Raw genomic sequence first — 243,793 nt, forward strand, 5'->3', positions numbered from 1 at the left:
ATGCATCTGTTGTCATAAACACATAGTTATCGCAAGCTATAATAAGACCAGTGCTTTGCTATGTTTTCATAACAATGGGAGCTGCGCAATTCTTCTTCCGATGCGAGGCCATTGCAGTTCACCTGCTCGTACTTGTATAATAACAGCGTATACCGCTACCAGCTGCGGTCCGAGTCTCGGTCTGGCTTTGGACCAAATTGCCGCGATGAGAAGCGGGTGCTGGTCGTTGACACACCGCATGCAACCACTTTGGATTGCGTGAGAGAGCCTTCTTCCCTGCGTACGATGATACCACTCGTTCCTTGCCCCGATACCTGGACCTCGAGATATGGCCCGTACGTTTATCTGCCGCCGAGTGAATGCGCTTTATAAATAATCCATCTATTTCATACATCATTTTTAAACTGTCTGTTTCACTTAGTTTACGGAGCTGATCATCGGCACATCTTCCAATAGATTTGGTAATTCGTTTTGTAAGAAGTGTAAGTACGCCTCTCCAGTCAGTGCCTCAGGTAGCTCAAAGGGTCCTATTATTAATTTACCATTTAGTATTCCGGTCCACATGTTCACTTTAAATCGATATTGGGACCGATCTTCTCTATGTAGGTGGGGATTTTCTACGTGCCACTCGTGCAAATTGTGTAGGTTCATGTATCCGTCCTTTTTAAAAGTAGACTCGTCTGACCACAGTATTTTATTAAAAAATTGAGGGTCCTCCCTATGCATGCGCAACATCCTACGACAAAATGCAAGTCTCGCAGGATAATCGCGTGGTAACCACCAAACGTGTTTAGTTTGGTTACATTGTTATTGGTATGTTTTGTTCTGCTAGGGTATTGTTCCCGAAAATTATCTTTACATATCCTAATAAGAATTTTTCAAGTAAGTGTTTTACTATTTTGGAATTGCAATAAAATTACCTATCTTTTTAAGTTACTCGCTGGAGTTGCATAGTACTTTTTTTTTCAGTACACTTAGAGGAAGTTGAGTGAAATCGTAATTACTAAGTCCTTGATTGGACAAAAACTTAATTTTCTTTAAAATATTGGTTAGACATGTATCGTTTTTCTTATTTCAATTTGAAAAAGGGTTATTGACGATAGCATAACAGCAATTTTTTTTTTAATATACCAATAATTGTAGGTCATCGGGGGCAAAATCGCCTCACAAGGTATAAAATTTTAATTTTTTTTATAAATGCCTTTTATTTTTTTAATACCCAGAGGGGAATTTTTTTTTTATTTTTCTGGTGACTCTCATGACCACCCCTATCACCCCTCTTCCTAGCTACGTAACCTTTTGGGACACCCTGTATAACGTTGCCATTATAAAGTCTTCAGTCTCATAGACTCCTTGTAGACGATGTGCGAATCGTTTTGCCCTCATCGCAGTGTACTTCTCGAAGATAAACCTAAGTTTAGCCGGCTAATCTTAAGTTTATGTTCACACCTACCTTTAGCCGTAACATATATAACCTGACTAAATAATTAATCTTAATTTGTAAATCTTAAACCTCTGTGAAAACCATTTTCTGGGTCTGGAATCTCATTTTCAAGTCTGTTTAAAGTATTCGAGTCCACCAGTTTATGGAAATCTGCCATTGTTAGGAATTTCCCAAGTACTGGAACAGCATTATCATTGGTGGTCGGTTGTTTTTTACATATGCATTTGGTATATTTAATCGCATCAGGATTAAAGGGATACAGTCAACAAGCTCTGAATCCATTTTTTATCTCTCTCGCACTAATGTATTTTTTTTATAACCTTTATTTTTTAAAAAGAGGATTTGTTCATAATCTGAATATGTCATCCCCATAGGAACATCTTAATAAGATTAAGTATTAACTATTAAGGGCCGATTTTTCAATGCCCAGATAAACAGCTAGATAGACTTTATTCTTCAGTTAACAAAATATTCATTTTTTCAATAGACGAATAGGACTTATCTATCGAATAACTACGTTATTTGAGGAATAAATCTATTTGCCGCTCCAAAGGCCAGATAGCGCGCTATTCGACGGTTAGGCGTTTGAGTTGACAACTGACGCGTCAAATTTGGGATATTTTCGTATGTCATAGCATAGAGCGTAGAATTATTAACAATTAAACCTCTTTCTATATAATTATTATCAATTAAAATCATATTGAAATTGATGTTTTTGATAGTACTGATGACCATGCCATTGAAAATTTGCCGAACGCTGCCTTTAAGTATGTCGTTTCCATCGTAAAATATATAAATTGAAACACAAATTTAACCAAACTCTTTACTCGAATCAAAACAACAATCAACAATCATAGAAGACAAGTGCACTCCTGACGTGAGTCATAATGACGGTTGTTGACAAATTGCAAGAGTTGACTCTATCCCGCTCTAACTTGACTAATTTAATATGTTTGTTTCGCCACTCCGAGAGCAGAGCTGCCAATATGGAAATATTTGGTCAGATAGTTATTCATCAAATAAATCACGATTGAAAAATAGGCGAGCCGTTATGAGTTAGATAAATAATTGAATAAATCTATTCGAGGGGTAGTTATTAGACTGTTTATCTCGGGATTGAAAAATCGGCCCTTAATAATCTAAGGTACAAACTAAAAATTATCTATGATCTACGACTAATTCCTTTAAGTACAAAATTATACAACTTTCTAGTGATAGGTAGTAATACAATTTCTAAATATTAATACAATAGTTTTTTAATAAATGCAATATATCTGAGCATGTTGGTGAACATTCAAATAGTGGCCCATCCCATGCTGCCTCATTAGCTAGTCGATCAGCTACCTCATTACCAAATAATCCAACGTGGGATTGGATCAACTGTAATTTAATATTTTTATTACAAGACAAAATCTTACATATATCTTTCTGAATTGTATAAGCGATTGGTAGACCTTCAACATTATTTGTACAGCTAATCAAGTGCTGTAATCAAGTGTGTAAGGCACTTCTAGAATCAGTTAAGATCACATAAAAACCGGAATCAAATGAATCTATATACGATACAGCTTCTGCTTTAGCTATTAATTCTAAATACATAATAAAAACCTTTGCTGTTACTCTCAGTTTAATATTCTTCGACATACTTGCAGTATTTCTATTTTCGCTTGAAATTTTTCGTCGTCTGTCGTAGACTGTAAAGTGGAAACTAAGGACAACGCAAAATGTTTGTCTTCATTTAATCATCTTTTAAAACGTTCAGCAAAGATTCTTCGAACTTCGAATTCTGGTTAGCTTTTTTATTCCTTTGTGTTTGTCTTACAGTAGATGAATTTGAGTCCAAAGTATCAGATGTTTGAGTTTCATCTTCGCTTTCAACGGCAGTGGAACCTACGTTACCATCAGTTGGTCGTTGTGCCAATGAGCAGCTTTTCAAAATACCGATACTTCCGACGTTTCTTTGCCGCTTGTTCAAACATTTGATTTAAATACGCGGAAACTAACATACGTTTATCATCATATTTATCTTTTAAAGTTTGTAAAATTAAATTATAATTTTCAGCGGAGGGGGTTATACCAGCTATAACAGTTGTGGCTTTCCCCGTTAATTTACCTAGTAAATAATATAAACGCTCGGCATCTGTAAGGCCGGGATTGTTATGAACAATTGATTCAAAATTCGAAAGAAACAGCAGAAATGAGCGAATATCACCCGAAAATGGTACTAATTCGATAGGCGGTAATTTAGGCCTATTTTTATGCAAATTATTAATAATCTCCGTGTGACTGACTTGGTTGCGAATATTGAGATTTAATTCTTTTAATCCTGCTATACAAAGACTCGAATGCAACGAGGCTTTTATAATCAGGTTTCGCGGCGGGAATTAATGATAATAAACGAATATTATATTCATCTAAACATTGTTTACAATCATCGCGTAAGGCTTCGTTCACACGGCATTGTCCTGCACGTTTTTTTGCCGTATACGTCTTAACGTATAAATAGTGACCATACAACGTACATAGATCCATTCACACGACGCCAAATTTTTGTTTAAATTGTTGTTGTTGAGACACATCACAACCCCATTTTGATAATAGCTCTAAAGAGTTTCCTTCTTCTTCAGTTATACTCTCGAGTACATCATGTAAGTACATACACAACCGTGTGGCTGAATGGTCTAAAAGATCCTGCAAGTTTATTTCAGCACCTGTTTCTGTAACTCTTATCGACTCTTCGCGCGGATAACAGTCTTTCTTTGCCTTTTTTACAAGTGAATAACAAGGATAAATGTTCGTGTTGGCAGCATGAATAACTTCGTATTGTTTTCTTGTCATATCAGCTTCCACAAAAATAGCTAATGCTTGTGATGGTGTATGCTTTTTAACTATCTCTTTTTGAGCAGAAGTAAACCGAGTTCTGTATTTTTTGGCTCTTGTTGGCGATAAAGTCATATCTTTCATAACCTTAGACGCGTCACTATATCCGGCAGCACGCTGACTCATTTGGGCTGCATAGGTTAACTGTTCACAAGGTACCTGTTCTCTCAAATTCTTTGTTTTGCGCCTCTTTGTTTGATCGCTCGATTCTTTGAAATCCTTTGTTGGTCGTCCGGGCTTTCTTGTTGTCCACGTAGGTAGTGTTATAGAAGTATTGAGCCAATGTCCATTTTTTGTAAAGAAGCGTTCTTCCTTATTACTGGCGGCTGCCCATTTTTGTTTGAATTGAAACTTAAAAGTTTTTAAGGCATGTCTCAGTGAACCTTGTTTATTTTCAGGACAGTTTGTCATTATTTTAAGACGATTTTCCAAAAACTCAAACTTCTGGTCTATTTTCCGGTCCGAACATTGTTTAATGACTTCATAGAGTGATTTCCTAGTCATATCCATCGACATCACTGGTGATTCTGGAATAAAAAAAAGAAAATAAAACATTGTTTAATAAACCCGATTCCGACTTACTCTGATTATAAAAAAATATTTAAAAAAATGGCGTGTATTTGCGGGATATTTTCCTTTGAAAACCTTATCAAGAATAATGAAATTTTACATTACATCCAAAATCATAAGTTAACTAGGCTTAACTCTCAAACAAAAACATCTTTAATTAAATTTTTTACAAAAAAAAATGCATTTTTTAATGCAGAAAGTTTATGATGTGGAATGTTATTTTATCAATTGTAATAACCAAAATAAACATTTTTAATGAAGTACCAACATACCTTCTTCTTCAATATCCATAATGATTATCACTAAATTACACCAAACACAAACTTTATGCAATTCAAAGATTACGTTTTAACTGTGTAGCGCCAAGAACAAAGATGTGATTCACGCAATGACTGGGTTCCGACTGCTGCTACAGTTGATGGAGGGGTGGGGCGTTACCAAAGTTTCCGTTTAGTGACGTAACTAATATAATAACTGGTTGTCTCCGAAAAGACTGTAGAAATGCTGCCTTGAACTCCTCGATTAAAAATCCCCTCTCTTCCCGTATTTGAAGTACTCTCCTGGCATCATCAGGCGTAAGATAGTCGTAGACTTCAAAAACCTCTTCGATGTCATTGAAGTTGAAGTCCACATTTAGCGTAACGGGTGGGTGACCCAAGACGCTTAAAGTTGCTTTCTCAGATTACATGATTGCTTTCTGGGACCTGGAAATCATAAGTCCTAAAAAGATTTCCCTACTTGAAAAAAAAAAGGTGAAAAAAAAAGAAAGCATGATATAACCGGATCAAAGAACATTAGTAAGAGTAAAAAATTAAAAGTAGATGCTACATCCAACGAAAAGAATCTACCACCAGTTGATGACTTTCCAAAACTCAAAACAACTCCGGTTGCAGACGTTAAAAAACTGCAAGAAACCAGCAACACATTCAAAGTATGGAAATTTTAGAAAAAATTCAAGAAAACCAGAAGGCTAAAGATGAAAAAATGACTAAATATTTAAATATAAAAGAGAAAGAAATGGATTTAAAGAAAAAAGCAATCGATGTTCGTGAAACTGAAATGCGAGTGATAAACTAAAGTTTAATGAAAAGAAGCACAAAGACTGGTTAAATATAGAAAAATTGAAATTATTATTTGTATACAAAATTAAAATATAAGCCAAATAATCTACAGAAAACCTGTAAAACGATGTTTTATCTTTTTGTTTGTTTTCGGGAACAAATTTTACAGCGTTTTAATATCAAAAGACAGCATTTTTTTACTAAAATCGCAAACCCCTTTTGACGTATTGCATGACACTAGAATCGCTATAGCACTGGCGGAGGTTCGTATTCGTTTTTGATTTCGTATTTTCTATGAAAAGGGCGATGGATGATTGTCATGCTCCATCTGCCTTTTATTTTGTAATCTAAGATTGATGGCTCCTACATTTGTAGGGCCTTGGTCGCATACAACTGTCACTTAACTGTTTTTATAATGCTGGCTAACTTTTGGGAGGATATCGTACCTTCTACGAAATAATGGTCAATTGGCTGTTTGAATTTGAATCTTAGGCCCTGGATCATGAATACAAGGGTATCGTCTGCCAACTGATTGGTTCTTTCCATGCCCTCTCCAGGGCCATGGTCAACAAAACCTTCCACCTTATCTTCAAATTCGTTATAAATTAAACGCTTTTTTAGCGCAATTTCGTCAAACAAAATTGCACAATATTTATCTTGATCTTCTAATTGTGTAGTTTTATGTGTAAGGTTATTTAAAATATTATCATATATCCCTGGTTGTATATGAAGTTCTTTCAACATTCTCTGCAAAGTTCTTTCACTTGGTAGAGGGAGAACTTTTTGCATGTACCTATATGCTTTTGGAGATCTCTTATAGATTGCCAATGATGTTATTTTATTTTTTAAGCCCCAACGCTTGCCACGTGGTCTCTTCTTTTGATTTGCTAATGCATTCATTACAATTGACTTGTACATCCGAATCAATTTTATCAAGATTCAAAGATGAAGATGCCAATTTTTTTACTGTAACCTTTGTATTTTGTATTTTTTTTAGCAAGCGTTTATCCCTTACAGTCAAATGCCGGGTAATATCTGAAAAGGGATAAAAATCTAATCATTTTTTATAAAACGTTCAGCAAAGATTCTTCGAACTTCGAATTCTGGTTAGCTTTTTTATTCCTTTGTGTTTGTCTTACAGTAGATGAATTTGAGTCCAAAGTATCAGATGTTTGAGTTTCATCTTCGCTTTCAACGGCAGTGGAACCTACGTTACCATCAGTTGGTCGTTGTGCCAATGAGCAGCTTTTCAAAATACCGATACTTCCGACGTTTCTTTGCCGCTTGTTCAAACATTTGATTTAAATACGCGGAAACTAACATACGTTTATCATCATATTTATCTTTTAAAGTTTGTAAAATTAAATTATAATTTTCAGCGGAGGGGGTTATACCAGCTATAACAGTTGTGGCTTTCCCCGTTAATTTACCTAGTAAATAATATAAACGCTCGGCATCTGTAAGGCCGGGATTGTTATGAACAATTGATTCAAAATTCGAAAGAAACAGCAGAAATGAGCGAATATCACCCGAAAATGGTACTAATTCGATAGGCGGTAATTTAGGCCTATTTTTATGCAAATTATTAATAATCTCCGTGTGACTGACTTGGTTGCGAATATTGAGATTTAATTCTTTTAATCCTGCTATACAAAGACTCGAATGCAACGAGGCTTTTATAATCAGGTTTCGCGGCGGGAATTAATGATAATAAACGAATATTATATTCATCTAAACATTGTTTACAATCATCGCGTAAGGCTTCGTTCACACGGCATTGTCCTGCACGTTTTTTTGCCGTATACGTCTTAACGTATAAATAGTGACCATACAACGTACATAGATCCATTCACACGACGCCAAATTTTTGTTTAAATTGTTGTTGTTGAGACACATCACAACCCCATTTTGATAATAGCTCTAAAGAGTTTCCTTCTTCTTCAGTTATACTCTCGAGTACATCATGTAAGTACATACACAACCGTGTGGCTGAATGGTCTAAAAGATCCTGCAAGTTTATTTCAGCACCTGTTTCTGTAACTCTTATCGACTCTTCGCGCGGATAACAGTCTTTCTTTGCCTTTTTTACAAGTGAATAACAAGGATAAATGTTCGTGTTGGCAGCATGAATAACTTCGTATTGTTTTCTTGTCATATCAGCTTCCACAAAAATAGCTAATGCTTGTGATGGTGTATGCTTTTTAACTATCTCTTTTTGAGCAGAAGTAAACCGAGTTCTGTATTTTTTGGCTCTTGTTGGCGATAAAGTCATATCTTTCATAACCTTAGACGCGTCACTATATCCGGCAGCACGCTGACTCATTTGGGCTGCATAGGTTAACTGTTCACAAGGTACCTGTTCTCTCAAATTCTTTGTTTTGCGCCTCTTTGTTTGATCGCTCGATTCTTTGAAATCCTTTGTTGGTCGTCCGGGCTTTCTTGTTGTCCACGTAGGTAGTGTTATAGAAGTATTGAGCCAATGTCCATTTTTTGTAAAGAAGCGTTCTTCCTTATTACTGGCGGCTGCCCATTTTTGTTTGAATTGAAACTTAAAAGTTTTTAAGGCATGTCTCAGTGAACCTTGTTTATTTTCAGGACAGTTTGTCATTATTTTAAGACGATTTTCCAAAAACTCAAACTTCTGGTCTATTTTCCGGTCCGAACATTGTTTAATGACTTCATAGAGTGATTTCCTAGTCATATCCATCGACATCACTGGTGATTCTGGAATAAAAAAAAGAAAATAAAACATTGTTTAATAAACCCGATTCCGACTTACTCTGATTATAAAAAAATATTTAAAAAAATGGCGTGTATTTGCGGGATATTTTCCTTTGAAAACCTTATCAAGAATAATGAAATTTTACATTACATCCAAAATCATAAGTTAACTAGGCTTAACTCTCAAACAAAAACATCTTTAATTAAATTTTTTACAAAAAAAAATGCATTTTTTAATGCAGAAAGTTTATGATGTGGAATGTTATTTTATCAATTGTAATAACCAAAATAAACATTTTTAATGAAGTACCAACATACCTTCTTCTTCAATATCCATAATGATTATCACTAAATTACACCAAACACAAACTTTATGCAATTCAAAGATTACGTTTTAACTGTGTAGCGCCAAGAACAAAGATGTGATTCACGCAATGACTGGGTTCCGACTGCTGCTACAGTTGATGGAGGGGTGGGGCGTTACCAAAGTTTCCGTTTAGTGACGTAACTAATATAATAACTGGTTGTCTCCGAAAAGACTGTAGAAATGCTGCCTTGAACTCCTCGATTAAAAATCCCCTCTCTTCCCGTATTTGAAGTACTCTCCTGGCATCATCAGGCGTAAGATAGTCGTAGACTTCAAAAACCTCTTCGATGTCATTGAAGTTGAAGTCCACATTTAGCGTAACGGGTGGGTGACCCAAGACGCTTAAAGTTGCTTTCTCAGATTACATGATTGCTTTCTGGGACCTGGAAATCATAAGTCCTAAAAAGATTTCCCTACTTGAAAAAAAAAAGGTGAAAAAAAAAGAAAGCATGATATAACCGGATCAAAGAACATTAGTAAGAGTAAAAAATTAAAAGTAGATGCTACATCCAACGAAAAGAATCTACCACCAGTTGATGACTTTCCAAAACTCAAAACAACTCCGGTTGCAGACGTTAAAAAACTGCAAGAAACCAGCAACACATTCAAAGTATGGAAATTTTAGAAAAAATTCAAGAAAACCAGAAGGCTAAAGATGAAAAAATGACTAAATATTTAAATATAAAAGAGAAAGAAATGGATTTAAAGAAAAAAGCAATCGATGTTCGTGAAACTGAAATGCGAGTGATAAACTAAAGTTTAATGAAAAGAAGCACAAAGACTGGTTAAATATAGAAAAATTGAAATTATTATTTGTATACAAAATTAAAATATAAGCCAAATAATCTACAGAAAACCTGTAAAACGATGTTTTATCTTTTTGTTTGTTTTCGGGAACAAATTTTACAGCGTTTTAATATCAAAAGACAGCATTTTTTTACTAAAATCGCAAACCCCTTTTGACGTATTGCATGACACTAGAATCGCTATAGCACTGGCGGAGGTTCGTATTCGTTTTTGATTTCGTATTTTCTATGAAAAGGGCGGTGGATGATTGTCATGCTCCATCTGCCTTTTATTTTGTAATCTAAGATTGATGGCTCCTACATTTGTAGGGCCTTGGTCGCATACAACTGTCACTTAACTGTTTTTATAATGCTGGCTAACTTTTGGGAGGATATCGTACCTTCTACGAAATAATGGTCAATTGGCTGTTTGAATTTGAATCTTAGGCCCTGGATCATGAATACAAGGGTATCGTCTGCCAACTGATTGGTTCTTTCCATGCCCTCTCCAGGGCCATGGTCAACAAAACCTTCCACCTTATCTTCAAATTCGTTATAAATTAAACGCTTTTTTAGCGCAATTTCGTCAAACAAAATTGCACAATATTTATCTTGATCTTCTAATTGTGTAGTTTTATGTGTAAGGTTATTTAAAATATTATCATATATCCCTGGTTGTATATGAAGTTCTTTCAACATTCTCTGCAAAGTTCTTTCACTTGGTAGAGGGAGAACTTTTTGCATGTACCTATATGCTTTTGGAGATCTCTTATAGATTGCCAATGATGTTATTTTATTTTTTAAGCCCCAACGCTTGCCACGTGGTCTCTTCTTTTGATTTGCTAATGCATTCATTACAATTGACTTGTACATCCGAATCAATTTTATCAAGATTCAAAGATGAAGATGCCAATTTTTTTACTGTAACCTTTGTATTTTGTATTTTTTTTAGCAAGCGTTTATCCCTTACAGTCAAATGCCGGGTAATATCTGAAAAGGGATAAAAATCTAATCATTTTTTATAAAAAAAGGAGGAAATCTTATGGTGAAAATCTATATACCAAAAATAAAATTGGAGTGTCTGTTTTTACCACTATTTACTAAATGCATATGGATATATGCACGGTAGATATACTAACGGCCGCTTTCTATATTGAATCTCAATCCCTAATTTGCTGGTCGAGATTGATATTTCAATCCATTTTCTACTTTTAGTATTTCAATAACCGATCGATGGATCGCTAACTCGATCTTTTTTTTCAATCCATCTTTGGGAGGGCCGATCGGGTTTTTAGATTGGTATTTGTATGAAAGTGAGAGTATGGTGTTTTCTTTAACCGATCTCTGATTTTGACAAATCGATTTTTGAACGTTATAGATCTTTATTTGTGATCCTCCAATTTTGACCGATTGTATTGATAAAAGGCGTGAAAATGGAAATATTTTCAAGTGATAGTGATAGTGATCTTGAATTATTAGCTCAGCTGTCGGATTGGGATAGTAGCGACAGCGAACAAGAGAGAGCTGTGTCCTCAAAAACTTTTCGACGAATAAACTTCATGGCAAGTTTAACTGACGCAGAGTTTACATTCAGATTCAGAATGAACAAAGCCTCAGTAGAATCTGTCTTTAATGAAATAATGCCCTATATCAAAGTGAAATCAAGACGGTAAGAAATTTATTTGTTTGCTCAAATTGCTTCAAAATGTATATAAACATAACCTGAAAATTGGATACATAACTAAAGTACCTATCATTTTCAGGAATAATGGTATACCACCATTGCATCAACTTTTATTGGCACTTCGATTTTATGCATTGGGTACAATGCTTAATTCAGTGGCCGACTTTGCTGGAGTATCCTTATCATCAGCTTGTAGAATAGTGGCAGATATATCTGCTGCTATCGCTAGATTGTATAACAAATATATTTTTCTGCATTCTAGAACTACAGATAAATTTTATAACATAGCTCAATTTCCTAGAGTATGTGGTGCTATTGACTGTACACATGTACACATTCAGTCTCCATGTAGGTATACAAGTACTGATTTGTTATCAATAAAAAATTTGCAATTTACTTAATTACTATTTGTTTAGAAAGTTGCCATACATTTGCTACAACAAATAAAATAAAATATTATGTATTTCAGGTTCAACAATAGGAGAGGAATATAGAAATAGGAAAGGATACTTTTCAATCAATGTCCAAGCCGTTTGTGATGCAGACCTTAAATTAATGAATGTTGTTGCTCGGTGGCCTGGTTCTGCTCATGATGCTACAATTTTTAATCAGTCAGTATTAAAAGGTAAGTAATATTGGGTTTATTGCCCTTTTAAATGTTATTAACATTTAAAATAATATGAATTTCTAATGTATCTAACTCTTATTACAGCCCAGTGTGAAGATGGTATTCTAGGAAATCGCTGGTTGCTCGGGGACAGTGCCTATCCAAACCGGCCTTACTTGCTCACACCTTTGTTAAACCCAGCAACTGCCCAGGAAATAAACTACAATGAGGCCCAGATAAAAACTAGAAACACAATTGAAAGGTAAAATCACCATTTTATAAAGCTTTCACTATACTAGAGATTATAAAAATTAAGTACCTACCTATTCATTTACTTTTTATTAACCAAGTTTATAAAAAAATGTATTTGTTTGTTTAGGACATTTGGAGTCTGGAAACGTCGCTTCCCAGTAATATCCTTGACCATGCGGTTGTCATTATATAACATACAAACAGTTATAATTGCTACAGCTGTTCTTCACAATATCTGCAGAAATTATAACATTGAAGAAGTACCCCCTGAAGTAGAAATGCCAGACGATAATGAAACTACTGTGATATCAGAGAATTCGGACAGTATTGAAAATGATATCAGAAATAGACAAGGACTGATTTCTAATTATTTTTAAAACTTATTACCTACCTATTTATTTTACAAAAATATGAATAGTCTGTCTTGAGATAATTTGTAAATTCCTTTGATTAGATTTTTATCATTAACATTTTGTCTTTATTATCATACCTTTTATTAGCTTCAAATTATTAAACAATGATAATTTCAATAAAACATTAATTTTTCAAAATAGTTTATTTAGTTACATACCTACATAAAATATATTTACACGAAATTATATAATTTTAAAAATCCTCACCCTTCAGCTTCCTTATTTCTAATTTTAATTTTTCATTTTCTAACTCTAATTTTTCATTTACTAGCGTTAAGTTTTTATTCTGTAATAATAAAGTTTCATTCTTCTCTCTCATTTTAGTTTCTAACATTTGTTTTTTAATGTTATAATACTCTGCCAATGCCTTGTTTCGAGCTTGACACCCGTTGTCTGGCTTCAGTAGCTTCCGCTTAACACCACCTGTAAAACAAAAATGCATTAAATATAGGAAAACATAATGTTTAAAATTTCATCAAAATTCTTTTAGTAGTTTTTGCATGGAAAAGTATCAAATATCCATCCTCACAAACTTTAATGTTTATTCATCTTCACAATCTTCATGTAGGTACCTAACATATATGTTCCAGGTCATAGTCTACCTGTGTGCCAAAATTTTATCCATATTGGTTGAGCCAATAAAGCATTATTGTGTAACAAACATGCAAAGTATCACATTATTATTATGTAATAGGATATTACCACTAGTTTTGAAATTCCTTTTTTCAATGGAATGGATATTGGGCGTACCCAGCGACACCAACTCATCCCCAATGCCATTGGCTGGCACTTCATTGCCCATGGACACAGATGTATAATCCATGGACGGCGTAGGATTTTCCACAGGCAATGGAGTGTCAATCAATAGCATTGGATGATCAGCTGGCACAATATAAGCTGTCCCAACACTCCCATCACCATCACTATCACCAATAAGTTGGGGCTCAGCATCACCACCAAACCTCACTGTGAGACCCTCTCCAGTGCTGCCCAGTAATGCTGCTACCCTGTCCAGGATCTCATCTGGAGGAAAGTACCCTGGTGGCCCACCTCCAGTCTGGAACATAATTTGACATAATCATTAATTATATATTTAAAAAAATTCCTCATCAACATGTTCTGGACTACCATTTACAGTACCTACTTAACTATAAGTAAAATATAACATAACATCATGCCCTGTATTCCCCAACAGGTTGAGCAGCGGTAGCACACCCTGGCACACCCACATTTTGCCAGTTATGTTTTAAGGCAAGCCTATTGCCATCTACCGGGCACATATCCAGACTCCGGGCAGCTACTGAGAAATTCCTAATGTTAAAACTTAAAAACACTGCCCAACCTGAAAATACTGACTAATACCTCATGCTCAGCAGTCGCTTACAACCACTAGTCTAGTTATTAGACTAACAAGCAGGCAAGGCTAGTCCAAGTTTTGTATTTTTAGGGTTTATCTATTTTAAACTTAATTTACCTTTATCCGTTCCATCCGCATGAGACCAATGCGCTTTCGCGAATTCTTTTTCAAGTTTTCCCACTTAAGACGCAGTTGTTGTGGTGTACGGCGACAGGTGCCTATATTTGCATTGAAGACCCCTGCAATCCGTGTCCATTCTTCTATCTTCATTTTATTACTGGTGGCATTGGTCTTCTTGTTATACAATATCTTGCTCCCCTCAATTAAGGAGAGCAGCCCTTTCGTCTCTTCCTTCGAAAGAGGTTTAGTTTTACTCTACAAACAAATAAAATAAAACTTAGTATTAGCTAGTTCAATAAAGAAACGAATCTTCAATGGCGGCCAAAGCTGACTTTGACAGATGGTAGGATCAGCAAAAAAGAAAATAAAAATAACGTAAATTGATAATTATTTTATTTATTATTTTGTTAATTATTTTAATTTGTTTGTTGACAAACTGTTTTGTTATGATATTTGTGTATTTATATGAACTATCAAATGACATATACAGAACGCAACAAAATCCCCATTAATACTCGTAGTCTCGTAATTAGCCCATAAACTGAACAACTTTCCCCAAAGAATATATTATTAAAGAAAATATTATTTACTATAGCAAATACATAATTGTCATTCTAAATTTATGATCGGGTTTCGCATAGGGGTCGACAGGTAGTCAAATTCAGGTAGTCAAATTTGAAAATTATAATTTTGAGCAATACATTTCTTTAAATATTTCTTTATTTCTTTGTTTGAGATTCATCATCATCATCAGCCCATATAAGTACCCACTGCTGGGACTATACAAGTGGGAATGGAAGGAAGAAAAGTTCATATTATTTCTTGTCCATATTTTTTTTTGCAATTTCAAGGCAATTCTCAAAACTTTAAACTCCAATATCTCAGAAACTAAGTGACTCCTCACCCCCCCCCTTTGGAGGAGGGATTCCCACCACTCCCCCCTCCCCTCCCCCCCCCACAAAAACCCTTAAATTCGAGGGTTGTATTTGTACACTTCTTCTAAAAATTATAACAGGGAAAATTAAATACATTTTACTTTGCCCTATTTTTTTTTGCATACCGTACGGGCGTGTGTGAGCGAGAGGGAATGATAAGCGCCGCCATTGAAGATTCGTTTCTTTAAAGAACTGACTAATAAGTTTTGTACGAAATGGCGCGAAATACCGCGCCACGCGTTTATCTTTTACATAGAAAATTATACATTTGTGGACGTGAATGTTTATTGCACGTATATTTAGTATAATTATTTACTTACAGTTTCTGCCTCTGACTCCATTTTTTATTTAACTTTCTTCTTTCCAAGGAACAAACAAACTTGAGACTATAATAATATAATTTAAGTTAATTTTGCCAATGTCAAACTGACTGACTGACGTTTGCGATTGACTGACGTTCCGTTCCTCTTCAACAAAACGTATGTTACTAATCTAACGTTAACGTTATAGTACTTTACCGCTGCAACTTTGCAATCAATTATTATTATTACTGTGTATGCAATTTCTTGTGATTATACATAAAATAGATTAGCTATAAGAAAGCAAACACCATTTTACTCATTAACAATTGCTGATGTTCTTTTACTGCAAATGCGTAAAACAAAACGTTAAGGAGGGCGCAAATTTATGACCAATCCCTTTTTTCTAATGGATTTGGAGACGAGATCGGCTTATTGAAATGCAGATTCAACATCAATCGACGGATCGGATAAAATCTGGATCAATAGAAATCTAAGATTCACGATCGAATATTGAAAGCGGCCGTAAAATAGTAATTTTTACAATTTTGGCTTGTAAGTCTGTCTGTTTGTTCCGGCTAATTTCTGGAGCAGCTTCACCGATTTTAATGGAACCCACTGACACAACTTTATTTACATGGATAAAACTGCAGGATGCAACTATTTATAAAATATGAACAATTTACCTTTTGCTTCATTGCAGCTTTTTGATCTCTTATAATTCTGAACCAAAACTGTAGTTTCTGGCATTTTAAAAACAGTTTGAACTGAAATCAATCAATGTATATGTTTCAAAAACTATTTTGAGGATAATGATGTTAAGTGTGTTGTTCAATGACATAATCTCAAATTCAAACTCTTTAATTATTTATCAATATTAACTAATTTAGGTGAAAGTCAATATTGACATAATATCGATAAGCCCTTATACTTTTTATCTATTCAAGGGGATATCATGAATTAATGAATCCCCACAACCACCACAAATGTAATTTTTATTGAGTACAGATGATTTAGGTACTCAAAGATTTTAAATTTATTCAAAATTATCCATTGTATTAATTATGTACTCTTATCATATCATATTATGTACAAAAAAAGGTACACTTGTACAAATAATGTATACAGATATATAGATAATTAAAAAAATACCTATATTCCTTTTGAAAGTTGAATGTTCTGGTGCATTTGAACTTGATGCAATAAGATTTAAGTCATCAGTTGACACATCTTCTTCTTCTTTATATATAAAAATGAATCGCAAAATGTGTTGGTAAGCGCATAAATCGAGAACGGCTGAACCGATTTCGATAATTCTTTTTTTATTATATTCCTGGAAGTACGAGGATGGTTCTTATGTAGAGAAAACGTAAACATGTACCACGGGCGAAGCCGGGGCGGACCACTAGTTAATTATATTTGATTAAGAGATAACATAAGGATAATCAAATAATTTGCTGACGAACGATACTAATTTTACAATGAACCTTATATATATACAACATACTTAACAATAAACAATAACAATAAACAATAACTTTATTTCCAACATATAAGATAGGTACGTACATAGAAATTGAAAACCCTTGCTCCCACACTAGGATTCCCTGTGTCGTGGGAACAAGTTTCTTCCAGTGGTACATTATCCTTAGGCTAAAAATAAACTATTACATTTTAAAATCTTCTATACAAAAACAAATATATATATTTTTTTTCATTACTTTATAACAAGATAAAACATATAAATTTATGCTTCTATACCTATAGTTAAATTCAATACAAATTTAAACATGCGAGTGAGTGCGTGTCCATGTGTGTATGACGTGTGTGGTGTGTGTGTATGTTTGTGTGTATGTATGTATGTCTGTGGGTTCATCAGTAAATTGAATTGAAAGTAATTTTTCTAGTTGTTTCATGCTACTGATTTCAAAAGCTCTTCAGTCTGAATATAGTTTAGGCCTTGCATCCATACTTTAAGGGACTTTTTTAGTTTCCATCTACTCATTTTAAAAATATTTAATTTATTGTTTATTTTAGTATATAAGTAAGGACCCAGGAAAGAGAAGAATTTATGAGCAAAATAAGTGTGAGTGGCAGGAGTTTTCCATGTGAGACGTCTACTTTCAGGATTAATTATGGTTCTAGCAGCTGATTTGTGGAATTTTAAAATGAGTGCCATATATACACTTAAACAATAGAGTACATTCATTACAGTAAGTTTAGCTAAACAATCAATTAGTTTGCAATAATCTATATCTATCCATTAGTGCAAAACATAACATCATGTATGATATTCTATAGACATTAGGTAATTATAAACAATCATAAGTTTAACACATTACTCGCACTTAACCTATAAATACTCAAGATTTAACACAAAAGCCAAACAATAGTAGAACATTCGATATACACATATTCCTATACTACATCATCCGATACTATTTTTTTTTTGTTTCTTTTTTTTATATTCTCACTTTAAATATATTAAACTAACACATTAATTATATAGTTAATAAAGATCTGTCTGGAGGACGCACTACTCTTCCAGAACGAGTACAATAAAATTTTGTATTTTGCGACACCTCAGTAGGAGAAGAATTTATCTTGTTATTTTGGACATAACTTTCATCAAAATCATCATAATCGCCGATAGGACGCCTATAATCAGGTTTCGTACTTTTATTTAAAACGGGCTCGTTCTGATCGACGCCAGTCTTAATAATTTGCTGCCTATTCCTCCTATACCGTGCGCACCCAGTACGTTTATTAATTTACATGAAAAGTGTTAAATATGATTTATTAATTGGTAACATTGACTAACTGAAAATATTTTGTTTGTAAACATCACAATTGCTCTCACAAAATGGCGGCTACTATATGTGAAGTTTATTTATAGGTAAACCAGAATCTGATGGCAAATAGGGAAATCAAAATTTTGAGTGTGCATCCCTAGGGAAAATGGACTGAACGATCTTGATACTGTGTATTTTTTATTTTGTCCTCAATATCATTAGTCACATTACACAAGTGGATAATACTTTATTTAATATTGAGATATCCGCGTAATAATTATTATGTAGGTACTTATTACATGTATAATATACATATTACTTTTCTAAAGGTAATACATAATATTATGTATTTACACATACCTATATTTGAATATAAATGGTAAATGTTAAAAACATGTACTTAATGACGTTTCAAAAGTGCTTCTAGAAGAAGTCTAATTGAATAAATAAATGTTTGAGTTTGTTTGAGTTTGAGTTTATATATATCATTATGGCATGTGAAAATATGGATGTAATGATAATGCAGATCAAAACTTATTTATATTTAACGAGTGTTTATAATTTTTTATAAAATAAAACAATAATAAAATAAAATCATGTTTATTTTCGTAAGTATTAACACATTATAAAATTGACTTGTACACCTTGGACTTGACAAATAGCCGAATTGGCTCCTGTAATAAGTTTTCATAAAATTATATTTTAATCAACAAACAATATTATAGTTACCTATTTATAACATTTTTAATTTAAAGTATCAAAACGGGTAAGTCCAATTTAGCAATATAATCTTTCACGCGCTTTAAAATTGAAAATTGTGATGTGTTTGACCCTTCTTCATCGAATATTTTTCTATGCACATTGTAAACAACACCTCTTGCTTGTGATCGCAGCGGTTTTATCGACATTTCGAAGATTTTGAAGACAAAATCCTAAAAATTAATCATCAACACAAATAATTTGACAACCAATTTGATAGTTGTCAAATAAAGTTGCCACATGAAAATCTTTTATTTTTTAAATATAAATATGCCATCAGATTCTGGTAGACCTATACTTATTTAGTTCCATTTTAGTTTTTTGTTGATAATCGTGTGAAGTTTCTAGTTCTCGTGAAAGTGTGGTGAAAGTGCGTTTAATCGAGCCCTATGTTCAGGCTTTCAAAACTTTCTACTGAAAATTATGTGCACGGACAGTTTTGTTTTAGGTATATAAAATGTAATATTACAATAAGTGAAAGCATTTAAAAAATAAAGTACTAATTTCTTTTATTGTCGTTTTCTTCATTATTCTTAGTAAGTACTTCAATATGTTTTAAGAAATTTGACTGAATAATATTTAGCACTTCCAAATATCTTATTTTTAAAGACTCCGTAATATTCATATAATGAAACTAATTTATAATATACTAATTATCTTGTAATTATTATGAGTGAAGAGTTTTTTAAATCACCTAAATCTTTAAACACCATCCATTTCGTAATCATTAAGATCTTTAGTCTTATTTCTTAAATGTTGAAAATAAATGATATTTCAGTTGTATTCTCTGAAACAAAATCGCTCTCCTATTTCAATATCGACGCAAATATATGTGAGCATTTATTCCAGGCACATATTATTTTGAAGTTTGATTTCAACTATCAAGTAAAAAAATTGTTGTGTGGTTTTATGAAACCACGGTAAAAGTGAAACTGTTCGAACGGTTCCGAACACTGCTTTGTGTAGCGCATGTCGCGTGACGGTCGGCTGCCGAGTAGGTATACCTACTCGGCAGCCGCGATACACGCGAACCACACAACATTTTTGTTCTAAGTTGTTGTAATATGGTATTAAAAATATATGCTTTACAGAACAATTTGGCTGTAATTCAGTATTGGAACAAGCGTCATCCTCAAAAGATATATTACCATCACAAGCAGTTAACACAGGTATTGTGTAATATTATAATTAAATTACTGTCCACTTCTAACTTCTTCTACTTGTCTTCTTCTTGTCAAACTCACTGTTGTTAGCTGGGTCTCTGCCACATAATTATATTAAATAAACATTAATGTTTTTAAGGCTGATTAGTGATGCAAGAGAGAAGATTAGCCACTCAGTCATTAAATATTAGTTTAAGCTTACTAAAGCTTTTAAAAGAGCTTAATTTTAATAAGAATTTGGTCTTGTTACTAAAGATTGGAAACATTAATATTTTAAAGACAGACCTTTATGAGTTTTTACAGCCATTTTACAATGGAGCTGATTCTTAGAGGCCTAGCCACTGAGACAAATAGAGCTATATTATTAGTAATATGTATATTGTTAGACGTAACTTTTCATTTAATATTTTTGTGGATGAATAATTGTCACTGTTTCCTGTCCGAACATGTTTAGCTGTCGAATACTATAAATTGCCGCGTTCCTTTGACTCGTGGCGCATTCGTACGAATCGTGCCTAGGGGCTCGGACGCTGTTTATACGACGTTCGACCCAACTACCCTCACTTTACTAATAGTCGTTGACTAGCTGCGTTTTGTTATCAACTACCTACATCAATTAGGTAGCTGTGTAGAATCGCAGTACATTCTTATTACATTCAAACTAATATTTAAACTGACCACGCGTGATATTTCTTACAATATATTTTTATTTTTTTAGGCAATACCTGCACTATTGCTGTGTCTAACAGCGTTAATGTTGGAGCATAACTATACCTGCATAAGCAGAAAACCTAGAACATCTAGAAAAGGTACTTTAATATTTTATTATATTTTTTAACAATTTGAACATAACAAAAACAATAGATACCCCAAATTTGTACTTTGAATTACATATATCAAAATGTGTGCTTGCTATCTATCTATTTCTATCTTAGGTACTTGCTTGCATTTTAGATTAATAATTTCTGTTAGTGTGTCATCAAATTCAAATATAATTATTACAGTTGATCATCCAGTTTTTGGTCACCAATGATTTTGTTAATCATAATAACAAAAAATAGAACATAAATACTAATGGTACATTATTTTTGTAAATCCATACTTATATTATAAATGCGAAAGTAACTCTGTCTGTCTGTCTGTTACTCAATCACGCCTAAACTACTAAACCAATTTGCATGAAATTTGGTATGGAGATATTTTGATACCCGAGAAAGGACATAGGCTATCTTTTATTGCGAAATATGTACCACGGGCGAAGCCGGGGCGGACCTCTAGTTATATATAACATGAATGCCTCTGCATGGATAGATTTATAAATCTACCTACTAGATACACCCTATAGGGTGTATCTATTTGTTTATTATTGTTAGTTCAAATTGCCCTAAAACAACTTAAGTATCTGTAATTAATTGGGAAAAATCCTAATGAATCAATTAAGGTTTTTACATTGCTTTTATGTATATATTAATTTTAAGTTAATATTCAAAATCTCCTGTTTTTTATAGGTGCTGTGGGCAGCTTATTTACCCAGATCAAGCTTCTGCGATCTGAAGTATCTCGTTTGCGTAAGAAAGGGCAAACTTTTCTAACAAGATTGAGGAATGCAGAGGCTTTATCGGAATATAAAGTTTTCCAGCATTTTGCACGGATGAGCAAACCAGCTCAATTATTTGTGAGGATGCAATTAGAATCATCAAAAACTCCTAAAGGACGACGTTTTACGAACGAGGAAAAGGTACTTTCATTGTCCTTTTTCAAAAAAAGTTTGTGTAAATATTTTATTCTCCCTTCGTTAAAATCGATGAAGCGACTTCTAAGCACCATCAAAATCCATCCCGGCATCAACTCAATAATATTTAAGAAGATTAAGGAGTCAGTTTTGGAGAAGCCAAAACCATTTAGACTGTGCAGTCTTATATTTGATGAGATGTCGTTGACACCACATGTGAATTATAATGTTCAGAGAGACATCTTTGAAGGCTTTGCATCCAATCAGATAGAAAAGTTTGCTGATCAAGCCCTGGTCTTCATGATCAAAGGCCTAAAAGAGCATTTCAAGCAACCTATTGCTTATTATTATACAAATTGTTTGAATAAGCAGGAGTTGAAGGGATTAATTAAAACCGTTGTGCAGCATGCACAGGATGCTGGCCTAATAATTGCCAATACTGTTTGTGACCAGAGCACAATAAACGTTGGAGCCATCACAGAACTGGTCAATGAGACTAGAGTAAAATATTTGCGGCTCAATAAAGAGTGGATATATGATATGTTTTGTGTGAATGGGAAAAATATAATCCCTCTTTATGACACACCCCATTTAATTAAAGGAATCAGGAATAACCTTTTAAATAAAGACTTGTTGTACACAAGTAATGGGGAACAAAAAGTAGTCAAGTAGGAATATTTCCAGAAAGTATATGCAGCTGATAAGTCATATGGGGAATTGAGACTTCTGCAATTGGAGAGAGCACAACGTGCATTAATCAAAGTAACTCTAAAAAAGCCTTGCCGCTTTCCGACACACGAACTGTATCGGGAGTTCAATGTTCATCGCGTCCGCCAACTATACATACTATCAGCAGTTACCCTTACCCACAAATCTGTTGCTTCACGCCCCGATTACGAGGAACTACTAAGGAAAAGAAAATATCGTATCCCACTTCCTGCATACAACTCAAAAATAGCTAGACGAAGTCCATCTTACTCACTCATCCACACTTACAATAATGTCTGCAAAACTAAATCACTGAAGAATTGTAACTTGCACAAATGCAACAAGATAATGAAATCCTGGCTTCACGAATTAACGTATAGCGACACAGAAGACCTGGTTTAAACGTAAGAATGAAAACAAAGCAATTAATAAATTTTCTTCTCGTCCGTTTTTGGAACAAAATATAAAGCATTGATAGTACAAATACACACACAGAAGTATAAACTCACACTCAACCACACACACACACACAATCACAAACACACTCACACACACATCACACACGACTCTCATATACACAATCACACACGACCCTCTTATACACAATCACACTTTTTGTTAAATAAATAATATTTCTATTTTAATGTCAAAGTGTTCCTATGTAACTAAACTTTAGACTTTTTAGAGACCTGTATAACATTTCTTAGATCCAAGACACAGGCAACAGCCTAGTTTGGATCTCCTATAAAACTGTAATGTACTGCTTTTTTGGTAAATAAAGATTTTTATATTTATTTTATTTAAGATAACTGAAGAGCACATTAACCCTGAAAAAATAAATAAAATGAGGGTTAAAGCAGCAACCCAAGTATTTAGCCATAGTGTTGCAGTTGCAACAGAACATTTAGTAGCCAGGGGTGATCTGCCTGCTGAATGTAAAAATTTAATTGAGATAACTCTTTTATTAGTACGTACAACATACCTAATGGTAAAATCTATAATGGACCTATCAAAAGGCGGTCACCTCACCACGCACTATCGCTAAAAGCAAAAGAAATGTTAAAAAGCATTAAATACCGCCAAACTAAAATTGTTGCGAATAAAATTCGGCTGATCGAATCGACCATTCCGTCTGTGACAAATTTAATAAAAACTATAGAGGGCATGGAAGCAATTTGGAAAGTTTTATCGCAAAGGTATGGTTTTGATACACTATTAACAAGAAATTTCAATCAAGACCCAGTAGAAAACTTCTTTGGGAACATCAGAAGTTATGGGGTGAGAAACAATGCTCCAAACACTATTGCGTTTGAAGGGGCTTTTAAGTCATTACTTTTAAACAATTTCAACTCACCCCACTCTAATAAAGCAAATTGCGAAGCAGTTGGCAATAAATGTCTGCAGACTTTACATTTTTTTTTTTTAAAGAAAACTATGAATCTTCTGATGTTCCTAAAGATGAAGATAATATACAATTTAATAATGACCTGTTCAGCTGTGATATGAATAAGGAAGCTGATGCAGGGCAAAGTAATTATGTATGTGGCTGGGTCTTAACAAAATGTTTAAAAAATATTGTTAAAACTTGTAATATGTGTAAGCAAAACCTGCTCCGTCACGCTGGAACCCGCTTTAAAAAAAACCTTACTTTTTTTCAGCCTATTTTACCTACAAACGATGCTAATAAATGTAGTATAGGTCAATTTTTTGTAGTCTTATTAGTTACTTAGAAAACATCATTGATATCGTTCGAAGTAAAAAATATAAATAATAGCGTTTTGATTAGTTTTGGAATGGGTTCCAAATTGATTGTAGTTTATTGTAGTGGCAAGAAAATTCTTTATTTGCGTTGTTTTATCTCAAATTATTGCAAGAAGGTCACAATAACAAGATTTTAAAAAATAAATAACACTTGTTCAAAAACTACAAACGATGCCAATAAATGTAGTATAGGTCAATTTTTTGTAGTCTTATTAGTTACTTAGAAAACATCATTGATATCGTTCGAAGTAAAAAATATAAATAATAGCGTGTTGATTAGTTTTGGAATGGGTTCCAAATTGATTGTAGTTTATTGTAGTGGCAAGAAAATTCTTTATTTGCGTTGTTTTATCTCAAATTATTGCAAGATGGTCACAATAACGAGATTTTAAAAAATAAATAACACTTGTTCAAAAACTACAAACGATTTTATTATTAGTTGAAATTATAAAAAAATAACAAATAGTAGTACTAAGTTATATCACATATCACTCTTGTAATTGCATATAAATATTTATGATTATTTTATTACATAAAATAGCATATGTATTGTTTTTTTCTTCATTAAATCTTTTTTAGACACTACTTTTTTCTTAGAGCTGCTGGAGATTCCGTCATGAAGTTCCCATTTATTGTTGCTTCTACGTAAGTAAGGTCGATAATGACCAGTCTCATTGATATATATATGCTCTATGGCACCAACTAAAATGTACGTATTATTTAACACTTCTAGCTCAGCAGGGATTTGTAATAACGAAGTGCCAGAATTCGGATCCCTTTTGAGACTATTTTGATTGACCATACTTGTGAAGAAAACTTCAATATCAATCCATAGATGATTACCGGGTTGAAAGCTAAGATCATTTCTAATGTTACAATTAGTATGACACCGTCGTACATTTGATTCTAGATATTTCAATAATGATTGCTGTAGTCCTTGTATCCCATTATTTGTCAAGGGTTCAAGATGTGTAGCTATCACAGGTAAGGTAGATGAGCTACTTTTTTCGCAGTTTACACAGGTTGACTTAACGGTTAATGAAGGAACTTTTTTAAACATTTGCGTGATTGTGTTGCTTATATTAGAGTTACAGTTTATTACACCATTCTCAATTTTCATGAATTGAAGAATGAGATTTGCTCTTTGTTGATAGACGCTTGTATTTATACCTTTGGATGAAATTAATTTGATAATTTCAAAGACATCTGAGTCGTTTTTATCTACATAATTATGATATATAAATCGATCCACATAAGCGATAAGTATACAGTGTAATGCTGAATCAATAGGACACGTATTGCTTAATTTCACTAGTCCTTGTTTTGTTTTTAATGGCGCCAAGCAATTACCATTAATTAATAACCCTAATTTTGCTTTCGATTTCGGTCGCTTATGCTTATTTTCTATATCCGGATCTTTTTTAGTATAATGACTAGCCTTATTATTTTTTAAAAGACTTTTACGCATCCGTACCATTAATAATTTTGTTTCTTGGTAGTGACGCCAAATATGTTCGAACGCATTTTTTGTAAGAATATCTGTTTATTTTAGGTTCGAGGCAAACCTCTGACGAAGGATAAGACAAAATTATTGCTGGGCTTAATTGAGAGCAGCCCAATAATTTTGTCTAAAACAGCAAACGCCGCCAGCAACAAGATGAAAAATGAGGAGTGGGTCAGCCTGACACACAAATTTAATGCCACTGCCTCTGTTTGTCGTCGATCACCCCAGCAGCTGCGTTTAAAGTGGGAAAATTTAAAGAAACTTGCTCGTAAACGCAGCACAAAAATTAGGATGAATCGCATCCAAGTAAGTGTTATAGAAAATTTTTTCATCTTTGTTTGAAATTATAGGTACTTATTACGTATAATGTTAAGTAATTTAGTACATAGTAAGTACATCAGTTTATTATTTTCACAGACTGGCGGTGGCATTCCAGAGTACATTCCCCCGGATGACATTCTGGACAGAGTGGCCGATTTACTGGGGAGTACTGCAAGCGGCTTTGTTGTGCCATTTGGTGGTGACAAAGAGGAAGGAGTTTCTGTTTGTACTGGTGATGGTGGTGGTGGTGGTGGTGATGATACTGGTGATGGGGCTGGGCAGGCTAGGGTGCTGCCGGTAGAATCAATACCAGTGTTGGTAGACACAGGTATTGGTACTACCATGCCAGTAACAGTGTATGATGCAAATTCTTCATTTCCATTATCTATAGTTAATGGTAGTCTTATATCAGAAAAACCTATAGATAATGCCACTAACCATGAAGCTAGTAAGCTACACACACCCAAGAGGCTTACATTGAGTTCGCCTAAAATAGGTAAATATATTACCATTCATTAATAATAATAATGATCATTGTATCCTATAATTACTATAATAGCCTAATATTAGTCTAGTGGTTACTATCTTTGAGTACAGAATCAGTAGATTCATGCCTTCTGGCTGGTATTTATATCAAAAACCAGCTGACACTTGCTGCTTCAATCATTTCCCCCCATTTTACTCCCTGAAGAATAGAATTTTCAGACATGTTTTCTTGATGAATATGTTTAAATAATTCTTGTAGTTATAGATAGTATTATAAATATTTAAATATGTTAATAATAATTATTTAATATTATAATATCTTGTGTAGTAAAAAAATTAATTTGGCAAATAAAGAATTTTCTTGCCACTACAATAAACTACAATCAATTTGGAACCCATTCCAAAACTAATCAATACGCTATTATTTATATTTTTTACTTCGAACGATATCAATGATGTTTTCTAAGTAACTAATAAGACTACAAAAAATTGACCTATACTACATTTATTAGCATCGTTTGTAGGTAAAATAGGCTGAAAAAAGTAAGGTTTTTTTTAAAGCGGGTTCCAGCGTGACGGAGCTAGCAAAACCTCCTAGACAGGGAAAATAAAAATAGCCAAAATGATTTCATAAAATTAAAAGAATATTCAAATAAAAAGTGGCTATGTTACCCAAGCGTAGAACTACAAAAGTGCTTTCATGATGTACAAAACATAACGGAGTCATTTTAAAAAAAACATACCAAAAATCAATATTAAAAAAAATATTGTTATGGTTGCAGACACATTGGTCGATTCTCCGTTTAAATGTCCAGTTCATAAAGTTCACAATACGACCTTCTTCTTCTTCTTCTTTTTTGTCTATGGCCTTCCCAATCCCAAAAGGACGGATTCTGCCAGTGTCAAGTGTCATGTGTGCACAGATCAAAATTGAACGTTTATTTCAGTGACTACGGTTATAATGTAGCAACTTGATGCTCTGTGCTGAGGAAAAATCACGGAAGAGATTGAGCAGTTCAAATGCTGGATCAGTCTTACCTGGATAACCAAACAGGACATATACAAAAGCAAAGCATTAAAATTTAAGATTATTGAGGTGGATAAATTTGGATAAAACGTTAACAAATGAGGAGGGAACCAAACACAATAAACATTTAAAATTAGTGGGGCGGGGAACATCAGGGGGAAGGAGATCCAAAAGTGAGGAATTTCGTTTAGGGCACTCAAAAAATATATGATCATTGTCACCTTCGGCTAAGCCACACTCGCATAAGGAGTTATCACGAACATGAATTTTTGCTAGGTGCACTGGTGTGGAAGCATGGCCTAGTCGGAGACGACAAATGGTTGACACTGTAGATTTATTAATATTTTTATATTTGAAAAACCACGGCTTGCAGGGAACCGTGGGCTGTATATCTCTGAAGTATTTAGCCTTGTTTGAGCTATTCCACAAAGAGTTCCACATACTTTCCAGGCGGGACTTAGCAAGGGGGAGGAGATCGTATGAATAGTTTAAATAATGTTCTAGGGTACCACTAGACATAGCTGCTTTTGCTAGGGCGTCGGCTTTCTCATTACCAGTAATATTCGAATGGCTTGGAATATAAACCAATAAAACGCTGAGGTTCTTTTCATAGCAGTTAAAAAGGCAGGATCTTATTTGTAGAATAACTGGAAAATTTGATTTAGAACGGAATGGGTTCGAAGATATTGATTGAAGGCAGCTTAGAGAATCGGTAAAGATGATAGATTTTTTAAGGTTATGGGAGAGGATGAAGTTAATAGCTTCTAAAATAGCTGTTGCCTCGCCAGTGAAGACAGAAGAAAGCGGAGGACATTTATATTGCAGTATAGTTTTAGAGTTTGAATGCCACACAGCTACTCCAACCGGTAGCCAATTTGACGATTTAGAGGCATCAGTATAGAAGTAATTGTAATCGTGCCAACGAGATGAAATGAGTCTATTGAGAGACATATTTGCATCAGGGGAACTTTTAATTATACCACAACTTAAAATAATGGAAGGCTTAAAAACTAGAGCATTGTAATTTGTTAAATATAGAGGGTGATTATCAAGTTGAAAAGAAGGATCTGGAAGGCGATAAAACTTAATAAGGCTTTTAAGGATACAAGGGAAATCAGATGGCGAACGTAAAGTATTGGAGGTGAGAGAATGTAATAGATTCTGGAGCTTGTTAAGAAGAGGATGTGATGAGTTCTGCGTTATTTTAAAAAAGTATTTATCGGCAAGATACTGTCGGCGAAGAAACAGAGGTGGATCCACAGATTCTACTTGGAGAGCGTTAACTGGAGACGATTTCATTGCACCAAGTATGTGGCGTAAACATTTATATTGGATCTTATCTAGTTTTACCAATGCAGATTTACTACAAGGCTCAAAAATAAAAGATGCATAATCTAGGTGGCTTCGAATTATTGCATTATAGACGAGTTTCTGGCAATATGGATGGGAACCCCACCACACTCCAGCGAGTGAACGTAGCACATTAATATTTTTTTCGCACTTTTGTACAATGTAGTCAATGTGTGCAATACCACTTAATTTTTGATCCAACACAACACCCAAAAATTTGACCTTACTTACCACAGGCATTACAGAACTGTCAAGAATCACCACGGGGGGAGAAAATGAACGTTTTTTGGTGAATACTACAATATTACTTTTAGCTGGTGATAGAGACAGACCATGATCATTCATCCAGACTTCTAAATTGGATACTGCACTATTAAGGCGTTCAACGACATCATCCATATTGTCAGATGAAGCATACAATGCAATATCGTCCGCATACTGTAAGATATTGCAAAACGGAGTAACAGTACTTTCTAAATCATTCGTGTAGATTGAATAAAGAATTGGGCTCAAAACTGATCCTTGGGGAAGGCCCTTAAATGTAACTCTACTTGAAGAAGAGCCGCGCACATGAATATATCTTATCGTTAATAGATTCATGATAAAACGTATCATCCTCGCAGGGATACTCATCTGAGACAGCTTATGTCTGAGTACCGGAAGATGGACGTTATCATACGCTGATACAATATCCAGGAACACACCCACCAAGAATCCTTTTTGCTGAAAGGCTAAGCGTATGTCAGTGGTAAGGATATTGAGGCTATCTAAAACACTCATGCCTTTCCTAAACCCAAATTGAGAGCGAGCAAGGAGATTATTTCTCTCAACGTGCCACTCCAGTCGGTTTTTTATTAAATGTTCCATAACTTTGGATAATGTGGAAGAAAGTGCAATAGGTCTGTAAGAATTAGGATCAATCGGGTCTTTACCAGGTTTTAAAATGGGTATGATGAGTTGGGATTTCCAGGAATCAGGGGTAGAACCGGTTTCATAAAATAAATTAATCAAATTGAGAAAATATGACTTTGTTGAACTATTAGATCTACTTAAAAATGAATAGGGGATGCCATCTAGCCCTGGGGACGAATCCTTTAGGCCTTCAAGCACGGTATCCAGCTCTTGGCTAGAAAACTGGCTATCTATTCCATAAACATTATTATAAGAGATAAAATCAAATGGAGGTAGGAGAATAAGATCCGCAGAAGGGACAAAAGGGGGGGCTAATTTATTTATAAAATCATTGAGCCAGATATCAGGGTTATTGGAGGATGGGTTGGCATAGGAAAGAGAACCACGGAATCTACGGATATTTTTCCATACAATGGATGGAGGTGTAGTAGGTGATAAACTCTCGCAGAATCGTATCCAGCCTCGTTTCTTTTTTTTAGAAAGAAATCGTTTCGCATGAGCAGCATTTCGTTTGTAAACAATAAAATTTTCGAAACTCATATTAGAATTGTACCTGTCTTCGGCATTCCTTCGCTCAATAATTACCTCAGAACATTCGTGATCCCACCAGGGAGGGGATATTTTTCTGGGAGAGGATGAGGCGGTTCGCTTTACAGGCAGGGTTTCAGAAGCAGCAGAGTGGAGACAGGTAACAAAGGAGTTATATGAGAACATGCAATTTTGTCGAAGAATTTCTGGTAGATTAGCTACTTTAGAATCAAGATTGAGTGCAAAAGAGTCCCAATCAGCGCTTTCTAATTTATATTTAAGTAAGGGAGGAAAAGAGGAGGTGGGGATATGAACAGTACGAGAACAGGAAAGGAGAATTGGGAAATGATCACTACCAAATGTAGAGGGAAGGGTGCGGCAAGAAAGGGAGGAGGCTAATATAGATGAACAAATACTTAAGTCGACTACAGTTCTAGGATTTTGCATGGGGGAAACTCTTCTAGTAGGGGCACAATCATTGATTATACATAAATTTAGATCATCAAAGAGGTCCACTAAAAGTCGTCCAAAGGTATCACACATATAAGATCCCCATGAAGTATGGTGGCCATTGAAGTCTCCCATAACTATCACGGGAGAGGGGAGAAAGGAAATAATTAACGATAGGTCAGGGATGATACTGGGATGAGGATGAGGTATATGAACAGATAAAAAGGAGATATCAAAGGCTCGCACTGCGACGGCGTTGAAATACCGCCCGTGCGACGGAAGAGGGATCTGGGTGAATGGGATCGATCGGTTTACAAGTAGAGCACTTCCAGCATAACCGTCATCCCTGTCATCACGCAAACAAGAAAATCCCGGAACCCAATAATGAGAACCAGGAATTAACCATGTCTCCGAGATGGCAGCCACAACAGGCTTATGCAAGGCAATTAACTCTATCAGATCATGTTTTTTGCGACGAATACTCTGTGCATTCCACTGGAGGAACACTAGATCCATGGTTTGAAAGAATGGAAGAAAAACGGGAGAATCTTAAGGCAACGTTGGACGGTAATTTTTCGGGGTATTCATTTATTAAACTTTCAATAAAAGATAAACACATATCTAAAAGTTTATCATCGCGCGAAGGGGCCGAGGGTGAGGTAGTATTATTAATTAGAGCGCACCCATTGGGGAGGGAAGGTGGAACGTCGCGAACAATGGCGTTATGAGCGACTGTATCATAAGTGGTTCCCAAAGTAGCCCTGGGGCGGGGAGATCTCATTACAGTTTTTTTGTAAGAAACCGTAGGGATAGGTTGGCTTGATAATGTGAGGTGGGATTCAGGCGTTACTGAGTGGATGGTGGATGGATGGGTCTTAACGTTTTCCGCAAATGTTTTGCGTGAAGCTGGGATCAACTTTGATGCCTCTTCAAATGAGACACCTTCAGTCGCCATCAACAATTTAATCGCTTTTTGACGACCCTGCTCTGGGCAGCTTTTGTCAGTTGCAAAATGGTTAGCTGAGCAGTAGAGGCAGGACGCCTCTACTTCTGTTTTGGGACAGGTATCACCTGCGTGCATTTGAGTGCACCGATAGCAGCGATCTTTGGAACGGCACTGTTCACGAACGTGACCGAACCGACAGCACTTAAAACACTGAATTGTCGGAAATTGATAGACCTCAACCGCCATGGCAGTGTATAAACAGTATATTTTATTGGGCATAGTTTGCCCCTGGAAGGTAAGGACTACAGATTGGGACGGTGTCCAAGACGTCACTCCATCAATTTTCTGCTTTTTATTTAAACGCCTCGCCTTTAAAACCTTACCACGTCCTCCTGGAAAGTCTATGTAACTTACAAATTCCTCCATTGACCATTCAGTAGGGACACCCTTGACGATGCCCATACGGGTTATATGGAACAAGGGAATAGTTGCTTGAAATTTCGCTTCCTTTAAACTTGAAAAATTAAGAAAATTATTTGCATCTGCTGCCGAAGTAAATTGCACCGATATTTTATTACGGCCTATAGGTCTAACACCATCTTTAGTTATGTTCTGGACACGGTGTTTATATAAGAACGAACCGAATTTAATGGGTCTTATACTTAGACCAGCCGAAGGGTCTTCCTCTGTGCGAGACACATATACTATGTATGGTCCACTCTCTTCGCCAGTGTAAGATGGGGGATCCAAAAGAATTGGATCAATATAGGTAGTTTGGGAGGCTGGGATAGTATAGTCGTGATCAGGGATATGGCGTTTGGAGGGTAAAATGTCAGAGTCTTTAGAGGAGTGATCGGAACGGGGCCTTTTGTGGCCCGTAGACTCCGCTTCCATCATCTCACTCTGTAGATCCGGTGGTTTATTAAGGTCTGGAGGGTCAGGACCCATATTGCAGAAGGAAAATTAGTTTTCAATTGCTTACCTAAACAGCACAAACACAACAAAAAGTTTGGTATCACTAGAAAAATAATAGGATAATAAAAAACGTAAAAAACAAAAACAATCTCTGAGACACGTGTTTTCTCCGACACAACAAAGCAGCGAAAAAACCACAATACGACCTATTTTTATCGTATCATCAGGAAATTAAACAAATCGTTTCAAATTTCGGAAATGCTCATTTTAATATACTCGATCTGTCGGACGACGCGGATAATGAAACTGAAATTGAGGAACAATTCGATGAATTATATTTTCAGATACAGTCTATTTTTATTAGTTTAACTAAACATGATACAAATAATTCGATTAACTCGAACATCAATTCATCGAATATCCGTTTACCTAAAATTACATTGCCACATTTTTCGGGCAATATCAAGCAGTGGCCTGTGTTTTATGATACGTTTAATTCTTTAATTCATAACTCAACGTCAATTTCGGACACGGAAAAGTTTCATTATTTAATTTCTTCTCTTAGCGGGGATGCGTTATCGGTGGTTAAGGCGTTCCCTATGACTCATGAATATTATCGCGACGCGTATGAAGCTCTTATTAATCGCTATAAATGTAAACGAACATTAGCTTTTACTTGTTGGCAAGATATTTTAAGCACTTGTACTTCCGCCTTCGATCGAGCCGCTCATCTACTGTGCGCGCGCGGCGGCCATTAAAACACGTGTATCGCATCGGATAATTGGGCGCAAAATCATCGAGTGCTGCAGCATCTCAAAGGTACGTGGTGCATTGTTTTTGCTGCTCACTATTTCTGAACATCGATTTTGTGCTAACGTAATTTTCCCTAATGTAGTAGAAGCCACCCGCTATTTTCGGCTTGGTGCGATTCTACTAAGAAAGTATTTTCTAGAAATTACAATAAAAATAATAATATATAGCTGGTGTAGATCAATCAACCGAATTTTATCAGGGAAATTAATATACAATGGCGATGATCAAATTAAGGTTGCTGCGCAACAATATTACAATAAGCGAAAACATTACAAAAATAAAAAATAAAGTGTAAGTACTAATTTCTTTTAATGTCCTTTTCTTCATTATTCTTAGTAATGTTTTTTAAGAAATATGACTGAATAATACTTATCCAAATATCATTTTTATAGACCCCTTGGTAATTCTTTTTTTGAAAGTGTAAGTGAAAAGTATTTTTTTTTTCGAAATCATTATATATTTTATAATCAATTGTAGATTCAGTCTTTTTTCTTAAATTATAATCTTTGTTTTATTCTCTATAACAATATCGCTCTCCTGTTACGATAACGACGCAAATATTATATGTGAACATTTATTTCAAGGCACATGTTTTGAAGTTTGACTTCAAATATCAAGTAAAAAATATTTCGCCTGATATAATTGTTCACATTTAAATTGCGTCGTTGTTGTAACAGAAGAGTAGTACTAAAAATTGATATTATGTATAGGTATGCGTAGGTAGGTGAATAGTTTAGAGCGTATACGCACTATGCGGGTAGCCGCATTGCGGGTAGCCGTCCGGCTGACCGCAAGCACAATTATGTACGTAATATTCATTTCTATGCGCACTGTGCGGTCTGCGGTAGCCGCATCACAGTGCGCATAGAAATGAATATTACGTACATTATTGTGCTTGCGGTCAGCCGGACGGCTACCCGCAATGCGGCTACCCGCATAGTGCGTATACGCTCTTACACTCCAAAATCCAGAGGGCGCATTGTCGCCTGTCAAAGTCAAATAGGTTTGCCTTCATATGCTTCAAGAGGGCTCTCTATGCCCTATTATACATTATACTCTTTGCTCTTTGGTGGGAGCTCACCTTGTGTAGACCCCAACATTAAATTGTACCGATTCCCTAATCCTGGACCAACAAATACACAACGGTAAGAGAACATAAATCAATCTTAACATAACCTTAAAATCTGTTTTATTATCAAATCAGTCGATTTAACAAGTCTTCATTTATTTTCAGATGTGAATTGTGGGCCAAATTCTGTTTCCCTGAGGGAGCATGGTCTTCTGTAGACTTTCAGCGGAAGTTGTATTCTGAACACAGAATGTTGTGTAACTTACACTTTCGAATATCATCATTTTACTGATTATGCTGAAAAGAAGCTGAACAGACATGCCGTTCCTGACGCTGAACAGGTGAGAATTCCAACCAATATCACTACTTTTACCACATTACCCTATGTAAGTTATTGGAATAATAGTAAAAAGCTTTTTGCAAACACTTTTATTGTGGGCACAGCTAAGAAGTGGAATTCCCTGCCAGAGTCTTTGTTTTCTGATAGCTACAAACTTGGGGTCTTCAAGTCAAGATTGAATAAGTTACTTCTAGGCAAGCATGCTTCACTGTCGACCACATCATCGCTTACCATTAGGCGAGATAGTGGTCAAACGCAACCCACTAAAGTTAACATTAATTTATAATAATAATAATGTTTCAGAATCAATCGACTATGGACGCAATTGATTACTGTTCTGCACAGCCTGGACCATCACGCCATCCCTCAAGCCCCATTCCTGGGCCATCGCGAAAATTAATGGATATCACAAATATTCAGCCGGTAATTGTAATTTTTGACAAAAAACCTATAGACAGCCACAGTACATCCAATTTTGATGGATTTTGATTTAATAGTGATAATATGTGTCATAACAACTCATTTAAATTGTTATTGGTTTGGTAATCATGGTAAAAGTAGCGACTATTAGAACACTAAATTTATTTTCTGATATTCAAATATTTTGTTTCAGTATAAAATTATCACTGTTCCTGAAGACCTTGTGTGTGAAATTCCTTTGGACAGATCCAAAGACTGTGTAACAATGTCTCAGCCTGGCCCATCAAAGGTACCAATTAAGAGCACAGAAAAACAGCATGAAAAGGTAAATACAAGTTGTGTACTATTCATGTTTTATTTATTTATTTAATTATTTATTGCACACACAAAAGACATAGAGACACACAAAGTACAGCTAATAGGAAATAATGTGTACAAACGGACAAGTTGTATGTGTAGTGTGTTGTTTTAGTAAATTGGACAAAGTATATTGAGTTTTAGTGAAGTTAATAGCATCCAAACCTGAGTTTAATTTTGTTTTTTTTATTGCAGACAATTTCTGTTGCTGACAAGAAATGCACAAAATATTTAAAGAAAATATGTGAACTCAAAAATACAATAAAAAAAATGAAAAGAACATTTTAAATGTTCTGTGTGAAAATAATGCAGTCCAGAAATTGAGTGCTCATTTAACTCCTGCATTTGCTCTCATTCTGCAAGGAGAGTTAAAAAATACAAAGAGAAAATATACAGGTAGACGGTGGACTTCTGAACAAAAAATTATAGCACTGCGATTATATAAAAGGTCACCATCATGCTATCGTCTCTTAAGAAGACTTTGGTGTCTACCAGCACCAAGCACTTTAAAAAATTTGTTAGGAAAATTTCAGCTTAATGTGGGTCTAAATGACAAGATTTTTAAAAGTTTAAAAACCCATGTGGAAAGCCAAGAGCCATCAAATAATGAATATATTTTAATGTTTGATGAAATGGCTATCAAAAAGCACCTATGGTACAATAATAGAGAAGACAAAGTGGATGGGTACCAAGACCATGGTGAACATGGAAGGTCCTCACAAGAGGCTAGTCATGCCCTTGTGTTTATGGTCTCAGGAATAAGAAAGAGAGTGAAACAACCGGTTGCATTTTATCTTTCTAGTGCTTATGTAACTGCAGATAGATTAGCTGTACTCATAATTTTATTTATCTATGTAAAAAAATGTATTCTAATATTTTTTTCTTTTCTAGGTTTTACATAAATGTTTTGAAATAAACTTAAAAATAGCAGCAACTGTATGTGACATGGGTGGTGTCAATAGGCGAGCATTGAATATTTTGGGGGCTTCCACAGAAACTCCATATTTTAATTTTGAAAATAATGAAGTGGTCACATTATTTGATACACCACATTTACTAGTGTTTCAGAAACATGTTTTTGAAACATAATTTAAAATGTTATACAAATATAACATCAAACAATTGCAAAGGACAAGGTAATCATTTTAATACTTTTCTTTTTTTTTAATTCTAATGTGTGGTTCTGATGAGTGTTTTTATTCTGAAGTAGAGTGTTCACTGGTATATATATATTATATAAGAATAAAAGCGGTAGGTACAATAAATATTTTTCCGATTTCATTCAACATAAAGGTCTCACCACCCTTAAACACAGCCCGACAGCCTGGAAGTCTGAAAATCAATCTTAGCAAAGAGAGGAACTGAGTTCTGGAGGCTAGATTAGCATTACCTCCATGTGACTACTATAATATGTGGCTACTATTTACAATTTAATACTGATATTCAACTGCATGTAGTTAGACTGGCACTGGGCTATTTTTTCATTTAATGTAAAGGGTTTCTGGAGAATTAATTGAGATCATTAAAATTTCAAACTTGTCATCAAGCTTTTTTACTTACTTATTTTTCAGATATGTAATTTTGTATTTTTAGTGCATTCTGCTGTAATTTCTTTGTTTCATCTAGTACAGAGGATCTTCAAAAATGCGCGCCCCTTCACAGCTTGTTACTAACTCTTGATGTATTTGTATCGAAAATTTAGTGGAAGGGCGTCCAAGTTTGTAGTGGAAAAAGTACTACTTACTCATTTCTTTATGTAGTACTGTTAGCCAATACCATATTTATACCATACTAGAGGTCTGCCCCGGCTTCGCCCGTGGTACATGTTTACGTTTTCTCTACAGAAGAACCATCCTCGTATTTCAAGGAATATAATAAAAAAAGAATTATCGAAATCGGTTCAGCCGTTCTCGAGTTATGCGCTTACCAACAAATTTTGCGATTCATTTTTATATATAAGATTTAAAAGCTATAATGATTTGTACTAACCCAGACATTTCTCATTATTTTCTAGGCATTGCTAAATGGAAACACATTGAAGATTTTTTCGAAGTGGACAACAATAACGGAAATTTTGTGTTTGCTCCAAAACTACGAAGGACCATTTAAATCCCAACAATAAGCAAAAAATGCGAGTAAATCTTGCTGCTCAAGTTCTGAGTCACTCAGTGGCTGCTGGAATGTTTGCCAGAATATCCCAAGGTACAATTTTAACATCAAATCATCAAAAGTAAAGTTAAAATCACGATTTTAACTTTACTTGTGAATTATTACATAATGTAGTTTATTGTAGACATATTTTAAAACTGTATCGAAATCATTGTACAGTCGCCTGCACGTCAGTTGTAACCAGCGTAAGCTGGCCTATTATTTTGTTGAAACTCCATACTACACAACAACTGGTCCATTTAAAAACCCAGTAAGTGCAATGGAGCAAATTTAACAAGAAAGCAGAAAAATTATTTTGTTTTGCCCTGATAAGATACTAAGTTTTAAAATATTTAATATTAATTTTGAAGATTATTGATAAAAGTAATATTACTAAGCCTCCGCTGTCTGTCTGTCTGTCTCCAGGCTTTATCTCATAAGCCGTGATAGCTAGAAAGCTGAAATTTTCACAAATGATGTATTTTCGTTGCCGCTATAACAACAAATACCTACTAAAAAATAAATATTAAGGGGGGTCCCCATACAATAAACGTGTTTTTTTTTCGTATTTTTTTGCTAAACCAGGCTGTATCTCATAAACCATGATAGCTAGCTCCAGGTCAAAGTGTTACCACTGTACCACAAATAAGTACATTAATTTTACATTCTGTTAATTTTCAGGGCTGCTACCTACAGAAGCAACAATAACTGCTGAAGTAATAGCCGATATGGACAGATTGTTCGACTGCGTGAACAGTGATACACCAGATTTAAAGAAAGGAAAACCATATTCTACAAATTTAACAAATGTTTTTTTTTTTTTTTTTTTTTTTTTTTTATATTAGAGCGGGCAACGGAGCAGGTGGTTCACCTAGTGAGGTAATCACCACCGCCCATGAGCACTCACAAAGTTACCTTTGTGAGGCTGTTGCCGACTGTCGTAGGTAGGTATAGGCTCTCCTTTTAAATAAATTCATGTCATACATGTGCGGGAATACTGAACGGGGTAGACTGTTCCACAGGGTGGTGGTACGTGGAAAAAAGTTTCGCGAGAAGCGTACGGTACTCGTTTGCCAGCGGTCCAAATGATGTGCATGGAACTTGGCTTTGTGGCGGGCGGTGCGATGATGAAATTCCGCAGCAGGTATGAGCTCAAATAGCTCATCTGAACACTCCCCATGGTATATGCGATAGAAGACACACAGTGAGGCAATGTCCCTTCGCAAAGCAAGAGGGTCAAGCCGATCGCTAAGTTTTGGGTCGCCAATCATTCTAACTGCTCTACGTTGTACGCGATCAAGTGGAAGGAGTTGGTAAAACGGGGCTCCAGCCCAGAGATGTGAGCAGTACTCCATGTGTGGCCGTATCTGAGCTTTATAAAGTAAAAGAAGGTGGTCAGGCCTGAAGTACTGCTTCGCTCTATTTAGGACGCCCAGTTTTTTAGAAGCTAGAGAAGCTTTACCTTCCAAATGATCGCGAAACTGAACATCGTTAGAAACATTGACGCCAAGAATTGCGATGCTAGGCTTGACGCTAAGGGGAGTGTTCATAAAGAGGGGAGCTGATTCAAATGGCTTTTTTTTGGCCGTAAATGCACATAGTTGCGTCTTAGCGGGGTTAAACTCGACCAGGTTTTGACGTCCCCACTCTGAAACTTCTCCCAAAAGAGTTTCAATTTTCAACGCCAGAGTGTTTCTGCACTCATCGACATTTTCTTGCGAGAAGTTAGCATGGCCAGTGTAAAAAGCGTCTCCAGTACTATCATCTGCATAGCAATGAATGTTACTAATTTGTAACATGTCATTGATATGCAGAAGGAATAGTGTGGGTGAAAGAACACAGCCTTGGGGTACGCCAGCGTTAACAGGCATAAGATCCGAGCTCGATCCGTCGACCAAGACCCGAATATTTCGTGCCGCAAGAAAGCTGGCTATCCATGTGTGTAACTTCTCGGGGAGTCCATATGATGTAAGCTTCGAAAGAAGAGCCCGGTGCCACACCCGATCAAAGGCTTTTGCGACATCAAGACTAACGGCTAGTGCCTCCCCTTTACTCTCAATAGCCGCAGCCCATCGGTGAGTTAGAAAGGCCAAGAGATCACCAGCTGATCGTCCATGGCGAAAGCCATACTGATGGTCACTGATCAGCTGGTTCTCCTCTAGGTAACCTAAGAGCTGACGGTTGATTATGCTTTCCATGACTTTTGAGAGCAAAGAGGTAATAGCAATGGGCCTGTAGTTAGAGGGGTCCGATTGATCGCCTTTCTTAGGGATCGGGTGCACTGCGGCGGTTTTCCACGAAGCAGGGGCAATGCCGACATCATAAGAGTGTTGAAACAAGTGTGCAAAAACGGGAGCCAATTCTGGAGCACACGTTCTTAAGACAATTGCAGGGATACCATCAGGGCCACTCGCTTTATGGATGTCGAGAAAGAAAAGTACCTTTCGCACTTTACTTTGTGTAAAGCGCACCTCGGTCATAGGTCGGTCATGTGTCACCACACTTAAAACATTTTGCAAAAATGAAAAAGTTTTTTGCAACTTGCGAATTTGTAGGGTGTCAAAGCCAGCCCCCATCAAAGCAAGGTTGGATATGGACACTTAACGGAATAGAAAAGCTTTTTAATAATTTAAAAAAAAAAACATGCTGTTAGAGCTCTATCAACTCGCCGTCTTCAACAGGACCCTCTCGAAAATTTGTTTGGCACCATAAGAGGAAACTGTGGTGCTAATTATAATCCAACAACTGGACAATTTATCGCTGGGTTGAAGACGGCCATTCTGTCCAACCTTGCTCACTTGGGGTCAGGCAATTGCGCAGAAGATGACTGTACGACAATGACAAATACCAAACAAAATATGTCTAAATCCACTGCCACAAATATATGCACAGAAAGTAAAACAGAAGATCCAGTTGTTTCAGACATGCTTTCGTTAATTGAGGATTCTTTTGAAGAAAGTGTGTCTGATTCTGAAGAATTACAAGCTTGTGCATATGTTTGTGGTTTTTTATTGAAAAATCGTAAAAGCACATGTAAAAATTGTGACTTCATTTTTAAAGCTAAGGACACTGGCGAGCTTGTATACACATTCGTAGCGTATAAAGAATATAATGACATAAAAAAGGATTGAACTATGCATCTCAAGCATTAATAAGATGTGTCGAAAGTTGCGCTACTATCTGCAACAGTTTCTTTTTAACGTCATCACATTATTTGAATTTAAAACAAAAGGCAACTATTAAACTGTCAGAACAAGTAAATTTTAGATTTTTAATGAACTGTGAAGAACACTATAGGATGAATATTGATTTTATTATTAATAGTGTATTTTACATAACTGTTAAACGATTTTGTGTGCTTAAAAATCGCCAATTTTCCGAAACACACACAAACAAAGCATTAAAAAGAAAATTAGATATATTACAACATAAATAATTGTCATTACATTCTTCATAAGGCATTTTATACAAACTTTTAAGTCCTTACAAACTTTCAATGACATCACATTGAAAGTTTGAAACGACATATTATGAAGTTTCATTCAAATCGACCCGATTTTAATGAAACTTCATATTATGCAATAAGCAGGATTTAGGTACTTAAAAAAGTTATAATTTTCTAAAAATAGTGTAATAGCAAAATTAAACTGAGATTTCCAATTAGCTGAAGATAGAATTTATCAGACCTATATATCCTGCTTATGCGTATGAAGTTTCATTTGGATTGTGTATGTTCTGAAAACAGGCGACTCACGATATTTTCCTTCACCTATGTCAGTGATATCCAAGATAAACATAGAAAATACATGTAAATTGGAAAAATCACATTGGTGCTTGATAATATTATATTTAAATGTTAGGCAGTTGGTTTTATGCTATTTTCAAATAATTCTGTTTTTGAATTAATAATGTAATTTAATTGTTACTATGGCAAATTTTGTGAAAATAGTTACAGACAGGACAAGTGTGTTTATTGATTTCAACAACAAGGGGTCGGTGAAAAGAAAATGTAGCTTCTTTTCTCGAATACTTTTTTGTTGTTGAAGATGTGGCTGTAAACCATTATAACATAATGTAGAATATTTTAATAAACAGGTATTTTCATCTACACCTTGTATGTAAATAAATTAACAAACTTTAACACAATTATTGCACGCCTCATAAGCGAAGCGTTGAGGTGGGTACTACTGTCACTTCGCGCAAAACATCTGATTTTTCAAACTTAAAATGTCTTTATGTATCATACATTGCACTTGTAAGATAATACATACACACACATATTAAGAAAAAACACTATTTTTAACGTTCATGATATTTTTGATGTCATTTTTGTTATTTAAACTAGTTAAAAAACAGTTTAAAAAAGTTCTGTCTTGGACGTCCGTGTGTCTGTATGTGCGGATCCTTTTTCTTGTTAACACGATAGCGACCGAAATACTTTACTAATCGAGTCTTTTTTTTTCTCTTACGCTTGAGTATGCTCAGGAATAGAACCCTTTCATTTTTCAGGGTCTGATTCGATGTGGTTTAATTGTTATTAAATAAACAAAAATAATAATTAATAAATATTTATTAAAAAAAATTATGAGGCGTGCACTTTTGGATTTTTTCAGATTTGCTGCCATTGTAACAATTTGATACACTGCTGCTAACAGTTTGACAAAAACGGCATGCATGCAAAAAGGGTAGTTTTCTGAAAGATTGTTTAATAAATTATCAATCCTGTTGTTCAAATCTGTACCATTATTCAGATGTTTTGCAGACAATAATACCTACATTTATAAGACAGTCGTTTTCTGTGCATTAAGTATATTTTAACGAAAATTTTGAAAACTTGCATGTGTTTAAGTTGATAAGCAATTTTTCCTAAAATTTAAAATGGATTTGTAAGCAGTAACATACGATTTGCTAATTTAATAAAACTATCGAAGAAATACCTGTTTCATTAAACTCTCCTCCCCTCTATCTTGAAAGATTGGGAACTAGAAACAATTCTGGCACTTCCAGATTACTCCAGAAAGGCCTCTAAATTTTAAAAGTACTCGGCGACCTTTCTGAAGTAATCTGGGAGTGTCAGAATTGTTTCTAGTCTTCAAATATATTATAAATCACGTGATCTGGTTCAAATTTTCCGCCTCGATTGTTGTACTTGGGCATCACAGAGATGGCGGTAGTGTCGAATAGTTTTTCGTTCTATGAAGTTAACATTCTTCCCGTAATGTGAATTCGTCCGTATCGTGTTCGGAACTGATGATTGTTATTGTTACTGTTGTTATGCGCCTCGTTATTTGTTTTTGAATCCATTGACTTATTAGGCGAGGCGTCTTGTATGACTGAGCCGTTGTTAATAAGAAATGCGGGTTTTAATTTGTCTATTGAAATAGTTCTAATGTAATCGCCTATCTTAATTTTGAAAAATTTATCTTTACGTTCTAAAACTTGATGAGGTCTTTGAGAGGAATCGCAGGTATATTTAGTCAATAGATTTGATCAATAGATTTTTATAAGGTTGAGACAAAAACCAATATATCAATTCCATTTGCTTTATGGCAAATTAATAATGGCCAAAGGAGTTTGATTTCTTCCGTCCATGATATTGGCTACACTAGATTTAGTCTGTGATCTATGGTCTGTGGATTTAATGACAGTGACAGAATTTAAACATTAACTCTGACGGATGAAAGTGAGGATGAAAGAGTGTAGCACTTAGCAGTCTTGGTAACAGTTAACGGTTTCCTGAGTTTTTCAATGTTAAATTTAGATTAATTTTCTAACGGTTTTCATTTCGGTTGCTGTAAGATTGACGTCAACATAAAAAAGGTCATAACGTAAAAAAGGTTGTTAAAAATGGAGGAAATTGTATAAAAATTTACTGTTGATAGACAACATGACATGACTGAAGGTAATGTTAATGAACATGTAATTTCCCATGAAGAATGTGACTGCATAGAAGAAGAAATAATGGCCGTAGTATAAGTTTAATGTCATCTAATACGATAATAAATAATAAACACACTTGATTTTTGTTGAGTAGTACTGCTGCCCCCAAGGTTGCCCAAAAAATAATGCCTTTCCTTTAATCACTTTATTACTCTTCACAATACGAGTACATATATGTGTTGTTTAAGCTAGCCGTTATGCACTACTAAAAAATAATTCTAATAAAATGTAGAAAGCGTCGGGGAAACAATGTGGACGCACACATATACAAAAAGCTCGATCAGCGAATTGCATGTGTGTGTCCCTACATTATTCCCCCCCCTTTTCAAAAAAAATTATACACTCCAAAAAAAAGTTTTATCAAAAGACATAATAAACACACAACAATTACCGTTAAATACAAAATGACAATGCAAGATAACAATGCAAGACACATATTAATTCGTAATATTTCTTATTTTTACATCAATAAAAAAATCTTACATCTAAACGGCTTAGCCTAATTAACCCTTCATTGCATCTTGATGGAAATTTCCATCAAGCCGTTCACAGGTAAAAAAAGCATAGAAATCGGTATGCCATGTTGACGTTTTTTAAGTTAGTTTTAAGTATCTATGGATAAAATGGAACGTAAATATTTTGAGAAAAAAATAAACGTCAATGTCAAATGTCAATGTTATCTTGGTTACCTGCAAACGGTAATACATTTGTTGTACCGGTATAAACAAAATAATAATTTGTGGTATATAATAGACGGCAATCTTTGAAAAATTTCACAATGAGTAGAAATAAGGTGAGTTATTTATTATCTGTTAGTAATTGTAAAGAAAATATGGAAAATATATCCAAAATAAAGTTGATTTGGTATGACGTAAATTTACATCATTATGCAGTACCGTCATACCTGATGTATGGAAAAATTTCAGTTCATAAAAGTTTACAGTTTATATGTTTTTTTGTTGTTGTTCTAGATTAACTTGGTAGACAAAGACATAGAACGATATCTAGCTCAGCTGGAAGATGGTTGGTTGTCAGAAGACGGACTGGAAGCTGATGACTCTGAGGATGAAGATCCATCAAATTTACAATATACTAGAGATGAACTTCTACATCTGTTAGCGGATGAAAATGACGATGAATATGATCACCAAGATAATGAAGAAGACCACCCTCCTCTTGTTGAAGAACCACAGGAAGAAGCAGAAAATCAAAATAATTCTCCTGGTGGTAATATTTTAGATTTCTTTTTGGATAAGAGGAAACTTGTCTGGAAGAAGAAGAATATGGAGTTTGATGAAGATAAAATTAGATTCTAAGGTAGCTCAGCTTTTCCTCCTGAAATAGCTAAACTAGAATCTCCTTACCAATGTTTTAAAACTGATCGGAATACGAACTTACGAACGAGTTTTTGGGTTCCCTGATTGCAGACCCCCACTAGCTCGCAGCTATGGAAACTTTTCCGATTCAAAATGCTTCACCCTACCCCGGCAGAGGTAAAGGACGCCAAATCGAGGGCGTCAACAATACCAAAGGATGAGAGTGTCGCAGATGCGCAGAACAAAAGGAGCAGAAACTATGCTCAACCTTCAAGAAGAGATCCGGAAGAAGGTGTTCGTTGGATCTAATGAGGAGGATGCCTTGGCTCGCTTGAGTGAGCAGCAAACACTGAAAGCTATAACGTTGTCGATTACCACCCGTGGCATCGGCTTGGGACTTTGTCATTTGACCTTTATTTCCATTTCTTACCACGAAAATATACAAGTGCCCAATATATATGCTATGTATCGTGTTTTCCTCGGCCTTTTAGAGGCTAAGATCGAGGCTATCAAAACTGATTTACCAGTTGTTCCGCGTCTGCAAGACAGCATCAAGCAAACAGGAGTTAATTGTAATGCTCAGAGTTGCACAAAGTGTGACCATTGTGCCTGAGCCAATTAGAAAGATTATAAATGCCATAGGGTACGTGAAGCACGAAGATAAAATTTATGTTCCTGCTGTCGCCGTGGACCCTGTCGACAGGAATGGCCAACCTACACCTCGGCCTGAGAACGTTATCTTAAGTACCCTACGGAGGACCGTAGAATATCTCTCCAATGCAGAAAACTCAGCTGGAAAAATCTTACATCTAAACGGCTTAGCCTAATTAAAACTGATCGGAATACGAACTTACGAACGAGTTTTTGGGTTCCCTGATTGCAGACCCCCACTAGCTCGCAGCTATGGAAACTTTTCCGATTCAAAATGCTTCACCCTACCCCGGCAGAGGTAAAGGACGCCAAAGTCGAGGGCGTCAACAATACCAAAGGATGAGAGTGTCGCAGATGCGCAGAACAAAAGGAGCAGAAACTATGCTCAACCTTCAAGAAGAGATCCGGAAGAAGGTGTTCGTTGGATCTAATGAGGAGGATGCCTTGGCTCGCTTGAGTGAGCAGCAAACACTGAAAGCTATAACGTTGTCGATTACCACCCGTGGCATCGGCTTGGGACTTTGTCATTTGACCTTTATTTCCATTTCTTACCACTAAAATATACAAGTGCCCAATATATATGCTATGTATCGTGTTTTCCTCGGCCTTTTAGAGGCTAAGATCGAGGCTATCAAAACTGATTTACCAGTTGTTCCGCGTCTGCAAGACAGCATCAAGCAAACAGGAGTTAATTGTAATGCTCAGAGTTGCACAAAGTGTGACCATTGTGCCTGAGCCAATTAGAAAGATTATAAATGCCATAGGGTACGTGAAGTACGAAGATAAAATTTATGTTCCTGCTGTCGCCGTGGACCCTGTCGACAGGAATGGCCAACCTACACCTCGGCCTGAGAACGTTACCTTAAGTACCCTACGGAGGACCGTAGAATATCTCTCCAATGCAGAAAACTCAGCTGGAGTCCGTAGGCGTTTTCATGAGAACAATTCAATACCTGGCGCCATTTGGAACGCCGACCATGTTCTCCAGAATCCAGATGAAATCATGCCACGGAACTACGATATCTACGACGATTTTCGTCGAGAGTCCATGATAATCGCTCCGTTTCTCTCATCACGTCGGGGTCACCAATGTTGAGTAGTGCTGCTGCCCCCTAAGGTTGCCCAAAAAATAATGCCTTTCCTTTAATCACTTTATTACTCTTCACAATACGAGTACATATATGTGTTGTTTAAGCTAGCCGTTATGCACTACTAAAAAATAATTCTAATAAAATGTAGAAAGCGTCGGGGAAACAATGTGGACGCACACATATACAAAAAGCTCGATCAGCGAATTGCATGTGTGTGTCCCTACAATTTTTATTTGTATAGTTTTTTTTTTAATTCCTCATATACTTAGTTTTTTCACAAAGCGATAAATCCTTAGTTGATTTTTTCAAAAAACGATAAATCCGGATAGTCTAAGCAAAAACCGCTATATCCATTTTTTTTTCGTTTATTACTTCACACACGAATCTGTTGATTTGGCCACCAAACCATGTTGCTAATGTTGATATATTAAGATATTCTACTCTCTTTTACCTAAAAAACCAAAGAAAAAAAACGTTTTTTTCCGATTTGTCAAAAATCTTAGAAAGTGGATTTAGCGGTTTTTGTTCCGAAGCTCCTCACTTATAGTTTGGTGGAGAAGCACAAACTCATAATAGAAAATAAAAAACTGACGCCGCAACAAACCACGTCAAAGAAAACGCATGGAGAAAAGGTGAACATGCTTTCAACTCTTGCGGAATTACAAACGGTGTTTGTACTCGGAAAACCCTTAAATTGAAGTAAGAGGGTTTAAAAAAGATAATTAAAAAGAATATCAGACAATTTTTTTCCTTTTTATGTATTCATGAAGTAACTGAATCTGTGTTTTTCAGATACGGACAATTATTATATTTAGTTAGTTTTTTTTTTATAATCCACCTATTAAATCTATCGTAGTACAATACATATAGGATATATTACATCTACGTAGTAATTTTTGTTGGCAATTAAAAAAAAAACGGGATTTTCTACATTACATTTTGACCGTGTAGGTACTGAAATTTTGTAGGAAACTTGCAGATTTTTTTTAAATTGCTGATGAAAACCTTCTGTGTGGCGGTTTTCAAAATGGTGTATTGAATACGTTGTAATCAAGTCGGTGTCTGTTACATCCCGCATATTTTATAACCCAAATTAAGAATAAAAGATACCTACATAATGATTGTTATATACATAAAATACACATATCTAAAAATAGGTAAAAAAATATGTAGTAGGTACATTATGATATTGTTTTAGGTATTCTCCGAAAACACTTGCTCTAAGGCCGTTATGTAATCATAAGAAGTTTGAAATGCAGATCACTTTCGATGATGGATGTAAAATCGTTTTTTGAAACATTTTATAAGTTTAAAGACAAAAGGAGTCAAGACGCATGTATATTAAAACACTGTACAGTGAAACCGGTTAAACGGCATCGTCCAAAAAATAGTAAGTACACGCCGAAATCTTCTCAAACAACATACTTCGTGTACAGCTGCACACTGAAAAAGCACAGAACAAGTAATCCCCGTTTTCCAATTACAGCACTAGAGCGCATTATGCGGCATAATGCTTAACGTTGAATGTTAAGCATTATGCTAAAATTGTGAACGATGCTGAGGCCGATTTGTTTTGCAGACAAGGTGATACAAATAATAATATATCGCATTCGAGTAGAGAGTCCCAAAATATGAAAACCATAAATCAACAGCCAGTTGCAGCCGTGATTTTAAGTCAAAATAATCAATTCTCGTCCATTCAACCTTTATGGACCTCTGGACAAGCACCACCTACTACAGCATCGATGCTATAGTTCGGTTCTCAATGATGAGTCACAGTCGCATTTGATATCTTTTGTTTTGAAAAGCCGTTTGTCGCAATCTGCTAGGCTAAAATTACAAACGAAGTACGATACTGTTCAAAATATTTTAAATGATATGAAAATGCTTCTTTTACCTAAAAAGTCTACGAGTGCTTTGCAAAAAAAAAAAAATAAATTGTAAGCAAAATGACGCGTCTATTGATGCGTTCGGAAAAACTTTATCCGAATTATTCGTTGAACTTACAATTTCTCAATCCGAAGGCAATGAGGAAAAGTTTAATATTTTAAAATCAATAAATGAAAAACAGGCAATTGGGCAATGTGGAAACATGTGCGACGACAGCATTTTACTTAGTGGAATATGTGCTGCTTACTTGATCATAAGAAATTCCAGAAAAAAAAAACCAAGCGAAAGTTTTAGATACGAGGCTATTACAATAATCGAAGTAATGTGATTATGAGAGAACTACGAGAAGATAAAGATATTCTTTTTAAAAATTTTACACGTATGTCTGAAAAAAAATTCGATAGACTTTTGAAATTGGTTACACCAATAATAACAAAGCAGTCAACCAAGTTACGTGAAGCAATACCTAGTGAAATAAAATTAGCTATAACACTTAGGTTCTTAGCTGCAAGAGACAATTAAATGTCTTCTTCATATTTATTCAAGGTGTTCAAACAATTTATCTTATTGTTGAACGCTTTGTGGCACAGAAATCCACCAGACGCGGGAAACGTCTTTCGCAGCGCGCGCTGTGCTTTCAACTGTCAAGAACGAATGCGTCAAGGGCATGCGTTTCGTGCGCTGTTGACTGCGCTGTGACGCATGCCCTTGATGAACGAAAAAAGGCACAGTGTGGACATAGCTAATTCAGCTTTAAATGGAGGCTTCTTAAAACGAACTAGAATATAAGTAAGAGGAACACAGATGCAAAATGTTGCACTTGGCAAATGATGAGCGATGAAAGAATGAAATTCACGCTTTACTTATTGAAAAATTAAAATGTGGAATTATTCCAAACAACACGATATAACCGATATTTGATTTTCAATTGAAAAAAAAATTTTAATCATGAATGAAGTTTATTTAATATTTACTACTACTACTCCTCTATTAAACTAAAATAATTATAGTAGAGCCAATTTAATAGGCAACATTTGACGTCTATCAATTTTATCTTTGAAGAGAGGTAATCTGCTTAAAGACATCGATTAAACTTTAATCGATGTCTTTAAGCAGATTTATCATCAAGGTAAATTAATCGATACGGACTTGAAACATTTGTCAATCTAACTTGAAACACATGTCAATTTAAAACTTCATCAGGCGAATCCTTTTCCCAGTAATATACTTTCGTAAAAAACCAAATATGACAGTGGAGCAAAAAATTAATAATTTAAATCAAGATTTGTTAAATAGTCCATGCCATGTCTTCGGTGACCACGACAAATGTAAACCTTATTTTTGCAAAGGAATTAGTGGTGACAATTTAGTCCCTGAAATGAAAAAATGTGGTTTATGGTATGGCATTTTTTCTATTTTGAGGCTTCTTATAACGAATGCAGAAAGTCTTTTAATGGCTCACACAAATAATATAGCTGAACAATTTAATTCTTTTATCGCGAAATTTATTGGTGGAAAACGGGTCGACTATTGTCTGCGTGGTACGAAGCGCGGTGTTTTGCAGCAGCTGCAAAACAAAACACGGGTAATTTAGTAAATGCGCTAGCAAAAAATACCGAAATACCTACAAAATATTTAAAGCGTATAGCTTCTAAAAACAAAAGGAAAGCAGACACAAATAGAGACGCAAAACGAATCAAAAAAAATGTTGCACATGCAGATTTTATTTGTTTAATTTTAATTTTGTTTGTGTTTCTTCTTTTTGTTTGTTTTTTATTTTATTTTATTACCTTATTTTTGTAAAATTGGTGCCAAATAAATGAGTTTGAGTTTGAGTTTGAGTTTGAGATGAGCATTATGGGGATATGGAGAAAGCAGCAGACCTCCACAGTGAAGTTTTTCAAAAAAAAAAAACGAACTGTTATTAGAATTAAGTCAAAGTGCGAGTCAGAGGCATGAAATTCAAATAAAAACCATAGGTCAAGGAGCCACCCAAGAATGGTTGAAGCAACGAAAAATGAGGTTGACAGCTTCATTCTTTGGTCAAGTCTGCAAACTAAGAGATACCACATCCAGTGTCTCCATATACAATTACCGTAGATGCACCGTAATCTGGTCTCTATCTACCGTCAAGGTAATAGTGTATTACCGTGTCACATATCATCGTAATTACGTTGTTGTAAATATTTCATCATGTATTGCGTAAAACGAATCTCCAGTCAGTCAATTTAATAAATTTTATAGTGGCAACACTGCTCCTGGTTGCCAGGGGAATCCCCAATATCTAAAAGTTTGCCTGCACCACGCAATCCATTCTCGTCCTTATTTAAATAAAGGAAAGAAAGTAATTTGTATGTGTGATGGATGAATGACTTTAAATTGGCTGCCTAGACCCACCTACATTGTTTTACTTCTAATTAGTTCTAATTACAGCGAGTGACGAATACGTACGTAGTAAGCATTTAAATCTAAAAACTGTTTCAACTTCAACTAACTAAAACAATAAAAGGGAATATTTTCACCCAGCAATCGATTAAAAGAAATGGCAAAACCTGTGTGGATTTCAGGCCAACTAACGACATGTTGTCAAAAATGAATAAATCTATTTACGAAAAAGACACTGTCGTGCTAAGAGTCTGATTCAGAATAATATTATGTTCCATATGTTACCTCTTTCAATTTTCTTTGTTAATTAAATGTATTCAGACTTAATTTGGTTCTTAATGTTGTTTTTTTTTCCTTTCAAAAATTACACGGTAATTTACACGGTACACTTTTAGTAGATTCACCGTATTTTTTCTAGAAACACCGTATTTTTACCCTTGCAACACAGTACTTCTCAATTTACATATGGAGACACTGACCACATCTGACCAAAACATAATAAAACAATTGCTATTTAGTGTATTTAAAGGTAATTGTATGGGCTGCTGTGTTGATATGATATGATAACGCATACAGTCATTGGCCCGAACGCGACCCGATAACAGCGAATCTGTATCGTTCTATGTGTTATTTTTGTAAAAAGTGGTATTTTTTAATGTTTCATTCGTTCGTTCAAAAGCCCAGAAATAAACGATTGAAAAAAAATCTATCAGTATCTCGAACAACAAACATCAAAGAAACTTGTATTAAAAAGCTATGTCCCAGTTCTTAAATCACAATCATTTCTAGGCGTACTGATTTGTATAAATAGTTTGAAATGTTTGTATAATTTTCATGTGTTTTTATTTGTCATAATTTTGTTGTTGTCTTTTATTTTATTATGTGATGTCCTTTTTTTATTTCTATTGTGTACATAATCTACCTTAATTTTCTTTTCTTTCCAATACATTGGCTGCTCGGGTTGCTTGGAAGAAATTGCTTGAAGCAATAAAGCCGCCCTTTGCATCTAATGTCCTGTCCGTGTGTGTGAAATTTGTATTTGTGTTGTATGCAATAAAGATTATAAATAAATAAATAAATAAATAAATAAATATAATTCTTTAATAGAAACTAACAAATTGAAATATTAACTATGTCTACGACGCTAAAGAGCTCAGGCGCGGGGCAGCGGGGAGGCGTGCGGCGAGTGGCGGCGCAAGCGACGGCGGCGGGGAGCGGGGTACCGCGGCTCGCCGCTCGACGGCGCGGGGCCGGCGCCCGGGACTCATCAAATCGCTAGCGTCGGCGACAGTCGTTTTCTTTGTTTATTTTAAATTATTAATACCTATGTACTTAAAGTTCGCATACAAGTTTTTCTGTATTATCATAACGAAGTAATACACCATCAACCTCGAAAATAGTTGTTTTCTTTGTCCAATCCGAGACAAAATTGGCGACCGTGACAGGACGGCTGCAATCTTCAAGAACATTCGATCGCCGTGGCCGGGCGCAGCGGAATTTTCCATTGGAGGGCGTGGCCGTGTGCAGCGTTCTACGTGGACTCATAATCAGGGGAGTGCCTTTCCTTTTTTCATAATTATTTCCCTCTTCATTTTGTGTATAAGGTGTGTTTAATTTCAAGTAAGTTAAACTGCTATTGCCTAAAACCGCGATAAGTTACTTGCAGACATAATCATAATTTGCTAGTGCTTATACGGTACTTATACGTCACTTGATTTGATGTTTGGGTATTTATTTTGCTATTTATTTTTGCTATTTATATAAAATTGCACGACGCATAAGGGTTAGTCATCAAAATACGAGCCTTTTCTTGAGCATTTGTGCAATAAACATTTCACGTCTTCATTATACCTACGTGTTAAATTAGAATAAATTTATTACGCCTTCAAGTCTCTCCACAAAATCGATCGCCGACGCTTGCGATTTGATGAGTCATACCAAGCCTCTCTGCAAACATGTATTCATAAAATAATTACCTACTTATTTACGTTAATATTATTGGCAACCACAAAATTATATAAATATTATTGTGCACTCCATCATATTGCTTTTGCTTAAAATTTAAAGCACTTAAAGTACGCTGTTGAAAATACGTTTTTATGCTTCAAAAATCATAACTATAAGGCAGCTGTCGCCGACGCTCACACGCTCACGTTATAAAACTATAGCCGAAATTCTTCATTGCTTAATAAACTTAAACTAAACTTTATTTCCTCCTTTGCTTAACATATTGTATACGTTTAATTAAATCGAAAATTTGCCGAACATTCCAGCTATCACGACAACTGCGCGTGACATTGTATCGGGAGGCCGGCTCCACGAGCTTACACCGTAGCGATCGCCGTGTGGCCGCCTATTACACCGCGCAGTGTGGAACGAATATTTCATCACAATTAACATAATTCAGTGGTTTGACATCAAGTATTTATTTGCTTAATTTATTATTTGTACTTATATAAAATGTCTGAAAATGATAACGTTAGCAAGTCAGATGCGGAACAAATACAATTTAGCGATTTAATCATAATGCGAGGTTCGTTAAAGGGACGTTTAACAAAATTTAAAAATTTTATTGAAACTTTAAATAAAATACCTGTAGAAAATATTTCTAGTTTGCAAATTAAAGAATTAAATGCCCGTTTGCTCAAAATTGAAAAGGTTTTTGATGAATTTGATAGGATTCAAACAAAATTAGAAATCGCTACTGATGTTCAAACTCATCATGATGAAAGGGACTTATTTGAGACTCAATTTTTTATTTCTACGTCATTAGCTCGTGAGATTGAAGAGTCATACACAAATTATATTACTAAGTTCAATAATAAAGACAACGACGCAGCTAGTGAACGTTCTTGTAATTCAAGACGGTCTTCAACAAGTAGTTGCAATCATTTGAATAATATAAGGCTACCAACTATTCAATTACCTACCTTTGACGGAAATTACTTAAAATGGTTAGAATTTAGGGATACATTTGATTCTTTGATAAATTCTGTAGATTCAATTCCAAACATTAATAAATTTCATTATTTGAGATCGTCACTTGTAGGCAGCGCTACAGTTGTTATAAAATCCATTGAATTTACATCTGAAAATTATAAGGTGGCATGGAAATTACTTTGTGAAAGATATGATAACAAGAAAATCTTAATTAATAATCATCTTAAATCTTTGTTTGGTATTGAATCAATTACTCGAGAATCTTACAAGGCTATTCGATATTTGATTGATCAAGTTTTAAAAAATTTACGCGCACTTGAAACCTTAGGCCAACCTACAACACAATGGGATGTTCTCATCATTTACATCATGTGTACAAAAATTGATACCATTACTTTAAGAAAATGGGAAGAACATAAAAATAATTCTTGTGATGAAGTACCTTCATTAACAGACTTCATTACCTTTTTGCGTAGTCGTGCCGATGTTTTAGAGACAATGATTGTTAGTAGGAACGAGAAGCGTGATGATCATAACAAATCATCATCTTCATATTATAAGAAATCTGACGACAACAAACCGTCGTATCAGCATAATAAACACACTAAAAGTTTCGTCACTTCTTCTAACACAAAACATATATTTTCTTGTCCATCATGCAACCAAAAACATAAAATATTTCATTGTGTTGATTTTAAAAGATTATCTCCTGAAGAAAAAACAAACAAGGCTAAACAGCTTCAACTCTGTCTTAACTGTCTCCAACGAGGCCACGTTGTTGATGATTGTCGATCAGGCGCTTGTAGAATCTGTAAACAGAAACATAATACTTTATTACATCAAACTCCTCAAAATAATAGTGATCAATCTAATAATACGAAAAACTTTAGTCATCCATCTGCCGCTTTATCAGCTAAATCTACAGGACAGGTGCTCTTAGGTACTGCTTTGGTGAAAATAATCGATCCTGAAAACAATAATACCTACATAGCCCGTGCTGTGCTGGATGGAGGGAGTCAATCTTGTCTGATGACTGTAAACCTGAAAAAGAAAATGGGGTTAGTTAGTCGTGATCCCGATACCTTAATAATATCGGGTATTAACAACATGCAAGTTCCCATTTCAGAGAGTTGCAATATAAAAATCAGTTCGTTATTAACTGCATTTCATACAAACCTAAACTGTCTAGTAGTGCCTGAGGTCACAGGCCAATTGCCTAATTTCCCCATCGATGTAGTAAGCTTAAATTTACCTAACAACATCCAATTTGCTGATCCTAAATTTTATAACCCAGCAGATGTGGATATTTTATTGGGAGCGGACATATTTTATGATCTCCTAATTCCCGAACAGATTTCACTAGGTGTTAAAAAGCCTATCCTTCATAACACTAAACTTGGCTGGATATTAGCCGGTCGTAGTTACTACAAACCTTATAATAGAATCCCTCACAAAATTCATTGCAATTTTACAAAACAAATCAGTGAAGACCTTGCAAAGTTTTGGGCCTTAGAGGAACTTCCTTCTTCAAAATTTTCAGCCACGACTGACGAGCAATTTTGTGAGGAACATTTCCTTAAAAATACAAAGCGTTTGCCTAGTGGCAGATTTTCCGTATTAATGCCTCTTACCGAGATACCTGAAACTGCACTAGGAGATTCATATAACATGGCTGCCAAACGTTTTTATAATTTAGAAAAAAAGCTAAATAAAGATCCTGAACTCAAAGAGATGTATTGTAAATTTATACACGAATATGAAGCTTTAGATCACTTGACAAAAATTGATAAACCTAAATTCGGTAACTATATACCTCATTTTGCAATTTTTCGGGAAGGTAGTGAAACAACAAAATTACGTGTCGTTTTTGACGCAGCTGCAAAAACGTCGTCAAAAAAGTCCCTAAATGACATTCAGTGCATTGGACCCGTAGTCCAAGATGACTTGTTCAACGTTCTCATTAGGTTCCGTCAGCATAAGTTTGTATTAACAGGAGATATACAGAAAATGTATCGTCAAATTGAGATACAAGAACCCCAACGTAATTTACAATTGATTTTGTGGAGAGATAACGACTCTAAGCCGCTTGAAGTTTTACGCCTTAACACGGTGACTTATGGAACTGCATCAGCACCTTTCCTAAGTACTCGTTGTCTCTTGCAGCTTTCTCATGAATGCTCAGATCCTATTATAGCTGAAATTATCAAACGAGATTTTTACATGGATGATCTTTTGACAGGGGCAGATAGTCAAGCAGAACTAGCTTACATCCTAAAGAACGTAGTAGATCAGTTAGATTCGTCATGCTTCCCATTGCATAAATTTCGTACTAATTGTACCCAAATTTTCTCGGAATCTACAAACACAAATCCTCTTGATTTAGATAAAAAGTCTAGCGTGTTAGGTGTGTCATGGTCTCCTGAAACAGATACACTGAATTTTTCTATAAACATAAATGATAACACAAATAAAATCACAAAACGCATAATTTTATCGGAAACCTGTAAAATTTTTGACCCGCTCGGCTTACTCAGTGCGTGCACTATAACACTGAAAGTATTGTTGCAAAAGTTGTGGCTACAAAACCCTGCTGATATGGCATCTCGAGGAGTAGATCCGGGTTATCTGATTAATTGCTCCATGTGGTGGGAAGGTCCGGATTACTTAAAAAATACGGAGGAATCCCAATGGCCTGAAATTCCTAACACTAAAATAATATTACCTGAATTAAAAGCTTTACCTACCTTAACTAAACTTAAAAATGAAGAAAATTCTGAATTCGTAAGATTTGAAAAATACTCAAGTGCATTAAAATTAAAAAGAATATTTGCGTTTGTATTAAGATTTATAAACACAAAAAACAAAAATAATAAATATACTGGACCTCTAAAAGAAGATGAACTAAATAAATCACTTACCTTATTGATAAAATCTGCACAATTGATTTCTTTTGAAACTGAGATAAACCTAATAAAAAATAAAAAATTACTTACCTCGTCAAATTTAGCTCAGCTTTCTCCATTTCTGGACGAAAAATCCATTTTGAGAGTAGGTGGTCGGCTCGACAATAGCTCTTTTAATTTTGAGAAAAAGCATCCTATACTGCTTGATGGAAAACATCACTTTACGAAACTATTGATGCGAGCGGACCACTTGCATTCTTTGCACGCTGGCCCTCAATTGCTCTTGGCTGGTTTTCGGGATCAGTTTTGGCCTCTCGGGGGGAGGACCCTCGCGCGTAAAATAGTACGTCAGTGTGTAATATGCACAAGATTTCGAGGCAAAACTATGGAGCCATTGATGGGCCAGTTGCCGTCTACCAGAGTCACACAGAATTACCCTTTCCAAATTTGTGGAACTGATTTTGGAGGGCCATTCCTTATTTCGTCTAAAATCGGCCGCGGGAATCGCATTTCAAAATGTTATTTATGTATTTTCGTTTGTTTTTGTACTAAGGCGGTTCATTTAGAGATTGTTAGTGATTTAAGTAGCAATGCCTTTATTTCCTGCCTCCGCAGATTTATTTCTCGTAGAGGAAAACCGAGTCAGATATTGTGCGATAATGCAACTAATTTTGTGGGTGCCAATAATGAATTAAAAAAAGCATTGCAGTCAAGCATTAATTCAATATATAATTTTACAGCAGAGGAAGGCATTAAGTTTATTTTTAATCCCCCTTATTCCCCTACTTTTGGCGGGCTATGGGAAGCAGGTATAAAAAGCGCAAAGTTTCACCTTAAAAGAGTTGTAGGTAATGCAAGTTTGACGTTCGAGGAGTTGAGTACGCTTTGTACACAAATAGAAGCTGTCCTCAACTCCCGACCCATAACTCCTCTATCTTGTAACCCCAATGACCTCTCTCCCCTTTCCCCAGGGCACTTCCTGATCGGCCGTCCACTGACATCATTGCCGTCGCCTCCTGCTGCTACAGAGAGAAAAATTAAAACCAGATACCAATTGATAGAATCCTTAAGAGAAAGTTTCTGGAAGAGGTGGCATAATGAATACCTATCAGAACTTCAGAAGAGAACGAAATGGCGCTCGCCTTCAGACCAAATAAAGGAAGGATCTATGGTCGTTTTCAAGGAGGATAACCTGCCGCCCATGAAATGGCGAATAGGAAGAGTGCACCGGTTATACCCTGGCAGAGATGGGATCTGCCGGGTTGCGGATTTTATAACAGTCAAGGGACTTCAAAGACGCGCATTAAATAAAGTGTGCCTCCTGCCACACGAAAATTCATTGGAAGAATCCTCGAGCCATGAAGACAACGCGGCTGTCTCTTCAGCTCCTTCCAACGGCCCCCCAGGATGTCTACGACGCTAAAGAGCTCAGGCGCGGGGCAGCGGGGAGGCGTGCGGCGAGTGGCGGCGCAAGCGACGGCGGCGGGGAGCGGGGTACCGCGGCTCGCCGCTCGAACGCGCGCGGCCGGCGCCCGGGACTCATCAAATCGCTAGCGTCGGCGACAGTCGTTTTCTTTGTTTATTTTAAATTATTAATACCTATGTACTTAAAGTTCGCATACAAGTTTTTCTGTATTATCATAACGAAGTAATACACCATCAACCTCGAAAATAGTTGTTTTCTTTGTCCAATCCGAGACAAACTACGTATCGCATTTATCAGAATCACGATCGGTTATAAAGATTATCCTAATGCTCGCCAATTATAAAAGATATTTACAGGAAATTACTTTGCCCTATGGAACCCCTGCTTCGTCAGGAAACTGTATTCCACTAGAAAACATAAGCATTCTAATGTGCTTTTCGTCTCTTAAATGCATTCCACCATTAACCTGTTGACCACCGAGCGCCCCGATCGGGGCGCGCTTCCCAATCGACTTTAACCCGAAATATAATATATTTAGAGTCTACTTTTGTTTGAACAAGTTTAGTCATAGACAAACATTGATAAATATGCCATCGAGTCAAACGAAAAAATACAGTGAACTATGGACGCTTCTATATTTTTTATCTACGTTTAGAGGCCTCTTTGTTTGAAGTGTCATTGTGCAACTCGTGCGTGTTTATTGGATTTTTGTAAGGTAAGTACTATAAAATATCGGATAACTGTTACTAAACTGTGTTATTGTGCATATATTGAAGCTCTGTAGATAATTGGTTGTAAAAAATACATTGTAATATCAGTGATTTTCAAGTTCAAAAGTGACTACCTATAGACGCATATTTCCGGAGAATTCATTGCGATTTAGGTTCGTGAATACTATAAAATTACTAAAACACTCAATTGAAACTAGTTTCCATTCAGATTTGACCTTTTTTCTAATCATTTTTATTAGAAATTTTGTAATAAAAATACGAGAATTTCTGTATTCGATGTATAAAAATAACGGTTTTCTTGATAAATTCCCAGCACGCCATTTTGATCCCTATTTGAATGAACGTACGGTAGTGAATGGCTTGCAACTTTTTTTTATGACGCATTTGAATAGTTACGGAAGGTGTCGATAGCTTTATCGATAGATCGACAGATGATTATGGTTGGATGTATATTTGTATATTATATTGATATGTATTTGTAAATATGAAAGTTTGTGTATTCGCAAGAATAAAGTAAATAAAATTTATTAGTTACGTCTTGATTTTTAACTACTTCAAAAAAGGGAGTTTGTTGATTTGATTGGTATGTATGTGATATTGTGAGAATTGCAGTTTTTGTGTATGTTTGTCTGTATCAGTTTCTAAGAGTGTATAGTTTCATAATTGTATGTATATTTTTAAAATTGTTTGTATGTTTGTCCGCTATCTGTAAAAAAAAATACGTATTGATGATTTTAAATTGGTTTAATTGTTATTAATTTATCCTTGTAGAATGTCGTGGAACGTAAATAAAGAAGCCCCAGCCGATTTTTTAAATCTGCTGTATGCCGATGAAGAGGAGGAGTATCTGAGTGACGTGGGCAACAGTGACGTGGAGGTAAAACACAATTTGCTTTGGAACTTGAATTATGCGTTTTGTTTTGGAACTTGTATTATGTGCGTATATAAGATATTTATGTTTAATTTTTTCGGTACTTGAAAAGGTATTTGTAAACTTGCTTGGGTGTGGGGTGGGCTGGGTGTGTTTTTTTTTTATGGAACACCAGTCATTTTGGGGAAAGGTTTTATAGATCTGATATCTGCATATTGTTTATATGGTTTAATGTTCTAATATTGGCTAATATTATTTCTTCTTCCTTTATTTTTTTTTATTACGATTGGGGTAGATAACATGTTGTATGTTTTAGGATGACGATGAAAGGAGTCCGCCGCCGACGCCAGATGCTCCTCCTTATTCGCCAATTACCTCGCCAGAAGGGAGCGACAGAGCGAGGTCGAGGTCCCCAATTTGGCATCAGCCATCTGAATCGTAAGTTGTATTTAAATTAATCTATACAGAATAAAATAGATTTCTCTGTCATAAAAGTTCGGCAATTTTTTTTTGTTTATGTTTTATGATGTCTTATGTCTTCTGTGTAAAATCAAATTCGGTTTGTCTTTTATTTGCCTAATAATGGCAATTTTTTTTGCAGAGCACCAAGAGTGGTGGCAATTTTCGATGAAGATGGCACGCCATTGGAGGCCGAACATATCGAAGAGGACACATTTTTAGCCACTGACGCCCACACTATTTTTGTTTCCCCAAATTTGTGATATTCGTCAAATTGTTTACATAAGTGGATAGCATAGGTCCTTGTTATTTGTATTATAACTGAGAATGCATTTATTTTTTGCAATCTAGTCCATAGAACACGTTTGCAAACTTTGGACATGTAAAACAGCTATACTTTCTTGGTACCTAATAATCATATCAATTTTTATAAGATAGGAAATATATCAATGAGTAAATTGTCGTTTTCAGAATGATAAAATATGACTTGAATGCGGAATAATTAATTTTTTTGTGAAAGGCAATTTCTGGTCGCCATTTTAGAAATTACGCATGCGCTGTCATCCAAATTTTGATAGTTTGACACCGGGATTCAGGGGTTAAGAAAAGATGACGACGACGACGAGAGTGAAAATATCACCGAAAATGAAGACAGAACATCTGGGCTATTAGACGTTTCGCAATTGTCTGAATACACACAACAAATTGTTGGATACGTAGCAGGTTTTGTTGTTAGAGGATTACGTAAACAGGTAAAATGTGTCGCTTGTGTTAAATGTCTCATGTCAAATGAAAAGTTGCAATACCATAAATTGGTTAGTATGCGAGAGAAGGTAGACTTATTTACGCCTCTTATGATGTATATTCTATATGTTAGACTGCTGAAAATGTTATTCGAAAGTTTATTAAGCAAGATTTCATAATGACGCTTATTAATTATCTAAAAATATCGACTGGTTATTTTTGGTTTACGAGCGATCAAGGCTCAAGCCTGTTCCCCGATCAGAGTCACGGTTCCTCCGCAGTTTACTCCGGACTATAAAGACGTATGGCCGTTTGCAGTGCCTGCGCACGCGCTATGGAGTCGCGCGAACAAGTTTGGAACAACGAAACTGAAATGCTCTTTTTAGAGCATTACAATTCTTCTTTTATACTGTGGGATGCAAAACACCCTCATCATAAGGAAAAAACAAGCATCATGATGCCTGGAGGCGGATTAGTACTCTAATGTATATAGAAATCAATCAATTGATAAAGAAAAAAAAACTTTACTATCCAGTTACCATAATTGGCTGAGTGAACGAGCAATATTGGCAGCAAAAAACAAAGATGTCGATGATCTCAATTCGACCATTCCGGATTTCTTTCCAGGAGAGTTGTTCACTTACAAATCAGTTGATACAGCTACAAACCAGGAAGACGTAGTAAACTATCCCACAGAAGTTTTAAATTCATTGGAATTGCCAGGACTACCACCACATAAATTGCAATTAAAAGTAGGATCAGTTGTCATCATGCTGCATAACATAAATCAGCCTCGACTTTGCAATGGGACGAGACTGGCTGTGAAGAAGCTAATGAACAACGTCATGGAAGCCAAGATCATCAAGGGAAAATATAAAGGAGAAGATGTCTTAATCCCGCGTATACCGATGATTTAGTTAAAAAGAATTCATTGGATTGTATATCATGTTGTTGGTACATCTTCCCAGGGTTACGAAGCATTGGCACGGTTGTATAGGAACACCTTTAGTAAAGGAAACAATGGCAGTCGCAGTCAACAAGTTTGAGAAAATCAGGCGATTCATTCATTTCAATGATTACACAAAAAAATGTTCCACGTGAGAACCCTGATCATGACCGAATATTCAAGATTAGACCAATCGTCAAAAGACTAAATGAGACCTGCCAGAGCATCCCTCTGAACAATACATATGTGTAGACGAGTAGATTTGTAATAAGTTGATACTTGAAAAGTAACTTTTTGACTTTTAGGTATATTTTTTCCGTAATTTCTCACTGATAAAGGTTTAGCTTAAAAATTTATTTGAGCCCATTTCTTGAAATCTATAATGTCTTCTGTATTGACTCTTTCAACGTTATATTTCTCCGTGTTGCTGGATTGTACTATTAGATCAAAATATTGTTGGTGGGTGAAAACACGCGGACTTCGCGTCTAATCTTCTTAATACTATTATAAAGGCGAAAGTTTGTATGGATGTATGGATGTTTGTTACTCTTTCACGTAAAAACTACTGAACCGATTACAATGAAATTTAGCACACATATAGAGGGTAACTTGGATTAACACATAGGATAGTTTTATCCCGGAAATCTCACGGGCACGGGAACTATGCGGGTTTTCCTTTGAAAACGCGGGCGAAGCTGCGGGCGGGAATCTAGTTTTGAATTAATGAATGAAAAATTCTTTATTGCACACAAAAATACAGGATTACAAAATAATTTTCCTATTGACAATTGCAAAATTTCTGTCGCAATCATTAAAAGAGTGACCTCGTACTGGAAAATATATATGGATCATCATATTTTGTTTTATTATTCTTGTTTTGTCCTGGGTCACTGTTTTTTCCTTCTTTTTACGTCTATAATATGCACTTGAATATTTGCGCCATTTTTCTCTCTATTTTTCCTGTTCATCCATGCCAAGAACACGCTTATTTCTCTCTTTCTTTAGACAATTTTCTTTGTCCTTTATTTAACTTTTGGTCTTGTTTTATTTTAGCGTAGCGTAATTTACTTGCTTTTCGTTTAGCTTCTAAAATGATCCTAATGTAATGTTCGTAGTACTGCAGTCTCGAATACACGGTTGTATATAAGTTGTATTCGAGACTGCAGTACTACGAACATTACATTAGGATCATTTTAGAAGCTAAACGAAAAGCAAGTAAATTACGCTACGATAAAATAAAACAAATATAGACAGAGAGAGGCGTTCTCTGGCTGCGCGCGCGAACATGATGGGAAGAAAGTTTAATAAGTGCGAAAGAAATGCAAAAATATTACTGTTCAAAGCTTATTGCACCGCTCTATATACTCCACAACTGTGGACAAGGTATAAAAAAGAAAATTATCGAATTTTTAGGGTACAATACAATGATTCGTTCCGAATTTTATTCAAACTACCGCGTTGGTGTAGCACGTCTATCTTAAGTTTGTACAGACCACACAAGACATTTTAGAAACTAAACGAAAAGCAAGTAAATTACGCTACGCTAAAATAAAACAAGACCAAAAGTTAAATAAATAAAAAATCTATTAGCAGCGAAAAACCAAAATGGGGATATGCTACTGCAAAACTGAAGATAAAGAGCTCATAATTGCGCAGACCTCGTCAGGTGGTACCAACGGAGCGAGCCTCTCTGAGAGTGAAAATCATGTCCGAATAAACAATATCCTGCTTTCTGTGATCTTGGTGATCATCGCTCTAATTATTTTCACTCTGGTATGTTTGAAGATTAAACAAAGACATAAAAAGTGGATTGGAGACAGGGTGAATTCGGAGATGGTGCCAAGAATGCGACTACGGATGTCAGGCAGGAGCGATCCTGAACGTGAAGAAGCAGCTGTTTAAAGTGTATCCTCCCCCCAAATAAAATAAAAATATAATGCAGTAAAATATGGTTCGGTTTGAATTGTGGTGTGAAGAAGAGGTTTAACCGTTTAAGTGTAAAAAATAGTGCGGTCAAAAGTAAAATATGTATAATAAATTTTAAAACAAACTTACGAACTTCGGACCTATAAAATATATTTTAAATAAATTATGATAATATATTATGATATTACATATGTAATTTGTAAAATTGTAAATCTGACATGATTAAAAAGAGCAACAATGGAGTTTCTTGCCGATTCTTCTCCGTAGATACTGCTTTCCAAATCGGTGGTAAATGTTAAAAATATGTACTTAATGACGTTTCAAAAGTGCTTCTAGAAGAAGTCTAATTGTAAATAAATAAATGTTTGAGTTTGAGTGTCTAAAAATACAATTAACAGTTTGTGGAAGTCCGGTCGACATGCGATGCGCTATGAGAGCGCATGAAGAGTCAGCAGAATGTTATCGTAGCGTATGTAACTGTGCTTCGAATAAAATATAATTAATTTTAATTGAATAAAATATTATGCTATTTGGTTTGTATTGAGTGTACTTTGTTTATATCTTTAATTTTTAAGGTAAGATTTTAGTTTGTTATGGTCGATTTAATACTTAAAAATTATGATAAATTAAAATGAAATTGGGCAGGGCATATTAGTCGCATGCAGGACGAACTGTGTGCCAAGATAACGACATCGTGGAGCCCAGACACAGCTAGAAGGCGTCGCGTCAGGCCGAAGAAAAGACGTCGGGATGAACTGGACCAATTTAATAGAAGCTGGTCTACAATAGCACAAGATCGTGATTCATGGAAGTGCTTTGGGGAGGCCTTTGCATTGGGACACAATACGCTAATACAATACAATACAAAATAAATGAGGCGATATCTTATACAGAAAGGGCAAAGTAGATATAAATGTTCTGTTACGCCTCAGAAGTTGCATTAGGCTGAAGAATTGTTAAAAGATTGTGAATTAATATTTTCTAATTTAAGTTTTAGCAAGGGTGAACCGAAATATCTAGAGAGAATATCTATCTACTCACCCGTCATCACAGGGTGTTCGCGCCACCTCTGGATTATAGTCCAGAGACATTTTGTGCTTTTATTTTTTAAATACAATAAAAAAATTTTAAAATACAAAAAAAAATACAATATAAAAGAATACTTTAAACAAGATAAAAAATACTGGTATAAATTACGATAAAATGACTAAATAAGTACAATAATTGCTTAAAAATACGATAAAACCGAAATATCTAGAGAGAATATCTATCTACTCAGAAGGATGATGTTTGTGATCACTATGGAAAATTATTATTAGCTTCCAAAATGAAGAAATATTTTTCTGATATCGAGCAGCAGGAAGTCATGTTTGAATTGGATGAATTGTTGACAAAAAGAATTAGACACCGCCTCGAACAACGTCTCACTTCATCATTTAGCTTGATGAGCTCTAGTGGTTCTTTTTATAGTACATCACCGGCCGAAATGCATCGTCCTTCCTCTCAAACTTTTTATGTACTTCCGGATTCACCTGTGCAAATACCACAGAGGCCATATTCGTCTCATAGTTATCCAATGTCACATAATATGCCAGAGCAAAATAATATATTTACTCAAAACATGATATCCTCCTCACCACAACAGAAACAGCAACAACAATCAACATTTGACCAACCAACCAAGTCCAAATTTTATCTGATGAAGTCATTGATGCGACACAACTCAATCCAATTTTGCGTGAAGCATTTTTTAGAGCCGTTGGTTATAAACCATAATTTTTTTAAGTATATGCTGCTATCATAAGATTTCTTAACATTTTTTCATAAACAATTTTTGTGTAATTAAAAATCAATAAAAATTTGTGAATGTTTCATTTAATTACCATAACAGTATCCTTCAAAACATCAATGAGGGTTCTTGAAGGGACTAAGAAGTTCGTAAAAAGACGATTTATTAAAAAAAAAAAAACAAAACACGGTGCAAAAATGGAGAAGTTACAGACTTTTGAAATGATTCTTCTATCCTTGTCACGCAATACGATCATTGTACTGAATGGTGCAAAGTTACTATGGCGTTCCAGCGTTGTGACGTCAGATGGTATTATTGCTGTCTTCATTTATAGAGCAATTAAAGAATTAAAAACTATAAGCGAGCAAGCCAAAGTCCAAACTGAAGATGAGATTGATTTGTTTTGCAAAAGTTTGGCAGTACAACTCAAGAAAATGCCCTTGAACAGGGCTTTGATATGTCAGGAAAAACTTCAATTTGTGATGACTCAGGAACGGTTAACACAGATGCCACAATCATTTCCTGAAGTAATTTACTCGGACTACAGCACTCCATCCCCATTTCCTATCAACCAGTCGACTCTATACCAAAATACAACACCGGAGTATAATTATTTGTTTAATTGAAAAGAAAATAGATATATGTAACAAAGGAAACAGTGTAAGTGTAATATATGATAAAAAAGTGCTAGAATTTCTTGAAAATGTTGAGTGGACTGATCTATTGTACTGTAAGTGTCCGTTAATCTTATATGATAAATTGTATACTACATTTAATATGGCCTATGACCAAGCACATATGTTCATAAATCTTAATAAAAAGAGAAAATGTAAGCCTTGGATAACAAAAAAATTAAAAAATATGATTAATACTAGGGATAAATTGTTTAAATACTCGAAAGGCAGACCAAAGGATTTGAACTTACGTTTACAATATAATAAGTATAGGAATAGAGTGAATAAGCATATTAATAAGGCAAAAAATAGTTATATATATTATATACATATATGGACAGGTCAAAATAAAAAAAGTATAGATGAAATTATTATAAAATATTTAGGTAAATCGGATACTACAGTAAACATTTGTGATAAATTTTCACTTATAAATTATAATATACCACAAGAGCTTCAAAATTATCGGGTATTTTCCGATAGGTTCGTTGCAAACAAATGAAGGAGTCAAGTTTTTCCTGAAAAACTTGACGACTTTATTTGTTTGCAGGGAACCTTGAGGGAAATGCCAGATAATTTTGAAGCTCGTGTGGTATTGGGGAGATTATTTTTCCGTCCCAAATGTCGGCCAATAATTTCACAATTGAATTGAACCTGTCAGTTTGACGTCAACGACCAGAGAAAATTTTCAAAAAATTATCAGTATAATACCATGTAGGTTGTACCACGTGACGTCGAATGGTGCAATTCTATTGGTCGATATTTGGGTCGGAAAAATAATCTCACACATTTACAAAAGAGATCTCAAATATTAAACACAACTGTGATTATAAATTCCTTGATCGATATACTTACATTAAAGATAGTTTAGTGTCACTAAGGTTTCAAAATAGACTACAGGCCCGTGTTGAAAAAATTATGGGTCATTTGACCCACCAGGTGACCTATCTAGAACGATATAAGAGCATAAAATAATAAAATTCAGCACTATGACGTCACTTGTAAGCTGTCCACCTGAGTGCAGATGAGAATTCGAAGGTTCAGGTAGAGATTTTCTCCCCTTGTCTCCATGATTTTTGTACGGCGTTGCGGAATAATTGATTAAAAGTAGTATAGAAATAGTATGACACAGATGCCGTACAAAATCAAATGACCAAATTTACTCCGGCAACTGTCGAAAAATAAAAATAAATTCCGACTTTGTACCCCCATTTTTGTACGGCATCTGTGTCATACTATTTCTATACTGCTTTTAAGCTATTATTCCGCAACGCCGTACAAAAATCATGGAGACAAGGGGAGAAAATCTCTACCTGAACCTTCGAATTCTCATCTGCACTCAGGTGGACAGCTTACAAGTGACGTCATAGAGCTGAATCTTATTATTTTATGCTCTTATATCATTCTAGATAGGTCACCTGGTGGGTCAAATGACCCATAATTTTTTCAACATGGGCCTGTAGTCTAAAAAGCATCATCCAAGGATGTTGAAAAAATAATTAATAATTTAAGTTCTAATAAATCGCCTGGTATAGATAAAATAAGGGTAAAAGAGATAAAAATGTTAAAAAGTACACTGAGTCCCATTTTGGCATTGTTTATAAATTTATGTGTGGACAAAGGGCTGTATCCTGATATGTTAAAATCCGCTATAATCAGACCTATTTTCAAACTTATTTTATGTGCTCCCTGCACATACAGATTACACAAATTATAGACCCATAGCAATACTGTCGGTTATAAATAAAATTGTAGAAAAATATATTGTCGGACAGATTAGTAGTTTTTTAGAAAAACTACTTTTATTTTACTATGCATTGACTGACTCACTGCTTTCTTATGGATTGGCTATGGGCGCACTTTTAAGACTTACCTTGATAAAATAAAAGCGCTTCAATTAAAATTTATTAAAATATTAGCACATGAAAAAGTAAAAATCCGCTGTAAAAAAAATAATGATTATAACTATTTGTTTGTAGAGTGCAAGATGCTGCCTGTTCATGAGAAGGTAAATATGTTAATTGCAATGGAACAATTTCATAATGATGAATTTAAAATCTGTATTAATAAAACAATGTCTTATAACTTTTTTGATGTATTTGACACATTTTATTTTATGTGCTTTATGTGTTTTTATTAATTTGTATTTTATGTGTTTTGGCCATGTTTTAATTGAATTTTATATATTTTTTTATTTCATGGATGTTTAAAATTTCAAAATTTTAATCATGTTATCATTGTAGTATTAATTTTATGTATTCTTGATAATTAAAATAAAAAATTTTTAATTATGTGATGAATTTTATGTTTTTTCGTCAATGGATGATAAATTTGATTATGTATTTTTAGACTTTTAAAACTGAAAAATTTTAAGACATTTTTTTTATAATTGTTGTATACGCCTGCTTTATGGCCAATTCAGTTTATGAAATAATTATTAATGTATTTCTGTAAATTGTATTAATTGAGTCATTATTGGTGTGTCTAATAAATAAATAAATAAATAAATAAAACTTAAGAACTAAAAATGTATTAGAAGTGCCACATTATTGCAACTACTATGGACAGAGACATAGAAAGTACTTAGTGCCAAAACTGTTTAATAGAATCCCAATGAAAATTAAGGAGAGTGGTAAGAAGGATGGCATTATTAGGAAGGAATTAAGAATATATTTTTAAATGCATTTGAGAGTGAGTTGATGTGTTGATGATCTGTGGCCGTTGAAATGTAACATTGTTAGTTAGAATATCAAAGTGTTAAATTAAATTGTAGTGTAAATTTCTTGTATTTATAAGTAAAATGGAAGTACATTTGTAAAATGGAGCTACATCTGCCAACAAACTGTTTTACAGTTTGGCAGAGTATTGTGATAATATGTATGTATATGTTTTTGGTTCTGAAATGAAAAATAAAATAAATAAAAAAGTTTTTAAGACGCTTGTTAAATGTAAGTGTCCTGAATGCGTTCATACTACTCTGCACACAGCGACCTCTTACCCACCGAAGGTTCCGTGATACTTTGATAAGGGAATTGGTCGCAAAACACAAGCCACCTTCACCCTCGGCAGGTACAACTCGACCAGTGGGACATTTTCCGGCTCAGTATGACTTTCTGGCCGGAAAACAACACGAACGCCAGCGCAGATTTTGCGTTGTATGTAAAATACGTACAACTGCATATTGCAGGCAGTGCAACGTTCCACTGTGCGTGTTCACCTGCTTTGAGCCACATCACTCTTAACAGTTACACATCACACAAACACGTTAATTCCGAGTCACCAATATGGCGCATGACCAGAAACCCATTTGTTGTCGAGGTCTCAGATTTGCCTGAAGATGTTCAGGAAGAATTTCTAGAAATGAAGGCTGACTCGACCATGAAAGATGACTTCCATCTCTTGACATAAGAGAAATTTGGGTCAAACGATTTCTTGTTAATCCCAAAATTGCTTCACTTGCTTTAAGAATAATTATTCCATTTTCGACCACATTTGATTTTAATAAAAACTAAACAGCGAAATCGTCTTGCCGTCGATAGCTATTTAACCATTGCTCTAGCAAAGACCCAGAATCGACATACTGGTACAGAAGATGCAAGCTAAAGTATCTCATTAGTATTTAATAATTAAAATAAACGGTTAATGGTTTTCAAGTGTAGATACATATATCTTCTCTTATTAGATCCGTAAAACATAAATATCTACAAATATCTGTATGGAACTCTTTGTTTTTAATTTTAATTCAAATAAATGATATAGTTGTAAAGAAAATTGTGTGTTTTTAATGTTTTTAAACTTAAGGGGGCATGAGAATATTATTTTTGAATTGGGGAGGCTCAGTGAAATAAAGGTTGGGAAACCCTGGTGTAGGGGTTGTTGTGTTATGGCTGTTTATGATCATTACATCTGTGATGAATGTGAACTCTGTGCCCATGCCACATAAATAAATTTATTGTAATCATTTTGCACTCTCCGTTCAAGCTTTGAATTGTTAACAATTGTTAATCCCGGAAAACCTAATAGGAGAATAAAATAATATCTGCTTTGAAAAAAATAAGGTATTGTAGAGTATTTGCATTATACATTATCTGTGGATCATAATATGTATTTGTAAAATAAATGTCAGTCTTGATTCTATCCTGTGTACGTTATTTATTCCCGTATTGATTCCTCAATTCAATCTTATAAATGCAACATATTTGGCGACGAGGATGGCGAACGACGTTCCTACAACCAATTTGAACATTAATAACTCAGGCCCCGGAACCACAAACACAATAGAAAATCTATTGTGTCTGGGACCGATCGGGCCGCTTGGGGCTCAATGGGTTAAAGAATTTAACAGTACAACTTGTAAGTGGAGTAATTACGTGAGCCAGTTGGAAGCGTGGTTTGACATACATAACCTAAACGCTGCACGTACTAAATATTTGATTGCCGTCGTGGGTGCGGAAACTTTGGATTTATTTATCGATTTATGTTACCCTAATAAACCCGAGGACCTAAATTTCGATGAAATCGTGACGAAAGTGCGCAACCACCTAATTCCGAAAAAATGTGAGATTGCCGAACGGATGTGTTTTCGCGCTTGCAATTTACATACCTACTAAGTATATACTGTTGGTTGTTATTTTATCATTGTTCTACTCTTGTTATTATTTTAGATTTAGCAATTTATAATACTATCAATTTTGAATTCAAGTACCTTTGTGCTTATATTTCAGATGCCGTATAAAGTGGAAACCATCGAAAGAGGCAAGCAATTATGTTCTAAACTTTTTGCGCCTTATGATTTTTTAAAACAATATTTCATGTTTAGCATGTTTGCTACCATTTTTGTAAGGTCACTATTAAAGACGTGTCGACCTAACCTGTGTTATTCATTTAAAATTACCAAACTATACCTAAATACTCCTCCAAACCCGCTACAAATTATTATTGGCTGTGCCGGATGGTTGGGAGACTGATAACGTTTTACTATGGCCAAGAAAAAAAGACTAAAACGCTGATGAAAAACGAACAGTCAATCCCAGCAGATGACTGGATAAGTACGCCTTGTGTGGTAAAAAGGCGTGGCTTAACATACAGCCAAGCACATCAGGAAATTATCGCAATGGAACATAAAAGCCATACAGAAGATCAAGACAGTCAATCACAACAAAAATCGACAGCGAAAAATTACAGTTTTCCACATTTAGATTTAAATTTTTCGATTGAAGCCATAAGAATGTCTCGTTGCGGCGTTCGTACGAGTGGTCGCGTCTAGTTTTCTTTGCGGGATATTCTTTTGTTTTTGCTTGTTTATAAACTCGGACGCACTCGAGTGTGACGGTCGAATATGAATAATACGATGCAGGAAAGTGTGGAATGTATTGATGTGGAACAAAACAGAAACAGGACTAGGACAGTTGAGGGGAGTGATACTTCGGAGGAGCGATGGAATGTGGTCTCGAGATCTCGGAAGGCGGTACGGAGGTTGAGCGGAACTTCAGAGGAAAGTGTGGATGTGTGCGTAACTAGCACTAAGCAACTTCCTAAACAATTAACACTAGCGAAATTATTTAAAGATAATAATATAAAGGGAGTTAAGCGAGTCAAATATACGCATAGTTATAAAATGATTTACCTTTGACGAGAACATTAACGCTCAATCTCTAACTCTTTGTCATTGTCACAAATTTTTGTTGCAATTTGTATCTCTATCTATTTGTATTTTCGTAACGATCCTTTAAGTATTTGATACAAATATGGATGCAGAAAAAGAAGTAATTAACAAAAACAGCCGTGGAGAAAACTGGATCCAAGGAGAAAAGGTAAAACAAGTTATTATTACCATCTTGAAATAAACTACCACGCCGCCATACCATGTTTTTTAATGTTAGTTTTATCTATTTCACAGGACCTGTTTCTAGAAATAATACGCAAATCATCATCTATCATAGGAAACAAGCAAACGGATACAAATACGAACAAAAAGAAAAATGCAGAATGGATAAAAATTCAAATCAAGTATCAAGTCTACTGTATAGCTACTACCTACCTACAGCTAGTAGTATACGTTTTATTTTTATTTCGGGATTTGTTTCATTTACTTATTACAACAGAGATACATTAGATTACAACAGAATAAGAGAATTAACTGGGAGGTCACAAGACATCGCTCAGCTAAAAGGGTTCTGGAAGTGAACTAAGTTGACAGCGAAGAAGAACGTGTCGGAGCACAAGAGGGCTGTACGATCACTGGTGGGGGACTTCGGAAACCCGGAACCCCGTCTCCGTCTCAAGAGGATCTAATAATAATGCAAATAAGCCCGACAGACTTTGTGAATGAGTCAAACAAATTTGATAGTGATGGAATTTCTCAAAATTCAGTAAGTTTATTGTGCTTCATTGTTTTTTAAAAATAACAAATAGGTACCTACTTTATTTTTTATATGAGTAAAAAGCATAGTAAACAATTAAAACCAATGTATAAATTTTATTTTACAGGCTCCCATAGAGATTATTAAGTTTTGTTTACCTAGAAACAATCATCTTAGAAATCTGTGGATGCCTTTCCTCGTGACTTCTTGGACTCTCTGAAGGGCAGTTGTTAATGAAACGGGTTTGTCATAAACATTTTGATAAAACCCAGTTTGATGAAGAAGGCAAAAGAATTCGCTTTTCTTACCCTTGTCTCTTCACTGAAAACGAAATTGCTCATGGTGAACCACTTATTAAAGGAGGTAAGTTCACACTGTACAGGTACACTATCATATAGGTTGTCAGCAATGATTAAATAATTTCTTTTGGTTATCATTATCAGTCAGACATCAGTCGTAGAAATAAATTGTGGGTCATGTTAGGGACAGAGGGTGTAACAGAAAGGTGTGGACCAATGCTGGTGTACATTACTTTTGCTTATAATGACAGTTCCACAAAGACATATTTTTCTTAACAAGCTATAGATTCAGGAGTTTATTGTTGAAGGAATTCAATGAATGAGTGGATAATGTTAGCACTTTTGGCTCGTAAATAAGAGCCATTTATTGTGTATATCACTAGATGTAGATTCATATAATACTTGAAGTACCTAAAATAAACCTAAAATAATAACAACATAGACAACATGAAGTTATTGTAGTTATTTTGTCGGATAACAATAAATCAAAATAATCAAGTCCTTAGTGCAAGAACTGCTGCCATGTTAAAATACACGGATGCACTAAGTAACTAAATGTTTGGCATATCATACATTAAAACATTACATTAGTGTAATCTTTAGCACATGTTAATAAGTATATTTGGGGACATATTAATTAATCATTAAATACTCCATTTTGTCTTCTCCACTAAATAAATTTCTTACAAAGCACATTCCGCAGATTTATTTCTTACTTCCTGTTTTATATTTTCAGATGTTCGTGGTGGGGTGGAAAACCCAACAATGAAAACCACAGCCGAGGTGGTAGAGTTTTTCGACAACCTGTTCGACAGTGTGAATGGGTACCCCGGTGGATCAGTACGTGGCTAATTGAGACGCGCTGTTAAGCCACACAGTGAACATAAAATTTTTTGGACAGACGCCATTAAAAAAAAATAAAAAATATCGAATACAAAGATTGTACAAGTAAACTCGCAATCCATGCAGGAAAACCACGCCTTGTAAGAGTGCCGTGCCTAGAAGGTTGGATAGTTACTTTGGAAAGATAGTCTGGACTATTTCTACAAGCGGAATATAAATCAACACCCTCTTGAAAACTTTTTTGGGAGGATCAGAGCAATTAACTATAGAAATGTGGACCCGGATCCAAATACATTTATTCATGCTTTCAAGTCTCTGCTCTTGTCAAATGTTTTAAGTTCTTAATCAAAATTTTCAAATTGCGAAGAGGACAATGGGGAGACATTGCTACCCCTGAATTTTCTATTTCAAGAAAAGTTTTCAAATAAAGAAAATATTCCAACATTAAATGTCAGTCTCCCATCGTCCTCATCACAATAGAAAGAGACATTAAGAGAGCAAGTGATTTCAGAAAGGATCCGGGTTCACTGTTCTGCCTATACTGCATGTTCTGCATGCTTCTGGGTTTATTTGTAGAAAACTTTCAATGGTGTAAAATGCAAAAATTACTTAAATACACTTACCAGTCCAGACCACAGTAACATTCATGATCATATTAAACTGAGAGAATATAAGCTTTTAAAGAACTCCAACATCAAAATTTGTTATATTGTACTGGGATGGTGCTCAGATTATTCATGATTATTTAAATATGTATTGTCATACCTCAGGCGTTGGTCATAATTTGCGTCACCACATGGAAACAATATTAAGTTATACTTGGCTGGGATGCGAGAAACATAGACATATTGTAAAATCTTTGTTTTTCAAATTTTTAATAAGGCTCCAGGTGCACAATTGATGCAACATTATTAACAACATCCCGTCAAATAAGTTTAAATTTCTGTTAAAGCTAAGTACATCTCCTAATTGCCAAGAATGTGATGTCATTGATGATGTTACACATATTTTGACGGAATGTGTTCGGAATGAGGCCTTACGATCTCAATTAATGTACAATATTAATATAGATAGTGATTTAAATCTGGGATGGTGTAACAGCATCTTGGCTTTTCCTCTTTATCGAGAAGCAAAGATGCTGATAAAACTATATTTGGGTGGTAGTAGTTGATTTTTATTATGTATGCTAATATCGTGTTATTTGCTTTTACGGGGGTGACATTGTCAACTGTTGACAAAACCCCTTTTAAAAAAAGTAAGAATAAAAAAAAAATAAGATTTTCAAAGGAAGCATTTAAGATAAATATGTATCAAAGATGTATAGTCCCCAAAAACTGGCGCTGTCCAAATATAAAAAAGTTAAAACGAAATGATAGAATTAAAACATCTTGAAATTATATTTGCATTTTTTTTCCTTTTTAATGTTTAAAATATTTAAAATTGAAGTAACACTAGTGCATCGATAAAATTTAGTAGGTACATCACTAGTCGTCGATATCGATGACAATTTTTCTGTATATTGCCCATCACTACTACAGCCACAGACTACAGCTGTTTAAAAAAAACCCGACGGGCAATAGCGACTGCAGCGCCAAAACATAAGTTTCGGAACTAAGCCTAAATGTAGCTGTCGCATCTGTACTTGTACTAATCTGTGAAGCGTAGCTTGCAAATGCTGGGGGAAGAACATAAAATAAAAATGAAATACCACATACAGCATGTTATTCATCAGGAGCTGCGCCATAAAATTGAAATAGATATATTATTGCTTGAGAAAGAGAAGAAGTAAAACTGTTAAAGAAATCTTAGATCAGTTATTTATTGTAATACTTAATTATAAGTTATTTCAATTAAAAGGATGATTAATAAAATTATTTCTTATTATTGCTCCTCTCGTCGTATCTCTTGGGTGTAGTTTTTGCCTTTGCCGTTGTCTGACATATCGAACAATATCAATATGCTCGTTCATATCTATTGTGATTGTACTATCGCATTATCATGAAAGATTTGCATATAATTACGTCTTATTTTCAAATTTCATGCATAAATGTAAAGATATGTATTTTGAACAATAACTGGGTAACTTTGACACTCTTTGACAGTGTCAAAGTTACCCTTACCAATTATTATCTATTTATTTTTATGCGGGGTAACTTTGACACAGAGTTTCATAATGTTTTCCTTAAATATTTTGATTCTATAAGATTAATGTATTAAGCAGTTGTCAAGTACATATAACACGCATTAATTAAGAAGATGCATAAGGCCACCCAGTAAGGACTTGTACCCAGTAACTCCACCACCACCGCGACGCTGCCCCGTCGAAGACAATGGTTTCAACATTGAACCGGAGGGACGTAGTTAATTAAGTTTGAGATAATTAAAAATGTCATTTTTTATTACAATAAATTATTATTAAGTAAATTTTTTTTTGCACCTTCGCGGGTCGGTCAATATAATTGGCGCAGTCGGTAGGATTATCCTTGAGAGCCGTCTCTCGGAACGCGAAAACTAAACGCATCGAGTATCGCTATTCCATACTCCATAGGAGGGACGACGACGGGGATCCAGAACCTACACCATTGGCCACCGCAACGCGAAGGATATCCGAACATTGATACTGCAAGAAAGGCCGAAATTAAAATCTTGTAAGTAGGTACACTAATTATTCTCTTAGTGACTTGCCATTCCTAGATTTTTAAGTTTTCCTAGATTACCCATTCACGGGAACCGAGGAACCGGAGCGCGTAGGTTTAAATATTAATTCATCGTGAATTAATTTTCGAATTTTACAAAATCGATTGTAAAATTCAAATATAGATATTACGTAAATAAAACATTAATAAGTTTAAATATTAATTCGTCACGAATTAATTTTCGAATTTTACAAAATCGATTGTAAAATTCAAATAAGGTCAAGTCTTGTAATTGCGACTATCTGGTTAATGCAACTATCTTAAATAACGACCTCTAGGATTGCTGTTCTGCACAACAACAGGCGTGATATTGTTCTGCTAGTAAAAATATTAATGTAGTAGTGGCAACCCTGACTGGGCAGAAGTCTGAAGTGTCTCTGTATATTTTTTCTTCTTAAAATTCATAAAGTGTATAATTTCATATAAAAAGTAATTAGTTTAGTATATCTTCAAACTATTTAAACTAGATACTGTTATACAAGTGAAGTGTTTCGTGTAAAGGTCAACAAAGTAACGAAGTTAACAGCTGATCGATCAGCTGTATTTACGAAGTACCTTCGATAGTTGTTGTAAAGTGATTACAAAATTGTGCAGTGTTTTCTTGCGTAGAATTTACGAAACTATCATCATTCTTCACAATATCAAAAAATAAGTGGAGATTTTTTACGGAATATCGTGTTGAATTGGAATTGAAAATATATAATATAATAACTGCCTATTTACATCATACTGCCATCTAACGGCAAAGCAATACACCTAGCACAATGACAAATCGATGCGGAGCCTGCGGTAAATTCTGTGGAAATATAGATGGCGTGAGGTGTACAAAATGTAACGTTGTAATGCATAAACAATGTATTAATTTAAGTCCCAATTCCGTTTCGAATGGCAAATACGTATGCAAAGCGTGTAAACAGAAATTAAAAAAGCCAAACGATGATATTGCGATCTCATCGCAAGATTTGCAGGCCCCTGATTCAGATAGTATTCAGGAAACAGGAACCTCATCCCCCTTGGGGCAAGATATTAAGCTTTTACGGGTGGAAATCTCCAATTTCAGATCAGAGCTGGCTGGAATTTTCTCTGTTATTTCAGAAATTGGTAAACGACTGGATTGTATCGAAGAACGTGTGAATAAACTTGAGGAGAATCCCATTGATTTGCAACCCCCTCCAGCAATCAGTTCTGAAATTATGGACACCGTCGATCAGCTACAAAAGCGTCTCAATGATGCGGAGCAACAACAGCTTTTAAACGACGTCTGTATATCAGGAGTCCCGGAAGAAAACGGCGAGAATCTCACCCATATTGTTATGTCACTCGCAAACAAACTCAGTTTCGATCTCGATGAACGTGATATTGTGAGCGCGCATCGTATGGGTAGACAGCAAAGCAGGCAGGAGTCCAACACGGACGGAGCTGTGAGCCCCGCGCGCCCCCGCACCATCGCCGTTCGACTCACGCGCCGCCGCGTACGCGACGAGTTCCTGCGCGCGGCGCGCGTGCGGCGCGGCGCCGACACTGCTGGCACGGGCATCGGTGGGGCTGCGCGGCGGTTTTATGTGAATGAACACTTGTCCAAGTACCATAGCAGGCTGTTTCACCTCGCCCGCGAGAGGGCTGCCGCTGAGAGCTGGCGATATGTGTGGTCCAAAGAGGGCCGAATATTCGTTAGGCGCGATCCGAAAGCTAGCTCCCATCGTATCCGTTGCGAAGAAGACATAAGTAAAATTTTTCGTCGTGGTTAGGTTTGCAAAAAGTCGTACTAATTTTTAAATCTACTTATTGTGTTATAAAAACTGTAAAACAACCATTTTCTAGTGTTAACGTCTCATCTAGTGTTTGCTTTTCTAATAAATATTCATTTCATAAGTATAATGTAACTTGCATGTGTTTTTTCAAATTATACGAGATTTATATTTGTATTTTAACCACAAATGTATATATATACAGCACTTTTGCTGGCCTAGACGTCCCAAATGATTTTCATAAATTATTAGATCGTTGTTGTTATAAGATTAAAATATTGTTATTTCATATTTTTATGTTTCTATATTCTAACAGCTGTAAAAGATATAACGAAATAACTGTTGCTATACTCATTCATTGTCTATTGTATAGGCGTGTGAACATAAAAATTTCATATTGTGAGATATTAATTTCGGAAATTTTACGGTCGTATTATATAAAAATAATTATTCACGTATGTTTGGCTGTATATAAATTGTTAATTATGGATAGTATCTATTGTTTACTAGTAAATAAAGTATTATATAATTGTATTTTAATATTGTATGTATATCTTTTAAATTTAATTAATTTTAGTAAAAGTTGTTGGTTGTACATTAGTACGAAAATGACATTGTGTGGCGACAATGCGACAATGCTAGGCGAATGTTATAAAACTTTATTGTGTAATGTAATCTTTATTAAGAAACTAGATCGTTTAAAATCTATTAATTTTAGTTTTTATGATGTTTTTCCTTTTTATTTTAATGTCATAATGACGAAATATATATATAATGGAAATACTAAAATATATATTTTATTTCAACTGAACGTCAATACTCGTTGCACACGACTCGTGGTTTCATATTATGTATGTCATGAAAATCACTTTTCATATTGCTATGAATTTTTCCCACTTAAAAATCACTTTTCATATTGCTATGAATTTTTCCCACTTAAATATGTATGTATTTGTACGTGTGTCTGTTTATTGTATAATTTTATACATATTTTATACTTATATGTGGTTATATGTGTATCTTATTATCTACGCTTATACAAATTTTACTATTTGTCTTCAACACTAAAAATAAATTAAAGGTTGGTTTTATCAATCCTTGCTCTCTTGGAACCCGACATGATGAATTTGTCGTCGCACTGAACCGTCTTCGGGTGGACATACTGGCGGTCAATGAGACCTGGCTTCGTGAGAACGAAGACGGTCGCGCGCCACAAGTCCCCGGTTATAAGCTGCGGCACATACCGCGCTCGAGATCCATTCGCAACCGCGGGGGCGGTGTTGGGTTCTATGTGAGGGAGGGTATGGTGGTTAAAACGTTGCAACATCCAGTATCCATGCAAGTCGAACAGATGTGGATAAAGACCACAGTTCACGGTAAAATAATCGTGATAGGTACAGCGTATAGGCCGCCTTGGCTTGACGTCCAGCTTTTCTTGGATGCCATTATGGAATCCTTGGGCTCCTTCGTTTGGTCCGATAATATAGTAATCTTGGGTGATTTCAACATAAATCTTTTAAACAGGCAACATGCCTATTGTACCAAATTAGAAAGTTTTTTGAACGTGATGAATCTTAATCAGCTTATATCCGAGCCAACTCATTTCACGGATAGAACTGAGACATTATTAGATTTGATTTGCACCAATATTCCAGCATCGCACGTGTCTGTTAATCACATCAGCGCCCTGAGCAGCCATGCCTTTGTATCCTGTATATTAGACGTACCTAAAGATAAATATATTCCGAAATGGATAACTTACAGATCGCTCAAGGACATTGACATGGAAAGTCTTGATGCTACATTGGAAGAAGTAAGATGGCAAACAGTTTTGGAAATGAAAGATGTTGACGAGATGGTGAACATTCTTACTGCATACATTCAAATTATTTTTGATCATTACGCCCCTAAGAAACAAAAGTACCTGAAACGTAAGGTATTACCTTGGGTTACATATAATATCCAAATGATGATGAAATCTCGAGACGAAGCACAGGTTGCAGCCCGAAGAAGCAAAGATACAAAATATATAGAATATTACAAAGACCTAAAAAAACTTGTTAGCACCGCCTTGCATAAAGAAAAGCAATCGTACTTTGATACTTACGTAAACAATAACATCAATAATCCTCCAAAACTATGGAAACATATCAAGCAACAGGTTGTTATTAAGCCTAAACGAGACAATGACCTACCATCACACCTTAACGATCCTAATAAACTAAATGATGATTTTCTCAAAGTTCCTGGAAACAGCCAACCTGCACTTTCAAGCCTTACTTACTTTGAATTTCACCGACATGGCGACGCTTCGTTCACGCTTAAACCTGTAACCGAAAACACTGTTCTCAAGGCATTACAAGCTTTAAAATCACAAGCGGTAGGAGTGGATGACATATCTCTTGACATGCTAAACCTTACAGCTTCCAAAACGCTCCCAGCCATAACGCACATAATAAATTCATCATTTAGAACAAATACATTTCCTGAACTTTGGAAAAGAGCACTAGTCCAGCCAATAGCAAAAAAAGAAAATCCAGCGACCTCAAAAGACCTGAGACCAATCAGCATTCTCCCTTGTCTGTCAAAGGTTATCGAGAGGATAGTGCACGGCCAACTAACCCAGTACTTGGAGCAGAATGGATTACTTTCAGACCTACAGTCTGGATTTAGGAAAGGTCGAGGTACTGTCTCTGCATTGACCGATGTTGTTGATAACATTTTGACCGCGCAAGATTCGGGCATGAGCACTGCTATTGTCTTTCTTGACTATACTCGAGCCTTCGACACCATCAATATACCTTTACTTTTATCTAAGATGTCGTTTTACGGGTTAAGCAAGGAAGCGGTCAGTTGGTTCAGTAGCTATCTCAGCAATCGTACACAAACAGTAGCACTTCGTAAGGAGGACGGGTCGGTCGTGTATTCTCAGCAAAGGGTGGTAACTAGGGGAGTCCCACAGGGCTCCATTTTGGGCCCACTTCTCTTTATACTATATACCTCCGATATCACCAGCGAGATAATGCATAGTCGATACCATCTTTATGCGGATGATATTCAATTATACATCTCATTCCATCCGTCCCGAACTCCTGAGGCTATTGCTGAGCTAAACTCGGACCTGATGCGCATATCACAGTGGTCGGAGAAAAACTCACTTGTCCTTAATCCTACAAAGACCAAATTTATGGTTTTAGGGACACCGAGGATGGTCGAAAAAGTGATTGGATACGATTTAACATTAAAAATTGATGGGCAAACTATAGATCGTGTCGTAGAAGCTCGTAATCTTGGATTTGTATTCGATGAGAACCTCAGATTCGAAAAGCACTTCCACACAACTATATCGAACTGTTTCTATAGGTTAAAGCTACGTTATCGCTTCAGAAACTATATCACCACACCCTTACGTATAAGGCTCTGTGAGGCACTAGTTCTCTCGAAATTTAACTTCGGAGATACTATGTACGGTGCAATATTGCTAGCAAGGACCAAGAATGCCATACAGCGGGTTCAAAACGCGTGTGCTCGGTTCTGCTGGGACATACCGCCAAGAGAACATGTTACGCCATATCTAATCCAGGCAAAAACCCTCAATATGGAAAGACGCAGGCGCCTTCACTTTGCTGTGATGCTTTTTGAGGTGGTGACGTCACAGATACCAAAATACCTTTTTAATAAACTTAGGTGGGTAGGTGATGGCTCACACTTCACAAGAGCATCAACATACATGATGATTATGCCCAGATACCATACAACCGCCTTTAGAGGCAGCTTTGTATACAACGCAACTAAGTGTTGGAATAATCTACCGCCGCCGATACGTGAGTCAATATCTAAAAATTCTTTTAAGAATAAATATAAAAAACATTTGATTAACGAATTCGTCGGAAAACCTTAGTTGCGTTGTATATAACAGTTTATTATTATTATAATATATATGTATTATATAGTATGCAATATAGTTGTATTCTTTTAATTCCTTATATGTATTTATAAACTGTGGTTATTTATTATTATGTAAATATATATATATATATATATATATATATATATATATATATATATATGTATATAAGTATATGTATTTCACAATATGGGTAAAATAACCGCAATATATTATATTCTATACATGCAAACATATATAATTATTTTATTTCTTAATTAATTGTTTTATTATCTAACAGCAGAGAGAGACACTTTAGACTTAAGCATTTTGTTGTCTGGTGGGGCCCTGAAAACCAGCGCTATGCTGACCACATCGGCATAGCATAAGCTGAGCGGCCTTACCCTTTAGGTCGCCAGTCGCCACACAAATCTTATTCTTAGTTTTAATTTTTATGTTAGATTATATTTAAGAGTGTATTTTTATATTGTTTCTTTTTTTTGTTTGTGTTGGTGGTGGTAATTTGGTGTGCCTAATAAAAATTATTTTATTCTTATTCTTATTCTTATTCTTAATAAAAAAATATATATGGCGCTCATCGGTCAAGAATTGTGTGAGTGACAGGGCTTTTTGTCATTCCACCATTTTGTTATTGCCAGCGCTGAATGCACGCGGTGCGTAATTTGATCAAAAATACTGTTTTTTGTGGTTTCTCGCGGGTTTTTTTAACCGACTTCAAAAAAAAGGAGGAGGTTATCAATTCGGCCGGTATGTTTTTTTTTTCTATGTATGTACACCGATAACTCCGAGGTTTCTGAACCGATTTACGTGATTCTTTTTTTGTTCGATGAGGGATGGTGTCGAATTGGTCCCATAAAAATTTTATTCGGATAGGCCCAGTAGTTTTTATTTTATGAGCATTTTTGTCTGTATTTGTAAATGTTGCAAGTGCAAGTTTGAAGTCGGTTGTTTTTAACGCAGTTATCACTTGTTACAAGGAGTGTATTAATCAACCACGGTAAGTCGTTTTGTACGTGCTTGTTTTATTCTACGATGCTTCTACTCCGAATTTTCTGTGCAGTTACATTTACCAGGCCAAATATGAAAAGTCTTATTAATGCAACTATTTTTTTTATTTTTAGGTTAGTTGCAATTATCTGACAGTTTTTGTATGAAGTATGAAAATGTTAGTGATGTGACAGTGGACATAAATATGTCGATACAACCCAAAGATATTAAACTTAAATTATAAAACGCCTGATTGCTATTTTTCGATGATTGTTACTCAGTGACTTATTGATATATTTCCATTATAGAAAAAGAAGATGTGATCTCATGATTAACCGATGCTGTGATAAATGAAGAAGACATGGTAATCTTTCCTTATAAGGTAGAGATATTTGAATGTAAGTAAACAAGTACTTGGAGTTCTTCTGTTGGGAAATTTGATTAGGTAGGTATTCTGATTGAGATTTAATTATTCTAATTAATTAAAATGAAGCTAGGTAAAATAGTAAAGAGTTCAAAGGAAGAGTAAAATAAGACTGTTTGATAACTAAAAGGCTTTTAGTGTGTTTCAAATAAAGTTAAAAAATAGTGTAGAATTTAGAAATAAGAGTAAAAACAGACTTTTTCATTACTAAATAATTGTTAAGTACCTACTGTGTTTAAAATGTTTCGTTAATTTAAATAAATTAAGAATTTGTTATGTGATTAGATATATTCTAATTAAAATATATATAAAACAGTATATGAGTTTTAATTCTGCTACCATGGCAGTCGATAAAATTACGATAAGGTTCCCATCACTATTTTTGAGAAAATAGTTGCAATATCCCGCCCCACAGCTAAAAAGTATTTTTTTGCGAAATTGGTCTTTATTTCAAGAGCCTAGATATCATAATCCTATGAATATTTTTCAAAGCTTGTTATTAAAATACACGCACAGAAAACACACATAGAAAAATAAGTAAAACAAGCAATTAGTTGCAATTACCCGCCAGGACGGGTAATTGCAACTATTGCTGTCTTTTTAAGAACTTTTGGAAATACTTTTTTATTCTTCACAGTTTTCCGTGATTATGACGGTGAAATAATATCCGCATTAAATTTACTTATTCACAAATTTTTAAGAAATATTTTTTTCCGTATATTTATAGAATTATCTAGAGATGAAGTAATGACTCCAATATTTTTAGTTGCAATTACAAGACTCCACCTTATAGATATTACGTAGATAAAACATTAATAAGTTTAAATATTAATTCATCACGAATTAATTTTCGAATTTTACAAAATCGATTGTAAAATTCAAATGTAGACATTACGTTAATAAGTTTATAATTAAAATTAATAAGTTTAAATTAATAAGTTTTAGGGCCGATTTTTCAATGCTTGGTGGCGTTTCAGTCGAAGAAGTCGAAGCATACTATAGGAATAAAAAAGAAGCTAATATGTATGCAAAATCAAAGGTTTCTGCTAAAAGAGGCCGTCCACAAGGTTCAAAGAACAAGAAGAAACTTAAGACAAGGAAAATAAGAATAAAGATGAAGTTGATATTACGTTGACACCGTCGACACGAAACTTGTTAGATAAAATGCCGCCGGAAAGCGAAGAAATAGAAACTGAAATAGCGGAGAAAGAGGTGATCGAAGAGTTTGTCGTTATACAGGGTTAGTTAGTTAGGTTCAATGACCAGCCAAAATTTAAAATTAAGATCTAGATATTAAACCAAAGGTACATTTGAAATATTATTGTCGAATAAAAAAATAAAATAATAATAGAATTCATTTGAAAATGTCTTAAAAATTTCCTAAATCGTAAACACGCGATAAGCTTATTGAGAATCAATGCACTTGTGTGCGTGCGCGCATCGCCAAATTTATGTGTGGGCTAACTTCTACCTATCTAGGTTGTTGAACTGAATTGTACTTTTGTAATGTCCACACGTTCGCTTTTTAGTGGCGGACAGGAATGAAATCTAATTTAAAAAAAAGCTTTTTTTTTTTTCATTTTGTCGACGTGGGCCCTACCCTACCTCATGAGTTTGAGTTCCTCATGATTATTCGCTTTTTTTTAATTATACATTGCAGAGATGCTCAATGACTTTATTCAAGAAAATCCCGACTATGAAGGTTCCTCTTCTGATGACGATGAAGACCTTGCTGAAGATAACTTGCCTCTGAGTGCACTAGCATCATGGCAGAAGAAGCCCTTTAATAGTAAAACTCTTCCAGACGGTGCCATTCGTGAACCAGTTGAAATTCTTATCCCATATGAATATTTTGAGCGCTATTGCAGTGTCGAGCTCATGAAAGAGATGGCTTTGACTACTGATATACAAATGAAACCTCCTTGTTCTTTACTGGATATGTAGATGTTTTTCGGAATACATGCCAAAGTTGGGTGTATAAAATTTCCAAGACTGAAGATGATTTGGAGTTAAAAATACAGGTATGACCCGATTGCGAATGTCTAGGGAACGGTTTTTTCTCTTCAGAACAAAACTGCATTGTGTAGATGTTGCAGCGGTGAATCAGGCTGAAGAACAAGCCAAAAATAGGTTGTGGAGGGTGCAACCTGTTATTGATGCCGTCCGAAACAGATGCTAAGAGATGCTGGTAACTATTCCATCGACGAGCAAATGATACCGTTTGAAGGTCGATGCGATTTGTAGCCGTTAAAAACAAACCTCGTCCAGCAGGATTGAAGAATTATGTGGTAACTACTTCCAAAGGACAAGTTCTAGACTTTGAAATATATCAAGGCTCCACTACGAACTTACCTGATTCAGATAAATTTGGCGTCGGTGCTTCTTTTGTATTACGCTTGGCCATTACACTCCCAGAAGGAAGTTTCCTTTACTTCGATCGGTATTTTTCTTCATTACCTTTAATGGAAGAGTTAGTTAAAAGAAAAATAGAAGGAACTGGAACTCTGATGGCTAATAGATTTAATACCAAAAAGAAGACGCTGTACGAATTCAAGAAAGATACCAGGATGAATAGAGGAGAAGATGAAAAGATTGTCAACAGGGACAACACCTTGAGCATCGTAAAATGGAAGGACAATAAAGGAGAACTTATGGTATACAGCTTTTGTAGCAGAGTTATAGAAAATGTTGTTTCTTGTTATAGAAATTTTTTTGTTCAAAATCGTTTCGACTCGTAAAAAAGGCCGGGTTGAATTATCAATAGTGCCCGCTTCTTGGGAGAACCAAGGAAAATTATACTAGCCAAAAAAATGGCGAGCTTCTTTGCAAGAACCCTGCAATCCTACCACAGCTAGACTGAAACACCTACAACTGTACATTAAAACGCAATCATTACAAAACTTTTGAAGAAGCTGAGGAAGAATTATCTCAAATGTTGAATAAAACTGATACGGATGATACGGATTACGAACAACAACAAAATTCACGCACTAATACATCTCGTATTTCACAAAATAAAGATTTTAAATTTAAAATGTATCTGTTTTTATAGTACAATTTTACTAACGACCGTTAAATATAATTACTTATAGTTTAGATGCTACTCCACTTTATTTTCACAGGTGACCTTCAAGGGAAAGCCTATGCGACTGCAACGTTTTTGAAAAAATTGGACGAGCTCTTTTATGCTTTTAATGCGCACAGCAAGGACTTGCGCAGATGAAAAAAATACTCCACAAACTTTTCAGCAAGAAGTCCTCATTTGCAGCTGTTCAGCGAGATTAGGCAATTTATTTCATCAATGAAATATGTGAGGAGTAAAACAAATCCTTCATCTCAAGATGGATGGATTCAAACTTTAAATTGCATAGAAAGTTTGTGGAAAATTTTACGAAAATTAGGTGTGAACAACCTTCCCACACGTCGCTTAAACCAAGACGTTTTAGAAAACTTATTCGGCTGCATCAGGTACAACTTGTGGTTGCAACAACAACCCAACAATCGAACAATTTGTGTCCGGCATCAAAAAGGCGATAATTTCAAATTTGCGGCACACAGGGCAAAGAAAAAATTGTGAATATGACTCAGCTACATTAGCTGATAATTTTTCAAGTTTTATTAAAACCCAAACCGCAAATGTGGCCGAAAATGTGAGTGAAATCATTGATACGGACAATATTGAACCGTTACTGGCTGATGCAGTCGAAGCAGTGGACTTGGTGACATCGGAAGGGCAAGCTTGTGCATATGTGTGTGGGTTTATATTAAAAAAAAAAATTAGAAATAATAACTGCTCAGACTGCCAAAAATGATTTTTGCCAGAAAGACCCACCGAAGAAACCATACACATATTCACAATCTTGAAAGAATATAATAATAAAAATGCCTTATTTTATGTATTTACAGAAAAGAGCCATTCGCTCTATATATAATTTACGTGCTCGGGACTCACTAAGAGATCATTTTAAGAATACTGGTATCCTTACTGTACCATCACAGTATATATTTAATAATATTTTGCATGTACACAAAAGCTCTGACTTACACACAAGAGTAGGAGATAGACACGATTATGGCACAAGGAACAAGAATAGAATTGAAATGCCATTTTTCCGATTAGCTAAAGTTAAAAATTCATTTATGGGTCAAGGTATACGCTTATACAATAGAATTCCTCACAATATTAAAGAGTTTAGTAGTTCTAAATTTAAAACTTACATAAAAAATGTACTAGTTCAGAGAGCGTACTACAGTATTCAGGAATATATGGACGATAAAGACCCATGGAGGGTTGTCGCGTAAAAACCACAGGACAGTTCTTTGGTATATTATGTAGTTAGATATAAGTTACATATTATGTTAATTTATTGACATTATTTAAAAGAGCAACTATGGAGTTTCTTGCCGATTCTTCTCCATAGATACTGCGGTGTCCTTACGGTAAGAAAACTATATATTCAGCAATGTATACTTAAAACTCATAAAAACATAAAAGTCGACCCAAACATTCTAAAAAAAAGAATACCATTCTCCGTTCTACCACAAATAAATAATAAAACACTATTTGCCTCCAGACAATTTTATTCGCAATCAATTAAATTATATAACAAAATGAATAGAACTCTAAATTTCTACACAATGTCCTTTGCAGACTGTAAAAAAACAGTGCATAAATGGCTCAAAACTATCACTTATGATGATGCGGAAGATTTGCTATTGTAAAAAAAAAAAAAAAAAAAATATAATAATAATAAAATTAACATGATTTTGTTTATATAAATTATTCTATTTTATTTATATATCTGTATATATATGTATTTTATTTATATATATGTATGTATATTGTATATCTTAATATAAAATATTCTGATTTTATTTATTGTATTTATTTACTTATTACTTATATAATATATTTATTACTAGCGGTCCGCCCCGGCTTCGCCCGTGGTACATAATATTTACGTTTTCTCTACATAAGAACCATCCTCGTACTTCAAGGAATATATTAAAAAAAGAATTATCGAAATCGGTTCAGCCGTTCTCGAGTTATGCGCTTACCAACACATTTTGCGATTCATTTTTATATATAAGATTACTTAGTACCATATAAATTAAATAATTTTTGTGTTGTATTGTTAGCATGTAGCTATATTTCAGTAAGGAAGAGGGAACTTCCCTACTACAGGTCTATATGACTTAAAAGGGAAGTTCCAAATGATTGTGACCACACCGCCATGCTGAACAATAAATAAATTGTTTAAATTGTTTAAATTGTTTAAACTGCTTTCCGAATCGGTGGTAAATGTTAAAAATACTATGTAATGACGATTCGAAAGTGCTACTAAATAGTAGTCTAATTGAATAAATGAATGTTTGAGTTTGTTTGAGTTTGAGTTTGTAAATAGAAATGTTATAACTAGAAGATTTCCCAAATCAATCGCTGACAACAGATGGTAAAGTACTGTTTTGTAATGCTTGTTGGCGATCATTATAAAGGATTATTTCACCTCCACTGCCTGGAAAGTGCATTGAAAAAGAACGATAATGACAGCGCTTGACTGTTTTAATGTGAGTTTTCTAAATCAATATGAACAACATATGGATGTTAATAAAACTCACATCAAAACTAGCTTTAACAAAATATTTCAGACCTTAAATTACTTATTACAAACAAAGGTGTCATACACTTTCTACCTTATTACAAAACTAGGTTTAAAGTTAGACCGGGTCTAACACTGTGCACCAACACTGTCAATTTTTTGTTTTAAATGGGTCTGACACTGAATTTCAACGACTTCCATCTGCAAATGAACGGGTACTTCATTTTCTACAACTACTACTACAACTTTTTCGACATCTACAGAGAAAAAACCTGTATACAACGAAAAATGGTCTTCTTGCAGTTTAAAGTCTTGAAAGCGCCTTTCGAATTCTTCTTGAAGGCTTTTGATTTTCCCTGTATATTTTTTGTACGAAATAGGGTCACTTGTGCTTTCCTTAAAATACTTACAAGTCGGAAAATGCACTTCATATGTTCATTCTGTTCATGGAAGTGAAAGGACAGGATGTCAACTGACTATCCGACAAATCTTTTCTACAAGATCTCTCCTTTATGGTAAATACACAAACGAAACACTTGTCGGAATTAAACACTAAATTAAAAGGACCACTTCAAATGATAACAGATATGTATAATCAAGTGAAAGCCTTCAAATGCAAGTTGATGCTGTGGGAAAAACAGTTGGAAGTTGATAATTTGTCGCATTAAGTTCTTACCTGCTGTGTACCAAGAAATACGGAAATTTGCTTGTAAAATTATATCAATGTTTGGAAGCACCTAAAAGTGTCCCCTCGTGAAAGGAAACAAATCTCCCGCAAGATCACGATTGACCAATGCACACTTGGGTTCAGTTTTAAAATTGATTTCCGCTGATAAAATTACTCCTCAAATAGACAATTTAATTAAACAAAAAAGATGTCAAATTTCTGGAAAGAAGTTGTTATGTAACTTGTTTTAAATTTTATTATTAAAAATACTCATTTCGTACTTCCATCGCATTTTGTTTTATTTCTTAATGTTTGAGTTTTGCGGCCTACTGGTCCCACTATCTGTATGCATTTGGCCCACCTACGACACTTTTAATATTCGTTATCACGCACACTATTTGCATTACCATCTAAAAGATCTCTAGAAAAAAATAATTTATTTATTTAAATATTAAGCTGTATGAATTTATCGCCTGATATCAATAATTGTATAATTAAACATTTGGAAAAATGTGCTAAAAAGTTACCCGAAGAAAAAAATATAATATGTTCTATATAATAATATGCTCTATATTTGATGAAGTTGCTCTGAACCCAGGTTTGTTTTTCCACAGTTAGTTATTGGTTTCTGATCATGCACATGCACAAATACAGTGTTCAACCTGCAAGATGCCACTTGTTGAAACTGACTTCGCAGTTATGGGAAAATATAAGGAGCACCTCTCTGAGGACTTTTTCAGGAACATCTCACGTGATCAAGATACTGAAATAAATGACAATTGCCATCATTTAGCTATAAATCAGTGTTCCTTACATAACAAAAAGCATCTTGCGTTCGCTCATGCATGTAACGCGGGCCGCCGGTAAAAGATGGTAAGATAACCAAACGGCCCAAATTATCGGGATTGTCATCCTGTTTTTTTTTACCCGACTGCCAAAGAAGGAGGGTAATGTTTTTCGAGTGTATGTAAGTATGTATGTATGTCTTTTCCTTTGTGACCACCTGTAGCCTAAACGGCTTGATGGGTTTTGATGTATGAGGTATCGTTAGATTTGTCTTGATTACGGGAGTGTCATAGGATACATTTTATCCTAAAAGTCCCACGGGATAAAGACATAATAATATTTTTTCTAAATTTCCCTTTAAAAAAATATGTATGCGGTATCATTAGATTCATTTCAATCACGGAGTAATTAATATAGCTCTTTTTTTAGTGTGCAGTCGGGTATTTTGTTTTTTTAATAATAATTAACTTGTTTTATTGTGTGATAGGGAAGCGATTGTCATCCTGTTGCATAGCGTCGCGTAGATGTACATATTCATCAACTCTCAACTATCCCTGATTTGTACGTATATACCAGTCGAGTGGCAAAAAAGAGGGCTACCACACGCTCACATTTTAATTTGGTTGAACACATTTTAATGAGACAAAATTCGGCCTCATGATGTAGATCATGTAATTAGTGCTGAATTTCCTGATCCAAATGTAGTATATGAAATCCTGTAGTATATGAAATCGTTAGAACTCATAATTTGCTTTCGGAGCACATATAAATGTTGAAATGTTCAAGAGTATTGAATCTATTAAACTGCCAGAACCAGCAGCAATACAAAAAAATACAAAAACAGCTGCATTTACGAAACTGCAATTAAGCCAAAGTGGCAAAAAACCAAGAGTTACAACATGAACGAGAAGATAATGTGTCGTACAATATTAAAATAGAGCCAGAAAGGTTACGCTTTATTGGAGAAACTATTTGCATTACCGTCTAAAAGATCTCTACAAAAAATATTGAGCTGTGTGAATTTATCGCCTGGAATTAATAATTGTATTTGTAAAAAGTTAGTACATATTCATCAACTCTCAACTATCTCTGATTTGTACGTATATACCAGTCGAGTGTGTTATATACCACCAAGCCTATCATCCGAAGATACACTTAGAAGATTCAAGATAGTAAAATCTACAAGTTAATATCGCCTCTATACCATTACATAATCTTTGGTATATTTTATGGTCGCCTCTGCGTATAACATACTCATCGGTAACATTCAGGGAAACATTTTGCTGACTTCGCATTGACTTCGAAATTGGATCACCGCTGTGGACTCCACCTTACTTAGCTTCTAACCTCGAGCAAGTCCATATATATTTAACGTAATTTTAATGTTTGATTTTAATTTGTATTTTTTTTTTTCAATAAACTAATTTTGAAAATTGTTTTTTTTTTGGGACTCTCGGGCGCGTTAAATATAATTAGTGGCAAAAAAGAGGGCTACCACACGCTCACATTTTAATTTGGTTGAAAGACAAAATTCGGCCTCGTGATGTAGATCATGTAATTAGTGCTGAATTTCCTGACCCGAATGTAGATCCTGTACTATATGAAATCGTTAAAACTCATAATACACTCGCCATATTCTCCAGTATTATCTAGAGCTTTCGGAGCACATATAAATGTTGGAATGTTCAAGAGTATTGAATCTATTAAGTATATAATATGTAAATATATTAACAAAGGTAGTGACCAAGCGTCATTTGCACTAAGAAATAACGAACGCGATGAGGTAGCTAAATATCAATCGGGACGGTACAATAAGATACGTTTCTATATTATTACATCTAAAACTAAGAGCAAAAAGCAAAAGAGCAAGCTTCCTCATGCGGTGTTTCCAAACGGTTACGACTTAGGGACCTTCAAGAAAAGAGCGTACTCCTACCTTAAAGGCCGGCAACGCACTGACAATGTCCCCGGCATTGCTGGTGCCTATGGGCGACGCAGTGCACTTAAGTGCAGTAATCAATTACGGTAAGAACCCGCTTATGTTTGGTTTAGGGCCGTAGCCTAGCTACTGATTTTTACCAGGTTTTTAATCATTTGTTACAGGAAGCGAAGAAGACTCCGACGAGAGCGACGACGACGAAGAGATAGGCGTGTTTCGTGGTATTCCAAGGGTGCTTCAGAGCACCATGGAGACACCCTTGGACCAGGATGAGGATACTGCCGAAGAATATGCACCCACTGATGACCCAGTGCCTATCGCTGACCCAGTGTCTGTCGCTGACCCAGTGTCTGTCGCTGACCCAGTGCCTGATGTACCTCTAACGGCGACGGAACAGCCTTGGCGCTGGTATGATTTTGACTGGAAAGAGTTTCCGAATTCGCCAATGCCCCCTGGATTGAGACGGGAAACGTTTTCGGTAAATAATGTTGGTCCAACAACATTTCATGACGACCCGTATGACATTTTTATGGACATATGGGATGTTCAAATTATGGAACACATTGCCTCTGAGACAAATAAATATGCTCAGCAGGTGGCAGACCAGATGCTGAATAACAACCTCATGTGTCCCAGAAGCCGTATTTCTCGATGGAAGAACACCGATACAAATGAATTGTACACATTTTTTAGGATAATTTTGGCTATGGGGGTTGTAATTAAGACCCGCATGGAGGACTACAGGTCTTCCACCCCTGATATTTTTTACACTCCTGGTTTTAGCGCATACATGCGCATACATACTGTCGCACTTGAACGAAAAATTTCAGCAACTTTATACACCGTCTCAAAATATTGCTCTGGACGAGAGTCTTTTAATGTGGAAAGGTTGGCTCGAAATGAGCCAGCTTATTCCAAATAAAGCTGCACGTAGAGGGGTGAAAACTTATGAGATTTGTGAATCTCAAACCGGCTACCTATGGCGGTTTGAGGTTCACGCTCATAAAAAAGCCCCTCTACAACCTACAGAAGATCCGTTAGAGGCCTCAACACCCTCAATCGTAATGCGTATGGTCCAAGGCCTTGAAAATAAAGGATACACTTTGTGGATGGACAATTTGAGGAGCTGGGGAACAAAAGCGGACTTGTCCACTGTACTCGAATTTTTTATTTTTATTTTTTTGCACTCTTTAAGCTCATATCTATCGAACCCCGGAGTATTGTGTATCAAAAGCGGTCCGATCTTAGAGAAAAAAATTGTTAAAAATGATGATTTCGTTCAAAAGCGGACTTGTCCTGTTAGAAATTTATTAAAATTCTAAGGGATTTTTTCTCCAATCAAAACCGGACAAAAACGTAAGGAGAATTGCCGTTAGTACGAAAAATGTCGGGAGGGTCGAAAAGGATTTGCGGAAGATGCCTTTCATTTTGGATCCAAAAAAATATCATGAGGTTTACGCAAAGCATGGCAAAGTTCATATTTTAGCTGAAAACTGGAACCTTTACAACGTCAAAAACCTTGAAGACTATTACAAGAAAGTGGAAAGTATTCGTGATGCAAAGAGAATAATAATAGAAAGAAAGTCAACCATCATCCAAACAGAAACTCCTAGTCAATCTCAACAATCAACACGAAGAAGTCAGGGCCGTAGTCGTGGCAGAGCACGTGGCCGAGGCACTGCAAACATACGAAGAGATCCTACTGCACGTTTAAATCACGTAAACTTTGGTGTGAAAGTCTTAAACACCTATTATGGAGATGAATCATCAGAAAATGCTGTATCATTGTTAAAAATGACAAAAACCCATCCGAGTTTACTACAAAGATTTTCAATGGTTAATGAACTAAAACCAAACAAGAAAAAGATGTTGAAACACTCTTAAAGAAACAATTCGGAGATAATTGGATGGATAATCAAGAGCTTGATTGGTTTAAAAACAATATATTCCATACCTCACCAGTGGCAATTGCTGAAACAAGTCAAATAAATGACGAAGACGACGACCACAGTGACGATTGTGACTGTTGCGAACCAGATGTGGGAGAGTTCATATAATTTTTAAATAAAAAAATACAATAATAGAATCTAGTTTTCTTTCATAACCGGACATGTCCATAACTCTTTCAATCATAACCGGAGTTGTCCACCTTTTGTAATCAAAACCGGACTTGTCCATTACAAAAAAATAAAACGAACCGATTGTAAGTACGTTCCGCAGGCCCTACACAGTCTCACCAAGCGAATTATGCGCCCAGGACAAATTGCTGGTCTCACCGCAGGGGAAGTCGATGTCATGGTATGGATAGACTCTAATAGGGTGTCTATGATCTCTACATACCATGGCAACGGCCAGCACCGAATTGGAAGCTCCACCAAACCCATCCTGATATTGGATTACAATATCATGATGGGTGGGGTGGACAAAAAGGACCAACTATTATCCATGTACCCAGTCGAGCGGAAACGGACCAGGGTGTGGTAAAAAAATTGTTCCGACGTTTGCTAAATGTGTCCGTTCTAAATTCTTTCATTATCCATCATCATCACTCATCGCATTTAAGTCATCGCAATTTCAGAATTTCCCTTATAAAATCACTCCTTTCCAAGCAAATGTTAAAAATATGTATTGACGTTTCAAAAGTGCTTCTCGAAGAAGTCTAATTGAATAAATAAATGTTTGAGTTTGAGTTTACAATTGGAACAAATTATAACTTAAAAAAAAGTTTTTGTAATTTTTTTTAAAAGACTCTCGTCTACAATTATTATTCCTTTTAAGTTTATTTAAGAAAAAGTTTACGGAAAACCCATCAGGGACTTGGCTGACTTGAGGGCGAGGATTACAGAGGCCGCGGAATCAATAAACAATAGAAGATTTGGCCGCCATATCTCCCGCTCATTTTTAAAACGATGTAGGGCGTGTATTTATGTTGGTGGTAGACATTTCGAGCATTTTGTTTAAATAAATAATTACGATTTTGTTTTATTTTTGAGTTTCAATTAAAACCATTGCAATAAAATATTATTTATCTTTTTAAGTTTTAAGGAACAGAATAGACATTTAAAAATGTACTATTTGCGTACGAGTTTGAGACTATTGTTTTATTGGTATGTTTTGTTCTGCTGGGGTATTGTTCCCGAAAATTATCTTTACATATCCTAATAAGAATTTTTCAAGTAAGTGTTATACCATTTTGGAATTGCAATAAAATTACCTAACTTTTTAAGTTACTCGCCGGAGTTGCATAGTACTTTTTTTTCAGTACACTTAGAGGAAGTTGAGTGAAATCGTAATTACTAAGTCCTTGATTGGACAAAAACTTAATTTTCTTTAAAATATTGGTTAGATATGTATTGTTTTTCTTATTTCAATTTGAAAAAGGGTTATTGACGATAGCATAACAGCAATTTTTTTTTTCTGGTGACTCTCATGACCACCCCTATCACCCCTCTTCCTAGCTACGTAACCTTTTGGGACACCCTGTATATAAAAAAAAAAACAATTGGGTATCCTTGAAAATGGTAATAAACGAAATCCCATTTATTTAAATGTAATTGATGTCTTATTAGTTACTACTAAATACTTGTGCTTTCGATTCCCATATACATATATTAGCGATAGCTGGAAAAGATGATTCTATTGTTGCTATTGTTACTATAGTTATAACCTTGTTATAACAGTATAAATCTACTGGTTGGAGAGGCAAGATTAGTTGATGGTGTTTATATAAACTTAATGGTGAAAATAATCACAGCTGTTTGCATACAACAACTGACATTGTGAATACCGAACTATGAAGCAGCATCGAAGAATGGGCCACTTGAACAGTTGTGATCTTACAAAAATGAAAAATGGTGCAATTATGGGTATAGATATCAAGGACAACGCTGTTGTAATATAGCCATAAATGTCCACTATATCACGTGAAACCAAAATGTATAGTAACAACACGAAAATGTAAATTAATGTTGTAGGTTTTGGCAGTTTTAAGCTTTTATGTTCCCTATTACTAAAAGAATAAACAAATAGTTGATATTTTAGAAAAAAGTTTGCACGCGAGACAACAGCTTCAAACAGCACAACTAACTAATGAAGATGATGATAAATTATTCTGTTTATCATTATACACTGAGCTTACGCCTTACACTGACCCGAAATACAGGCTTCTGATGCTGGAAGTGATTATATGTCTCAGGATTTAGGAGACGATACTATAGTTGAGGTTATACAAGATCTTACCAGAGAACAATTAGTACAGAGACCATGGAATTCAAGAAGATAATATGTTAAATATTAGTTTGCTTAAAAATGTATTGTTGTACTGTACTTACAGTACGTATATATGTAGAATTGCACTGGCTCGCTCCTACACTCAATATTTAAAAACCATAGTAGAATGAAAGTCTCATCTGAGTTTTCATAAGAGCCTTTTGACATTTTTATAATATATTATAATTTACTTTTATGTTATTTTGAGGTAATTTTACTTCACAGTATTATACGTATACGTATTTACCTAATAAATATAAAAAGCTGCCCTGTAAGCATCAGAATCAATAATTAAAACAAAATGAGGTTTTTTTAATAAAATGATTAGTGGTTTGTTTCAATAGCTCCTTTCTTTGCCTGTAGTTTCTTGAATAATTTTTCCCATTATAATTTTGGTTTGGCGGCGTCACTCGCGTCCGTAGGTTTTAACCACCTTATTATATTAGGCCAGCCCTACACGTGCCCCCCGGGTGGTGTTAAACGAGTGACTCACTGGCCGGAGCTAAATAATACTCTTAGGTGATGGTATGTGCGCAGCATCACCTAGTACTGGGGTTGGGGCCGATGAGGCCGCTGTGGACCCGAAAGGGCCCAGCCCTAGATAGCGGCTGGCGGGTTTAACCCGGCAGGCGTACTGCAAACTGGAGGGGAAAGGAGGAGATGATGGAGGCAAGTTTAAAAAAGGAACTACCCCAGGAGGGTACCACCAAAAGTGGAGAATGAGACCAACTCAGGCTGCCCCACGTATTCTGGGGAGGGCAAAAACTTGCGCAAAGTTACCGACACTGAGGAGGTGGGTTCCCAGGCCTCCTCGGTGCCAAAAGCTACTGGACCGATCCACGACACTGGCAAACGAAGCGAAACAGAACGTGGGGTGGAGGCGCGCACTCAAACGGGGCGTGTTGAAATCAGGAGGAGAAAGACTGGACCCAGTGGACTGTCCACGGCAACGTCCGTAGACAGTCTCATGACGGTTCAGTCATATGAGGAGGATCGACTGTGGGCAAAACGTAAGCGGTCCTCTGGAGCGAGCTGCTCAGGCTCCTCCACGGAAGAAGGCCGAACACGGCAGGCCAAGAAAGCCTCGAAAAGGGGCAAAGGGCGAGGGGCTGCAGCAGCTGGGGTCTGTGCGGGTACAGCTTCAGCAAGAAGGACTTTAGCGTATATGACAGCCGCTAGGAAAGCCTTGTCGCGCGTTAGAAGGGAATCGGAGCTCGAGGCTAGCGAAGAAACGCAGGTCTCCCGAGCCTCTCGAGCCGGTACCTCTCGCGCTGGGGAATCTGGAACGTATTGTCGACGATTCCACCGCAGCCCTCCGACGTCGTATAGAGGAGAGCCTGGATGCCATCGAGCAGGTGCGTGCAAAATCGTCCAACCTAAGGCTGGCGTTTAAACGTTCACTTAAGGATGCTTCGTACACGATTCAAGAAGCGGTGGTGCTTCTTGCACAGCGAACTGCATCGGAGGAGACGCGGCAGCTGCAAGCTGCTAACACGCTTACAGGCGGAAATCGAGGGCCTCTGAAAAGAGGTGGGAGAACTGAGGGCCATCATAGGGGCCGCACAGCCCATGCAAACGCAACGAGTGGACACTGATCTGAACGCGGAGATTTTGCGATTTTGCTAAGACTTCAGACCATAATTTTCGAAAAGCAAGAAACATGACAGGCGGTGGGCCTCCGCCACCAAGTCCTCCGTCTGAAGATCAAGAGCTAATAGCAGCTCGGCCTAATGAATTTGTAGTTGATAACAATCCTTTCGATAGCGATGCTACATATGACCAACAGGTTTTTATTTTTTACATTTTCTACTGCTTTTATTCCTTAATTTGGAATATCCATTAGGGTGCACTCACACACATCAGTCACCGTCAAGTCACCGATGACTGATCGGTGACGGTTTGTGTACGTATCCACAAACACCAGTCACCGTCATGTTGTCCGTCAGTCACGTCGCCGGTTTGACTGAATCATTGAACACATACATCAGGTTAGTGAGTGATTAGACGTGTGTCACGCTAGAGAACATGTAGCAATTGACGGTAGCACGACGCTGACTGAACTGAGACGTGACGGCACCGGGTGAGTGGGGATAAAAGTATGATACATGTATGGAAAGATTATTTGACGTGCCTGACCGGGGACGTCACTGATAGATTTCGTGCCGGCGACTGTCGTGTGGGAACAGAGTCATACTAGAACTATTGATACATATTTTTTTTTAATCCTGTCCGGTGACGTGCCGTGACGGTGACTGATGTGTGTGAGTGCACCCTTAAGGGATAACAGCGCTATACATATATATTGTTAAATTGTGAGATTGAGTAATTATATTTTATATATTTATAGGAAGTTACTAAGGAGGCTGCTAATAATTCATTACAAAGCACTACACTTGCAAAGATAATTATTTTATCAGTTATGTTATACCTACATAGGTATTATAAATAAAATTTATATTATTTGATATATTTTTTTTTATTTTTAGCCTGAATATCCACGAATAATAAAACCTATCCATAATTTCAAGGCTAAACTAAAAAAAAACGTAAGTATGTAGGGGGAAAGTGCTATGAAAGGGACACGTTTCTAATGGGACGAATCCAATAACTTTCGTTTAGAAATAAATAGGTGGTTTTTTTATTTCTGCATTGTGGCAATATCAGTCCATAGACACTATTGACGCAACTTTCATTCAGTTGTCAAATGTTACAAAATGGCGAAACAGCGTTGAATATTTTTGTGCTCAAAAGTAATTTATTAAATGCTTCCAAGCTTTGTTTATTGAATAACATGTCTCTTGATAAAACTGTATCGCTAACAACTGACATTGACTTCGTTTATAATAATCCTGTTCCATCGACGTCAGCTGCTACTTTTCTCAGTCCAGAAATGGTTCACCCGTTTCCTAAAGCACCGCCTCGCAAAAATCCACTGAAACAATCTAAAAGAAGAGTTACAACAAAAATAATTACCTCAACTCCAGAAAAAGATAGACTGTTGGAAGTATCCCTATCAAACTTATTGGCTTAAAAGCAAGACAATACAGATACGACACATGTTAAAGATATTTTTAAGAACTTACTATCAGCTAAGATAAAAAAGAAAAAAGTAAGTATAAGTAAACAGTTACAGAAGAAAACTACGAAAAAGACCAAGGTAGTCGTTGAATCATCCAGTGATAGTGATCGCACAATTTTGAATTTAGATTCCAGTGTGGATTTTTCTGATTGCGATAATGAACCACTACAAAATTAAGAAAACTTTCAAATACACAGGAGGACATATGCAGCGTCTGTAAACAGAAATTTTCAACTAGTAAGAAAGACTGGTTCCAATGTAAACTTTGCCAGAAATGGGCAAATGAAAATTGTGGAGTAAAAGGCGTCTTTAATTTTTTTTGTAGCTTATGTCATTAATACCTATATTACTTAAACTCCACTCTAAAAGTAATTTTGATCTCATTTATCTTGTAAGATTACTTTCATGATACTTTATAGCACAATTATGTTGTATTATGTAACTTATCATCAAGAATTTGGAACATTATTAACGTGTCCCTTTCATGACTAGCACTGTCCCATTCAATACCACCCAGTCACGAAGGGACATAATCAAACATTTTCTTATTTGAATATTATGCTGAATTGATCACAGAAGATATAATTAGTTATTATTTTTTGAAGATAAATAAATATATTTGAAGCCTAGATCAAAGTTTTTTCTTTATCTCACATATGTTCCCCAAAATATAAAATTTTGACCCATTCATGGATCCTCTCCACTAATATTGAAAACAGAATGTCATAAAATTTCCTGTGCTTACAGTAGAAAATCAAATACGGACTATGAGCATCAATTATTCCTCCTTGCAAAAAAACCAGGGAAGAACTTATGAAGCAGCAACAAGAGTTGCGTCTAGAATACAACAAGAGCCTGCTTCCTCGACTATTGCACCACAACAGATAAGATCAATCAGAAGGAAAGAAAATAATGAGGAAGACGAAACTCTTGATGGAGTAAGGAAAAAATTTATATGAGGAAACTCCAGCATATGGAAGAGAGATTTGAGTTGGAGAAGAAATTATTATTAGAAAAACATTGTAAGGAAATAGAAATCCGAAAGATAAAAAACTTATCGCACTCAAGGAATTAAATAAATAATTATTTCTTGATAATTATGGTTAAGTATTTTGTCTTTTTTTTTTACATAAACCACCTAAACCTTATAAATTCTATTACTATTATTCAAGTAAACTTTACATGTACATGAATTCTTTTTTTTTTTTGTTATAAAATTCTACAAACCCATGAAATCTAATAAATAAAATTATAATATAACAGTATTCATTAATTAAAAAAGATTCATGTGAAAATTCGGTTTTAGTAATATATCAGTGCCAAGAAACTTGAGACACAGAAGAAATCCCTTTGAAATGTTCTCATATGACGAATTTAAATTGAGGTATCGCTTTTATAACAACACTGCTGTATATCTAAGTAACATCATCAGCGGTTCGTTGGCTCCCGTAACACATCGCAAATACACATTGTGTGAATTGGAGCAAATTTTCATCACTGAGATAGTAGAATTATTGGAAGAAGTCGGAGACAGCCATTATTCAATAATCGTCGATGAAACCACTACTGTTGACACGAAAAAAGTAATGTAGGAATAGAATTATTACTCAGATCTACAGATTGATCGAAGGCGGCCGCAGGTCAAATTCACCAGCGGCCGCGCATGCGCGTACACGTACATGATGGTGTGGACGAACGAGCTGATATTCGAGTGTTTAACTCTTTGTGAAAACCAGCGTTTGGGAATAGTTCGTCGCCTCAACACTAAAACAAAAGTGATGTCCATGATGCGTGGTGACGCATAAAAACTAACTTAACAGATGGAACTATCCCTATCACGGAATTAAAAAAAGAAAAAAGATAATTTTGGTGTACCCTTTTTGTGCCTTTGCATGGACTCGTGTTTTTTATTCAGGTTCAAAGTGATGAACCCATGTTTCATCTCCAGTAACAATCCATTTCTCGCGGCAGGGTGGTCGGGTTTTATTGGCGATATGTGCTCACTGAGACCCAAATCCTGCATCATGTTTAGTGTATTCAAACCAATTACACCCTTGGGTGTTAGTTCTCGGACCTTGTTCAAATACATAGTCTTTCGTTCGAATGGTATTTATCCATCCTCCACACTGATTTGTAGCTTCTAGCAGAAATATCTTCAAATTATTATCATGACTTACGTTATTCTTTAGTAAATAATATCCTGTTGATAATTCTCCTAGACCGCCTCCTAATATTGCCGCCATGACGTGTCACTTATTTTATATATACTAATATAATAATACTAATTATGAGTGCCCAATTAGTATGACATAAGCGAACTACCCTATCCCTCTCCACCTCCTATCCACTCCATCCCCTCCATTCCGCGAACTTTTGGACCTCCCCTCGTACATACCAGGCAGCACAACAATTTTTCCAAGCAGAAAAATTTTGGAGAAAAATACATCAACACAAAGACTACATTGAATGCGAAGAGAACGCGATAGAATAAGGGAAGTGGAAATTCGGTCTCAAACCCAGCGATGTCAAGGGACATCCGGATGAAACGAAGTGTTAAGTTCATCACATCACATCTAATTTCGATCTCCTGTAATAGTGTAATGCTCTACTTTTTTGGTTAATAAAGATTTTTTTTTTTATTGTTTGGAAATTGTAATTTATGTATCCTCCTCTAATCATTTAAACTGACATAATCAGTTGAAAAATTTAACTAAAAAAGAAGAAAATGTAACAGAGAATTATCGTAAGTCTAAACCACTGGGTTTCCATTTTCAGCCAACACCTGACATTTTATTTCAAACCATAAGTCCAATAGATTCTAACAATCCTAGTACAGCTAAAACTAAGAGCAAAAAACAATTGGGTATACTTGAAAGTGGTAATAAACGAAATCCCATTTCTTTAAATTGAATTGATGTCTTATTATTAAATTCGTGTGCTTTCGATTCCCTCATACATATATTAGCGATAGCTGGAAAAGATGAACCTTTTGTTGCTATATTTATAACAGTAATCAACTGGTTGGAGAGGCAAGATTAGTTGATGGTGTTTATGTCGTGGCCATATCGTGGATTTGCTCTTTTCATGAAATGATTGATCATTTCGTGAAATGCGCGAAATTTCATTCCGAGCGCGAAGACATTAATACTTGGCCCGCTTTAAAGGTATTATTAGAACAACATTTTGGTGATCCGAGTAGTGAGGATTGTAAAAAAATTAGTCTTGTAAAATTAAATCCGGCGAAAGTTATCTCTTTGTAATAGAATACAGAATATTCGATCATTATTAATATCGAAGGTAATAATTTGCCCGAAAGCATGGTGCGTATTGTAAGACTGAAATCACCTAGTACATTGGAACAGGCTTTAGAAATCGTTTTAGAAGAGGTTAATTTTCATGAGCAATACCGATCACGCAGTCGTATTCATTATAATACAACGGTGCCGAAACAAACGCCTAACTTTACGGTGACCAAATTTTTACAGAATAACCCTCAACAAAGATTAAATTTTAGGATACCAAACGTACCTCAAAATGCACAGCAGCCTTTTAAAATGAAGGACTTGGGAAAAACTACTTACTATATTGATCGTCGAATTCAATATGATGAAAATGGGATTTACATAGATCAAACTAAAAACGTAGAAAATGTACTGGAACGATTTGGAATGGAGACATGCAAACCTGTGGGAACACTGATGGAGTGTGACCTTAAATTTTCAGATAATACCTAACATATACAGTCCACAACACTAACCATAATTTTATTTTAGTTGCACTTGTGAATAGTTTTATTATATGTAATGATTTGTTTGTAAATTGAAACTTGACAAATATTTAATAAAAGGTTGCACAATCACATAATTAATGTGTATTCGATTGCAGGACGATAAAGGTGCATACGAAGCACCCATCCTGGAAACGGGAGACAGTGTTCCGGGCTGCAATAATGTGGTACAGGAAATAATGTTATCTCCTGACATTAAGAAAAACAATCAAACCCCGAAAACACAACATCAAGAGAATAGTAAAGAGAAAGTTTCCACCTGAGGTAAGTACTTCGAGCAGACTTTTCTTTCTATGATATGTAATATAAGATCTATGATAAAATTCAGTGTCAGAGTAACTGCTGTATTTTATCTTGACTTTCAACGAATTCGACTTGTTTAATTTTTTTCAGGTTAATGAATCTACAAAACACAGAAACCAAGCGCTGATACAATGTGTGGAAGAAGAGTATAAATTAAAGATAGAGCAGATGAGGGAGTCCCACGAATGGGCTTGACAAGAGCACGAGTTAAGATTAAAAAATTTGGAATTGGAAATTTATTATTAAAAAATAAATTTAATAAAAAATGAGTGATGAATAAATCTGTTTTTTATTTAAATCTTTATTATTATGTAATATGTATTGAGATCAAAAATAGGAGTTGATGAATACTTGTTTCTCAGCCTCACCTCTTGAATCACCTCGACCCCTTGCATCTCGAGGTTGATCATTGACAGAAGGATTTCCTAACTCAATTAAATCAACGTTTTCACCCATTTTGATTGCAATTATTATGTAATACAGCTAGTGCAACTATAAAGAGTTTCATGTTTTCTAATGACACACTAAATCCATGCAGAAGACAACGGAATCTTTGCTTCCACACACCAAAACACCTTTCCACTGTGTTTCTTGTGTGTATGTGAGCCTTGTTGTAGGCCCCTTCCTTGAATCCATAACTAAAACGCCACACTTTGGTGAAGGCAAATAAATGAACTTTTTATTTATACTTTTATAGGTTACACAAGGGTTAAACAAGGTCTCACGACTGAATAGGGGTTACACAAGCTGGCGTACGAACTACACAGCCTGTATAACAACTGTATAGCAGGGAAGTGTCAAAAAGCGTTTATTAGTAACGTTTTTGTGATAACAAACAAAACGGACGTCGGTCGATCGTCATCAATGGCGATGGCGTCGGATGACGTGGCTATTACTGAAAAAAGATTAAAAATAGAAATTTTAGAACTCTACAAAGATTTTCTCTGTTTGTGGGATTCATCTCACGACTTATGTATGTAACAAAGATGCCCGTCAACAAGCTTTCGAAATTATACTAGAAAAATGGAAAACCGGCTATCCGCGAGCCGCAATTAACGCGATATTAGCTTCATTGGATAAAGTTGGAGGCATGTCGACTCGACGAATATTAGGTACATAGTTAAATAATAGAATAATTGGATAAGTTGTGTCAATTAATAATTTATGTATTTTTTTTATTTATAAGAATAAAAAATAACGTAAAAATAAATGCTTTTCGCTGTCGAAAACATAAATGCTTCATGTTTTCGAGTATAATCCCAGTCAATTCTAATATAAAATTGAAATATCATTAATTTTTAATTAGATTTGTATGACGTCGATATAAAAAGCGTTTTTTTTTAAACAGAAGTGTTCAACATCTATGAAGTGAGCAGCGTACGTCGTTCAGCGGTGTGGCGGCAACACCGGTGGGACTCTGGCCTAACTTCACGTTAATGTGAAACAAATTTGCTTAATCATGTAACCTAACGTCAATCTCTTTTTTTGTAACCTTGTAACAGCACATAATGTAATCGTTTTAATTAAACTTTATATTTTTCACTGCAAGTCAGTATTCTCGTTTTCATTTAATAACTTTTAAAATAAAAGGAAGAATCAACCTCACATTACAAACAAGAAGCAATATTGGAAATAGAAGATTGAAATTATTAAAAGAAAAAAGGGCCAGAAAACTGAGATATCTCTGCTAGCATCGTCAGTCTTCAGCGCTTTAAGTACATATATATCGGATAAATTTTTTCATTGTAACGACGATACTGCTTCATCAAAAGATATCAAAAAGAAAATTCGAGATATTGTTTCCGTTAAAAACAATTCATGTTTCGTCCTGGAATTATTATTTACAAGTAATGCAAACCGTTAAGTTTATAAACCCAAGAATCAAATCATTTGCAACAACCGAACGGAGTGCACGTGTAACAAAAAGACAAGAAGACAAGACAAACAAAACAAAAAGACGAGTATATTCCAAATGTCAGGACATAAAATAAACTAACAATATTATAACAGTGACATGCAGAATCAAACCTTCCAAGTAATGTTCGAAATATATCGCGAATACGCATAATATTTCAATATAAAAATATTAAAACAGAGAGAGAAGATTATCATCATGATGATTGAAAGAGGGACCCACTAATCCATGGTTCACACGTCTAGTTTGCGGCAGAAAAGTTGTCTACAACCTTGATGCTATTAAGTATTAAGTATTGCTTAAAGCAAGTGACATCTATTACGCGACCAAGCCAAAACTTTCCAATTAATGTTCGAAATATATCGCCAACACGCAAACTATATCAATATAAAAATAGAAAAATAGAGAGGGAAGATTATCATCATGTTGATGGATAGAAAGACCCACCAATCGGCAGTAAAGTTGTCTACAACCTTGATGCTATTAAGTATTAAGTATTGCTTAAAGCAAGTGAAATCTACTTCGCCACCAAGCCAACTAGACGCTCGGGTCACGGGTGGAATGCGGCCTCCCTGCCCGCTCACCACTTCAGGTACCGCGTTTGCCTTAGTACGGTTCGCAGCATCGACGCATTCGCACGTTTCGCAGCGCTAGTGTGTGCTGAACTTTTTTTTGTTAAATCTTGTTTGTTGATTGTTCAGTTTTTTTTTTGTTATCTGTTTAAGTTTTTAGTGTGTTGTTATTCATAGACAGCCCTCAAATTGGGGCAAAATAAGACAGAGATTGAGAGATTAACCCGTGAAGCGATTCAGTCAATAACCGCCGCCGACTGGAAGAAAGAAGTCAATCAAGTTGACCGATTGGCAAATCCACAGCAGCGATCGAACAACAGCGATCCTGAATCTGAAAATATGAATATGTCGTACGTCATCGTACGACGAAATGTCAGGAATCGAAGAAATGGATGTTGATAATCACGATAATTGATAATTGTAAACAAAGCACTTAATTGATATCAGCATAGAAAAAGAAAAATATTTATCTACAATCACTCACTACTTCATAACTATATTTATCTACAACGCACTCATTTTACAATTCAAGTCTACAATAATTAAACTAGAGTCGCATTTATTTTTGAACATACTGTATAGTAAAATTGCATATGTGTGAGTACCTATTGTGAAGATGCCAGCTTTCCTTAATCGGCCAGTAAGGTTGTCTACAACCTTGATGCTATTAAGTATTAAGTATTGCATATAGCAAGTGACATCTAGAATTCAATGGTGTAAATAACTCAAAATCCGAATGCCATCAATTCTTAGCTGGGTCATATCGAACACATTATATCTCCCAACCAGAATATTACAACGCGATGCAAGAACCTGTAAACAAAAACCATTTGACGTGACTCTTTGCTTGTACTGTCACACCATGGCGTCTACAACTATGGGAGAATTTTACCTTAGACCTGTCTCACAAGACGAAGTAGGTTTCTTCTCGAGGATCATTCAAATAATAGAGAACAATTATCCGGAAGGATGGAAGCTATGGGGCGTCCGAGACTTCACATACTCAGACCTATTCGGTGATAAAATATCGTCACGAATTGAAGCGAAATTAAGGTTCGCAATACCAACCGCAGAAATGTAATCCTCCTCTGTGAGAGTAGAAATAATATAATTTTATGGCACGGGCCATAAAAAGGAGGCTACTGGAATGGCCACTTGCGAGCAAAATCAGTTATAAGAAATAGATATTCATTGAGAATGTAACTGTTACATTTTTTAATGAATGCGACGAAATGAGAAGGTATTTTCCTATTATTTATAATGCTAAAGATGCCTGGATTCGTAACCCGTTTGCGGTCACGAACGAGAGCATAATTACTAGTTTGAGTATTAAACAACAGGAGTCATTATTAGAAATGTCCGTCGATGAAACTCTTCAAGCTGATTGAAAAAGGATGTCTTTGATAGATTTTTGGGCAGCTAGACAGGCAGAGTATTCCGAACTCTCACGCAAAGCGGTGAATTTCCTTTTACCCTTTCCTACAACATTCTTATGTGAGAGTGGATTTTCACACCTGGTTATGATAAAAACTAAGTACAGAAATCGACTTGATACTGAGTCAGAATAAAGGTTAAAATTGTCCAAAATTACTCCAAAAATTGAATCCATTTGCGACAGCAAACGAGCACACCCATCACATTAAAATTAAAAAGCAATTTATAAATATGTTAGGTACCTTTTATTCAAATAAAAACCTTATTTTCTTCTAACAGTCAATTTTACTATTTTCCTTGGGAGGGAGGACGGGGTTGTTTGGGGTTCGCTGTTACCGGGAAATTTTAACAGGGGTTCGTAGAGCTGAAAGTTTGAGAAACCCTGATGTAACACAATTACAAAATAAAAATAACAGTCTTGTAAAAGAGTTAGATAGATATCATAGGGACCTAGAACATTATAAAATGTTATATGAAATAGAAACTTCTGAACTTAAGGAGAAAATAGACTCGTTAAATGTTACATTGCATGTCCTCGAACAAAAATATTCCGCTGCCCAATTACAAATAAATGATCATATACAAGAGGCAGATTACTTAATAAAGTTAATGTTAAATATGATGGAATATTATCTGTGTTATTTTGACATATGGCAATGTAATAGATGTGACATAAAGTAAAAAACTGTCTTTGGTTAATTTTGTATCTTGGCTACTGCACTGCGCATAATAAACGTGTAATATTAAAACCATTTATTTTAATCCAACTTCCTTCTGGTTATGGGCCCAGGCACACACAGTACACACCTGCTTGTTGTAAATTGGCGTGAGTTGCGACAGCGGAAAGTCTTCGAGAAGGAAAGTGAGGTTATCTCGCGGCGGCGTGCTTGGCTTGGGCGGGCACTGATTATCGAAGAATCGTCGAAATATACTTGTTCCTAGTTGGGAAAGGACAAGGTCGGAATGGAGGGCAACAGTAATAACAACGCCAATGTCATAAAGTTGGAAGGAGCAATGAAAATATGGATCGCTTCGAGTCTCTGACCAATAAGTATGTATTTAAGTGTTCCATAAGTGACAATAAGCAACCGTCGCCCCATAAGACTATTGACTACAGTGATATACAAAATATTCAATCAACGGCAACAATTTCATCTAGTAAAACGAAACAACTTTCCATGCAGGAAATTATTGTATTGTCTAACAATACTCCTAGTAGTTCATTTACATATATCATGAATTCATTAGATAATTTCAGTTTTAATGAAAATAGTATTGTTATTATATTATATGGATATCTCCATTTTAATTTAAAAAAACATGACATTGATATAGAATTTCAAAAAATGTTAAAAATTTGTAGTGAGACAAAATGCAAATTTATGTTGTGTACATTACCATATTTGCCTGGTTTGACACAAAATCAATATAGGTTTATCTATAATATAACCTTGAAATTGTATAACTAAACAAATCATCATAGTGATGCATTTATATATTGTGACTTAAATTCTTGTACAAAATCTTTTTGTTTGACAAAGAATACAGTGTATCTGCCATTTAGATATAAGATATAACTTGCTATGTTAATAGCATGTAAAATTATTAACCAGTCTGGTACATGTTTGGTATCAGACCCTGGATCTACCTTTGTTTTATGTAGTAGTAATTATATACATCAACCTAGTTTAAGTGTTGACAGACAAACTAGCCCTAAGCTAGATTTAAACTAGTTTTCAATATCGAAATTAAGTGAACATTTAAATAGTGTACGGAAAAGAACAGCAATGGCAGTGGGGGTATCAGAGATAACAATTACTAATATATTGGCTGAAGGAAAAGAATCTGACTCTAAACTTAAACCTCCGCATAAAGACCGTAAAAAACGTTTAAAGAAGTTAGAATTAGACAACTTTAACGTTGATGTTATACGTTCTACTATTCAAAATTACCATTTAGAACATCGCGAGTTACCTACCTTGCTAGGTAAAAAAAACCTTGCTAAAGTTGAAGATAATATTCGACTCTGCGTACAGCTTTGTTAAAGTTGGCATACAAATGGCGAAAAACTGTGGATAACAGACATGTTATTATAGAGCGGCATGACATCCAAAAACTACGATTTTCCTACCTAAAAAATTTACTCAGATACCGTCAAGAAAATTGGTGTATCGTATATACAGGTGAGAGCTACATCTTAACCAATCATGTGCAAAACAAAGGATGGGGAAACAAAGATGGACCACCTTTTAAGAGGCCTGTGAAGGCCTGCGTGGAAGACCCCGCGAGCGTTGGAGTTCAGTTCCAGCAAGTTCTTATTCCAGACTAGTAGTGAATAAGTAATAGTGATTAGGTATAAATTGTAATAGTGTAAAAAGGGAAAATATATGTATGTCGAAGGAAGGGTGTTTATTTTGACCACAAACCCCAACAAAATATACAGTCCACAACAATGACAGAACCCCAAATTCTAATTCCAAAAAAATAGAAATGGTGAGATGGCTGACAGAAAAAAAACATGGCTTTTAATCAAGATATGAAAAAAATCGAACTATATGATTTGATTTAAAAAAAATAAAGAAAAATATATCTGTTTCAAGATTGACGACATACTTCAGCCATATGGCATAAAAGTTCTTCGACTGCCACCATATCATCCTGAACTAAACCCTATAGAAAATGTGTGGGGAATTTAAAAAAATTATATTGCTTCGCATAATGTCGACCAAAATGCGAGGGAAATAATGAAACTCATAAATGAACGTTTAAGTCAAATTGATGAAGGGATGTGGGGTAATACTTGTCGACATGTACAAAAGAAAGAAGAAAATACTATAGACATTTTGACATGGAGTCAGAATTCATAATTAACCTTGGTGAGAGTTTGTGCACGTACTCTTTAACAACGAATTTATCACTTCCACCGATTGATGGGTTTTGCCGGGTTCCTCGACCGCTCCTGCGATCTGCTGTTGCTGTTGTTTCCGTGGATATCGTTGTTTCGTGTGCTATGCGTTACCCGTCGGGGAATCTGAGAAGGTGGGTCGGCAGTTTCGCTGAAATTTTTGTTGTTGGAAGTGAGCAAATAAGTAAATATTTTGAATTCGAACTGTACAACAAGTTTGGCAGTGTATTATTATAAAAATTTGTAATTGATTTGCTGGAAATGTTCCCAATACTTGTACAACTTCCCTCACTTCCAAAAAATAAAATGATGCTGTCTATGTACATGTTTGCTGTGCAACGTTATCCGAACATAAAAACAATTACTCACAAATATTTAATTAAGGGACACACCCAAAACGAGGGTGACTCTGCACATTCCCTCATCGAAAGACAGGTTAAAAAGCAAATCAGAAGTGGTCCAATGTACACCCCTGAAGCCTTTATTAGTGCAATAAAAGTTGCTAGATCAAAACCTACACCTTTTCGGGTGAATGTAATGAGCAATGATGATTTTCTCGATTGGAAAGGTGTCTGAGTGAAACAAAGCATTCCCATTCTATAAACAAGCCAGTAAGACATTTTTCAAAAAAAAAATTGTTAGAAATGAAGTCTTCTAAAAACATTGTTTCTCATTTCATTAATATCAATGAAAATGCTGTATATGCATCATACCTCATTAGCTTCAGAATCGCTAGAGCAGGTAAGCCTCATACTATTGGCGAAGACTTAGTATTACCATCGATTAAAGATGCTGTTGGAGCGATGTTTGGAGAAAAAGAAGTAAAAGAAATCGAGCGCATACCACTATCGAATATTACTGTTGCGCGAAGAATTGACAAAATGGCTGAATGGACAGAAGATGAATTAATCCAGTAAATAATTAAGTAATAGTAAATATTATGCTCTTCAACTAGATGAGTCTACCGACGTGCAAGGCCTATCTCAATTAATTGTTTTTGTGCGTTATATATGGCAAGAAGACGTGCATGAAGACATTTTGTTTTGCAAGCCAATTATTCGTGGAACAGCTGAGGTAATTTTCAACGTAATTGATTCCCATATAAAAGGAAAAGGACAGTGGAAGAACTGCGTCGGTATATGTACTGACGGTGCGCGGGCATTGTGCGGGAAACAAAGCAGCGTGGTTACAAGAATTCTTGAACAAAGTCCCTATACTTCGTGGACACACTGTAGCCTTCATAGAGAAGCACTAATTTCCAAAGCATAAATTCCAAGCGGATATTTTTTCGAAGTTAAATGAACTCAATTTGTATTTGCAATTTGCTCAAATGGTTTTGAAACACTTGAAACGTTTATTGTTGAAAACCAAGTGCAGCCAAAGATGAACGTAGTATTTGCAATTTCTGCACATTTATCATTGTTAAAAAAAATTTGACGACTATTTCGGCGAGGAGGCTGATGATAAAGATAAATGTTATCAATAATGACTTAATAAAAACCCATCCGAATAAAATACTTATTATCAATATAGACTTAAGTATTAATAATACAAAGAAATTATAATTATTTATCTGTAATAACGTCACAAGTAATACCCTTTTGCTGAAAACTTGAAGTTATAATAAAACTTCTTGCATTTTAGTTTTACATTGAGAGTCTCAATGTAAAACTAAAATAATAATATACTAATAATTAAATCTTTTTCTTAGTCTCAATTTGAGACTGATAAATAAGAAAAAGATTCAACATAGTCAATGTTTCAATATATACTGTAATACACTTTTTTTATTTTTTAACATTTTGAATCATCATATCTAAAAATTGCAATTTTTGAATTATGTCAAGCTTCTCGCAAACAAAGCGGTATGTAGTACAATGATAAAACAATTTTTTTTAATTAATACCCACTTGCCATGAACAAATTAAGATCCAAATTGTATTGTTAATGTACATTAATGAGAACAAAGTTTGAATCAAATCTGTCCGTTTAATGTGGGTCAAAATCAAGTCTTGAGGGGTCGGTTACACACAAACATACAGGTGAAGCTAATAAGTGTGTTAAAACTGATTGAAGAATACATATCAATGTATTGTGAAGACAAATGCTTGATCAAGCATTACCTTTTATGTAATACAGCCTGGAGAAAGACAGATAGACAACGAACACACACAAATCCAACAACCTTCATTCCCTATTGAACTCTTTTCTTTTAATAATAATAATAATTTATTTATTAATAGAACATCAGAGGTCCACTTGTAAGTATTATTTCTTAATTACTATGTTAGTTTACATTGTTTTTATACAGTTTACTTTTCAATGTCTAAAAAAAAAGTTTTACTATGACAATTGTTATTTCAAATTGTCTTATAAATTGTTATGCTGTAAAAGCCATGAAGACATCACAGATGGACAACAGATTTCTGCATTCATAATATTGTTTCAATAATTTAGGAAAAACAATATATTTTACCCATATGATTAAGAAGAACAATGTGTTATTCTAAATTTTCAATGCAGTGGAAGCCATGAAGGCATCATCAGAGACAACAGATTTCTGCATTCATAATATTAATATGGATGACCGAATTCGGAAAAAACAATACTTTCTTATATATTTTAATTGAGATAATTACGAACAACGATGTCAAACTATACCATTGTATTGCAGTTGTACTTAGAAAATTTCAGACTGAGCTGAATGACAAAACGTAGCTAGATGCAGAGGCAACAATCTATATAATAAAAATGAATCGCCAAATGTGTTGCTAAAGGCAAAACACGAGATCGGCTGAACCGATTCCGTTTTTTTTTTTTTTAATATTCCTTGAAGAACGAGGATAGTTCTTATGATGAGAAAACGTTAGCATGTACCACGGTCGAAGCCGCTAGTTAAATTAAATATATAAATAAGCCCAACACAAACCACGAGGATTTTGTATACACAAATTTACACTGTTATTACAATCGCGTCGAAAATCTTTCCCAATTTGCACAATTAGAGAATATCTCCATACTTTTGTATGTGAACTACATAATAACCTCCATAAAATCACACGTTTATAAAGTAGCAACTAGCAACAAGCTGAACAAGCTACATTTTCTATTTTCTAGCCAAAGATACAAGATGTCAGCTAAAGAGTCGAGCTCAGAGGAAGAGTCGAGACATTTGTGATAAGCACAGATTACTATATATTATGGCTGGTTCACACTTTGATTAGTGCGAGTGCAGGTGATGAGTAGTACTACGTGTGGACAGCGACTGTTTAGTGCGAGTGTTTAGTAGGCTGTGTAGTAAAGTGAATAGAAGCGTGTTCTATTTTTTTGCGAGTGGACTGCGAGTAGCCACGTCCCGCGCGCCCTCCCTTCCCCCTCACTCGCAGCGTGCCTGCACTCGCACTAATCACCTGCACTCGCAGTCAATTTTGTTGGATGAGACAATTATTATTTATGCTAAATAAAATAAGTATCTGAACCAATTATTAAAAAGCGATATTCCCTGATTATGGGTACCTAGTTACCATAATAAAATTGTAGCAACTCTCACTTTGACAATATGACATAAGTGTCAAAAAATTGCGTCGCTTCGAATATTTAAGTTAATATTGTTGCGTATTTAATAAATATTTTCCGAATATTAATAATGTATTGCATTGTGAAAAATTGCAGAAGTTTTTGGACACCAAATTCTGGCCTATAATTTAATAATAATAATAATAATAATAAACACATTTATTGTCAGAATCACATCACCATGATATACATTTACAAAGGAAAAACAAATAAAAGAAAAATGATAAGAATAAAAAGAAGCTTATTCCTAAGAAACAGTTGGTAATGAGGCAGTGAGTGACCTGACAAATGGAGCCAACTCAGTTTATGGTGGCAAGGTGATTAATACCTTACCACCACTGATTTTCAGTGACCCCAAGTGACTATTGGAGTTTCAGTCTAGAATTGCATATAAGTAATGAAAATTTAACATGAGTATAATATTTGAAAGATATATTTCTATTAATATGATAGATACTAATAAATAAATACATCAGTTAAAACATGTAATATAGGTAGATATAATATCAGTATGTAATTATGTATATAATATAAATAAATAAAATGAAATTGTGTATACAATGTTAATAATTATAATGATAGATAGGCAGAGAATAAATGCGTATATGATATTATGTTATAAAATAGATAATATTTAATGTGTAGTTTGATACAAATGCACTAAGTGTAAATTGAATATAAATATTATGGAAATTATTTTTATGGAAAAATTAATCATTACCTTATGTGAGTATCCATACAGACATGCATACAAAAACTTGTTTTTCTTTTATTACTGAGGAAACTAGAGTCAAAGTCAACAACACTGCCACATAACACTATTAAAGAAAACAATGAAATTATAACATAAAATAGAATTAAACTTAGATAATAAGACACATAATATGTGCAATTATATTTATATCTAGGTAAGCGGTAAACATGTTTAAGAGAAGTTATTTTAGCTTTTGTGTTGAGTTTATACAATAAAAATACAATAATTAGACTATGGTAGTAATAAACATCACTGCCACATAACACTATTAAAGAAAACAATGAAGTTATAACATAAAATAGAATTAAACTTAGATAATGAGTCACATAATATGTGCAAATAAATTTGTATCTGAGTAAGCAGTAAACATGTTTAAGAGAAGTAATTTTAGCTTTTGTATTAAGTTTATACAGTAAAAATACAATAAAAATTAGACTATGGTAGTAATAAACATCACTGCCACATAACACTATTAAAGAAAACAATGAAGTTATAACATAAAATAGAATTAAACTTAGATAATAAGACACATAATATGTGCAATTATATTTATATCTAGGTAAGCGGTAAACATGTATATGAGAAGTTATTTTAGCTTTTGTGTTAAGTTTATACAATAAAAATACATTACTTAGACTATGGTAGTAATAAACATCACTGCCACATAACACTTTTATAGAAAACAATGAAATTATAACATAAAATAGAATTAAACTCAGATCATGAGTCACATAGTATGTGCAATTAAATTTATATATGGGTAAGCGATAAACATGTTTAAGAGAAGATATTTCAGCTTTTGTGTTAAGTTTATACAATAAAAATTCAATAATTAGACTATGGTAGTAATTAACAAACCTATAAAAGCTTAGACTTGTATTAAAAATTGATATTAATGATAGAAAACATACATCAAAATAGTTCACATATGAAAAACCTTATCCAAATCGTCCTCCGTACGTATATTGATAACTTTCGATTTATTGTCCTGCCTAGCGTAAATTCGGCCCCCACGAGTCCATATAAAACGCCACTTTTTGGAGCGTCCCAGCTTCTCCCGTGTGAGATAAAAAAGATTACGGTTTTCGTATGTAAGATGTTCGTTTAGGTAGAAACGGCATGGATCCCCGCTTAGCCCCGTCCCGCTGGTATCGGCACTGCGTCGCACGCGCGCCGCGTGTAGTAGTTTATCACGCAAGGGCCTACGGGTGAGACGTACTATTATGGGACGTGGTTGCGAGCTGGACTCGGGCAGGCGCTTAGGCCCACGCCGGTGTGCGTTCGCTATATCTCGCTCATCTAGGGTTAAACCAATTTTTTGTGCAAGGGTGATAGTGATGTGCAGTAGATTCTCTCCATTAGATTCAGGTATACCAGTAATCTCAACGTCATATAGTAGTTTCTCTTGTTCAGAGTCGTTCAGCTTTCCCTTTAGGGACTCAATCGATTCCTGGTTCTGTTGAACTTGTTGCTGGCCGATCTCGATACATGGTCCAGATTCAAGATGTGATACGCGTTCCTCTATACTATCCAACCTTGAGCCAAAATTGGAGACCAGAGTGGATAGACGAGATATCTCTAAACGGAAGCTGGATAACTCGGACCGTAGAAGCTTGATCTCTTGTATTAGAGATGTTGAGCCCTGTGGGGAGGTGTTGACATCTTCAAAGTTATCCGATTCTTGGCTTTCAGGCTGAGTATCATCAACAGTTTTAGAGGTTGTTTTAGTAGTACATATTTTGCAAATCCACTTGTTATTATTACGGGACAACGGGCTTATATGATTACACTGCCTGTGGTAAGTTTTATTGCATTTATTACATTTTGTGCTGTCTGACGCCCCGAAGAACTTTCCACAACTGTTGCATTTGTTTGCCATGTTTATTCAAGCTTCGATTTATGATGAAGGACGATTAATTATGTAATATATTAACGTGATGGCCCAGATAATAACGTTTGTATATAAATTGTGTATAAATGACTTCAAATCGTACTTATAACTTAGCACACTTACAGATGTTCGGTTGAGAATTTTAAATCGGCTGTTTGACAGCTGTTGGCACTTTTGTGGGCACTTTTTAACGTTTTTACACTAATGCAGTATATAAATTAAAGTTTTATACGGTTCGTTATTAAATAGTAGGTTAGATTATCACTCAAATACACATTTAGAACTTTCTAGCTATGATAAAATACTTTTTAAAATATAAAATTTACGGAGCCTAAACTGACACTCCAACTGTCACGACACCTAAATTTCACAGGCAAGTGTATATTTACGTTATTTACAATATTCCTCAATACTCATGCATTTACCTGTTTAGAATCATTTTAATGGCAAAAATCGTCAAAGGAGAATGGGCAAATTGGGCCTGAAACTTGGGCTAAGACCAATACACACGAAATATTGTTTTTGTGATAGATCATTACACATACCTTAGGAAAAAAATAAAATAAAAAAATAAATCAACCGGGTTCTTGTACAGTCAAGGCAAAAAGTTTTATTTATTTGGCTATTATTTTGCGCACAATAACGGTGTTTTTAATTCGAGTGAAGTAAGTATAAATCTAAATGTCACTGGAGTGACTGAGTTTAACCACAAAAAACGTCTAACTACGTTAAATTATAATAAACACGGTATAGGTACCTGTTACAAAACATAATATTAGTGTATTTCGGTTATTATAAGGCTTAAGATTAGTACGTATTTGTAAGTGAAAGTGAATTGGAGTAACATAAAGATATTGTCATTGTCTTATAACAGTTATTTATTGCAAAAAAATTATACACAAAGAAATAAAACTTGATGTGACTGTACAAAAACCCGGTTGATTATTTTTTTATATATATTTTTCCCGTTATGTATGTGTTATGATCTATTATAAAAACAATATCTCATGTGTATTGATCCAACTCAAGGGTTCAGGCCCAACTTCCATAGTAAAATGCCCATTCTCCTTTATCATCATTTTACTAAGCAATCATCACTACATAGTATAAAACAAAGTCGATTTCCCTGTCCCTATGTCCTTATGTCCCTATGTCCCTTTGTACGCTTAAATCTTTGAAACTACGCAACGGATTTTGATGCGGTTTTTTTTAATAGATAGAGTGATTCAAGAGGAAGGTTTATATGTATAATAACATCCATTAAATAGTGGAGAAGTACTGTTATTTTTGAGGTTTCTAAAGTGATGTCGTAAAAAATTACATTTTTTCCGCTTACATTGCAAACGCAGGCTGAACCCTACGAGTTTTATCAAAATAATGTACTAAGTATTATACACATTGAAAAGGTCTAAAAGTCCGCGATGGTATATGTCTATCTCTTATGGATAACCCACAATAACATTTTTTTGTCATTTACTTTTTACGAAAAATAATGGCTAATTTTCGATGCGATTTTAACCAATACAGCATTAATCCTTAACCAATTAAATACCTTGAATACATTGTTCGTTTAATATAGATCTATATGGCCCTTTACACCGTATGATTTAAGTGAATATTTTCGAAGATATTACAGATTTAAAAATTGCGGGACGTAGCGTTTGCGGCGGTACCGGCCGGCCGCCAGGCTATCTATACGAAGTCGGAGCGGGCCGCTATGTTTTTATATACATCGTTCACAGTTTTTCTGTAGTGTATTTAGCACAGACATGTATATATAAGTAGACAACGCAAGTACCGCGATCTGTATGAAAACCAAGCGTGTCATATTTTTTGTACTGACCTTGACGCGTTATGACGTCACGAGCGCTTTTTAGTGATGTTAATTTCATTTTACGCTAAATCGATTAGGCCGCCACTCGCGCGGCGATTCTAGTATCGTCCTATCCCATCGAAGTAAATCGAAAGAAATCAGATCAAACTAGATCTATGTCTAAGAGGTAGTCAAATAAATGAATCGTAATCGATTACTAAATCGATTCAAGACAGAAAAATGATAATTACCATAGACAGAGGGATGATAAAATAAAGTTATTTAAACCTTTTAATATTCTAACAAGTAAACTAATGTGTTTTAGCTTTTTCTTACATATGCCCATTGAGTTACCATGTACTACGTACTAGAGAGGCCATCGAAAGAAAGTAATGAAACTGTCAATCAATCAATCTTTATGTCCCGTTGCATCGATCCATTTTCCTTTTATGTTCGGGTTACTTGGAAAACTGAAAAAACAAACATAGTCTAAGCAATAAGGAGTTTTCTTAAAAAACTCCCAAGATGACACTTTAACTAATGGCGTCCATGTCATAATATTTATTTTTAGTACCTTTGTATTAAAATACTTAAAAGTTCTAGGTCAAGTCGTATTAAATGACAAAAAAAATCTATGCCTTTTTTTCTGAAAAATTGCTCCTTCAAATTATCATTTATCTGTTCGATTATAAAATCGATTAGAATCGAGAACTGTTGCATCAAATGAACATCACTAACCACAAAATTGGACAGAAAAATGAGAACAGAAAAATGAGAAGACGCTATTCATTGCTTGTTATCATACGACGCGATCTTTACCGTGCCAAGTAAAAGCCGCAATGTATTCCGAATCATTTCGTATGATTTGGTATCCGTGTTTGTCACGATCGTTTTCCACAGATATTCTTTATTTGATTTTAAAATAAATAGTGCATATTCCGATTAGAAAATTACTTACCGGTGGAAGGAAACATCTCTGCTAACTCGGCCACTCACAGCTGTGGAGTTTCTACAGTTTATAACGGCGTAATTCGGCATTTTACTTTATTCAGCTTCACGTCTTTCCTTGGCGAACTGCAAGCGCGGACTGAGTGTAGGCCAGCGTCAAGTAAGTTTCATAATCGTAGTTTGGACACGGGAAGTACATACACTCGCTTAGTCTATCTTGATATATGTCCGTGGTATTTAGTATCAGCATTGCACCCGTGCGAAGCCGGGGCGGGTCGCTAGTGTTAAATAAGTTCTTTTCCTAATACTTTCATCATTTTTCAACAAGTTTTCAACAAACAAATTTAACAAGTAAGGTAACCATGATGATGGGTTTTTACGGATAGCGACGATAATATATTGCTAAACAATATTATGATGAACATTTAGAACACCATTTTAAAATTTTTTATACTAGTAATGAAACAACACAAGACATCGGTATTGCACTCACATATTGTGGTTTGTTCTTTTTTACATTGAAATTTATACTTTTTAACCTAATATTTTTTTGTTTTACGTATTTCAGCTTTCCAAAAGTGAAATAAAAAGAAAAAAATGTATGCGTGTACTAGAGTACACACGTAAGAAGTGAAACTTCTTTATGACCTTAAAAATGTCACGAGTATGGCGTAACGCAAAAATGTCAAGCGAACGGCGTAACGCAAAAATGTCACGCGTACGGCGTAACGCAAAAATGTTACACTAAATTTTTGTCCAACCCCGATAAAGAAGTTTCACTTCAATAAATGGCTGTCCATAATGCCTATCAAGGGTAAAATTTATCAACATGCCAGAATATGCAATTTGCATTTTAAGCCTGAGGATTACGGTCCAGAAAAAAAATACCTTTTGAAAAGTGCTATACCTTTTTATTTACCACATTCTTGTTACTGCGTCTCAACTGATAAAATAATTTTAATTATATTATAATTAACCACCATGAAACCATTAGTAACCGTAAGTACAGCTCCTGAAAGACATACGAATTTCTGAGAACTGTAATATCGTTACCACACATCAACACTAGCGATGCAACTCTCCCTTTGGAATATTGAAAAGTTTTAGACTGAAGCTTGAGTAACCAAAACGATGTTTTAATGTATATAGCACTCATTTTAATTAAAAAATCGTAGTATGAGATCAAAAGTTATCAAGCGTTATTTAAAACTATCATTCTCTACCAATTAAAATGGTATGTACCTATAAAGATGATAATTATTCATGTAAGTTGACCAGTAATATTATAATATAAATACTGTTAAAAATATATGTCGTTATTATTTATAGACCATGATTTTTAGTTTTTTTTATTTCGAAAAATCCTGAATATACAAACCAGTGTAGTCACCCACAGAAAGAGACAAAAAACAACACTGACGTCATTCAAGGTTATATTTTCTTGTGACAAGTTAATGGTCATAGTGCAATCTCCAGTGTATTAGATATAAGCTCAGAGCAATAAACCTATTATTCCTCTGAGGATATAAGCTTCTTGATTAATACATACATTTGACAGTTCGTTTAAAACCACAGATAGATAGATAAGTCATTTTTGACATTCAGCAGTTGTCACAGATAAAAAGTTAATTTAAAAAAATAAGGCACCCATTCACGAAACTGTTAGATTGCATAAAAATGCAAGATAGTTCATAGTGTGGGAATTAGTTATTTGTTAAAAATTTATTAATTTGTAGTGTATTCAATTAAATCGAATACGTTGGATGTAATACATCAGTCAGAATCGACATTCGAAATCGAAAATATAACAATAATTCCAAAAGTTTTCAAACTTCGGTCAAGTGAACGGTACACTGAGATTGGTTGCCTTTTGGAATTTTTTTCACGACCATACAGCAAAAAATAATTTAATTGCAATTTTAATGTTCCGGACTGCGGACAAGGTTGCAAAATGAGATTTATTGTCATCCCAATGTACCTACCATTCACTTGACCGAAGTTTGAAAACTTTTGGAATTATTGTGAACTAGAGGTCCGCCCCGGCTTCGCCCGTGGTACATATTTCGCAATAAAAGGTAGCCTTTCTCGGGTATCAAAATATCTCCATGCCAAATTTCATGCAAATTGGTTCAGTAGTTTAGTCGTGATTGAGTAACAGACAGACAGACAGTGTTACTTTTGCATTTATAATATTAGTATGGATTGATTGTCTTGACTGACTGGAGTATAAGCAAATAATGCCATTATTAATTTATTATTATCACATTGTTTAATTTTCCTTAAAACTATCTTTCAGGCATTCCTCATTATCATCAGTTTCAATATTTTCCTAGCCAAATAGTATTGTGTTTTGAAGTGGAATATAATATTATTTTCGTATTTATTAAAATGCTTTTAAATATAAGGTAAGATTTATATAAATAGATAATGTATTTGAGACATGTCTTCATTTACGATATTAAAATAAGTAGTATAATAAACCAACTGTGCCCCGCGGTTTTACCCGCATTTCTCCGCTCCTGTTGGTCCTAGCGTGATGATAGATAGCCAATAGCCTTACTCGGTAAATGGGCTATCTAACACCGAAAGATTTTTTTCAAATCGGACCAATAGTTTCTGAGATTAGCGCGTTCAAACAAACAGACAAACTCTACGGCTTCATAATATTATTAAAATATATTAAAAGGATTATAACATCCCAAAATTTAAGAGCTTTTCAAATTTAAATCAGCTGAATATCCTGAAAACCGACCAACGTATCCAATTATTTTTGTTTTTTTTTTTTAAAGGGAAACAACTTTACTGCTTGTATGTTTGTTACATTTCGTTATATTTGCGTCAAATGCAAGCCCAATTATTTACTATCGTGCTATGATCTCTGAAGGTAAAGTAAAACTTTTAATTTAGCGATATTATCTTAATATGTATATATAAATCTCGTGTCACAATGTTTGTCCTCAATGGACTCCTAAACCACTTAACCGATTATAATAAAATTCGCACACCATGTGCAGTTCGATCCAACTTGAGAGATAGGATAGGTTTTATCCCGGAAATCCCACGGGAAAGGGAACTATGCGGGGTTTTCTCTGAAAACGCGGGCGAAGCCGCGGGCGGAAAGCTAGTAATATGTATAGAGATCACTAACTTCTAGTAGTGAGCAAACAAACAGTATTATAATAACATACCTGCTATAACCGCTGCTATAGGTAAATACTACTAATCCTACTAATTCATACTTATATTATAAATGCGAAAGTAACTCTGTCTGTCTGTCTGTTACTCAATCACGCCTAAACTACTGAACCAATTTGCATGAAATTTGGTATGGAGATATTTTGATACCCGAGAAAGGACATAGGCTACCTTTTATTGCGAAATATGTACCACGGGCGAAGCCGGGGCGGACCACTAGTATGTATTATAAATGCGAAAGTTTGTGAGGTTGTGTATGTGTGTGTTTGATACTCTTTCACGCAAATACTATAGTAAACCAATTACAATGAAATTTAGCACACATATAGAGGGTAACTTGGATTAACACATAGGATAGGTTTTATCCCAGAAATCCCACGGGAACGGGAACTATGCGGGTTTTTCTTTGAAAACGCGGGCGATGCCGCGGGCGGAAAGCTAATGTTGCTTTCTAGCTGTTATAAATTTGCCCAGCTTGGTGCTGTAAGTAACGTAGAAACAGTTTCAAAGTAACTTAAGCTCTACTAACATTTGTTTTACTCATATAACATTACAAGATATTGTGTATGTATACCTACATAATATATGTATGTTTTTTTTATATTGTATACATATTTTTGGCGAAATCACGGGTGTCTGCGGTCAGGCGTCCCGAAGGAGAAAGACGCGTATTCGAATCCCGCCTCATGATCATTTTTTTCTTTTCTTAGCAAAATTCTTTTAACAAAATTGTATTGCGCCACATTAAATGTTATCCTGTTTCCGGGTTGCCTGGCAGACATCGCTTGTAGCGATAAGACCGCTTTCACTTCAGTTGTCACTTTGAATATTTCCTAAAAAATTCGTTCTATAACTTTATAGACTACTTACTTATTATAACTTTGGACCATTTTTTTTGCAGATAGAAAACCCTGTGTAACCATAAATAATGATAAAAATGGTATATGCGTATCCTACTACAGATGCAAAAACATGAGTGGAGATTTTAATGATGAGGGCCAAGGAACGTAAGTTATTTTAGTATTTTAGTAAACTGTTTAAAGTGTAGAGCACATGGATAAATCCTATTACTTGAATCACTACATAGTATAAAACAAAGTCGCTTTCTCTGTCCCTATGCATGCTTAAATCTTTAAAACTACGCAACGATTTTTTTTAATAGATAGAGTGATTCAAGAGGAAGGTTTTAGTATATAATTTATTATTGACTGGCCGGTTGGCTTGGTTGGTAGTGACCCTGTTCGATGTGGGTTCGATTCCCACCCGGGGCAAATATTTGTGTGATGAACATAGATGTTTGCACTGTGTCTGGGTGTTAATCTTCTTATATATAAAAATGAATCGCAAAATGTGTTGGTAAGCGCATAACTCGAGAACGGCTGAACCGATTTCGATAATTCTTTTTTTATTATATTCCTTGAAGTACGAGGATAGTTTTTATGTAGAGAAAACGTAAATATGTACCACGGGCGAAGCCGGGGCGGACCGCTAGTTATCTATATATAAGTATTTATTTAAAATTATATATGTATGTTTATCAGCCATCTGGTTTCGAGCGAAAGCTTAGTATGGGATCAGATCGTGCCGTGTGTGAATAAAGTCCCGAAATATTTATTTTTATTAAAATATTTATTTATTTATTATATTTTTAACATTTACTATTCGAGTTATGGTTGTAAAATAACTGTTCATGTGTTCTTGCAGGAGTAAAATATGCAGTCATTTCTTGGAGGTATGTTGTCCAACATCAGATGTTATGATACAGTAATTTTTGAAGCACAACAATAATTTTTGAATACACAGAAATTACCATTTATTCTTATTTCTCCAAAATATTAAAACATACGAAATTGTAATGTAAAAATTAAATTCCATTTGAAATAAATAGTAATAAAATGTGATTACTTATATGTTTTATTTTAATATTATAAATGCGAAAGTTTGCGAGTATGGATGTATGTGTATGTAAGTATGTTTGTTACTCTTTCACACAAATACTACTGAACCGATTACAATGATATTTAGCACACATATAGAGGGTAACTTGGATTAACACATAGGATAGGTTTCATCCCGGAAATCCCACGGGAACGGGAACTATGCGGGTTTTTCTTTCAAAACGCGAGCGGAAAGCTGGTACACTATATTTTATAAATAAATTTTATTATACAACATACTGATGATTAGTAAGCTATTACACAATGTACTTTTAGTTCACATAAAAATCTATAAACTTATTCTATGCAAGAGATTATATTTATTCTATAAAAACAAAACATTTTCCTTTTGCATATTATTGAGACAAATTCTGAATCACTCGTCAAATATAACATGAGGAAAACAGATTGTTTTTATATGAAATGGACAAATACATAAACAATGTCAGGCCAAATAATTTAACATAATATATATGTCGCAGGCAAATTGTATTATGTCGCCGTTTACAAATGCTCGGCATTTTGTAAAATGTTGAGGATTTACTTTTTCCGAATTCTACAAAAAGACAGTCGTTAGCCGACGGAGTTATTTCTATTGTATGCTATTTCTGTGTAGTTTTAAAAACACGAACCTAACCTAACCCACCTCCTTATCTAAAAGAAATATTTCTGATTACGAATTCTCGACATATTACAAAATGCCGAGCTTTTGTAAACGGCGAAATAATACAATTTTATTACCTTCACCTGTATGTTTGTATGTAACCGACTCCTTTATACTCGAATTTGACCAACTTTAAACGGCCAGATTTTATTAAAACTCTGTACACTTATCAAGGATAGCCAATACAATCTTAATCTTAATATATATAAATCTCGTGTCACAATGTTTGTCCTCAATGGACTCCTAAACCACTTAACCGATTATAATAAAATTCGCACACCATGTGCAGTTCGATACAACTTGAGAGATAGGATAGTTTAAACATGTAGGTACCACGGGCGAAGCCGGGGCGGACCGCTAGTATTTTTATTAAAAATATACTTATTTTATAGTTTTCTAATACTAAACCATTTGAATGTTTATAAATTGAAGTGATATATCAATTTCTGTTTTTTGAAGTGAAACTTCTTTAGGCGCGTTGATAGTCACATTTCAAGGTCGCGTCATAGCAATACGTCATAGAGTAAAGCGACGACTTTGGTATCTTTGCATCTTGCCAAAGATGTTTCACTTCTGACACGTATGCTCGGCACACACGCTCTTTTTATGTACTGTTATTTTTCACATCAAGAAAAACAAAATTACACAATTGTTTTACGAAACTGACCTGACCGTTCATGTATTCGTAGCAAAAATTATTTTATAATATGTACATTGACTTTCCGGTACGCAAATGATTATTTTCAGACAATACTCCATCCATAAGAGCATCCTTATCGGGACAATAAAGTCAGGTCTATCATAGTTTAAACTGTAACCCGCGGTTTTACCCGCGTTGCTCCGCTCCTGTTTACGCCGTGAATTGAACTGACTGGCAAATTCATATTATGATCGCAATAACCAGCCATGGTTAATTATTATGGTATTATATGAATTTGCCAGTCAGTTCAATGCACGGCGTAAACTGACTGGAAATAAGAGCTCATTCTGCTCCAGCCTTTCTCTATCATCTATTAAATACTATTAAATAAGAAAATCTATTAAATAAGTAGATTTATTATGTATCACTATGTTATTAAATATTATATATATACATTTATAACTAGGTAAGCTATAAATACTTTGTTCCAAGATCTGATTGTTCAAGTATATATATTAAAGTGAAAAATACTTTACCGTTTTCTATTACACAATAACTAAATATATAAAAATATAGCGCGGTGTGTCCCTTAGACACATAAAACTGAAAGAATAGAATAAATTCGATCGCTCTGGCGGGTCACGAGTGGCTAAGTTGGTTAGGCATCCGCCCCGGTTTGGCGCGAAAGGATGCGGGTTCGAGTCCCGCTGAGTGATCGAATTTTTTCTTTTCTTTATAAATTTATAAAAATTAAAAATATAGTGTACAAATAAAATTCATCAATGTATGAATATAATTTCATATCTATGACAAACACAAATTACTATAATCAAAGCTTAGATTGATTTTAAAATAATCTATACATGTAATAAAATCACAACTGTACACTGAAAATTTGTTCAAAAGAATAACTTAAAAAACCATTTCCATCGTGGAATAATTACTCGCAAATCGCAATATCAATTTTTATAACTTTTAGTGCATAATTTAGAATATTTACTGCATAATTTAATTGTTAGAACCAAAGCATGCATATCGCTTGCAAAATTAAATATTTCGTGGCATTTAAGATATCAGCCTTACATAGTTGTGCCATTTACTTAAAAATCCCCCTAGTGGGGTAAGGGGCAGACATATTTCACATATATTTTCCATGACTATACTAATAAAAGTAAAGTCCCATGTCCCAAGTGGGGTAAGGGGCAGATGCATTATGCACACATCTGTTTCACTGATCGATTTTCTTTAGGGACTAGTAGGTGATCAGCCTTCTGTGTCCTGCCAGACCGAGACATTCTTTTTCTTCGACTCCACCGGGAATCGAACCCGGGTCCCCTCGGTTCTACGCACATGCGTCAACTACTGCACCAAGGAGGTGGTCCTACTAGTATAAAGTACGTACGTAAGTACCTTCACGAATTAAATCGAAATACAACACTATAGCAAATAATCTATGGAAGAAACATTCTATTAACTTTAAATAGATGCACAATACACAATAAGAAAACCGCATCGTTTTTTGCGACGTCGGTTAAATTTTGAAGTGAAACTTCTTTCAGCGCGTTAGTAAAATCTCAAGGTCGCGTCATGGTAATACCGTCACGTCATGGTGTAAGGCGACGATTTAGGTATCTTTGATTCTTAAAGAAGTTTCACTTTTGACACGTGTGCTCGGCACGCACGCTCTTTAATAAAACTACACTATAAAATTGTTTACTACTCATTATAAGTGTTTATAATTTTTGCCACCGCTAACCACTTGTACACTTTGCAACACACATACACTTAAATTTACACTAACACTTGACACTTTGAAGTTGCGCCTTGTGATAAAACTTCATGAACGAAGACGTCACTGAAGTATCTGAAAATGGATAAAATTCAATGTTACTTACGTATTTTTTTTGGACATTCATGATGCTCTAGTTTTAGCCTCGTGATAATTTTTTTTAACCATATAATTTATAAGTTTTTAGAGTCATTACCAGGGGACTGTGAACATAGTATATTGATATAGTGCCCCACTATTAAATGTAGGCAAGGATATACATCTTATATACATACTAGTGGTCCGCCCCGGCTTCGCCCGTGGTACATATTTCGCAATAAAAGGTAGCCTATGTCCTTTACCGGGTATCAAAATATCTCCATACCAAATTTCATGCAAATTGGTTCAGTAGTTTAGGCGTGATTAAGTAACAGACAGAGTTACTTTCGCATTTATAATATTAGTAGGTATACATATAATAAATCTGTAGAAGAGTTAATTCTGTACATTTAAAATTTTGAAAAAATAAATAGCAGGGGGTGTTACTGGATCGATACCAAACCCAAATATGTGATTAAAAAAAAATTTGTTTGTCTGTCTGTATGTGAAGACATCACGTGAAAACTAACGGTTCGATTTGGATGAAATTTGGTATAATTATAACTTATTATCCTGGGCGTAAAATAGGATACTTTTTATTCTAGAAAAATACGTAGAAAAAAAAATTATCTTAATTTTTCAGTTTTATCTATAGACGTTGTTCTGTAGAACCGCGAACACACGTTGCGCATTATTATAGGCCTAGCCGTATTTGGGTCCAAAGATGACGTCATTGTCAGAGTTACTCAAAATGGAGAAATAAACCATCCACGCGAAGACCGACATCCTCGCGGACGGATTCGCGGGCGGAAGCTAGTATATATTAAATTCAAACTCATTTTTTTTTAAAAAGTAGGTACAGTGTTTTATGTATAGTGCGTATGAGTATACGCTCTGTAGCCCTAGCGGTGTGTTATCTCATGGGGTTATCGTATGCACAGTACGTGCAGCCTTAGCGTTCTTACAGACGAACGGCAAATTCGTCGTCGATACGTCGACGGCAACAGTCAATACGTCGACGACTGCCGTCGACACGTGGCGACGGTTGAAGTAGCCTCTGCCGTTAACAACTTGCCACTCGTGTGTAAGAACTCTTAGTTGCACGTGTGACGTCACTCGACTCACATGCCGCACGTACAGTGTGTACCAGGTCCCGCGGGTGTAGTAATGAAACAGATCCTATATACAGGGTGTAATCGTTAAGTGTGCACAAGCGATTTTTCCGTAAGTATTACAGATAACAAAAAACTTTAAACTGATATCGAAAGTACTCAACCTAATGAGTAAAATGGCCGTAATAAATTTTTAAAAATAAATCGAGAAATATCAAAAAAAAATATCTTTCAAACTCAAACTCAAACATTTATTTATTCAATTAGACTTCTTTAGAAGCACTTTTGAAACGTCATTACATATTTTAAAATTTACCACCGATTCGGAAAGCAGTATCTACGGAGAAGAACCGGCAAGAAACTCCATAGTTGCTCTTTTAAATCATGTCAGTTTTACAATTTTACAAAATACATATGTAACAACATATAAGTATTGTAATAACATGCCAAAGAACTGTCCTGTGGTTTTTACGCGACAACCCTCCATGGGTTTTTATCGTCCATATATTCCTGAATACTGTAGTACGCTCTCTGAACTAGTACATTTTTTATATAAGTTTTAAATTTAGAACTACTAAACTCTTTAATATTATGAGGAATTCTATTGTAAAAGCGTATACCTTGACCCATAAATGAATTTTTAACTTTAGCTAATCGGAAAAATGGCATTTCAATTCTATTTCTGTTCCTTGTGCCATAACAGTGTCTATCTCCTACTCTTGTGTGTAAGTCGGCGTTTTTGTGTACATGCAAAATATTATTAAATATATACTGTGATGGTACAGTAAGGATATCAGTATTCTTAAAGAGATCTCTTAGTGAGTCCCGAGCACGTAAATTATATATAGAACGAATGGCTCTTTTCTGTAAGATAAATATAGTTTCTATATCTGCTGCCCTGCCCCATAGTAGAATTCCATAGGACATAATACTATGAAAGTAGCTGAAATAAACCAATCTAGCTGTATCTTCATCGGTGAGATGCCTTACCTTTCGGACTGCATATGCTGCTGAACTGAGCTTAAACCTTTAAAAACCTTTAAACCCTCCCATACATTAAGTATGAAATATGAATATCCCATATACTAAATAATATGAAAGATTTTAGCTTTCTTTTTCTTTTCTTGGTTTTCTGCTTTAATTACTTCGCAAATTTGAAGTGGCATTTTACACGCTTTTTCCGGACATTTTCACACATTTTCCGGATATTTTCCGAGAATATTCCGGGCATTTTCCGGACATTTCCCAGGCATTCTCCGAGGATTTTCCAGGCATTTTCCACGCTTTTTCCGGACATTTTCACGCATTTTCCGGATATTTTCCAGGCATTTTCCGGGGATTTCCCAAGCATTTTCCAGGCATTTTCCGGATATTTTCCAGGCATTTCAAGTCCTTTCCGGAAATTTCCTTGGAATTTTCCACGCTTTTCCCAGACATTTCCCTGGCATTTTCCACGCTTTTCCCGGACATTTTCACGCATTTTCCACGCTTTTACGGGACATTTTCACGCATTTTCCGGGGATTTTCCACGCCTTTTCCGGGGATTTCCCAAGCATTTCCCAGGCATTTTCCGGATATTTTCCAGGCATCTCCAGTCATTTTCCGGATATTTTCCGGGCGTTTCCCAGGGATTTTCCGGGGATTTTCACGCATTTCCAGGCATTTTCCGGATATTTTCCGGGCGTTTCCCAGGGATTTTCCGGGGATTTTTCACGCATTTTCCGGATATTTTCCTCGCTTTTTCCGGACATTTTCACGCATTTTCCGGATATTTCCCTGGCATTTTCCACGATTTTCCAGGGATTTTTCACGCATTTTCCGGATATTTTCCACGCTTTTTCCGGACATTTTCACGCATTTTCCACGCTTTTTCCGGACATTTTCACGCATTTTCCGGATATTTTCGGTGAAAATATCCACGCTTTCCCGGATATTTTCACGCTTTCCCTGATATTTTCACGCATTTTCCGGATTTTTCCAGATATTTTCCGGGGATTTTCCGGGCATTTTCCACGCTTTCCGGATATTTTCCAAACATTTTCTAGGCATTTCCCAGGGATTTTCTAGGCATTTTCCGGACATTTTTACGCATTTTCCGGATATTTTCCAGACATTTTCCGGGGATTTTCCTGGCATTTTCCGGATATTTTACAGGCATTTTCTGGATATCGCCGGAAAATGCCCCAGATTTGCGGAAAATATCCGGAAAATGCGTGAAAATGTCCGGAAAAAGCGTGGAAAATGCCACTTAACATTTGCGAAGTAATTGAAGCAGAAAACCAAAAAAGAAAAAGAAAGCTAAAATCTTTCATATTAAACGTATATGGGATATTCATATTTCATATTAATGTATGGGAGAATGGTTTAAAGATAATTTTTTTGATATTTCTCGATTTATTTTTAAAAATTTATTACGGTCATTTTACTCATTTTAGGTTAAGTACTTTCGATATCAGTTTAAAGTTTTTTGTTATCTGTAATACTTACGGAAAAATCGCCTGTGCACACTTAACGATTACACCCTGTATATACCGTGCACAGTGTACTCACGGGCAGTGTGCGCGGCGGCGGGCGGTCGCGCGCCGCTGAGTTCTTAGACACGAACGGACACAGATCCTATATATATATCGTGCACAGTGGTACTCACGGGCAGTGTGCGCGGCGGCGCGGCGGCGGGCGGTCGCGCGTTTAGCGGCGCGCGGCCCCCGCGGCGAGGTCCACACAGAGGACCGCCGCGGGGGCGGCGCGCCCTCAGCTGCGCCGGTGTCGGCCACCGCGGCGGCGGCGCTCGCGGCGCACCTGCACACGAAAAAAAAATTATAAGTACACCACAGACAAAAAAAAGACGGGTTGCACTCCGGGAGTGCCGGCAGAAGTGAAAACTTGATTATTAACGTTGAGCATGTTTGATATCCATCCGTCTTACGCTTTTTCGATCAGGTCACGTGTCCTGACGCGAGTTTAAGATTTTATACCCATCAAAAAATGAAAAATTATCCAATACATACCGGCATCGCCTCACTATCGGCCCATCGCTCGTAAGCCCGTTCCCGCTTCAACCACTCTTGGTACTTGTACCACCACTCCTCCCACTTCACGTAATCGCTCAACGATAGACCTGGAACAAATTATTACTAATAATCAAAAAAAAATTCTTTTCTCAAATAAATATGTAACTAATATGTTTTAATTGTTATTTTTAATTATTGTTACAAGTGTAGGTTTATAATTGTTGCATGTTGTGTTCGCTCTTAGAAAACCGTCCAACTAAAAGTCACAAAGATTATGATTGTATTCTCACTTTTTCTAAATGTTGGAACGTCCAGTTAGCGGACCAAATAAAAAAAAAACACTACATAGTATAAAACAAAGTCGCTTTCTCTGTCCCTATGTATGCTTAAATCTTTAAAACTACGCAACGGATTTTGATGCGGTTTTTTATTTTTAATAGATAGAGTGATTCAAGAAGAAGGTTTTAGTATATAATTTAGTATGTTTTAGACAAAGCGGGCGAAGCTGCGGGCGGAAAGTAGTTATTAAATAAATAAAAAACAATAAGTTGACTGGTACGAATAACGAATCGAAAGACAGTGTAAAACCTATCCTGTGTTATAATAATTAACACATAAGATGTAGTGTATACTTCAATGTGTGTGACAAAATATCGTCACGTCATGGAGTAAGGCGACGATTGTGGTATTTAGAATCTTGCCAAAGAAGTTTCACTTCTGACACGTGTGCTCGGCACACGGCCTTTTTTATATAAGTACTAGATTTCCGCTTTTTTTCAAAGGAAAACCCGCATAGTTCCCGTTCCCGTGGGATTTCCGGGATAAAACCTATCTTATGTGTTAATCCAAGTTACCCTCTATATGTGTGCTAAATTTCATTGTAATCGGTTCGGTAGTTTTTACGTGAAAGAGTAACAAACATCCATACATCCATACTTACAAACTTTCGCCTTTATAATAGTATTAAGATTATTGTCGAGCCAATTTAATAGGCAACATTTGACGTCTATCAATTTTATCTTCATAGGGTGGTAACCTGCTTAAAAACATCGATTAAAGTGAATTAATCGATACGGACTTGAAACATTTGTCAATCGAACTTGAAACACATGTCAATAATTTATGATGATTTTTATTCCCAAGTAATCAATGCATTCGATTCTAGATGTCAGATTTCGATTTTTAGAGTAATGTCTCTGGTATTTAAAAAGAAAAAAGGTTTATTGACACAAAATTGTAGCAACGTCAGTTCTTTAACCTATCACGCGTCTGGCGCACAGCCGGCACCGATCCCGATAGTGTCAAGGGAGTTCACGAAATCTAGCTTTTTTATGACTACCGAGTTTGAAAATTTTATTTACCCTATTGTTCTATAATTATATGCCATGTATTATATATTTTTGGAAAGAGGAAGAAACTAGTTATAGCATAAAAATGTAATCATGACGATATATTTTTTCTATAAAATTATAAAAAAATGATTTTCTTTTGTTTTAATTTTAATTGCTTACATACTAACACTTACATGATAATGCTGAGTCATCAAATGATCATATTCACGTTTTCATATCACTACACGATTGCCAAATACATTCACTTATATTTTCACACATTTAACACAACGTATTTCACTATGAATAATAACAAATCTCCATTATTCACAAACAAGAAAAAAAGCGCCATTTTGCGTCTTCCGCACTGAAAAGTTGAGACACTTTTTCACTGAGTATTCTTCAAATATCCCTAAAACCAATATCATAAACGTATTCTACGTAAAATTTCCAGTAATATACGTCTCAATTATCACTCATCTAATTATTCCTCTCGGCATAATTCACAATCCAAATATTCGTTGAACAAGACAAATGTCACAAACTATGGCCGATGACGCAACTCAATCAATGATTCACTTTTTTTTTTATTTTGTGGTTTTGGTCTCTATTGCCTGTCTCGGAGTCGTGTCGATTCGAATTATAAATGTTTAAGGCATAGAGAAATATTTTTTATACTGGAAACATTCACTTGTAATTCACTACAGATGGCCTTCAATGTCACGGGCCGCGTTAGGCACAGAGTTTGTGCGCAGTACACTACAGTACAATTTGCGTTACGACACAAATATTGTGCGTAGAACGTGTCACGGGTTAAATCAGAAATTGTTTATTATGTTTAGAATGGTTTATCAGTAAAATCAAATCCTAAAATTACTTGTATCGGTCATTATTATTATAAATATGTTATCGTAATTGAAAAAAGTTAAGCAAATGTGCAGTTCTAACAAAATGAAATATCATATTATTCTATGTCGTCGTTACTAGGTTACGTTGTTGAATTTTGTTGAACTGTCAAATGTTGCCTATTAAAATGGCTCTACTATAAGATATATATCAAGAACTCACCTCTCAAATATCCCCGTTTCTTGTAGTAATCATATCTGACCCTAACATCGTCCCACGAGGGCAGACCCCCGGGGGCGACCGCCAAAAGCTCTTCCGGGTAACTACCCACCGGGGCAGGTTCTAGACCACTGGAAGGGAAATATTTATTTTTTTAATTTATTTATTTATGCTTTATTGTACATACATAGCTGGACAAACAAACTTGGACCATAATTTTATACATACAGTAGTAAAATCGAGTTTAATCAAATTAATGTACCATTGACCACCGAACGGCCCGATCGGGCCACGAGTCACGACACAATAGATTTTCTATTGTGTCTGTGATTCCGGGGGCTGATGGATTAAGGATACTTCTCGTTTTGTTTTCAAAAGTTATCTACTATCGTTATCAGATTAAAGTTTTTTTACTATGAAATAGTTTTACCAGTCGCCTGTGCGCACTGTATAATATAATTATTAATGTCATGCAATTCGGCGCGGCGTCCCAGAGGCTCGATACACTGCTCGACGAAATGCTCGACCTTACATATATCAATACTCACGGCGCAGCGTCCCTCGGCGGCGGAGGCTCGACACACTGCTCGACGAATGGCTCGACAAACAGCTCGACGTACTGCTCGACACACTGCTCGACCATACACCTATCAACACTCACGGCGCAGCGTCCCTCGGCGGCGGCTCGGCGCACGGCTCGGCGCTCGGCTCGGCGATGTGCACGTCGAGCCGCGCGTCGCGCCGCGTGATGCGCATGTTCATCGTGTCCACGCGCGCCGTGCGGGCGGCCGACCACTGCGCCATCTTGCCGAAACGCTCGGATAGCGTTAAACTGGTGGAGAAATAATACATTCATACATTAGTTAAAAAAAAATTGGTTGTCTGTAAAGTCGGTTTACTGACTTTTTAGTTCAACGTGAGTATTAACTTTAGTTCAACGTGACAACGTCCGATTGTGCTTCTTTTTCGCTCGTTCCGCGCTCTGGCTTGCACTTCAAGCCTTACATGGAACGCCTCAGAGCGAGGTAACGCCGCATGAGTCATGTTTTTTCGTGCGTGCAGCCGGCTCTATCGAATTATAAGACGTTGTCACGTCAAAAATACATCAATAAGGAAAGTAACAAAAGGGAATGACGTCGGCAATCATGTTCTTCGATGAAAATAGAGTGCCCATCACAGGACACAATCAAAGGCAAAAAAATTGTCAACAAGCTGGTTTTTAGCAGACAAGAGCGGATAAAGAGGCAGACCCTATAAAAGATGGCAAGATTGTTGATGTAGCGGGGAACCAATGGGTAAAACTTAATAATACAATAATAATACTCGCGGTCGAACAACGTCGCTCTTTATGTGTGCGACCGGTATCGGTGTGTTTCTCTTCTTGTATATGTGTGAGTTTGGGTATGTCTAATAGTGTGAGTATGAGCATGATTGTGAGTGTGAGTTTTTCTTAGAGTATGAGTGTAAGTGTGGAGAGTATGATGAATTCCAATTTTATTTATTCATTTATTTACTCTTTACAACATATAAAAATGAAAGTACATAAAAAAAGCATTTAAAATGTACAAATGGCGGCTTTATGGCTCAAAGTCATCATTTCATGTATGATTTCTCACCGTTGCGGCGGCGGCGAGGCACTAGCGTCCGACTCGCTATCACTATCGCTATCAGCCAAGGCAGCAGCTATCGCGGCGGGCGAAACGCCGCGTTCGGGCCGCTCGCGTTCGGGACGCGCGGTCGCACGCCGCCTTTCGCCTTCGCGTTTTATTTGAGCCGGTGGTATCGGGGCTGCCGGACGTACGGCTAACTGTGAGCGTTGCCATTCTAATACCTGCAGTGTGGAAAAATTGACATAAGCTTTACGACGTCACATTTAAATCAGGAGATTTATAAATGAACATTAGCTGTAATTATTTGAACTTGTATATTAATAATTTAGCACTCTCGCTATACACAGCAACATTCAACTTCTAGATCAGTATAGTTATAATGCAAGTGAGACACTAAAATAATAACTTTTTACTTTTTTCCTTTTGATTATTTTTCAAAAAGGACAAACAAAATCCTGACCGGTTGTAAAAATAATCAGTAATCTAGATGGGGGGAGGGTTTAAAAGTACTGATAGTAATTGTATGACGAAGTTTAAGGATTGATTGATTGAAAAGGTTATGGGTCATTTGAACCACAAGGTGGCCTATCTAGAACGATATAAGAGCATAAAATAATAAGATTTTAGTCTGTCCACTTTAAGAATTGCCTTTTGACAGAGCTCGACGGGTGATACCAGAAGTGATGTCCAAAAGATTATCGATTGTGATACCATTCCGATTATAAATTCAAAATATTATCACAAATCGAATCAGGTACGAAAATAATAATTACAACGTAAACTTACTAATAAGATTTGTAATAATAATACCACATATCTATGCATTTTATGTTAAAACTAAACTAAACGAATATTTTATTATTTATTGATTTCTATCTTACAATTGGGTTGTCTTTATGTTTAAATTACATAACAAAATAGAAGAGTTTTTCTGTATCGGATATAATTTACAGAGTATTTCTATCGATTATTATAATCTATCGACCCATCATTGAATAATTCTGTGTAGACATCACTAAGTGGGCGGGGCCTGTCCATGAATTAAAGTACAATAATAAACCATAATAAAGTACAATAATTTATTATTTGTATGACATTTTAACATAGACAATAACGAAAATAAATTCCGACTTTGTGGACCACCATTTTAGTACGGCATCTGTGTCATACTATTTCAATACTGCTTTTAATCCATTATTCCGCAACGCCGTACAAAAATCATGGAGATAAGGGGAAAAAATCTCTACCTGTACTTTCGAATTCTCATCTGCACTCAGTTGGAAAGCTTACAAGTGACGGCATAGTGCAGAATATCGTTCTAGATAGGTGGTTCAAATAATCCATAACTTTTTCAACATGGGCCTGTAGTCTAACAGATAGTAAAACCAATTTAAATGTTAACAAATCCAGTATTAACATTATTAAAATACAATTTTTAACCATTTCACTAACCTTCTCCTCCCGTGTTCGCTTGCTAGCCTCCCTTGCTTTCAACAGCTCTCTAGTTGGCAAAACAACCGGCCCGGCGCTTGCGGGCACGGGACGTTTAGGCGGTGGGGAACCGCGCGGACTGAAATATACATAAAATTTTTATGATACACTAATAAATTATAGAGATTATTTTGAAGTGCAAACTTCTTTGGCGGCGTTGAGCACTTTTTCTATAATGAGTATAAAATCTTAAACTCGCGTCAGGACACGTGACCTGATCGAAAAAGCGTAAGACGGATGGATATCAAACATGCTCAACGTTAATAACGTTTTCACTTCTGCCGGCACTCCCGGAGTGCAACCCGTTTTTTTTTTATTTTGCTATGCATGAAAATCATGAAATTTTAGGCAAAGTAGACAGGCATAGTACCTTATTATTCTATTGTAATATTATAAAGCTGAAGAGTTTGTTCGACCGCCCTAATCTCGGGAACTACTGGTCTGATTTGAAAAAATCTTTCGGTGTTAGCCGATTTATCGAAGAAGGCTATGGGCTATATATCATCACGCTAAGACCCACAGGAGCGGAGCCACGCGGGTGAAACCGCGCGGAGCAGCTAGATTATTTTTTTGTTATGGATAAAAACTTGATATTTTAAACAAAAAAAAAACTATTCTTTTTGTAATTAATGGAAAACTTAACTGAAAAAAAAATGAAATTCAGTATTACTTTTACACATATTTTATGGCATATTTTTGTTTATCACAGTGAATCCAAACTAGATTTTTTTTTTTGTATATATATGAGTATTTTATTAAGAATGAGTTAATGAAGTTTCTTTTTTTACACATTCTGGTACATTTTATTCCATTTCTATCCGCTTTTTAAAATTTCAATTGCCTTACTAAACCTAAGATTCTTGCCGGTTCTTCTCCATAGAAAATGCTTTCCGAATCGGTGGTTATTGTTAAAAATATGTAATGACGTTTCGAAAGTCTATTATTTGGTTGAAAAATAGTTATTTAAATAAAAATTTAGTAAAATTAAGACAATATACTCACGGCGGTTTACCCTTAACGGGCGGTGCGCCCTTCTTGTTCTTAGCGGAACAAACGGAACACGATTCGTCCGAACAACTGCTCGCTGAAGAACCAGAGGACGACTGTAATTATAAAAAAAAAAGAATTTATCACTACATAGTATAAAACAAAGTTGCTTTCTCTGTCCCTATGTCCCTTTGTACGCTTAAATCTTTAAAACTAGGCAACGGATTTTGATGCGGTTTTTTTTTAATAGATAGAGTGATTCAAGAGGAAGGTTTTAGTATATAATTTATTAGGTTTTAGACAAAGCGGGCGAAGCCGTGGGCGGTAAGCTAGTATATTATATTTTATAATAATAAATAAGAATAGAAAAAGTTAAAGTCCTTTCGCGCCAATCCGGGGCGCAATTAGACACATAAAACTGAAAGTCTATACTTCTCTATATCTCTTTTCAAATAGGCGATATATTTTGTTAGTACCAATTAAGTTTCGAAATTACTACACTAATTTTGAAAAGATCTTATTTGCAATCAGATTCGGCATACAAAATGAAGGACAATTGCTACTTATACAATATAAAAAAATTGGTTGTCTGTAAGTCGGTTTACTGACGATAGTTGAACGTGACAACGTCCGATTGTGCTTCTTTGTCGCTCGTTCCGCGCTCTCGCTCACACTTCAAGCCTTACATAGAACGCCTCAGAGCGAGGTAACGCCGCATGAGTCATGTTTTTTCGTGCGTGCAGCCGGCTATATCGAATTATAAGACGTTGCCACGTCAAAAAAAAAGATTATAATCTCTTTATTTTCACCTTTCTAGGGTCCGGCGGGCTCGGCGGTCGGTTCCTCAGCGGGGGCGGAGGCCTAACCCGCTTCCTTACTACGGGACTCCGCCGACGGGGACTGCGGTTTGGACTGCGCCTGAAACGATACAAATATATACACTTTTATCAATTTACTAGCTTTCCACCCGCAGCTTCGCCCGCGCAGTCAAAGAAAAACTCGCTTAGTTCCCATCCCGTGGGATTTCCGGGATAGCGTTATTTTCCCGGGATAAAAAGTAGCCTATGTCCTTTCTCGGGTATCAAAATATCTCCATACCAAATTTCATGAAAATTGGTTCAGTGGTTTAGGCGTGATTGAGTAACAGATAGACAGACAGAGTTACTTTCGCATTTACAATATTATATAAGTATATATAAGTATGGATAATATAATATTCTGCATCTCAAGTTTTTATTTTAGAAAAATAGAAAAAATCTTTATTGAAAAAGTTTTAAAATAATACAGTTAAAATGTATATTTAATTATATATTTATGTATGTGTAAAATACATAATTATCTTCACCTAATAGGGCTTCGCCGTGGACTGCGTCTAGGGCTCCTGCGTATTGACCGCGACCGCGACTTCCTCGGCGACCGTCTGATCACTGGTGACCGTGACCGTCTAATCAATGGTGACCGTGACCGTCTAATCACTGGTGACCGTGACCGTCTAATCACTGGTGACCGTGACCGTCTCAACACCGGTGACCGTGAGCGGCGTATTATGGGTGACCGTGAACGGCGCGCTAGTGGCGATCTGAAATAAAATAGTTTTTTTATATGGTGTTTAGAGTAATGTACAGAAAATGTAATGTTGAAAACATTATGTAGTTATTATAAGTGTTTCATGATGTTAATTCAGTTATATGTCGTATCAGAAACATAATTGCATATTGAGATCAAATGAAAAACATCTGCTTGCTCATTCAAATTACAAAAATTCCTTATTATTCACTTCACTTTACACAAAGAAATCAACAATCCATTTCATCAAAACACGATTTACTAAATAAAAACAACAAAATATTCGCATTTTAAACCCGTCAAAAACACACAAAATATCCACAAAATGACCAAAAACATTATTTTCTTCGTCTCACCGTGAACGTCGCGGTGATCGCGAACGCCTCGGCGACACGGAGCCCGCGCCGTCTAAATACAGTTGCTTATAGCCTGTGTGACGCCATCTATATGACAAAAGAAATAAATAAATACGTAAATAAAAGAGTGTGATCACACGTGTCAGAAGTGAAACTTCTTTGTGCCAAGCCCACGTGTGTAGTGAAACTTCTTTGGCAAGATTCAAAGATACCAAAATCGTCGTCTTACTGCATGACGCGACGGTATTGCCATGATGCGACCTTGAAATTTTACTCTAATCGCGCCTTAAAAATTTCACTTCAAAACATTTAAAAATTTTATTCAACAATTTTAAGTTTCATTTTTTTTAATATTAAAAATTCGCGAGTAGCCTTGTACGTCCAAGTCTCGCTAGAGATAATCTATACTAAATATAGAAATCTGAAAAGTTTGTTTGAATACGCTAATCTCAAGAACTACTGAAAAGTTTAAAGATTAAAGTTTCATCCAAATCTGTCCAATAGTTTAAAGTCATCTTAGTAAAGAAATGTCTTTGTTTTTTATGGTAGCATAAAAATAGTATTGCTTCATTTCATAAAGATATCTCACCTATTAGGATCCTTTTCTTCAACTTGGAGTAGTTTCCGATCCCAACTTCCGGGCGAAGCTTGTCGTGCCCGCTTCATGACATTATCTATTTCCTTCCTACGACCGGCGGGATTTGAGGGATCTGGAAGAAAAGCATAATAGGTATAAACTATAAAGATACACATATAATCCTACTAATATTAAAAATGCTAAAGTTTGTGAGATTGTGTGATAGATGGATGGATGGATGGATGTTTGTTATTCTTTCACGCAAATACTACTAAACTGCTTACAATGAAATTTGTTATGTAGATAGCTGAAGACTCAGAATAAGACATAGGCTACTTTTTATCTCCAAAATCACACAGGAGCGGAAACTATGTGGGTCTTTCTTTGAAAAGGCCGGCGAAGCCGCGGGCGGAAATCTAGTATGTATATAAATAAGCACATATACACACTAAAATGATTAAAAATAAACTGTTCTTTGTCGATTTTCTTTTTGCATCTTTACTTATCTATACTAATATTTTAAAGTTGAAGAGTTGGATTGTTAGAACGCGCTTTTCTCGGGAATTGCTGGTCCGATTTGACAAATTCTTTCGGTGTTAGATAGCCCATTTATCGAGGAAGGCTATATAGAGCAGAATTGAGCAGAATTGAACCGTAAACAATGGACTATTATTAATTATTTAAAATAATAATTTAAAAAATATATTCATGAGTTTTCAATCTATAGTTAGTGGTTTAAAGTTAACTCAAAAATGGAGCATGTTCGTAAATTTTCTTAAAAATCTTAGAGAAAGTGTAAGAAATGTTATAGTATGCTATATATTCGTGATCTACTCAATAAGCTCTTTCATTTGATACCCCACACGGCATGTTTTGGACATTTTTATTTTTTTCTTTGTATGCCATATTTAATTACCGGGGTGCGGGGAGGGGGACCACAAAACTGGTTGGCAACATCTGTCTATAGGATGTCTGGGATCTATACAATATACATATATCAGAAGTCAGATTTAGGTCCGCTATTTTTGCAAACGAACATCTCCTTGGAGCCTGCTCTAATATATCATCACGCTAAGACCAACAGAAGCGGAGCAATGCGGGTAAAACCGCGGAGCACAGCTAGTAATATTATAAAGCTGTGTGCTTGTTGCCTTGTTGTTGTGTTTTTTATGGAGTGATTCAAGTTTTTTTTTTTTTGTGTGGTGTCTCTTAATGTTAGCCAGAAGGGCTTCTACATTTTAACGCGGACGAGGGGGTGAACTGAAGGTTCACCCTGGTAGCGACATGCACAAGTACGTTCCCCCTTGACGGGGACCGGAGTGATTCAAGACAAGAAGAGACGTTTTAGTATATAATTTAATAGGTTTTAGATAAAGCGGGCGAAGCCGCGAGCGGTAAGCTAGCAACAATATATTTTAATTAATTATTATAAAGAAGCTAATACACTGTCACAGCAAACTAATCCCGCATTCCGTTCCCATGCGAACGGCGTCGTCAGCCGTTTGCTGTGAAGGCCTGGTCGTTACATATATCTTGATTACATATTTATATATTTTAGTTTTCAAACCTTTCGTCAATTTAACATAAAATTACTAATTACTCAATTAACTTTTTTTTCAATCTGAATAAATAGTGAAGTGTATTTTATTACAAACTAGCCCGCGGCTTCGCCACCGTTTTCAAAGAAAAACCCGCAATTTCCCGTTCCCGTGGGATTTCCTCGATAAAACCTATCCTATGTGTTAATCCAAGTTATCCTCTATAATTATGTGTGCTAAATTTCATCGTAATAAGTTCAGTAGTATTTGCGTGAAAGAGTAACAAATATACACACCTACACACACGCATACATCCATCCTCGCAAAGTTTCGAATTCATAATACATATTAGTAGGATCTAATCTAGATACTATTAACAGTTGTTGATGTTGTATGGAGTCATCTTTGGATCTAATAACCTAACTGATTTCAAATTTTTTTTAACGATAACTATAACTATTTCCACCCGCAGCTTCACCCGGGCAGTCAAAGAAAAAAGTTCCCGTTCCCGTGGGATTTCCGGGATAAAACCTATCCTATTTCCCGGGGTAAAAAGCCTATGTCCTTTCTCGGGCATCAAAATATCTCTATACCAAATTTCATGCAAATTGGTTCAGTAGTTAAGGCGTGATTGAGTAACAGACAGACAGACAGAGTTACTTTCGCATTTATAATATTAATAGTAGGGATTAATTATTAATTTGCCAGTCAGTCTGGAAATAAAGAGGTCATAATACGGCCCAGCTGTATTTTAAAATAATAACAATTTATCTTATATATAAAATTCTCGTGTCACAATGTTAGTCTGCATACTCCTCCGAAACGGGTGGACCGATTCTCATGAAATTTTCTGTGCATATCGGGTAAGTCTGAGAATCGGCCAACATCTATTTTTCATATGTACCACGGGCGAAGCCGGGGCGGACCGCTAGTTTTTTATATGAATGTTTTTATATGATTAATTAAATCTTTACAGAGCAACAATAGTTGGTTCGAATATTACACTCTTCATAAAAACCTTCCTTGTTCCTTAACAATGTTATTCAGCTAATATTTTCACTGAAACATTTAAAAAATTAGCCAAAGTTGTTGAACTGTCTTGAGTTTATAAAGATTTACTTAATATTTGTATCTCAAGCCAATACAGGGAAAGCCACAGCAAACGCCAAGCATTCCAAATAACAATAAGTGAAGTCCCGTGTCCCCTAGTGGGGTAAGGAGCAGATGCATTATGCACACATCTGTTTCACTGATTGATTTTCTTTAGGGACAAGTAGGTGATCAGCCTTCTGTGTCCTGCCAGACCGAGACATTTTTTTTTCTTTGTCTCCACCGGGAATCGAACCCAGGACCCCTCGGTTCTATGCTCACGCGTCAAGCACTGTACCAAGGAGGCAGTAAAATACCTGCTGCTCAAATACTAATAATCACTACCATATACCAATACTAAGTACTATACCAATTGACTGGCCGGTTGGCTTGGTTGGTAGTGACCCTGCCTTCCAAGCCAGAGGTCGTGGGTTCGATTCCCACCCAGGGCAAATATTTGTGTGATAAACATAGATGTTTGCTCTGTGTCTGGGTGTTAATCTTATATATAAAAATGAATCGCAAAATGTGTTGGTAAGCGCATAACTCGAGAACGGCTGAACCGATTTCGATAATTCTTTTTTTTATTATATTCCTTGAAGTATGAGGTTCTTATGTAGAGAAAACGTAAACATGTACCACGGGCGAAGCCGGGGCGGACCGCTAGTTATCTATATAAGTATTTATTTAAAATTATATATGTATGTTTATCAGCCATCTGGTTTCCATAACACAAGCGAAAGCTTAGTATGGGATCAGAACGTGCCGTGTGTGAAAATTGTCCTGAAATACTTATTTGCCCTGAAATATCACCTGTAATCTTAGCATGTTGCGGATTCCTGTCCATGTGCAATCGATTCTTCGAGGCCGTCTCCGCAGCGCGAGAGACCGACCCGTTGCGACGGGACGACATGCTGCAAAATTATTATCATAGCTTTAGTTTATATCTTAACTCGAAATCAATGTTTTTTTTCAAATTAAAAAAATTATTTAGGTGTTAGATATAGGGTTGCCAACTATACCGTTTTAAACAGTATTATAATTTATACAGTTTTTCACTAAATTATACTTTTTACTGTTTAACAAAAAAAAAGTAGGTATACAAAATACTGTTTTCAGCATCAAAGTGCAGACACATTATTATGTGTTATATTTAGACGCTCACAATTTTTTTTTATTTAGTCAGAGGGCGCACACTACAACAAATACTGTTTTTCCACTAAATTATACTTTTTACTGTTTAACAAAAAAAAAGTATACAAAACACTGTTTTCAGCATCAAAGTGCAGACACATTATTATGTGTTATATTTAGACGCTCACAATTTTTTTTTATTTAGTCAGAGGGCGCACACTACAATAAATACTGTTTGTTTTGCTAAAATACTGTTTAATAATCTTCATAGACCTGAATATACTTTATTTCTTATAAAAAAAGTTGGCAACCCTTGTTGGATAGCCCATTTATCGAAGAAGGCTATAGGCTATAATATCATTACGCTAAGACCAACAGGAGCGGAGCCACACAAGTGAAACCGCGAAGCACAGCTAGTCAAGGATTCAGGATTCAGCTTGTAGACTAATAATAATTTTGTTTAATGAAGCCTATGTAGTAATATTGTTTTTTTATGTTTTTGGTAGTATAAAGTACTCTTTTTTTATTATTCTTACTTATATATGGATTACTTAACAATGTATATCCAAAATAAATTATTAGATGAATGTATCAATGAGTGAATTCATAATAACAGATTTAACAAATATGTAATCTTTTCATAATCTAATACAAATGTTAATTCAGTATATACCTATAGTTGCTGAATAATCTTTCTTTGTTGTTGTAAGTATGATACTATCAGGATTCAACTTTCTCATTGATGATTTTGTACATTAAGGTTATGTGTGTATCAATGAAAAAAAACTTCTTCAGTGTGTACTTTTATTGAAATAAAACCTTTGTTGAGCACAATGTATTGAATACATAACACAACAATGGCAAATTCATATCTTATCACTTATCAATTACTTAAAATAAATCAATTTTCCTATTTCAGGCTTATAATTACTTACTCATACAAAATCTATATAATACTTTCACAAAATGGCGCCTATTGATTTTTCACCACTCACCTGCGTAATAGTGAAAAGCTTACCTAGGTGACTCCGAAACGACTTAGTGGAGCGAGGGCTCCAAACGCGCGCGCGGCAAGACGCGAAGGGGCGAAGCCCCGGGGCTGCGCGGACAGCGGTGGCCGGCAGGATGCGATTGCCAGCAACGCCGCTGCAAAGCCAACCGACATACTTATAATCACGAATACGCGACGCGACGAATGCGCGAATCTCGCGACAGAACGGTCGCGCGAACGGATCTTGGCCACGCCAGGCAAACATGCAGCCTTCGGGCGATCGCGGCGGCGGCTCCGCGGTACGAGCCGGACGAATATCTCCGTCATGACGGTTCACCTCCATTCCTTCAATTCCCTTTGTCAAGCTACGTGTAATCCTGGCGTAGACAACATATGTATTATATCCACCTTAATAAATCACAAAACAAAGTTACGAACCAGTATAAACACCAAAACTTTCACAGATGTTCAATGATGGTAAGCCGATGATCACTCGTTACAATAATCACGACACACCTTTCTCGAAGCATCGGCCATTTTGTTTCAAATTACGATCTGCAAAATTTTGACAGCTGAACTCACAAGCGTCATTATTAGCACAGATAAAGCTAAAACAAAATATTTTTAGTCTGTCACAATATACACTTCTATAATAATTCCCCGTTTTCCAATTACAGCACTAGAGCGCATTGTGCGGCATAATGCTTAACGTTGAATGTTCCAACTACAGCAACGCTTCGCACAATCGAGCACAAGAAAAAGTAATGCGCGTGAATTGATGCGTACGAGCGTTTTCAAAAAAAAGTGTACCATGCCTGAATTTATGGATAAATTTTAAATGTTGCATTTTTAATGAAATTTTGATTTAGAAATTTTAAATATACATCATAGTAAGTGAAATTGTATTTAATTGCTTGCAGATTCATTTGTTTTACGAGAAATCATCAAAATAAATTGGGACTGTGAAAAAAAGTGTCAGTTTTGCGACAGTCATTAATGCTCATGTAACTATTAACTACGAAGAAAGACGCAAAATATTTTGATTGTGTTACGAAGATTATAACATACATTATTTAAAAAATAGAAAATTGAAGTCGACAAATTAATAAAATTCCTATTAAACGAGCTTTAAGTTCTGTTTTGCCACAGCTGATGCCAAAGTAGCCGTTACTTTTACGATACTTAATACATTTCGATTAAAATCGGCAAAGTGGTTATTTTATTTCGGAACAGTAAAACCATTTTAAATATTGAAATCAAATTATTTGTGTCTCGTATAATAAAAAAATGTAAAAACTAAAATTTTTCTTGTCGCAAAACGGGGGACTGTCGCAAAACCGATAGACCATTTTTCATAAGGCTAGGTTTATATTGAATCCAATTAACATGGTTAAAATAAAACCTCTCGGTTTTATATGTACGTTACAAAAATTTTATTTAAGTCTCATAAAAAAAAATACACCAACACATAGTTTGACACAGTATCAATTTTAGGGTAAAACTCAGAGTTACACTACCTACACCTTTTAACTTTCCATACATGTATCACATATTATGTATTCAGGGTATACCTGCTGACCAACGCATTCATTGCAATACCATTTTTTGCAAATTGTACATGTCCTTTTTGGTCCCGAGATCAGTGAAACCTAAAAATATGAAAAAATTATAAAAATTATGAAGAATATTACAATGACAATCTAGACTTGGCTTTATGCTGCAGTTTTGCGACTTTTCTTGTCAGCCTATAGGTCACGAAGCAAAATGTTGCAAAACTGACGTGACGTTTTCTTTTCAGTTTTTAGTCAAAATTATATTCTGACGAAAAAATGTGCCTACACTGATTATCAAATGTAAATAACGGTTAATGAATATATTGCTCATCTTCTGAAAGTATTTAAACGATGTTTACTTCCCTGTATCAAGTAATAATATGTCTCAAACCAGACAGTAGAAATTGCAACGGCCGTTGCACTCACAAAACACTTCTGTTTTACTCGAACTGTATTTGAAAATAAGCTTTTTTAAATTGGCGGACGGTGAAAGTAAACGATAATTTTGCCATTTATAAAATTCAAATAGTAATCTAAAATTTGTAAGTGGCATTATTAGCCGTGATAAACCCGACATGTCCGGTCGGTACCACTTTTTAAGATATTTTTGGAAATCAAATTGCTTTTAAACGATTATAAGGCCTTAATTATGAACTACATGCGACGATTCGCAAATAAATGTACTTTTAGATGACACTAAAACTTATGGTACCTTGGTATAAAACTTTTTAGAATCGCTTCTCTAACATCGAAGAACTTGGATGGGGACACGCCAAAAACTGACACTTTAGTTTTAAAAATGATTATTTAAAAAATAGTACGCAATGTTTCCGTGAATTAATTGTTTGCATTTATCAAATTATGATGTATTTAATACTTTTCAAGCATTATATAATTAGCCATCATATAAATTTTACTTGTTATTCGACTTGAAACACAGGGGACAGGCCGAAAGTGAGGGGTACACTTTTTTTTGAAAACGCTCGTACAATCGATTTATCGTTAGTAATTATTAATTGTTGGAAAAAAATTTAAAGCTTTCGTTTCATTGTAGTTTTTTCGAAATAATTAAAGTTAATTCAAATTGTGTTAAAAAAATAAATATAAGTATGGACGAAGGTACAAACATTGAAAAAAATGTTAATGAAATAATCAAAATCCAAATTACTTAAAATAACCGTAAATATTTTTCAACCAATTATTATGTATACCACTTTATTTACACATTAATGAGGTTTTTGCTAACTCTATGAATATTTTTTTTTTCAACACTGAACATAGCGCAACCTGCTGGCGCGTTTCATGTTCCAATTAAGCATCAGCATAATTCGGCATTGTGCGGCACTGAGTCGCATTATGCTCTGTAATTGGAAAACGGGGATTATAAAGTTTAAATGTTGTTTTTTTTATATTATAATATAAGAAGTGCTAAGCGTTTCAAAATATACAATTACCAAAAAATTATACGTTATAAATTTATAATCGGAGCGTTCAAGTCAGTGTTATCATCCTAAAATAATAGTTATTAGTGTTAACCTGTGAGTGTTAACCCACATGTTAACCAGTGTTATCAAACTTGATACACAATTAATATTTTTTATCTTACAAACATACTAGATAATATTCTGAGCAATCCAAGGTGAATAAAAGTAAAATGCATCATGGATGCATGATTTGAATTTGAAAACTCAGTTCGGAAGAAATAATATTTTTACTACCTACCCTCTACTTAAAGTTTTAACTGAATACCAACATTTATTCTTCATTCAAAACTACTCAATTTAAAGTCAATGAACTATGAATACCTACCGTATTAATTATTGTCATGTACTTTATTTAATTAATAAAATATAACGACGTCGATAAAAAGGTTAGGTTCACCTTATGATAAAAATATAGGTTTATTGACATAATATAAATCAAGTAAAAGTTAACTATAATATTTTAATAATATTAATTTCATTTTAATGCAATATTATACAGTTCTGCAGTTGAACTTCGAAGAAAATTGGCACGGTAAATACTTAATACTATTTGATAAATTCTAGCAGCTGAAAGAAACCACAGGTTGGTAAAATGCAGCAATGGTGGCTCAGTGGTGAGGATCTCGGATTTCAAATCAATAAGTCGGGGACGTTCGAGACGGGCGTGCAAGAAATAAATATTTTTTTCAATTTATCTGCGCACGTAAGGCGCACGTTATAATATTATCACCACTGCTTTAATAGTGAAGAAAAACATCGTGAGGAATCCGACATGTAGAAAATTCAAAAGTTCGATGACATGTGACATTTACCAACACGCACTTGGCCAGCGTGGTGGAGTATGGCCTGTCCCCTCATAGGAGGCCCGTGTCCCAGCAGTGAGAACGTACATGGGCTGATGATGATGACGATGAAGTACCTAAGTTAGAAAGTAATGTATTGTTTTCAGGCATTAATCTATAATATGTACTATCTGTAGTCTATACTATAAATTATAAAGCTGAAGAGTTTGTTTGTTTGAACACGCTAAAAGAACTACTGGTCCGATTTGAAAAATTCTTTCGGTGTTAGATAGCCCATTTATCGAGGAAGCCCAGTCTACATTGTTACAGTCACGAAATCAAATAAAGGGGAATTACGTCGATGGGAATTTCACACAAAATATTCAAAGAGAATCGTATGATCATCTTTTGGCTTGTGACATACATTTTTGAGCGACATAAGTATTTTAGTCACGACTCACGCATAATATAATACCTTAATTAATAACATTGTTACATACAAAAATTGCAATGCATCCATAAAATGGTTTATTTTTAGTAAAGTACCGTCCTACTTTTTACTAGCTCTGCCGTGCGGTTTTACCTGCGGACGAACCCGTGGGCACAGAATACGTAATGTACTTAGTAGTAGGCCACTAGTAGCCAACGTTGGCCAACGCTACCGTGGGCAAAAGTTATTCTGCGTCATAAGCTACAACGATATCAATTACATATTATAGTACCTATCATCAAAAAGTTCAGTGGTTTTCGCGCGAAAGCTTTACAAACATACACCCTTCCTTATAAACTTTCGCGTTTATATATAATACTAGCTTTCCGCCCGCGGCTTCGCCCGCGTTTTCAAAGAAAAACCCGTTCCCGTAGGATTTCCGGGATAAAACCTATCCTATGTCATTTCTCGGGTATCAAAATATCTCTATAGCAAATTTCATGCAAATTGGTTCAGTAGTTAAGGCGTGATTAAGTAACAGACAGACAGACAGAGTTACTTTCGCATTTATAATATTAAGTATGGATTATGTATATAATATTAGTAGAAAAGGATAAATTTTGTAGAAGAAACTAAATAAATTTGAATCATTGAGTTACCATGTACTAGAGATGACATCGCTACTACACTATTTGTAACACGAGCTAGAGTCAATCGTCTCAAATCAATTTTTTTTGTTACATTGATTGGTTTTAATTTAAAAGTAATAAGAGGCAGAATATCTACAAAGTGGATTACTCACTAGCCGCCCCGCGCCGCCGCGCTTGCAGCACAGATTTTGTTCGTGGTGTCCTCTCTATACGTAGTAATAATACCTCAATGGTATGAATAGGAAAATTTATTATACATATTATAGGTAGGTAGGTAATTATAAAAAAATATCCTACGGAATGTTTTTAAAAAAACAAAGTTGATATCAAATTATGAGGAAAACGACCTAAGAAATATATTTTGTTATTGCTAAACTTGTTGTTCTTCCTAATAATATCTATTACATAAACAAAAGTCAAAACATAAAAACAAATGCCTGCATAACATTTTACTATCTTCATTTTCAATTTGAGGTGATCTTTAATTTACATAACGACTGACCTATTTATAATATAAATATTATTCTAATTTCTCTCACATAACATATTTTTATTTTATTAATAAAATTAAAGACCGTTTGCACACTATTAGCGACCACGACTCGTAGAGTCGTAGGTACAATGTACATGCTTGTGAAACGTGATCATAATAATATAACACAGATTATAATCTAAATCTTCCCGCCCTTTTTGACAGCTGGAATGTTAAGCCCATAGATTAATAAAATTAGAAAGGCGTATGTAGTCGTAAAAGTTTTTATATAATTTTGAATTATTGGTTTGGGTTAGATTGTAGAAGGTTTTATGTAGATTTTTAATGAGATTTTTTGGGTGCAGTGTTAGTGAGTCGTTTGGAAATTGCTTGCGTTTTAGATGATAGAATATGAACGATATTTAGTAAAAAAAAAACAGTGATTAGAATTCGACCGCATAGCTATAAATAGCTATAAACAAAAGTGTCAAAATGTTAGTGGGAATATCCTACTATCCTATCCTACTAATATTATAAATGCGGAAGTTTGTGAGGGTGTGTATGTGTCTGTTTGTTACTCTTTCACGCAAATACTACTGAACCGATTACAATAAAATTTAGCACACATATAGAGAGTAACTTGGATTAACACATAGGATAGGTTTTATTCCGAAAATCCCACGGGAACGGGAACTATGCGGGTTTTTATTTGAAAACGCGGGCGAAGCCGCGGGCGGAAACTGGAAAGCAAGGTATTTTATATTTTAGCTGTCCCGGCAAAATTTTTTCATACCCTGTGATAAAGGTAAGGCAGATCCACGTTTGCCGGGACAGCTAGTAATTATTGTCAAATATTTTGTAATATATACTTAAGTTGTTTAAAGTTTTAAAGTGTTTGTTTTAAGTAGGCGATAAAAATTATTAATTTGCACGTTCGTAGGAAATGCGAGCAAAACCGCGGGAGGGAAGCTAGTTACCTACACCACAAGTAATTAAAACAAATGATATTAATTATCTATTTAACCGCAAAGAATATAATATTACTAAAATACTGTTTCGTAACGTTTTAGTTAAGTCGTATGATGTTTTTAGGGATCCTCAATAACATAATATCAAAATTATATCATAGATAAATCTTATAGGTAAAATAATAATAATTGGTATATACCAATTATTATTATTTTAAATAATAAAATACTTAGCTCTATTTTTTTTTAAGTGGCGAAATCTTGCATAGATACCTATGGCCTCCGGGGAAGGGGCCGTGGGTTATGTCGGATTCCTACCGATCAAAACCCCACTGTGTTCCGTCAAGCCGCATCAACGACGGGGCCACAGGTATGGTAGAATTCGTCCGACCCCATCAGCGGCTGCCCGTTACCAGGTCAAAACAAACTGTGAGCCGACCAGCTCTAACCTCATGGGGCGGCGTGAACGGAACACGTCTCACGCCACCTCATCTCACCGGACGATGGACTAAATCCCCGCTCCATCGCCCGGCGCCCCTCGTCAGGCCTGCGCTCCACCACTGTCCGCTTCACCCGCAACTTCCTTCCGCGTACGGTGAAACTGTAGAACGATTTGCCACCTGCGGTGTTCCCGAACAACTACGACATTGGGGCCTTCAAGAAAAGAGCTTATTTGTCCATAAAAGGCCGGCAAAGCACCTGCAACACTTAGAAGTGTTGCAGGTGTTTATGGGCGGTGGTGACCACTTACCATGGTCCACCTGCCCCTTTGCTTGCTCTGACATAAACAAAAAAAGATACTGCTTTCCGAATCGGTGGTAAATGTTAAAAATATGTTATGACGATTCAAAACTGCTTCTAGAAGAAGTCTAATTGAATAAATAATTGTTTGAGTTTGAGTTTGAAAGTTCGATATTTCGTCAGCGTGCAGACTGCAGATAAGATATCTATAATTGTAATTTTTATCTGCAAATGCCAAATTCTCCATAATATCATGTCCGTTGCAATGAAAAATGAATGAAAACTATATAGAGCAGGCTCCAAGGAGATGTTCGTTTGCAAAAATAGCGGACCTAAATCTGACTTCTGATATATATTGTATAGGTCCCAGACATCCTATAGACAGATGTTGCCAACCAGTTTTGTGGTCCCCCTGCCCGCACCCCGGTAATTAAATATGGCATACAAAGAAAAAAATAAAAATTTCCAAAACATGCCGTGTGGGGTATCAAATGAAAGAGCTTATTGAGTAGATCACGAATATATAGCATACTATATACAGTTCTTACACTTTCTCTAAGATTTTTAGAAAATTTACGAAAATGGTCCATTTTTGAGTTAACTTTAAACCACTTCGTAAACAATGGACTATTGTTAATTATTTAAAATAATAATTTAAAAAATATATTCATGAGTTTTCAATCTATAGTGGTTTAAAGTTAACTCAAAAATGGACCATTTTCGTAAATTTTCTAAAAAATCTTAGAGAAAGTGTAAGAAATGTATATAGTAGCTAGCTATATATTCGTGATCTACTCAATAAGCTCTTTCATTTGATACCCCACACGGCATGTTTTGGAAATTTTTATTTTTTTCTTTGTATGCCATATTTAATTACCGGGGTGCGGGCAGGGGGACCACAAAACTGGTTGGCAACATCTGTCTATAGGATGTCTGGGACCTATACAATATATATCAGAAGTCAGATTTAGGTCCGCGATTTTTGCAAACGAAACTCCACTGAGAGTCCGGTCTAATATAGCATGTTCAAAAACGAAAACGTTACATGCCATCTGCCGAAATATCTTAGTTCGGTTTACAAGTTGTCAATTAATTTGCTATTAAATTGAAAAAAAATGTATTCACAAGTATTTTCCCATAAATTCAGAAATTAAAGTTATTTATGAGAATAACATATCTATACTAATATAATAAAGAGGAAAGGTTTGTATGTATGTATGGTTTTCACGCAAACTAACCGATTTTTATGAAATTTGGCACAGACAATCTTTAGACTCTGAGAAAGAACATAGGCTACCTTTTATTGCGAAATATGTACCACGGGCGAAGCCGGGGCGGACCGCTAGTGAGCTATAAAAATACTTGATTTGATTTGACACGCGCGCGGGTTCGTTCGCGTTATGGGCAGAGGCGGCTCGCCCTAAGGAGCGCTGGTGCAGTGAACTCCCATAAATAATTATAATAAAATCATACTCCTTAATTTAATTATTAACATTAATTATTACTATTTAAAATCAATCGTAATCTTTAAAACTACTGTTAATACCAATGAATATATCCATCATTCCATCATCCCATACACCTGTATAATACCTACTGTATTATGTAACGCGCGAAGCGGAGCGCTCACGATTGCGCTCCAATGAAAAAAGATTTAGTACATTTCCTAATACGAAATCCAATAGGAGTGAAAGAGAGGGTTTTGCCAGAGCCCTGCGCGTGAAACAAAAGATTTTCTATGGAAAAGTAGCAAAACTCGGAGCGCCGCACCCGCAAACGTTGCCGGTTCGTTTTTACCGCCCGGCAGGACAGCGATTGCGCACGCGGCGCGACGTTGCCAGTTTCCACTTCTATAATATAAACAAACACTCGAGTCAACTTCAATGCACGCGCGCGATTCATGCAATTTTCTAATTAAAATTATAAAATACGTGTTGAAAAAGCCTGTAGTTATCAGTATTACTTGTGAGTGTTAAAATGAACAATAATTATAATGTGGCGTTCATTAAAAAGTGTGATAAAACGTTACAAATTCGGCTTGAATGTAAAGCTAAGGGACCGCCACGGCCTGAACTTGATCTTACGCAAAAATGTACGACAAAAACGAAAACATAATATACGCGTGTGCTTAAATCTGAACAATATGTGAAAACACCGTGGTTGTGTGGTTGTGATGAAAGCAACAAACTATTTTGTTTTCCGTGTCTTTTATTTAAAGCGGGCGCGGCCGGCGGAGGCGAGAGTGCTTAGACTGAAACGGGCGTTGACGACTTAGCTCATCTTTCAATCAAGATGAAAGAAAAAAAACATTCACAATCTCGGTACCATTTGTTGAATGAACTGCAATTGGCGTCTATCGGCTTTAAGTTATAGATATTTTTGCACACCAAAAAGAAAGACGTAGGTATCACATACGTAGTATATTATTATTAGTCTGTGGTATCACGTATGCATTTCCTTTATAAGTAATTTTTTTGATAAATTGTACTGCTTTACACCATGTATTTTCAGTGTTTTATTTCAAGTGAACACCCATAAAATTTTGTCACGAGCCGCCTCTGGTTATGGGACTAAGTTTGAAGTCAGAACCCTTTAAAATAGTTCGATTCGCGCTTTGTCTAATGGTTGTTAACTTGTTAATCTTATTTAATAGGCTTTAAATATACTACACAATATGTTTATGTGCTAAGCAAGTCAATAATCTTTGTAATACCATACCCGTTTTTATGTAAAAGAGAAACAAGTTTTTAACCACCCTACAAATTCATATATAAAATGTATTCAATCAACTATTACCTAGTTTTAATGATGATTTTACGCGAACGAAGTCGCGGGTACAAACTAGTAATCTATACTAATATTACAAAGCTGAAGAGTTTGTTTGTTTGTTTGAACGCGTTAATCTCAGGAACTACTGGACCGGTTTGCAAAATTCTTTGGGTGTTAGCCCATTTATCGAGGAAGGCTATAGGCTATACATATATCATTACGCTAAGACCAAATGGAGCCGAGCCATGCGGGTGAAACCGCGAAGCGCAGCTAGTAGTTAATAAACAAAATCATTTAGATTCTAGATTCTAGAACATCACGTGTCTATGCCATGTGACAGCCAATCAGCGATCAGTATAATCACGTATAATCTATCAAGAAAATTCAATCTTCGAACAGAGATTTAAAGTCGATTATTGAACGTACACTAACTGCAATTATTTTGATTCCATTTAGTGCAGCGTATAATATAATAATAGTATTAAATAATTTATTTATATAGGGCTGTTTATTTTATTGTTTTTGATAACTGACTGCAGCAGGAGTGAAATGGTTTTGGAATGTATGTGTGTATATTTCTTTGGTATCTACGCTCGTACGTTAAACTTTTAGTTGAATGATATCGTTAGTTTAACAATTATAATTTTTTTAGCAGCTTCTCGCCATCTCCTGGACTAGTGGTGCATTATGAACTAACAAAATAGAACAAACAAAATTTTAAATTACATTCTATTTATATAATATTATTTCGAAGAATCTCCCATAGGCGCTATGTATAACTGACAATAATTATTATATTTAGGTATATCATGGGCGCTCTTCACAATGGGCAACGTTGGGCGAGTAGAGGCAATCACGATAGTGTAGGGGGCCTAAATGTCTATGATCTGCCGTCATTGTAGATTTTTATTCATAATCAGCGCCATGGCGGCAAAGATCGACGATAATTTGTTGGGCCAACGCTGCCCATTGTGAATAGGTCCCATTAGATACTAGCTGCGCCGCTCGGCTTCACCCGCATGCAAAATCAAGTAGGTAGGTATGTATTTCTATAGCTCATGTGTTATTCTTTATTCTCATGTAGGTATAACGTCTTATATCCCTGTAAAGTTATATCCAAATCCGTCCAGTAGTTTTTACGTGAAAGTAACAAAATCCATACATCCATCTACATAAGTACTTGCAAACTTTCGCGTTTATAATAATATTTGTATGATAAAAAACACCCAAAACAGCTTGGTACCTCTTGCTAAGCATTGCCATAGATATGACGAGTCTACCTAAAGCGGTTACAACTTACATTATATATTTTTATGCACGTGTATTGAAATCACACCACCCGAGCCAGACTTGTTTTATCTTAACGATAAGGTGAATAAATAAATTAATACTTTCTTTGTTATCGCTGTGTCATAAGCTATCACGGTTTTGGCATCGTATCAGTTTTAACCGCGACTTCGTTCGCTTGAATAAAACATGGTAATGTTATCCTACCTAAAGCCTACCTACCCTACTAATATTTTAAATGCGAAAGTTTATTGTGACATTTTTACTTATGTATGTTTGTGACTCTTTCACGCTAATACTACTAAATAGATTACAATGAAATTTACACTTATAGAGGGTAACTTGGATTAACACATAGGATAGGTTTTATCCCGGAAATTCCATTAGAATGGGAACTTTTCGGGGTTTTTTGACTGCGTGAGCGAAGCCACGGACGGAAAGCTAGTATGAAATAAATAACTTAAACGTTAATATCTGAACTAATTTATGTACCTAGAGATAACCTTATGACGAGGTATCATGTTCTATAGGTACCTATAGGTTATGCACAGATAACTTTGATAAAAGCGAAAGTGAATATTTTTGGTTTCATTGCACTGCTTTTAATAACTGTAATAATTACGTATCATAAGTTGTAGCTGTTCTTTATATATTACTAATTACTATCTAATCTAATTTTTTTTTAAATTAGATTAAGTGTTATTTTAACATTAATTTCGTATTCTTTCTTCCCGGCTGCGTAAGGTGAAACTTTGAACTATGTATTTGCAACCTGCGGTGTTCCCGAATAGCCACGATTCTCCCCTAAAGGGACAAATGAGTTCTTTTCTCAGAGGCCGGCAAAAAAATACTGGTTCTATTTGAAAACTCATTTCCAATAAAAACTCCATTTTTTGAGGAAGTTAGACATGCCGCGAAGCGTTAAAATAAAAGTTACACATATGTGAAGAAAGCAGATGAAAATGTGTCAGCTCACAGCTAGTATGTAATGACACTTTACATTTTTATCATTTCTTTTTTTAAGGGTTTACTGTTTATCACTACGCAGGCAAAGTGCGTTGGTACCTACTTAATTAATGTTATTATTTGTTACTAGCGGTCCACCCCGGCTTCGCCCGTGGTACATATTTACGTTTTCTCTACATTAAAACCATCCTCGTACTTCAAGGAATATAATAAAAAAAGAATTATCGAAATCGGTTCAGCCGTTCTCGAGTTATGCGCTTACCAACACATTTTGCGATTCATTTTTATATATAAGACTAGCGGTCCGCCCCGGCTTCGCCCGTGGTACATATTTACGTTTTCTCTACATAAAAACCATCCTCGTACTTCAAGGAATATAATAAAAAAAGAATTATCGAAATCGGTTTAGCCGTTCTCGAGTTATGCGCTTACCAACACATTTTGCGATTCATTTTTATATATAAGACTAGCGGTCCGCCCCGGCTTCGCCCGTGGTACATATTTACGTTTTCTCTACATAAAAACCATCCTCGTACTTCAAGGAATATAATAAAAAAAGAATTATCGAAATCGGTTCAGCCGTTCTCGAGTTATGCGCTTACCAACACATTTTGCGATTCATTTTTATATATAAGACTAGCGGTCCACCCCGGCTTCGCCCGTGGTACATGTTTACGTTTTCTCTACATAAAAACCATCCTCGTACTTCAAGGAATATAATAAAAAAAGAATTATCGAAATCGGTTCAGCCGTTCTCGAGTTATGCGCTTACCAACACATTTTGCGATTCATTTTTATATATAAGATTTAGTTACATCTATAAAACATCCGCTTTTCAAAAATAACATTGGAAAGCTAAAACACTAGGTATGTAATATTAGATATTCACTAACAGCATTGCAAAGGAAATGTGGTAATGTAACAGGCAACACAAAAATAATATAGTCTATGTAAATTTTATTGTCTGCGGAACAAAAAGTTGTTATAGTAAAAACCGTTCAAATATTTCATTTCGTGATCAATTGCAACAATAAACAACCATTATAACAACCATCATTGCAACCTATTTATAAACAACAGAAAAAAATAATCCACGACTTTCATTTTAGTATGGTTTATTTTATTTAGATTTGTTTTTCAAAGTAGATAACTACATAATATTTGTAATTAAACAGCATAAGATTTAAAATTAAGTGAACAAATTACCTTTGTATTGTTTAAGTAGATTATAAACCATTATAAGGATTTCCAACAATTTGAATTTTTTCCAATTAATCAATTTACAGATATACATACAGGTACAGATAGCGCAGGTCAACCGAACGTAGATAGGCTCAAAAAACTGCATAGGTCTACCGTCTATTCCCACACATGTTACGGTCAACCTGCACAGGTATACCAGTACGGTAGACCGTAATTTGTATGGCTTACATTACGATTTACCTGCAAAGGGGCCGTATAACCTCTTATTTACAGACAGTTTACGCCGTGAATTGGACTGACTGGCAAATTCATATTATGATCGCAATAACCAGCCATGGTCTATTCCCACACACGTTACGGCCAACCTGCGCAGGTATATCTATACAGGTGGACTTGTCAGGACGTATGTGGCAGCCACAGTCCGGCGGGCTACGTTACGTTTGGCGCAAACGGGCCACCGACTATAGCCACATGTGGCAAGCGACTTTATATTTTTTGTCGAACCTCATTTCTGAATTCTAATTCGATCACGCAAACATCCCGAGAAAAGTTTACCATATTTTTGTGAGTTTATGATTAGTTTTTTATTTATGTTATTAATAATTTAATAAACATCGTCAATGTGAAATATCATGCATCTAGCACGCAAGACTATTAATTTAGTTAGGTGGAAATTATCTTCGACCTATCACCGCAGTTCAAGAGGAATACGGTTCCGGCATAGTCGTAAACAGTTTTGTTTTGTACGATGCACGGGTGGAATCTTATAAATATACACGATTTTATATCTATTATATGTAAGTACCTATATTTTATAGTATGCTTCTTGACCCGTGGTAAATGTAGTAGTTACTAGCAGTTACTGTAACTGCCGTGTTGATGCAAGATACATATATGTATTATAATAGACAGACTTACGGATAACAAAGTTTTTAATCCCGTTTTACTTTTGGGCACAGATTACTTTAAATCATACTAATATTATAAATGCGAAAGTTTGTGAGTTTGTTACTCTTTCACGCAAATACTACTGAAGCGATTACAATGTTTAGCACACATATAGAGGGTAACTTGGATTAACACATAGGATAGGTTTCATCCCGGAAATCCCACGGGAACGGGAACTATGTGGGTTTTTCGTTAAAAACGCGGGCGAAGCCGCGGGCGGAAAGCTAGTTAGTAATAAAATTCATTGGATTGTAACGTTAACACGCAATAACTAGTTGTTTTAATTTTTATACAATTATCATGTAATGGTTTTTGTATGCTTATGAACCGCGAAATGCACTTTTTTACTCCACTGCGCAAGAGAGGGTTATGATTTTAGAAACTTTAAGTATACCTAATTATGTATATTTTAAGTAGTTAGTTAAGTAAGTAAAAATATTTTTTGTTAGATAAGTCAGATTAATGTATACTGTGTTGCCCGAAATTTGTTTAAATACCTACTTATGACGATTTTATAAGTAAAATGTAGTGAAACTGTCTTCAAATGTTATATATTTTTGTTTTTTCGTAAGAAAAGGAAAATTGAAGACAATAAATAAAACACATTTTATTTGAATTAAATTTACAAATTTATTTCATTTAAATAACGTTTTTAAAATTAACATTTCATTCAATATTTATTATTCATATTTGTAGAATTTAGATAAGAAACTGACAAGTGACAGCAGAGGATATCATTTCTCTATTTACTGATAATTCTGAAGGCAGTATTGATAACTGCATACGTAATGGGCTATCTTCACAATGGGCAGCGTTGGGCGAGTAGAGGCAATCACGATGTTGATGGCCTAAATGTCTACGATCGGCCGTCATTGTGGATGTTAATTCGTTATCGCCGTAATGGCGGCAAACATTGACGATCAATAATTGTTGGGCCAACGCTGCCTATTGTGAAGAGGGCCCATAAGGATATTTAGGACGCATTTGTCTCATAGTGATAATATTATAAAAAAAGATGGGTTGCACTCCGGGAGTGCCGGTTGATATCCATCCGTCTTACGCTTTTTCCAAGGCTTTTTCGATCAGGTCACGTGTCCTGAGTCCTGACGCGAGTTTAAGATTTTATACCAAACGCCGCTAAAGAAGTTTTCACTTCAAAAATAGTTTGTTTGAATTGAATGCGTTAAAATCAGGAACTGCGAATGCAATAATTATAGGAGCGGGGCAATGCGGGTAAAACCGCAGGGCACAGCAGCTAGTGATTATAATATTTATAAACATGAAGAGCCTATACTTGCAATAATTTAGTTCAGACGCCAGTGATAGATAGTTTAGATTTGCATAGTAAATACTATTTTTATCCGTGAGTGAAACCACAGACCGAAGTTAGTTACAAATAAAAACAAAGACATAAAATTGTTTTCGCGCCTAAAATAAGAACGCAATGGCGTCCTTGACATTGGGTTTAAAAAGATAACATTCACTTGAGTTCGTTCACATTTTTATCTTATCTGTTGACTAAATTATCGAAAATACTTACAGATAATAAATAATCAATAGTAGCCTATAGTGACAGACAATAGAATTTTTACGATAGAATTTATTACCTCATATTATGATCTGTTTTTCGTAAATAATCAGTTTTTGTTTTTCGGACTGATTATAGAGAAATTGTAGTACATATTTACAAAGTACATAGATATATTAAATAGAATGGTACGTCATTATTTTTAACCTACATAAAAAAAAAAACATTGTTCAACAAAAGAGAATACTGTTAGTAATTTCAATATTTTATATCGGTCAACGGAAAATTTGGCATTATCACAGTATTACCATATTTATTATAATACTGTGGCATTATGCTATAGATATAGGTACTAGCTTTCCGCCCGCAGCTTCGCCCGCGTTTTCAAAGAAAAGCCGTCGTCTGATCTGTTGGGCTCCTCATTAATAAAAAAATGTGTGCGTGTACTAGAGTACACACGTAAGAAGTGAAACTTCTTTATGACCTTAAAAATGTCACGAGTATGGCGTAACGCAAAAATGTCACGCGTACGGCGTAACACAAAAATGTCACGAGTACGGCGTAACGCAAAAATGTTACACTAAATTTTTGTCCAACCCCGATAAAGAAGTTTCACTTCAAAAAAGTGTGTGCGTGTTATACTAGTGTACACACGTAAGAAGAGAAACCTCTTTATGACCTTATTTTTCAAAAAATAATTTTCTATATGCAACTTTACAGAAATACGTCGAATCACGCGTGGTAAGGATAAGAAAAAGATGGTGCGTAACAGAAAAATGTCACGCGTAACGAAAAAATGTTACACTAAATTTTTTTCCAACCCCGACAAAGAAGTTTCTCTTCAAAAATTTGAATGCGTCTAAAATTAGAATCTCAATAATTTTAAATAAAGACAATTTGGCTGCAACAATGCTCTTGAATGGAGAACTGCCAGGGCTTTTAATTGGGTGAACAATGTGATAAATTAAAAATGACAATATAATTTTCGTACATAGCTATTTTGATTGTTATTCAACTAGCTTTGCCGCGCGGTTTCACCTTCGAACAGGACTAATAAGTACATAATACAAATATTATGTACTAGCGGTCCGCCCCGGCTTCGCCCGTGGTACATATTTACGTTTTCTCTACATAAAAACCATCCTCGTACTTCAAGGAATATAATAAAAAAAGAATTATCGAAATTGGTCCACCCGTTCACGAGTTATGCGCTTACCAACACATTTTGCGATTCATTTTTATATATAAGAATAAACATGTAGTTAGGTAGTTTGTTATGTTTAAAGATATGAATATTATGTGTTACTAGATTTCCGCGGATTCGCCCGCGTTTTCAAAGAAAACCCCGCATAGTTCCCGTTCCTATGTTATTAGGCAGGATAAACAAAACTACCTACGTACAAAATTTCATTTTAATCGGTTCAGTAGTATTTGCCTGAAAGAGTACTAAACATCCATCCATCCATCCTCACAAACTTTCGCATCTAAAATATTAATATAGTAAATAGGATGTATGTTCGTTCTTCTTGCCCTGGAAAACCACTGAACGCTTTTTTATAATACTTAGCAGTGATGTAGCGAATCAGAATAACACATAAGCTGTAGAAATCTTGCCCGCGGGTTTAGATTAACATTACTAATTGAAGAACAACAAAGACAGGGTAATAGGTACCTTATAGAGACTATGCAAGCAGGATTATTTCCCGTGTGCGAAAGAGATAACGCTAGACAATCTATGTCATTCTTCCACACTGGAATTCTGCTTTAAGAAATTATAGTACAGGAGGTAGTCAAAAAATATTTATAAACAAATGCGGGTAGCAGTCTCTTCGGAGGCGTGGGTTTCGAATCCCACCGCTGCCATGATTTTTTTATAGTTTTTATTTTAATTTTGAGGATACATTACAGTGATAAAAAAAATATTCAGTTTAAAATATCTTTGAACGATAATGAACGGTTTTATCTTTTATTTTATTTAAACTGACTGACTGACATCTATCAACGCAAAGCCCAAATCACTGATTGGATTTGGATTGGATCGAACAGGACATTGGTAAAATTGTGGCAACGCAGTACTACCACAGAATACATAATATGTAGTAGCTAAACGCTACAGAACGGACACTCTCCGCCTCCCGCCAAAATTAAACACTTACCTCACCCCGCACGATCACGCTATAGATGGTCCGCATTTTTCCGTAAGGACGATACGCAACGAAGATTGACAACATTTTTTATTTTTTGTGATTATCGTTTTTTGTAGAAAATGGTTAGATATTGTGCTGTTTACGGATATGTATTTCATCAGAAAAACGCGACTTTCTTTACGCTAGTCACAAATGTGCCAACCATAAAGCGTTAACATTTGCAGTCTCTACAGTGTAACTGTCAAAACGATAACTTTGTATGGAGTGTCCGGGGTGTGGTACTGCCATAAATTAAAATATTGAATTGAATTGAACTGATTGGATCGGGCTGATTGGATTGGCATGCAGGTAGATGTTAGAACGTGCCTACGTTGAAAGAGTTTTGATCAATTCTACCCCTAAGGGGATAAAATAAAATAAAACTATACCTAATCCCTACTATTAACATTATAAATGCGAAAGTAACTCTGTCTATCTGTCTGTCTGTTACACTTTCCCGCTTAAACCTCTCACCTTTAGACCCTGAGAAAGATCATAGAACCTTTTATCAAAACACCACGCGGGCGAAGCCGCGAGCACAAGCTAGTTTATAATAATACTAAGCCGCTAAAGCGGCAAAAGCTAGCTTCTGAATATAAAATGAAAGATTTCGTGATTATTTTTATCGCGATAAAAAATATTATCAGACAATAAATTACATAAGTAAATGTGTAGCTTATAAATAAACTAAAAAAATAAATTATTGACTTGACCCTGTTGTGATCAATTTATTAATAACTAGCTCCCGCCCACGACTTTGTACGTGCATCCCCGTTTTTACACGTTTCCGCAGGAATTTCGGGAAATCCTTTCTTAGCGGATGCCTATACCTACATCCTAACATCTACCTGCATGCCAAATTTCAGCCCGATACGTCTATGGTTAGGGAGCCAGGTGCAAATTTGGTTAACTATTTCCTCTCAAGAGATAATTCGTCAGACGCATGAGAGTATAGTATTATAAAGCCTCGTGAACGTCAGCTGGCGCTCGGTTGGGGGGGTGCCTCCCACGCACATAGGAAAAAAAATACATTCATTCATTCATTTCCTCTCAGCTAAAAATTTGTCAAATTGTAGCTAACCCAATATCTCAACGAAAAAAAATAGTCAGCTGGTTACAACATGGTGTATTATACGTCAGCTGGTGTCTCGAACATGAAAGTTAAATTTAAAGAAAAAATTATTTTCCGTTATTTCCTCTCAAACAAAAATTTACCTGATGATAGCTTATATGTAACTGTGGATAAATGTATATGTCAGCTGGCTGTATCTTGGTGGAAAAACCGTCAGCTAATACGGGAGGCTACAACCGCTCTTCCCCCCAACCGAGCTCCAGCTGACGTTCACGAGGCTTCATAATACTATACTTTGATGCATTTTACTAATTACCGCTTGAGAGGAACTTGGTCATAAAATCTGCTGCTGGCTCCCGGACCACTAGTGGTTTGGGCTGTGCGTTGATAGATCACTATATCAGTCACCTTTGATTTTTATATATATAGAAGAAGATTACATGTAAAAATATCACGATAGATAAAGTATCGTAATAGCATGACATTTTGTGACCAAAACGTGACAAACATAATACTTATATATCATCTGTATATATAAAAACTAGCTGCGCTCCGCGGTTTCACCCGCATTGCTCCGCCCCTATTGGTCTTAGCGTGATGATATATAGCCTATAGCCTTCCTCGATAAATGGGCTATCTAACACCGGAAGAATTTTCCAAATCGAACCAGTCGTTCCTGAGATTAGCGCGTACAAACAAACAAACGCTTCAGCTTTACAAATTATAATATTATAGTAGAGATGAATTTTCTCTTGGTCACGGCCATCACGAGTGAATACCGGGATCGATTTCGATGATTATTTTTTGTTGTATTAGTTGACATCATCACCTATATGTATAATAATCACTACATAGTATAAAACAAAGTCGCTTTCTCTGTCCCTATTTCCCTATGTCCCTTTGTACGCTTAAATCTTTAAAACTACGCAACGGATTTTGATGCGGTTTTTTTTAATAGATAGAGTAATTCAAGAGGAAGGTCTTCCGGTTCTATGAAGGTTTTATGTATAATAACATCCATTAAATAGTGAAGAAGTACCTACTGTTATTTCTGAGGTTTCTAATGTGATGTCGTAAATTTTTACATTTTTTCCGCTTACATTGCAAACGCTGCGCTGGCTGAACCCTACGAGTTTTATCAAAATAATGTACTAAGTATTGTACACATTAAAAAGGTCTACAGAAAAGTCCGTGATGGTATATTTCTATCTCATGGATAACCCTCAATAACTTTTTTGGTCATTTACTTTTTACGACAAATAATGGCTAATTTTCGAAGCGATTTTAACCAATACAGCATTAATCCTTAACCAATTAAATACCTTGAATACATTGTTCATTTAATATAGATCTATATGGCCCTTCACACCGTATGATTTTTAACCGACTTCAAAAAAAAGGAGGAGGTTATCAATTCGGCCGGTATGTTTTTTTTTTATGTATACGTACACCGATTACTCCGTGGTTTATGAACCGATTTACGTGATTCTTTTTTTGTTCGATGCGGATGGTGTCGAATTGGTCCCATAAAAATTTTATTCGGATAGGCCCAGTAGTTTTTATTTTATGAGCATTTTTGTCTGTATTTGTAAATGTTGCAAGTGCAAGTTTGAAGTCGGTTGTTTTTAACGCAGTTATTGACTTGTAGTGAATATTTTCGAAGATATTACAGATTTAAAAATTTCGGGACGTAGCGTTTGCGGCGCCGGTGCGGCAAGAGCGTGTTCACAGTTTTTCTTTAGTGTAAATTTACTATTTAGTATCAGCCATAGTATCAGCATTGCACCCGTGCGAAGCCGGGGCGGGTCGCTAGTAATAGTATAAAACAAAGTCGCTTTCTCTTATGTCCCTATGTATGCTTACATTTTTAAAATTACGCAACGGATTTTGATGCGGTTTTTTTTAATAGAACGAGTGATTGAAGAGGAAGGTTTTAGCAAGGTTTTAGCATATAATTTATTAGATTTTAGACAAAGCGGGCGAAGCCGCGGGCGGTAAGCTAGTTTTTATAGGTAGTATATTTAAGTATTTTATAAGTACCTATGCTTTATGCTTTACAATAATATAACGTTAAAAATATCATAATTGCATCATATTATTAGGTGACCCGTGTAAAAAAAATACCGTGATTTTTCGTTCACGGATATGGTCTAAAAATATCACACATTTTTCACGCGTGTCTTTCACGCGCTGTTTTTTTATCTGATAGGTGTTTCCGCGACTTATTACATAAATATTTATTTTATTGTATTTATGTCTAAAGAGCATTAACCATGAGCCGTGACCAAAGAGTTCAATGTATATAGTCGTGACTAAGGGAAATAGAGATTCATTTAATTATAACATAATACATAATAATATATTATGTATAGAAGCTGCGGCATGCGCCCCGCGGTTTCACCCGCGTGAATCCGCTCCTGTTGGTCTTAGCGTGATGATAGTATTGTGGTAGTCCGTAGTATATATAGTTAGGTATACAGGGTCCCACTGTTGGTATACTAAGCTCAAAGGAGGCTATAGTTTTGCATACGCTGAGTACGTAAAAAATACTTATAAAATTCCAGACGCATTTTTTTTCAAATAGATGAATTCTTAAAACTCTATGTGTAGGTACACTATACACCCTTATCAAGCATGAACTATGAAGCAACCCGCCCAACTTTGCCACCAGCACGTGAGCTATCGTCTAAGACATTTTAAGATTATGTTTTCGTAGACAAAATGCTCACATTAGAGAAGCGGTATATACCGGCTACGCAAAGCTAGAGAAAATACATGGATCTTCAGGAAAAATTTAGCAAAAAAATTTTTGAAATAATTTTGTTTTTTAAGTATTTTTACGTGATCAATTTATTCAAAACTATAAGTCCCTTCGCGCTTAGTATACCAATAGTGGGACACCCTGTATAGATATTATATCCATGTACTAAAAAACATCTGACCCTACACTATATCAGCCATGTATTTCCCACGTGCAGCCAGACTAGACAGGCATCGATAACACATTGCGTGACACGCACGGCGCCTGTGATAAAAGGTTTTAATAGATGTTTATAAAATAATAATAGTGGGTAAATAACTTTGTTTTTTCGTTGATTAGTGCAGGTAGGTGACAGAATAAAAAAAAAGTATAGGGCATGGACCCAATAAATATCTTATTTGTTCATGGTATAGGGACAATAATTTTACTTCGTAAAAACAAGTTTTAAAGTGTTAAAATCAATGACTCTCTTATAAAAATGATCTAAAATATTTATTTAAGGAATTTTTTTGCAGTACCTACTTACCTGTGCAAAATAATGTATTTTTCCTACTGTAAAAATGGAGGGTTATTTTAATATTTAGTTGTATAGTATTTAAATTTGAAATGCTTACTTTATTATAAGAAATTATTAAGGAACAAAAAAACCCAGCATTTGAAATTCTGCAGCATTATTTACAGAAAATCTATCGTGCAAAAAAAATATTAATTTAACAAAAAACTAATCCACCTTAGAAGAAGACAAAAATTAAATCGGACCCTTCCGGTTAGTCAAAGGTTTGGCTTTCAAATTAGAAAAGAATCATCAAAATCGGATCGTCCAGTCAGAAGCTCGTCAAAAAATCAAATTATTACTAGTATACAAATTACTGGGTACGTTCATTGCGTTAAGTACATAAATTCACATAAATACGAATTTATAAAAAAAAGAAGCGTGTGTACAGTATGTGTGATAAACCCTATTTTTTATTTTCTAGGTACTTACAAAAAAATATTTAAGTATTTTGAAAAATTATTTTAACTTAAAATAAAATAATCGTCGGTTTCTACCGGTCTAGGAAGTGGTCTAGGTCTTCTGACCTATACGTTCCTTTACAAAATAAAGACTAAAACTTATTCCTTAACAGGTAACAAAATTCCCAAATCTTTCCACTTAAAAAAAAGCTATAAATAAAGTCGAATTTAACACAAATAGAATTTAAAACGCGTTTATATTGTATCACGCAAGATTGTGCCGACGCTCGATGGCCGCGGCGTGACAGTAGGGTGACTGTGATAGCGAGGATAGTGGAACTTTCCCAGATTTAAAACTATTTTTATTTTATTTTTTGAAGTGAAACTTCTTTATCGGGGTTGGAAAAAAATTGAGTGTAACATTTTTTCGTTACGCGTGACATTTTTCCGTTACGCGCCATTTTTTTCTTATCCCTACCACGCGTATTCCTGTAAAGTTGCATATAGTAAATTATTTTTTGAAAAATAAGGTCATAAAGAAGTTTCACTTCTTACGTGTGTACACTAGTACACGCACACATTTTTTATTATATCAATAAACAGTAGAACAGTGGTTAAAAGTACAATAAAACTTAATCTAAAGACAGGTATAACTGCCCAACCAATAACATTTTCAACAGCTTCTATCGCAGGCCGTGAGCGTGGAGACCGAATCCAGATATTCCGTTACGAAAATAACCTAACACCTAATTTGTTTCCGTCCATCCGTTCAGCTGTTTCATTTAAAGTATGTATTTGTCTAGGAAATTGTCGGTTTTATGTGCGGGTCACAGTGTGGGTAAAACTGCAGGGCAAATAAAATATCTGCTTTCGATTTATTTATTATTATCTATGGTGTTTGATAAAAGAATATTGACATTCTAATCACATTGATTAACTGAAAAGTATCCCAAATCCTACATTTTATATATTTTGAGTACATACCTTGTTGAATGATAATAATTAATATTTTTAGTTCAAAAATCTATTAATGACAATATTATACATAAATGATAATTATCTAGCGATCACGATGTAAACATATAGCTTTTATCTCAGTTATCAAATATTTAGATAAGAATAAATTAGTGAATCGGAACATGAATGGCAAATTTCATGAGACTAAGTTGTCTACCATTTCAATATTGCGTATCTCTTCCTCTTGAATCACTCTATCTATTAAAAAAACCGCATCAGAATCCATTGCGTAGCTTTAAAGATTTAAGCATAGATAGGGATGCTGATGGAGGGAGAAAGTGACTTTATATTTTTATTCTATGTATATGAGAGAATATTGCCTGTACGCTTAATTTTACTTTTCGAATATAATTCGTTTGAAAAAATGGTCAAAAATAGAATTTAATACACGTCGTTAAATTTAAATTTAAGTTAATATTTTTACTACTCAAAATTATTCTATAATAATATATACATATTTTTCATATTATAGTATTAAAAGTAATCAATAATATTCATTTCACCATATCAAGTTATACGGTCAATGGTCATTCAACTTTTTATTTCACTTGAATAAATAAGAAGCTGTTTTTCTAAAATACAATATGTGTTTTTATAAAAACATGTTTGTTAAATCTCTAGTAGGTACTATAATATAGTATGGAATAATACTGAATACGTTTTCTAGCTAAATAAAGACCGTGTGTGCCGAACACACGTGACAGAAGTGAAACTTCTTTGGCAGATTCAAAGGTACCAAAATCGGCGCCTTACTCCACGACGTGATGGTATTGCCATGACGTGACCTTGAAATTTTACTCTCAATGCGCCTAAAGAAGTTTCACTTCAAAAATACATCATCTTATAAACAATTTTTAACGAATTAATTATAGATATAAGAAATGAGATACAAATGGTAAAAGCTATTAACAACCAGGTTAATAGTAAACAAAGTAATTATATATTTTGTTAAATCAGCATTAAGATGTAAACACATTGATGAGTTATTACTTATTTATCAATAATAGTTAATTGGTCACAAACAGATTAATTATAGAGTCTATTAATTACTATATTTTATATTTATTAGTTATTTTTAGACTTTTCAGTGTATATTTAAGCGCGTTGTTTTATAATAAACTAGCGGTCCGTCCCGGCTTCGCCCGTGGTACATATTTACGTTTTCTCTACATAAAAACCATCCTCGTACTTCAAGGAATATAATAAAAAAAGAATTATCGAAATCGGTTCAGCCGTTCTTGAGTTATGCGTTTACCAACACATTTTGCGATTCATTTTTATATATAAGATTTTTATATATAAGATATAGATAATCAATATGTGTAACTTTAGCGAGTATTTTTAGTTAAGAAGAATATACATGTTACTATTTGTCATAATTAAATTCTCTTAATACACTTTAATGGAAATTTTTAATTATGATAAAAAAAACAAATAATAATTATTTCATACTTCTTTTGAGTGTATATTTTACATTTTTATTATATTTTCGTAAATTCTTTGACCTAAAAAGCATTTTTTATTTTATAGGAAGCGATCCTGAAACGAATTTAGCCCCAAGGATATAATAATAAAAGTTTTCTCCTCCAATAATATTTTCGTACAGAAAACGTAAACAAAACCCTTGACCTCATTCCCCAAATCAAACACTATATCCGGAACCATCCCAACATCAATGTCACTCTACTCCTGCCCGCATCAACCTCGTGGCATGCGCCGGCGCATCTATATAAACCCTCGAAGCGTTTAAAACCGTTTAGTTCGCCTGAGTTCGCCGCAGACAGCGCGCGAGTAAACACGTATCGTGTGTTGCAGAATGTGCGCCGCTATAGACATGTTGGCGTCCGAGCAAATGTTCTACGGCCACAGTCCGCCAGCCGGTTTCCTAACAGATTATTCGGTGCCCGTTAGGAGACCAACAAAATTAACTACTAGAGGATTTTCTGCACCCACGTTGACAGCGCTCAAGCCTGTACAGCTGACGTTGAAAACGGCGCCTCGGAGCTGCATACGGTTGTCAACAGAGAAGAAAAAGAAACATGTTGTGTTTGCGGATGATAGAGGGTTGGCTCTTGAACAAGTGAAGTTTATGACGGAACCTTCGCACGTCCCTCCATATTGGGCACTTAAGGTTTTAGCAAGCCCTCCCACAGAGAGAAAACCTACAGAACGAGTGGAAGACACTTGGGATATAAGATTTTCCCAACCCGCATCAGATTATTTGGAATTCAGAAGGAGGATAACAGAGAACTGTGTGGCGTTAGAAAATGTTATTGTGAAGCAGAACGAAGGTGCCGTGGATGGTACCGTCAAAGTGAAGAATATAGACTTCGAAAAGGAGGTCATCGTGAGAGCCACATCCGATGGATGGAGGACGCAAGAGGACACGTTCTGTGCGTTTGTGGAAACCGGACCATTGAATAAGAACGGTGTCTCAATATATGACACGTTTGGCTTCAGATTACAGCTGCCAATACATTCTAAGAGATTAGACTTCTGTGTCAGTTTTCGGTGTGGGGGCAAAGAGTATTGGGATAATAAGAATGGAGAGAACTACACGATAGAAAAGTCGTCAGTGAGGAAGACGCCGGCTATATCGTGCGCAAGGATAAAATACGGGAATTCCTGGAGCAGGTCCGATGCAGGACATATTCCATACTGGTGAAACGTGGTAGTGACTATAATGTGTTCTGTTTTTGGAAGCAGTCTGTGCTCATAGCGTGCTAGGAGTGTGGTAAGTAGGCGGCATAGAGTAATGAATGACCAGGATCTCACCTTTTGAGGAGATTTCTTAAGTAGCAAATGCAATGGAATTGTCGATTTACAGGATCATGTCATAAAAGACGTTATTATGTGAAAATTAAACATGATTTAAATGCATGATTGGAAGGAAATTATTATTATTTATAGAATTTAAGGTAGGTACATTAATTAAAAGACCCTGGCGCCATGTTGAGATTTTGAAAGGTCGTCCTAATACTTCCGTTGATAATGTCTTATCACTTAATTTAGTTTGATCAGTATAGTTCAACAAATGGTTGTAAAAACGTTAATTACTATTATTTATCTTATCTCTGATAAACAAAGAAAGTTGTTTGTTGCTAGCAACTTTTATCAGTACGGAATTTATATTTATCGATCATTTGAAAAAACGTATTAGATACAATAAAAAAATATTTTTAATAAACTTTATTGAACATTTATTATCCTGAAAAGATAATAACTGCTATAATCTCACTTAAAATGGAAAATTCAAAATACAATATAGTTCGATCAAAATACGAACGTTCAAAACAATGACGGACGCCAAATAGGCACCTAATTGATTGTTTTGTCAATCGTTTAATTGAAATGATTACATTGATTAGCATTAGGAATCAACAATTATCTACTTATTTATATACTAATATAAAAGTTTTAATACATTTGATAATCACAAAACGAACTTTGCATTTTGGACATTGAAATAAATTGTTATTTTTATGTCTTTAAAAACTGGTTGCAACTGGATGTCCTCATATACATAATGCCAGTTCTGTTGCCGTGCCAACGAGAATCGATTATATGAATACAACATTTACTCTCGGAGCCAAATATCTTATTGAGTTAATGAAACAGATATGATCATTTGTTTTTTTTTATAATTCATGCAATGTATCATAAAATTCTGCCACTTGCCAGTTGTTAAGTTGATGGAATAGGTACTTCTTTATATAGTTTAGATTTCGTTAAAAACAACAACTAACTAACTATTAACTTCGTTTTAAGTTCTTTTAATTGTAAAATAAGATAAAATTGTAAAATTAAGTTTCCAAGAACTTTTCGTGATAAAACTAACATCAGGGGAATTTGAATCGGTCCCTAACTTGTCCTGAATAAATAAACGACATGGGAACCGTCCACAGATGCTTAAAATTAATAAAAAACCTAGTGAGGAATGCAGATTCGTCGATTTTGATAAAAATAATAATATTATTGTCTTGCAATGATAACATTATGAAAAAAAAAATTATAAATATTTTTTTAATGTGTAATATTCAGTTAACGTTTATTATATGTATAGTATAATATAATCGTTATTTGAAAATTATATTTTAAAATGATTAATTCAATTTAATAAACACACAATCATCTCGCTAGAATTGGAATAACATTAATTAATTTATGGTAGTTAATTAAAAAATCAATGTACCTATTAGTTTTTTTTTGTTATCTTGGCTGTATGGCTCTGAACCTTTGCTTGGTGATAACTGATAGCAATTAGGCGGGAATAAATTATTGACTCTTTGTAAATGTGAAAGTTACGAGTCTGATACTGATGTAATATTATTACAAGTTTCGTGATTTGACATTTACCTTAGTAACGACGTATTTTTAACCTTTAACATGGCGGACAAGGGTCTATTTTAATAATTTATGAATCGTTTATTATTAGGTTATGTGAATTTAGCGGACAGCAAAATAGGTGTGAAGTTAATTTGTGATTGAAAATGTGTTTATTTTAAGATGTAAATAAGTGCTATAAGACTGATTTTGTAAGTCGATTGAATTCTGATAATTTATGGATATATTTTTATAGTTTTATGTTAAGTTTTTATGAACGGTATGTGAAAATATAAAGACTGAATAGCTGTAAAGCAAAGCGGTTCTATTTATAGTTTTTATTGTAAATAAGATCTGATATAATAATTTTAATATATTTTCGGAGAATATTTGTATATATTAATTATAAGCTAGAATGGATGATTTTAATGTTTTTAAATTTTTTTAATTAAATTGTTTTAGTCGAGGGTATTTGATAGATGAATGTAATTAAAAAAAACATTGTCGGAAAAAGTTACCGTTACATTATCTACTTAGGTGGTAAAAATATCTGAAATATTTTGTCCGTTTTACGATATTTAATGTATGTAAGTAGGTATTTTTTTCTAATGGCAACTTTTTCGTCATAATATTAATAAATTATGATTTAAAATAATAATGCATATTTACATATCGATTTTGTTTCGCAAAACTGATTTGTTAAATCTTTATAATATATTTTGAAATTTTTTCATGAATGAAATGCTAATTAAGAACTATTATTAAAACTATTGCCATAAGTAAATAAAAATATACAAATTGCCATTTATATATTTCTTCTTTGATAAAATTGAATAATGTGTTTCTATTGTAATTTATTGGAATAAGTGTTGTGTGTGTAAATGTAAAATGATCATTAATTTTTATAAATTTTATATGAATTATATGATATATGACCGTTCCAGTTTCGATTCTGTGGTTGATTAAACGATTTTTTATATTAAATATGTTGTTTTATTTTTAAACGCACAGTAGAAAATAAGTAAAATAACATTACATAAAAAATTTAACATAATGAAAAAATATCATTGAGAAAAATTATTAAAAAAAGTTATTTCCAAACCCAGGTTCAAAAATTTATTATTTAAAATTAAGTATTTTTTCTTATAAGAATCTGGCCAGAAATAAAAGTTGTCTTCACTTGACCCGGGATAATAAGAACGTAGGTACTTATCATAAGTTACTCGCAAAAGACGTAGCTTTCTGTCAATAAACAATCTTCAAAATAGGTCTATTAGTTTTTGAGTTTCATCGTAACAAACAAACAAAACTTTCCTCTTTATTCAATTAGTTTTTATATGCAAAAATGTTTTATTACTAAGTATTTTGTTCAACAAGCGGAAATAACACATCAAGGCAAAGGGCTTGAGTAAGGTTTTGAGAACCGTTTAAGTTAATCAGAAGGTCGATTCAACTATTTCAAAGTTGACTTTAAAGACAGGTTATTATTGAAACCACAGATCACAGAAACTATTTGAAACACATAATATTATAATATTTAATTATTACTTATGTACCTGTGCCCAGGGATAAAACCGCGGGAAAATGTTTTCATACATCATGGAACGTTGAAGGGTTGGTTTTAGAAAAGTAAGTACATACATAGTATCTACTACTTAATTCATTTATGACTATTGACATTCCAAATTTTATTTAAAACGATGCTGTAGTTTAGCTGTATAGCGTAACATACAATCACATAATATTATACCTACAGCCCCCCTAGTCAAGTGGCTTTCTGTTAGCGTAGCGTTCAATAGAATAGACTACGAATGTATGAGATTGACGTAACCTGTAGATACGTTTACATTATTTTATAATATTTGAAGTGACACAACTGAAAAATATACATACGTACCTACTCATAATAAAATATATAGTTATTTATTTGTACCAAAATTATCAACAAAACCACAGAATATAATATACCTAATAGTACCTACTACGTAAGAGCATTAAAGTACCGTTTTTCAAATATATATATCTTATATTTTTTACTAGCTTTCCATCCGCGGCTTTGCCTGTTTTATTTAAAACTTAACAAACTATACAGGGTGTCCCACTATTGGTATACTAAGCGCGAAGGGACTTGTAGTTTTGCATACACTGATCACGTAAAAAATACTTAAGTAAACAACAAAATTACGTTCAAAAATTGTTTGCTGAATTATTCCTGAAAATCCATGTTTTCTTCTCAAGCTTCGCGCAGCCGGCATATACCGCTTCTCTAATGTGAGCATTTTGTCTATCCTACTACTAATAAAAAGGCGAAAGTTTGTAAGTATGGATGTATGGATGTTTGTTACTCTTTCACTTAAAACTACTGAACTGATTACATTGAAATTTAGCACATATATAGAGGGTTACTTGGATTAACACATAGGATAGTTTTATCCCGGAAATCCCACGGGAACGGGAACTATGCGGGTTTTTCCTTGAAAACGCGGGCGAAGCCGCGGGCGGTAAGCTAGTGAAAACATAATCTTAAACCTTAGCTCACGTGCGGCCGTGACAATTTTGGGCCGTTTGCTTGTAAAACCCCAAGAACTAGGTACTTTTTAAAAGAAACATCATCAAAATCCGTGCCGTCGATTTAAAGAAACATACAGAAGCGAATTTGTTTTATATGTACTATGTTATGTAGGTACTATCATGGTATATGTAGTGAAGGTTTTTACTAAATCGAGTCATCGAGTCAGCAAGGCAGCGTTTATAAAATAGGGTAAGTAAGAGTAAGTATTTATAGAAATAAGATATGAAAGCAAATAGTAAATTTAATTGTAACGGATGTTTTGGCACTATCTCTTAACTTATCATATTTGTTCGTATGTCCGCTTATATGCAACTGCAGATAACTAGTTATTGCCCGCGACATCGTTCGTTTCATTTTTTTTCGAGTGCTAACTTGTTAATTTTTCTAAAATAAGTACTTAAGTGCTCTTTATAGCTTCTGATGTTTTCTTTTATTGGTAAAAAATCAATGTATTATAATGAAAATAGATGTACAGGAAATATCGAATTATTAATTAACTAGATAGTCTAGATTCGTCAAGGTATCTTTTTGTTTGTGATTAAGATAATTAAATAAATCGCTTCTAAGAATAAGAATATAGTTTCAGAAATAAATGAACCGATTTGATAGTTTTTCTCCATACTTATAAATAATACTTGAGTACTATCTGATATGTATTTAATTGTATAAATAAAAAAGAAAACATTATTTTATATTCCCTTACAATAAAAAAAAAAAAACAAAATTGACATGTCTATTCCCGCCAAAATCTATAGGTAATCTATGACTCATTGCGATTTAAAAACGAATGCAAATGCCGCCCGACCTCGTCAGGTCTCGTTCAAAGGTTATGTGTGTTATCGGTTATCGAAGAAACTAATTATAGTTCTGTTTTCACTTTATCTGGATACCTTTTGAATGGTATTTAAATTGCAATAAGTGTTGAAGAATGCAATAATATCTACGAGTTACAATAAATGTTTTGCTAGACTTTTATTATAGACTAGCTGTGCCCCTCGGTTTTACCCGCATTGCTTCGCTTCTATTGATGATATAATATCCATACTAATATTATAAATGCGAAAGTAATTCTGTCTGTCTGTCTGTTACTCAATCACGTCTTAACTACTGAACCAATTTGCATGAAATTTGGTATACTTAGAGATATTTTGATACCCGAGAAAGGACATAGGATAGGTTTTATCCCGGAAATCCTACGGGAACGGGTTTTTCTTTGAAAAAGCGGGCGAAGCCGCGGGCGGAAAGCTAGTGATGATATATGTATGAAAGCATGATGATAATATTATATGTATAGCCATAGACTAAGTATAGGTACTTACTGTATAGCCTTCCTCAAATCTCAATAAATGGACTATCTAAAGGTGAAATATTTTTTCAAATCAGGCTAAGTAATTAAGTATTCTGGGCTCATAGGTAAATGAAATAAAACAACTGTACCTACGGTTTAATAAATTTGTATTTTTCTCATAAAATATATTTCGAACTGCGAACATAGTATCAGAAAATAGATAAAATGACATAGAAATATGAAACATTGTCGATAATAACATCGGTTCTAATTCAGTCCGTGTACATCACGACGAAACGATATCGTACACGGGTTATAACTGTAACAAATACCTACAACTAGATAATATTATATGACTAAAAAAATATAAGTACACACATAATATTGTAAACAAAACATAACCCGTATTACATTGATTTAACTATATTTATAAAAAAAGTTAAGAAAAGAAAAAGATCATATAAAATGTATGTTAAGTTAAGCTATTAACGTAGCATGGGTAAAAATATCGTAACGAAGTCGTGTCGTAGCGATGTAAACGGGCTGTAGCTGCTATACACAGATAACATATTAATCTAACTAAAAATCTACACACGGCGAATTTTATACAAATAATAAAATAAAATTCTATCCCTGTTTAACACTATTCTCGCTGTAGAATGAAAGAGACAAAACATTATTGTTTAATCTAAGCCATTAATTTCATTATTTGGGGATATAGAAACTTTTTAAATTAATAGAAAAAAAAAATTGGAAAAATTACCGCCTTTTGAAATAATCTTAGCATTGGTCCATTACATATTATGTGATAAATAATTTACAAAGGAACTTAATTTTTAACATCAATAAATTATACATTTATAATTAACCATTTAATGTTTTAACTTATTTCCTAATAAAAAAATGCTCAATTTTACAATTGCACATATTTCTTATTAGAAAATAAGTGAAACAAACTATAATAATTTAATTAGTATAAAATTTACGATAATTATAAATTCAACTTTTGATAAATATGCCGTTTGATTAGGGCGCGTGTCCATCGTACGAGTGTCCAAATGAAAACGTACCTTTATATTTCTCTATACTAATATCTAAATATTAAAATCTCACTATAAAGGCCCGTTCATACGAGCAGCGCTTCAGACGACCGTTCCGTATGAAAGTTGGAATCGAACTGATTTTTTGTATGGATCGCCTGAAGTTTTTTTTATTTTTTTTTTGTATGAGTAGCAAAGGGTTGTTGCATTTGCTACGATATGTGATTTATTTATATTTTTTTAGCATATTTTGCCGTATGACTTGTCCTTTAAGGGGCAGATGCATTTAAAATATTATTATGTATAATATTAAACTGTACTTAAGGGTTGATGGAATTTACTACGATATGTCCCTTGCTCCATTTGAATATAGGTACTATGGATCGAACCCAGGACCTTATTATATTATGCTATAACCAATGTGCTATGGGGTCGAATAACTAAGGTTAGATATTAATATAATTGGTAGGATATATTTTGTTTTTATTTTACAAATTTTATCGAATTTGGTATATTTGATGGTAAAGAAAAATAAGTCGCATTTTAATACATTTAAAAGTTTACAATAAATGTTTTTATTTTCAAGGGAACGACTAAAAATTAAAAGTCCTATAGAGGATTATTACCTAAAAATATTTTATATACATTTATTTCAATTCAAATATAATTATATAAAATTTTAATTATCAAATCTTTTCCATCGATATCGAATTTACAATGCTTGGTAGAAAAAAAAGCTATAAAATATTTTTTTAAGAATTGTCTTATAAATTTGTAACTTAACGGCTTTAAACTCGGTTTAAATTTGACACTCAATCTTCACTTAATATTTTCTTAAAATCCTGTTCATTATCATCCAAAATATCTTCGACATCATCAAGAGACGTTTGATTCTTTCTTTTTTCATTTTTCCTTCCTTCATTCTCTTCTAAGCTTTCGTCAATAATTTCCAATCTGGACCTTGAGAAAAATCTGTGTAAAGATTCCAATTTATCCAAAGCCCTTTCATTTCTCTCTGATTTATCTGTTAGAGACATTTTATCGGATATAGAGTCGTCTGTTGTTGAAGTAGACTTATCCACTCTTAGTACTTTAGGTTTTAATATCAAACTCGGGGGTAAATCGGGTATATTTCTCAAATCGACTAAACTCTGCGACTTCATACTTGGACTCAAGTCGAATTCTCGACTAAAATCTTCTGTTGAGGGTCCAGAACTGTCTTCTAGATGTTTTGCTACTTTTTCTTCTATATATTTAAGTAGTTCTTCCGCTAATTCTTTTGCTTGTGTCAATCTATCTTGAGACTGTTGTCTTTCAAGTCGTGAATATTCTTCATCCTCTTCCAAAATGTCTGATAATTCGACACTGTAAGGTAAACTATACTGTATTGGTTTGGTATAAGAGTTAAAATTGTCCAAATCCTCTTGGTCACTCATTGTATCGTCCACCATTTTCAATTCACAAACACGTAGTATGGCTTCTTCGAAAATGTCTTCCAAATCTGTTTTTATATGACTCAAGTCGACTACGGTTTCAGAAATACGTCGACTCGATTTACTAGAACGGTCTTCGCCTTTGTCTATGACTGTGTCTTGAGTCTGTAGCGTGGAATCCGATTTAGTTTTACTCATATCACTGTAAGTTTCGAATTTGCTGATCGTCATGTCGGATTTTGATTTTTCCGAAAGCGATGGTGTAAGCGATTTATCTTTTTCTCTATTGTAACTATCCATGAATTTGAAGAGCATTTCGACTAACGTTTCGTTTTCTTCTGGCGTTTCGTCTATGTACTTTAAGTTTTTGACATTAATGTCAGATTCTGATAGACTCATGCCTTTCATATTGATTTCTATCATCGGCTTCTCCCATTTTTCATCTGTTCCAAAAAGGAACTCCATTAACGTGATTTTCTTTTCATTTGTTTCTTCAACACCACTTGTAGCTAGAAATTCTATGAGCGTTTCCATTTTTTGTTCCAATTCTGTATTCACTTTGGCCGGTACGTATATTTCTTCTTTACTCGCTTCAGTTTTGAAACAACTGCTGCCTTTCCTGTCTTCTTTTTGACTTTTCACAATCGTAAAGAAGAAATCTATTAAATTCGCTATTCTATCAGTGCCTTCTTCGTCATCCGAACTTAAATCTGATTCTTCTTTGACAAGCGGACATCTTTTTTCTTCGAATTTCTTTGAGAACACCGTTTCTTGAAGCACTTGGAGTAAATCTCTTGCTAGTTTTACCGGTGATTTCGATTCGATTGTCTCGTAAGTTTGTGTGGAACGTCGTCTGTCCTTGTCTATCCTGAAGAAATCCCATAGTGAACCCAACTCGGAGGAAAGAGATGCACGATGGTTCGCCAGACTCGTGCCGAGTCGGCGGAAGACCTGTAAAGGAAATATTATATTTATTTATTTATTAAAAAAAATAAATATTGTGAACTTTTGTTTTTCTTCAATTTTTTGGCGATATTTATTATTAAATAATTTTTAAGTGTAACTTCTTTAGGCGCGTTGAGAGTAAAATTTCAAGGTCGCGTCATGGCAATATCTTCACGTAATGGAGTAAGGCGACGATACTGGTATTTTTGTATCTTGCCAAAGAAGTTTCACTTCTACTACTGTATTTCATTTATTCTTTATACTTTTCATGCAATATAATATCTTTAATATCAATATTATTTTTAATAAATTTATTCCATTGTCCGATTATAACAGTAAAAAAAATTTTTTTTTTTTTATATTTTTCCTGCAATGTATGTAAAAAAAATATGTACCTGCAAATTAGATCTGTTTATTCCTTGTGTTTATGTTTTGAGTCAAATAAACTTTATTTATTATAAAAAAATTGGTTGTCTGTAAAGTCGGTTTACTGACGATAGTTGAACGTGACAACGTCCGATTGTGCTTCTTCGTCGCTCGTTCTGCGCTCTCGCTCGCACTTCAAGGCTTACATGGAACGCCTCAGAGCGAGGTAACGCCGCATGAGTCATGTTTTTTCGTGCGCGCAGCCGGCTCTATCGAATTATAAGGGCTCCCACACATAAACACGATACGACGTCGCGTCGTACAACGATGCGGCGTCGTATCGTGTTTATGTGTGGGAGCCCTTATCGTGAAACGATACAGGGCGATTCGTCCTCCCAGTAACCCGCCCGTATTAGCGGGCGGCGCCAGCAACCTGCTGCAGAGGACGAATCGTCCTGAACAGCATCCCTCACGCAGCAAGACCACTCGCGCGTGAAACGACGCCGCATCGTTGTACGACGCGACGTCGTATCGTGTTTATGTGTGGGAGCCCTGGCGCTGACTCCACGAGCGAGAGAATCGCGACGAGTCCGCCCTTATATCGTCGGATAATCTCCACGAACGAGCGATAATTCCGCCGCGTATCGTCGCGAGTCGTAACGGAATCGCAGCGTTTCCGCGGCGACTCGTAACGGTATCACCACGTTTCCTTGAAGAGAACTACGAGAAGACCAGAGGCAACGCTGAAATGACGCTGCGTTTGACAGCGGGCCCGCTGCTAGTCGCGGCGGGCTAGCGACGATGTAATGATGTTTCGCGCGCTCATTGCCACTCGTCGCATCGCGGCGATAATATCGCCGTGTGGAGACGGTTCCATAGAGAGTGTATAGAAATACGTGGCACGACGATAATATCGCCGCGATTCTCTCGCTCGTGGAGTCAGCCCCTTAGACGTTGTCACGTAAAAAAAGACGGGTTGCACTGGGGGAGTGCAGAAGTGAAAACTTGATTATTAACGTTCAGCATGTTTGATATTTTGGAATGGTATCCGTCTTAGGCATGGAATATAAGGGCTAAAAAAAAAAATCCGTCTTACGCTTTTTCGATCAGGTCACGTGTCCTGACGGGAGTTTAAGATTTTATACGCAACGCCGCTAAAGAAGTTTTCACTTCATAAAATATCCCTCACCTGCCACACTCAGGACCGCCAAGCGCGTAATTTCCGTAAGGATACTCTCTTGAAGCGCGCCATTTGTGCCGCGAGGGCTTCCGCGCCGAGAGAACTGCCGGGCTCGCCGTCTGATTGTGCCTGGGGAAATAAATATAGAATAAATCGTACTACTATTATAAAAACTAAAGTTTGTAAGTATGGATGTTTGTTACTCTTTCACGTAAAAACTACTGAATGGATTTGAATGAAACTTTACCACAATATAGCTTATACATCAGAATAACACATAGGCTAGGTTTTATCCCGGAAATCCCACGGGAACGGGAACTATGCGGGTTTTTCTTTGAAAACGCGGGCGAAGCCGCGGGTGGAAAGCTAGTAATATTATAAAGCTGAAGAAATGTTTGTTTGTTTGTTTGTTTGAACGCGCTAATCTCGGGAACTACTGGTCCGATTTCAAAAATTCTTTCGGTGTTAGATAGCTCATTTATCGAGGAAGGCTATATATCATCACGCTACGACCTACAGGAGTGGAGCCACGGGGGTGAAACCGCGCGGAGCAGCTAGTCTGAAATATATATTTAATAGTAAAAATATCAATTAATGTAATCAAATACTTACATCTCTAGAACCAGATCTCTTCTGCAAGAACCTAATGTCTCTATCCGAATGACCTTTCGACCGCCCGATGCCTTTGCTCAAAGGGTTTGAAACTCTCCTGAAAAATAGATCCTATTCATATATTCATTCATTTATTTCACCATCCAAACATACAAGTATATTTGGATGAATGTAAATGTGAATGTAAATGAAAAGTATAAATGAAATGAATGATAAATGAATGATCCAACCTTGAATGAATCCAATCTTTCCCGGGGCACTAATTAATGTATATCCTACTAATATTATGTGTGTGTGTTTGTTACTCTTTCACACAAATACTACTGAACCGATTACAATGAAATTTAGCACACATATAGAGGGTAACTTGGATTAATACATTGGATAGGTTTTATCCCGGAAATCCCACGGGAACGGGAAATTGCGGGTTTTCCTTTGAAAAGTCGGTCATAATAAAGAGATCTATTTTTTATGTTGAAATAAAATATTGTTTTAATTTATATATTTTTGTTTATTTTCTTCAACCATCCATATAACCATCAAAACAAATTAATAGTATATTAGAAAACATACCTACAATGTGTGGGGTCGCTATAAGCAGTTTGTATGGGGGTCTTTTCGACCCCCTCGTGTGACGTCATACTACTCACGAGGGGGAAACCTGTAGTACCTGAAAATACAATATAATAATTTTCATAATAATATAGAAATATAATTTCTTTAGAAATCAAAATTAAAGAAATAAAAATAAAATTAAAATTAATGAATTTACTTATTTCATATTTTTTTGAATCAATTAATTTATTCTATTTTTTTCATAATTAACGATAATTATAGATAATTAACGATTGCTTACATTTACCGTAACATGTATATATACAGGGTGTCCCACTATCGGTATACTCAGCGCGAAGGTACTTGTAGTTTTGCATATGTTATAGTCAAACCCCAAAGCTCGGGCACTTCTAGATTCGACTGGTCAAACCTCAGGTCTGACATAATGACTTTGTCAAAGCCCAAATAAATGTATTATTTCGGCCTTTTCATACACAATTTTTTTCTGCTGAATCGAATCGTAGAATAGCGATAGCTCACGTGTGGGTGGCAAAGTTGGGCGGGTTGCTTGTTATGGGTGTACACATAGAGTTTTAAGAATTCATCTATTTGAAAAAAAATGCGTCTGGAATTTTATAAGTATTTTTTACGTACTCAGCGTATGCAAAACTATAACCTCCTTTGAGCTTAGTATACCAACAGTGGGACACCCTACTAAAACTTTTTGAATATATGAATGAATGAATGAATGAAACATTCTTTATTGCACACAAAAATACAAGATTACAAAATAGAGTGATACAAGTTATAATATGTACAGAGGAAGTAATATATGTATTTATTTAAAAAATCCCATCAACATCCGTCTCGTAATTTTAAAGATTTATGCATACAAATACATAGAAAGCGACTTTGTTTTATACTATGTAGTGATCTATGTATGTATGTAGGTTTGTTGTTTGTGTATTAGTGCGTGTGTATGTACAATGTACATTATTACATATATATTTTTTGAAGTGAAACTTCTTTATCGGGGTTGGACAAAAATTTAGTGTAACATTTTTGCGTTACGCCGCGTACGCTTGACATTTTTGCGTTACGCCATACTCGTGACATTTTTAAGGTCATAAAGAAGTTTCACTTCTTACGTGTGTACTCTAGTACACGCATACATTTTTTTTTAAACTTAGAGCAAAAAAATGACAGATTTTGTTTGTGGTGTCTCCTCCACACGTAGTAATATTATCTCAATGGTATGTGTGTATGTATGTATGTATGTATGCTCACTTGCTATAGCCCCTCGTGTAATGCTAAGCCCGCGCTGTATCCTCGCGAAGGCCGCTCTGTGTCTCGCGGGCGGAACTCCTCGCTCTTGGAGAACAAAACGACCCAGGGTTTTCCAGTTTGCCTGGAATAAACAATAAAAATTTTAATCTTATCTTATATATAAAAATGAATCGCAAAATGTGTTGGTAAGCGCATAACTCGAGAACGGCTGAACCGATTTCGATAATTCTTTTTTTATTATATTCCTTGAAGTACGAGGATGGTTAATATGTAGAGAAAACATAAACATGTACCACGGGCGAAGCCGGGGCGGACCGCTAGTTTAATATATTATTTTTAGATTCAAATTCAAATTATTTATTGTGAGTCACAAGTATTATGGGTTATTACATTGTCCGAGGTGATCCGCTGTGATCTGCCATGTGGCGTACAATTTTTAAAAATGTTTTACATAGATACTTAATTATTATACCGATTTATACATTACTAGCTTTCCGCCCGCGGCTTCGCCCGCGTTTTCAAAGAAAAACCCGTTTCCGTAGGATTTCCGGGATAAAACCTATCCTATGTCCTTTCTCGGGTATCAAAATATCTCTATACCAAATTTCATGCAAATTGGTTCAGTAGTTAAGGCGTGATTGAGTAACAGACAGACAGACAGAGTTACTTTCGCATTTATAATATTACTATGGATTATTATATTATTGTTTATACCAAGCACAAAACAAAAAGCACAAAATATTATTGAATGTGTATTAGATGTAAGCTTCTTGGTCCATATTTAAAATTGAAATAGGTAAATGTCATGGATTTTTAGAAAATGTAGGTAATGTCAGTTTACTTATTAATTAATTGTTAAAATATTCTGTAAGAAGGCAGTTTTAACGTTGAAACGTACTTGCAGCTTTTTAGTAACTATAAAAAAGATTTATCATATATTTGAATAAATAAAGGTCAGCGCAAACGGGTCGCTAATAGTCATCGGTGCCTAGCTATAGCAATTTATGCACTTAACATAATATTTTTTCATAATATATTTTGTAGTAGCTGTGCCCCGCGGTTTCACCCACATTGCTCCGCTTCTGTTGGTCTTAGCGTGATGATATATAGTCTATAGTCTTCCTCGATAAATGGGCTATCTAACACCGAAATAATTTTTCAAATCCGACCAGTAGTTCCTGAGATTAACGCGTTCAAACAAACAAACAAACTCTTCAGCTTTATAATATTAGTATAGATAAATGTTTTTTACATAATATTACCTGTGCAGTATACACAATCTCATCGTCAGCGAGTGCTCTATGCTGAGGGCCTGAATTCGCTCGACCTCCCCACTCTAGTTCTTCTACTAAGACAAATCTGAAAAACAATATTACATACTATGAAACATGTTTTAATTATAAAGAAATAAAAAAAATGTGTGCGTGTACTAGTGTACACACGTAAGAAGTGAAACTTCTTTATGACCTTATTTTTCAAAAAATAATTTACTATATGCAACTTTACAGAAATACGTCGAATCACGCGTGATAGGGATAAGAAAAAGATGGCGCGTAACGGAAAAATGTCACGCGTTACGAAAAAATGTTACACTAAATTTTATTCCAACCCCGATAAAGAAGTTTCACTTCAATAAGCAAGTAAATTATTACACTCCCAATCGCCTGGTAATGTTCAGTATTGTATAAATTATTAGAAAACTCTGCCTTAACACGTAGGCAGAGTTTTTCTTTGAAAATAATTGATTTTAAGTTACATTTATGAACATATTTAGCACTAAGCGGCTGAACAGATTTCGATAAAATTTCTTTAAGAGATTATTTACACATAAATATTATATTCTTTTAAAATAACAAAAATAAATCTTTTTTTAAATTTAATATTAAATTTTACCTCTTTGGATCGTCAGTACACCTCGCTTTAGTCAATGCTTGATAAATAACATAAGACGCAGTAGCTGTAAGGGGGACCTGCAAAAAATATATGAATAAAAAAAATTGAGTAAAATGTAACTTTCTTCTGGTCTAATCTAACTTCATTTTTCATGAGTTATGACTAGTTACTATGACTAGTAGTTATGACTAGTAGTTATGCTAATTACTATTATTCACATTTATATTTTTTTATATATTATAATTATATATTATAATAATTAAATAAATAAATAAAGTTTATTTGACCCAAAAAACAAAAGCACAAGGTGTATACAGATCTTATTTGCAGGTACATACAAAATAAAAATGTATGTACCTGCAAATAAGATCTGTATACACCTTGTGCTTTTGTTTTTTGAGTCAAATAAACTTTATTTATTTATTTAATTATTATTTTAACCGACTTCAAACAAAGGAGTTTTTTTATTATCTTTATTATAGCGGTATCATTAATGACTTCTATTCATTTTTTGATTAAGTAGTGAGAAAGAATTAGCATATTTATTAGCGAGTTTTTCTATTTAAGGATTACTGAGGGGCTGAGTTTGTTTAATTTTTAACCGACTTCAAAAAAACGAGTAGGTTATCAATTCGGCCAGTATATATTTTGACGTGACAACGTCTTATAATTCGATAGAGCCGGCTGCACGCACGAAAAAACATGACTCATGCGGCGTTACCTCGCTCTGAGGCGTTCCATGTAAGGCTTGAAGTGCAAGCGAGAGCGCGGAACGAGCGACAAAGAAGCACAATCGGACGTTGTCACGTTCAACTATCGTCAGTAAACCGACTTTACAGACAACCAATTTTTTATATTTTTTTATTCAAAACGTTTTAACTCACCTTTAATATAGCATATGGTATTTCATGGCACACATTATGAACGCACACTAGGAAACTGTCCGCGGGTTTCCTCGCTTCCTCTTGTGATTCTTCATCGGAGGGTAAGGATTGAGTTTTTTCTGATGTTGACCTGAAACGCAGTTAAAAAACGGTTTAAATAAATCTAATTTTAAATCTGACTCAAATCGATTAAAATATTGTAGTTTATAGTAAAAAAAGACGTGTGGAACTCGGGGACTGCCGCGGTAAAGCTATTGCATGCTATGCCTTCAAGTCACACCTCCGCGCCCGTCGGAGTGGGGAGCGTGAGGTTTTTTCGTTATGGAATCTCGATTCGGTCCCCGCGCTCAAGGCCCGCGATAGAAGCTATGCAATAGCTTAAAAACTTTATGTAGCTAAAATGATTAGTTAACCTGTTGTCTGTTTTGGGCTATATATAGAGAAGGAACTTGGTTAAAAAAATATTATTTTTATTGTATTTTCTAGTGTTTGATTTTACGCGGGTATTATACATTTAGAAACTAATGACTTTTAAACGGATTTTAAACGCGATTTATTCATTATATTATTTTCCCGACGTTTCGTTCGTTCGACGTTTCGAACACGAAGAAATAGCAATTTATGATTGACCGTCGAGACGAATAACATCTCAGTCTCCCCGTGACCACGCTCGCTGTAAAGTGTTCGAAACGTCGAGAAAATAATATAATTAATAAATCGCGTTTAAAATCCGTTTAAAAGTCTTTAATTTGAATAATTTCTAAATATTATTTTTATGTTGAGCAGGCAACCGAGCTGGTGGTTGTCCTGATAGTAAGCGATCAACATAGGTAGGGCCTTTGTGAATGCAATCAAGGAAATAAATTTGATATATAGTCACACCCCGGACACTCCATACAAAATTATCGTTTTGACAGTCACACTGTAGAGAGTGCAAATGTGTGTGTTAACGCTTTAGGGTTCGCACATTTGTGACTAGCGTACAGAAATTCGCGTTTTTCTGATGAAATACATCCGTAAACAGCACAATATCTAACCATTTTCTACGAAAAACGATAATCACAAATCCAAAATAATAAAATTACTTTAACTCAATTTGATTAATGTTGTCAATATTCGTTGCGTATCGTCCTTGCGGAAAAATGCGGGCTATCTAATAGCCTGATCGCGCGGGGTGAGGTAAGTGTTTAATTTTGGCGGGAGGCGGAGAGTGTCCGTTCTGTAGCGTTCAGCTACTACATATTATGTATTCTGTGCTCAAACAGACTCAAACAAACTCAAAAATTTATTTATTCAATTAGACTTCTTCTAGACGCACTTTGAAGGGGCAAGTACCCTGTGTTGGGGCAAATGAGTGCACTTCTCACTTCAAACACCATTTTGTACGTTTTTGACGTGACAACGTCTTATAATTCGATAGCGCCGGCTGCACGCACGAAAAAACATGACTCGTGCGGCGTTACCTCGCTCTGAGGCGTTCCATGTAAGGCTTGAAGTGCAAGCGAGAGCGCGGAACGAGCGACAAAGAAGCACAATCGGACGTTGTCACGTTCAACTATCGTCAGTAAACCGACTTTATAGACAACCAATTTTTTTTTAAATTAAAACTCACCGTATACTAGTCAACCAGGCCCTACTACTGGGGTCATCGCCGACCCTCTTCAGCACCAATCTTGCCCCGGGCCGTGACGTCACTCGCAGGACCCTCTCGTGTGGGGCAAGTACCCGCTGTGTTGGGGCACGGGAGGGCACTTCTTCTACGAGGACATAACTGCCCCTGGCTGAACGGCAGACACCAGCTTTTGTGAGGCATTGCGCTATTGCCTGGAAAAGTATAAATGTTATTTTATCATCTAGTATTCAATTATGTATAATGTTTAAAAAATTTTTTGGTTCTGGTGGGTTCGATATGTAACTAACTTAGCAGTTGTAATAAGTTGTAATTGTATTGATATTTTTCACGACAATTGACAACATTTCAAAATTTTAAGCTACTTATTTTTTTATTTTAATGAAAACTAGATCAAAAATTAGGATACATGTATTTTTTGCTTTTTCTAAATATGGAAGTTTTCATTCATCTTTTTGAGTTTTAAAATCATCTCATTCTAAAATGTCGTAAGCGCCAAATGACGTCATACATACGGAGGAATACATGTTTTCCTTTGCCACATACCTAGTTTAAATTAAAAAAAAATCTTGACAGTTGACATTTTGGCACATTTGTTACTTTGTCGTCAAGCTTTGTAAATATTGTTATTTGTTATTTGCTGATCCAAATTTTAAACAAAAGAAACTTATTCACAAGTACTGATGATGATGACTTTATGCAGGATTTGTTAAGGGGTGCTGAAAATTTCTGGGAAACAAATATACTATCCCAAAAACGTTAGAAAGTGTTAAATAAATACAACTTTTAGTAAGTAAACAAAGTCTTTTATTTCAAGAAAATAATGAACACTGTAGGCACTATTTGTATAATATAAATGAATTGGTCCAACTCCAATCAAACAAACATAACGCTAATGAGATTAAATTAGAAAACCAAAACACAATAACACGATTTAAAAGTTTGTTTACATGAATAATTCACAAAAATGACATTAATATGAAATTTGACACATGCCATACCCTGTAAATGTCAGTGATAGTTTTTTTTTAACTTTTTTTTAAATTAGGCTAAGGCGCATTTTTATTCCTCCGTATGTATGACGTCATCATCGCATTTATCGTTTTTATTTAATTTCTCTTAAAATATGCGATTAAAAAATGAAATAATTTTTTTCTGTAATCGCAAGAGCAAAATAAAGAAACGGTTTTTTTCTTTCATGGCCTTATAAAAAATGAAATGTTGTCAAATTCTGCTTCGTCTCTCTTTTAGTGACTTGACTCAAATCTAATTATATAGCATGCTGTGTTATCCTATAATAGTTAGTCACAATTGTCAAAATGTTTAATAGTAACATGTACCTTAGCTATAAGTATTGTTCTGACAGGTTTTGGATGACCTTAATAAATAAATAAATAGTAGTATCATGTATAGACCTTCAATATCAAACTATTTATTCATTCATTCATTCACATACACATTACAATATTATTCATCTTATTCATATAAGTATCCATCGATCGAATGAAGCATTAATTCACTCACACTCACTTACACATTCACTCACACTCACTCACTCACTCACACTAACTCACCTCATTAGCAGTAGTATCGTGGGTAACCTTCAGTATCGAATACGGCTCGCTCATAACAACCGCGTGTACGACAACAAAGTGTATCTTCCTTCTTTGCGCGGGGGAAGTGGGTTCGATGTCCAGTCGACAACTTTCGCCGGCTAATTCTTCTGTGCAACGAGAGAATATAAGCAGGGACGCCATGTTGAGTGGCTGGTTCGTTGGGGAGCTGAAATAAAAACTTTGAGTGATTAAATTGACAGCTAAAGTGACAGGAGAAGTGGTTGTTACATCAAATAAGTGATGCATAAAGACTTTGAGTAGTTAAATTGGGAAGAACCGAGGGGTCCCGGGTTCGATTCCCGGTGGAAACGAAGAAAAAATGTTTCGGTCTGGCAGGACACAGAAGGCTGATCACCTACTTGTCCTTAAAGAAAATCCATCAGTGAAACAGATGTGTGCATAATGCATCTGCCCCTTACCCCACTTGGGGATATGGGACTTCTCTAATAAGTATATCTACAAAGTAAGGCCAAAATTCGACAAAAAAACTATAACTACTATTTAAAATATCTCACCGTAACCTCACATGTCGGTATCCAGGACGCAAGCAAAGCAGCGGTATCACACGCTGTGAGAGCATGTAGTTAGTATCTGCGTCGTATACTTCGAATCTAACGAACGCCAGCTCTGGGAAGTTCACCTGGAAATAAGTTTATATATTAAAGTGAAACTTTTATTACATCGTCTCAAACTGTTTGGTCTGTGTAGCGCATGTCGCGTGTATCGCGGCTGCCGAGTAGGTATACCTACTCGGCAGCCGACCGTCACGCGACATGCGCTACACAAAGCAGTGTTCGGAACCGTTCGAACAGTTTCACTTTTACCGTGGTTTCATAAAACCACACAACATTTTTTTATTGTGTTTTAAATTAATCACAATTGCGTTACAAAAAAATGAACACAGAAAGACACAGAACACAGAAAGATAACTGAAAAAGTCCCTATAGCTAAGTATATCTTTATCTATGTAGCGATAGGGCTGCCATTTGCTAATTTAAAAGTATTGTTTTGCCTTATATGTATTTAACACGTTTCAAATTATTTTCCTGCCACATGCTCAATTATTTCCAATCCATTGAAAATTGAAATATTCAAATTTTATTACAAAAATTCCTTGCGACCTCAGTCATATCTACACAACTAGGATTTCTTTTTTATTCCAATACAAAAAATGCCTACTACGAAATTTTTTGTTATTTTTCTAAATTCAGCTCAACTAAAAAAAAATCTTATATATAAAAATGAATCGCAAAATGTGTTGGTAAGCGCATAACTCGAGAACGGCAGAACCGATTTCGATAATTCTTTTTTTATTATATTCCTTGAAGTACGAGGATGGTTTTTATGTAGAGAAAACGTAAGTATGTACCACGGGCGAAGCCGGGGCGGACCGCTAGTTAACATTATTTTTATACTAAATGGTCTTCATTTAGTAAATGTTTTTTACATTTCTCCCCGTGGTTACCTGGCAGAGATCACCGATTAGTGATAAGGCCGCCAATAGTGCTACATCTTTTTGGTGCCATATTGTTTATATACTATACTAAAATAAAGTGTAATAAACAAGTGATAACTGCGTTAAAAACAACCGACTTCAAACTTGCACTTGCAACATTTACAAATACAGACAAAAATGCTCATAAAATAAAAACTACTAGGCCTATCCGAATAAAATTTTTATGGGACCAATTCGACACCATCCCGCATCGAACAAAAAAAGAATCACGTAAATCGGTTCAGAAACCTCGGAGTAATCGGTGTACATACATAAAAAAAAAACATACCGGCCGAATTGATAACCTCCTCCTTTTTTTTGAATTCGGTTAATAAATTAATCCCACCTTAAAATTAAACGTTTCATTCCATATCGGATTCAACGCGTTCCGTCTGGCCACTTTCGTCTTTATCTTCCTACAATCAGCTGGAACACCGAGCACTTCGACTTCTACATACGCGTTGTAGAACGAATACACGTTTTCAGCGACATATTGCCCAGATATAACGGCCAGCGTGAGGTGGGCAGCGTGGATCCCATCAAACTCTTTGTCCATGGGATTGAAGCTGAAATTTTTATTTATTTTATTAGTCCTTCAACTTCATTGTTGAATTTCTTTGTTATTTTATCAGGAGAGAAGGAATTAACTGGATTTTTAAATGAATTCATTGTATGCAAGGTAGCAGAATGGACACATATGTAGTTGTAGGTTAAATTTGAATCCCATCGCATTATTAATCATAGGTTTAAAGGTAAATATAAGTTTGTCTTTTAATTAATTAAGATTTTTCTACCGATAAAGATAACATAAGTTTCACACAGTATGAATCACAATGTGAATACATTTTTTTATATATAAAAGCCTCTGGTTTAGACACAGTATAAACTAGTTCGGGAGCCGAAGGATTCATTATTTTTACTTGTATTATTATGACAATAAATATTTTTATTATTATTATTAACCTAAAACTCACCGTCTATACGCAATATGCGATGGATCCCACATAACCCTTGGTCTGCGAACGTACCCAAGACATCCATTACTTTCAAACATCGCCGCGTTAACCGCCATAGCTGCGTCTTCTGTTTGATAGTTGAGCGCTACTAGTTGTACTCCACACGACCAGAATAGTACTGGGTCGAAGTTTGACGAATCTATTCGGAGCCTGTGAGCGAGTGAGTGACTGAGTTAGTGAGTGAATGAATGAGTTGGTGAATGTGTGAGTATACTCCGATTGGTAGTTAAGTGCAAACAATAATATTATTTTATAAGTTTGGGAGTGGATGTGTGCATGTATAGGTCACTTAATTATTTTCTTATTTAGTTTAACCATTGGATAATTAGCAAGTGGTTGATTGAAAATTTTAAATTGATACAACAAGATATTTCCGAAACCAATAATATGACACAATAATTAATAAATATCTCAATACACTTTCATTAATTTGTCCATCCATTCATCTCAATTAAATCAAATAAAACAAACATAAAAACAAAGACTCACCCAGCCGGATATGTACGCACGAGCTGCGTTTCAGTGTGCGCTATTATAGCGAGGGGGTGTTTCCTGCAAATTTTCTTGGCTATCGCTTCGTTGACAGATGAACATCTGTAACACGGGTGGTGAACTGCTGGTGTGTTGAGACATCTGCCTCTGGTGTGCTGGCCGCCTAGTAGTTGCTGGAATAAAAAAAAATATTTGCTAAGACATGATACAGCAAGATGTCAAAAATTATAATAGTCCATCTTATGAAAATTTTAATTAAATTGCACTAAATCCATATTAAAGCGTAAAACAAAGATGACAGAAAAAATTGCAAGTCGGAACGTTTTTTGCCAATTAATAAAAAAGAAAGTGATATATACATAGCTGCAAAAGGATGAAGGGCCTTTTGCAGCTATATCTATGTATCCTTGATAATTTTTTTCCGTTTTTTTATTAATTAAAGGAAAGAAAATATAAAAAATCTAAAATATCTAATTAACGAACAACTTTATCAATATACGAACGATACGGGTGGTGATGACTCTAAAGATGATGATGATGATGATGATAAACTTACCGTGCCAGCACTATCACTGCTCTCAGAGGATTCAAAGCTACTACACGTAGGTGCAGTTTCCTTCACCGTGCTCGGCTGTTTCATAGAACTTCGCGGGGATAAAGGGCTTAGACCGCGGAATTTTATTGCCTGAAATAAAATAAGTTATTGTTGAAGAAACACCCTGTTGGTAACAAAATTAAAAACTATGCGATAGTTTTTTTTGACGTGACAACGTCTTATAATTCGATAGAGCCGGCTGCACGCACGAAAAAACATGACTCATGCGGCGTTACCTCGCTCTGAGGCATTCCATGTAAGGTTTGAAGTGCGAGCGAGAGCGCGGAACAAACGACAAAGAAGCACAATCGGACGTTGTCACGTTCAACTATTGTCAGTAAACCAACTTTAAAGACAACCAATTTTTTTTATAAATGGATCAAGTGCAAATCGGACTCGCGACACCGAAGTAAAGGGCAACTGATACAGCAGTCACCCATCCAATGTATGACCGTGCTAATCGTTGCTTAACTTCGATTTTTTTATTAATTATTGTTGTTATGTTGGCAACAGAAATACATCATATTATCTGAAAATTTCAACAACTATCATGGTTCTTGAGTTATAGTCTTGTGTCAGACCAGACAACAATAGGGTCCCAATTTTATCCTTTGGGTATGGAATTCTAAAAAGCAAATACAGAGTTTATTGCCTGCGATTCTCTGTAAAAACTATTTTCTGAACTGATGGTAAATAATAATTTATATAAATACTAGTGGTCCGCCCCGGCTTCGCCCGTGGTACATATCGCAATAAAAGGTAGCCTATGTTCTTTCTCGGGTATCAAAATATCTCCATACCAAATTTCATGCAAATTGGTTCAGTAGTTTAGGCGTGATTGAGTAACAGACAGACAGACAGAGTTACTTTCGCATTTATAATATTAGTATGGATTTCAGTATAATATGTGCATTTGGGGTATACTTACTTGAACATAAGTGACCATATCGCTAAGTTCCCTTGCAATCTGGTTGCTACGTTTCCTATTGGCCGCGTGTTTCATACTGCCAGTGGTATCGCCGTCTCCCTCACTCCTACGGAAGCTCTGGTAGAGGGAGAGAGATGTCCGACCCGCTTTGTCCTCCATTGCGTTGAGTATCTTGTGCAACTCTTTTTCTTGAACCAAATATTGGAAAATTTAAACCGTGTATAATTACTTTTGACAAAAAAATGAACCGCTTTCAAATTGCCAGCACTAAACTTGCTGTTGTCTACATCGGGAGGCTTCAGATTTTACATAAAAAAAAGAATCATCCAAATCGGTTGGGTTAATCTGAGGTAACAAATTCTAAGTCAAATTATTGTAATACCGCCTCTTTTTTTTAAGTCGGCTGAAAACTTCCAACTACGAACTGAAAACGTAATTTTTTAATAAGATCAATCATTGTATTAAATTAAATTCGAATTGATCGGTCATTCATTGGATTGAATGAAACTATGACTAATAACATACAGTACGATTCAAACTTAATGGCGGCTCGGAACATCGTACGATGCACAGAAAACAATTTTAGGTATTAGTGGAACGTTATTAAGGGACCTGCACCTGTGCGCCCGCACCTGCACCTAACTTCCGAACCGCCATTAAGTTTGAATCAAACTGTAACTAAATATCTGTGCTATGACGTCACGCCACAACATCTCTCTCTCTCTCTCACTCTTAACTGATTCACCTATACATCTATTTTGCTCACAATTACCTTCAAATTCATCATCATCATAAAATATTGGAATATTAGATTTAAACCGTACCGTATAAATATTTTTGACAAAATGTCAGTATTTTTTTTATTGTAGTCTTATTTAAATGCTGCTGCTGCTACAATTACCTTCAAATTCATCATCTTCATCATAATCCTCATCAGAGAGGTACTCGGTGATGGAAGAACCAGCTGACTGGTTGGACATTATGGAGCTGTTCCTATTTGACGCTTCAGGTAAAGACGAGCTGGTCTGCCGTAGGCCGTTAGCTCTGGATATAATAATATCTAGAATTGTATTGTATTATCTACTAGCTGTGCCCCGCGTTACCCGCATTGCTCCTATTGGTCTTAGCGTAATGACATAATATAGCCTATACTAGCTGCGCTCCGCGGTTTCACCCGGGTGGCTCCGCTACTCTTCTTAGCGTGTTGATATATAGCCTGTAGCTTTCCTCGATAAATAGGCTATCTAACACCGAAAGAATTTTTAAAATCGGACCAGTAGTTCTTGAGATTAGCGCGTTCAAACAAACAAACTATTCAGCTTTATAAATTACTAGCTGCTCCGCGCGGTTTCACCCCCGTGGCTCCACCCCTGTTGGTCGTAGCGTGATGATATATAGCCTATAACCATCCTCGATAAATGGGATATCTAACACCGAAAGAATTTTTCAAATCGGACCAGTAGTTCCCGAGATTAGCGCGTTCAAACAAACAAACAAACAAACTCTTCAGCTTTATAATATTAGTATAGATAATATTAGTATAGAATATGTTGATCCGACATGTTAGTATCCATGCAAAATTTGGAGTTATATCCATACAGTAAGTACTTTTTGAGTTCAACACGGACATGTAAACAAATAAACAGAAAGACAAAAATTAGGAAAACTATATTATTTTGGGGTTTATCGATTGCAAATCATTCCCCAAGTATTCTTAAAAAAAGAGCGAGTGTGCCGAGCACACGTCTCAGAAGTGAAACTTCTTTGACAATATTTAAAGATAACAAAATCGTCGCCTTACTCTATGACGCAATGGTATTGCCATGACGCGATCTTTACTCTCAACGCACCACTTTTTTTACTCACTAAAGAAGTTTCACTTCAATAACATTCAATGTACAGTTTTGACTTTCCTACGATTTTATTTATGTATAGATCATAACAAAAAGAATCGTCAATATTTTTTTAAACTCGATTATAACTGTTTCTCACCTGAATGTGGAAGAAAGTGCCCCACCTTGGACGGACGTCGCGCCGGTCAAGCCTATAGTGGGACTTGACTCCACCGGCAATAACTTCTTATTTTTTATCAGTACCTGAAAGTAAATTACAACTATGAAGTATACTAGACTCCAAATCGCGTATGAAAATTTAAAAAACGTCCAAGCGGAGGTACCTAGTAAACATTCATTGAAATAAGCACCTTATTACATAACAGTAATGTTCAAAGTCTTTGTATACGCTCATTAGAAAACTGCGTTATATACATTACACACGTAGACAGTGCAGTGTGCTTCGGACAATTTTGATCATTTGATGTCGCCATTTCATTTGAATGAGTAAAAAAAAGAAATATGCCCAAAATAGTCCATATTATATACAAAACTCATGACCACCGTTGCATAATTTCGATTTTGTATTCTTTATCCCTTCCATAAAACATTAAAATTTCGTCGAACAATACATTCTTTATTTTTTTTTAAAGGCACCCGTCATCACAGGGTGTTCGCGTTCGCGCCACCTCTAGCTGATCTCTAGCTGTCCAGAGAAATTTTTTGCTTTTATTTTTATTTTTATTGCACTAATTGCTAATTGTAAAATACAATATAAAATACTTACACAACATTACATTCACAAAAGTAAAGTCTACTCTAAAAATTCCATTTCGTATTTTATGTGGTACTAGCTTTCCGCCTGCGGCTTCGCCCGCGTTTTCAAAGAAAAACCCGCATAGTTCCCGTTCCCGTGGGATTTCCGGGATAAAACCTAGCCTATGTTACTCGTGGATAATGTAGCTTTCGAATGGTGAAAGAATTTTTAAAATCGGTCCAGTAGTTTATGAGCCTATTCATTACAATCAAACAAACAAACAAAGTTTTCCTCTTTATAATATTAGTGTAGAAGTGTAGATGTATTTTAACTCCACTTAACTTTCATCTTTTGAGCCTAAAAAAAACTAATCATTATTAGAGATTAATATTATAATGATTAGTTTTTTTTTAATCTATGTCTGCATTAAAGCCACAGCCACAGCATCATTTTTTAAAACTTATATACTCTGTGTGACTCGGCTGTGTGAGATTAATTGTCATTTGTCAATGGCATTTTGAAATAAAATACAAATTACAAACACAATTTTGTATTTATTTTGTTCTGTAATCTGTTATAAATTAATTTTAAAGCATTGTAAGATGATATATACGGCTTCAGAATACGTGGACATGATTCTCCTTTATGGTGAGTGTCAATACAATACTAGACAGACAGTTATAACATATGCCGAGAGATATCCAAAACGAAATTGCCCCTCTACAACCACGATTATGAGTGTAATACAAAGATTGCGTGAAAACGGACCTATAATTCCAAAATTAGGGAGTTATTTATCTACATCTTCAAGCAAATTATCCAAGGAGGAACGTTTTAAGGAGAGAGTCTTTGATTATTTCGCGCGCAACCCTACCGCTAGTTTGCGTATGGCGTCAAATAAATTGGATAAACCGCCAAATGCTTTGCAGAGATTGTTATCAGAGAGTAACAAATTTAAGTACATAAAAAAGCAGCCACTACAAATATCAGACGAAAATATGCCAGTTAGAAAAGCATATTGTGAATGGTTAATGAGCAAACTGGATAGAGACGCAACCTTCACAAGTAATATCATTTGGACGGACGAATCTACTTTTACATTTTCAGGCATGATAAACCGTCACGGGACATCATACTGGAAATCGAAACGTGGTAACACAATCAACGTGTGGGCCGGTATTTGTGGAGACGATATAATCGGCCCAATTTTTTACGAACGTGACCTCAGCGAGATGAAATGTCTTAAAATAATTAATCGTTCTGTGTCAGACTTCATAGATAAACGGCCGCTGACTGAACACGGCAATTTCTGGTTTCAGTTAAATGAGACAGAGGAAGACATGAATAAAGTTAAAGAACGTCTAACGGAATTGTTTGAGGATCGCTGGATTGGCACAAACGGACCTGTCAGATGGCCAACACAGTCGCCTGATCTCTCACCAGTGAATTTCTTCCTTTGGGAACTCATTACAGAACGTGTTTATGACAATGATCATGACGTTGAAACTATGACTTTGGATAAATTGCAAGATAAGATTAGTGAAGCCTTTGAAGAAGTTCAGGAATTAGCATTAGAAGGTGATATTATGACCAAAATGCGAGAGGATATCGTTAAAAGGTGTAAATCTTGTATTGCAGAAGACGGAGGGCTGTTTTGATTTTATTATAAGTGTTCTGTGTTATCATCAAATTATATTAAGATTTCTCACACTATTAAACATATTTTTGATACAAGTACATTTTCATTACTAGGAACCTAAGTAACTTTTTAATCATTATAGTGGTAATATGTTAAAGGGATGGAAAAAATAATATTTGTTTATAATTATAATAATAGACTATTATCTTATATATAAAATTCTCGTGTCACAATGTTAGTCTGCATACTCCTCCGAAACGGGTGGACCGATTCTCATGAAATTTTCTGTGCATATCGGGTAAGTCTGAGAATCGGCCAACATCTATTTTTCATATGTACCACGGGCGAAGCCGGGGCGGACCGCTAGTTTTATATAATAAACCAGCTGTTCCCCGCGGTTTCACCCGCATTGCTCCGCTCCTGTTGGTCTTAGCGTGATGATATATAGCCTTCCTCGATAAATGGGCTATCTAACACCGAAAGAATTTTTCAAATCGGACCATTAGTAACTGAGATTAGCGCGTTCAAACAAACAAACTCTACAGCTTTATAATATTAGTATAGATTATAAAACTATATCAAAATTTGGTCTAAAAAAGTTTAATGTAACATTACAATATGAAATTTAATTTAGATAATTTAGTTACATTACCAAATGAATAGGCCTAACCAAGTAACCACATAATAAAATTTAATCTATTTAGTGTAGTTTGCATGTACTATGGATAGAAATATATTTTTTTTTAATACTTCAGTGTTAAACATGGACAAAATATGCTTCTGTGATTATTTTTCGACATTCTTGCTTATTCTTTGTAGCATTTTCAACGATAGCATAACAATTAACATGGTATGATAATTAAAGAAATATGATACCTACTCATACGACAAGGTTTCGCCTTTTTTCGGATATTAGCGCGTTCAAGCCGTTCAAAAAAATGAACTCTTAACTAAGAGACAAGTGTTTATTTACTGGGTACCACTGAGCAAGTAACTGGTAACTGGGTACTGGGTAAGGTTAAGGGTAGCAGGTATGTTTTTTTTTGTTAGGTAAGTACTTACAAGTTACACTAAAAATATTTTGTTTCCCGCGAAAAATACTCAAACTTCAACGAAATGGCGTGGCGTAGACAATTACCATCGCAAATAGAAATGATAAAAAAAAAGCCGTCATCTTAAATCGAGTGAATAAACAAAATTCTCAACTTTCATGCTAAATATATGATTAAATCACAGGTTACAAAATATATCAAAGCATTAAAAATAATAATTTGGGAGATTAGAAACAAATCCATTTTTGAACCACATTTATAACCTCTATAGTCTATGGTATGAAGTAAAGTTATAAACAGACGTTCGAACTGGTGCGACCGGACCACCGTACTCCACAGAGCAAGTAATATAGTGCCGTACTCGTGCGGTGCGATCGACTCGCCACACGACCGCACCGCACCTAGGGTTGCCAGTATTTGATTTAAGGGTTAACAGCATCAAAAATGCGAGTTTTAGTTATTTTTTACGGGAGACAATTAAAACAGCAATGTTAAATAGAGAAAATTTATTTTTGGCAATTATATTTGCTGTTGGAAGAAACAGCTTTAATTAGCTCTTCATTTTCTAAAGCGAATGTATAAAAATCTTTGCACGATAATTTAAAATTACATTTAATTAATTTGCAGCTTCGCCTTTACAGTTTCAATATGAATATTCAATCGGTTTCGGCTATCCGTCCTGCCCCCCTAGTCAAGAGGCTTTCTGTTAGCGTAGCGTTCAATAGAATAGACTACGAATGTATGAGATTGACGTAAGCTGTATATAAACGTATCTACAGCTTACGTCAATCTCATACATTCGTAGTCTATTCCTTTGGTCTATTCTATTGAACGCTACGCTAACAGAAAGCCACTTGACTAGGGGGGCAGGCATTTCCGCACAAAGAAAATATTCTTTGTTTAAAAATTACGATCAAATTTACGATTTTTAAAAAAAACATTTAAAATATGTATTGGAATTTTCGCGGCCGACTAAGATAAATAAATTCGTATAAAAAAAAATAGATACACTAGATAATTTATTATGTTGCTAATATATGAAGTGATTAAAGGCGCAAATTATCCCTTTTTGAAATTTTCGATATTGTCGATAGAGGCGAAAGTATTGTAATTTTTACTGATTTTTGTTTTTATATTATATGCAGGCGTTAGTAGAAGCTCTGTTTAGTACCAAAAGAAACCTTGAACTGAATTCTACATGTAACAAAAATACCACATTCTAGCCACGAAGTTATTACAAGATATAGATTTTCAAAGAATGTCAGGGTTGCCCCTAGTAAACAAAATTATATATATCATCTATCTATTACCAAGTTTTTGTTCATGTTTTAGTCGTTAGTTATAGTTGATATTTTAATATTATTCAATATATTATTATAGGTACTTGATCTTTATAATATGTAATAAATTAACTGAACAAAAAAAAATATCTTAGATTTTTAAGACAATTCAATAATATCAAATTAATACAAATTAATCTCCTTTTTTTGTGAATATTTCGAACATTGATCATAGTAATCTCATTAAAAGTCAAACCGAATTCTTTGAAAATCTATTTCACGTAATAAATTCGTGGTTAGAATGTTGTATTTTTTTCACATGTAGACCTCAGTTCAAGGCTTCTTTTGGTACAAGTACAAGTACAACCATTGAAAAGAAGAAAACGAAGAGAAAAGAATGGGCAAAATTATATTTAAAAGACAGGGATTCATTCAGACATATGCAGTCATATCATAAATCTTTGTAGAGTTCTAAAATTTATATTATTAACTAGCGATTCGCCCCGGCTTCGCCCGTGGTACATATTTACGTTTTCTCTACATAAGAACCATCCTCGTACTTCAAGGAATATAATAAAAAAAGAATTATCGAAATCGGTTCAGCCGTTCTCAAGTTATGCGCTTACCAACACATTTTGGGATTCATTTTTATATTATAAGATTTTTTTTCAGTAATATCCACGTCATCCGACGCCATCGCCATTGATAACGATCGACCGACGTCCGTTTTGTTTGGCGGTAGAACTGTGACTAAAGCTGTAATAAGTATATAGTCTATGACTTAAGCGCTGTCCGGTGCGTTCGCCCGTCCACACGCGCGAATTTGGTACGGTCCGCACCAAGTTCGGAAGAAAAAACCATCGGACCGACCGTACCGTCAATAATAATAATTATGTCCGGCGGACCACTGTACACATGATCGAATATGGTCCGGAGCGCACCAAGGTCACGGTGCGGTCTGTACCAAATTCGAACGTCTGTTTATAACTTACCTTGAGTATTACCTGTGGGTATTACCTACCTTAAATTTTAGTTGCTCCGGGCTGGGTAGTCTCGGCTCATCCGTATAATCAACATCGAATAGAAAAGATGTTACCAATTGGTCTCCAAACACTGCCTGGATGAAGAGAGAACTAGTAGAGTAAATGACATAACACGTAGACCGTTATAACAATTATTTGTCGTCTTTGTAGTTCCGGGATCGTCAAACATGTTCTAGACTCCTAGAAGTACCCCTATGTAATAACTAGATGCGTCAGCAAGTGCTTACTAAATAATACATTTTGATCATAATGTAAATTATAACATTAAAAAAATGTGTCGAAATCTTTCGACAACTACCCTGTTTTTTTGTAATTTTTGTAAAAAAAATTGTAGTCGTTTATCTTAATATGTATTTATTTATAAATAACAACTGACCTCAAATGTGCTAGCCATGACTTGCTGTTGTGGTAAACTGCAGTGGTTCTCTATACTCAATATAAGTGGATAAGGTGATGTGACGAATGCACTCCTAAAAAAATGATAAATCGTATACTAATTATTGAATGAATGAAAGTAGGTATACTCTAATACGCTTTATATGAGAGTAAATTCAGAAATGTATTTAAAACTAGCTGTTCCCCGCAGCTTCGCTCGCGTTACTATAAGATAAATGTACAGTTAACAAAATTTCATCCTGAATGACCTTAGATACCTATCTATAAAAAAAATATCACCAAAATTCGTTGCATAGGTTCAAAGATATTTAGGGATGGGCAGCGGATAACATTTTTTTTTACACTATGTAGTCTCCTAACTAGTTTTAGGTACCTAGCAATAGTTTCAACCACCCTCCGAAACGGTATTTTCGTGGTGAACGTGTGCCCATGGTATATAACTGGGTTGCCGTCGTCCCCGTCCCAGCAGTCGAGTTCCACGCATCTACAGCCCGTGAGCAATACCTGGAAAAGAGAAGTAAATATAATGTTCTGTGAAAGTAAGAAGAAAAGTGTACAATTTATGGAAAAATATTTAAGAAAGATACAGCTTAAAGTCCTAAAATCTACTAATGTTATAAAATATTTTAACGCGCAACGCATTTCTGGGTGTGCGGTGTCTGTCTTCAGGCTTAGACCACTGAACCGATATGGATGAAATTTGATAAAAAGATTTGATTTGAGAAAGAATACATTAATTATCTTCTTTTGAAATGCGTCTGGAGAGCTATTTTATTATATTTTATCATTGAAAACACATACAAAAATAAATCTAGTATTGATCTTCAATACCTTTTCTAATATCAGAATAAAAATTAAAAATAGGAAATTGACTGGTTTTCGATTTCCTGTGGCAGTTAAGAAAAATACAGATGCCTTAAAATTGTATTTCAAAATTGTATCGTAAATGCTTAGTAAATGTTTAAAACTCATACATATTGCGAACCTAACTATATGACGTATGAAAATATATTTTATAAAACTGTGTAAAGGTCATCGACATGGCAAAGAACTTAATGAAAGAGAAAAGGATTATGTTCATTCATTCATGTTCAGCCCTTTGAAGATTAGTGTTATTGAACTGTAAAAATAAATTGCATATGTGCACATGCCTGATGTAGCAATGCTTCTTGTACCGTGGCCCTGTTCATATAGAATGTTGTTACAGCGCATGATCAGAGTTATTGATTATTATTTTTATTTTAAACTCAGTACAAAACAGTTAAACTTGTCTCTATCCGGTCGTGGGTCGTGTTTTCCGACGTGAACTGGTTTTCTATATCTATATCAGATTTTTAGCCTGTGGTACTACCATAGACTAACGTGAAACGTCACTGTCAAGGAGATTGTTGTTTGACTTTGGTTGGACGGTTGGACGTCAATTTGTTGGTTTTTCGATCTTTGTTGTGTCGGAGAAAACACGTGCCATTGAGATTTTTGTTAATTAACTTGTTGAGAACACTCTTTTTTAGTGTAAACTGGTAGTGATAACCAAATTTGTGATTGTCTCTATATATATATATTGGGGTAAGCGTTTATTTACTAACTTTCCTCACCCATCATGAATCCTGATCCTCCCGACCCTGGTAAACCTCCTGACATCCAGGGTGAGGTGATGGAAGCGGAGCATACAAGTAATAAGAGACAACGGTCAGAGCCATCCGTTGCTGATACAGATATGATCCCACCTAAAAGACATGTTACAGTTAACAACTACGCGATCGCATCGTCTCAAAGTTCATATGTGGATCCCATTTTGTCTAATCCCATTACATATTCCGACAATGACAGTGGTCCCTTTATTGTCTATGTGTCCCGTACAGAGGCCGATCCTGCGGCGGGTTTAACCATCAGACCGATCAAATTTGGATCTTTCCTTTACAACAATCGTGTAGCTAACATAGCCAAGGATGGAGTTAAAGCTATTGGACGTAATAAAATTTCTGTAGAATTCAATACCGCTTGTGACGCAAATAATTTTATAAATTTCCCCCCTCTTAAAGATTCAAATTACCAAGCCTCCATTCCAACTTTTCACATCACTCGTATGGGCATTGTCAAAGGTGTCCCTACGGAGTGGTCTATGGAAGAATTTATCAGCCATGTGGATTTCCCAGGTGGAAGAGGCAAAATATTGAAAGCCAGACGGCTTAATAAAAAAATTAGAATAGATGGTGTTACTTCATGGTCACCATCTCAAACCGTTGTTTTGACCTTTCAAGGCCAAGTTCGTCCAGAAAGAATATACTGCCTTTACAACTCCATGCCAGTAGAAGTGTACCAATACCCCACAATTCAATGTTATAAATGCTGTCGGTTTGGACATGTACGCGACCAATGTCGCTCTAAGGAACGTTGTTTCAAATGCTCACAGGCCCATTTGGGCGACTCTTGTCCAATTTTAGAGTCTGATGCAACATGCCTCCATTGTACTGGTAAGCATTATGCCACTGATAGGAAATGCCCCGAACAAGCTAGGCAAAAGGCCATTAAGCAGTTAATGGCATCTGAAGGGATATCTTTTGAGGAGGCTTCTAGAGTCATCCCGTCAGCTCGTAGATCCTATGCTGAGAATATTCAGATACAGAATCCTTTATCTATACATTCCCAAAGCCTCCCGTCTTCCCAATTTAATCCTCCTATCCAATCAACACCTAATGTTTCATACAGAAAAACAGTCACTAAGACCCCCCGTTCCCGAGCTCCTCTGGGTAAGTCTTATGATAAGGATGCACATCATTCTATCATTCGTGAACCTCCCTCCTCCCTTTCTAATGGTTGTGCTCTCCCTAATACGGGCTCTTCACTTCCTTTTGATGAACATCTACTTAATATGTGTTTATCTTTTATAGAGACTTTACTTTCTTATCCCCACCAGTTACCGTCCAACGTTGCCGAAAGATTATCCCGTTTCTCATCAATCCTCAATTATGGATCTAGTGTTTCTGCAATGGAACGCCCAGAGTATCCGTCCCAAGAAGCACGAGATTTTTGAATTAATAACCAATCATAAACCTTTGGTTCTTGCTATCTCAGAGACATGGTTAATGCCCGGTTCTCGGTTTAGGGTTCCGGGCTATTCCTGTCTTAGAGACGACAGAGCTGATGGTTATGCTGGCTGTGCTCTGCTCTTGAATAACAGTATTCCCTTTTCACAAATTCCACTTCCCCATCATGGCTGTAACTTTAATGCAGTTGCAGCTAGAGCTGCTAATATATCAGTCTTATCCGTTTATGTTCCTCATCCCCATCCTAGTTTTATTCCAGAGCTTTCCTTAATCATCTCCTCTCTTCCTCCCCCTGTTATTATTATGGGTGACTTTAATGGCCACCATACTTCTTGGGGCTCGTACATTTGCGACTCCTTTGGATATCTTTTGGTTGACCTCTTTGAAGATCTGAATATGTGTATTATTAACGATTGCCTTCCTACCCGTAGAGTCTCCCCATTACAAAATCCTAATACTGTAGTGGACTTAACAATTTGCTCTTCTGTCTTAGCTCCTTCCTTTTCTTGTTCTACGCTTTCCTCTACTCATGGGAGCGACCATTTTCCAATCCTCATCTCCTGCTCACGCACAGTCCATGTTCCCACTAGAGCTTTCCCACCTTTGCTCAAATTTAAGTTAGGCAATGCCGACTGGGAGAAATTTGCCAACTCCCTTGATACCAAAATAAGTAATCTCCCAAATGCTTCACCTGAGAATTGTTTGGAATCTTATTCTCTTTTTGTTAACTGTCTCGAGACTACTGCTACCGAATCTTTCCCATTGAAAACTTATTCAACTCTGTCTTTTAAGAAGCTATCCCCTCCCTGGTGGGACCATGAGTGTACTGCCATAGTTAAGGACCGTAAAGAAGCCGAGCTAAGATATGATTCCAGTATGTCTTATGAGAACTTTATTAATTATAAGAAAATTGCAGCACGAACTAAACGGGTGCTATCAAAAAAAAAGAAACAGGGTTGGATCCGTTTCTGTGAGAGCTTATCTCCAAAAACCCCGCCATCATTAATGTGGAATAGTATTCGCCGTTTCCGTGGAGCTCTATGTGATAAAAATAGAGTATCCAACAACTCAGACGTTTGGCTTGATGATTTCATTGACAAACTATCCCCTCCATTTGTCCCCTCTTCTGATCATTTTCCTTGTCCTCCCCATAATTTAGTATCATACGACAGTATGGATTGCCCATTCACCTTGCAAGAACTTGTTACGGTTCTTGATGGCTTAAAAGACTCATCCCCTGGGGTTGATGGTATACCATATTCTTTTCTTTGCAAGTCAGGCGATCAAACAAAATCTTTTTTTCTAAATTTAATTAACATTTTCTTTTTACATGCCATTATTCCGGACTCTTGGAAATCCCAGCTTATTATTCCTATCCCCAAACCCGGCAAGGATCCCCTTAACCCCAATTCCTATAGACCAATCGCCCTGTCTTCTACCTTAGCCAAAATCACCGAACACCTTATTAAAAATCGTCTAGAATGGCTGGTCGAGAACAGGGGCCTCCTAGCTAGTTCCCAATATGGCTTTAGGAAAGGTTTGAGTGTATTAGACAGTCTTAGTATTTTAACAACTGACATTCGTTCCTCTTTTCACAATAAACAGTATTTGGTTGGCGTATTTTTGGATGTAGTTTCAGCGTACGATAATGTTCTTCTTCCAGTGCTCAGACAGAAAATGTTACAGCTGAGTTTGCCTGAGAGGATGATACATTTCATCTTCAACTTATTAATGTTGAGGACGATACAAGTACGCTGTTCTAAAGACACACCTACTAGACATGTATTTAAAGGCCTCCCTCAAGGTTCCGTTTTGAGTCCATTATTGTATTCTATATACACCTGGGATTTGGATAAAGCCATTCCATCGTATTGTAGCGTTCTGCAGTATGCGGACGATATAGCATTGTATACTTCGTCAGAGAATATGGATGTGATTACCTTTCGACTTAACAGCGCCTTATCTTATTTGGAAAATTGGATGAACGATCATGGCTTGTCACTATCGCCCAGCAAAAGCAATGTAGTTGTGTTCACGAAAAAACGCTTGATCCCACAGCCGGTAATATTACTAGAAAACTCCTCAATCCCTGTAGTCAACAAGATTAAATTTCTAGGGGTGGTGCTTGACCAAAAGCTGAATGGTATGGCTCACACTAACTACATTTCTCAGAAGTGCGAAAAGGGTATTAATGTTTTACGCTCCCTAGCTGGTGTTTGGTGGGGATCACATCCATACTGTCAAAAACTAGTTTATAATGCTATAATCCGTAGCCATTTGGATTATGCGTCGTTCATCTTAGAACCTTGCAATAAAACAGCTTTAATAAAATTGGACAGAATACAATACAAGTGTCTGCGACTCATTATAGGTGCCATGAAGTCTACCCCAGTCAATGCCCTTCAGGTAGAATGTGTAGACCCTCCTTTATATCTCCGCCGTCAATATCTGTCAGACAAGTATTTCTTTCGGCTTATACAATTATCCTCTCATCCCCTTCTTCCTAAAATTCGAAATCTACTTCAAATACTTACTCTAAATAACCTCCGTCGTCCATCTGATTTTCCTTGCCTACTTAAAAGTCTCATCAAATTTAACCGCCTTCCGGATCCAACATCCCAATTTAGTATCCATCCTTTATATTCAACTCCGTTTCATGCACTAGTTTTTAACCCCAACATTAATATGAGTTCTGGTATTCAAAAATATGCTCCAGATTCTAATGTTGCTTTTAACTGTCTGGTTTCTTCCTACTGGCGTGGTTATAATCTTTTTTTTACGGATGCCTCAAAAGTGTCAAAACATCTTGCTGTAGGGGTTGCTGTATGGCACCATAACTCTAACACTATTTTACAATTTAAATGTCCCCCTCTCTCTTCTGTTTTTACTGGTGAAGCCACAGCTATCTTGGAAGCTCTCAATTTTATCGACTCTCATAATCTCCAAAATTCAGTTATTTTTTCGGACTCCCTCAGCTGTCTTCAGACTATTACTTCTAACCCTTTCCGCTCAAAGTCTAAATTTCCTATCATCTTTCTAATAAAATCCGCACTTTACAACTGCTTCAGAAAAGGGCTTCAGGTAGATTTAGTACATATTCCAAGCCATTCTGGTATTGTAGGCAATGAGAAAGCTGACGTTCTGGCTAAATCTGCCATTCAACATGGTACTCTGGAGCATTACTCTAATTATGCCCACGATCTCTCTTCTCTTTCTAAGGATCGCTTGGATCATACATGGAACAGTCAGTGGAAAAATTCAACCAAAGGGAAATTTTATAGAGATATCCAACCCTCAATTCCACGTAAGCCCTGGTTCTTCCGTTTCCCTAATATAGACAAGCCTACTGTTTCCACCATTTGCCGCCTCCGTTTGGGTCACAATACCACTCCTAATCATTTATTTAAAATTCATGTTCGTGACCATTCTCTCTGTGAGTGTGGTATAGACGAAGGAAGTTATGACCATTTATTCTTTGTTTGCCCTAAGCTCCGTATCTCACTTCTGGATATCCTTCCCCCAGATGTTCCCCTCCCTACTAATTTTAAGTGTTTACTTTGCCTTGTCCCTACCTCATTTGTGAATATCCTATCAAAATTTATCAATTTTAACAATCTAAAATTTTGAACTCCCACTGACTACCTATACCTATTTTATGTTATGCTTTTGTGATGTGTTGTGTTGTCTATAACTAATATTTGTTCTTTGTCAGGTTATACAGCTCCATGTAAGAAGTCTTTCAGTAAATAAAAAGTAAATCATCTCAACCGTGATTTTTCCTCAGCACAGAGCACGCTTAACATAAGCATTAACTTAAACTGACCATCCGTTCAAAACTTGACATTGGCAGAATCCGTCCTCACTGGGATCGGGAGTTGCCATTTGAAAAAGAAGAAGAAGAAGAAGAAGAAGAAGTCAATTTGTTGAAAATAAAAACATTTCTGCCGGTTTTGCAATTCTTTCAATATTTAAGAAAATATAATAAATTCCATTTAGAGAAATGAAGGAAGCTACACCAGACGTAGATACGAGGAATGTGGTGAAGAACAGGGAATTATTATATCGTATGATTATCAGGTAAGATTTATTTAAAGTTTTTGCATACGATCGTTGTTATTATTTAGAAGTTATTTGAACGTAAATTTTAATTTTAAAATGTGATAATATGAAGGTTTAATAATTATTGAATGTCTTTGCGTAATAAATTGGAAAATACGTAGTATTTTTGTATAAAGTAAGGTTAACTTTTGGTAATTTTATCATATTGAAATTATTTCGTATACTTATTCCACACTTTACTTCTATTTTATCTTTACACGACACAAACATGAAAATAATTTTACATCCAATAAAGTGTTTCTCTTTCTATTTCAAAACATTAACGTTTTTCTTACTTTTAACTATATTAAGGCCTGATTTTTCAATCCTTGGATAAAACTTATTCGTTGAATAACGTATTAAACTACTATTTCAAAAATGTATTCTTATTACCTGTATTTGACATGTGACATTTTAATATTATTGTGATATACTTGGATAGGTAATTTTTAAACAAGGATTGAAAAATCGGCCCTAACTATACCCGGCGCGGCCTAAGATGATCCCTATGACAGTTCGTCTTAGTGATTGCTCGTATGATGGATCGTGTCGATACTTTACTATTTTATAGGCTAAGGCGTGGTTTGCATTCAGCCACGTCGGTAGGTAAACATGTTTTTACAAATATTATAAAATGAAATTTTAATGTCTATTATGTAAACGAAACGGTAAGTAAAACGAAAGTTTTCCAAAACATAAAAATGCACCTTATCATTTTCTCGTAATCTTTAACCCGTTTAACACAGTGTATATTATTTTATCATGAAAATGGAATCCCCCATTTAATTTTTCTAAAAAACTTATATTATCATAGGTAAGTAAATTAACGCGAACAGTAATTAATTAATTAATTATGCTGCGATCTTCTGTTCCATTCAATAGAGAATAAACTATAGCTTAACACCCGTACAAATAAAAACTTGCTTATTCAAACCTTATGCAATGCATAGATATGATAAGAATAAATAAAGAATAAGGATGTCATAATTTCTTACAAATAAATTTGGAATAACGTCGATGTAACTATGCTCACGCTATGCAATAGGCGCGGAGCGGCAACGTAGCAATTCATTCACAAAATTATGAAAAACATTGAAATTGTCTACGGTTAAACCTTGGTGCTGTCATTTTGACGCTCGTTTGACTTCGTCGAATTTGTTGTGAAGTTTCATCATACGATGTTCTGTTTGTTTATTTTTTAAATATTTATTTGAAATAATTTAAATATATCATTAAATATGCAAGCAAATGAAAGAGAACCCTATCCAATATCCGGAGAACAGAAGATAAACCCACCTTGAGATAGAGAGTTGCCAAATAACTGGTACTCAAAACATACAACTCCAAGCTTAGAAGATTTATATTTTCAACGAAAGTTTATATTATTGTGATAAGTTTAGAAATAAGTGTTTTATGTATGTATGGTTTGGCGCATGTCGTAAATAAATAAATCATTATAAATATCAAAAGGGTTTTTCATAATTTCGTATATTTTGACATTTCATACTAAATTTTCCATTTCAATAGGTACGTAATGAAATTATTAATTTGCTCAACTTTTTCTACTTCTCGTATTATTCTCATTGCTATTATCTCAAATTTAGATTGAAAATAGGTTCTAAAACTTGTAAAACATAGCACAATGTACTAAAAAATACGTTATCACTCAGTTATGTCAGACTTATACTAGGGAGGTAGCCGGAATAAGGACGAAATAGCATTAGTATGCATACTTATTACGAAGTTATAATAGGTTTCATTTATTACGTGTTTATTTGTATGATTTTTCCTTATTCTTACTTTATTCTTTTCATAAAATGTTATAATTCGTTTATTTGTACGGCTGTAAGCATGGAAAAAATGTGAACTCGTTTCCATTATCGAAATTTGTTTATCGATACTTTCCGCACTAGTCGATAAATGCCAACGATGTAAGTTTTGAAGGACGTAAACGTAAAGTCAGATTGATATAATTTCTCGTAAATGTTAAGAATTGTTATAATTCCAACGGAATATCATTGTAATGGCATAAAGCTACGTAAAAATTAATAAATGCCATTTTTAGACGCCTCCAATACGTTTCTAATTTAATGGTGACGCCATTACAAGTTTGTCTCTTGAGAATAACTGTCAGTGTCATAGGGATCATCTTAGGCCGCGCCGGGTATAGCTTACTTTTATCTATATATTATGTAGATAAAGTTATATGAAATTTGTAACAAGCATTAAACATTCAACATATTAAGGCCTATAGCTAAAAGTATAGCAAGTTCACAAGGCTACTATAAATTATTATTCTTGTCTTTCAGGGTGATACATTCATTTTTTTATCATTTTCAGTCAGCTGTTCTACGATGGATTCCAACCGATTGCTGCTACACTATCTGCAGCTGTTCATGCTGATCCACCTTGCCCACCGAGTGACAGGTATTTAGTTAATATTTCCTACTAATATTATAAATGCGAAAGTTTGTCAGGATGTGTGTGTTTGTTACTCTTTCACGCAAATACTACTGAACCGATTACAATGAAATTAAGCACACATATAGAGGGTAACTTGGATTAACACATAGGATAGGTTTCATCCCGGAAAGTCATGGGAACAAAAAAAGGTTTTTCTTTGAAAATGCGACTGAAGCCACGGGTGGAAAGCTAGTATAACGCTGAAGAGATTGTTTGAATGTATTACTATCAACATACTGGGCCTATTTGAAAAGGCTTTTCACAATTAGTCATATATGTACCACTAGCTGTGCTCCATTATTTCACCTGCAGTGCTCCGCTCCTGTTAGTCTTAGCATGATGATATATAGCCTATAGCCTTCCTCGATAAATGGGCTATCTAACACCGAAAGAATTTTTCAAATCGGACCAGTTGTTCGTGAGATTAGCACGTACAAACAAACAAACGCTTCAGCTTTATAATATTAGTATAGATTTGAGTTAAAAAAATATCTCTCAATATGTTATGTTTTACAATACTTTTAAATATTTGCAGGCTTCTAAACCTCATGATGGTGGGGCTCCAGCATGAGCCGGATAGGAAGGATCGACTCGCTGCGTCCAGTGGGGCTGAACATCTATTGGGGACTACTGGGTTTGGTATGTTTGAAACTTTTGCTGTCTTACCACAAAAAACTTTACACAGGGTTAAACTTTAAGTGTGGGTTCTCTTTTATCTGGTTTTGTCGTATTTCACAAAGACAACTACATATTAAAGTGACAGATCCCTTGTTTAAAGTTAGACTGTGTTTAATTTGTTTTGTGGTAATACCATCGAAGTCAAACTTCTTTAGGCACGTTGAAGGTAAAATTTCAAGGTCGCGTCATGGCAATACCGTCACGTCATGGAGTAAGACGACGATTTTGGTATTTTTGAAACATGCCAAAGAAGTTACACTTATCTATAAAAACCATGTATGTCATTAATTAATGGTTTGTTTTTTCTATTGTTTGCAAAGAAAAATTTTACAAAGAATACAGCATAACAGGATCACAAAGAATAATTTAAATATTTTAAATTAAATTCGTTTATATATATTAGTGAAACGTCACAAAATACCTACACACAATAATTATTTAATTTTCAACAGACTTGGAATTCGAAATGGACGCATCGTCCCTCGCGCCCGAACCGGCGACGTACGAAACGGCGTACGTGACGTCACACAAGATGGCGTGCCGCGCGGGCGCGTTCAGCTCGTGCGGCCAACTCGTGGCCACCGGCAGTGTGGACGCCAGTATTAAGGTAATAATATACAAAAAAAGACAAGAAAAATACGCAAAAAATACGAAAATAGGCGGGAAGGATAAAAAAGGGGAAAAATCACATCAAAATTTAGTAAATGGTTATAAATTAGTTGGAAAGTGTTATTTTTTGAGAAAATAGGTTAAAAATAACGCGGACATGTTAAAAATGTCGAATTTTCCATTATTACTAAGTTTGTGGTAAATAGTAAGTATTGGTTAGGTTAAGCAGCGTGCGACGCTCTTATTTTTATAATTAATTGAATTTTTTTTATAATAAACATGTACGTTTATGTTATTTACCGTAGATTTTGGACGTTGAACGTATGTTGGCCAAATCCGCGCCGGAAGAAGTCGATCCGGGGAGGGAGCAACAGGGGCATCCGGTTATACGGACTTTGTGAGTATTCATATTAATCCATCAGTCCTCGGAATCACAGACACAATAGAAAATCTATTGTGTCGCGCCCCGATCGGGCCTTACGGTGGTCAATGGGTTAATTATCAAACGGATTCAATTTTTTTTTATACTTACCGTAGGTACGTACCCGTAATCAGAGGCGGCTCGCCCTAAGGAGCGCTGGTGCAGTGAACTCCCATAAATAATTATAATAAAATCGTACTCCTTAATTTCATTATTAATATTAATTATTACTATTTAAAATCAATCGTAATCGTAAAAAACTACTGTCAAAACCAATGAATATATCCATCATTCCATCATTCCATACACCTGAATAATACTGTATTATACAGTAACGCGCGAAGCGGAGCGCTCACGATAGCGCTCCAATGAAAAAATATTTAGTACATTTTAAGTTAGGTTTGCCAGTGCCCTGCGCGCGTGAAACAGAAGATTTTCTATGGAAAAATAGCAAAATTTGGAGCGCCGCACCCGCAAACGTTGCCGGTTCGTTTTTACCGCCGCGCCTGGGCGCCCGTACACAGGACAGCGATGTTGCCACTCTCTATATTATAAACAAACACTCGACTCTCGAGTCAACTTCAATGCACGCGCGCGAATGCAAATTCGGGAATTTTCTAATTAAAATCATAAGATACGTGTTGAAATAGTCTGTAGTTATCAGTATTACTTGTGAGTGTGAAAATGAACAATTATAATGTGGCGTTCATTAAAAAGTGTGTTAAAACGTTACAAATTCGGCTTGAATTGAAAGCTAAGGGACTGCCACGGCCTGAACTTGACCTTACGCAAAAATGTACGACAAAAACGAAAACATATACGCGTGTGTTTAAATCCGAACAATATTATGTGAAAACACCGTGGTTGTGTGGTTGTGATGAAAGCAACAACAGACATTCGTAAAGCAATGTCACTTTAAGTTATAGATATTTTTGCACACCAAAAAGAAAGACGTATGTATTTCCTTTATAAGTAATTTTTTTGATAAATTGTACTGCTTTACACCATGTATTTTCAGTGTTATATTTCAAGTGAACACCCATAAAATTTTGTCACGAGCCGCCTCTGCCCGTAATTATAGTACTTTACTACCTCACAAATTAATACATACATATTAGTAAAAGTCAAGGGTCAAAATTTAAGTATTTTTTTTCTATTGCAAGTACAAGATTGATATTTTAAGGGATATTTTAAAGAATTTGTAAAAATACAAAAAAAAAATGTATTTTTTATGGCAATAAGCGACTTTGATTTGAATAATTATAGTTTTATAATATGATTTTCGTTTTATATTATAAGCGACTAGCTTACCCCCCACGGCTTCGCCCGCTTTGTCTAAAACCTAATAAATTATATACTAAAACCTTCCACTCGAATCACTATATCTATTAAAAAAACCGCATTAAAATCCGTTGTGTAGTTTTAAAGATTTAAGCATACAAAGGGACATAGGGACAGAAAAAGCGAATTTGTTTTATACTATGTAGTGATACGCAGCTTAATTTGTTTTTAAAACTTTATTTTTCAATAGTTTATATGATATTAGTTTTATCAATTGTTAATTTTATTTGGTTTTTGACACATATAAAATATATACAATTATTCCTCAGATACGATCATACGGACGAAATTACGGCGCTGGATTTCCATCCCCGGGAACAGATTTTGGTGTCCGCATCGAGAGATTGTTGTATCAAGCTCTTTGATATCACGAAGGCATCCGCTAAGAAGGCGTATAAGTCTATCACGGTGAGATTTTTTATAATTATATTCTTATTTATATATATTACTAGCGGTCTGGCCCGTAACGTAAATTCGGCCGGCTTCGCCGCGGGCGAATTTACGAACTTTTAATATAAGAACCATCCTCGTACTTCAAGGAATATAATAAAAAAAGAATTATCGAAATCGGTTCAGCCGTTCACACGTGATGCCGTGACAACGCGAAACGTGTTTCATTTTTATATACATATATAGATTTATATCCTACTTAACATTATAAATGCGAAAGTTTATGAGGATGGATGGATGTTTGTTACTTTCTCACGCCAATTCTACTGAACTGATTACGATAAAATTTGGTATATAGTTGAAGACCCAGAATAAGACATAGGCTACTTTTTATTCCGGAAATCGCACAGGAACGGGAATTCGAGTTTTGCTTTGAAATCGTGGGCGAAGCCGGGGGGGTGGAAAACTTGCGTAATAAATGATAATATTGAAACAAACAAAAAAAACTCAAATATTGAGTACATGAGTTCGAGATTAAGTTTAACAATGCTACAAAGAGGTTACAACATTCTTTATATTGTAAATGTTAAAATTACTGGCGACTTCATTTATAATTCCTTCTAGAAATTTAAATAAGTAACCTGTATTTCCAATTCATTTTTTCTTCAATACAATTTATCTATTTTCAATTATGTTTTGATAAATTATTTTGAACTACTAATTTCACTACTTAATATATTTCAATCACGTAATGTTTTTTTTTGAAGTGAAAACTTACTTCTTTAGCGGCGTTGAGCACTTTTTCTGTAATGGGTATAAAATCTTAAACTCGCGTCAGGACACGTGACCTGATCGAAAAGGCGTAAGACGGATACCATTCCAAAATATCAAACATGTTCAACGTTAATAATCAAGTTTTCACTTCTGCCGGCACTCCCCCAGTGCAACCCGTCTTTTTTTATTATTAATTCATATGTATTTCACACAGGACTCAGAACAAGTGCTATGCGTGGCTTTCCATCCGCTCGGCGATCATATAATAGCCTCTACTACACACCCAGTAATACGACTGTATGACGTCACCACAAGCCAATGCTTCGTGTGTCCCGTACCATCGCACCATCACAAGAAACAAGTCAATTCTATCAAGTGAGTGTTATACAAGTCAATTATTTCGAGTGAGTGTGTTACAAGTCAATTATTTCGAATGAGTGTGCGAAAGAGATAGAATTATTGGTATGAGAGTGTAAGTAGTCAACTCAGTCTAATGAAAATTCATGATTTTATTTAACACTAGCGGTCCGCCCCGGCTTCGCCCGTGGTATATGTTTACGTTTTCTCTACATAAAAACCATCCTCGTACTTCAAGGAATATAATAAAAAAAGAATTATCGAAATCGGTGCAGCCGTTCTCGAGTTATGCGCTTACCAACACATTTTGCGATTCATTTTTATATATAAGATTTATCGAGAAACCCTATAACCTTCGATAAATTGACTATGTAACAGTAAAATAATTTTTCAAATCGGACCCGTGGTTCTTCACATTACCGCATTCAAACAGACAAACTCAGCTTTATAATATTAGCACAGAATATAGATAATATGATTAATATTTTTGAAGTGAAACTTCTTTAGGCGCATTGAGGGTAAAATTTCAAGGTCGCGTCATGACAATACCGTCACATCATGAATGCGACAATTTATTTGATACCTTTGAATCTTGCCAAGGAAGTTTCACTTCTGACACACACGCTCTTTTTTCATAATATTATTCTCTATTTTCCAGATTTTCGCCGAACGGAAAATACTTCGCTAGCGGCAGTGCGGATGGTTCCGTGAAACTTTGGGACACAGTGTCCAATCGCTGTTTTAACACGTTCAAAAACGCGCACGACGGTTCCGAAGTTTGTTCCGTCGCTTTTACACGGAACAGCAAGGTAATGAACGAAGGAATGAATGAATGAATGACTGAAAGAACGAATGAATTAAAAATTATAGGAGAGCCATTTTAATAGGCAACATTTGACAGTTCAACAAAATTCAACAACGTAACCTAGTAACGACGACATAGAATAACGTGATATTTCGTTTTGTTAGAACTGCACATTTGCTTAACTTTTTTCAATTACGATTACATATCTTCTTATATATAAAAATGAATCGCAAAATGTGTTGGTAAGCGCATAACTCGAGAACGGCTGAACCGATTTCGATAATTCTTTTTTTATTATATTCCTTGAAGTACGAGGATGGTTTTTATGTAGAGAAAACGTAAATATGTACCACGGGCGAAGCCGGGGCGGACCGCTAGTTTATAATAATAATGACCGATACAAGTAATTTTAGGATTTGATTTTACTGATAAACCATTCTAAACATAGTAAACAATTTCTGATTTAAAAAACTGACGTCGCTACAATTTTGTGTCAATAAACCTTTTTTCTTTTTAAATACCAGAGACGTTACTTTAAAAATCGAAATCTGACAATTAGAATCGAATGCATTGATAACTTGGGAATACAAATCATCATAAATTATTGACATGTGTTTCAAATTCGATTGACAAATGTTTCAAGTCCGTATCGATTAATTCACTTTAATCGATGATTTTAAACAGGTTACCACCCCATGAAGATAAAATTGATAGACGTCAAATGTTGCCTATTAAATTGACTCGATTATAAGGAATGAATTGGCGTATGTACAAATAAAGTAACAATACAGTACTGAAAAACGCTGAGCTGTCTCCTTTTTGTCAGGGTCGTATGTTCTCTATTAATATACTGCTTTTATATTTCTTGTTAATATGATGTTTGAGAATTTTTGTATTCTAATAAATATTTTTTGTTCGCAGTACCTCCTAACCTCCGGAATGGATTCGTCGATAAAATTATGGGAACTAGCCAGCAGTAGATGTCTCATACAATATACAGGCGCGGGCACTACTGGTATGTAATATATTTAATTTTTAAACATTTTTAGATGAAAATAACTGATCGATCATTCCATTGAGGACTAAAGGAAACAAATTTGTACTGGTCTAATTTCTTTTCATAGAGCTTTCTACAATAGCTTACGCGCCATCTTTTTCTTATCCCTACCACGCGTGATTCGACGTATTTCTGTAAAGTTGCATATAGTAAATTATTTATTGAAAAATAAGTTTCACTTCTTACGTGTGTACACGCACACATCGCGAATTTGTACAGTTCATAAGTTCATAAGTTTGTCTTTATCTTTGTTGATCATTATTAAATAAAGTGTGTAATAAGTAAAAATAACCGTAAACAGGCAAGCAAGAACACCTCGCGCAAGCTGTATTCAATCACACGGAGGACTACGTTATGTTCCCGGACGAAGCAACAACTTCACTTTGCACTTGGCATTCGCGAAGTGCGAGCCGTTGTCAGCTGATGTCTTTGGGGCACAATGGGGCAGTGCGGTGAGCACGTGCATACAGACAGACAAATATACTAACACACTAATGAACGAATACATACTTGACACAATACACACAAACTTGAAAATATATGTTACACTATACCGTGACTAACACACTTTTGACTTACGACGTTGACTAACATTGACTAACTCCCTACTTGACTAACATACATTCTTCTCACAACACACACACACTTGACTAACATACAAAGTTGACTATTGAAAAGATTAACTTATTTTCATTCCTACTAAGTCCTATACACATACGTTTTTAATGTTAAAATGTCAATATTTATTTATTTTACAATGTGTGTGTTTTATAATTTAATTTTAATATATAAAAATTATGTTTGCAGGTACATCGTTCACTCGGGAACGGCGCCGGCATTTTTAACTTGCAGCGACGATTATAGAGCGCGGTTTTGGTATAGACGTAATACGCACTAAATAAATGTACTTTTTCTGATATGATTGTTTTATTCCGATAGACTCATTATTTAGGGTTAATTTTATTCCTAGAAAAGAACATTTGATTTGATTATATATAAATTGATAATGATTTATTAGTTCACTCAGTAAGCATAGTCATTTAACTTACGCTGGTTATATAATCACTTCAAAACAGTGTCTTAGCTTACAAAGTCACTTACTTGACTATATTATCACTCCCCTTAACGATTCAGGTATATAAATTTAATAAAAATTACACAATCACTTAGCTGATTATTCATTTAAGTTTACAAACTTAGTTTTAAGTGAAATAGGCACTTACCTGACTATAAATGAAAGTACACCAACTGACATAGTCACTGGCCTGACTATAAATGTTTACACAAACTAACAGAGTCAGTTGACTATCAATATAACTATACCAACTTACCTAGTCACTTACCTGACATCAGTATAACTACACTTACTTATGGCCGTTCCCAATATCTTATCTATCTTCGGTTTGACCCTACCAAAGATAGAAAATGCTATCTATTTTTTTGTTTTGGCGTCCCAATAAGCTTACTATCTCTGATCGCTATCTATCGTCTGGAGGACTAACTGCTTACTAGAGGTATATTTTTCTCTTTGAATTTGTCTATTTGAGCATCCCAATAACGTTTTGACAGCTGTCAGCCAGTAATGGGCGTTTCCAATATCGTATCTATCTTACGATAGATAGAACCTTACGTAGCTATCGGAGATAGCTGTCTGTCTATAACCGTAGTTTGAATATTGGGAACGGCCATTACGTAGTCACTTACCTGACTATAAAAGTAATTACACTAACTGTCTAGTCACTTACCTGACTATACAACTCTACAGACGACTCCCCCTTGAGTTGGTGTCCAGTTAAGTAAGTGTTGTGACTACTCGCTATGTAGTATTGACTCAAAGGACCAGACATTTCTTTTATAAGGTCCTTCGTCTGGTCTTCGTCTGGCGGTTTCCTGAGAAATATGTACTTTATTTATGAATTTTTAAAGTGAAACTTTTATTACATCGTCTCAAACTTTTTGGTCTGTGTAGCGCATGTCGCGTACGTATCGCGGCTGCCGAGTAGGTACCTACTCGGCAGCCGACCGTCACGCGACATGCGCTACACAAAGCAGTGTTCGGAACCGTTCGAACAGTTTCACTTTTACCGTGGTTTCATAAAACCACACAACATTTTTTATTTTTATAAGATAATGTCGTAAAATTAGAAATTGTTGACGAAAAAACACCGAATTTTCAGATTTACTGACAAAGATATATAATTAGCATTATTAAATAATGGGTATCATTTAAGCTATCACCAATTTAATTAGTTTTGTGTTTCTTAAATAATAGGGTTTGTCCTCAAAATAGTAGATCTGTCACCAAAATGTAGTCACCAAACAATGCAAAATCAGTTCCACAATAAATCACCTAAAATCCTGAGATAAAACGTCTAGTACCAAATAAATGTTTTTATATGTATTATAATAGGTGTGTCCTAATAAGTATTTAAGCAAACTAATTTAAAGAGATCACCAATAAATCATATTATTATGTTACTAGAAAATTGAATTTACTTCAAATAAAAAATTAGGGTTGTCATCATCGTTTCAACCAAAAGATTCTGCTACTTAACTAGACTCCCAAGGCTCTAAATTTCCACTGGTAGTATAAATTATATTTAAATAAAAATTTAAGCAGAGTAGTAAATAAAACAATTAAAGTCAAAATAATCAATATTTATTGTTTAAAATAATTACCACTGAACAATCGGTGCTGGTTTAAAATAGCTGGCTTATGGCTAGCAGAATAGTAGATAAAACACTTAATTAAAGTTAAAATAATCAATTATATTTATTCTTAAAAATAATAACCACTGAATAATCAGCTTGTCGCGCCAATTTGTCTCCGCCCCTTTGATCATATTTTCATTAAAATTATAAATTGATGTATTAAATTGGTAACGAATACTATTAATCTAATATCTGAACGAAATAAAATGTTACTACTGTATTGGTGACAAAATATCAAATAAAAAGGAGTCGCAGTCAGGGATCGATAATCGATTTATTTGGTGACAGATCTACCATTCTGAGCACAGAGCTATTATTTAAGTAACAAAACTGTTAAGTACCTATTATAAGAACGAAGTTTATAATTATTCATGTAATGCAATATAATTTTATTGGTTATCGATCTCTTATTTTACACATATATTAACATTAATTTGATAATTCATACCTGGGAACAATTTTTGTTTATCTGAGAACGAAAATATTTCGTGGTGATAGATCTATTTATTAGGTGATACAACTTGATGACAAATATAAATTTTGGTGATAGAAAATATAGTTCCCTTAAATAATATTCTGAAGAAAAAAAAATTGCTCGTTAAATTCAGATGAAAATTAAATGCGCTTAAGAGATAGGTTTCAAATAAGAACAAGAAACTTAAAATCAACAAAATTAGTGATCTAATGTTGCTTCACGCATTATGGAATAACCACATTGACTGCTCAGAATTGCTTGAATCGATGCAATTGAATGTACCCGGTTTTCGTACGCGCCAGACTAACTTATTTTACATCCCTAAAGTTAATACTAATTATGCACGAAACGGTGTGTTAAATCGCATTATGCGTGTATACAACGCAGAGTACACAAGTGCTGACATTTTCCTACTCTCTAAACAACGCTTTGCTAGTGAAATATCTAAAATAAATGGTTTTTTAAACAAGCACTAGCACACACGCACACACCTACACGCACGCACACGTACACATACACACACACTCACACACACATACTCTCACACACACACACACTCAGTATGTTATGTTTTTTATTAATATTATTGTTACTAGTTTATGGTCTATTCTTGAAAATGATATTATGTTGTAATCCTTATTGGCTATTTGTTCAGTTAATCAGCAAAATAGTGGTCTTGTTAAATGTAAAGCTGTTGGATTACCAAATAAATAAATAAATAAATAAATAAATAAATAAATTAGTTTCACCTGTCCGTTTAGCGTAGTCGGATAAAGAACACACAAATCGTGTTTATAATTATTTTGGCCGTCTTTGATACGGCATTTATGGTTCACGAATTGGATGAAAACTGCAATATAAATACTTGAAGACCTAGAATTAATCCATTGCTATTATTTTTTCATCCCCTAAGACCTAAATGATGAAAAAGGGGTGGAAGTATTTGTGTCAACAAATAGTTTATAAAAATGAAAATAATAAATTAAATAAACTCACCCCATAAAGTTTCCAGCTCTTCTTTGTTCTGGTACAAACGCGTAGTTATCTTTGTCAGACAGAAATCTGACAAAGCCCTCAAAAGACAGACAGTTTTCAGACCGTAACGTTGGGTCTGGTTCATGCCTCTGTAAGAAAATAAAAACGTATTAGTTGTTCTACTTTTTAGATTTTCAGAAAACGTCAATTACGTTTTTTTATTATAAATCACAGTTAACTGGGAAGGATTTAAAACATATTTTTTAATAATGGATAACAAGTCAATTTTTTAAATTAGGTTTCAGTAATGAAAATTTCCTTATTAATATTTAATTTTATGGCATTCAAATGATTAATAAATGAGAAATTTTTGAAATAAAAGAAAAATAAAACGATCAAAACTTGGTGATAGATGTTCTTTTACTCAGTTGTTGTTTATTATCAAACTTAACTTTAATATAGAGGCTTTTAAAAACCTACCTGAATAATATCCTTTAATTGCTGTTCAGTTTTAGGCTCATTTTGTCTCGTCTCGCAGAATTTTCCCAGTGTCGGTAATGATAATACTCTCCCACTTAAGTCTGCGTTTGCACCTGCGAAAATATTTTATTTTAAAAGAAAAAGAGTAATTTATAGTCAGTTATAGCTTTTTGTAAAATAATTTAAGCCTGGCAACACACGTAATTCCTATCTGCAAACTTGACAGTTCCCTCAAATATAATATTTTATTACTTTTAAAATTTCTACTATGCGGTTCCTATTTGCATTATATGAAGTGATAGTTCCATGATAGTTCACTAAATATTTCTTGTAGTTGAATTTTTAGAGCCATGATTAACAATTAATTAAATTTAAATGAAATTGAACTGATTTATAGTTAAGAACTAGTTTTCCTCTCTGCCGGAAATAGTTATGCGTAAAATGTACAGATAAACTGAAAAAATCTATTTAATTTGATTGAAGTTAGTAGAATTGGTCCTTAGTCCTTATTGGTCATACAGGGTACCAAGTAAATACTTAAATTAAGTCTGTTTTACCTGGTAACGCAGCGGCTGCTAGGACGTCAAAAGCTTTCTTTCGACTGGCTTTGTCGCTAGGTGGTTCTAGATCTAACGATCCATTCCTTGTTAGAAGACCTGTAGAATTTATTTATAAAATAAATCTTCTGGGATATAAAATGGAAGCGTATATCTATTAATTGTATGGGAATGTTTGGTATTAAAATTTTACTATTTAAATCAATGTAATTTAAAGCATTAGGTAACGTGGTTTCCATACCACCTCTAGTGGCTACGAATAAATAGCCTGTGCTCACAGGAGGACACTACAAGAGTTCACTAACTACATGTACAGTACACACATTCTCACTCATCCTACAGCACACACACACTCACTACACTGCTTGTAAGTACAAACACACCCATACTTATCCATCCTAACTTTATGTACACTGTAACATGCACACACACCCGTCCTAACTGCATCTCCCCTACACACACACACATACACACACACACTTACCCGTACGGCAAGCATTCCTTGCATATAGTTCAGGCGAGCTGCGACTGCGCTCCGCGGCCAACAACGCGGCGCGTGTTCGTGGTACTGCGAGCTGCTCGAACACGCCGCGGAGTTCTGAGCGCATTACTAGACTGGGGGTATAGTGGTAGAGATACACATATCAATTATACATAGAGCAGTAGAGAGATTAGACAAAAACTCTACGGAGCTCGGAGCGCATTACTAAACTAAGGGCTGATTTTTCAATTCGTGGTTAAAATTTATTTGACAGTTTACGTGACATTTTAATATTATCGTGTACAATACTTTATTGGACGGATAAGTTTTATCCAAGGATTTAAAAATCGGCCTTAAGGGTAGAGAAGTAGAGTTGTAGAGTCGAAGATATAGACAAGAGTAGTAAGGAGATAGGATGCACATAATATAGAAATGATAGAGTCGTAGAGATACACATAATATTATTTTTTGTATAGAAGGAGCGGTAGTCATAAATTTATAAGATATAGCGAGATAGATTATTAGATCGAAATCTCCGCGGAGCTTGAGCAAATGGCCTTACATTGATTTAAAATTTGCCCTGCAAGCTAGGCAAATTCAATTTTGTACCTGCGCCAAATTTAAAAATAACGATAAATGCAGTAGGTATGCACTTACTAAATTAAAAAAAGGTAGCTTAGATAGTTTTTGCCCTTGCGGCCATTTATATTTGAACCGCAAAGTTTGCTGCGCATTAATATACGGTAGAAAAATATAAATATCGCTATATAAGCGGACAAAGTCACTGGCAACAACTAGTCAACTAGACGTACCTAAAGCTCCTGAAAAGCGCGACGAAATCCATAAAATCGAGTTGTGTCTCGTATCCAACGGACCCCGTTCTCAGATGCTTCATGTTCTCCCAGAAGCGTTCACTCGTTTCTAGTCTTCTTAAACTGTAAAATAGGATACAATCAAACTCAAACGAGAATTTAATCTGAAATTCAAGCTTATACTATTATTCCGAAATGTTTTTTATGTAGCTAGACTTTAGAATCATCGAAATACATGGAAAGTACTTAAATATTATAATCAAATGAGTCGTTGGAAAAAATTAGGTTTAACGGACTTTTAAAGTCGACGGAGTCTATCAATATTTCATATTTTTTATGATTGATCTAAAATTAACCCCTACACCGATTTTGAAAACATGGTTACGTTCATACCTACATGGTTATTACTCTAACTGACGTCTCACACAAGCACAACAGAACATCATATTAGTAAGCTGTGAAAAAAAAATACTATAGATCAATATAGATTCAGATACAGATAAATATACAGATGGCTGTAAAAATATAGATATAGGTATAGATACAAATACATATAATACGTAATTACCTGAATTTGTATTTGTATCTATATATGCACATAGATACAACTACAAATACAGGTACAGATACAAATACAAATATACATATTATACAGGTACAGATACAAAGATCTCACCTACTCCTATTAGGCGAGTTGGAAGTGATGCTGGTTGCTGTGAGGCTGCTGTGTCTCGGGCCACATGATGTGTGGTGACTTGACGCTGCTGAGTACGAGCTGGTGGGATAGATAAATTGATAAATAAGGGAAAACAATATAATCTATACTAATATTATAAAGAGGAAAGGTTTGTATGTATGTATGTATGGTTTTCACGCATATACTACTGGACCGATTTTGATGAAATTTGGCACAGATAATGTTTAGATCCTGAGAAAGAACATAGGCTACCTTTTATTGCGAAATATGTACCACGGGCGAAGCCGGGGCGGACCGCTATACCCGGCGCGGCGAATGATGATCCCTATGACAGTTCGTCTTAGTGATTGCTCGTATGATGGGTCGTGTCGATACTTTACTATTTTATAGGCAAAGGCGTGGTTTGCATTCAGCCACGTCGGTAAACATGTTTTTATAAATATTATAAAATGAATTTTTAACTAAAATTTTTAACGTCTTTTATGTTGTTGTTGTATTAATTTAAGTTTTTTGCATAGATTAAGTAGGTTAAAGTAAAACGAAAGTTTTCCAAAACATAAAAATGCGCCTTATCATTTTCACGTAATTTTTAACCCGTTTAACACAGTGTATATTATTTTATCGTGAAAATGGAAGCCCCCATTTAATTTGTCTAAAAAACTTATATTATCATAGGTAAGTAAATTAACGCGAACGGTAATTAATTAATTAATTATGCTGCGAACTTCTGTTCCATTCAATAGTGAATGAACTGAAGCTTAAGCATGGAAATAATGTGAACTCTTTTCCATTATCGAAATTTGTTTATCGATACTTTCCACACTAGTCGATAAATGCCAACGATGTAAATTTTGTAGGACGTAAACGTAAAGTCAGATTGATATAATTTCTCGTAAATGTTAAGAATTGTTATAATTCCAACAGAATATCATTGTTATGGCATAAAGCTACGTAAAAATTAATAAATGCCATTTTTATACGCTTCCAATACGTTTCTAATTTAATGGTGACGCCATTACAAGTTTGTCTCTTGAGAATAATTGTCAGTGTCATAGGGATCATCATTCGCCGCGCCGGGTATAGTAAATAAATATTTTAGGACAATTTTCACACACGGCACGATCTAGTCCCGTACTAAGCTTTCGCTTGTGTTATGGAAACCAGATGGCTGATAAACATACATATAAAATTTTAAATAAATACTTATATAGATAATAATTAACACCCAGACACAGAACAAACATCTATGTTCATCACACAAATATTTGTCCCGGGTGGGAATCGAACCCACGACCAGTGGCTTGACAGGCAGGGTCACTACCAACCAAGCCTTTTAAGCCAAGTATTTTTCCCTTCAATATTATGTTACTTATCTATCTTATATTAGATTGTTTATTATTAAAGTATATTTATTTGATACTAAATAACTATAAATTACCTATGTATAAAGCTATATGTTTATAGCTTCGGGGAGACCCTTTAAGTTCCGAAGTTGACCTACTCTTGAACGAAATTCCTTTTATGACCATTTTGTATTACTCTAAACAACTAATTACCTATGTCTAGGGGAACTAAACGTCTCCTCTTCACTCCTAGTGCCTGACGTACTGTAGCTTCGGGGAGACCCTTTAAGTTTTGAAGTATTTTCCATTCCTTATATCTAACTTATCTATCTTAGAAGATTGTTTATTATATATTTGTATAGTAAGTATATATTTATTTGATTCTAAATAACTAATTACCTATGTCTAGGGGAACTAAACGTCTCCTCTTCACTCCTAGTGCCAGACGTACTATAACTTCGGGGAGACCCTTTAAGTTCTGAAGTAGACCTGTTCTTCTTAAACTTGACTCCACTTTTACTTGATTCAGATTCTGTATATTTGATTGGTGTGGAGTGACACGAACTGCCGTATATGGACTCTCGGCCACCGAATATCTGGAAATTTTATTTGTTAATACCTATACTTCAAACTCTTTCAGGTATAAAGGAAAACAAAAAGAATTAAAATCAATGTTTTAAGCATTTTAAAATAATGTATAATGGGGCGGCCTTATCATTTTGAAGTGACATCTTCCAGACAACCAATACAAAGGAAATTTTAGTAAATTACATTAGAAATTCGGGTTTGGATATTAGATTCTTTTTATTTTTGAAATACGTAACTTTGTTTGGCAGCTCTTTTCCTCTTATTTTGAAATTTATGTTTAATTTTATTTTTTTGTCAGCAAATTAGGAAGATATTACGAATATTAGGAAGGGTATTACGAAGCAAACATATAATTTCTATAATTTATTGTAATCAATAATTACTATAATTTTTACTATAAGTTAGGTATTATTAAGTTTTAGCCCATAAACTTACCCGAATAGCATCAGACACTAGCGGTTCGCAGCAACACCCATCTTCATAGTACAGCGCTGTGTACTTATTCTTCAGCCAGGCCAAACTTCTATCCGCTAATTTGGTCTGGCTTATTAACGCTTTGATCACAGAATGTAGACCTACTGCCCATACTCTGCAAAACATTTGATTTTATTAAAAAAAAAAACACATTAATAGTACTTAACAAAAAATGGTAAAAATACAGGCTTAGGCGTTTACGAAAATTTCTGTAAAACATTTAAAAAAAATTTATGAAAATTTAACAAAATTTGTTTTAAAAGTCCGCTTTCACCAAAGTTAAACATTCCCTTCTCTTCTTAATTTGAAAAATTCAAATTATACAGAATTTAAGGCTAAAAAAGCATAGAAATATACAATAGATTAAGCTCCATAGAAAAAGCTCAAGTCGTTCGTCTTTCATAATGAGTAAAAAAAAATACATTGTCAAGGCTCAAGTAGCTATTATGGTGATCTAAATTCATGATATATTTTTTAGAATATCCTTCAATGCAAACGTCACTTCACGTTCAAACAATCAAACAATCCTTTAATTTAAGTTAAGATTTTATTCGATAATTTTGGTTTAATGGCATGGACATGCTTTATAAATTATAAATAATAGAAAAAAATCCATCACGAAGCGGGATTCGAACCCGCATCCTAAACGCCAATCTGTGGCAGATGCCTGACCAACTCGGCCACCCGTGCGTGACCCGCCAGAGCAATCGAATTTATTGTATTCTTTCAGTTTTATGTGTCTTAGTTATAAATCTATATTTATACTAGCGGTCCGCTCCGGCTTCGCCCGTGGTACATATTTACGTTTTCTCTACATAAGAACTATCCTCGTACTTCAAGGAATATAATAAAAAAAGAATTATCGAAATCGGTCCACCCGTTCACGCGTGATGCTGTGATCAAGGAAAACGGGTTTCATTTTTATATGTATGTAGATTATATAAGTTAAGATCACAAAATACCAGAAAATACAAAGAACTCACCTATAAGAATACGGTGGCAGCAAAAAATGTACAATCCTATTGTCACTCAACGTCTTTCCATACACAAGAGATATAACATGGGCCCTTTGGTTACAAGTCTCTAGACCGTGTCGTTTAGCATTAGCAACTAATTCCGCTATATCTTTCGGTTCTAACAGCTTGCCGCCCAAACGCATGTCTTTTACGCATTGGAGGTCGATGAAGCTGGAAAAATAATATTAATTGTGCAATTTATGTGTAATGTTTTTAATTTGGTGTGCACAATAATATTCTCAATTCATTCAATCATTCATTAAAAAAAAATACCGGCCGAATTGATAACCTCCTCCTTTTTTTGAAGTCGGTTAAAAAGTTAAGTGTAGTGTGTTTTTTGGGTATTTTTTTAATTTTGTTTTAATTATTATAGTTATGGAAAAATTGATCATACTGATAAAAAACATGACTTTAAGTAGAGATGTAGATAATGTTAAGTACGTATAATAAATAATTAAACCAAAAATGATCGGTAGATATTTTGGAAAATTAGATCACAATAAGTGCGAAAATTTTTTGTTACAAAAATAAAAATTTTCGAACTTAATTCATAATTATAAAATTATCTATTGATAGTGACCAGAAATGTGGTATGGTGGCCATTGCTTAGTTTGAACTTAAGCAAAGGCCACCATACCATAGACAAAAAAATTATAATTTCATATAAATTATATATTTTAAATTGAAAACATACCCTTCTTCACCAACCACACCCGCTTCTGTCTCATGGACCAGATTACCAGAATATTTCAATGGTATCACTTCTTCAGGGTTGTATGACAAACTGACTTCTGGCTGCTGAACACTTTCTGATGGGGTTTCACCTGAAAGATGAATAAGATAATATTGTTCAAAGGCAAAAATGAAGTCTGTAAAGTTCTATGTGATATCCATAGACTACTATTTTAGTACTAAATGCACTTTATAATAATTAAAAAAATGGAAAATTTCGTTCTATGGTTTAAAAATAGAATTTGAGCAGATAGTATAGTGTGAACAAAATTTGAACAGTTAGTATAGTATGAACAAAATTTGAACAGCTAGTATGAACAAAATATGAACAACTGTAACATTATGAACAATATTTGAACAGCTTATAGGTATGAACAACATTTGAACAGCTAGAATATATTATGAATAACAATAGAATACCTAGTCTAGTATGGAGTATATTTTGAATATACTTTGAACAACTACGATAGTATGAACAGAATTTGAACAGATAGAGAAGAATGAATAAAATTTTCAATAACTTCTATAGCTTGGAGGAGGAGGAGAATAGCTTGTATAATGTATAGTATGAACAATTTTGAACAACTTATTTAGTATGAAAAGAATCTGATCAGCTTGTATAGTATAAAAAATTCTACAAGTAACTATATTATAAATAGTATGAACAAATTTTGAACAACAAAAAAAGTGAGTCATAAATAATGAGTAAGTTATGAACCGAATTTAAACAGCTAGTAGTATAAACAAAATTTGAACATCTAGCATAATCATTTTTATTTTTATTTTTAACCCATTGAGCCCCGAACGGCCCGATCGGTCCACGACACAATAGATTTTCTATTGTGTCTGTGATTCCGGGGCCTGAGTTATTAATGAAACTGACCGCAGTGCGCATGCGGGCGGTGCGCGGTCCTGCACCAGGCGAGCAGCGCGCAGGCGCGCTCGAGGCGGAGGTGCACGAACGCGCCCCACTCCGCCTCGCCCACTATACACGCGGTGCCGTGGTGCATTATCTGTTAATGTGTCTTGTTAATGAAACTCACCTGTTATGTTGTTTATTTATTAAAAAAAATGGTTGTCTGTAAAGTCGGTTTACTAACGATAGTTGAACGTGACAACGTCCGATTGCGCTTCTTTGTCGCTCGTTCCGCGCTCTCGCTTGCACTTCAAGCCTTACATGGAACGCCTCAGAGCGAGGTAACGTCGCATGAGTCATGTTTTTTCGTGCGTGCAGCCGGCTCTATCGAATTATAAGACGTTGTCACGTCAAAAATAATAATAATTAAAATGGCCGCGGACTGCCCAGGGCTGTATCTCTATAGTGCAGTCATGGATAGGCTACGGCTAATGTCCCACAACACATTAAAATTTTCAAAAGGGCCTCTGCGTATTGGATCCGTGTCCCCACGTAAGCCTTCCAAAGATCCGGGTACCGTCCTTCTGGTGGTACCCGAGTATTATGGAAATTAAAAATCTGTATTGACATAATAATACAGGTAAAAATAATGAATACTTCGGCTCCCCAATTAATTTAATCCATACTAATATTATAAATGCGAAAGTAACTCTGTCTGTCTGTCTGTTACTCAATCACGCCTTAACTACTGAACCAATTTGCATGAAATTTGGTATAGAGATATTTTGATACCCGAGAAAGGACATAGGCCACTTTTTATTGCGAAATATGTACAATAATATTATGTAGTAGTTAATAATATCAAATCTTTTTTATTTCTTACTTTTCCGTTTTTGAAGTCGGTTGTTTTTAACGCAGTTATTTTTATTTCATACTTTTTAGTGTATTTTTCAACACGAATCAAACGAGCCCAAACTCGATAAAGTTGAGTCAATATATTACTGAGTTCCTATGGCCACCTTCCGATTCCATCATCAAATCAGCTTCATGTCATGATAATGTTTCATCGCTATCAAATTTACGGTTACCGGTTTGTCGGTTACCGGGAAGTGAATCAAAGTTACTTGCTACATATCAACTTAGTCATCGAGTACAGACAAAAATGCTCATAAAATAAAAACTACTGGGCCTATCCGAAAAAAAAAATTTATGGGACCAATTCGACACCATCCCGCATCGAACAAAAAAAGAATCACGTAAATCGGTTCAGAAACCTCGGAGTAATCGGTGTACATACATAAAAAAAAATATACCGGCCGAATTGATAACCGCATAAAATCGCATGGAGAGCTTAATTTTCATTAAAGGCTCTAATCGCACGGAAAGCTAAATTTTCACAAAAAAGCTCTAATCGCACGGAGAGCTTAATTTTCACAAAAAACTCTCATCGCACGGAGAGCTTAATTTTCACAAAAAGCTTTAATCGCACGAAAAGCTTAATTTTCACAAAAAGCTCTAATCGCACGGAGAGCTTAATTTTCGCAAAAAGCTCTAATCGCACGGAAAGCTTAATTTTCACAAAAATCTCTAATCGCACGGAAAGCTTAATTTTCAAAAAAAACTCTAATCACACGGAAAGCTTAATTTTCACAAGAAGCTCTAATCACACAGAGGGCTTAATTTCCACAAGAAGCTCTAATCACACGGAGAGCTTAATTTTCATAAAAAGCTCTAATCGCACGGAAAGCTTAATATTCACTAAAAACTAATCGCATGGAGAGCTTAATTTTCATTAAAAGCTCTAATCGCACGGAGCTTAATTTTCACAAAAAGCTCTAATCGCACGGAGAGCTTAATTTTCACAAAAAGCTCTAATCGCATGGAGAGCTTAATTTTCACAAAAAGCTCATATCGCACGGAAAGCTTAATTTTCACAAAAAGCTCTAATCGCACGGAGAGCTTAATTTTCACAAAGAGCTCTAATCCCATGGAGAGCTTAATTTTCACAAAAAGCTCTATTCGCACGGATAGCTTAATTTTCACAAAAAAAACTCTAATCGCACGGAGCTTTATTTTCACAAAAAACTCTCATCGCACGGAGAGCTTAATTTTTCTCATTAAGCTCTAATCGCACGGAAAGCTTAATTTTCACAAAAAGCTCTAATCGCACGGAGAGCTTAATTTTCACAAAAAGCTCTAATCGCATGGAGAGCTTAATTTTCACAAAAAACTAATCGCATGGAGAGCTTAATTTTCACAAAAAGCTCTAATCGCATGGAGAGCTTAATTTTCACAAAAAGCTCAAATCGCACGGAGAGCTTAATTTTCACAAAAAGCTCTATTCGCACGGAAAGCTAAATTTTCACAAAAAAGCTCTAATCGCATGGAGAGCTTAATTTTCACAAAAAACTAATCGCACGGAAAGCTTAATTTTCACAAAAAGCTCTAATCGCAAGGTGAGCTTAATTTTGACAAAAAGCTCTAATCGCATGGAGAGCTTAATTTTCTCAAAAAGCTCTATTCGTACGGAAAGCTAAATTTTCACAAAAAAGCTCTTAATCGCACGGAGAGCTTAATTTTCACAAAAAGCTCTAATCGCACGGAGAGTTTAATTTTCACAAAAGCTCTAATCGCACGGAGAGCTTAATTTTCACAGAAAGCTCTAATCGCATGGAGAGCTTAATTTTCACAAAAAGCTCTAATCGCACGGAGAGCTTAATTTTCACAAAAATCTCTAATCGCACGCAGAGCTTAATTTTCACAAGAAGCTCTAATCACACGGAGAGCTTAATTTTCATAAAAAGCTCTAATCGCACGGAAAGCTTTCACTAATAAAAATAACTGTTTTAAAAACAACCGACTTCAAAAACGGAAAAGTAAGAAATAAAAAAGATTTGACATTATTATTTACTACATATTATTTATATGTGCTATTTATTAAAAAGGTTTGATGTCGGTGCACGGGCTTAATACTAAGTGCTTAATGTTCGGCACCAACTTCAAACCTATTTAATAAATAGCACATCCATACTTTATAATATTATAAATGCGAAAGTAACTCTGTCTGTCTGTTACTCAATCACGCCTTAACTACTGAACCAATTTGCATGAAATTTGGTATAGAGATATTTTCATACCCGAGAAAGGACATAGGCCACTTTTTGTTGCGAAATATTTACCACGGGCGAAGCCGGGGCGGACCGCTAGTACTAAAATATTAATAAAAAAACCCCTGTATTCCAGCTTCGGCACTAGGTAAGGTAGTTAGTAATTTAATTTTTGTAATTTTTTTTAATTTTTGTAATGTGAGCTACATTACAAAAATTAAAAAAAAAAATTACAAAAATTAAATTACTACCATACTAACAAAACTACCCTCACATAATTGTTGTCTTATTTTGATTGTCATAATTTTTGACATTTTTGGCTTTCCTACCGCCCTTCATTCGTACAGCGCTTCATTGTCAAACTACCTACTTATGTTGGTAGGAGATTATTATCCATGAGCTTCACCACTCACCTGTAAGCTAACCTAGCTTATTCCTACAGTTTCGCTTTTAAAATCTTTAACATGGTTTACATTGATACAGATGTTTGATTATCTTGACATTATTGACATATTTACATTTCTGACATTGTCGACATTTTTGAACTTATTATGATTTTCTTCTCACCTGCAATATATGCCTATCAACTCGATCCCCGTTCTGCGGTGCTAGCGGGAACATAGTCACTGCATGATCATGTGGCAACGGCTGCACGGGGCTATACCCACCGCCCTCTAACTCGTATAGCGCTTCGTTCTCAAAGGTGGAGCCTTTGTGTGTGGGGGGAGCGAAGACGGGCTGTTCGCAAGCGGAGATCACTGTTCTGGAAGACGTATATACATATTTATACTATTTTTGTTAGGCAATGGAGAACAGCTGGGATCTATAACCGCGATATTCTATAGAGCAAAAGCGTAATTTTATATTGTAGAGAGTCAAACGTTTTATATTGTAGAGAGTAAAACGTTTAGAGTAGGTTAAAAACAGCATTACTAGTGACAGAAAACCAAATGTGATTGCGTATAATGACAGCAACATTATTTACAAATACATCTATAGACCTTTAATTATTATATTAATAGATAATTTTGAACATTAATTATGATAACGATAATGATTATGTACAAGACCATGGTCATGACGATGACCATTCCCATACTCATGATCGTAACCATTTCTGTGATTTACCATGACCTACTCGATTATTCACCTCAAATAATCACCAAAAACCGGTGTACTTGTTCTAGCCAGCGTATGTCGATGTTGGTGAAAGCTCGCGATATGATCCATGACCGCTTGTGTTCTGTACACCTTCTCCAGATTGACCAGACCCTCGGGACCGACGCGACGGAACGCCTGTTCACCTTCGTCGTCGAATGAGGCTATGTACTGGAAAAATAGATAAGCCTGGATAAAATTTTGAGAGAGAGAGAGAGAGAGTTTGTAACAGTCAAGTTAACTTTATTGGGCCACATTTGCAACTTACCTGTATAGGAACTGAGAAACGGTATCATGAAAGGTTACCTAGTTGTTACAAATTCTGGATGTAGTATACTTTTTATCAAAAGTTCACTTGGAAAATTAAAGAAAATGAAGAAAAATGTATTAGATAAACTGCATTACAGATTATGAAAATAATTCCTACATAGGCCTCAATATTATTTCAAAATTGTATTTACTACTACAATCCTGAAGGTTGCAAGATTATATTGATGTTGGTTTGATCTGTGACTGTATGAAAATTGGCAAATAGAAATATCCAGACTATAGGATTCGCAAATAGGCTACGTTTTATGCGGGTACTACGCGAGAGAAGCTGTTAGCTCCATCACTGTTCTGGAAGACGTATAGGTTTATGCTATTTTTGTTAGGCAATGGAGAACAGCTGGGCTCTATAACCGCGATATTCTATAGAGCAAAAGTGTAATTTTATATTGTAAAGAGTCTCTCTGGAAAATAAACATTAATAAATTGCATATAAAACGTTTTAACAGTATGTTAAAAACAACTAGGCTACGTTTTATGCGGGTACTACACGAGAGAAGCTGTTGGCTCCAGCTAGTACCTAAAATATAAGTCACACATTAATTTCAGTGCATACCACTTGTCTTGTCGGTTCATTCCTGGGATCTCGTTTACAGCTGTCCTTTAAAGGGCTCGTATCACTTCTCTTGCTTTCTCGCCTGCTGTCCTTCTTTTGCGACCCTCTGTGAATAATAAAGTTTATTTCTTTATGTGTAAAAGTAAAAACTGCATCATAAATTATTTGGGTAACTTAAAGAAATATTATTATTTCAAACTAGCGGTCCGCCCCGGCTTCGCCCGTGGTACATATTTACATTTTCTCTACATAAAAACCATCCTCGTACTTCAAGGAATATAATAAAAATAGAATTATCGAAATCGGTTCGGCCGTTCTCGAGTTATGCGCTTACCAACACATTTTGCGATTCATTTTTATATATGAGAAGATTACAACAGAATCTAAAGGTATAAGATTTCAAATTAGCAACTACAGAATTTTTTGTCAGTTTCTCCGTAGAATATTAGTTCCCGAATCTGTGTAATTTTAAAAATTAAACAAATTACTGGTGATAATCGTTCTGTAATCAACAACAAACTTTTTACAATATCATTGTATGGGAACTACATTTAAAATCTTACCTCTATAATGGGCTACTAAAGAGAGCAGATAAAATCTATATTATAATATTATATAGCTGAAGAGTTTGTTTGTTTGAACGCGCTAATCTCAGGAACTACTTGTTCGATTTGAAAAATTACTTCGGAGTTAGATAGCCCATTTATCGAGCTCGAGGAAGGCTATAGGCTATATATCACCACGCTAAGACCAACAAAAGCGAAGCAATTCGGGTAAAACCGCGGGGCACAGCTAGTAAACACATAAACAATCTATTTTTAGGTATTTTTTTTTATTCTTCCAGGATTCGAAACCAAGATAACTCGGTTCTTCATACGTGTTTCACAAACATACCTATCATCTTTAGTAGATTCCCGTTTGAAGTCTCGTCGATGTGTCGGCGTCGCAGCCACTGAATGTGTTGTAAGTGACGGTGTAGCTGCCAGGATTTCCCTGAAATAGCAATAATTTATACTGATAATAGCTGTCCCTGCAAACGTTCTGCCTTACTCTTAGAGATATGAAAAATAGATGTTGGCCGCTAAGCACACAAAATTTCATGAGAATTGGTTGAGCTGTTTCGGAGTAGTGTGTTAACTAACATTGTGACACGAGAATTTTATATATATGTACTTATTAGATTTTATATTGTGCCGAGCTCACGTGTCAGAAGTGAAACTTCTTTGGCAAGATTCAAAGATACCAAAATCGTCGCATCACTCCATGACGTGACTGTATTACCTTGAAATTTTACTCTCAACGCGCCTAAAGAAGTTTCACTTCAAAAATACAATAACAAAGAAATAATAAACACACGCCTCTCATTCATAATAGGCTTAATTTGTACACAAATTTTCCCTCATTATATTATTACCTCCTCAAAAATACAAATTTTAAAATAATAATGAAATTGAATATCATACATATCATGATGGTTTTAGGGAGTAGTGACCCCTTTTATGGTTGTTGACCTCTAGGGGTCGATAAAGGCTGTGCATATAATTCTGTCAATCCTTTCTTTGTATGAATAAGTTTATAAGCTTTATTTAAGTTTATTATGTAAATTTCTTTGAACGTTTGTCATAATCAAGGTTATAACGCGTGAACGGCTGGACCGATTCTGATTATAATTATGTGGCGTTTTTGTGTCAGAAGGTTTTTGAGATTAAAATCTCTGTTGAAACTTACGAGCATAGCGCGAATTTTTTAAATAAAAAAAGAGTGAACGTGTCAGAAGACAAAAGAGTGAGCGTTCACACGTGTCAGAAGTGAAACTTCTTTGGCAAGATTCAAAGATACCAAAATCGTCGAATAAACGAATTTGAATTTGAATTTTGAATTTGAAAGTCGTTGACATTTAAGCTATAGGGGTTATAAACACTATTTAGATATTAAAAAGTTTAAATTCTAGGTTAATAATTAAGTATATATGAATTCCGTGTTATACAACGGAGTGCAAATAGTGGTATTAAAAAACAACAGACGCTGTATGACTAGACTCATTCAACTGAGAAGTGTTGGGTGATTAACATGTATATGGAGCTGATAATACCGCTGGATTTATTTATTTTCTTCAATCAATTGTGTAGAACATGTTTTTCTCATAACATCAATGTATTCTTGCGAATACATTTATTTTATTTCATTCATTTCATATATTTAATTTAATTTCATTCATTTCATTTAAAAGCAAGTATATTTGTGTAAGTGATACTGAGTGGTGTAGTATTTTATGTTAGCTCTTACTAAATTAGTAAAAGTGTTGTTATGTTTGATTTTATGCCAATATTATTAATTTCAGAATAAAACATTTTAACGGTATTCGAATGCATTATTAATTTTATGGCTCAGTTCAAAGTTACTATTAGCATATTTAGAGATAAATTTATTCTAAAACTAAAATTGACGAGGTAATTAACGAAGTGGGGGTGATTAATCACCAGAGAATGGAAAAAACAATACGTAATTAAAACTGAGTTAAGTTCTAGGACATAGGTATTATAAGAAAGTTTTAATTTAAAATTAATTTCAAGAGTTGGTATAAACAGCTCCATATGAATCTGTAGCCACAATCCATTAAGGTTAGAAGCACACGATTTCTCTCCGAGAAATTATTTTTCAGGATTCGCAAAATGATTTTCTGTGATCCAGAAGTTTTGACTGAAATTTCGCTTGGTTAATTATCTCTTAGTTTCTCTTGGATTTTCCTATTTTTCGCATCGTTACGTGAATATTCGTTTGGAATTGTTATAAGGCAGTTATGTGTATTGGTAGGTATATTATCTATAGTAATAATATGAAGTTGCAGAGTTTGTTTGTTTGAACGCATTCACCTCAGGAACTATTGGATCGAACGCAAAAATTCTTTCACCGTTGGTTAAGTATGTGACTTGTGAGTGTTATACACTATTTATATGTATATCATCTGGTTGAATCTACTATTTGATTGAATGAATAGCGCGTTCATTGAATGACGACTTTCAATGGAATGACTAGGCCGAACGTTGATTAAACAAGCGTAACTCAACGTCCATTTAGTAAGCGGATTGTGACGTAGTCCTTTGAATAGAGCGGATATAACTCGACATATTGTTGAATAACTAGCGCATTCAATAAATAAATAAATAAATATTCAGGACAATTTTCACACACGGCACGATCTGATCCCATACTAAGCTTTCGCTTCTGTTATGGAAACCAGGCCCAGTAGACAAAGTAACTATTACAAAACGATAACGAAGTTAGAAATCGCAAAAATGTATGGGATTGACATACGCCGCGTTAGATCACGTGGTCTATCTAATGTCAATCCCATACATTTTTGCGATTTCTAACTTCGTTATCGTTTTGTAATTGTTACTTTGTCTAAGGCCCTGATGGCTTATCAGCCATACATACATATATAATTTTAAATAAATACCTACTTATATAGATAATTAACACCCAGACACGGAGCAAACATGTATGTTCATCACACAAATATTTGCCCCGGGTGGGAATCGAACCCACGACCTCTAAAAGAATCAATGAATGACGACAGAATTTATTTTTTCCAAACGTCCACATTTCTCCTATTTCTGTGTAATTAAAAAACAACAAACCTGGTTAGGTTACTAACCCACCGCTTTATCCATAACAACGACTATGCAAAATGACGTTCAGTCAAGACGTTACATTAAATAATTACCTAGTAATTCAATTGAATGACGTCACAATTATACCAATTATGATGGTAATGCTGTTGCAGTCAATATTGATAATAATGAAGATTATGATGAAAATAATGTTTTCTAGTGTTTGGTTTTACGCGAGTATTATATATTTAGAAATCAAAGACTTTATAACCGTGACCACGCTCGCTGTAAAATGTTCGAAACGTCGGGAAAATAATATAATGAATAAATCGCGTTAAAATCCGTTAAAAAGTCTTTAATTTCGAAAATAATGTTGTTAATTTTGAAAATATTGCCAACAAAATTGCTTACCTCAGTTCCCGTAAGAAAGCTCCAAAGAACGGTATCAGCCTACACTCCGGCATAGCCAGCGCTCGACTCAGCGCTCTCTCGTACTCCGCTGAGAGCAGAGCCGCGGAGAGAAAGTCCAGCGCTGGTAGAGGCTCGTCTGATATGCTCAGCCAGAAGGGCTTGAGCTTGTGTGACCTGGAAAAGATTGTCAATACTATGAATAAGAATTAATAAATTTAAGTTTATTATAGATTTTCGACTGACCGGTTGGCTTGGTAGTGGCCCTGCCTTCCAAGCCAGAGGTCGTGGGTTCGATTCCCACCCGGGGCAAATATTTGTGCGATGAACATAGATGTTTGCTCTGTGTCTGGGTGTTAATTATCTATATAAGTATTTATTTAAAATAATATAAGTATGTTTATCAGCCATCTGGTTTCCATAACACAAGCGAAAGCTTAGTATGGGATCAGATCGTGCCGTGTGTAAAAATTGTCCTGAAATATTTATTATTTATTTGTAAATTTAAACACGTTAAACGTTTTGTGGGTTTAATATAGGTCAAAATTGTCTTTTACCGAATATAGTTAAAGTAAATATCTTGGAAAATTGAATAAATTTAAAATTATTTATTAGTCGCATCTCCGCGGGAGGTAAAATTAAAATTACAGTCGCCCTTTTCAAACGTAGTGTAAAGTAATATTATAAAGAGGAAATATTCGTGATTTTGTATGTATGTTTGTTATAATAATAGATATAATCACATCCACTGCAGCAATTCAAAAGTTATTTCATGTGATATGTTTTTGAAGTGAAACTTCTTCAGGCGCGTTGAGAGTAAAATTTCAAGTTCGCGCCATGGTAATAAGTAATAACGTCACGTCATGGAGTACAGCAACGATTTTGGTATCTTTAAATTTTGTCAAATAAGTTTCACCTCTCACACGTGTGCTAGGCACACACGCTTTTTTGGCGAAACCAGACCCTAAAATATAAATTAAACTTACAGTCGAATACAAATTCCTCATTTTTTGATGTCGGTTAAAACATAAAACTACTTTTTACAAAAATATTTGCTTTACATTTTGATAACAAGAACTAAGCATATCTCAAGGTTGTAATTTCTTTTTATAAACCCACAACGTTTTTGCTTGTTTAGGGAAATATGACATCTGTTCAGAGATTTTTGTATAGATTATTTTTAGGGTTCCGTACCCAAAGCGTAAAACGGGACCCTATTACTAAGATCCCGCTGTCTGTCTGTTTGTCTCCAGGCTGTACGGACGAATTCTACCATACGCGTGGCCCCGTCGTTGACGGAACACAGTGGGGTTTTGGTCGGTAGGAATCCGACATAACCCACGGCCCCTTCCCCGGAGGCCGTGGCGTGGGTATCTATGCAAGATTTCCCCACTTAAAAAAAAGGCTGTATCTCATAAATCGTGATAGCTAGAGAGCTGAAATTTTCACAAATGATGTATTTCCGTTGCCGATATAACAACAATTACTAAAAATAAAAAAAAATATATAAGGCGGGTCCCCATACAATAAACGCTAAAAATTAGTATACATACAGCAAACGTGATTTTCTATTACAGATGATAACGGAACCCTTCGTGCACAGTTCCGACTCGCATTTGGCCGGTTTTTTTTATTATTATTCGCGTATTGAAACGAATTTTTCAAAACTAAAATAATATGTATTCATTGGAATAGGCTTTCAAAGCCTTTTCGACTGGAATTACACTTAAACCGCATTTAAAACTGAAATGAAAAGATGTTATTTTTTCTTTTGTAGTTTTTGAATTAAATCAACGGTAATCTTTTCATGAACTTTTATTTATGGTTCTGTTAATAGCGCTTCTAGGATTTACATCCTACTAATATTATAAATGCGAAAGTTTGCAAGGACAGACATCCGCCCGCGGCTTCGCCCTTGATTTCAAAACCCGCATAGTTCCCGTTCCTGTGACCCACACTTTCTGGGATAAAACCTATCCTATGTGTAAATCCAAGTTATCCTTTGTATGTGTGCTAAATGTCATTGTAATCGGTTCAGTAGTATTTGCGTGAAAGAGTAACAAATATAATACACATACATCCATCCTCACAAACCTCATGATGGAACTGCATTTTATATTTA

General features: G+C 35.1%; 12 protein-coding genes, 4 long non-coding RNA genes and 1 pseudogene across 19 annotated transcripts; 11 read left to right on the forward strand and 6 right to left on the reverse strand.

Annotated features, from left to right (window-relative positions):
- Positions 1-10,184: 10,184 nt before the first annotated feature.
- On the reverse strand, positions 10,185-16,719 carry LOC149475998 (uncharacterized). The gene is made up of 3 exons (XR_016317994.1): positions 16,648-16,719; positions 16,182-16,262; positions 10,185-10,818 (listed from the first exon to the last, which is right to left on the reverse strand). It is a non-coding gene; the product is annotated as an uncharacterized LOC149475998 (long non-coding RNA).
- On the reverse strand, positions 12,960-14,525 carry LOC149475999 (uncharacterized). The gene is made up of 3 exons (XM_089713083.1): positions 14,259-14,525; positions 13,487-13,841; positions 12,960-13,207 (listed from the first exon to the last, which is right to left on the reverse strand). Exons 1-3 carry the CDS (start codon positions 14,409-14,411, stop codon positions 12,978-12,980), a joined length of 738 nt encoding a protein of 245 aa, XP_089569209.1. The 5' UTR covers positions 14,412-14,525; the 3' UTR covers positions 12,960-12,977.
- Positions 16,720-22,997: 6,278 nt separating the features above from the next.
- Positions 22,998-27,554, forward strand: LOC149476000 (uncharacterized; annotated as a pseudogene). The gene is made up of 3 exons (XR_016317904.1): positions 22,998-23,023; positions 23,618-24,256; positions 27,313-27,554. The product of XR_016317904.1 is annotated as an uncharacterized LOC149476000 (transcript).
- On the forward strand, positions 24,438-27,293 carry LOC149476001 (uncharacterized). Its single transcript, XM_089712562.1, has 2 exons — positions 24,438-26,220; positions 26,332-27,293. The coding sequence occupies exons 1-2, from the start codon at positions 26,068-26,070 to the stop codon at positions 26,752-26,754; spliced, it is 576 nt and encodes a 191-aa protein (XP_089568688.1). The 5' UTR covers positions 24,438-26,067; the 3' UTR covers positions 26,755-27,293.
- A 3,664-nt stretch (positions 27,555-31,218) lies between the features above and the next one.
- On the reverse strand, positions 31,219-32,918 carry LOC149476002 (uncharacterized). The gene has a single exon (XM_089712561.1). The coding sequence runs from the start codon at positions 32,880-32,882 to the stop codon at positions 31,449-31,451; it is 1,434 nt and encodes a 477-aa protein (XP_089568687.1). The 5' UTR covers positions 32,883-32,918; the 3' UTR covers positions 31,219-31,448.
- A 3,774-nt stretch (positions 32,919-36,692) lies between these two features.
- On the forward strand, positions 36,693-42,144 carry LOC149476003 (uncharacterized). The gene is made up of 4 exons (XM_089712563.1): positions 36,693-36,984; positions 37,863-38,050; positions 38,678-38,803; positions 40,486-42,144. The coding sequence occupies exons 2-4, from the start codon at positions 37,978-37,980 to the stop codon at positions 40,647-40,649; spliced, it is 363 nt and encodes a 120-aa protein (XP_089568689.1). The 5' UTR covers positions 36,693-36,984; positions 37,863-37,977; the 3' UTR covers positions 40,650-42,144.
- A 16,688-nt stretch (positions 42,145-58,832) lies between these two features.
- On the forward strand, positions 58,833-61,579 carry LOC149476004 (uncharacterized). The gene is made up of 3 exons (XM_089713110.1): positions 58,833-60,146; positions 60,457-60,578; positions 60,742-61,579. The coding sequence occupies exons 1-3, from the start codon at positions 60,042-60,044 to the stop codon at positions 60,860-60,862; spliced, it is 348 nt and encodes a 115-aa protein (XP_089569236.1). The 5' UTR covers positions 58,833-60,041; the 3' UTR covers positions 60,863-61,579.
- Positions 61,580-70,639: 9,060 nt separating this feature from the next.
- LOC149476005 (uncharacterized) lies at positions 70,640-74,874 on the forward strand. Of its 2 annotated transcripts, none has more exons than XR_016317999.1 (4): positions 70,640-73,049; positions 73,168-73,403; positions 74,076-74,636; positions 74,848-74,874. It is a non-coding gene; the product is annotated as an uncharacterized LOC149476005 (long non-coding RNA). The 2 variants fall into 2 exon arrangements; XR_016318000.1 differs by having other exon boundaries at positions 70,640-72,491; positions 72,578-73,049; positions 73,168-74,636.
- A 23,011-nt stretch (positions 74,875-97,885) lies between these two features.
- On the forward strand, positions 97,886-99,576 carry LOC149476006 (uncharacterized). Its single transcript, XM_089713102.1, has 2 exons — positions 97,886-99,049; positions 99,484-99,576. Exon 1 carries the CDS (start codon positions 98,173-98,175, stop codon positions 98,596-98,598), a length of 426 nt encoding a protein of 141 aa, XP_089569228.1. The 5' UTR covers positions 97,886-98,172; the 3' UTR covers positions 98,599-99,049; positions 99,484-99,576.
- Positions 99,577-102,864: 3,288 nt separating this feature from the next.
- LOC149476007 (uncharacterized) lies at positions 102,865-106,366 on the forward strand. Its single transcript, XR_016318004.1, has 2 exons — positions 102,865-104,335; positions 104,465-106,366. It is a non-coding gene; the product is annotated as an uncharacterized LOC149476007 (long non-coding RNA).
- An 8,579-nt stretch (positions 106,367-114,945) lies between these two features.
- Positions 114,946-117,775, reverse strand: LOC149476008 (uncharacterized). Its single transcript, XM_089713123.1, has one exon. The coding sequence runs from the start codon at positions 117,407-117,409 to the stop codon at positions 116,453-116,455; it is 957 nt and encodes a 318-aa protein (XP_089569249.1). The 5' UTR covers positions 117,410-117,775; the 3' UTR covers positions 114,946-116,452.
- A 4,429-nt stretch (positions 117,776-122,204) lies between these two features.
- On the forward strand, positions 122,205-125,265 carry LOC149476009 (uncharacterized). The gene is made up of 4 exons (XR_016317992.1): positions 122,205-122,587; positions 122,972-123,066; positions 124,279-124,384; positions 125,082-125,265. It is a non-coding gene; the product is annotated as an uncharacterized LOC149476009 (long non-coding RNA).
- A 240-nt stretch (positions 125,266-125,505) lies between these two features.
- On the reverse strand, positions 125,506-146,916 carry LOC149476010 (uncharacterized). Of its 2 annotated transcripts, XM_089713031.1 has the most exons (15): positions 146,782-146,916; positions 146,371-146,498; positions 145,032-145,132; positions 141,604-141,724; positions 141,015-141,101; positions 140,438-140,671; positions 139,902-140,010; positions 139,108-139,208; positions 138,067-138,184; positions 136,621-136,835; positions 135,666-135,836; positions 135,008-135,135; positions 132,606-132,715; positions 132,245-132,396; positions 125,506-128,482 (listed from the first exon to the last, which is right to left on the reverse strand). In XM_089713031.1, the coding sequence occupies exons 3-14, from the start codon at positions 145,129-145,131 to the stop codon at positions 132,349-132,351; spliced, it is 1,542 nt and encodes a 513-aa protein (XP_089569157.1). In that variant the 5' UTR covers position 145,132; positions 146,371-146,498; positions 146,782-146,916; the 3' UTR covers positions 125,506-128,482; positions 132,245-132,348. The 2 variants fall into 2 exon arrangements, with proteins under 2 accessions (XP_089569157.1, XP_089569158.1); XM_089713032.1 differs by lacking the exon at positions 146,371-146,498 and having other exon boundaries at positions 146,782-146,903.
- A 13,277-nt stretch (positions 146,917-160,193) lies between these two features.
- On the forward strand, positions 160,194-175,410 carry Gbs-70E (Glycogen binding subunit 70E). Its single transcript, XM_089713076.1, has 2 exons — positions 160,194-160,212; positions 171,645-175,410. The coding sequence occupies exon 2, from the start codon at positions 171,931-171,933 to the stop codon at positions 172,777-172,779; it is 849 nt and encodes a 282-aa protein (XP_089569202.1). The 5' UTR covers positions 160,194-160,212; positions 171,645-171,930; the 3' UTR covers positions 172,780-175,410.
- Positions 175,411-181,582: 6,172 nt separating this feature from the next.
- LOC149476012 (1-phosphatidylinositol 4,5-bisphosphate phosphodiesterase epsilon-1-like) lies at positions 181,583-241,767 on the reverse strand. Its single transcript, XM_089713104.1, has 38 exons — positions 241,675-241,767; positions 238,544-238,642; positions 237,650-237,755; positions 236,759-236,937; positions 236,176-236,371; positions 232,529-232,658; positions 231,608-231,737; positions 230,881-231,084; positions 229,859-230,012; positions 229,235-229,431; positions 227,472-227,570; positions 226,796-226,918; positions 225,987-226,117; positions 225,503-225,601; positions 224,946-225,058; positions 224,487-224,614; positions 222,049-222,193; positions 204,637-204,767; positions 204,244-204,337; positions 203,846-203,941; positions 198,257-198,360; positions 197,166-197,308; positions 196,265-196,452; positions 195,298-195,426; positions 194,739-194,914; positions 194,208-194,399; positions 193,580-193,799; positions 192,254-192,378; positions 191,697-191,904; positions 190,105-190,316; positions 188,493-188,622; positions 187,609-187,685; positions 186,978-187,074; positions 185,716-185,836; positions 184,447-184,543; positions 183,874-183,970; positions 183,271-183,390; positions 181,583-181,721 (listed from the first exon to the last, which is right to left on the reverse strand). The coding sequence occupies exons 1-37, from the start codon at positions 241,725-241,727 to the stop codon at positions 183,280-183,282; spliced, it is 5,034 nt and encodes a 1,677-aa protein (XP_089569230.1). The 5' UTR covers positions 241,728-241,767; the 3' UTR covers positions 181,583-181,721; positions 183,271-183,279.
- CstF50 (cleavage stimulation factor subunit 1 Cst50) lies at positions 205,665-221,220 on the forward strand. The gene is made up of 12 exons (XM_089713059.1): positions 205,665-205,679; positions 211,225-211,387; positions 213,749-213,835; positions 214,407-214,510; positions 215,002-215,156; positions 215,464-215,555; positions 217,190-217,328; positions 218,299-218,459; positions 219,100-219,250; positions 220,168-220,261; positions 220,605-220,755; positions 221,111-221,220. Exons 2-12 carry the CDS (start codon positions 211,311-211,313, stop codon positions 221,199-221,201), a joined length of 1,302 nt encoding a protein of 433 aa, XP_089569185.1. The 5' UTR covers positions 205,665-205,679; positions 211,225-211,310; the 3' UTR covers positions 221,202-221,220.
- On the forward strand, positions 205,689-207,305 carry LOC149476014 (uncharacterized). The gene has a single exon (XM_089713040.1). The coding sequence runs from the start codon at positions 205,864-205,866 to the stop codon at positions 207,295-207,297; it is 1,434 nt and encodes a 477-aa protein (XP_089569166.1). The 5' UTR covers positions 205,689-205,863; the 3' UTR covers positions 207,298-207,305.
- Positions 241,768-243,793: the final 2,026 nt, after the last annotated feature.

This window comes from Colias philodice, chromosome 29 (genome assembly GCF_061535455.1).
Source record: "Colias philodice isolate Cphi_HAF_F1 chromosome 29, ilColPhil1 Martin Lab GWU primary, whole genome shotgun sequence".
NCBI classification, from domain to species: Eukaryota; Metazoa; Arthropoda; class Insecta; order Lepidoptera; family Pieridae; genus Colias; species Colias philodice.

Bases quoted from the DNA above. Each gene is read 5' to 3' on its own strand.
- LOC149476004 (XM_089713110.1), top strand. From the start codon at position 60,042: ATGTCGTGGAACGTAAATAAAGAAGCCCCAGCCGATTTTTTAAATCTG. The intron at 60,147-60,456 runs GTAAAACACAAT...TGTATGTTTTAG, and splicing joins TGGGCAACAGTGACGTGGAG to GATGACGATGAAAGGAGTCC. The intron at 60,579-60,741 runs GTAAGTTGTATT...TTTTTTTTGCAG, and splicing joins TGGCATCAGCCATCTGAATC to AGCACCAAGAGTGGTGGCAA.
- LOC149475999 (XM_089713083.1), bottom strand. From the start codon at position 14,411: ATGAAGATAGAAGAATGGACACGGATTGCAGGGGTCTTCAATGCAAAT. The intron at 13,842-14,258 runs GTAAATTAAGTT...ATTATGTTCCAG, and splicing joins TGCGGATGGAACGGATAAAG to ACTGGAGGTGGGCCACCAGG. The intron at 13,208-13,486 runs GTAATATCCTAT...TTTGTTTTACAG, and splicing joins AAGGAATTTCAAAACTAGTG to GTGGTGTTAAGCGGAAGCTA.
- LOC149476010 (XM_089713031.1), bottom strand. From the start codon at position 145,131: ATGTCGTCCCGTCGCAACGGGTCGGTCTCTCGCGCTGCGGAGACGGCC. The intron at 140,011-140,437 runs GTGAAGATAATT...GTATCGTTTCAG, and splicing joins CCACGGCGAAGCCCTATTAG to GCGCAGTCCAAACCGCAGTC. The intron at 135,837-136,620 runs GTGAGAAATCAT...TTTCTCCACCAG, and splicing joins GCCTCGCCGCCGCCGCAACG to TTTAACGCTATCCGAGCGTT.
- LOC149476002 (XM_089712561.1), bottom strand. From the start codon at position 32,882: ATGGGTCCTGACCCTCCAGACCTTAATAAACCACCGGATCTACAGAGT.
- LOC149476008 (XM_089713123.1), bottom strand. From the start codon at position 117,409: ATGGCAAACAAATGCAACAGTTGTGGAAAGTTCTTCGGGGCGTCAGAC.
- LOC149476012 (XM_089713104.1), bottom strand. From the start codon at position 241,727: ATGCCGGAGTGTAGGCTGATACCGTTCTTTGGAGCTTTCTTACGGGAA. The intron at 227,571-229,234 runs GTAATTAGTTAT...CTATCCCACCAG, and splicing joins TTTAGTTCCCCTAGACATAG to CTCGTACTCAGCAGCGTCAA. The intron at 183,971-184,446 runs GTATGTTTTCTA...TCTATTTTTCAG, and splicing joins AGCGACCCCACACATTGTAG to GAGAGTTTCAAACCCTTTGA.
- CstF50 (XM_089713059.1), top strand. From the start codon at position 211,311: ATGAAGGAAGCTACACCAGACGTAGATACGAGGAATGTGGTGAAGAAC. The intron at 218,460-219,099 runs GTGAGTGTTATA...TCTATTTTCCAG, and splicing joins AAACAAGTCAATTCTATCAA to ATTTTCGCCGAACGGAAAAT. The intron at 220,756-221,110 runs GTGAGCACGTGC...TTATGTTTGCAG, and splicing joins GGGCACAATGGGGCAGTGCG to GTACATCGTTCACTCGGGAA.
- LOC149476003 (XM_089712563.1), top strand. From the start codon at position 37,978: ATGCGAGTAAATCTTGCTGCTCAAGTTCTGAGTCACTCAGTGGCTGCT. The intron at 38,051-38,677 runs GTACAATTTTAA...GTTAATTTTCAG, and splicing joins GTTTGCCAGAATATCCCAAG to GGCTGCTACCTACAGAAGCA. The intron at 38,804-40,485 runs ATGTTTTTTTTT...CATAGGTCGGTC, and splicing joins ATATTCTACAAATTTAACAA to ATGTGTCACCACACTTAAAA.
- LOC149476006 (XM_089713102.1), top strand. From the start codon at position 98,173: ATGACGGTTCAGTCATATGAGGAGGATCGACTGTGGGCAAAACGTAAG.
- LOC149476001 (XM_089712562.1), top strand. From the start codon at position 26,068: ATGAAAAATGAGGAGTGGGTCAGCCTGACACACAAATTTAATGCCACT. The intron at 26,221-26,331 runs GTAAGTGTTATA...TTATTTTCACAG, and splicing joins TTAGGATGAATCGCATCCAA to ACTGGCGGTGGCATTCCAGA.
- Gbs-70E (XM_089713076.1), top strand. From the start codon at position 171,931: ATGTGCGCCGCTATAGACATGTTGGCGTCCGAGCAAATGTTCTACGGC.
- LOC149476014 (XM_089713040.1), top strand. From the start codon at position 205,864: ATGAATCCTGATCCTCCCGACCCTGGTAAACCTCCTGACATCCAGGGT.